The 235,440-nt window shown below is 38.5% G+C and overlaps 2 protein-coding genes across 3 annotated transcripts; one reads left to right on the top strand and one right to left on the bottom strand.

Annotated features, from left to right (window-relative positions):
• Positions 1-8,304: 8,304 nt before the first annotated feature.
• SLC5A8 (solute carrier family 5 member 8) lies at positions 8,305-34,850 on the top strand. Its single transcript, XM_079304873.1, has 15 exons — positions 8,305-8,863; positions 10,927-10,992; positions 14,824-14,875; positions 16,422-16,489; positions 17,338-17,492; positions 18,961-19,101; positions 23,050-23,179; positions 24,671-24,759; positions 26,063-26,175; positions 27,502-27,569; positions 27,869-27,955; positions 28,724-28,917; positions 30,067-30,170; positions 31,858-31,943; positions 33,440-34,850. The coding sequence occupies exons 1-15, from the start codon at positions 8,531-8,533 to the stop codon at positions 33,572-33,574; spliced, it is 1,821 nt and encodes a 606-aa protein (XP_079160999.1). The 5' UTR covers positions 8,305-8,530; the 3' UTR covers positions 33,575-34,850.
• A 4,797-nt stretch (positions 34,851-39,647) lies between these two features.
• ANO4 (anoctamin 4) lies at positions 39,648-234,743 on the bottom strand. Of its 2 annotated transcripts, XM_079305168.1 has the most exons (28): positions 234,536-234,743; positions 230,641-230,877; positions 151,867-152,073; positions 137,063-137,173; positions 131,606-131,742; positions 126,868-127,026; positions 102,635-102,735; positions 99,578-99,622; positions 94,771-94,902; positions 84,629-84,735; positions 82,698-82,753; positions 82,072-82,193; positions 75,724-75,858; positions 74,894-74,990; positions 74,316-74,376; positions 68,170-68,252; positions 62,824-62,964; positions 60,668-60,832; positions 57,025-57,061; positions 54,559-54,670; positions 53,431-53,488; positions 51,051-51,148; positions 49,212-49,354; positions 48,066-48,218; positions 46,685-46,832; positions 44,455-44,574; positions 41,293-41,398; positions 39,648-40,714 (listed from the first exon to the last, which is right to left on the bottom strand). In XM_079305168.1, the coding sequence occupies exons 1-28, from the start codon at positions 234,663-234,665 to the stop codon at positions 40,523-40,525; spliced, it is 3,393 nt and encodes a 1,130-aa protein (XP_079161294.1). In that variant the 5' UTR covers positions 234,666-234,743; the 3' UTR covers positions 39,648-40,522. The 2 variants fall into 2 exon arrangements, with proteins under 2 accessions (XP_079161294.1, XP_079161295.1); XM_079305169.1 differs by lacking the exons at positions 230,641-230,877; positions 234,536-234,743 and adding an exon at positions 206,932-207,259.
• Between the last annotated feature and the right edge of the window lie 697 nt (positions 234,744-235,440).

Raw genomic sequence — 235,440 nt, 5'->3', positions numbered from 1 at the left:
AACTTTGAAGAAAAGGTCTAATAATCTCAGCTCTTCAGTGTACTGTACAGATAAAACATTTAAACATATATACATACTGTCAAGCTGAGACTGCTAGTAAGCAGACTGATTTTAATGTTTTGTTAAGTCAAATATTTGTGGGAACCTTAGAAAAGTGGAAGAATTTATACAACATGAAGAGACAAAGCAGCCCTTCTTGGCCCTTCCACTGTGACATAAGCTCTTGGTACCAGCTGCTAAATTATAGATATTAATGAGAAATTTCTAATATTGGTCTATATAAAGAAGAAAAAAAAACCCAACAAAACATACAAAAAAAATCAAACCACACACCAGCCAATCAACCAACGCAAAAAACACCAACAAATTTTATTGATGCTATAACTGCAGAGATCTCGCTAACACTAAGAAAAAAAATTAGGGCTGCCCCTTCTTACCATAAATTTAAGTAAGCTTTTGGACACTGCTGCTGCTTTTAATACTGATTTGTGGATCTAATTTATGATCAGATCAAATAGGAGCCATTGAAAGAACTGATAAACATACTGAAATAATAGATCCCTGTATAAAAGATATCTAGGTGGAGACTAACACTTCAGTAATAAAGGAAAAAGAAATGAGCTTTAACCTGCAAGTAAGAGAAAAGCCAAAAGTCTCTGGAGCAGATGAAGTCCTGGCTGCTTGAACTGGGCAAGCACTTACCACAGGGGTGCAGTTCACCTCTCTGGCTATAGCTACTGGCTGAACAGAGGGCAATATTTCACCTGGTGTTCATAGCCAGTAGAAGATAACTTGCAGGGTGCCCACCAGCACCTCTTTTGATGTCAGATTAAATGATCCCCTTTAAAATGATGATCAGCTAATGGTACTGTACAGATACAGAGCATCTGCTATACCAAGAGATGGAGTCCCTTAGATCCAGCTGCAGCCAAAATGCTTCTCCTCTTTGACTGCCATTTACTGCTGCACTTCTTGTGCATCAGATCATTCATCAAGTTTGCAAACTGCTAACACTATCAGATGGTATTAACCTGACTGTGCAGAAGCTGTGGAGGCTTTATGATGCTGGTTCAATACACATTTTTTTTGCCTGTTTAAAAAAGCATGTTAAAATTATTGTTTCTTCCCCATTGCCTTAGCCTCAAATTCACATTTTCATCAAACCCCATTCAGTAGTCTTTTTGAACATGTGCTAACACTGGATAGCAATACACTAAAGCAACAGACATTAATTTTAAGAGTCTTAATGTGCCTGGATCACTAAAGTCCCCCTGCCATTTTTATTCATGAAACATGACAGATATTCACTGTCCCCCACCCACCACAGATGACCCACCTCTCCTTAAGCATCCTGCAACAGCCGTAAGACCGCAGTACAAGAGACCAGAAAACCTATGGTGTGTCCCAGCAGGGTATTGGGAGTGACCACAGATGCTGGCAATGTTTCCATTCTCCAGAAAAACCAGGGATTTGCTATTTGAAATGTCCAGATAGCTTCAGAAATAGGTGCAACAAATCTCACATTATAGAGGAAAATAGAAGAAACAAACCAAGTCAAAGTCAATACATGCAGATGGTTGGATCTGAGGGAAAAACCTCTTTCCTAATCTACTTTTGGTGATGGATGCTGCTTTGAGGATGTCTGACAAATAAAGCAATTAAGCACATAGAGCTGGTGTAAATATGCATAACTGCCTTCAAACATTTCCAAGCAATGTATGCATCTGTGTGATCTCAGCATGGGCAGCCTTGACAGAGAGTAGAACTGAAGACAATCAAAAAGGGATTTAAAAGAGAAGCAAGGCAGTTGGTTCCTAGAGACATGAAAAAATTGGAAGACTGAAGTGGATAGGAAAGAGCAGTTTTGGGGGAAATGCCTCATGGGACTGTGGGTACAAAAAGAAGGAGATTCTTGCAGAAGTGTGAGAGGAAGGAGGAAGAGAAAGTTTCTTAATGTGAAGAGACGGGGGCGGAGATGAAAGGATTGAGGGAGCACAGGGGATTTAGCTGTAGCAATTACAAAGAAGGATGGGAGGTGGATAACAAGGGAAATGTCAGAGCTGGTGATAGACACTCTTGATTATGAATAGAAAAATAAATCAAAATAATAAAAAAGCTAGTTAGGTCACTGGGGCAGTGGCAGGAAACATTTTTTAGAGTATTTTGAAGTGGCAGAGTTAGCAGGCTCATTTCCAGAGGCTTCCTCTGTAGAAAATGCAAAGAGACAGGCTCCTCCAGGGAGCATATCAAAGCAGCAGTTTCTTTCTGAAGAGCCTCACTCTCTCCTTCAGTAGGGAGCCAAGCTGCATAACCAAAATATCTACACAGTACACCTAAAGCAAACACATATCAGAATAGCACCAACTAGAACACGTGAACTGAGATAGTTGATAGCAGATAATGGAAAAAAAAAAGAGGGAAACAGCAGAAACAAAGTACAGAAATTCAGAAAAATTTACTCCGAAAAAAATCAATTTTTTGTTCATCATTCTGGTGAACATTTGACAGCCCTTTCTCATACATTAACTGCAAGTAAGCAAACTAGTTGAATTGTAATTGTGTTGATGCAGAATTGAACACCTTAAATAAACAAAAGATCTCAAAGCCATGGGAATAAAGTTCAAACGTGTAACTTATTTATCCATTTGAGTTAAAGAAGTAAAATCTATACCACAATTTTATTCCCATTGTTCTTTTGAGCAAGTATTTATCTGTGCTACATGTTACTGCGTGGACAATCCATAAATAAATTTTGAAATTTGTTCTTTTAGATGAAAGAGAGAATTCTTCAGCGAATTTGTTATAAACTCCTAATCATCTAGATTTAAATGCTCAGTAGTCAAGGCTAGCTTAAGTACTTCCTTCAATCCTGGAGCACTCACTATTGATTTTAAAAGGTGTGTTTGTACTAGTGGGTTACACAATGTGAAGTTGCTTTCTCAAGACCATTAATTACTCACATTTAAATTATTTTTCTTGCTAACTGCATTCATTCAAATTTCAGTGGAATGTGAAAAGAGAAAAAACAAACAACTAAGAAGGTGTCATTCAAAATGTCAACATAAACCATGGTTTTTATGACTCTTTGGCTCTTTTCTTCTTGTTGGTCTCATTCTTTGCAAGTCACTCTTTCTGTTCATGCATCCCAGACATGCTAAGCATGAGAGGACAAGCTCTTCAAGCTAACAAGTTGTTACCCTGAAAGACTTCCTGAAGATTAGGGTCTGAAGAAAAGACCTTTCCCAAATCTACTCCTCTTCAAATATAGGATTTGGATACGATGAGGGTTGGAAATGCTACAGACATGGAATTAGGGAACCATGCTTCTTGAAATATTTAACTTGTATTTATGATGGCTTTTTAAGACATAAGACACTTGCAAATATCATTGCATCCTCATTATTGCCCCCAAACCGAACGCAGTCTGTGCAAGAGGCACTTCTATAAAATTACAACTGGAAAAAAATTCTAAAAGGATGCTTGAAATCATACACTGGTTATATTATTGGAAATAAAGAGGTAACAATTATGGTACATCTCTGTAAGAGAAAATCCATGTGCTCAAAATGTGCTAGGTGACTATTTCTAAGAAACTCATCCAAATTTCACAAGCAATATTGATGATGATGCTACTCTTCTGAATACCCATGCAGGGTAATTCCGTCATATCCAAACACTATTAACAGCAAAAAGGCTGACAAAAAATTAAGTACAAAGAAAGCTAAGAAAATCACTGAACAAGACTGTGGAAGATTTATCTAAGACATCTGCCCTGGTTTTGGCTGGGATAGTTAATTTTCTTTTTAGCAGCTGATACAGTGCTGCATTTTAAATGTAGTATGAGATGAATGTTGATAACACACTGGTGTTTTCATTGTTGCTTACCCTAAGCCAAGACTTTTCAGTTTCCCATGCTCTGCCAGTGAGCAGGTGCACAAGAAACTGGGAGGCAGCATGGCCAGGACAGCTGCTCTGAACTAGCCAAAGGACATAATACCATACCACAGGACATAATTCCCAATATATAAACTGAGAGGAGTTGGCCAGGAGATGCTAATTGCTGCTCGGGTGTGGTCTGGGCATCAGTCAGAGGGTGGTGAGCAATTGTATTATGCATTGTTTGTTTATTTTGGGGTCCTGCCACCTCCTTTAATTAAAATTATTAATAATGTCATTATTATATATATTATTATTAGATTTTATTTTGTTTCACTTATGAAACTGCTCTGATCTCAACCCATGAGTTTTACTTTTCTTTTTTTGCCATTTCTCCTCTTCGCTGCCAAGTGGAGGGCAGGCAGTGATTGAGAGCCTGAATGGTACTTAGCTGCTGGCTGGTATTAAACCACATCAGGGGTATTAAACCAGGAGAAGCAAAGCCAATGATGGTGGTAGGCAGGTAGCTAGCTATATTATGTCCAGCAGTGTGTGGAAAAGCACAGCAAGTAGATGAGATTAGGGTGTATCCAAACACCCAAACTGATGTTCAGAAATATGAAACCATCAGCAAGGAGCTTCCTTTACCCCACCATGCAACAGGCTTCTCAAGGTGACAAGTGATGCTGTATAGGAAGCAATTGCTACAATTAAAATCTTCCAAAAGTGAAAGAAGTGCATTTTTACTTGAAGTACTACATGGTGAGAAAGATCAGACAGTCTAATTAGGAGTAAATGATTGATTTTGATTTCCTAACAATAAGTGTGATGTAAAGGAAATTAAACAGGTAACTATATGAACAGAGGAGTAAATGGAATCTAGATCCTCTTATCACTGTGTCTTAGTGTTGATTAGCTTGTGAACTTAAGAAGATGAGAAGCTTTGCCTGCAATTTTGTGTTTTTAAGTTCTTTCTCTCAAATGGTTTCATCTTTTCCTAACAGAGGTTCAGCTCCTGCAGCAGTCTTCCTTTCTACAGGAACACTGATGGGTTCCTGCATTTTTCCCATTTACTTTAATGTAACTGGCAGCTCCTTAATCTTTCTGAGGCCCCAGTCTCTCTAGATTTGGTGATGGTGTACTGTGGTCTTTGCATGAAGTACAAACACCTTCCACATACATACAGGGCATGGTCCCACATCCCTGATTTCCTAACAAATCATCTACTTTCTCAGATTTTGTTTTGAAATTATTTTGTTTGTTTGTTTTTACCAACAGCCAGACATTTTCTGGCAAGGTTTCCGAACGGATCCCTGTGTAAGCAGCAGAGAACAGTGGCCTGTCCTGGCACTACACAGGAGTAAAATTGGCATGTTCTTCATCTGCAAACTCAGCTCAGCTAGTGTAGGTACAGCTGAAGCCCACACAGTCTGAAATTTCACACTCAAGTGAAAAATTACTGGAAGGTGGAGAGCTCCCAGGCTGCCAAAGCAAAACACAAAGGGTCTTGCATTACTACTGAGCCATGGTCACCAGGCCACCAGTGGTCTCCTTCCTCACTTACAGTTGGTTTTGGCCATGCCCACATTTGTCTACAAGGAGGATAATCCCTCAAAGTCTATTTTCACAACTTAGTTCAGAGAGATGGGCAGCATCTCTCCAAGTTCACAGCTCAATATGTTTGTCTCATCTACAGAAGAAAATCCATCCCATTGATCTCCCAATGCAGTGGCCATCCACATGAAAAATAATGAGAAGGGAATGTCCTTATCTGCAGACTTCCAGTAACACTGCACAGAACTGTCCCATAGTAGAAATGAGCCCAACACAGTCACAAGGAGGGAACCATTTGGAACCCATAGGACAGTCTGGGGTTTGTTTGGTCAGATCCATGATCCTTTTACTTGGAGAGATGTGAATCTTACTCCTCTTGCTATTAAACACTGACTCCCACTGATGTCAGTAGATCTTACATAAACAGAGTCACAACGGCAGTGAGATGAAACACCACATAAGGCCCAGTGGAGATGGGGCAAAGTGTTACAAGAAGACAATGAAATAACACTCTCTGAGTTTGGAAGCCATTTGCGTATCTGTTGTAGCAATGAGAAAAAGCCAATACCTGCAGTTCTGTCTCTGTTACACAGCACAAACCAGTGGAGCTAATTTGGTTTCTTGTGTGAAAAATCCAGAAAAAAATATTTAGTCCTGTTCTCCAGGTTCAGTTGCTGTGATTTAGAACATGGCCATCATGAAGAATTGCTGCTGGTTCCAAAAGTGGAAGCATTCTCATGGGAGGATCCAGCCTTTCATGCCATACTGGTTATGATGACATTTGAAAGACAATTTGCTTAACATGATTGGTAAAAGAACCAAGGAAACCAGAGTGATGTGCATTTCCTCATAGCTGCTTGTGTTTCAGTTAAGAAACATGATTTGTTTTCCAGTACATGTTATCACTTGCTGTGTTTACATTATGTCAAAAATTATAAAGGAACAGAATCAAAATTGTATCAATCCTATGTAATTAATACTTTAAACGCATGTTATTGTTTGAATGGTTTGAGCAATGTAATTCCTGAAGGAGTGCAAACAAGGGACACTGAGCATGAAGCTCCAAACAGCACAAGCTGTGGGTCTGGGCCAGAGCCCATTTATATCCTTCCTGAGAAAAAAGGATCATGCTTTTTGACAACAAATACTTTTCTTTGGACAACACCATTTCATTGCACTGAGTGGGGATGTGCTGGTTTTGACTGAAGCTTTGCTTGGGCGCTTTCTTGTTTTTCATGTTGTCAAAAGTTGATTTAGGGCAGCCACTTCAGATGGTCAATAAATCAATAGCCTAATTGGTAGGTGTAGAGCATAAGTTTCTTGTTCTTCTTCAACAGGACATCTGGAAGCTCTTACTCATTGTATAAGTAATTAGAGAGTAGTTGGGCTAGAGACTGATGCCCTAACCTGCTGAGGTGAGATTAGGACATACCACTTGAACACCATGGCCAGTTTCTGTCTCTTCAGGGACATTCATACTCCCAGATAGGCATCTAGACACCAGACCAACACAGACATGATTTCACAGCTCAGTTGAATAATCCTGCCAGACAGACTTGCACCTGCTCCTCCTCCTTTCAATATGCACTCAGAAATAACTCCAAAAGGCATGCAATTCCAGAGCTCCCAAGGAGAGAGAAATGCTCCATCATCTGTGCTTGGCTGTCATGTGTCTGCTCATTTCTGTCTGTACAGAAAGCTGCTGAAAACCATGTCTCAAAATGCAGGTCAGAGGACCTTGAGCTGAATCCAAAGCACTTGCAGCAAAGACTACTTCCAGCTTATCCAGCTGTGGATAAGAGCCAGAAGAGGCTGGGCAGGAAGGAAAATTATTCTACCTTCCGTGAAAGAAAACAGGGTAATTTTTAATCCTCAAGCTGATTCTGACTTTTACTAGGTAATCACCTCCAGCATAGCACTTTGCCAATGTACAGCTGAAGATGAAAAGCTACTCTGCAAAGCTTCTAAACTCTGCTGTGAGGTGTGCTGTGTGTGGCTGCACTGGTGTCATGCATGTTTTAGTCAGCTTTGGCATCCTTTCATCTTCATTCTTCAGCCGGGGGTGCCAATACATGGCAAAGTGGCCAAATGTGGTACTCGCTGTGTCAGTCCTGTGTGTACAGCTGCCTAAGAAGCAGGTGCATCTCCAGCACTTGACATGCATGACCTTGAAATCCCATAGGTGTTTTTAATGTATTCCTCTCTGGGTAAGGTGAGTGAAGCTCCATTTGTGATATTTATTTCTGTGCACTTTGACTCTTGAACCTGTGACTAGTTGAAGACTGTTAGTAAAACTTCTGTGAGAACAGTGCAGGTAGTAGGGTTTCCCTGTTGCACACGTGCGGTGTTAGCAACTTGCCTCGGTAAATCTGATTCAGTGACTTTCCTTCCAGATTGCACAACTCATGGAAACGTATATATTAAATGATATATGTACGTCCGCCCTTTGGGGTGATGGTGGAATATGTTATCAAGCGAGGGTAGGTTCCCCATCCTCTCGTGTGAAATGTCTTTCCTCCAAAAGCTCTGGCCGCGAGCCAGGTTTGCGGCGCGACCGCGTTCAGGCGGGGCTGTGCCCTAGCGCCATCCCGCAGCCCGGAGGCGCGGGGCGGGCTGCCCTGGCCCGGGATCGCCGCCCCTTCCCGCTCCGCGGGGGCGCCCAGCGCCGCGGGGAGGAGCGGGCCCGGGGCTCTATAAGGCCCGCCCGGCGTCCCGGCTGCGGCACTCGCGCAGCGGCACCCGGCGCAGCCCGCTCCGCTCCCGGGACACCCGGCGGGGACACCGCACCTATCCCGGCGGGGACACCGCACCGCTCCGCTCCCGGGACACCCGGCGGCAGACACCGCACCTGTCCCGGCAGGGGACACCGCACGGCATCACAGTGCTCCGCGCCTGTCCCACCTGCGCACACCGCATCGAACCTTTTTGCTTCTGTCTCGCTGCTGTCACCGTACCTGCCCCAACCCCGGCGGGGGGCACCTTCCCCGTTCCCATCTGCTTCCTCCTGCTTATGCACCCCGTGCCAGCCCTGCGGAGGCAGCAGCAGCCCCTCTGATTTTGGGGGAGATCCTTGGTTCCGAGGGTGAGTTGCTCCGGTAGAATGGCGCAATTCACCGTGTGGGACTATGTGGTCTTTGCGGCCATGCTGCTCATCTCAGCCATCATTGGCATCTACTACGCCTTCGCGGGAGGCACGCAGAAGACATCAAAGGACTTCCTCATGGCTGGCCGCAGCATGAGTGCCCTCCCGGTGGCACTGTCCCTCACCGCCAGCTTCATGTCAGCCGTCACCGTGCTGGGCACTCCTGCTGAGATCTATCGCTATGGTGCCGTCTTCTGCATCTTTGCCATCACCTATGCCCTGGTGGTGCTGTGCAGTGCTGAGATCTTCCTGCCTGTCTTCTACAAGCTGGGCATTACCAGCACCTATGAGGTAAAGTGGAGTGGAAAGAATCTCTCCCCAGCTCCTAAAAACTGGCGAGCTTCTCATGCCTACTTTCAGATGTCTTCCCTCCACCTTCTCTTCCCCCAAATTCCCTGCACTCTGGGCTGTCCTATGTCACCACACTCCTGAGAGCAGTCTGCAACCCTCTCTGTTCACAAGTCTGCCCACACTGTCTCTGCAGACAAGTGATGCTCAACCCTGCTGCCTTAACTCAGGAACTGTGTCATACCAGATTTGTTTCCTCATGCCAGATACTCAGTTCAGTAGGTGGATTAATACTAGTGCAGCTTGGATGGTGACATGTCATTAATCATCTGTAATTAATATATTAAAACCAGAGCACAAAAGCATCTACTACAGGAGCCAGAGTTATCACATCATGCTCCCTCCAGATTGGTTCCTAAGCTTAGATGCTACCACAAAAGTCCCCCTTTGGCAGAGTATATATTAGTGCTGTTCCTAGAGATTTGAAGACATTCCTTGTCACCTGAGGCTGTTTACGCTACTGAATGTCTTCTCCATCAAGACTATACAAGGAGGTCAGCAAGTGCTCTGTGTCTCTGAAAGTTTTCTTACTTCCACCAAAATAAGGCTGAGCTGGTCGTCAGCCAGCGTGCAAGTTAAAGCTGTAGCCATCAGCACAGAGATGGCTGGGGTAGTGGGATAATCACAGGTCAAGTCTGACAGGGGTGGGGAAGCATCTGGTCAGTGCTTTCGTCTGATTCAGAATGTCCATGCAAACCTGTTTATCTTCCTGCATGGAGATAAAGCAGATTTGGAAGCAAACTGCTCATTTTGCAGAGAACTTTGGAAAAGGAGCATCGGTGCAGGTGAAAGTCCTTGACTGGCTACTTTGGTCTTTAGCATTTTATTACACTGAACAGAGGCATTGCAGCACTGGAGGCTGAAAACAAGATTTCTGTTGGTACATATAGATAAGAATTCACCAACAGGAATCTCTGGTGTCTTCCAGTGTATTTTAGTCTACTAATCTTTGGACTGTCATGATGATACTTAAATAGGGGTCTTTTAAGTAAAGGCATATGATCATTACTGGAAACTCACTGATTATCTTGGTGTTGAATCAGTAATGCACCTATAAAAGATATATCTTCTATCTGTGGACAGAGTTCAGATTTTTAACAACTGTTTGTGTCTGTCCAGGGATTCAAAACTGCTTCCTTGTGTGGATGTGCTCACAGATCACATTTTGAATGCCCAGTTCATGAGCGAGCCCTTTGAGGTGCTTCAGTATTTATCTGTGTTGATTGAACAGATTTGTCAGGGAAATAAGATTTCTTTTGTACAACCACACACCAAGAGGGTTTTTAGGGCAGATGGTTGTAAGAAATCTGCTCTACAGCATGACAGACTCATTTAGAGGTTGTGCTATTCCAGGCTTGATAGAAAAGTGAGGGTTCCCTTTTCACAAAAAGCTAAAAGTTGACTTACCAGTAGGAAAGCAGGCTGTCTTGGGCAGTGCAGAAGGTGAGGTTAACATGGGGACAAGCTGCTGACCACTGAAAATCTTTTGTCCTCTCTTGCAGCAGTTCATATGGTCACACACAATGCCAGAGTTTCCAAACTGACTAAGATGTAGGAATAGTCACAATATTTTCTTTTTCTCTCTGATTTCACAAAACTAGTAGGTTCTACTTTTTGGCTGCTAAAAATTTGAAACTTTTATGTTTCCCTCTGCAGAGTCAAGAATTGGACTTGATGATTCTTGTGAATCTTTGTCCCTTTCAAATCAGCATATTTAGAGATTCTGTGAAAATATGTCCTAGTCTTTTCTGTAGACTCCCTTGTATAGTGACTGACTTATGCCTACTTCACTTGTTTGTATGTTATTACCCAATGGTGAGATCTGTAAAGAAATACAAAACCAAGTTGAAAAAGATACCAAGTAAGGGGACTCTAGGAGTTTTTGCCATTCATGAAAATGTAAAAACTGCACTCAGCTCTTTCTGTATTGCTCATCACTTCATTCTAGTCCTATCAATAGTGCCAAATTTCAATATAAGCTTTTGTTTTTTTCTTCTTTTTTGCAGTATTTAGAGCTTCGATTTAATAAATATCTACGCCTCTGTGGAACGATCCTTTTCATAATACAAACGGCAAGTAAACTTCAAAGCTGTTCTGTGGTCCTCAGGGCCACTGAAATTATTTGGTTGAGTGTAACTGGCTGTTTTCTCAGAGCAGCTGAGGAGGTTACCATAGTGGCTGGGTGGCTGGGAGCAAGAGAAACAAAACTCTTTCTGCTCCACAACCTGAGGTCTCTGCCTCTTGGGTCTCTGTGGGCACTGCTGAATGCCCAGAGCAGTCACTTGACATCAGCACCATGCCAAGAGACAGTGACCCTTCACTACAGGATAGAAGTGTGAAGAGCAGTGATTCACTCATCTGCTGGAGAAACCCACAGTGAGTTCAAAATGTAAATGTGTGCCAATTGTCTCCAGCAGCAGTTTTCATCCTCTGGGGTCAGGATTCTCAGAGTCTGACTGATTCTCAAGGGTCAGTGAGAGGTGACAAAACAGACTGTCAGGAGCTGTCATTTCCTTACTGCACCACCACCACTGGAAAGTCCTTAGGTGTCTGCAAACTGAGAAGTAGAAGATTACTGCTCTGGGCAATGTTAAACTAAAGCCATCTCTGAAATTACTGTTGGTGCAGTTTGCTGTATCTCACCCTTTTAAAGAGTCAGAATGGTACCACAATTTTTAAATGTCAGTGAGCATATGTCAAATGCACCAGAACAAAAATGTTTTCTTTTCACAATTTTGAAGTGGACTTTTGGGTTAATTTAAAGTAAGAATGACTATGCAGTCAAAAGCTTTTTAAGTTACATACTTGTTTTTTGTCCATTTTTGTATATTTTCAGGCACACCAGAAATTACAGGGAAATCACACTTGCAATATGGTTCCCAGTGCAGTGCTCATTACTTATTTGAGCACTACTGCTTAGCTGGTTTTTACAGATACACAAGCTCATGGAAAAAGTAGAGTGCTGGCAACTGTGAAACTTGACACTGTTTCACCAGCATATATGATGACATTACAGTTGCATAAACTGGAAGAGCTAAACATAATCTTTGCTTGCAAAGACAAGAAAAATAATTCTGTGCAACTTAATTATGTGCTCAAGGAAATTAATCAAAGATCTATATGTGGCTTTCTCTGCCAAGGACTTACAGTTTAACCGGAATAAATTAAATACTAGTGAGGAAAGAAAACCTCTCAAGATTTTAATGGTGCAATTTTAACTCTTCTGTAAATATTCATACTTAAAAGAAGGTAAGGAAAAGGATATATAATAATACAACCAAAAAAACCCTACTGAAGAAGTGGAAAGATTGTATCAGTCCTATTTAAATTGACACAAAAATGTGATAATAGTTGCAACAAATTTTAATTTCTGATCGTTCAAAGCTTCTGGTGCTTATTCATTGTGTGTGAGAAAGCCACAAGTTCTCATGCTGAATCCCTTGAATTAACAGGGTTGAAGGGGTATGAGTTTGACTGATGGGCTATTAGAAGGAAAAAGAATTAACTTGATGATTGCATCCAAAGCATTTCATCAATAGATAAATATTCAGATGGAAATCAGTAATGAGTGCTGTATGTACTGGAACCAATACTATTTAACACCTTCATTAATGGCATAGATAGTGAGAATGAGGTCACCCTCAGCAGGTTTGTGCATGAACCATGCTCAGTGGTGCAGCTGATTCACTAAAGGGAAAGGACACCACCCAGAGGGACTTTGACAGACTTGAGGAGTGGCATCATAAAGTTCAACAAACCTATGTGCAAGGTCCTGCACATGGATTGGAGTAATCACAAATATCAGTATAGACTGAAGGATGCAGCCTTGGGGGCAGCCTTGCACAGGAGAATATGGAGATACTGGTGGATGAAAAAATTGACATGAGCCAGAAAATCTGGTCACAGCCCAGAAAGCCAGTTTTGTCCTTCACCCAAAGAAGCATGGTCTGCAGGTTAAGGGAGGCCATTCTCCCTGTCTACTCCACTCTTGTGTGACCCCACCTGAAGTACTACATCTAGCTGTGGGGTCCCTAGAACAAGAAAGACATGGATCTCATGGAGAGGGTCCAGAGGATGACAACAAAAATGGTCTCAGGGGTGGAACACCTCTCCTGTGAAGAAAGGATGAAAAAGTTGGGATTAATTGTTAAACTTTGAGAAGGCTGTGGGGAGCTGTGGGAGACCTTATTGCAGCCTTTCAAAGGGGGATTATGAGAAAGGTGGAGAGAGACTTTTTAACCAAGACTGTAGTGACAGGACAAGGGATAATAGTTTTAAACTGAAGGAAGATAGATTTTGAGTGAATATAAAGAAGAATGTATTTGCAACAAGGATTGTGGGATACCGGACCAGGTAGCCTGGAGAAGAAGTGCAATGGCCCATCCCAGGAAGTGTTCAAAGTCAGGCTGGATGGGGCTCAGAGCCCCAGTTTGATCTAGAAGAAGGTATGCCTGTCCATGGCAGGAGCATTGGACTAGATGTTCTTTAAAGGACCCTTCCAGCACAAGCCATTCTATGATTCTGTGTTTCAGCAGCACGTGCTGACAGTATGTCACCACTGTATGGACAGCAAGTCAAACATTAACTGGACTAGACAGGTGTCAGGAGCTGCCTAGGAAGTGATGTTGGTAGTTCTGAGAAGATATTCACCAGGGGTTAGTCAGGACTGGCAGCTTTCTTGAAATTAAAGCTACATATAAACATTTAGAGAGGGCTCAAGGCTCTGAGAGAAACAAGCATGCACACACAGGAGCAGGGAGTTGCCCAAAGGTAGGAATAACTATTTCCCCAATGGCCCCCCCATCCTTTCTGGGATATGCTTGTAGCAGGTGTGCAGCAGTGGGTCAGGGCCATTAGGTTGGGCTGGGAGATGCAGCTTTTCCATATCAATTTCCTCATAGAGCTAGGGAACTGCTCGCTCCCATTACCTCTTGGCTCTGTCCCCAGCGTGGCTGCTGGCCATGTGATAGAGCTCCACCTCGGGGACTGGCTTTGATCTGCTCAAAAGCCATGGCAAGTAATTCAGTGGTTAGCAATTCTGCTCTGGTTTGCCACCTGTGCCTAGGGTGGACACTTGCAGGAAGGGCAGAAGCTGGCTGGATCCTGGATGACATCTGATTCTGCTGTTTTTCCATGCCCAAATCCCATCTCTGTAAATCAGAAAGTCAGAAGAGTCCAGCCATGGGAATCTGATGCACGTCAGCTCACAACCTATTGGTGGTCCAGATACTTTGAATCAAAACCACTGTCCTTCACAGAAGTCATCAGCACGTTGGAAGCTGTATATTCCTAACCCATGTCACAGCTGAACTTGTGGCACTAATAACAGTGCTAAAAAAGCAAACAGGATTTAAAACCATATGCAAAGAAATTGAGGGTGTCAGTGTATGAATCCCATTGTGCCCACAAAGGTAGATGGGATTTGTCTGTGTCTTTACTGTGGTTGAAAATATAATCACATATGGCTTAGTTTTACAGGCTGAAGGTTGCAATTCTTGTAATGCTATCTGTAATGACTAACTAATGTCGTATTTTCTGTTCTTACTCATGTGAATTATAGCTGCATACTGAAAGGCATATTGATCTCAAGACTGAGAAACTTCCTTTTGCTCTTATTTCCTTTACAGTTTCAAAGGAATAGAATAAGTTAATGATAAAAGCCAGGAGAAAATGAAGATAGATTTTACATTTAAGAGTCTCTGGTATTTTTTTAAGGACACTAGGCTGTGAGACTGCAGAGCTTAATAGCCTTAGACATTTGTCTTCTAACAGGAATTATTTGTCAACAGTTATGGATTTAGGAAATGTAGAGTACATGTGCGATTGAAAAGAAATCATCTCAGAAAGTTATCACCTTTCCAGGAGTTTACATTTATTTTGATTTTTTTTTTCCCTTGCTCTAGACTTTATACACCGGTATTGTCATTTATGCTCCAGCTTTAGCACTAAATCAAGGTAAGATGAGTATATTGCATCTGTTCTTCTGCTGGTATAATTTCTTCTACATATAGTATTGGTATGATGTATTTTATTTTTATTGTTTTTTTTTTTTTTTTTTTTTTTTTTTTGGTAATGCAACACCTGAAAATATAGCTCAGGGCTTGACTGTGAAGTTTTTTAATGGGAACTCTGTAATCCTAGTCCTTTAATCCCTGCCTGTAAGAAATTACTGAAGAGGTTTGTGGGAATACTGGCTCTGATTTACTCTACCTCTGATGCAATACCTGTAGATAAGGGCTTACTCAGAAAATTTTAGAAGACTTAAGTAAATTTTGAAGGCAATGCAGGCACTAAAGACATTTAATTCCTCCAGTTAAGTGCTATTCTACAAGACGAGAGCAAGGCAAAAGTTCTGTAAATATGATTTTGGGCTGCCTGGAACTTTTTAATTTGGTCCGTCCTTTTTCCAGGAAAAGCAAATCAACAGCAAAGAGATTGTTAATTTAAGATGTTTATTGTGATATCTACAAAGTTAAATATTTCCATTTTCTTCTTCACAATGACTCTTTGATTTGAAAATGAGGCACATTCATTTCTCAAAGGGCAAAAGCTTTTCTATGGAGCCAAATTAAATTTTTAATCTGAGACTATTAATTTGTTCATTTGGCAAGAGAAGGGAATAACGAAATGTAAATAAAAAAAGAATCATTTTATCTAGAATCAAGTCACAGTTTTTTCTGGCTATTGAATGGGTTTTTTTTGCCCTGTTTATTGAACAAAAAGGAAGAAAAATCCCAACACTCTCTGTACTGATTTCCTCCTGTGTGTAAATCCCACAGGTTTTGTGTCTTTTGATATTTATATTTGCCTTGCAAATACATGCTAAATACAAGCTATGATTCAGCTGGCTCCGAATTAGAATAACTTATGTTTTTCACTAGTTTTACTTCAGTGTTTCTCATTAGCCTGAGCTCTCTTCCAGGGAGCCCCTGATGCCCTGCCTGGCAGCAGGTGAGCATGCCAAGCTGGGGCAGTGACAGCCTGTATGCCAGCCACAGCACCGTGTTGTATAGCAGAAACATATGATACTTAAGAGAAGGAAGAAGAAAAGAAAGGCTTTTACTCTGATGCACTTCTTCCAGACAATGCTTGAACAACCTTTTCTCTGTGGAAAGCCCCAGTGCTGTTTGCTTGCTTAAATCCCTGCCTAAGGGCTTGGTAGCAGCTACACAGGTGTTTCAAGGAAGGATATGTATTTTAAAACCTTCCTGAGTTGGGACATATTGGATGTGTTGTTTGGCAGCATTCACATTAAAGGCAAATAGCTTCCTAGATCCTGAAATAAATCTCCACTTTTTAGCAGTTTCCAAATCTGTAACAACTGTTTCAGTTTTAGCACTGGTTATGGTGAATCCCATGGTTTAGACACACTAATCTTTTCATTACCATTTATGCCTCCTACTTTTGCATTTCATTTATTCCTAGCTTTTTCCAGTAATTGACCTTCAGTGTTTTGTCCCCAGTGCTTCTTTCTCACTGGTGCTGTTTCCCTCTCTTCCAGTCACTGGCTTTGACTTGTGGGGTGCAGTGGTGGCGACTGGCGTGGTCTGCACTTTCTACTGCACACTGGTATGTGGACCCTTCAGTTGAAAAAGCCTTCCTTTCACCACTCACATAAAATATGGAATTTATTAAAAAGTAGCCTAATAATCAGGTTACTCCACGGAATTACATTTTACAGGGTAGCCACAGGACCATATTCAACCTCTCTGAATGCATAGGCAGCCACTATGCAACTGAAATCTTTTTTGTTATGATACACTCAAACTTCTGTTGTTGCTGAAAGAAGAGCAAAAAAGGTAGATTTTCTTTCCCTAGAAATCCTCCCATGATTTTTCTTCTGATCTAGTAGGGTTTTGCTGTGTAATTTGTCAAATACCTCAGTGCAACTGTAAGAGTCTTGTGTATTATTGAATAGAGCAACTGAAAATAGCCTGCCACATGAACAGATTGGTCATTAATTTAGTGTTAATTGCCCTAGTGTCTCAAATTTATGAAATGGAACCTCAGTGACAAATTTATTTCCATATGGTAGATTAAATAATGTTTATTTTTACTCAGGTGAATGGTATACCTTCTGGAGTTAGTGGTACTGTATGTAAGTAAGATGAGCACTGTCTGAAAATTTATCTTTTGATACAAACTTCTGAAACAGGTTATGTGATGAAGGAAATACTGGATCAAACTATGTGTATGGGCCAAAATAAATTCCCATGCACTTCAAAAAAGGGCCAGGATGTCATGAACAGCTTCCAGAATACAACTCCTAAAGACATTAGTACAGAATTAGTTCCACTAAAGATGAAATTCATCTATTACCCACAATACAGATGGCAATGTTTCTGTTAGTTGAATGTGAGTGCCAAGCAGGAGTGCTGATGCCTTGTTGTACCTGATACATGCTGTTCCTCTTGCAGGGTGGTCTGAAGGCAGTGGTGTGGACAGATGTTTTCCAGGTTGGAATCATGGTTGCTGGATTTTCATCTGTGATCATACGAGCTGTGGTGGTTCAGGAGGGAATTGGACGCATTGTAAATGATTCCTACCATGGAGGAAGATTAAACTTCTGGGAGTGAGTTTGTACTTGCAGAAGATGTGCCTCTCTATTCCTACCAACAGAGCTCATGTGACTAACTGTGAAATCAAACTGCTACTGAAGGAGGAGGAAGGCAGAAGTTGTGACCCAGTTTCTGTGTATTTTTAAACAAGCTTACCTAGTTTGAGGGATATTTTTTTAAGTTTCACACCATGCAAAATCCTGGAAAGGAAAAAAACCTTTCTATTTTGCCAAGTAGGTGTTTTAAGGATATATTTGGGATTCCTCTGAAAGAGAATGGTAAATAGGAGAGCACATTTGTTTCTATAATTACAATTTGCAAACAGCTGATTTGGCATTTCAATGACTGGGCCAAAACAAATGAGAAAATAATAGTTTTAGCCTAATCTGAAAAAGGGAAAAGCTTTTCTTTTCCCTGAAACAAAAAATAAAAGCAATTTAAATAGTATTTAAGCCTCCATTACTGTAAGTAATCATAGCCTAAAAATATAACTTTACAAGTTCAAGAATATTCAATCTGACAATGCTGAATCAAAGACTGTTTCAAGTAAAAATGTTATTGTACCCTTGATGAATACAAGATTCTTCTGAGAACCTTCATCCAGTGCTATTAATGAAAGTTTAGTATTTATATATATATTATATATAACACATACTGTGATTTGTCCTATGTCTATCAGTTCACAATATTAATCAGGTTGTCCTGTAAAATTCTTCAAGAGATTATTCAGTAAGTAATTAATCTATGGGTTCTTTTTTTGGTCTTATGAACAGTAATTTATTTCAATCTGTTTGGCTCATTTGCAGTAGTTGCACTGCATTGATTTTTCTCCCAGTCAGAGTTCAGAGATGGAAAAAGAAAAGGAATAAAGGATGTAGCATGTGAAATTACTACAATGTTCACCGAGACAAATATAATTTATTGCTATATTAAAGTTTGATTTTAAAATAATAATTGTTCATGGCCACCTAAAATTTGCTATTTACTTAGAGCTAAACCAGCAAAATGTTTTATAGAGGCTCTGTCCACAAAGGCTGGAATTGTAAACACACCTTTATACTGGTGTTAGACTGATGTCCCTCTAGATAAGCAGGCACATTACACTTTTTACTGCAGCATCATTTCATCACAACCATCACAGGCATGATACAACTTTACATAAGACTGTAGTTTATAGGCAAATAAAGCTCTCCAGCTTCACCTTTGGACAGTTTAAAGTGTTTCATTGGCTCAGGATATCAGCTCTGAGTTTTAAAATTTGCTTTGCTTTTCTAACATGAAGTTAGAGTAACTTAATGTTCAAAATCTGGCCAAATTTAGAAATTTTGTATTAGAACAAGCATGGAGGAATTATTTCTTCTAAGCATTCAGGTCTTTGCATTAAGAAGAGAAGAATTTATAAGAATTCATAAGATTATAAGAATTTCTATTAAGAAGACTTCCATGTTCTGAATTTGTTTTCTCTCTTTCCTCTTGTTGTAGCTTTGATCCCAATCCTTTGCAAAGGCACACCTTCTGGACAATTGTTATAGGTGGGACTTTCACGTGGACAAGTATATATGGGGTTAACCAGTCTCAGGTCCAGAGATACATCGCATGCAAAAGCAGATTCCATGCAAAATTGTAAGTCTGTCTGCAGTAACTGTCTGAATTTAGCAGAATTTAGTGGCTGTTCTTTATAAGAGAGATTTTCTTAAAAGGAATGTGGGGGTATTTTGTCTGTATAAATCACGTTTATAAAGGCTGGCAACTTTTGCCTTCTGTTTTGTGGACCAGGTAGAAGAAATTTGGCACAGTAAGTACTGGCATATTAATTACATGTGAGTGCTGTAACATTGAATTTTGAATGTTTCACAGTGCCAGTATTCTCATATAGAAATAGCTGCATTAAGTTTATGTGCAATCTAAAGACAAAATATAGTACTTACACTGAAGTAATATCAAGACAGTATCTTGAATTGCTGCTCTGGTAAACCTAAATAATTGTGTGGGCATTTTGCAAAAGTAAAGACTAACAAAAATTTTCCTCAGCAATGAATATAGGTATGAGGAAATCCAGAAATGACTTATTCAGTGATAAAATTGCTGAGTAATCATGTATTTTGTGTTCATAATAATCATGACCTTTTTTTTAAGGAATTAAGTGTGGAAACTGGCAGAGGGTTATATTTTCCTTGAATGTAAACATTTCTGAGTAGCCTTTACTCTAGAATAGAGTATATTTACTTGCTCTAGTATCTTTTTCTTTAGTATCATTCCATTAGTTCACAGCTCAGGGTTTAAGAATTACTAGTGATCTCATGAAGTTCATTTATACAAGAAATACAGAAGCACACATCATAACTATAGTCTCTATACATTTTATCATTCTATGGTACAGTGACATACAGAGGAAAGGCTTTATGAAGGCTTTCACTTCATGAAGTTATCAAAATGCCCACAAAATCATGCACCATTTTCAACTGAATATTTTGCTTATATCAGTAAAGAAAATCTGCTTTTCAGCCATTTGTGCTGCAGACAGGAGTGAACTGATGCTCGTTATCTCCAGAGCTGCCTGCCACATCACCAGCATACCAGATTGCTTTGGCATGTGGCTGGGTTCTGGGTTCTCAGCACTGCAGAGGCAGGAGGCACATCCCACATCTCCCTGGAATGACTGTGTGTAGAACAGACACACACATTGTGCCAGATCTGTGTGCCAGCCAGGCTGTTCTTCCCAGCCCCTGCTCCACTTAGGGCTGTACCCCTTCCTTGTGCCCTCCCTACCCTCTTTGAGAGCAGAGACATCTCCAGAGTGTCTCAGAAGCAGAGTGTGACCAAAGGGCATCTGACACCCTGGCAGCCTCAGGGTAGGTTTTCTGAGCTGTTGCAGCAGCTTTGGCCAGGGCTGGAAGCTATCTGGCTCTGTAAGGGCTTGGATGGAATTTAGGCTCTCATATTAATGATTGCAGAGCCTTAATCAGTAGAGCCCTGTCCTGCTGGCATGGGTGGTTGGAATCTGTGGCATCTTGCTTGTGCCTCACTTGTGCAAGATATTTTCTCTGCATGGAGAAATCATTTTGCATAATAGTTGCATCTTGTCACAACTAGAAACACTGCTATTTTGTGGTGACTATCTAATTCATATTCCAATGTAATTAAACACATGTGGCAGGTAATGTTGTTGGTCTGTCCCTCTTATTGTTATTTAATCTGTACACAGAAGTGCAAAATGTCATTAGGTCAAAGTAATAGGGTTTTTTACCTACATGCCATTTACTGTAAGGCTTTTTAGGAGGCAGCACAGTAACATATCAGAGCTCAGAAAATAATTCCTTCACAGATCCCAGCTTGCAGGTTTTGGGAAGGCCTTTAACAGTGGCCCAAGAGCAGGAATTTTCTCAGGCTTTGGGAAAGGATTTCACCCCATTCAAGGAGCATCAGTAGGTAGGAGCACATTCTGTCATCTTCTAACAATGGCTAGGTAAATTGAACATAATTGAATAATGTCTTATCTGAATTATAAGAGGCACTCAGAGCAGGAGAGCTACACTGTCAGAAAAATATGGGCTACTAACACATTTTTCTCTACTTTCTTTCAAGGTCATCAGCTGGCATATTTCAGTGCTAGATTCTTAGAGCCAGACTGAAACAAACAATTAAAAATAAACTTTTTGCAGTCAAAATGCCTACTTTACCCAAACTCCACCCCATGTTACTCACACAGAATTAATGGAAACACCTCCCTTCAAAAGTGCTGCAATTATTATTCTCCTGTGCTTAGTCATAGGGTGTATCATGATGGGATGTAAATTAGAAGGAAAAAACCAGCTCTCTGTCAAACACTGACACAGTTTACAAACAAGAATTGCTTAAAAACAAGACAATTTATTTTGCTTCTATGTGTTTCTCTTCACTTTCTAATCTTCACTGCACACGCTAGGCTAATTCTTCTATTACATCTGTTTAAAAGAGTTGGATTGATTTTACTCATTGGTTAAGTTTTGTGCTAAATCAGTTTCTGGATGTTGTATAGCAACAGAGATTATGGAACAGTTTCATCTAAGTGGATGCAAGACATCCAATCAATATGTAAACATCTATGAATAGAGGACTGCTTCATTTATACTAAATTAGTTTAGAGAGAAATGTAAAGTGCTGTTGGTTCTGTGTTTAGACCACCCCTAATTGCAAATACAAGGCAAAAATGTGGAACTTTCACTACTATGCACAAATCAGCTTTTATTTATATATGTCTTTTCTAAGAGTTTGCATTGTGCTTGCCAATATTGTATGAAACTGATAGTTCAATTAGTTAATCTACATTATGGCTTTCTGAAAATGTTCAATTCAATGTCTAACAAAGCTTGTAAAGTTAGGTTTACTTCCTCATTCTTCCTGCTGGTTCTCTACAGAAGTACAAAGTCAGTTTCCCCTTTCTTGGGAATTTTCCCCCTTTCTTGGGAATTGAAAGCACTAAAAGGCCTCCTGAAGTATTGCAGGCATGGATATGTTTGCACAGAAACCAAATGTCCTCCCAGAAGAGTTCTTACCAATTGGCACAGGTCCAGGGTATGTGATCTGTCAGGAAGTTAAATCACTGTCAGTGATACACAGATAACCAGGAGGCACCTGCTGGAAAGGAACGCTGTTTTTCAAGGCCTTGCTCCCCGTGGGCATGTTTGCTTGAAATGACCACTGTAAGCAAAAAGAACTTTGTGACTCTGGAGATGCCAAGTGGTTTGTGACCCAGGAGACATCAAGAGCTTAGAAATATTTGAGAAAATCAGAGACTTAGATGGAAAGCAAAAGCCCTCACTGAGCAAGGTGAACAAAGTGTTTTTCACTGCCTGTTGTGTGGCATAGGCAGCATTATTGCCTGATGAAAACACATTTCTGGTCTCACCATTATCTGAAGTTGAAGCATCAGGACATGGAGAAGTGATGGAGTTTCTGAATGATACCAGACTCCAGCTGTTTAGTTACTAAAGGGGAAGCCCTGGGCTTGTTGAGAATCCCTGCTCTATGGAAGTGGAAGCCAGAGGCAACTCCAGACCAGGTCCCAGGCTCCAGTTTCTCATTGCTGCTTCCCACAGACCATCTCAGAAAGAATGGGAGATTTGTAGCTTTACAAGCACAACTCCAGCATTGTGTAACCATGATATTACAGCTCCAGAGAAAAAGGAGTGCTGGTGCTGACTATAAGGTACCCCATGCTTGGATCTGGGGCACCCCGCCTTACAAATCTGCTTGGGGTTTGTCAAGGGGTGTGGCATGGGGAAGGAGCATCCTCTGGGCTGCTGCTTGCAATGCACACCTAGCACACATGATGAAATATGGGGATTGCTGTAGCACTCCCATCATCTCCATTGTCAGGGGACAAGTGCTCAGACTGTGACACCAAAACCAGAAGTCATTTGTATGTTTAGAAATGTGATGTCACTCCAGGTGAGGTGCTGGGACTCACATGGTGAGTCCCTTACCAGCAAGCATTCTCTGACCAGGGGGTCACCTCGGTGCTCCTTGCTTGGCAGGGTCTATTGTGAGATGTTCAGTTCTAACATGGTGTTTCCATGTGTGTTGGTGCAGGTCCCTCTACATCAACCTGGTGGGGCTCTGGGCAATCCTGGTCTGTGCCACACTGTGTGGGCTGGCCCTCTACTCCATCTACAAAGACTGTGACCCATGGATGAACAACGAGGTGTCAGCACTCGACCAGGTAGGGCTCCATTTCAGGGAAGGTGAGAGAAGGGTATCCTTCCTCTGCAGCCATAATAACCTGACAAAGGCAGTTCAAGGGTCAGGGGGTTGGAAACAGTGACATGCTGGAAGTCTGTGTCAGGCTGACACCACAGAGTGAGGGAATAACCTGAAGAAAGCAGCAGACCCATCCTTGGCACTGTTCAGTTCCTGCATTCCTCAGCTATCCTGGAGCTGCAAGCCCCTCAGCACTTGGTAAGGTGGGCAGCAGGCAGAGCTGCAATGTGGAGAGTGCTCAGTCCACCCACCTCTGCAAATGTGTGGGTTTTTCACCCAAAAGGGGTTCAGGAGTGCCAGCATTGCATGAAACTGATTTCAAGAGAAGAGAGGAAAAGAGAGCAGCAATGCCCTTGTGAGTGACTGTGGGTCCTCATGAGCTCTTTGTATTATCCAATCTAAATTCCACTGGGCTGACTAAGGCAAAATCCTTTTCAGATTCAAAACATACTTGTGCCCAAAGCACACACCTGGATGAGTGCTATCAGCAGGCAGTTCTTTGTTAGTGATGGTGAATCCTTCCATCCTTTGGAGGAGAGATGGGCAATCAAACTGTGCTGCGGGGAAATCACCTCACCACTGATGATGATCTCTCCCTAAAAAGACCTTGAACAGAAGATTTACCTGAGGAACCAGAGTTCTGGCAGCCTATAGACTGGCCAGAGTCAGGGCCCTAGGAAATAAAATAAGTTTAATTTGTATTTCTAAGCCTAGGATAATCACAAGTTCTGGATAATGGTCCAATGGACAGTAGCTGGAAAGCCAGGAGAAGAGCACATACAATGGAGCACCTGAGGCAGGATCACTTGGTCTTTAAGGGTAGAATAAAATAAGAGCCAAGGAAGAAACTGAAAGGAAATTAAGTTGTTCCTATCAGTGAAATTAATTTGGTAGAAACTAAAAGCAAGATACTAAAAATACCAACTTGTCTGTGGAAAGAAAAAAGGTTCAGAGGAAGAAAATCTTCAAATTCCTGTCTCTTTCCAGCACTCAGATCTTGCAAAAGTCAAAAAAATGGCACGCAGTTTCCAGTAAGGAAATTGATCTTAATACCAAGTGAGATCAGTACCAATATCTGAGGTTATTGGACTGTATATAAACCCCTTTTTGTGGAGTCAACAGCAGAAAAAGCATCTGTGTCACCCAGCCCCCCTAAGAGAGTGATGTACAGTACAGACTACCTGCTGCCCAGCCCTAGCTTCCTCTACAATTGTCACTGGAAACTGAGGTCCTGATGGCACCCCAGCTAGGTGGTCTCAACAGACTGTAGCTCTAGTGGATATTTTAGTATTGATCTTCTCTGTAAAAAAAATCAATGAATAGAGCAAGATAGGACATTAAAAATTAGAACAGCTGGAGAGAATGGCAGTGAGAGGACTGTAAAAAAACCAATACAGTGATAAAATGAAAAATTAGGGCAAGATGGTAATACTTCTTAATCTGAATTTTTCAGCTAATGCCATACCTAGTGCTGGATATCATGCGTGATTTTCCAGGAGTGCCTGGGCTTTTTGTGGCTAGTGCCTACAGTGGGACACTAAGGTAATTTAATAGTCTGGGAACTACTACCTATTTCCCCCCTTTTTTTTTTGTTGGAGCTAAATTTGTGTTTTCACTATATCTTTTGTACTTTTTTCTTTGTCTAGCTAATTTCTATTCTTTAAAAAAATCGCTATGACCTCTTGATGATGCAGCTTGAAAATCCATAGTTTCCAGTATTTGGGCCCTATGACTCAAAGGTGTTTGGAGTTCCCTACAAACAACATGAGGAAACAGCTAGCCACATGTCATGTAAAACACTAACAAATCCTTCTCTGTGCTTTTAAAGCCCCTCTGCTATAGGGAGTTTTGAGTATTATAGATGGGTGGCTACACCAAATAGCTACAGGAAATTGGGGAAATTTCCTATTGCTCATTTGTAATTTTCCTGTTTCAAATCTGCATAACTTCAAAGTCATCCACCTTTACTTACACCTGATCTTTAGAGACTTCTTTTCCAGAGTTCCTGGGCTTCCAGTTGTCTTGATTGAATCCCATGAAACAACAAACTGTAGAATGTAGATTTGTACTGTAGAATGCAGATTGATACCCTTCAATCCCACACTGGGGAGCGTTTTGTTCAGCTTTCCCAAGGAGTATCTTTAAGAAATATTGTCTCTCTCATTGAAGGCTCTGTACAATAGCAAGCAGACAGAAATTAAGAAACTTACTAATGTAACACCAGAGTAATTTTTTGTTAAAATTCTGAATACTTGTAGCTACAAAAATAGAGGGAACAGACAAAGTATTTATTTCACATGCTAGAATATTTGTTTCACATGCCAAGAGCAAGATACACACAGAGAAAGTATCACCTGGTCTGTGCCATAGGAGTGCTGGCTTTTCTGATCCCACAGGGAACCTACAGTGGTTTGGACTAGATGAATAATTCTTAGGTGACCATAATTAGTTTATCTGAATCCTCTTCTGAGAGTGCATTAAAAGCAAACAGTGATATGAGAATTTTACTTTCCCAGGTATATACTGTAGATCATTTGTGAAGGTATCAGTATACCAGTAGTGTTTACAGCCTAGCTATATGTAATAGATATTTCTATTCAGTTTTCCAGGCCCATTTTCATCAGTATGTGCCTTGACTTCACCAAGGATAATTACTTTAAACAATTTTTCGAAGCTGCTAATTGCATTCTCTGGAATAATAAGTTATTTAAACCTATGCAGCACTTATATTAGTCTTCTGACACTGTTCTAGACAGTGGCAGCTTCTCTGTGCCAGTAACCTACATGTTATCTATGATTTCAGTTTCTAAGATATAAAAAATTGTATAAATCTTGCCTTCTGTAGTACGGTGTCCTCCAGCATCAATGCTCTGGCTGCTGTGACTGTTGAAGACCTCATTAAGCCCTACTTCAAATCTCTGTCTGAAAGGAAGCTGTCATGGATTTCCATGGGGATGAGTATGTCTGGAAAACATTATTTTCTGCTTTTGCTTTACAAAATGAAGGTTTAATTCAGATCTTGCTTATGATGGTGTATGTCAGGAGTAAGTAATTCACACCAGTGGGACTATGTTGCTGCAACAAGGGGAAGACAAGATCAGCTGTGTAGGTTTACACAACAGGGGACAAGTGAGTTTAAGAAAAACAGGAAACCATCTTGTTTGGTCTTTACTAGGGAAAGATGCTTTGCATCTGTGTTCAGTATTGATTCGCATTTCTAAAAATCCAAATATCTCTGACTTAAACACCTGCTATTTTTCTTTCATTTGTCAAAAATGATAAGCAAAGGAAGCTGTTTGTAACTATTTTTTAAATTGATATGCAAGCAATAGCATTGTGTCCCAAAAGTATTCCAGAGAGCAGGAAATTTCACATTTTCTCTGCTACACTCTCAGACTGTCACTCTGTTTAGCTCCTCTGCTTAATGTAACTCAAAGAGAATCAGAACTAGACTGAGCAGATGGTTTGAATCTGTGAAGTGCAATTGCCATGTCTGCAACTTGCACTGTCTGTGACCAGCTGCAGGTGTAGCCCAAGAAAGTGTTTGTAATAAGAATGAAAATACCTCAGTTCCAACGTGGTGTCATAGCCCACACTAGGCAGCACAGCAGACTGGTGGGAGGGTATCAAGTATTAAATAATTTCACCTGACAGAAGTGTTCTTAAACATTGCAAACAATGCTTATGCCAGAATTGTTGTTTGTGGCCTCATGAGTTACCTGACACATCACAGGGAATAGTGAGATTAAACTTTGCTAGAGCAGTGAAACTCATCAGGGGTGGAGGTGGAAAAAAACAAGGAAGCCAGTGTTACAGCTCCTGGAAAGAGGCACTGTATCCTGGTGACCTGGGATGTTCCCTGTCACTGTGCCAGCTCTCAGGGTTCTGCCAGCATTTACTCTTTTGCTTCCTAGACTTTAGACTGAGAAGTGAAAATCATTCCTTCAAAATGAGGACAATGACACAGGAGATTAGCTGAGAAATATGAACAAGAAGTGGGTTATTGCCACTATGACTAATCATTATGGCTGACATTTATTATCTAATCTCTAGTAATACCCAGAAAGAGGATTTTGTCAAGTTTCCATGATCTGTTCTTAATGTAAACAGAAACCTGACCTTTTGACCAATTCAAGCTCTCTTAGAAAAACTCCAGAAGTTGGCACATTTATCTGGGAGATGTTAGGGCCATGCTGGGTTAGACAGAAACTTTTCCATTAGTGATTTTCAAACACTGGCAGATTTATACATTGGTCTGCCTACCTTGTTCTCTTTCACACACAGGCTTGTTTTATGGTGGAGTCTGCATTGCTATGGCTGCAGTGGCATCTCTTCTGGGAGCCTTGTTGCAGGTAGGTGTGTCAGACAGCTTTTTCATGCCCATGTTGAATGACCCAGAATAAATTATGTAAGAAAATAATTGCTGAATATCATTATGAGATTAGTTTTTATTCTTTATTGGGTACTGGTGTGAATCCACCCATGGCTCAGCCTGTGTTTTAAGTATCCATGACATCAAATCCTAGCAGCTGAGTACACAACCACTTAAAAAATTCTCATAATTTCTTTCTGAACATCTTCTCCTCATGTCAGTTTGGAGGCTTTGCCTTCCTTGCACAGCACCTGATAGCAGACTTTCTTCCTTCCTCAGGCAGCACTCAGCATTTTTGGCATGGTTGGTGGCCCCCTTTTAGGACTGTTTGCCCTGGGAATCCTCTGCTCCTTTGCAAATGGAATTGTAAGTAGAAATTTAAAGACCTGTTCATCCAAGATTTGTTGATAATTGTGGTCATCTCCTTCCCCCTCTCCCACCAATAAGTTGATGTTGGGCACCGAGGGAGATGTCTTTGGTACTTTCTGTGAGGACATTTCCCCTTGCTCCCTTCCTTCCTTATCCCAAGGAAATGAAAAATGGAGCTGTACAGGAACTTGAATTTCCATCCCATGAAGAGATTTACACATCTAGATGAGGGAAAATAATCTGAATAAAAATGAAACTTTGACAAGGATTTCTTAAAACAACTTTTAGGAGCAGGGACAATGCATCTTGTGATGTAGCTAAACCTGGCCTGTCTTAGCAAAAGGGGGTAAGGCCAAGAAAATGGGGTCTAAGCACTTGCAGACCAAATTGGGGTATTCTTAGAGTGCTTCCATATTATAAAATTATTGTTTCCAGAGGAAAAACCTTTTCCATCAAAAAAAGGACTTTGTTAATATGGTCCATGGATTAGCCTGGTAGGCTTACTAAATAGTAATCCTTCCAGGTTTACTAATCACTGATCTTCACCTCTTTGCAGTTGCTATATATATAAAAATTAAAAAAAAAAAAATTGCTAGTTCTCAGCCAAAACCCCAACTACCTCTGATGTAGGAGAGATATTTTGCTAAAACAGGTCACATGAGAAAATTGATGTTTAGATTATCTTGACTATTTCTTACTCATCTAGTTGTTGTTTCCTTCAGGAGCACTTTTCATGTAATCCAAGTTTCACTCTTTGTTTTTCAGGGAGCATTTGTGGGTCTTGTCAGTGGCTTCGTTATTTCACTTTGGGTTGGAATTGGATCTCAGATTTATCCTCCACTTCCAGAGAGAACCAAGCCACTCTATCTCTCGACTGCAGGCTGTAATATAACTACAGGAAATTTAACATCAACAGAAATTCCACTAACGACAATTTTCAGCACACCAGGTGCAGAAAGGTATATGAGTTCATCAAGTGCAGTAACAAAGCATGTATTTTTTTTTTAAAGAAACACAAACATCTGCAGAGTATTTGGGTTACTATAACTATCCTTCTCTGGTTTATCTAGCACTCTGTTTGACACGCAGCAGTTTTCTCTGATTTTTTTTCCTATCAGACTGAAGTTTGTCTGAGTTATCCCACAAGAGAAGTCAAAGTGAATCTTTCTATTGATCTAAAAAGCTTCAGTTCAATATTTGAGTTCAAGGGCTTGGAATGCCTCACTGTGGACCACAGTTTTGAACAAAGATATCATTTATAGTTATTGGATTAACTTCTACAATCTGTCGCATGAATTACAGTAATTGGCAGTTAAAGGGCAAAATGCCAGTTAGCAGCTCTACTTACAGCAACTTGTCTGTGCAGAATAGTTCTACTCAGTATATTCAGAATGGGCAAATATAAGGGATTTCCTCTGCTCTGCTACAGCCAAATGTCATACTCTGGATGATCACAAGTAAGTTTAACACGAGTGACAACATAGGGAGCAGCAGGAACAGAAAGAAGCTGAAAAAACACATTTCTAGGGTTTCCAAATCCTTAGAACATTGTACAATCAAGAGATACCCTGACACATACCTGGGTGCCAGCATCCAGTTTCATATACCACACCTCTTGTATGAGCCCTCAAGTGTTGCTCCTGGCTGCTGGGAAGCACCTGTTGCAACAGAGTACATAATCAGGGAGAGCAGAGTAAGGTGTAAAGACAGTTGCTCTATTGTTTCTGGCTGTTCAGAACTTCATGGGGTTGATTTCTTTGTTGGGGTTTTTTGTGTCCCTTCCTTTAAATAACGTCACCCTTGCTAAAGAAATTAATCCCTCCATCCGGGTAACTGGATTGTTCAGCTGTGCACTGGGTTCACAGCAGAGACAGGACCTGCTCTGTCTCATGCATGGCCTCACTGCACTGATTAGCCTTGTCTCTTACAAGGGAACTTGTGCAAATTTTGGAACAAATTTTCAGTATGATTGCATGGAGGTTACAGACTCAAGATTACCAGGTCACTTGGTTCAGAAGTATCTCTGTATTTACACACTGTCTGGAAACAAATTTGAAGTTGTTTGGAGCAGAAAATGAGAGATTAATGGTTTTTTTGTTTTATTTCAGGCCTGCCCTGGCAGACAACTGGTATTCCTTGTCTTATCTCTACTTCAGCACACTTGGGACACTTGTCACAGTAGTTGTGGGAATAATTATCAGCCTCCTAACAGGTACTAGTTTCAGAGCTGTGATTGAATGTGTCTGACATCTCTTTCAAACTAAGATGAGCCACAGGAAGTGCCAGTAACCTATTGCAAACACTGTGTAAAGGTTACTATCCTAAATCAAATTTCCTCCCCTCAGCACTTCTGCTTCCTGGTCTTTGCCCACAGCAAAAGTTACTATAAATCTCTAAGGAGAAAGAAGTTTCAGTATATTTTTAAACCTAAGGAACAAAAAAAGAAGAAGAAAAAAGACATCTGTCTTTCCTGTTTTATTAGATGCCTGCAGGGGCTGGATGTTTTAGACTTGTCCCTGAACATGGCAACAGCTTGGAGCAAGGATATGCACCCATGCTTCTAGAGGACAAAAGCAGTTTTTACTTTGAGTGAGTTCAGAGCACTCAAGGGCTGTTGTCTGCATCCACAGAGTGCATGCTTTTCACCACATTCCTCAAGAACATGCCTAAGAGCTGCAGATCTGCATGGCTATTTTAGCTTCTTTCTCAGTTTCCCAGTACTTTTGTGCAAAGGGAAAAAGCAGCTTGCCATGGGTACAAGTGGGGAGTTCAGTACCAGCCCTTGACTTCATGACTTTTGCATGCAGGTCAGATGCAAACTACACTTGTCATTCACCTCATGCATGGCAGAAACAGCAAAAAAGCAGCTGTTCTCACAGCTTTATCCACAATCCCCAGCCAAATTTTTATAACAGCCCTCATCTTTGAGGCTGATTGATTTCAGATTTTTAGACTGATCCACAACACCTCCAGAACTATTAAACTCCAAACTCAGTAGACAAACTCACTTCCATTAACTTCCCTATGCCTTGCAACTAATAAGCACAAGTTACATTTACTTCATTTTCTAAATCTTCTCAGTTTTTAGAAGATTTGCTCCACACTTTCTTTCAAGCACATGCTCTTCCCATTGCTATAGTGGTACTTGAACCCAAATTTTGCTTTCTACCAGGTAGGGATCAGGTTACCTATAGCCTATGAAACGAAGCATGAAAACCAGGCAACTCACTAAATCCAGATGAGAAATTCTCAGTCCAAGAACAGAAGGACAAAAGAATTAACCCAGCCACAATGTCACCTGCTTCTCATGGAACAAGATTCCATTTGAGCCTCAGGTGGCAAGCAGAGCTAATTCCCTGCACCTATCTTTTGTTTCCCTCCCAAGAATAGCTAATCTTTCATGCCTTAAAAATGCCCAGATATTCCATTAAAACCCTCATCCCCCATCCTGGGGGTGCCCTTAAATAATTCACTATAAAAATTGCTGGTGAGTTTGGAGACAGGAACTTGCTGTCAGGGAGCTGAGAACTGGATCTCAGAGTTCAGGGTAGCACTTGGTGCCACAGTTCCTGGACTGGCAGAGTAGTCCCAGACATCACTGTATGTGATTCATTCTTATCTGGTGATTGCCAGATTCACCATTTTTTCCAAAATAGGAAATCTGAGGAGGATCTAGGAAACTGGGAAATAGCTAAGGCATTTCAAGACTTTGAGGGACCATTTTATATATTGAGAAGAGCAGGGTGTACATCATTGTAAAGAAATGATCCCTAAGGTCTGTGATTGCTTGCTGGCTTTTGCTGCATGACTCTGTCCTGCTTGCTTGGTGCCCATAGCTGGGGTCTAACTCATGGTTTGCATGTGTGAAGCTGGCTGAACAAAACTTGTCTGTTTTGTAGGAGGATTAAAGCAGAACACGGATCCTAAATTCCTGCTGACCAAGGAAGATTTCCTATCCAACTTCTCACGGTCTGAAACTGAGCAAGTAAGTGTAATTGTGCATCTCTGATTTAAATCAGTCTGTCCTCCTGAGGACAAAGGCAAATTAATTCCTGGCTTACGTTTTTCCAACCAGGATGAATAGCACCTGGTGTTGCCTGACTGGACTGTCTGCTTTAAGGCAGTAGCAGAGCTCAGGGCAGGTGGGAGTAAGGCAGCTGCTACAGACAAGGAAGCAGCTTTGCCACAGCGTAGCTTCAATCCATAACAGAGAAGCAACTGAGAAAAGGGACAGTGTTCTCCATGTTTTTGCTAAAATACTCTTTATCTGGCTCTGGGAAGCGGCCCCAGGGCGCACCAGGGCGCACCTTGGACTCAGCAAAGCTTCCTTAGTTTGTGACTATATGTTATTTAAGGTCTGAATTTTTTTGTAACTTTGGCTACTGTTTGAAAGAAAACATTTCTAATCAGTATATCTTTTCCCTAGCTCTCATCCTACGAAAAAAAAAAAAAAAAAGGGGAAATATTATTGGGTAATAGCATTCATTAGAAGAGAGAATACAGGGGAATTATTTTTTGAAAATAAACTACAGATCACTTTTCAACCAATATTGTCAGCTGAACATTGAAGCTCAGCTTTGTTTAGTAGTTCAGACAATAATCATACCTTGAAGATGGTCCAGCTTCAAAATGTTTTTCCCTGATACTGACAACTCTTTCTAGAATGGTCCTACTTATTTCAGCTTCTTGATAAGAGCACCTGTGAAAAAAAAGGGATATTTTACCATACTATTGTAATTCAGTTTGCCCATGTGAGTACTGGAGATCAACTATCCAGTTATTATCATTCGTTGTCTTTAATGGGTCAACTTCTTTTTCCAGTATCTGGGAATTTAATCCCTGAAGTCTTTTGAAAAAAAGCAAGACAATCCATCACCCACAGGGAAGCTAATGTCCATAGCAATACTTATTTTATGCCTGGAATCAGAAACAAGTATCTATTGCTTACATGGCTGAGAGCTAAATAACAAGTGGTTGGTATCACAAATAATGCAAAAAGTTGATGAGATTAAAAAACTAGGACTAACTAAGCAACATGAAGAGCTCAATATCTCATTCTATTTAAAAGAAATGTGGCATCAAAGCAATGATGCATGCTAATCTGCTCTTCCTGTCATAAGTGGGACAAGGAAGAAGGGGTGGGAGTCAATAGCTCAAAGACCTGGTGGTGACATATCACTAGACAAGAAAACAGCAATTAGAACTTTGCACACCCAAAACCACTTTAGACAATTTGCAGGACAAGAACATTTTGTGTGACGAGAACATTTTGCACAATTAGTACCTTATGCAATACAAAAATTTCCATGCCCCTAAAAAAATACCATCTACTGCAATGAGCATTTGTGCTCTGCCAGCAGCCAGCGTGTTTTCCTGCAAGGCACCCTGTATGTCAGGCCTGACTGCTGGCCAAAGAGAGGTCAAAGAGAGGAAGACTGTTTCTTCTGTTTCACAGCATGGCTTCTGTCTTTTGTTTTTCAGCCAGAGAAAGTGGAAGTGTTGAACTGGAAACCATTTACTGTGGCAGAGGAAGGAACTGACAACCCTGCCTTCAGCCACATTGAAATGGATGTTGCAAGTGACAAGAACAAAGTCAATGGTCTTCATACTTCATAGCTGACACAAGGCTGTGTCAGCCCGTGAGGACATGTGTAAAGCACTGCTGACATTCCTGTTCTGGGTCAGTTACCAGCTCTGCTGGGGTCATGGGCAGGCATCAGCTGAGCTTTGTGGCACTATCACCTTTGCATGACCTTGACATTAGTCAAGAAAGGAATCAGGTTTTTCTTGCACTTCCTCAATCTCTCACTCTGGTTCTTGGTGACAGAGCCTAAAGCATTGTTTCTATGTGAAATATTTGCCTGATATTCTTGAGCCTCCTGGAAAATATCTGCTTTTAATCTCATTTCACCCTCAGAGTGAATTTTTTATTTGGAAGGAGTACTGTTCACCCAGACATGGCTGTTTTCCCGGCTTGTTTTTCTTCTTTTATATTTTAAGACATTGAAAGTATGAAGAGATTAAGGTGTGGGAACTTATCAGATTGCAAGAAATAGTGTGTCTTTTTTTTTTTTTTTTTTTTTTGTATGGGAGGTATATTTGCTCCTATCTGGTTCCTCTGTAGAACTGATTCTGAGAGCATATTTATTTTACTGTTTTTGTCATTTATGTTTTTTCTAACCCACTTGATTCTTGGCTGCCTGCACCTTCTCCTCTGTGCTCACTGCTGGGAGCTGCAAGAGTGACTTTGGTGGTGTAGAGTCAAGGGTCAGTATTGTCTTTCCCTTCATGCATTATCTCCTTCTTCTCCCCTGTCTTGCCCTTGCACAGCTCGTCCTCATGAAGGAAATAATCTATTTGCACTTTTTATTCAGAGCCATAGACCAGAACCACAGTAGCCTTCTATTGCATACCCAGCTTGCAGGGCTAGGATTGCTCTTGCACTGGGCTGGGCACAATGCAGCAGAGATGTTAATAAAGGAGATTCCCTTTTGGCTGTACTGGACAAAGCTGAAGGCTGCATCTGCAGCTGCCACAGCTGTTCTCTCCAGGGCTGTGAACTGGAACCTTCTTAGCCCTTTGTGTTCTTGCAGTCCTTGTTTTCACTCTGGGTTTTCATGTTCAAGGTTGGTTCAGATCAGACAAGTGCACACTGTGTTTTGGCAGGTGTGCAGAGCCCCCCTGCACAATTCTCCAGCGTGGAGAAGGGATCACAGTGGAAGTGATGTGGTGAAGGCTTCTCCAGGGCTGCAGAGCTCATGGAATGGCATGTCCTCTGGTGGGGCTGCCAAGGTTAACAGCCCATCCATGTGAGACCATGCTCTGTGCTGGTGTTTTGGGAAGGTGAAAAACCCCCATTGCTTTCTTCTCTTGCTTGCTTTTGGACACAGTGGGGAACTCTGACCCACTGTTGTACTTCAGACTTTCACTATGGCTATACAAGAGTGTTTAAGATTCTTCCAAAGCAGCAAAATCAAGTTGGAAAATTAAAGCCATTGCAGGAAATCTGAGCTGTGAAGCTTAGAAGGCAGTCATGCCTGAGAATCAGGTGAAAAACTGGCTGCATGCCTTGAGTGCTTTCTAAAAGTTATACTGCATTTGTGCCAAGTACTGAGCTGCTGTAACTCGGAATATGACACAGTGCTAGCTTAGTGCTTAGTGACTGGGGTCCTGTAGCATCTAAATCAATGTTTTCCTGTGCCCTTGTGGCAGAGGGCACTTGATGATCTACTGCATAAGATGAGCTGTTAGAATCAGAAAACAAAGGTGAAAAATGGGGCTCCAAGCACCAGAGCAGGAGAACAGGCCAGCCAGACACTCTGTGGTTGTCACCAAGGCCGTGACTCCATCGGTGAACCCAGTGCAAAACTGTGTGGTGGAGGCAGGTTTCCCACATGCCTCCTGAAGCATTTTTCTTGTGTTATGCAGTGCAGGGTTTAGGGCCAGCCCCTTTTCTCACTTTCCTCTGCTGCAGCTCTGGGTTCAGATCAATGCCTAAAGCCACTGTGTGGATGGGCTATGATCAAGTGGGATAGATCCCATGAGTTATGTCTTGTGTCCCTATATTAAAGGTCTGAGACAAACAATGGCATCCTGAATAAAGCTTTCTAGGATTCAGGATAGGAGTATCTCTGTTTTGGGACACTCTGAGTTACTCTGAGACTATTATCCTATTGACTGAATCAGCTGGCTATGCTTCTCAAGTCTCAGAAGGTAACTGCAGCTCATTCAACCTTCCCTTCATCACCCAGAAACAGATACTGCATTCTGTGCAATGGAATACTTCTTCAGCCTTAGAATATCATAATTTATACTTACCAGCTACTTTCAGCCCACAGATCTGAAGGAGGGTAAGCACTGCTGTCTCCATGCTGCTGCAGTGCTGAAGTGGGCTGGTGTGCCTCTGTGTACCTGTGCTCTGTGAGTGAGAGTAAGCTGTAAGAGAGAGCAGAAGCCTGCAGCAAGCACTTGATCTGTATGCCTGCCAGTATGGCTACAGCCCTCCCAAACCAAATGTTGAATTCCCATCTGATTGTGCTTCTCCAGAGGGTGGCTGGTCACTGCTGTGTGAAACAGCATCAGCATGTCCTTTCTGCATCACTCTGCTGAAATTACTGTGCTGTCATTGATGCTGCCTTAGACTGTCTTATATCATCTGTAACTTCTGCCTGTTTTGTTCATGAAGACTAATCTTCCTAGTTATCATACTTTAAAAATGTAGGTTTTTTTCTCTGTGCTTTGAATTCACTTTTGTGAATTGTTTAAAACAAAATGTGTTTATATTAACACATAAATCATCATCTTACCTTCCCTTTATTGCTGAAGTCACTATTTAAGCACTGAGCAGTGATTTAACTTGAATTTAGGTATGAAGTGAAAGTTTGTGCCAGGTGATATTTATTGGTCCACAATCATAACATCAAGATGAGTTTTCATTGGGAAGTATATCTTGCTGTAAGTGGTTTAGAGACAAACACCCTTACACTTTGCAGGTGACTTCTGCAACTACCCCATTTCTTGCTATCTAACCTCCCATGACTGCTGCAGAGCTTAGAGTGACTCTTTTGGCTTTATTTTTTTCTATATTCCTCTTAATTGACATCATTAGTTATGACAATTCCTCAGTTTTCAATAATATTTTCTCTGGGAAAATATACTGTCCTTTGATAGCTGAACTCTAAGCATGCACCTTCTTTGTCTGTGTAAAAGCAAGATAATTCTTGGAGTCTCCACCATACTCCTGCACCCTGATCCTTCATCTCTCCCAGCTGAAAGCTCACCTGGTAAAGAAATGTGGGGTCCTTAAAATTGATTAATTTCAGTGTCCAAATTACATGCAGCATCTGGCAGGGTTGTGAGACCAAACAATTAGCAACCTGTTTAAGTAAAACATTAAAAATCCCCAACCCTATAACCATAACAGTAACAATATTTGACTATGTGAATACACAAAGAACCACAGAGAGAAAATAGTGATAGGTTTTGTCTCTTTTTGGTCTGCATTTAAGTTTTACTTCCATCTGTCTGGTCAGTTTGCTTGCTGAACAAATAAGGTAAACAGAAAGAAACTCATCAATGACAAGCAGTAAATATTTTGTATGCATAATTTATTTTTAAAGTTTATTACATCACATTATACAAGCATTAAACATGGCTTTATGTTGATGATTTTTTTAAAGTGTGAAAACTTGACATTCTTCTTCATAGAATTTTTCTATTTACAAATAAACAATCTCTCTATATACTTTATATATATATATAATATATATGGTCAATAATGTAACTCCCCTCAGAAAGATTTAAAATAAAAAAGAACTGATTTGTAAACACAGTTTCTGTCATAGTATTTGGTGGCTTGAATGTAGATGATGTTCTATTCCTAGATTTTTCTTTTGTTAGAGTATCTAGGTTGTTCATTTGCATTTTTTATTTTAAGATCTGTAAAACCAGCTTGGGACAGAATGCAAAAGACCTTACCAAATGGGCTGAAAAACAGTCCCAATGTACATTTTTTTCCCTTGGTTTTAAAAACTGGTGTGGAACTGCTCATGAAGCACATGCTGCTGTCAAGAATGGCCTATGGAGAACAATCCTATGCTGATTGCAAGATGATTTCACAGTAAATTCTCTGATGTGTGCTGTCCTGCTTGCTATGTAAAATGTCTGTGCCATGCATTGAGGCTGCATTTTTTTTTCTCATTCCCTTGAAGGTAGTGCTCTTGTGGAGCTGGAATAAGTAAGGAATAAGTAAACAACATACAGGACTGTCACATGGAGATTTAAACAAAACCCATCATCAGATCAGGAAGAGAATGGCATAAATTAGTTCTCTAAAGACTTAAATTAAAGATTAATTAAAATTCAATTTATTATTATTATTAATATATTATTTGGTTTTTTTTTTTCTAATAAGTAAGAAGGGGGCATCTTTCCTGAGTGTTCTGCTATGTAGCTCTGAAGGACTCCAGGAAAATCCATTCACCAGACCAGCAACAGAGAAACCTCAACGGGTTGACTGGTCAAAATGAAGTGACAGAGATGTATTCAGGGTCTGCCAGGGAGGTCAGAGCCCCTTGCAGCATCACACTCAGCACAAGCCTGGCAAGCAGCCAACCTATGGTCTCATTTAGAGCAGATGGGACACAACTTCTAGCAATGTGCTGTCAGGAAAATTCATCATAATGGAGCTATCCTGAAAACTACTCTCAAAAGCAATTATTATCTATTGTGTTTCTGCTGCACATTATTGGTTTTGGCACATTTTGTTGCAGTGGCTTCTCTGGAGTGGAAGTCAGTTTATATTCTACTGTGTTTCAGTTCAGTTCTTGGAAGTTACTGAGATCTAAATTGACAAAGCTGCATCTTCCTGCAGGGATTTGCAAAGGTCCATTTTGGTCATATGGGTGACACTGATTTTATGCATGGCTCATGTCTCTCTTTACTATTTAGCAGTTTCTAAGCTCTGGTCATCTGTTGGTTTAGACATTAAACAGTGGGTATCCAAAATAATCCAATTATTAATGAGAATTTGGTCTGAATATGATTTTGCACAGTGATCCTGCCCCAAAATTCCCAGGCTGCATCTGTAGGTGTTGGATGGTGAATACTAACCCAACTGGCATGAGTGTATTGGAGATCAACATTGCCTGATCCCCACCCCCTATTTACAGAGACAGAAATGCTCCTATTTCCCCACTGTCCTCTGGGATGTGTCCACAGCTGCTGTAAGCAGAAGCAAAGATGAACAAGTTCACTTCCCCATTAGTCAGAAATGTACCCCACAACCACTAGCTGTGCTGCCCACTCAATTTGTCACTGAGCCAACACAGAACAGACTAATCCTGAAATTCCTTCAGTGCTTATGTTGTCTCATGGGACTTTCAGGCTTGGGCCAGGAGCAGCTGATAAAAGGGAGCTGCTATGTCATTTATCCTCTTCAGGTAGGATGGTGGGTTGCTACTGGAGGAGGTCCCTTGATTTTTTGTGTAGGCAGGCAGTGGCTGCAGAGAGGAGAATGCTCACATCTTTTAGCATCCCTCTCCTTCCTCAAATTATATTGCCTTTTCTTAAAGCTTCCTCCTCTCATGCAAATAGCACAGTTCTCCTTTGCAGTGGGAAAAAGTTAATAGATCTAATTTGGTGATATTTGTCTTGGTGCAAATGGTCTTCTTGTCATGTGGAGCTTGAGGTATCCATCCATAGGATCTTGCATTGTGTAGACTGTCCAGAAGGGCAAATTCTACTCCTTCTATCAAATTACTTCCAGAATAACTTTTAGGAACAACTGATTGAAGAGCTTTCACAATACTCAATATTTTGATTCACATTGCTCCATCCAACACTTGTTATGTCTTCAAAGTTACAAATCCACCCTTTTGGGTTAACATTCTGGATATTTTTAGTTTCTTAATTAAATCAGAAATTTTTAATTTCTCAATAATAACAAAATTGCTAAAGGATATTGACAGTGACCTATTTTGCCCAAGTCTAATTTGCAGCCTGTGTAGAATTGCTCTGCATTAAGGATTTCAAGCTGTTTCATACTGCCGTCTGTAGTTTTGCTTTTTCCCTCCATCCCTTCATAGATAATGGAATGATGAATACAGAAAGTGCTACAAGTGTAGATATTCTGGATGGTTGTGTTTTATTCTGCTGACCTTGTTCATCTGTCTTTTTTTATGTTTGTTTTACTTAGGCAGATAGGTCTTTAAGACACCATCTGACATCTGTTACGTGTGTAAGCACACCCTAATTCCTGACTAGACCTCACAAATACATGGACAGTTCTGGGCAAGATGCTCTAACCTGATTTGATTCCTTCAGATACCAGACAGTCCTATAGCTGAAAAGGCACTGTTCAAAACTTTAACATTTATTACCACCTTTTCACAGTGTCATTTCCAAATAACTGACCCTACAGCTAGATACCTCTGGCCACATTTAGATGCTTGGCTATCTGTCTGCACTTGTGATGCCTACATTTTTCAGCATTGTTAGACCAGCTGCTCGGACTCATGATCATGCATCTTCTTCTAGACAGTACTTCAGTGTTGTTGAGTAATGGAAATGCTCCACCTAGGTGACCTTAACTGTGGCAAATGCAGACTAAGGCGGTTGGGTCCACTGTGGAAGAAAGCAATGCTGCCATGCACGTGCTGCAGGTGGTGGCCACACACACGGACAAACACTGCCAAGGCGCAGTCACTGCTTGTGAAGCAGCAGCTCCATGAGAATGAGCCCTAAGATCACCAGGTTCTGTGAAGTTGTGCAGCTGCTGTGAAGTTCAGGGCCTCAAATTCTGGTCAGGGTCTGGGAGCTTCCTGGCAAGAGTGCAGAGCCTTAGTGTTGGTCTGATGTGCTCATGTTGACATCAGCTCTGGAGAAGACTAAGCCTTGGAAACACCTCTAATTTCAAAAGGCTTAATGACAAAATCCACCCTATTGAGCTAAGTGCACACAACATTACTGACTATCCCTTTTAGTGCACTCTCTGATGTAGAAAACCAGGATTTTTTTATGAACAGGAGTTCTTATCTTCTTTTAAGCAGTTTCTTCCCCATCCTGTCATGGCCACTCATTGTGATACGATTTTCCATTCCTTTTTCTTTCCTTCCGCTCTTTTTGCAGACGTTCCAGTTCAGCTTCATACATCATTTCCTGAATCAGGTACTTTTCTCTCCTCATTCGATCTCTCAGATCTTTTGGAAGATCTGGAATTAAGTAGGAGATCAGATGCTTTATGCAAAAGACAAGGTGCTGTGAACACAAAAAAAAGGAATGAAAATTTAAAAACCTCAGGGAGAAAACAAGTATTAGTAAATACTAATCTATGAACACAGACAAAGATATTGAATTCTTCTCATTGTCATTGTTTTTGTGATGCCAATCATTTTGGAGGAATAAAGGGCAATAAAAAAACCAAACAAGATCAAAAGCTAGATGTATAAATACTGTAATTTTAACTATCATTGTTTCTCAGTTGCTCAGATTTTGCATTTTCTTCTCATATTCCTTCTCCCTTATCCTCACACAACAGTCAGCATATGGCTTCCCAACCTAGGCAAGTTACTAAAAAAATAAAAGCTTCATTTATTTCCCCCTCTTTTGCAAGTCACTGCTGTAGTTTTAACACTGCTGTAGTGTTATATTCCCTTTCCTATGAGAACCTACGTGCCTGTGACTGTTCAGAAAACAAAGCTGAGAATACAAAGCACAATATAAGAAATGAAGACAGAAACACCTCAACATCAGCCATCATAGATCAGCCCAATGCAAAGCTTCAGAGGGAAATTTGTTTTCTCTGGCTTTGTTCTGCCACGTGAGTGGGCACTGACCTCAAACACGATGATGAAAGCCAGGCGTGCTGCGAGGACGTGCCAGAACTGCAGCGTGTAACCGTAGGGCACCGGCGAGTCGGGAGGGTCTCGGTAGTCCCTGTACCTGAAACACAAGCCCAGTGTGGAGCTAGCAGTATCTGCACTGCTGCCTGGCCAAAGGCAAAACCACAACTCACCTTCCCTTGATGAATACATTTTCTGCACCAGAAGTGAGCTCAGTTCAAACTGTGCAGGTTACACCAATATTGCTGGCTTCTAAGGCTGTGCTTTTGAAGCAACTGTCCTGTTCACTTACTACGCTTTTTTCCATGCAAATGGACTTACTTTCAGCTACCAGTAAGATGCACTCCAGGAGTGCTAATGGAATTTGGGTGCAAAGGACACAAATCAGTCTGAAGAAAACCCATGAGGCAAATACACAGGACAGTGGGTGCTTTGACCCTACAGCATCTCCCTTGGCAGCACAACATGTGCCTTTCAGGCAACTCTTCAGAACTTGGAGAAGGGTGGGATGCTCTGCTCTCTTAAGGGACACTTAGTTCCCACTTCAAGGACATTTTAAACCTAAAAAAGTCCCCAATTTTGCCAGCCTGATAGTTCTCTCAAAATCCATATAAAAATGCCCCATGGACTACACCTGGCTCTTGCTCAATTAGTTGTGCATCCCTGGTGTAAAATATGATTCATTCTGATTTCAGCAGAGCCAGCACTGCACCTCTTGGTATAGTGACATGGCGAGGACCATGTGAGAAAGTGATCTAGTGTCTTGTCTCACAGAGTGTTTCTTGGAAGAGTTTAGGTCTCCAAAATTTAACTGTAGATATCTATTGGGAAAGTTGCATCCAGGAATACTCCAAGATTGTATTTACAAACCATGAATCTGTTTAAGTCACACATTCTGGAATCCATTTTTACCGGAAGTTTGTTCATTTTAAAATAGTACTTTGGAAAACTTATTTAAAAGTAGTGTAAAAATTGTTTGCTTCTTAATTTGTTTCCTAGATGAGACAGAAAACCCACTGTAAAAAAATATTGAAAATACCACAGTAAATAATACAGGTTGATCACTAAGATAGTTTTAAGAAACTAATGAAAATTCAGATGAATAAAATATACAAAGAGTTATTTAATCTCTGTGATAATCCATATTTCTCCATGAAACTTTATCTTCTTAGATTGCAGAGAGTGCTATACAAACTTAAATAAACTGTCTTGACATCTTAGTCAGCATCAAATCTCTTGGAAATTGCAGTATTTCTAGAATAAACCACAGATTATCTTTCCTTGTGCAACTAGCATTTTGACTTCATAGTTTAGGGTGTTTTACAATATCCTAAGCATCCCAAAAAAGAGAAATCCTTTCACCAAATCGCAGTAGAGTTGTGGGGGTTTTTTTGTGGGTTTTTTTTGTTTTGTTTTGTTTTGTTTTGTTTTTGTTTGTTTTACTCTTAGGAATCCATTGTTACAAATTAAAAAATGGGGAAACATTTATATACAACCAAAATAGTGCAGCACCATCTCTGTTCCAGTGTTCCAGCCAAACAGAAGTTAACTGGGATTTTTTTTTCAGACAAACTTCCTTCATGGTAAAATACCTACACTGTTACACAGTAGAACATAGTATTTCCTTACCTCCCTATCAATACCTGCCTTGAAGTGCAAATCTTTTAGCAGAATGCAGGTGGGTAAGAAGCTGATAAACTCAGCTAAAGAAAGATGTTAATTTTCTTTCAGGGGTGGATATACATAATAATTCAGTGATTCCCCAAAGAACAGATATATATTTTGGGGATTTATCACACCAATTTTAATAGAGTTTTGTTCAGGGAATATTCAGCAGACAATTTTTTTTTTTATTATGGGATTTCCCTAATCACATTTAAGGGGCAGCAACTTCATGCTAGAGGTTGGGGAAGAAAGGAATTAAAGGAGGGGAAGAGAATGGTCAGAATGACAAATTATTAAATAATGCTATAGCAAACAATATGGAATGGAATATTTTCACTGTGGTTCTGCTCCACAGGTGAATTCAGCACTGGAATACTCTTTCTGCCAAATAAGTTGCAACAGTCTCAAATATGAGTTGTTAAATGAAAGCATTAATGCCACCCCCTCCCCATGTTTATTATACCATACCACTCATAATTCTTCCTATGCATAAACACATCACAATATTGCAAGTATCACTGACTTTTGCTGTATCACGGACCTTTGTGTTATCACAGAGTATCTTCAGTTCTTTGGGCACTTATAAAAGGACATTTTAGCTCTTCACAGTGAAAAATACTGGGACTAAGCATATATGCTAAAGGACTAACAGGTCTCATGCTTGTAACATAACACTGCAATTAAAAAATGGTAGCTGTATTTGTTTGGTATTTTTGGCTGGGACACCATTTAAGACCTTTATGTAGATCCTTGAGGGTTTTGACCATCAAAATTACTCAGGTGCAAATCTGCCATTACAGATTTTCTCAGACTGCAATTTCTCCAATCTGTTGTTGAGGACAAAGACATGCAGATAATTAACTGCTCATCTTCTTTTGATTCAAACCACAAGAATATGATTACTAATAATAATTACTTCAAGTAACAATAATTACATCAGTAATCAACGCCATAAACATAGTAACAATTTAACAATTTGGAAATGCTGGGTTTGAGGTTCCATAAAGGTAGCTCATGACAGAGCCTGTTTATGTCTATCAGACATGTGAAATACCTCAGCATGGCCTGAGCAACCTTGACTTCCCTGTGCATGTCCTGTGATATAATCTCATCACAACTGGATCTCACTGGTGCCTAAGTAATCAGGCACCTATTACTGGTCCTTTCATACTATATTTATCCATGATGATTGTGTCTGAGTCAAGCTACGACACCATGAAAGTCCTGCAACAGGAATATCCTCCAGATACCAACTCCTCCATCCTCCAGCCAATCAACTCCTCCATCCTTCTCCTACCAACTTTTTGGCTTCTCTTTTATCTGAGCAAGGAATCATGCAGGTAACAGCCAAGCAGTACCAGGAAGAGCATGACCCTGAGCAGCACATTTTCAATTTTTAACTTTTAAAAATTAGTTTCAACTCCACATTTATTTTGATACTTGTCCATTTCATTGTCCTGAAGCAGAGAAGTATGTTGACCAGAAACTTACCTGCAATATTTTAATGGTGAACCAGAGAATTCACTTCCATTTGATGTTGGCTCTGAACGGTTTTCAAAGTCAGACACCAGAAATACTGATAAACTGGCATTAACATAGCCAACCATACACCTAGAGGGGACAAAATGCTGTCAGCAGGACACAGCAAGGTTTTTCCATTAACTGTTGTATCCAGGAGAATGTTCTTTGGCTTTCATAAAATCCAAAGTACAATTTTGATGCTTACTGATATTTGAAAGGGATGTTAAGGCAATAGGAAAAAAATGCTGAAGTAGGTCAGATGAACAAAAAAAGTGAAGCAATGGTAGATTTCTATGGGAGAAGGAATGGTGAAGATTGGGACTGGTTACTTTTGAAAAGTTTCCTAAATGGTGACACAATAGGGGCAGAGAAAATAATGAGGAGTGTTAGGAAGATAATCAAAATATTCCCACTGTTACACTCATGGTATTAGCACAAAGGGAGACTAAATCAGATGGAAAGATATTATGTTTAAAACAGCTTTTTAGAAAACCTCCAGTTAATCAGAGGAACTCCTTTCTAGAAGATCCCAGGGAGACTGAGCAGTGTGAGAGCCAGGCAAAATTTAGAGAACACTGAAGAGAAGTTATGTCCCATGTTGAAGGGCTGTGGGTGTCAATAGAAAGCTCAAGTTCGTGTTAGTAAAGCTGAGGAGTTCTGGCCAAAATGTGTTGTGCTGTTCATGCTGCACTGCCCAAACACAGATAAGTGTAGGGACACTATTCAGCTTAGTGCAGAGTATAATGCACAGTAAGGGCTGGGGGATTTTGGTTTTTCTAAATATGGACAGTCTTTGAGAAATTATATTTGAACACCATCTGGCTTGTCCACACACTGATTAGATTTGGAACTTAGTTTAATTCCAGTTTTTTTCTAGTATCACTGTGTGTCATATGGATCTAATACCTACAGATGTCTATTGAAAGAAAAGAGTATTTTTCTCTTTTAAGCTATTCAACAACAGTTGGCTTTCACTCCTTGATTTGAGAAAACTCACTATTCCTGTGGATTTTTGAATATGCTGTTCTTTATGCTTTCCTTAGCAATGAGAGCTGCTTACAGTCCCACAATATCCTGCAGGTTTTTATAATGGCACGAGCAGAGGCACATGCTCAGGAACAACTGGCACCAAACCACTTTACCCCCATGGGATTTTAACTCTTCTTGAAAGCAAACAGAACATCTTCCCTAGCCCCAGCTAAAATGCCCAACACCTTGCAGGACAGCAAGTCATCAGATCTGCTAATTGGGAGCTGCCACACCAGATGCCCCTCTTCCATCAGAATGATTAAATCCATTGACAGTCAAAAGATGTCAAAAAAGCAGCAACAGATGAACTCACTTTCTGCAGCAGGGTGTAAAAAATCAATCTGCCATATGTCCAATAGCAGAATGCAAGCTCTCTGCCACTGTCTAGTGTTTAGCCTGGGTTTCTTTGAACAGCAGGGTTCCTTGCTAATGGCTTTACTAGAACATTTGCAAACTCTGTCTGTGTTTGGCTGGATTCAGTGACCTTCCCGGAGCCCAACAGCTGAGATTTCACAAGTGGCCATGCAGCAACTATCTCATACTTGCTGGTAGTGTGCACATGTTAATATAATCTCAGTGTTTAGCAACACTAAAAGGAAATCCACTTAGGCAGCATGGATTCAGAACACAAATGTCTGCTGGAAGATTTAATCTAAGAACTCTAGTTTTAGAAGAAAAACAAATTACTTTTCTCTGTAAGTATATCTTGGTGTATTATTTGGAAATTGCTTCCTCTTGCTAGACACTATTTTTTTGAGTACTACCTGCTGAAAATTACATCAGGAGGAAATCCCAGTGTACAAGTTTAAAATGCTCAACAATTTCTTTACAGATTAGTATCAGCATTGCTTCAGAAAAAAAGAGAGGATTATATCCATGTAATACCAGCTGGGAAGTACAGCTTGGGCAGCATCCCATCACACACTAAATCTCTGAAATAGCTCTGCCATGTTTGCCTTGAATTAACATCATGAATCACAGCCACTCAGCACCCCATTGTGTGAATATGCAGAGCATCAGTACCTATGGCTGGCATCTGTTACCTAAACATAAACAGCACATTTGGTTTAGTGGAATCAGAACATACACAGACAGCAATACCACACCTATTCAAGTAGTAAATTATTTTTGTGCACATCTGTTTCCTCCCCCCCTCCAAAAAAAGTCTTACTTTTGTCCTGCTTCTCCTTGGCCAGCACAAGGTCCGTATTTGTAAGCATAAACAAGGCGAGGGATGAAATCCGATGTCACTGCTATAACAAATGCATTTGTGATAACAGAAAGAATTCCAATGCCTTCCAGAATCCCGTACCAGATGCCTGTTCAACAAGGACAGTATGTTTGCTCCAGGAAAAATGAGAACCAAAGTGCTTGAAATACTGCATGATCTGAAATAGTTTCCCCCAGTGCACAAGGTGTTTTTATGCAAGAGTCACTGAGTAAAAATAAATTTTCTTATTGAACAGTGAGTCCTCATCACTGTGAATCACACTAAAGAAAAGTTAGACATACCCATTAATTAAATGAGGCATCAAACTGCCCCTGAAAACATTACTGAATGCAATTTATTTTGAGAAAACACACCTGAATCAGCATGAAAAAATATTTTTCCATGCTTCTATCAATAACATTATATAACTGGTTATTTTAGAAATTATGTCTGCAGTGCACTGGCTGTTGTCCAGGCTTGTGCCAAAGCCCCCAGATTCACACTGTTCACATTCAAGCTTTAGTTAGTCACAGACTTTAGGCACATGGTATAATGTTCTATGAGCACAAAGCCTGAGTTTCTGCTATTTCTTATTGTGGGCTATGGATTTTTGCTATGCAGTAGGTTAGCAAGGCTTCATGCTTTCCCCTCTGAAAACACCAGGGATTCCGCATTAGGCAGATGACTTTATTTTAGAGCTCTTCCTGAAGGTGTTCTGCTTTTGCATACTGCAAGGACAGAAGAGATTGGTAGTCAAAATAAGTTCAGAGATCCTTTGCAACAGTGTGTGGCTGGATGACCTCGGAGTTATGTGGACCTTGTGTCTGGCAGTGCAAGTGTGAGTCACTGGGAGCAAGTTGTGTGCTGGGATCCAGACCCACCCTGTCTGACCCACCAGGGACCCGTGGGAGCTGCCCCTGAGTCACAGGGGAGCTTAGTTTAGGCCAGGTAAATATAATACATACAGCTCACCTACAGTATGGTGGCCATGGAACTTGACTTTCAAGTTTCATCTGATCTGTCTGGTTATTATATTCAAGTTGAGCAGCAGCATGTGTTTGCACAGTGTGTCTGCTACAACAAAGCACCTGCAGAGAACACTGATCACTTTACACCTTGGCTGTTAAGTGCCCCAGAAAATAATGAAAAGACATTTTCCAATATAGACTATTAATTGCATAAGTAGACTGGCATCAGATACTTGAAGTTTTTTGAACAGTCGAGGGGTGTATTATTAATTGGGAAGACGACTGAAAATGCCTTAATCTGTTCTCACTTGAAGTGGTCAAAGCTTTGACAAATAACAGATATATATGCAAAAAACACCATACTTAGAACTCACCTATATCTTTGGCTCTTGAAGCTAAAGGTCTTCTCCACTGAGTAACAAATTTGTAAGCATCCAGCCGAATTTCAATAATGTTGTTTAGTAAGGCCAGAAGTGGTGCCAGTGGAAAAGCTGCCACGAAAATCGTTGTGAACCCAAACTGAAGAACTGGGGGAAAAGAAGGGAAATATCACAGTGTAATTGTTAGGATCTAATGCCAAGGTCTAAGATACCAAACAGTGTATGCAAAAAAGCAGTATGTACAAAGTATACAGATATTTCTTATTATGTCATTCTATACAATGGTCTAGTGGCACCTGTACAGCAAGTCCTAGCCAAAAGTGAGAAGAAAGAATGAAAAGAGCAAATGCACATCTGACCCTGAATGGGCAAGAGTATTTAAATTTTGTAATTTGGAGTGAAGTTCAGGGGTGAAAAAACTGCTTTTAGAAAGGGACATTTTTCTCCAGCATCAAGTAGGATCTCTCAATATTTGCAAAGAGTAGGGATGGATACATCTCTTTCAATAATTCAGGTGGGAAGCAGTTTGAAATTTTGTTTAAGTTTCTAGCAGCAGATTTTCAGATTATCAGATTTCTCATTTGAAAATAATTGTGTGAGGGAGAAAAGAAAAAAACCAGTCATGACATGTGAAGTTCAGTCACATAAGCAAAAGTTGATGTTTTTTTTTTTTTTTTTTTTTTAGCAGTTATTCTCCTTTCTCCTCTGGATAAAGCAGTGCCTTTTGGCAGCAAGTTTCTTTGTAAATGTAAGGTAGTAAACCAGGGAGGATTTTAAACATAAACAAGTGTGCAGGTATGTACCATGCACTTCAGAGTAAAAGCACAAGGCAACTTTCTTTAGAAAATAACAGCAAAGTTATTCAGAAATGTATGCAGAAAAATAACTGGGCTCTGGTCTGGAAAAAGAAATCCAGAATGGGAAGTTTTTCATAGATGGGAGGTTAGCAAACCATCAGCAGTGTGCTTAACTATATTGATTTGGCTGTTAGAAACTTACTCCCATTCCTCACCTGACCTGTGAGAATGAAAACCTTTTTGCAGTCTCCTCTAGCTTTACATAGTGATAATTAATTCACATCAACAAAAAAGTAACAACATTAAAATCTAGTGAAAGAGAGAATGAAGGTCAGAGCCATACTCATTTCTAGGTATTCATCAAAGAGTCCATAAGCATTCATAGGCTGCAGATTATAGTCCTTTTCCCACTGTGGGAAGCTTGTTTTTCCCTGTGTGCCATACTCTTGCCGTAGTTTTCTCCTGGTCCACCAGTTTTGAATTAGCCTACATTTTAAATTAAATAAAAGAAACAAAGTAAAAAATATTAATGGCTATTTATCACAAAATTGGAAGAGGTTCACTGGACAGAACATATCTTGTAAAATTAATTTCCCCATGTACAGGAAAATGGAGCATCAATAATACATGTGGCTGATGACACAGCATAATAGATATGAAAACAGATACAGATTTGTTAAAGTGGTAAAAGGATTTTGGCATATTTTCATTATTTATTTACTTTTCCTCTGCACAAAATGGCAAATCCTTTCAGGATCTGTTTATATGGCAGAATGCAATGCTGTGTGGAGATAGATGAGCTCAGTAAATAAGAGTGCTGATGCTGTTTGATGCTTTCCTGTGTGTGTGACCTGGCATCCCTGCAAGGCCCTACAGTGTGCAGGGTAACAGTCTCTGGGCAGCCCTGGAAGGGAAAAGGCAACCCTGAATGGTGTATGCAGCCAAAAATTCAGAGGAGAAAGGGGCAGAAAGAAGAGTCTGAACTACAGACAGCACATGGTGGCTGAGAGATGGATGCCTGACACATGAGCTACCTCCATCTCCAGAAATGTGGGATCTGCACTGACATCAGGGGGAAGATACTGTTCCCAAAGAAATGCATGTGCATGACCAATGCAAAAGGCAGTGAGCCAAAAGTGAAATGAATTCTCACATCTGAAATAAACACCTTTTCAGGGAGTTGCACTGGTTTGGCCAACAAAGGATCCTAGTTAAGAGTTAGAATAGAGAGCAAATAAACCCCAAGCCACAGTGACAGTGATTTTCTCTGAAGTTGTGGTTGGCCACTTGGTCTCAGCAAGATAAAACATGATAGATCACCAAAATAATTCAGTCCTATTCCTGACAGTGCTTCACTTCTTGCCCTCAGAGTGCCTGGTCTGGTCTATGAGTGGTGCAAAGTGACAAATGGTGCAAATAGTAATTGGATTTGGATAAGGATTTGGACTGCTGCTTGTTTTCTTGAATCTTAGAGATTATTTTTTATTTATGTGATTTATCAGAAAGGTTACAGCTTTTCCTGTCTTTCTTAAAGAAGAGTGTAGTTCAACTGCAGTTCAACTCCTCTGGCCAACCACATTGTTTTGGCTGCCATCAAGCTCTTAGTAGAAAGGTGTTTTCCATACAAAAAGGAAATACAACTGCTTGCAGCATTTTAGGTCTAGAAGGTGGACTGGAGGGTCTGGAGAGCAAACACATCTCTCATCAGAATAAGCTGAAGCATTTCAAAGTGTCATAGCTGCGTTTATGATTTTCTTTGTGACTCAAGATTCACTTCACCTGAAGCAGTTTATTCCTATCAAATCACTTGTTCTCAAACAATCTCCTCCTATCTCTATTAATCACCTTCTTTTATTTTTCTTCTGTGCTGTTTGTTAAGTTTCAAACTCTGTATTAATAGAAAGCAGAGAGTTCTAATGAAAACTGACAGAAGAGGTAGGGAATGAAAACAGAAGGGTCAATACTGCTGCTACTGTTCCCTCCTGACACTTTCACTTTTGCAAACTGTGTCCAATGAGGAAAAAAGCCCCAAACATCATCTATATTTCTGGAGTTCTGTATCCTGGGGGGAGGATTTTCTGTTGCAATGATTACTGCATCTTTCTTTTATTATCTGGTGATAAGGAAAGCATAAACTTAATATTCTGTGACCTACAGAAGCATAACTATTATATTTACTTACGGATATCCCAATTCCATGAAATTATTCCATGTCTGCTTTAACACCATTATAATACCCATTTGCATACAGAGATCAATAAGGCATCCACTAGGGTGGCACTACAGGAAAAAAAACAAAACAAAAAAAGAAACAAAATGTTAAACAGGAATTATACTGAGTTTTAAAGCATTTTTTAAAGGCTATAAATGATACTGGATCATTTACTAAAAGGAAATCAAATGCACTCTCCTTATTTTTAAAGAAGTGTAAACTCATGGGAACAGATGACACTGTGTCCTCCTGTCAGCATTTTAAGCTTATCAGCTAATTCTCTGCAGAGGTCAGAGCCAGCTGAAAACAGTGCAGTTTTCACACTAGTGCTTCCAAAGTGCTGTGCAAATGTGGGCAGGGCAGAGGCAAAGGACACCAAGTTTCCCCATTGATTTCAATAATTTCTGGGGGGGCTGACTGTGTATCAAGTCAAAGAATGAAGACAAAATCCCTCCTGGCTGCACATAAACAAACCAGTTTATGCCTAGAGGGCAGATCTAGAACTATGAACTGAATACTGTTAAACATCTGTGACAGTAGAGATCATACAAAGCTATTCTCTCCTTGGAGAACTAAAAATCTCTAACTGCTCAGCAATAATTCTTAGAGTTTCTTGCTGAATACTTGCTTGCTACAGCAGTGGCTCCACACCCTGAAGCTGTGGTGCTGTTTTTGGGAGAGATGTTTTTTACCTAGCATTGAGAAAAACAGAAAGAGACCAAAACCTTTCTACCTTCAAAGAGCACTTTGTGCACTTGGCTTTGCAGATCCAAACAGTGTAGTTCAAGTTGTATTTTAAAATCTTGGGTATTACAGATAAGTCAAACAAATCACTGTCACAGAACTGAAATTATTTCTCTTAAACTTTTAGGGAGAAAAATTAGGTATGACCTAGGATAAAATGAGACGTTAATTTCTTATACATACTGCATTTTCCAGCCCTCAGAACCTGGATCCTTGTTGAGCTTTCTGTTGACCTAATTTAGCATCTCTTTGGATTAACGAGGGGAAAGGGTTTTGTTTGGTTTATTTTTTTTTTTTTTAAATTTTTTAAATTTTTTTTTTTATACTTCTCTGTCATTACTAAATCATCATTCTTCTCTTTTTAGGAATCAGTCCTAAATATTAGTTGATATCATCATTCTAAATGTTAGGTATATTCAATGAGTGAATATATCCTGAAAGAGGCAGGTGAAATGTTGAAGTAGCAGTGATGTTACAACCATAACATCAATAATTTGTGAACTGTGGTCTGAGCATGTCCATGACATCAGACTAGTGCTACTAAATGTCAGACTTGGCTAAATTCAACAGGTGAAGAGAGGAGTATTGGAGGAATATCTGGACATGGTATTCTAAAGCAGGTTAGTTCTAATAAGACCTAGCACAGACACAGTCAATGAAGTCAAGACTTTTTTTTATTAGACTTCCTTGAATGAACAGAATTCTCTACAATATTAAGAAGGTTTTATTAAAATTCAAATACTTTTGTTTGTCTGTGTTTATTTGTTTGTTTTGATAATATTTGAATGGCCTTTATTAACCAAAATATTTATGCATCCAAAAGTGTTTGAAAATTCAAGTTGGCAGGCATTTTCCACTTACCATTTGCCATTTATCTGCAAAGTTGTTTCAAATATTCATCTGTGAAGCAGGAAAGAAACCATGGGATTTCAGTGTGCACATAGCAGCACTGGAAAGTAAATGACTGGTCCAGAAAATGCTGCTGTTCATCTCCTAAAGCTGTCAAATGGGCTTTGAATTCTGAATGTATTTATTAAAAAAATAAATAAAATGGAATAGGTCCTTGAGTAAATTGCAAATCCAAACTCTCATTGCTTTTCATTAGTTTGGTTTTATAGACATCAGACAGTCTGACATTTATGCCAGGAGCTTGTTTGGAAAGTTTGTTTAGTGGTTTTGGTCGAATTTCACATATATTTTATGTAAATTTTTAATTCCTTATTTTCTTATTTTAGCTCTCTGGTCCACAAAGCAAGAAAAACAAAGAAGAAACGATTTTTTTAGAAGTAGATTCGTATTTGTCTTTGATTTGTTCCAAGGATAAAATATTTCCAATATAAATTTTTGAGTAATCTTTAAACCATCTGATATCACTGCTCGAATGTGATGCAAACACTAGAACTGCTAGCATTGAAAAGGGAATATATATATCAATATATAGATGCTTTTGTAGCAGATGGTAGTGCCAATAGTGTGGAGTCAGACAGCAACTGAAAACCCAATAACACACTCAAAAATGCCTGGGCAGATTTATGTGTCTGCCTCTGCCTGCACTCATGGCATCTGTGGACACAGATAAATCAGTGTGCACTTATTGAACACTCACCTCTTCCAGCCTCCACCGGTTTATCAGCCTTAAGTAGGCACCAGGGTGTCCTGTAAATCTTTAACACAGGAATACACATCAACTATGTTGTGCAAGCAGTCTGTTCACACTACTAAAAGAAAGCTCACACTCTTATTTTAATCTGGTGATATTTTAATGTTACTGGTATAACTATAAAAGATGTTACGCTGTAAAAAGTTTTATGGGTACTCCTGGAATAATCCCTGTGAAGGAGTAAAGATATTTTTTCTTTCATTTTTATTTCAAAACCAATAATTTGCTGTTGGATATTCAACATGTGCAGAACAGAGGGAAAATCTCACTGAACCTGCTCATGCTAGTTTGGAAAATGGGTTTCTACTTTCCTTACACCATAAAATGCTCTGTGAGGTCTACCTTCCTGTGCAATCAGTGAAAATTTTAGTTTTCTTTAAAAACCTTAATTTTCAAACTATTCTCTCATATTTTCTTCCCAGATTATTCCCATATGAAAATAATCCATACTAATGCATTCTTTTATTCAAACCTTCTACTAAAAAGGTATTGTTTTGGAGACTGACAGAAAGAGATATACAAACAATATATATTTAAATAATAGATACATAGATACACAAATACGTATATATGAAATATACAATAAAATATAATATATATAATAAATACATGTGTGGGAAACCCCCCCAAATGATAGCTCATAACTCACTCTTAATAGTTGAAATCATGTAACTGGAGCAAGTCCCTTCCAACTATCCTATCCTATCCTATCCTATCCTATCCTATCCTATCCTATCCTATCCTATCCTATCCTATCCTATCCTATCCTATCCTATCCATCCTTTATTTATCTGTACAAATAAGACACATAAAGACAGAGTGAAATGACCTGCATGTATAGTATTGTGAGATGCATCTGTTTCCAATAGTGAAATTGTTAAGTTAATATTGAGACCATGTGGTGATAGGAAATGAAACCTGCATCTGTTTCTGGGCTGTTGAAAGGAATATAAAACTACAATCTGTTCTGCTTTGCTAGTATGGAATTTGCATTTTGACATGTGTGGTAATATGGTCCATTTTGTTTCATTACAAACAATTTTACACATATGAGTGTGCAGACATCAATCCTACCTTCCAAGGAAGAATGCTATATAAAAGGTAGAGCTGTTCAGATTCACAAACTGAAAAAGAAACATTTTCAGAGTGAAGCTGTTCTCCCACTCCGATTCGGTGCGAGGCTGCTCTGTGAAGAAAATTATCAGAGTTTCAGAGGCTTACTCAGATTAACAATTTCCCATGGCACAAAGGCTGCACACACCTGTAAGAATTGGCAATGTATTTGTAAATTAGCCTGCTGTTTTCAAAATACCTGGCAGAAGAAATTGTATCCAGAAGCAGAACTCAGCAAGTGAGCCTTAGAGACTTAGAAATATATTCTGGTGTATACGTGTGGTCCCAAGAGCCTGTAAGAAAGTGGTCAAGCTAATGCATATATGGAACATCCCACCTGTATTTAAGTGGTGTTTACAGGCTCAGGCTTTTCTCTTGTTTCCTTTTCTGTATCCTACCATAATGACATTGCCACTCCACCAAAGATATTTAAGTTCCTTTCTGTTAGAGACGCCACACTGAACTGAAGAAAATCCTCCTGGTAATTCTGTTCCATGGTTTTGCCCACATGTATCAGCAGAGTGCCACTGCATGACTCCCCTTCCTTGTCTCAGAGAGTCACAGAAAACCAAGAAAAAATATTTAGCAGTGGAAGGACTAAGGCAAATAGGAAAGGGGAAGACATATTCTTGCCTTTGGGTATTGTTCCCTTATTCTCCATCTCAAGAATTATCAAGACAGAGGTTAAAAAAACCAATGTCCATGCCAGCACACCAATACCATATTCTGAAACTACTTTCCAGCTGACAGGAGCTTGTTGTTAGGTGACCATAGCTGTGAATAGGCATAATCAGAGAAGTGGAGCTACTAATGGTGATCCTGAGTATCATAATGATACTACTCATATACTGCTTCCAAAGCAGCCTCCAGCAAAGTACTGGAAGTACAGAGAAACCAATAAACTTGATCCTCTTTACTTAGAGCTGCTCTTTCATTACATGTTTGACTATAACAGGGCTGCTGCAGCTGAAGCTTTGCTCACATCAGAGACAATGGTGATGCTCTGGAGAAGCACAGATGTGAGTTCTGAAAAAAGTAGTGTAAAAGCTGAAGAAGAACATCCCCAATGTTCTCAATGTAGTTTTGCTGCCAGTTCTACTTTGAGCTTATTACACTCATAAAGATAACTCAGATCAAATCAGTTCTTTAGGCCACCAGAGTAAGAATCACAAAACCATCTGAACAGGATTGAAAAAACTTGACCCACTGAATTTTTGTACAAATTCGCTTTCTGCCAAAAGCAGGTCTACCCTGATGACAACCTAACAGAAAGTAATTAAGCTTCAAGGTCTCTAGAATATATCTTACTTTCCCCAGGCTGTCAGGACACAGCTGAAATTCACAAGCTTGAAAGTCATATTTCTCAACTGTAGCTAGCAGGTATCTTCTCCATGGATACAGGATAGCAAAAATATTTCAAAGCTATGGCATAAAAATGAGGCCTCTCAATTTACTAAGAAACAAAAGAATTAAATGCTATTGTACACAGACATATTTGGAATACATTACCAATGACTTCTGGGATGCAGAAAAGCCTGAAGAGTGGCTAAAATCAGTTGTTTCCTTTGAGCATCAAAACATCAAAATCTGTCCATCTGGTTGAGAATAATTGCTGAATATCATAAGGTTTCCAGGAGCTCAAAATAACCTCCTCAATATAATACATATTGTATATGTGCAATACTATGGTTTGCTAAATAGGCCTTCAGGCTTCTTGACAGTAAGGAGTCCTTGCCAATTGCCACCAACTACTGCAATCCTCCAAATCTGTCAGGATCTCCACAGATTCAGTCTGAGCCATGGATATGAATGATATAGGAATGGTAGCATATTGCTACCCACTGACTGTGGATGGTCTCCTTAGGAAAAGGTTTCCTTGCTCTAGCACAAAGAGTGAGTGAGCGAGCTGAAAGGATTACTGAAATTTAGAGCATCATACAGTTTAGGTGTAGGTAGAGTTGATGATTCACCAAATCATTTTCCCTCCTTACTGCCCATCTTAAAGGCAAATGTTTGATAGCCAAACAACACCTTAGTTTTGAGCTATGAATTTGTTTTCCAGAACTTTCCTTTTCCATGTTTATAAAACCTGGAGGTTGTGAGTGCTAAATCTGTCTGAAAACTCATGTCTTTTCCTCCAAGGTAAAAATTTTACATTTATTTATAGTAAACTATTTGTTTACATTCTTGGATGGTAAGGGATTGAAACAAGAACAAAGGTGGATGGTTGTTGTCACCACTGGTTGAGTGGCACAGTAGTTTAGTTTATATGTTTTCTTATTAGAAACTTAAGAAAAACAATAATTCCTAAATATTGCAAATTAGTTAGGATTTTTCATATTTGTACAGACATTTTGAATTTTATAATGGTGTATAGACTAACAAATCAGTACAGTATTATTCAATTTTATATTTAACATTACTTACCTAAATTTGTCAGGAAAAGAGCAACCTTTTCATACAGCTGTAACAAAGAAGAAACAGCCTCTTAGTTACATATTGGCTCAAAAGCATAAAACTGCTTTCCAGGGAGAGAACATGTTAAATCAGATTATTTCTGTGATGTTCTGATAATGACAATAAGACTACATAATAATACAGTAATGATATAATCAAACAAGGAAAAGTACAGTTTTATAGCTAATACTCATTCATAATACATGGAGAAGAAATGCTGTCACGGTCCCTATCTCACATAGAGTGAAAAAGGATGAGAGAATTTTCCAAAAATAAAAATAGAAACAACAACACAACTGAGATTTTTTTTTTAGTTACTTATGGAACACTCATCTCACAAGAAAAAAAATTAACTTAGAAGAGCATGCTATGGTATGTTGGATATGTTGGTTGTTTTGTTGGGGCCTTTTGGAGTTTTTTTTGGTACTTTGGTGCTGAAAGGAAAGACATGGGGAGGGACAGGGCTACTTCAGAGAAGATGTTTGGTAATCCCCACCACCAGACATATTTCCTTCTCTGATCCAGTGTCATTTTTCTAAATCCTAAGTGGTACTTTCTGCACTTTCAGGTACCATGCTCTCAAACTCCCCAGGAGTCTCCAGGAGACTCCAAGCTTCATAAAGATTACAAAACTAACTTGGAGGGTTTTTCACAATGCATTTGGAAAGGAGTTTTGAACCTATCAACTACATCACCAACACCATCAGTATCAGAGTAAATGAATATAATGATTTCCATTTGCTTTAAATGAGAGTGGAGCCTGTTCCTACAAATTGCTGAATGTCCTTAACTCTCACAGATGCCCACAGGAATACAAAGCCTCTCATATTTCAGGCTCAAGTATTTACTTACTCCTACAGTGCATATCAGCAGTTTCTTTTTATTTGCAGTTATCTTTAGAATCTCTTGCTTAAATTGAGTTATGTATTGTTTACAGATCTAACTGCCTGCTTAAGAACTGAAGTCATCCTGAAATCTCTCATCCATTTTAACAACCACTTCATGCTTAGAATAGCTTTCACTGCCTTTGGAGTAAATGGTTTTGTTTCAAGTAATGAAAAAGGTAGTTTCTTCTGAGTTGAAAAACATATCTTCTGGGCAAGTGTAAATGTGCTAAATGTCTGGGTCATTTTTATCCTGATCCCAGCAGGGAGTGTGGTTTGTTTTTTTACAAATGTTCACTGCTCTACAGAAGGGTTTAACAAAACTTCAATTCATTGCTATTCCATTTGGAACAGCAAGACTGTATTAGAGATTTTGTTAACAATGTTTGGATCTAGTTATCTGCTACTGTAGTTTATCAATACTACCCTCAAGGGGCTCTGTTTGGGATCATATTGTATTCTCTGTTTGTATTTTCCATGGGCAATATTACTAGAATTAACAGTTTTACATAGCCCAGGCAAAACTAGTGATTGTAATCAGGTCAGGCTGCGAGATTATCTGGGAGACACCAGGCTTGAGGGTCATTTTCTTTTGTTGTGATGGATGTATCAGAATAGGTACCTAGTGCTCAGAACATCTGATCTGGAACTTACTTATGGTCTAGACCTTTCCCCTGATGCTCTGAAAGGCTGTCAACTTGTATCAGAATCATTGCTTCAAGCCTTCTAGCAGTGAATTCTCTACTGCTATGCACATCTTGTCTGGTCTAGTTTTATTTCTGTATTTTTTCTTGCTCTTCTCACACTTCCCTTGCTCTTCTCACACTTATCATGAGTCACAATTCATGCAGGATTCAACTACCTGAATTGCTTCTGGGGATTTTTCTTCTCCCAAAAGAAATCCCACCATTGCCCTTCAGTAAACTATATTAATCCATCATGGGAAGCAAGGGATTAGTTCCTAAAACTTTCCTTTGAAAAACTCCTGCAGTTTTTGTGGATCTTTTTCTTCCATGAGCTATATCCAGATCTAAGGTTGTGGTGTTTATTGAATGGTGATGAGTATGAGGCTTAGGAAATTTAACTTTGCAGTTTTCCACTTATTTGATTATTTTGGGAAATAAAACAAAGTTCCTTAAAAGGCACCTTCAAGCTATGTTCCATTATTTAAAAGAAAAATCTCTGAGCAGTAAAACTGTTTGAGAATGAAAAAAATACATTTGTGCAGCATTTCTTTGTTGCTGCTTCACTGCATGTACAATGACTTACACTGAGAGCTTGAAAATGGATGTTGTACTGGCATAGGTATATATAGAGGTTTTTTGTTTTGGGGTTTTTTTTTTGGTTTTTTTTGTACTTTTTTTTTTGTTGGGTTTTTTTTTTCTTTTATGCTTATGGTGTGCTCTAGGTGGAGTAAAGAAAACCCCCAAAAGCAAAACATAAAAGAAGAGAGTCCCCAGTACAATCTCAGTCAGAAAACCATCTTCCTCCTTTCTGCCCTTTCTCAGCCTATAGGCCCACCTAAGGGAAAACAGGAAAAACAACAGTTCAGGTAGACTGTCTTAGACACTAATCCAGTCTTGCCTATGCCAAAGGAAGAAGCAAAGTCCTTCAGCAAAGACTCTTGGACTTTCCTGCCACATAAAAAAAGGACCCATCAAAAATAATTTTTTTGATTATGGAAATGCTTGGATATTGCATAGGAAAGAAAGAATTCTCCAAGCCAGCCTTGGAAATGAACAGACCTGGAACAACATCTCATCTTTTCCCTAGGAAGTAAATCAGGATATCTCCTGGAGTGAAGCCTAACAAGCTGCTAGCAGAAGATAATTGTTATTGAGCAGGTAGAGATACTCCACCCTGGCTCCAGCACCTGGCTGGTTTGTAGGTTGAACCCTAAAAGTCATTCTTATCATGTCAGTTGACAAAACCTGATAGTGAAAGGCCATACACCTCTTACCAAGAGCAACAAAGAGCAGACACATCACTATCAGAACAATATACAGGAGTATCAGCATCTCAATGGAGGGAGGAAACTCATTCCCCACCTAATCTATACTATGCTGTTACTGGGACTGTTGCCACATAGAAATTCCATTTTTGTCTCCGTCCCACCTCCCAGCAATAACCTGCCACCAGCCAGCCCCACTGCAGTGCACCCAGACCATGCCTCTGCTGCACATTGCAAAAGGCTGTGGGCAGCCCTGGAGCAAATCATGTCTGCTCAGCCTTGAGAAGCTTCCAGCTCAAGGGAGTTCTGCTTATGGACATGGTGTCTGCATATGCATTCCTCACTGGAAAACTACCATGAAAACTGAAACTGGAATTTCTGAAAATAGTGCCAATCCAAACTAAGTCAAGAACTTAGTTTTGTTGCTGTAGTTAAAAAATAACATCAAAATATAATTTAAAAGAAGAATTTTAATGAAACGGACTGGAAACTGCAAACATATAAAAAGGAAAGAAGTGGCAGAGGATAAAGCAGGGATAGGAACATATTTCCCTAAAATATTTTCAGAATATTCAGACATATTTTACATAATACTTTGGGTTTGGAATTGCACTTTATATAAACAGTGAATGCTATCCATAAACAATAATTGCAATGGCTTAGCAAGACACTCCATTCCTGCTGAGAAAGGAAGTGAAAGTATTTGGTTGTCTACTGACTGAGATATCTACTGCTCTGGTGGCTGAGGTATCACTTTGGATATGTTAATTTTACTCACCACATTCAGTAGCATGATGATGCAGAAGTTGATGCACACTGCAGTCCCTGTGGTTGCAACCTGAGAGTTATTCCTGATTAAAGCCCACTTAAAGGCAGCAAAAGTGCTGACAGTCACAACACGGTAAATAACAATGCCAAAAACAGCAGCAATCACCACACAGATCTAAAGGAAGAAAAAAATCAGAGAGAAGAACCTGAAAACTTCCAGTGGAACAGGAGTTACCTTCTCCCTGAAACTCTGAAAATTAAATTAAATGAAAGTCTTTGAAAGTACATTCTTTTTGACTCCAGAAGAAGGTTTCAATATGATGATTTTTCTTCTTGTTAAGTTCTTTTAATTTCTCATAAGGAAAAATATAATTGAAATAATATTAAAATAATTTTTAGTTTTAGGCATTTTCTTGAAAATGTTCTTCCTTATCACTAATGTGGGAAATGGTATTGCCAGCTCTGGGAGTTACACATTTTCATTATCTGCACATGATGTGCAAAGGGTAGCCTCAAACTGATGTTCCAGATTGATGGGATCATATTTGGGATGGATTTTGTGCTTTTATGGACTTCACAAAAATGTCTTCATTTGTAAGCACTGCCTCAAAAACAGCCCTTCCATGCTAGCCTGGCTAGCTGTTTCTTCCTACAGTTCTGGAAAGTTTCTATCTGCCAGGTAAGAAGAAGGTAACCAGTTCAATTGCCCTTGTGATTTCTTCTCAGATTAAACTTTCTGCTAATATGATAGTTAAAATGAGAAAACCAGGCTGCTTAGTCACCTTATGTTCATTGTATTATTTATTACACTGTGAGAATCTATGACAAGAAATTTTGAGAACTGCTCTAACTTGAAGTTTATAAGCCTGTATCTCCTGTTAAAGGTGTAATTTTAAAAAAAATATTCTAAATGGTAAAAAAAGTGGAGTTTTTCTAACTTGCTGGAAGCCCATGCTAGCCAACAATAAAACTAACTTGGGTGAAAGTAATTTTGGTCCTGTTTCAAGGGCTGTTAAGGGGACAACAATTTGTGGTGCAATTTAGAGCAAGGCAACTTCCTATGGCACTTTGAGTAGAATCAGTCTAAGAAGATTAATGACTGAGTTTGCATAGGGTAAAATACTGCCACCCTTCAAGAAAAAAAAAAAAAAAAGCAAACTTAGGGAAAACACACAAAATATGGGAGTTGTAGGAGAGCAGAGACTGCAGTCCTGAGTACTTGTTCTCAAGGGCTGAGTCAGGGTGTCCTTCCACCTGATGTACCAGTGCACAGTTCATCTCAATAATGCTCTTGCCTTTCTTGACCCAGATTGTTTTAGACAATTTTGAAGCCATCATTTTCTTACTGTCCTTTGCCCTGTTGCTGGGTTAGCTCACTGACCTGGCTCTCCACATCTCCTGAGGCTGTACACATCTATCATTTTCTTGTCTCCTGGAAAAGCCCTAGTAAATTCTGTGGCAGTCTGTTGATTCCAGATCAGCTCTGTGTTTTCAAGACCAGCACTACCATGCCTGTTGTCATGTGAGTAGCAGCCACAGCTGCTCCACTGAAATTAGAGGATGGGGATGTTTCTGCAGAAGTGCATGCAGCTCTCTGCTAGATTTTGCTGCTCCTTTTAGTTTTGCATTTTTTAAAGGGGATAAATGAATAATTTTAGTCAAGGAACATTGGTTTCTCCATTTCAACTGCACCAGGAATATGAATTCTCTTTCCTCATCTCCTCAATACAAGAAACTAGGTTGTGTTAACACCATAAAGCACTCTAGGCATATTGTTTAAGTTCTCTGTGAAGTTTACAAAGAACAACTGCTTCTCCTATGGCAACCTTTCCCATTGCTCTGCACTGTCTACACAGGGAAGGCTAATAGTGGCTAATTTAGTCAGCTGAACTTGGTGAATGTGATAGTGTCACTACTGTGGCATGTGTCACTACATGCCAAGTCACAGGTGTAGCCCTGAAGGAAGGGATTAGACTCTCTGTAAGCCTCAGTGAAGAGTGGACCAGTGTAGGACCCAACAGAAATCCAATTGATTTGCTAGGTAGATTTTCAACATGCATAGAGCTTATTTCACTTTCAAGGGGCAATATCCAATATTTACTACTCTACTAGCAGAGATAATATTTTGTTCTTTTTCAACTGGTAAATAAATAAAAGTTCTCAAACCATAAAAAATATTCCAGATGCAGAAACGATGAGTCTGCTGCATTTATCTGCAAATGCTTGATAAGGCTCTGGCTTCCCAGATATGGGGTTCATTCGTTCCTTCTTGGAGTATTTGGCTTCAAACTGTGGACGGATTTCCTCCTAAAGAGCAGACAGATAATGTTCACATACAGCACAGCCAGGAAAAACTCTGTAGGAAACTTCAGATCTTTCATCACATCACTTTTCTGGGGAATTACATCTTTGAATTCAGCAGCTGGCACAGCTACTATAAAAGCTGAGCTGGGAAACCAGGTCTCCTTCATGAGAACTAGAATAAATCACTGTACCCATAAAAGTAAGTACTGAAAGTATTTAGTAAAATCTCCAATTAGCTATTCTTCTAAATAATGCTCTTTGAAAACCATGTAGCTGCAAGACAAATCGTTTTAAGGTTGATACCACAGAATTTTTCAGTCTGACACTATCCTATTGATACTGGAAATTTGCAACTAAGCAAAAAAAAACCCAACGACCAAACCTCATTTTTTGAAACCTAATTGCTGTTTGTTAGGCATTTGGTTATGTCTCCATTTCCAGCAAAATCTAAACATTTGAAGAAGGATTCATCCCTCTAACACTGCTCAATTACTTCTTAACTTGGACAATACTATTAACAGGAACAACTTTCTGTAGCAGAAATGTCAAAGCCTGCTTTTTCATTAAAAACCCTCTTGTGAAATTAAATCTGGGGGTCATACTGGAAGAGATTTGGTTACATCTGTTTACAGCATTGCCAGAAGACAGGGTTCACCCTTGGTGCAGGTGACATCAGTAGCAGTGCTACCCTGCTGCCCTAAAGTTTTTATGTTCACCAAAAGCCCCTTGCCCTGTGCCACCTCATTCCAGAGGTGAGATAGAGCTCCAGGCTGGGAGGATGGACTCTCACAAATGCTGGCAGATATCAGAGCACTGTTTGCAGTACTCTGCTGTATGCTGGAGAGCTGCTCCATGGCCATAAGGGAGCAGACAAAAACCAGCTTACAAATTTCAGTCACTTCCAGCCCTCCAACTGCATGTAACTGAACTCTGACTGACTAGAGCTGGAAATGCCCAGACATTAAATGTCTGCATTGAAATAGGTGAGTCTTAACTGCTAACACAAGTCTTCAGAATGTGAATAAAGGTGAGATACCCTAAAATATCTGAGGGGAAGGTGGGGGTGTGGGGGGGGGGGCGTGGGAAGAAGTTATATCTCATTCTCCTTCTTCCAAGTTTTGAAGATGCTTTCTCAACACAGTGGATTTCCAAATTCACACAGCAACCTGCTAACAAGTTACAGAAACAAGTGAAGAGGCTTGTGTGCACCCTGCAATGCCTCTGTAACTAATTATGTGCTGGAGGAACCAGCCCTACATCAGCTGTACAAAAAGGCTAAGCATGTTTCTGTGGAGGCAGGGTAATACCTTGTTCTTTTTCCATTTTGCTCCAGCTGTTCCTGCCATATCAGAGCTGGGGGCAGTTGAGCAGACCATAAGCTGGCAAAAGGAACAATGTGAGTCATATTCCTGTGTGCCCAGGGGCATGAAAAAGGACAGAGTGTGATAGCAGTGAAGCAGGGTTCCTGAGAATTTCATCCTGTAGATTGTGCAAGGGCTCTGCCAGCTGGCTTGTCAAGAAACCTTTGCTTCTCTGCACCCCTCTCTGAGCCAAAATTTGATTATCTTTTGCAATCTGCAGTGTAGGGAAATTCTTTCATATTGACATGCCCTATAATCTCCAGTTGATGCAAATAATGCAAATGTTATTTTTACAGATATTCTAAAAAAAAAAAAAAAAAAAAGGGAAATCTGGCATGACACTTTGTACCTGTTTAATGATACTCAGCAATGCTCGGGCAAATAAACACTACTGTGTCTGGCTGAGGTTAATGATACAAAGAAGGTGACACTGAAGAAAAAATATGCTACAAATAGCAACAGGAGCCAGATTTCATCCAGGAGTGCCAGGAACTGCACTGCAACTGTAGTTGGTTTTTTGTGGTATGCCCACCCAAGACACAATTGTCTCCATGTCTCCCACTTTGCACCTGATTTACAAGAACAGAAAATCCAGATATGTAAGGTTGAAAGAGCTAGAACACACAGTTCATATCCCCAGACTGAGTGGCCTGAACATTGCAGGGGTTGCTGTAATTCTTTCTTGGATGAGAATCTAGAGTGGTGAGGAATTCACAAGGTTGCATATCTGAATAAATGCAATTCTCCTTTGCATTGTCTTTATTGTTTCATTTATTTGTCTCTTCATTTAGAACAGGAAGGTGGTAACAAAGAGTAGGAAGCCTTATAAATGAAGTTTTTCCAGCATATTGTTGCTAGGAATTAATAAATTTCTCTCTGTAACAAATCCTTATTTTTCAATTTGACAATGAAAATTAAACCAAGCAAAGGCTTGACACATAATGTTAATAAAAATAACAATCTTCATTATCAAAAGCTTGAGATTTAAAATCGTAATTAAAACTCTAATTGATGTATTTGAAATAACTGCAAAAAGCCATCAGCTGATTTTGTCTAGTGATAACTGAATGGAAAGCAGAGAGGAAATTTAATTAGTAGTGATTTTATTAGAAAGCAGCACTCTTAGAAGAAAAATTTTCATCTTATCGAATCAAAATTCTCATTGACTTCTCACTGACATACAACCTACCAATGAAACTCCACAGGATGAATCTTTACCAATCTACATAAAACAGACTGTTCTCCTTCCTTCTCATTTCACATACATGGATAATTCCAACTTTTTCATAAGAGAAACCATATTGATTTCTAGAGTATGAAATATGGATTGATGTGAATTGCCTTAGACCAGGTGTTTGTGCTCTACAAGAGCTAGTCTAAATTTCTCTGAGAAATATCTCCTTTTTTTCCCCAAGAATTTTCTAACCCCTTAATAGGTAAGTTATTGAAATAGTTCCATCCTTGCTAGTCCAAGCATATTTTCCTCTATAGCCCAGATGTAGAAAAAGAATTTGTAGATTGAAAATTTGAATCTTGATCACCAGTACAAGTATAGCATCCACAGAATTCTCCCAGCAAAGCCTGTGGTTTGCAGATGAAGATACTGGCAAAGTGAAGAGGTGGGCTCTGAACAGGGAAATGATCTCCACAATTCTTCATCTGGAGCACCTGCTTCCAAACTGTGTCCTCCTCAGTTCCAATGGGAAAGGGCAGCATGAGATACCCAAGCAGAGGGGGCAGTGACCCATTGGGCTGATCCTGGAGCTGGGACATGCTTGAGCTGTGCCTTAGCTATGGGCACTGGGGCTGTAGCCTTCAGAGAAGGTACCTCTGGGAGGCAATCAGCTCCTGCTCTTTGGATGCACCTGAGTGCTGAACAAAGGGGAACTGATCCCCAAATGCCAATGAGATACTGATGTTCTAATTACTGCACACAAAAAACTTTGAGAAGCAGCCTGCTGAGTTTCTATGACCATCTTTAACCTCTAATTTGACAAAGGTACAATCTGGCACTCTGCTTCTTAAAAAACTTCTACCTCCTGCTGTAGAGACTTATAAGATTCCCTCTAGAACTGTGAGGAGATGCACTGAATACTCTGGAACAATCACCACTACTCCTGACAGAGGTCTTGTTGATACAGCTTATTAGAAAAACTCTGGTGTAAGAGTAAAAAAACAGCTGATAGCAAGAGGGAGCAAGTATCCTCTGAAAATCGCAAATATCCTGCAGACCAGACTGAAATAATCTGCCAGAGGAGTATAAATACATCTAACTACAAAAAAAAAGCCAAGTGTCACTTAAGGACAACCTTACCAGGAAATGCAATATTTGTAAATGAACTGATCATAGAAGACGAGGGTGGATGGCTTTATAAACCAGCATAATCCCAAATCCAGGTAGGTTAAATGGTGAAAGATGAACATATATAACATCTCAAACTATAAACATCTGCAAGACCAGGAATCCTGGCAAAAACATAAAGAGGGTCTCATACTGCACTTACTTTTGTATTTGTCAGTTTAAAGACTCCTTTTCATTCCAGAGACACAGAGGAAGGAAAAATTGTCACTTGCAAGTTGCAGTTTTGGTGCAGCTTTTTCCCAGCTGTCAGCATTGGCAGCAGCAGCTTTTTTAGCACCTAGCCATGAGAAGACATGATCCCTGCAGACCAACCCTGACCTCTGTGTGAACCTCAGGCAGGACTATCTCAATCCCTTGGTGACTTGCCAGCCTTGGCAAGAGTTACCTTCTAATCTCAGAAGTGTTGAATCAGTATTGAAGTATTTCCTGGATATGTGGAGATAATCCAGAGGTATCACCCAGAGCTGACTGCATATGTGTACAGATAACAACGTTCCTTTTGTTATAAAGAAATCAATTTCCAGTTGTGCAAGTTATTTTATGTTGCCTTCTCAGGTTATTTTCTCAGTAATTAAGCATTTAGAAGAAAATCCTACCAGCAATTCCACCATTTCATTGCCTCTTCAAACTACTTTGCCTCATACAGACAAAAATCCCATAACTCAGAAGTCTATTTCTTTCCTGGCAAGATTGATAAAAAAGATAAACTTCCATCAAAGCAGCAGTGTAGAAGTTCAACTTCACTGAGACCACTACAGCAGCCTCTTACCACCACTCCAAGAGCTTCTGTAGAGTAAGGAGAGCAGATTTGTAGACACCTATATGTCCAAATCACACCCATGTAGCAATTTTTCTCCAACACTCACTGAATCTTGCTCTTCTCCTACATAATAAAACCTTCTAGTTCTATTTAGACCTGAGTTCCCAATCCCAAGAGCAGGTTGTTTCTCTCTGGTGACCACCAGAGGAAAAGATTAAAGCTATTTTCTTCAGTTTAGTTTCTTCCATAAGGGGATTTCCTCTACCAACACAGAATGAATTAAGTTCCCCTCTCTCTCTCTCTCAGATAAGCAGCACCTGAATGTTCAGAAGCTGGTACAAGCCTCAAAAGACTTTCTTTCCATCAGTACTCTCAGTGACAAACCAAAAGAATAGATAAAAACTCATTTGCCAAAATTCATGGTATCCATGCTTTTCAAGAATTTCCAGCTTTCAAAAGAAAATTGCATTTCTCCCATAGTGCATTTCTTCCCTGAAATCTCTCAAATTAACTTAGATTTACAAAAGTGTGAAAAAAAGAGAACAGTTTGGCCTGGAGAAAGTTTCTTTACATTCCAGAGGGAACATCTGAGGAGAAAAAAATGCCTATTTGATAGTTTATATAGATTTGAAGAATTAACTAAAAATAAATGCAAAATAAACCCACACATTTTCAACCAAATAATTTTGTATTAAAGATTAAGGAGTACATGTTTTTATACAAACCTCTTCTTCTTCCCAGTCTATCAAATCCCAATCATAAGCAATTACTGCTCGCCTTCTTTTCCAAAACTCCAGAAAAACAGTGGCTACAACAAGTAGGAAAAAAAAAGATGCAAAATTGTTTTTAAGTCAAGAAATGTTAATGACTATCACAGAACTGTTGAATGAAGCTGTTACATTATTTTAATTTCTTTGCATAAATGGGTTCCTTTGAACAGCAAATCATGCTGATGATCAAAACTGCTTTCAAAAAGTGTTGCTTTCTAAGGATTAGCTTGCTTGCTTCAAGTATGATTGAGGCTTTAGAGATTTCATTTAGTGCTAAATGAGAATGTTTAATTTCTAACCAACCAAGGGAGGGCCCTCAAAGAATAAAATTGTTCCTGTGAGTCATCACTGCTACATAAGACAGATTTCTGATGAAGCTGAAGGTTTCTTGGGGCCACTGAACATAAAGGAGTAACTTTTTTTCTTTGAAAACCAGAACCCAGAGGAAGCACAGTACAGTGCATTTGAAAATCTGTAGAGTACTACTGTGGAAATGGGAACTTCTGGTTTACACCTTTTTAGTCTAATCCCTTTATTTTTTTTTAACACTACATGAGTTTGCATATGGTGTGCGGTATTTACATCTGATAATTAAACATTGTATAGCCCTTATTGCTATCAATAACAGCACTTGACTGCTATGGGAAGATGTCTGTGAGTAAAATTAGAGAAAGTTGGGAGGTTATATTCCCATCCTAACAGAAGTTCTAGCAGTATGGGAATTACAGGATAAAATAAAGTTGTTGCTCCCTGCATGGAATGTGATTGGCATGCCTGAAACCTATTCCACCATGACTCCCCACATAACCAACCTGCAAATTAAGCACATGCTAACGGGAATGGAATGGAGGGTGGAGCAGAAAGGAGACACAGAGGTCATGCTGTGATGTAATCCTTGCAGGGGGGGAACCTAATGGTACTTTGCAGCTGATAAACAGCATTGCACCTGTCAGCCAGGGGAGATAAGAGAAGGTGTCTGTTGCTGAGCCAGCAACTGTGGTGAAATCGTTGTCCCTGGATGAACTGAGTTCCTTAAAACCTAACTGCAATATTAACACACACCTCCATCCCGAAGTTGCCTGCCTTCAAGGTATGACCTCCCCTCATATTTCATTGAATATATCTTTAAGAGAGAAATGAGAGAGTTTTGCACCCAACAGTAAGAAAGATGTGTATCATTAGAGCCACTCCACCTAAATGTAAACAAATGGTATAAAAGTAAGCAAAGAATGGAGAAAAATTAGAGAAGACTCCATCATAACTTCTGGGATCAGGGGACAGGCTGAACCTGTCTCCTCCTCCAAAGGAATATTTGTTGGGTAATAATTGTATTCTATGCATGTTGAATGACCATCTAGAGCTAGGTTTGACTGATGATTAGAGTTTGTCTGGATATTGCTCTGAAGACATTTTTGCCATCAGCTATTGTCACTGCTGATCTTTGGACTTAAACCTGTCACAATTTTCCACTACAGTTGTATATTAATATAGTTGTCCCCTAAACTGTTGGTGTGAGCCCTTGAAGGGCAATGGCCATTGCAGCAGTGGGCAACACATTTGAATAGAAGTGTGGGAGGGGGTCTCTTTGCTGCTGTTGGTGTGTACCCCTGAACAGGTCAGTCAAACCATCCTCTGACCCAGTGGGCAGCTCAGTGGAGATTCACCATAACAGGACATTGACAAACTGATCAGACTCACAGGTATTGACTTTGCTGGAGCACTGACAGAGCAGACGAATATAAAGGATTTAAGGGAATCCTTCCTTTGATGTGACAACTGTGCTTCCATTTGTGATGGAAAGAACAATCAAGGAAACAGAAATAACATCATATGCTCATAAACCAAAGATTAATACTCAGCCTGCTTGAAGTTACAGGGATTTTAAACATTTGTTTTTGTGTAAAGGATGTAGAAACTACCTAAAGCTGAGACAAATCAATGGGCAGGCTTATTCCTGCACTGTGAAGTTTAGCTCTTTCCTTTATTGCTGTCTGAGAAGCAGCAGATTGATAACCAGAGAACACAAACCCCTTTATTCATGAGCCTGCAGAGTATCAGTAGTAACACTGTCACAATAGTCTGGCAATATATTTCACATCCAGGCATAAAATTATCTCCTTAATCGTCTGTTTGTGCTATCACAGCATACTGACAAAAATGGGACTTGATACTGAGTACTGGCATCAGTTTGGCAAAAGTTAATTTTTAGACAGTAAGAATTATGTTTTATTATACTAGCCAGTGCAGTGAAAGTGTGCTTAGGAAATGAACACTACAAGAAGACAAGGTAAGGTATCAAAAGCATGTGCAAGGAAGCTGGTATTTGGTTTGAAGGCATTTTCATGTATCATGTTCTTATTTTTCTGAAAGCTGGAATTATGTTACACCAAATAACAACCACTTTGATTTCAGTCTAATAAGAAAGTCATGAGCCTAATGTTTCTATAAATGTTTGTAATAATTGCAGTATGATGGTTGTGATCAGCAAAACTAGTAAGTGTTAATGAGGCTCCACTGCTGCTGAAACACAACATGCTTAATTCCTTGATTTTATTTCCTGCTAGAACTGTTTCTCTCCTATCCGCTAATATTGAGCTATTTTGTTCAGGCTAAACAAGTAGTCTTGCACTCTTTGGAAACCTAAGAGAAAGAAGCCTGATTGATTTCATTCCAAAAAGCTGCTGGTGGCAGAACTCCAGTAGGTGTTTGAGTCCCAGCCCTGAACCTCTCAGATATATCTTTGTTGAACAATACTTCTTTTCTTCCTTGTTTTTTCCACACCTGGAGTGAGGAATTCATGCATATTATGTTTGGCACATTCAGCACCTGTCAGAGTAAGCATGTGAAATTCCTGAAGCTTCTTTAAAAAGTTATTTTCTAATCTTTAAATAACAACTATAGTGTTGTGTAGAGTGTTGTTTTAGCTTTCACTGTGTTACACTTTTCTCCCCCTATTCAGGTCAGTATGCAGTTTTCCCTTTCTAGATATTTTAAAATATGCTATAAATAACCATCTTTGATTGATTCACTATGCTACTAAGGTCTTCTAAAAGTACTGCATTCTTAAAATTGTCTGCTTATTTTCTAATTGTAAGTTTAACCACCCTGTACAAACTTCAGCATTCTTTCCTGACTCTGACACTCAATAGGACACAGTTGTATTTTCCCATTTTGTATTCTCCCATTTATGGAAAGCTCAGTTTTCTCAAAAATTCCTGCTTAGAACTTTGCATTTCTCTTTGCCCTAAGCTCCCAGATCTTTTACATGCTTTTCCTACATTACGTTTTTCCTACTTCAGAACTCAACCTTGCAGCTGGGTCCTCAATATCCACTTGTACAAACAGCTGTCTTAACATAATTTCCTCGGATGCTTTTGTAACAAGTTGTGATCTTATCTCAAAATGCAAATGGCCTCTTGTAGGAAATAGCTTTACCCTGACCTTCTTTCAGAAATCCTCTCTCTATTGTATTTCAGAGCACCATTTAATATATCCATCCTGACTCCTAGAATATATTCTATATACCAGGAGTATTGCTGAAGAACGTCCTTAAATTCTATCTCCTCAGAGAGCAGATCAATGCCAACCTTTTGTGCTAGAGGCAAGATTTGTAGCAAACTAATATCTTTTATTAGACTAACAAATGCCTACAGAAAAATTGTTTTATGTTGGCATTTCTTATTGCTTGAAAAAAGTGTTAAACTCTTCATGCACCAGTATCCCCTGGTACACTTAACAATTCCAGCCTTACTTTGATGGGTCTCACTTATGCCACAATGAAGCATTATAAAAGATGGGTCCCTAAGCTTTAGAGCCCTGCAGTCAGGTTCATTGCTGCTCCAGAAATCAAGCACCCCCTGCTGGCATTTGTCATGGCAATTCCTCTCTGCAGCCTGGCTGCAGCAGTTTGCTCATCACTTGGAGATGCTTTTTATTTATATTTAAAATGGAAGAAAAACACTTAATTCATCAACCAAAGATGTCTTTAGAGCAAAAAGATGAAAGCACCATACAGATCACCTATTAATGGAAAAAGCAATGGCCACACCTGGTTTGAAACTCCCAGGCACATGGCTGAGGCTTCTCTCTCAGGATGGGACCTTACTAATGGATCTAAAGACTGTGAATAAAATACTTTAGATAATCATAAAACAGCATGTAAATTCTGTCTAAAGAGGTAGCACAGCTCTAGCTGCTTTTTTTTTTTTTTTTTTTTTTTTTTCTTTTTGTTCACTTTTTATGAGAGCACTGCCATAATTATTTAATATGTCAGTGTCTGTCAAACTGGATCATCTGAAAGGCTGAACTTTTCACAGCCAATATTTTGTGTGTTTGCCAGTTGTTTCACACTGACAGAAAAACATCTCCACAATCAAACTGCTATCATAGATTCTTCTCTTCCTCAATGATTTACTGCAATGATGGCAATGCCTGCAGCTGTCAATAGGCTACTGCAGACTGAAAACACACTTAACACAGGCAGTAAGCCAACTCCAAAATAAGGCACCAGAAAATCCCTGGAAAGTGTGACTTCCCTTATTTGAACGTTGCTTTAGCCCTATCTGCATGGAAAATATCTCCACAATCTCACTGTTTTCTCTGCAAAGTCTTCTTTAAAGAAGTAGGGTTTGTGTGGAGCCAGAGGATTTATTCCCCAAACCATACCCTACACTCACAGCCCTTGCTGGCTGCCCCTCCTTTCCTCTTGTGAGCACAGCTGTTTTCTGAAACCACTGTTATTGTTAAGGAGAAACAAAAGCACTGGTGCAAAAATCTGCACTGCAAAGAAATGCTCACCACTGGCAAAAATGTTCAGCAAAGTTATCCCATCAATTTTCCTAGCTAGAGATGTCCCTGCCTGTACATCGTCTTGGAAATTCTCAACTTCAGTGAACTCATGGAGAAAGAGTTTGGAAAAGCTGAGCAAGCATCTGAAAGAAATCCTTGAGGCTTGGAAATTTGTGGTGATTCTTAGCTCTATGTAGCTCTAAAACAAAAATGAAATATCAAGCAGAAACATAAAATCTGTGCAATCTGTGGATTTTTCTAGAATGTGATTTGTAATATTTGAATATCATCAGTATTACATGAAAATGGCATAAATGGCCTTGATAGGCTAATTTAATTGGTTAACTATGACAAAACTGGAGTTCTGGAGGAAGGAACTGAGTTAGACAGGCAGGCTAATCTATGTTGTTCTGGTGGCTCTCATGTTGCCTCCTGAATATTTCTTGTGGTTCAGTAAAGAGATGTGCAGTTTAAAATTAAGATTATAAGAATTACTTGGACACCCTTCCAAAGTAGTTGGAGATGTGTGAGCAAGAACAGAACAATGACTAAATCCAGATAGCTGAAGGATTTGCATGCTGTTTTTGAGTCACCTCACTGAGCCATTTTCTACAGTTAAATTTCTCTCAGAATGGCTTGGTAGCAGCTAAGTCTGGGCATATTTAGGGATTGTTTGAAATAAATTTTTGTGCTGCCAGAAATTACTGGTTCCTCCTGCCTTCAATTTTGCCTACATGACATAGTAAGAAAAATAGTTGAGCCAAAAATAGAACATTTCTATGGGCAAAATTTAGCCTCCATGGCAACAGTTAGACCACACTTGGATCAATTTGCTGTTCAATGAAATCCTTTATTTATTTCATCAGAGTTTTGCTTTAACTGCAACCAGCTTGCATGGATTTAAGTTTTACTGCCTTTCTTCAAGGTGGGGAAAAATATGTTACTTTATTTTAATACTGACACTAAACTGAGCTGCTCTAAACTAGGAGAAGTCCAGAGCAGTAATACAGAGAAGGCCTTAGTACCAATGGGTTTAAAAATGGTTAAAAATTCCCACAGAATTGTATACATATAAGCTACACAGACAGTACATAACTGCATTCATGGTTTTGTTTTAATTAAAACTATTTTCAAATAAAAATTTGATTCAACCAATTCCATCTTCCTTTTGTAGAAACAGCAAATGTGTCAAGCCTATATTATTTTACTTAATGTCAGATGAAAAGTGTGCTGGAAAACAAAAAGGCCCATGTTGCATCATATTCTTTAAGATAAAGATGGTGTAATTACTTAATATCAAAATTAAAACTTACCCCACACTGCCATGAAAACAGCAAAAAAGACAGTAGCTCCATTGTCAAAAAGGTGGGTTACCTGAGAGATATATTAATAATGTGATGAATTTGTGATAATAGACCTTTCATTTCTATTTTCACTTACTAAATGCCATCATGAGTTTAGCTGGTCTGAAAACCCTGAGGATCCTCCCCCTGACATGTGAAATCCATTTGTGAATTGACAGGAATATTTTCCAGCCTGGCCAGGGACTGACCCCTGCCACCACCAGATGTGAGCATCATTTCAGAGTCAAAGCATTAATTTTATGGAGCCACATAGAGAGGATGGATGAGAAGACAGAGGCTGATGTCAAGGACACCATAACACACAGCTTGAGGACACCACCTCTGAGACTGCTGAATCTCTGAGTGCAAATTGCATTCAAATGCTTTATAACCCAAACTAAGCACTGGTGAAAGACAATGTTAATGTTGGCTGAACTTGATCTGTCCCATCAAGATTTCTTCTACTCATGCTCACTAAAGACAGATGCAAAAGACAAAATTCATGTTTTTACCAGGAAATGTCTCTATTAGCATAGGCTAAAACATACCTTGGCATAAATGCAGCTGTCTGACAGCCTCATGAAGGGGCAGTATTTATCACATATAGGACACATTATGATATCTGTAGCTTGGCAGACTTCTTTACTGGAAAAACAGAAAAGACAAAAAATAATAGCTTGATTGCTACAACAATCTGCACAACAATCTGTCTAGATTGATAGGCTTTGCTAATATTCAATTATTTATTAAACAAAACTGCTCTGTAACTGAAGCCAAGATGTTCATAACTGCATGTGTATAATTAATATTTCTTGACTAAGACTACAGAGTTTACAGTCCTAACTGCAGAGTGCAGTTCTCCAGGGACAACCTAGTAGTACCCCTCTACCATTTCCAGCTTCTCCTTGAGTCAGAGTGACCTTTGGCAGGAGGAGGGTGAGGATAACTTCAGGCAAAATTATTCTTGTGACCTCAGGGCACAAAAACTTAGAGACACAGCACTCAGCAGAAGGTCCAGGGCTTTCTTCACCTGAGGAACGCCTCTCTGTGGTGGATCTTTGGGAAAGGTCTTACAGAGAGTGAAAATTCCCCACTCTTGTGCTGGCCTTTTCAAGAGTAATGAAGGGGTCTGCTTTTCCCCTACTTTGTTCTGAGTTGCCAGCACCATTAGCTACTGGAACTGGGCAAGAAGCATTTCCTTTTATCCCAATTCAGGAGCATAAAACATGGAAAGTTTGATATTGGGTACTTTAAGCAGTCTTTTCTTGATTGTTCATTCAGCAGTTCAAAATGAAATATTAACAGCTTGTGGAAAGATCTCTTAAATTATTCACAATAACACCCAGTTGCAATTTCTTCATAAAAGTTCCCACTTTACCTGACTTGGCAGTGGTTCAAAGTGGTGACTCCATACAAAAAGACAAACAATCCAATGAAGGCAGCTGGGAAGAGCATCCCTGTGTACCAGCCTAACCAGGCAAAGTACAGCCCAATTTTTTCACCAAAGTACCTCCTGTTTTAAAACAAAACACAGCAAAATTACCTGCTAATTAGAATAATCTACTTAATCTTGCTCATTAGTAGAAAAAAAAATATTTCTACCATATCTGAATACTAGATTAAAGAGGAGAAAAAGCCTTTAACTAAGCTTCTAAATACACACTGAGGGACCTGCCCCAGTAATGAATTTAAAACATTAATTTAAAAATCCAATTACCACAGTTTACTGTTAGATAAGAGGAGACCTCATGAAGGAAACACTGAGTTACTTTTAGAAAGCTAGTTCTTTGTATTTGGGAAATTGATGGTGTGCTTTGATTTTGACTGTTTGACTTTACTGCCCAAATAATTGCATTGAAATAAATTTTATCCCTAAAGCTTGTATAACAGCAAAAATTATTTGAGCTCAAATTAGTTCTAAGAAATCAATTTACCAGAGTTCATTCTCCAGTACAGTTTATTTTCATTTGATTATTTATTTTCTTAGCTCAGTTCCTGTAAAACTAATGTCATTATTCTACTGCAGTGGAAAGTGAAGTGCAAGTAAGGTCCATCATTTTGCAATGGTTTGAGGAAAGTAGGTTGAATTGATCTTAATTTATTAGATACATTGCTCAAAAACTAGCAGCAAAACAGCCAGAATGTTCAATTTTGCTACATATTAATTAGCAATTTTCCTCCTCCCAGACACAACCAAACCTTTATTTATGTGTTAGAGAATACATCAAGCACACAAAAACCTTCTGAGCTCTTTGGCAGAGGAACAGGCTCATGTATTGTCCTGTATCTGATTTGTGCATAGTAGGCTGAGATTTTAGGGGATTATTTGCAAGATTGGTTTTAAAGAAAGAGGCAAGATGATATGCTTGTGTTTCAGAGATTTTGTAGACAACTTAAACTTGCATATCCACTCAATTCTGGAAATTCTTTTTCACCTTAATGATGCAAGTTCTGATCTACCCAGTGAATAAATGCAGTGAGCCAGCACTGCTGGCTGCTCTATGCTACCAGAAAACATCATTGGCCAAATTTCATCAGTGAGAATGGAAATACCTAGGACTGTCTCTAGTGCTGGGTGCACTGGAGGACACTTGGTCTGGACTGCACAAAATCAGCAGTTTTCAATCTGCTATTAAAAATTTCCAGCATGGGAAATATCCTTCTGGCCTGAGCTCATGCTCTGATGGAAGATACTGACCTGCAGTGACTATTTTCATTTGAGTTTACCAGCTCTTTTTAAGAAGCCAAGTACTGTCATTTTGTTGTTATTCTTCTGTCATTCAACAGCCTCACATTCACAGGCTAAAGAGGTGGTAAGCTAACACTAACACGCTCAGTTCTGACAAGGACAACAGGTCTGACTGTAAAAAAACACACTGCAAACTGCTTTTTATGACCTGAATTAAGAGTGTAAATGAAACCTTTTGCCTGATTATTTTCTTGGCACTTAGGATGTCAGTCTGTGCCTGTACCAAAAATGCAAAGTTACATTTGAGCTTAATTCCACTAAATATGGATGACCTATTTTTCTCCATGTACAAAATTCAAAGTAGTGAAGTCCACCTAACCTTCATCAAGCTTTATTTTTTACTTCATTCTCTACACTCAAGGATGAATGCTTCCTTGTCCCAACCCTCTAGCCCGTGAGCATTAATGGCAAAAATAATCTCCTATCCTGTTGAGCTCTTCAACCTAATAGTGCAAACCATAATACTCTTTTTGATCTAGAAATCAAACAGCTTCATCCTAGATGAAGAGCCAAGCAAAGTTCAGTGTGTGCTAAAGACAGTCCATGATGGGGAGCAACACATCTGTGAAAAGTAAGGAAAAGGAATCTGAGCCAGGTTTTAAAAAGAAAACAAGGATTTTGACATTGCTTTGATATGTATTGGTTTAAATATGGAGAAACAGCCTCGATATTCCATTATTGCCCTTTCCAACACAGCTGGTGCTCCACAGACACAGACTGTACTACTGTAAATTGCACCAGGATCAGCTTAATATATCTTCTGTCTTCTGGCCCCAGAGTTTGCACATTTCTCCTTTTAGTCTCTGCTCAGATAGTACTCAATTAAATGCTATGGAAACAAACTATGCTAGAAACAAAGTATTTGGAGGCTTTCCTAGGTGCCATATTCAGAGCAGTTCCACATTTATTCCAATACGTAATTCAGCTAATCTGAACCATCATGACCCTCAGGAGGTTAAAATCATGTAGAGATACCTTTGTTATTCCCTTCGTTTTGCCCCAAATATTTATTCAAAGAACAAATTTGTTTCTTCTCTTCTTCTGTCAGTATGTAAAGAACAGAAAATTCATATAGCTTGCCTCAGTGATGGCAGTTTTCTCTGAGCCAGGCTCAGCAATGTACACATAGAATTCCAGAGGTTTTTTTTCCAGAACCATCATTGTGCATTATATGTATTTAAATTTCACCTGTTAAAAAATTGGTCATTTCAAGTCCTCTTTGAAATTTTCCAGTGTTGATAATATCTTGGTCTTCTGGTTAATTTGCTTATTTATTACTTATTTATTACTATTTATTTGCTTATTAATGACTATCCAATGTTTTGGATTATTAATATGGACAGAAGAAAATTTGTTTCAGTCTTTAATAGTTCTCTCACAGAAAATTTTCTCCACAACTAACCTAAAAAACAGAAACATAAAAAAAAAGAACCATCCATCTCTCCTATCCTTATATATGTTGTACCATCAAAATAATAATAAAAATATAATTTCAGCTTCTCAGTTGTAAGCTGGCCTGTATCACAGCCCTTCAATATCAGCTACCTTAATGGTGAGCTGTATATTCCCTCAATCCATTCCAGTGGTGGAGCTATGACTTGATTGGGTCAAGATTTCAATATCAATATTTATCAATAAGGCACATTTTTGAACAGTATTAAGCTATAAAGTCTAATTTCAGACCTATGAAATGTGATATTGGATTACCCTATGTTTAATGACATTTATTTTGCTTTTAGCATGCCTAGCATGGATCTAGAATACAGACAGATCAGGGCTCAAGCCAAGAACCTATCATCTGTTTTCAGTAACTCTTTTGCAGGTAAGAATGAAATCCTGCACAGAACTTTCTACATCACAGAAACTAGAGCTTCCCAGCAGGTGTTTTGGATATATGAAGCTCTCATGTCAGAAGCAGTGGGGCTTGACAGGAGAATTAAAGGGAGTAGTCAGCTTACAGTCAAGACATGGAATGGAAACACAGAGCAAAATGCTCAGGCATCAGTCTTTGCTTCCAGGTTCATTTAGATAGCTTTACAACCACTGAAAAAACACAGTTTTCTCTCTGCATTTTTGTTCTGTGAATTACATGCACAAGCAGCAGCAGGAGCAATTTGTGCACAATCAAGAGGGAAGCAGCAATGCACAGAAGTGTGAAGGAGGTGATCCAAAGTCCCCAGGAATCACTGCAACTGTTTCTGTTGATTTACGTGGTCCCAGGGCACAGAAATATAATGAGTCATGTTCCTTTCCAATTATAATCAATTCTAAGGGTCATAAATTATTCTTGTAAAGCATCTATGGACACTAAATTCCAAGAGATGCATAATTAAAGTCTTGGTACCACATCTGTTGACTAATGGGAGTGGCTTTGTAAATTATGCCAAGTCTGTGCCATCATACTGCCACATGTTTCAAAGCAGAGTGGAAGCAGAATCATGCAATTTTCCTCAAATTACTTTTTCTCATTTATTTTTAGTGACTAGTATCTCAAAACAGCCAGCTGATGAGATTAAATAAAATCTGGAAGTTGCCAAATTGGCAGAACAGAAGATGGAAACCTCATTTTAACATCTAAGGAAAAAATAAAACAACACAGAAGTATTAATATTTTCACTTACCATTGTGGTAACTTGACTTTAAGGTAGGAACAGCACATTTATTAATGACATAATTGTACTATCTACATGTAATTTTTTTCGTAGTCTTTCTAAAGCAGAATGTCAACTGGCAGCATAAGTTCTGGCCAGATGTCTGTGTAAGAATCAATATCCAGCCACTCCTTTTGTACAAATGACCACACTACACCCTTCAAGCACAATCCCATATAACTCTTGTCATGGAAAAAAAAAAAATTCCTGCTGTAGAACTGGCACTGAAAAAAGCTTCCTTTTAAAGTGTGCCTAGTGAGAAGCTTCCAAGTGAAATGAAGAGCAGGTCATGCTGGTGTCATCAGTTCTTCAAGGAACAGGCTCCAGCTCAACACACATGAGAGTGGCAGTAGACATAGAAGATTCATTCACAGATGCTGGATTACTCACATTTCCCTAGCTCCTCCCAAATCTTCAAATCCTCTGAAAACTCAACAGGAGCTGAGGAAATGTGAGTAATCCAGCATCTGTGAAGTGAGAAGAAAAAGGCATCCCCTTCTCTTTTTCTGTCAGTGAAATCATCACAGCTGTGGACATGTTCCAGACAGCAAATGGCAGGCTGGGCTGGGGTTGCAGCTTTGGACCTGCTGAGTTTGGCTGCTGTCAGTGCTCAGGGAATCTCACAGCTCCCCCTGCCCCTCTCCTCTTTGGTTAAACACTTGCTCTCAACAACAGCAGAAAACTGATAAAAAAAATAAAGCTTCTTAAAAATTCTTAAATTAAAAATGCAGGCTATGCAAGAAGGCTGCTATCAAGGTCTAGAATAATCTAACATTGTTTATTCTGTTACCATTTATTCTCATACTTAAAACAACCTTTCAGATGCCTGATCACCAAATGAAACCAAAAACCAGATATTGCCTCAAGAGCACTATCACAAGACCAGAAGTGATGAAGAACAGTAGCCTTGACCACTATGGGCAAATGATTATAAAACTCTATAGAGCTAAGTTATTTGTACTGTGATAATAATATCTTGTTGTGTACCAGGAAATTGACAGCAAAAAACCCCTTCAGTATAACTATTGGCTCCTCCATAAATCAGCAATTTTTATTGTGTAATTTGACAAAAATTCCATATTTCTATCCAGTGTATTTAAGAAGAAATAAAAAGCTTTTGGGAGATTAAAAGATGAGATTTAATAAATTATTTTGTAAAGCATTAAAAAAATTACATGACTCAGTAAAACTTTTTGTTGTATTTCTTGTGGAAATTTTTATCCATGGAAATAAAACTGTCTTGTTTTATGAAATGGATATGTTTTATATGGCCTTAATCAGTAACAGTGTCTGTCTCCAGGGCTACCCTCTACAAAACTTTTGTCTGGAAATAATTTTGAGAATAAATAAGAGCAAAGTTTTCTATTAGTTACAGGACTTATGAAAAAGGAAATTAATAAGCTGGACCAATTGAATATTGTGGATGACCCTTCCTGATGGCCAATGTATCCCAATGTATGTTCAGTGCTTCTGATACATCTGAAGACTCCATTAACAGGCTCTTGTAGTCCTACTCCTCTCTTCAAGTAGAAAAAGCCCATTCCCTTCCAATAATAGCTCTGCCAACATGATCAGTAAAGGCTCTGTCTCTCTCTGTATGCATAAGAAATATGTAATCTTCTATTAGTGCATGCAAGGCTATTTGAGAAAAAATATTTAAAAGGACTGCAAGAACTTGGAATCACATCTCAGCTTCCTAGTGTTTTTTTGTTTTTTTTTTCTTTGAGACTACTTCCAAGATGAATAAAAATCTGGACAGTGGTGATGTAACTGGTCTGAGTTAAGGGGCAGTGGTACAGAGGAGACTTCCACCACTGGTGCTGCTGAACACAGTAGCACACTCAGCAGCTGTAAGCTTTGCTCTGTGCCCTTTGTAAGCATCATGAAACTTCATCCAGAGCTCATTCTGTGGTTGCCTTTTGGAAAAAGAAGATCTAGTTGGTGAGAGCCTATCTTTCACCAAAGCCATGCTCCAAGGAGCAGAAACTCCTCCTATGGGCAGATGTCTCATCAGTATATCCAGCCTCCACAGATTTCTCTCTTCTTATTTTTCTCTCTCAAATATCCTTTAAACACTTCATTGCAAATTAAAGTGTCAGGAAATGCTGGAAGGAAACTTCTTTGGCTTTCAGGTCCTTCTATAAACTCCTCTATAAATATTTCTTTGGATGTAGTGTCACCATTAACTAAATGGTTCCCCATGACTTCAGAATCAGTTTTTAAAAATCACATTAATTAACTGGGCTTTTCATGCTTTTGTCAGAAGTGAAACAATCTGTTCTCAAAGCACCTACAATGTGACACAGCAAAAGCAGTTAACTCTTACCTTACAAGATCCAGTGGCTGGTATTTATACCACACTCCCCAGGAAGCCCAGCACTCATAGAGCAGGTGTCTGTGGTTTTCTGCTCCGTGGGTTTTTATTGAGTTCTTACTTCTGTAACTTCCCTAAAATACAAATCTGGACATTAATGAATAACAGCAGCAAAAAAGAATATTTAAGGAATCTCTCTTACTAGCAGTATGGATAACACAATTTATTCTAACTCCATATTGGTACTCCAAAAGCTAAATATGGCATTAAAAAATATCAACTGGTGTCACTAAGGTTTGAGATTATTCCTCCTTAGAAATTTATAATAAATTATATTCAAGTTATAGCCTATAAAAGCAAAGAAAATATTTGGAAGATCTGTGATATTTTTCCTTTCTGAAAACATACTGATATATCAACTTAAATATTTTTACATAATAGATCCAGAACAACCATCTTTACTCATCTCTTTTTGACAGAAAACACCCCTAATTTTTCCCCAAGGAAAAAAGCATTGCTAAATGGAAGAATATCAGAGGAAGACATTAATAAGATTGAGGTTAAATAATTACACAATTAAGAATTCATTTTGTGGAAAATGCCTGTTCAAAAAGAAAGAAAAAAAAAGATCATAATACCTCATGAAGAGGAAATGCAGCTTCATAGGAGCCATTACTGAGCAATCGATTCAGACCTAAGAATCAAAAGTATTCAATTATTTACCAATAGGAGCAGAAAAGTACTAAGTAAAAAGCAAAACAAATTTTCATAAACTGGCTAAATGAAGATTGAAGCCAATTCACAGTACACAATACATGTAGAAAAATTAATCTTCCATAGATTTTGATAACTAAGATGAAATACAAAGAAAGACTTGTTCAAATATTAATCAGAATCTGTCATTTATTATGGTAGAGGCTTAAAGATTCATTTGCCAAATCCATCTTCAGTGAAATGAAATTGGAGACCACACACCAGGTTTAAACTTTGACCTTATAAAATATGGTCTAACACAGCTATTTAGATGAAAGGCTGAATGCCTTGGGAGCTAAAAACTTCAGGGAAGGTCTGGAAATTTTTGAATTGCAGACCACTAAAGCAACAGAAACTCTTAATTTCCATATGATAACTTTCTAAAATATGCTCAGCTTGTGTCTTATGAAAGTTGCTGGACAGACAGAAAGGAACAAGACAACCTGCAGCAGTACAAGACCAGAAAATAAACAGGAACATGAACCAAAATAATTCCTACATGTACAAAAGAATAACCATACAACCCACTCACTCAGGCCTTTTTCCTTTTTAATGAGAGCCTTGAGAAATTATGTTTGCTAAGATGGTGCTTTTCACTTGGAAAGTCACCAAAATAGGACTGAACTGTTACCAGGAAATGTAAAACAAAATATCCACACTATGAACTTGAAAGTATTTGAACCCTATTGACCAAGAATCATAGAGTCTTGATTCCTTTCCTAATTCACAGGGGACAGACAGCAGAGAGAACACAGCAATGAGAAGTATTAAGTCAACATGAATAACATTATCAGTGGTAGCATCAGTATCTGCCTGGCAGAATATACTTTCTTCCAGTGGCTCTGTCAGAAAACTGAAACTTGTACAGCTGATTTGCTCTGCCCAGTGATCAATGCAAGGTTGTGTTCATTATAGGTACAGCACAAGCTGACATGTGAAGCAGATTGGGATCTTGAGGTAGGCAGGGACTGCAGGAATTTGATGCAACATCAGCTCTGCTCAGGGCTGTTGCTGCCCTCATCCCAGCAGCTGAGAAAGAAAGAAAAAAGTGAAGTTCTGGGATATTTCTCTTTCTCTTCTGGAAAGGTGAGGTTTAAACAGCAGGGAAATGTAATAGACTACAGAGTTTTATAGAGGTTGTCTCTACATTTGTCTGTGTGTGGTACTCAGGCAGTTTGTGCTCTGTATGACTTGGCAGCAGGTGGCCCCTGTTTCATGTTCTACCCCTCCTCTGTCACTGCCTGCTCTCCTGGACCTGCATGTGTGCCACTCCAAATTTCCACTCCACTTGCTAATTGAAAATGAAGCCACAGATGCAGTTAATACCAGTTGCAGCATTCTTTGCACTGGGGACATCAATGGTGAGCTCCCTTTTGACTTAGAGCAGTAACAGAGATACAGAATCTTCCATTTCCTTTAGGGATGGATAGGTATTCAGGGAGAAGCCCTGCAGCCTGAGATGTAGAACAGCACAAATATTGCCATGCTTCCAAGCACGTTTTTATGAAAGACTAAAGGTATTGCTGCATGAATCTCTCTGCATCTCCACTACTCGTAATCTGTTCATATTTCGTGTTTAAATCAGCCTCTTCCCTTGCAGATAAATCCCATGTGGTGACTGTGCCTGTGAAAGCTGACTGATATCACAGGGAGATGATCCCATCTTCCAGGCAAAGTCCCTACAATAGCAGTGGGTGAGATGTAAACAGTCAAAACTGAGGTGATTAAAAAGGAAGGAAAAGAATCTGTTATAAGGCCAGGCACACTTCTTTCTTTTTTAAAACATGCATTTAAAAGCTCATTGCTCAGTACTTACCAATTTTGTTTTTCCCTTCTTCATATTTCACTCTTTGTAAGATATGATGGACAATTCTACTTCTTGTAGCATTATTGAAGAAAGTATCTTTGTTGTGTATTATGAAGCTACATGAAAATAAAAACCAAGGACTTCTCAGAAATATGCAGCAGCACATTTAAGGCAAACATTTCATTCCATTACTTTATGTAGCAAAAAAATCTGCAGTATGTAAGCAATTACAAGGAGGAATAAAGACACTTGGTTAAGAGATTATTAACCAGGTGAGATGCTGTCAGTAACAGTATTCATTCTCTAACAAAGAATTATGTGCAGAAGTCTGGAGTAAGATATAAAATATTTAAGTATTCATTATGATAAGCATCACTTTCAGATAATTCACTGAAAACTACAAAATTCTTGCACAAAAATTTGCAAAAGTACATCTTTTTAAGTGCAGCAGTAGCATTTCAGATCTGTTCCAGGATTTTTTGTTATGCTTTACTTATACTTTTACTATTAAGAGTCAGTTGGAAACAACTACTTGGTAAACCATTCTTACTGAAAACTATTACTGAATACTATGTTAGAAATTGAAAGTATCAAATATTCCTACATTTGGTCCTGGAAGATAAAATACAGTAGACAATTAGCACTCAGAAGTCACTCAGCAAGTTAAGTATGAATGCAGGTTCTGTGTTTGATAGGTTAGATGGAATTGTGGTGAGTCCAAATAACATTTAAAAAAAAAAGCAACAAACCCTGTGGATAGGAGACAATATTGGTTTCCTCATCTGTGTTTTTGAAGAGCTGCAGAATTGAATAATTTGATAAAAAAAAATGTAAGGTCATAGAGGTGTCATAGAGAAATGAGTCTGTAGGACAGCACACTAGACAAATATGATCTTAAATGAGATCATCTTAATCAAGAGCTTGGCATGGATTCACACCACCTTCTCTTTTGCACAATGTGAGATTCACTGCTCACTTTTCCCCTCAGGTAATTTTACCCAAATGAAAATTTCTTCTTTCAGAATGAATCTTTACCCACAGGAAATAATATATGGCTTTGCACCTCCACAGTAATTTTGAAAAACGAGGAGTCCAGCTTCTGGGCTTTATTATCAAAAGCCTCAGCTGAATTTCCAATACAATACAATGTGTACATAAGCTCCTTATGTTCTGTTTCAAAGGACGACAGTAAAAAAACCTCCTAAAGCAAAAGTATGTAAGACAAGTTGTTCCAAGAGCACCAGAAACAATGAAATCTGTTTTTCTAGAGGTTACTGTCTCATGTCTCCTTTGCCACTCCACCCCAGGTATTCAAAGGCCATTTCTGTGTCTAAAATATACTCACTATTATACTCATTATACACTATTATACTCCCATTTCCCTGCTATTTCCAAAGTCCTATTCATGCCCTACATACCTACCAAAAGTAATTTGGTTTATGCATATTGGCTGACCACCATATACATGCTGATTTGCCAATGGGCTGGTACCAAACAGCAAAACCAATTGGTGTCCACTGGCAACTGCCTTTTCTGTATAGAAACAGTTTTGGGCCACTATTCCATTTCAAGCTGCTATTACTCAAAAGGTCTCTAAGACTGAGCTTATCTTTCAGATACAGAAAGATATGTGGACATAAAGATGTATTTTACTGCTACACCTGTATCAAATTCATTTGAAGGTAATCAGTATGCAAAATAATAGCTATTAAAAGCATTTTGATAAAAAAATACTGTCATCACATAAATCTTAAAGCTGATAGAAATTATATTTTAAAAATCTGAACTCTGAAGCAGGTGTAACAGTATCGTTTTCAGCTGAAGCTGGAACTCTGTATGAGGAAGTTTTGATAGAAGCAGAAACAAATTAAAAGGCAGGAGAAAAACAGAAATGAACAGTTAGAGATTTTTGCTCTTTCTTTAATTTTCTTTTACGGACTGACTATTTATGACTTCACCTCCCAGACAGTACTAAATGTTAAAGAACTGTGAAGAGAACTTCACAGATTTAAAAACAGGACAGTAATTTTCATTCTGACTTAGCTATGATAACTTGTAGGATTCAACTGCAAATTGAATCCTCTTATCTGGGAAGCCTGCAACATGGAACCAGATAATGCCTTAATCTACTTTCCTAGTAATACAAGGTTATTTTGCCCATCTCTTATCACAACTGTCTCATACTGCAAGTAGAGCTAGCCATTTCAACATCTTTTCTGAAGAACTTGCTTAATAGGTTTTTTTTTGTATTTAAGCATTTCTATTTTCATGAGTAATGAATGCAAAAAGGCAAAAATCAAGAATTATGCAGACCCTAAAAACCAAGGAAATAATCACTTGTTTAAAGAAACACTTTAGTCTTTCATGTTCATTTGCAAACTTAACAATTGTGTTGTTGGAGCTTTTGATCTCGTGGGGCAAGAAGAAATAACCAGATGTGTTTGTGAAGCAGATGTAAACACCTGTGTATAATAACTGCCATGAAGAGCTCTGCCTATTCCAGAATAGCTGAAGCAGTCCTAAAACACCTTTGAGAATATGAGCTGCAGAGGCTCTGTCCTGCCCTGACTTGTGCCAGTAAAAGGCATTTGAGGGCAGGAGGGGGAGAGGAGGGGAAGAACTCACCATGATCAGAGTGGGCCAAAAACATGCCCTTGTGTGTTTTCCAGTGTTATTCACAAAGACATGGATGAAGAAGAGATGCTACAGTTCAGCAAAGATGAAAAAGTATTGCCAAAAGTGAGTGCTCTGGATGTCCTGGACCACCCATAACAATATAATTATTTTGGGATAGAATTGCATGTGGTAACATTTAAAAAATAATCTTCACTTATTTCTGAATATAAAAATAATAGGGTTTTTAAAATTTGCTTTACTCAAATACTCAGGGTTTTTTTCTGTGAAATTGTATGGAGAGTAGACTGAGGAAGAGCAGCATCACCATAATCAAAGGGGTGGGATCTCTGGCACAAGAAAAAAAAAGAGGCAGACATGAGTGGAAGGCCTTGAAAGGTTGAGAGTAACTCAGGTAATTGTATCTGTGTCACAACATCCCAGTTAGACATTGACATAAATTAGGACAATGCCAGGAAGGTTTCAATTCATCTCAAAAGTCACAGGAGCTGTTCTTGTCAGGTAAGAATCAGGCAGCTCTTACCCCTTTCAACCATCATCCCTTCTTCCCATGCTTTATAGACATTTCTTCCCCCCAAGCTTTAGTGCTTCAGTTTGTCTTGTTTCTGAATGTGGGTGGTAATCCATGTTCACAAAATAACCATCAAAGCTATTTCATGTTCTACAGCATTCAATGAAGAATTCAGAGGAGAAAGATTTTCTCAGTCTGTGAAGAATCTCACATTTCAAATTTCAGTTCACTGGGGCCAGAGCTGAAGACAATTTCAAACTAGGCTAGGTACACATAAACATTTATCAGACATCCTGAGCTATGAACTGTATAAAGCAGAGGCTTTCTAGCAAGTTTTTTAACCCTTGTTGCTTTTAGGTGGAAGAATTTCTTCAGCTGTTCTGTTTCTACTGCCCTTATTAGATTTTCAACAGGGACAAGGATTTGACTATTTATAAGAGCAATACACCTTGCTTTCAGTCTCAGTAAGGTTTTAGACTTTATGAGACTCTCCACTGAAGGTTTTGATAATTTTGTGACCTCATTTGTAAGACAAAAAAAAAGTAAGGATTAATACATTATAATTTTTATTACCTGTGAAGTTAATGTATAGGTAGATAAAGTGATTTGTTCCAAAACAGCTATAATCATTAACTTGGTCCTGTTAGTCTTATTTATGTAAGCTGTCCTGACTCAAAAGGAAAATCTGGATAAAGATAATGAGAGTGCTTTTGGAAGGGAAGGTTCCAGAGTTGATTCTTAATTAAAGTCCCTTTCAAAAATGTCATTCTGGAAATACTGCTCTTACACTCATGCTATAAGAGACATGAAGTCAGTGAAGGTTAATTGCTTTGAAACTATTTATAGCCTTCTTAACTAAACTGTTAACTGGAAATTCCAAAGTATCTTTCTGTGGATAGCAAAGCATAGCTAAGCTAACTGTTGTCTAAAAAAAGGCCTCAAATTAGTGCAATTTAAACCAAGAAAAAATTACCAATGAATTCCTATTCATATATTCTCTTTGGTAATTTTGCAGGTCGTACAAACCCTTAAAGAATAAATTTAACTCTTGAATCTTTGAATACACATTTGAAAAATAAGTGGGTTTACTTTTCTTGCTATATTTTACTTTATATATTTTGGGAAAGCAAAAGGCAGGAAAAGGCTGTTTTCTGCTTTAGTGGCAAGATAAATAAGCTGAAATCTGAGCACCTGTGGCCTGGTGACAAAGGTACCAAGGGAGGATGGATGCATGCACAGATCCATGTGTATATTTGCACTGTGGGATCCTCAGACACTGAAACATTTGATGTCTGACACTCACCATACCTAAAATTACCTTCTGCTGGAAGCAGTACAAACTAAGAGCTCAGATGTTGTTGTAAGTAGTGATCTCTATGTCAGCAGTGTATTCTTTAGCATAGAGAAAATTCTCAGCCTTCTGTAGCCCCAGGTAAATCACTGAGCCAACAGCCAATCTCTTGTTGGCTAAGGTAATAGCAGGTCTCTATTTAACATTGAGAAAGTAAATCACCAGCTGCAGTAGCAGCCACAATGTGAATCTGCAGTATTCTCCTGAGAATAATATCACATATTTCTCTACTTTATTTGTTTGAAAATGGCTATATTATTAGCACTTGCTAATTTTCATTTTGCTTGACTTTTAGGGCTGCAGTTGACTGTCTTTTTTATGTAAAAGACATTTTGATTAATGGTTAGCAGGGTTTTTTCATATCATATGCCTAAAACAGGGTCACTTTGGGATGAAGAATGCTGTAATGGCTCTCTGTTTCCAATCTGGCAACACAGCCTCAAAACTGCCCAAGTAAAATAGAAAGTCATGAAAGTGCTGAATCTCTCCCCCTCCTTTGTCTGCCCTTCCCCCAGATGAGTCTTACCCCCAGACCACTTCTTAATTTAAATTGGTCTACTCAGAAATGCACCTGAGATAGAAGGAGCCTTCTGCATTTTTCAGGGATGCCCTGCTTCCTTCTGTTTATCAGGCAATTAAAACTTCCAGAATCGGAGGGAATTAAAAAATTCCATTGCAGGGCATGTCCAAGTTTGATAGCACAAAGATTTGTTTGAGAGCAGGGTTTACAAAACTGCAATTCCCCATTTATAAAATGCCATTTAAAGATGTATAGTTATTATTTGAAAATCAGAATGACCATCCTGGTTCAAAACAAGTATCCATGCAGCCCTGTGCTGTGTCTCCAGTTGCAGTAGCTCCCTGACCTATCCATGATTTTGGGGTGAGGAGGCTCAAGGGAATATGGGCACAGATTGTCTTGGTAGAGATGAGGTTTGTCAAAATCACTTTGAACATCAGAAAAAGCTTGAAAAGTAGCTCCACTCTGAGAGACATGTATCTTGAAAAAATACTCATGCACCACAAGGGGACATCATATAAATGAGAAGAATTCCATTAATCTCTGGTATGCTGGGCCATTTTTGCTTAATTAACCAAGTTGCTGTCCTAGTCTTCTTAATTGAGTAAATTTGAAATCTTATTTTCACTAAGTAATAAATATTTATTTTAAGTGGTTATTCAATTATATATTAGATTAATATTTAATCAGAGAGTTTATTGCTTTTGAAAGAAAAAACAAAGGGGAAAATAGCCCCTGATATAGAGTTTGAAATCTCTAAACAGCAATTAACATATTTTTCTAGCTAGTGTACACTTATCTTAGAAATTGCAGCTAATTGCTACTGTTACTATTCCCAAGTGACTAGCAGCTGACTACATGAAGTAACTAACATGTTGCAGAAGAATAACTATGTCTAATGGAAAACATTTTTCACATATTGTGCATTCTTGTAACTGGTGATTTTTAGAATAAATACTTCTGTATAAACATGGCCTTTTCCAAGCAGAATATAGACACTACTCAGTATTCTATGTTGGAAATTATAATTTTTATTCCACACAATTTAAAAAAAATGTGCTTGACAGAACTTCTGTCCTCCAAAACTAGCTTTTCTGCTTTTCTGTTACTTAAGAAATAAGATAAATTTTGTTCTTCTCTTGTACTGACAATTTTGTGATATATCCTATGAAATATGCCATAATTCCTTTAAAAGAGAACCTGAAGCTGTGCTGCAAAAGTTATAGGCACTTCTCACAAATGTCATTCTTGTGTTTTCTTCCTTGTCTATTTTGGAGGAAAGCTGTGCTCCTTAAAACAAACTTAATATTTTTTGGAAAGCTAAATTCTTCCACATTTGGCTTTTTCCACCTGAATGGAAAAGAAAAATGCAAGAAAGAAAAAGACTACTGATATGATCTACTAAAATTGCAAACACTAATTGTACATCAATATTTTTAAAATATTAATTGCTATGTAAATAAGGTCTGATCAGGTTTTTTCTTAATTATTTTCGCCCCAACACCTAATTGTAATAATTGTCAGTTATTTGTCTGTCCATGCTTTTAAAATAAACTGTCACAAATTAAGTCTCTACTCAGATCATGCCATAAAATCTGTATCAGACTGGAGCCCTTTATGTGGAAACTGTGACTAGTTCACAAAAGGCAAACTGCCTGCTCTTTGATGATGCAAAAGACATCTTCCTATGAAGAAAGGAAGAAATAAATTTGTCCAAATTGCAATATTTGGACAAAATCAAATGCAGTGAAGCTCCTATGAATATTTAAAGCATAATATTTTAGAAAATGAAAAGTGCATAAAACAAGAAAAAAATTAAGAATTTTTCAGACTCCAGGTAGGGTATGTGGCAAAATCTATTTTGAGGCCATGAAGATCTTATCTGAAAACCAAGGATATGGAGCTGTATGCTTCCAAGATGGTTGTGAGTGATTTACTTCATGGTCATTAAGCATGCCTTGGATAAACAGTGATTTATAGCAACACAGAAATCCAAAATATTTTCAGCTGCCAAAAGTACATTTCTTGCTCTCCAGAAATACTTGTACAATAGACAGAGAAATCCTCATTAGCATAATTAAAACACTGATGATATATTTTAGGCTCCTGTGGGTATTTCTCAAAGAACAGTTGAATGTACTTCCTACTCACCTCTTCCTCTCACTAGGATTCTAGATTTGCAGGAAAATTTTATGGCTTCTACTATAAACTTAAAACTCAAAATGTGTACATAAGTTCTGTCAAAAAAAAAAAGACACTAGAGGCATTTTTCAGCTACCACCTTAATACAGGGCAAAAGGACTAAAAGCCTTGCTTTTATTTTGCATTCTCTGAGGACTTCAAGAACTGAATGATTTACAAACATTTTCTTTGCTCTAAAAATGGACATATGTTCCATGAAAAGTCTTAAATAAAACTAAGGTCAGCCAGTTGAGCACTGGTGTGGTACTGGGGCCCCTCCTGTCCTATACCTGTTGTCTCTGAATCAGTATTGGCACAGTTATGTGATGGACGAGGAGGCAGAGTTACAGCTAAAGGCCCAAGAGTAGCAAAGAGATTGTCACTGTTCTTCTAGCCCACAGGATGGTGTGTTTGTGGAAGATCCAACTCCACAAGTAATTGCCCATGACAATTTTGTGGCCTCCAGTATAATTACATTGTACTGGTAATGTGGTATAGTGAGAGCTCTCCAGCAAAACCTTAATTGTCCCAAATATCAAAATGTATGGATGTTCTAAGTTACAATGTAAAGATATACCCAAAAGTATGTATTCTATCACCATCTGCTGAAATCTGATGTGGCAGTGATTCTTGTCTCTGTGGAGATATCCTCTGCTAATGGGCCATCTGTTAAAACCAGGTGGAGCAATGTTCTTTATCTTTGCTGACCCACCCTTCCTCCAGGAACATATCTTCTGTTAATGGGCCATTGAGTCCCACTGCATGACTGATAAAATTACATCATCCCACTGGGACATGCTTCAGCCAGGGGGAGGAGCCAAGCATTTCCTACCTAGATAAAAACTGGGATTTGGAACACCAAAGCAGCCTTTTCTACTGGATTCCAGAGGAAAACTGGACCTTTCTACATCATCACTGGACCTTCAGAGGAAAATTGAACCTTCTACAGGACCACTGTTTCAACTGAACCACATCTATCACTTCAGGAGGACTGCAGCCACCATTTAACTGGACTGTTATTACCATCACGCTAACTAGCAGGGTATCAGATTGTATTCTGACTCTGCCAATGGTTTTTCTTTTGTACTATTATATGCATTTTATTTTTCTCTTTTTTTCCTATGAAATTGTATTTCTGACTTGGAGTCTCTCACTTGTTTTGTTTTCAAAGTCATTACAATGGACTTTTCTTACCACTGACAAAATACAAGCTAAATTATCATAACCTACTGTAGATGGCAATTCTCTTCAGCATCTCAACAATTCCAGTGATTATTTTCACATTCCTAAACCAATCTTGTGGGCCTCTGGGTTAAAAAATTGAAATACCTGCATGCAACTTGAAAAATATTGAACAAGTAATTGTATTTCAAAATTCTAGTGAAACAAAACCAGCCAGACACAGGAAACAGGCTGAAGCACGATAGCAATACCACTGCTGTCAGAGCCAGCATCTTTTAGGAGAAGGAAACCAGCTCAGCCAACATTTTATAAGCCCCCACACAAAATAAAGGAAGACTATACACAGAAAGCTAAACAGAAAGTGTCAGGCCTGCCAGGAAGTAAAGTTCCCAAGTTTGCAATGATGTAAAAGAAGTGCCAAACAACAGCAGGAGTATTAATGAAACTAACACTACTTAATAAACTCTCCTGCCAGTTCATCTATGCAAACATGAGAAGATGGAAGAATAATAAAAAAAAAAATCTAGTTCATATATGCCAATTCTCCTTTCAGCCACAAAAAAATCTCTCAAATCAAGCTACCAACCCCTTTCCTAGGTGCAGTAATTTTAAGGGAAGTTAGCAGTTTATATTACTGGTAATAAAAACATTAATGCTGACCTCCCAGTTTATTAATTTTTCAGTATCACTGGTCTATTCTCAAACTAATTTGCACCTACTCTTCCTCTTGCAGGGCACAATAACTGACCCATCTCTGTATCAAACAGACTCCTGTTGAAATTTCCCTGGAGTTTTGCACCTGCTCTTGTTTTTCTGCTGTATTTGGAAAGATGCCATTCGTAGCAGAGGTTTATTTTACTCGCTTTTATTGCAGCTAGTAAATCAAATCCCTGAAAAATTATTAATTCAAAATGTGGTATTTCAGAGCTTTATCAGTCTGGCTTCTCCCTGAATAAAACTACATATTTCACAACTTTGAGGAACATGTAATTCATTCTGTCTTCTCTTAGTGTCCTCAACAGTGCTGCCTAGTCTTTGTGGTTTTGCTCTCAGTCAATGAGTGTTTCCTATATCACTAACACTGTAACTACCTGTAAGACATCCAAAATTTGACACCCCTTTAAATTCCATGCAAGTTCTGAAAGTTATGTGGGACTTTTTCTGTTCTGCATTTTGCAAGTGAATAAAGGCTTCTTGTAGCTAAATGATTCCTCTGACATTTGTGCAACACTGGTGCTCTTGCTGGAAAAGTGTCACTGCTAGGTCTAAACACTGTCTAAACACTGCCATTTTGCAAGTGTTTTGCTTCCATAAAAGTGAAAGAGAAACACAATCAAATCGACATTGTCGATTGTCGACTCTAAAGAGTTTTGTTCTACAGTAATAACTAGGAATGAAATGCAAGTATCAGCATTTCAGCCATCAGTGATGAAAGACTACTTTTGATTATGCTAAAGACATCAGAATGCAGAGAAAAGTTTTAATCACATCTTTAACTGAAAAAGAAAAACTGCAATTCTGATTTGAGAGAAAATTTGACCCCTTTAAGGATGTAATTGAAATTTCAGTGAATTAAAAGGAACTTTCCCATTGATTTCCTTGGCTTTGAGCTGGACCTTTAATTAATAGAAATGTAGACTTGCTATCTCTCCATTTTTGTGAAAAAGGATTAATATGAAGGCCTTAAAACGTGAACAAAGAAATCAATTTTTTCCAAGGTGAATCCAGAAGGAAAAGTTTTCACCTTGCAACTGAGATGATAGAATACTCACTGATGGATCCTTTGCTGGCTGAATGGAGCAGTGTAGCAGTCATTCTCCTCCAGATCTGGCAGTGTTTCCTTGTCCAGTTTCATTGGCTTTCTGGGCAGCCATCCTCGGAACCTGCTTATCTGTTTCTCGATCCTGCAGCACATGGTAAGTATGAGCATTTGTGATAACAGGTTTTTCACTACATTATGAAGAACAGGTTGTCAAGCCAGGACACTTAATATTTATAACTAGGAAAGGTGCAATGTCTTCTGACTTTTTTTGAGGCAGACCAAATTACATATGCTGTACTTGATTACTAATAGCCAGTTTTCTGCAGAGGTGCATTTATTTTGCCTCAACAGAAAAGCAGTGCTGATGGTACATGCTGCCATAAATATTATTAAGCCCAGTGAGTGCTTGGCATGTCTCTAAACAGTTATTTCTCAGATTTTCAGTTAGTTTAAAATTCAGGCTTAACCAACATTAGATTTTGGCCATCTAAGCACTAGAACAGTGGAGTTTGTGACAAATATCTTTGGCAGCTAAACCCCAGCAAGTTACATCCCCTTCCTGCTCTCTCTGTGGATTCTTACCTTGCAATTGATGCTATTAAGAAATAGGCTACTTTGTTCATTTTGTTCAACTGTAGTTTCTTGCAATACTACAACCTCCATGACACCAGAACTCTGGGTATATAGGCTAACAGGTGACTGCTGTGCAGATTCTTCCATTTGGAAGGTGAAAGCAAACAATGATTAAGCTGGAGAAGGGACAGTTGGAACTACAGGCGCGCTCATGCAAAGACACAGCGAAATGAAGGGAAGAATCAGAGCTCATTGGAGAAGACAATCTAAATCAAGTTCAAGTCCATACTGGAATGTTATAATGAAAAAACACCTAAGAAAGCTATGTTTAGCACAGTGAGCCCTACTTCAAGTCCTAACCAGTGATCCCTGCAAAAATCATGGACTACATATTATGGAGTGTGCCTGGACTACAGTCACTGTAACAGTGTTTCCAGAAGTGGAGCTAGAGGACAAGAATTTAATTCCTTTGAATTTAAAGCTCAGTTCTGAAAGAAGCTCAGAGATATGGTTGGGGGGTTTGTTTGTTTGTATTATGGGTTTTGTTGAAGTGGTGTTTTGGGTTTGGTTTGCTTTGTTTTTTGTGGTTTTTTTTGTTTGTTTGTTTGTTTTCTTTGTTGTTTTGTTATGTTTTGTTTTGTTTTGCTTTGTTTTTTTAATAGAGCCAACATAAGAACTCTAAGACCAGCAAACACTGGTACCTCTGCACAGTCAGTTTGAGGGAGGACAGCCCATATCCAGGCAGCTGAATACATGGGCAAATGATGTGAAAATGTTACATATTTTCATTCAAAATTCATATAGTTTTTTCTGGAATATTCAGCCTTCTTCTACCAGGTTTTTTTTTTATCTTTGATAAGGAAGATAATGCTTATATTTAAACAGGGACTCATTTCAAAATTGCAAACAAATCAGCTCTACCTGTTTTGGTCCCATTTGTGTATTTCCAATCTGGAATAGCATGATGGGGTGAGGGGTATCAGATGGTGCATATGTGTGCAAATTTACTATCAGGACTGTTTGGAAAAAACTGGAATATATATGTGAACTCAATATAAGATTTACACTCAATTAATTATAACCTCTCCATGGGCAGTTTTTGCACTGACCCAGCAGTTTGGAGCACAGGAGGAGGTAGTTTACGAATGTCTGTGCTGATTGCAGGTGAGATGTCAGATCCCAAAGCTCTACAGAGCTTGACCAATTGTAACTCTCCAGCTGCAGCATCCAGCCTGGCAGCCTTGAGCTAGTCTGTGTAGCCACTGATAGAAATGCCAAGGGAAAGTAAATTCTCTACGGGTGAAATCCCTGTCTTTTGGCCTCTGGTTTTTCCTCTGTAAATTCAGTAAGCCCTATGTTACCGTATATTCAACAGGCTTAGTGTGTCTGGGTATGGAAAAGGGAGGAGGAATTAGGAAGAGGGTTTTTCTAAATACCCTGTTCCATTCTTGTTAATTAAACTCGTTTGAATTCTCTAAGCTGTTAACACCCCTGCCCATCTGCAATCCTTCCCCATTCATGCTGCAAGTCAATGTGCACATTTGAGATACTGCCGACTGCAGGTTTATCACGCCACACAAGCACAGCACAAAGGGGCTGAGTGCTTTCCCCTCTTAACAGCAATGCATTATTCATGCTGGCTCCTCACTCAGTCTACCCAGAATGTGAGTGGTTTGCCATTCCCAAGACTCAGATCACTTGGCATGCTCAGTCAGCTTGCTGGCAAACGGGTCTGAGACGGTCGCAAAACCTTACTGCAAAGCACAGAACATGCAGTACAGCCTTCTGCAGAGAAAGCAAGCCCCCTTGGTTATCTCCTTGAAAAAGAAAAATGATCAAATTTTAAAACTTCCTCCAGCTCATTTCAACAGCGCCGTCAGTCAGCAGCGCAGGTTTTGTACTCTAGCAAAACGAAGAAGCCAAAAGATTGGTGTCGGTGCTAACAAATACAGACACGTAGTGTTAAAAATATTCTTAAAAATAATTTCTTCAAGGCTAATCCATGTCTCGTTTTCCCCATACTCAGCTGAATAGCGGAAGGGTGTTCGGAAAGCAGTGTGACCTACCCAGGAGCAATGGGGTGATGGAGAGATAAAGAGGTAGCTTCTTCACACAGTGCCACAAAGACAGAATCTCTCCCATTTCAGTCCTGCCCCTGCTCTCCAAGTCTAGTCTTTACTCAGCACTCTCTTTCTAAAGATACATGCTGTGTTTAACTCCCAGAAAGAGTTTCTCAAATAATTTAAAAGAAACTGTTTTCTCGCTATAAAGTGAGGTAGGGATAGAACCGTTTTTCAAAGGAAAGATAGAAAAATTAAAAATAAAAAAAAATTTGAATTTAAACTGATTTTTATGAATGGTTCAGCTTTCATAGAATTTTTTGCATATTGTGGTGCTAGCTATTTTATTAGTTTAGTTTTTAACCATGATGGAGGTGCTATGAGGTGTCTGATACCCCTAGTTTCCTCCAAAGTAGGAAAGTTCTGTAATTTGAAATTTTGAGATCACTAGAATTTTTTAGAGAGAAAATTCAAGTCAGTTCACAAGTTGCAAGAGTCCCACTCTGGGCTTTGTCTTGTGACAAAACTCCTCTCTAAAATCAATTTTGCCCAAATGTCAACATAATATTTGTATTAACTCAAAAAATAGACAAAGGCTTTGGGTACTTGAAATCTACACTGAACTAGGAGTTGAGGAAGTAGATACTTTTATTGAAGCCATATATCTAAGTTTCACATAAGTGAAAATGAAGCTGAATATTTTTTCTTTTTTCCCCCTCTGGGGCTATTTATTTTCAGCTTTTCTTCCTCAAGTAGCAATTTATAAACCTGAACATAAAAATTGAATTTAGCCAGGTGTTCTCATCACTCAGGAACTAAATACCAGAAAAAGATCACACCTCTTCCCATACTAACTTCACAATGCATCCTGACTCATAAGAAAATGAAGGTGAAGGAAAACTTCATATGACATATATAAGTGATGGAACCTTCACCTTCTCCTTCCTATCTATTGCTTTAGTCAGAGCAGCCATGTCTCCTTTAAAGTTAAGACCAATTTCAAAGCTAACAGCAGCTATTGTATGTATTGTAAGGTGGGAATGGAAAGTGGGGGAGCACCAAAAAGTTTTAGATTTGTGTGCATCTCTTACCCTGTGCAAAGAGAGATAAAATTTCTCCATGCCACCAAGTGCTCATTTGGTGCTTGCCCATATGAAAAGGCAAATTCTATGATGTGATATCAATGCTGCCAAGTTACGAGCTCACTGTGACATAATATCCAAAATGCTTTTTAGTATGCTCATACTGCAGAATGATTATCTCAATATGGATATAAATGTGCCAATACGTTGTGCAAAATGGTATGGCTGTTTACTCAGAAATGCACATTTTTCAAATTTTATTTTCCTCTCTTAAAAGGTAGTGGGAACATTTCCAATGACCTCAGTAAAGCAGCAGATCAGGGGCTAGACCCCTTTGAAAACTGCTTCAACAGTACCATGTCATTTAAATGCCACATTCAGTGAGAGAGATAATTGTAGCTATAAAAATAATCTGGTTTTTGCCAAGCCTGTATAATTTTTAGGCATTTCAGAGACATTTTCATTTAATTTTCCAAGATATCAAAAAGAAAATGCAAACTGCTGCAGGGAAAGAGTTTCATTGAATCAAGTCAGACAAACTGGGCATCAAGTAAAACCTTAAAGGTATTTAATAATTGAGTGAAAGCACTTCAAAGATTCTTGGAAAATAGATCTTTTGAGCTTGGTTCATTGGCTTCCTATCTACCAACAAAGTACTATATATCCCATGGAGGAAGCAATAAATAAATAATGCCATCACTATTACAAGTAAGCAAGGTTCATGGAAATGAAAAAACCCTGTTAAGTGTGGTACTCTAACCCCAATAAACTCCCTTATGAGCTACACAGAAAGAAGATGCAGCTTTTGCACTGACATACTTCTATTTCTTTGAAGACTCCATCAGTTGAAAAATATTTTCTTATTCCTAAAAAAGGCAAAACTGATAAAATTAATTGCTTCTTTAACAATGCAGATACCTTAAAAATGCAATTTCTGTTTGTTTGTTTGTTTGTTTTGCAGATGTTCTAGTATGTAACCACTGCCTTCATCATTTCTACAAACACAACTGATAAACTTTTCCATCCAGCTTGACTTTAACCATTATTTTTGTTATTGTGTCCAAATGAGCATAAACTGGACTGGCATGAGAATTGTACTCACCTATTCATGAACTTGTATCGGCGATGCAGGTAATAGATTTTTCTCCTGGAAGAACAGCAAAAATGAAGCCAGTCGAGAAGAAAACCCATCGTCAGTTACAGTATGAACTAGCAAGGAAGGAAAGGAGATTGAAGACAGAAGCCTGTAAGAGGTGGAGGAAGAGACTAAAAGAGAGATTAACAGAACTGTCACAGGAAGCCACACAGACACTGGTGGCATTTGAATTGCCAGGTCATCATTTTCCCATTGTCTCCTCCTTTTCTGCTATTTGTCATGTGTGAAGGATGGGGATCCGAAGATGTTTCTATTTCAGAGTTCATAAACTGTTGTAGGAATTCTATAGAACTGATGCAAATATGGATAAATTATGACGTCTACTAGTGAGTTATTAAAGCTGGATTTGGTGAAACACAAGGGGGACTCACTTAGAAAAGCCAGGAAAGCTGCACCTTATGCTGCAATATGCTCTAACACATGCAGTACCAAGCGGGGTCGGTGATTGCTGTTGGGATAACACCACTTGAAACAGAATAGAGGCTACACAAGCAAATGCACATGTGCTCAGCCCCCCACCGAGTGTGCAGCCTCTCCCTCTGCCCTGCATACAGGCTGGTTTCTGCTGTCAGTGCAATAAGCCGTGTGTGAGAGCAAATGAAGAGCAAGTGAGCAGACAAGGGGTGACGAGCAGACACATGCTGAGCCCACTCCCAGCCTGCCTCCTGGCCAGCCCTGCAGTGCAGAGCAGCCCCTAACCATCCTGTGGAGATCCAGGACAGGGAGTCCACCTCCTGCACCACTCCCCTGCTGGGAGCTCTTGTTCTTCTCACAGATGCCTATCACACCACAGCTGTTGGGATTTGACACATTGCCTTCAGCACAGGGAGAGCATCCTCATGAGAGTTAAGAAAATCTGAGGGTTCTTGAGTTGGATTTGGGACTCATACTCCTTTCTGGAAGATTTGGGTGCCTGACCAAACTCTGATCTCCTCCTCCAGAGGCTGACTTTGTCATCCACTGAAGGTCATTGCTAAATCAAGGTGGTTTCTGTGTATTCTGAGAGGTTCCATTATGCAGTGCAGAACCGTACCACTTCTGGAATATGAAGGCTTACACCACACATGTTCTAAATATTGTAGTAGATATAGTGTAGGAATGCAGTTAATGCCTTGGAAACAAGTCCTTCAAAATAAGACAGCACTAAATGCTTATAAATTACAAAAAAAAAAATTGGTTAGTATTCCAGGTTATTTTTCAGAACTTTTGGACATTTTAGTTATCAGAGTTCATATCATGATGGTAAAATAAAATTTTTAAAACTATTTTATGTTGGCCAGACTTCTTTGGATAGTGTTATTTATCTTGCTCTACTCAATAGGAACAGAGAAATGTCAAAGATAAGTGTTTCTGAAGATGCCATCCACTTCTTGATTTTCAGTATTGAGAGATAACCACCACTTTTTCACTCCTGCATTGAAACAACAAGGATTTCATTCAGTGATGCATGGACCTTGCAAAATTACAAGGATTAATAAGGAGCAATAAGCATTCAGCATCTTTTAAAACCAGGGTTTAGACAAAGGCACCTGGAAACACACCATCTAGACTTGTGGACATTTTGTAAAATTGTTTTGAAATGGTAAACTGTACTGTTGTTTTTAATACAAAATTGAAGAGCCTGGCCAGCAGTCATTAGTAAATTACCCTGATTTCTGTAGTAATTCTCTGTCTATGGGTGTGGAAAGAACGAAGCCATGATCCTGAAGCAGGTCAAGAAAACCTCAGTATTTTCAAAGCTTTCTATATAGTCTGTATGACATCTACTTTGCTGAGTGATCAGGAAAGAACAAGCTGCTCCATGACTGAATTCAGAGTTCCTGGTGTATTTCTGAACCATGAGACCTCATTGTATTGCCAGAGTGGGTCCATCTCAAGGAATGCCACAGAAGTTGAAGAAGACACACTTGTGGCCTAATCCATTGTTTCTGTGTCTAGAACACTTTTTAAAAAGAATATTACTATCCTGCAAAGCTTTGTGATTGTTTTTAGAATTTTCTTTCTAGCAATGAAACCACAAGGTAGAACAGTTGAGGATTTGCTGTGAAAATGAAAACAAGATAAATATAAAATAAGCCTGCAATTTTGTTCTTTATACATATCCATTTTACCTTATGAGTTCTCTACTGCTACAGGGTGTTTCATACCTGAGGCATTTTTCATATTTAGGTAAGAAAAAAACCAGAAGGAATCCTACAAAGGGACCAGCTCACTAGTTGCATATTCTGGGTTTGATTCTTTTCTTGTTCAGGAGTAATTCCACTAAAATCAATGGAGCTTGATATTGCAAACACTGCTAATTGAAAGAAGAATCAAGGCCCCTCAGTTCATGGGTTGTGGTCAGTTCCAGTGGAAGTCTTAATCCTACGTTAAAACTTCTGATAACCAGCAGAGTAAAAGCAATACACCACGCAGAAAATTTCAGAGCCCAACATGCAAAAAATATTTAATCAATGATAAAAATAACCTGAATTTCAGTGTGGAATTAATCTGGTTATCAGATTTAATATAAGTTCTCTATTTTCTCCTGGAAAACAGCTTTTATAGCTTAAATTGTTTTCCTATTAGATTAGATAGTTATTTATACTTATTTATGGGATACTAATTACATACTATACAAGCAATTGACAGGTGCATACCAGATACGTGGAACAGACATGCACTTTCTGTGCTGCCTTACGTACCTGGATCTTCTCGACCTCCCATTGATTTCAATGAAATGTCCATTTAAAAAACAGCAGCGCACAAGTATGCAGGGGGCTCCAGCATTGAAGGGGTTAAAGGGCCTAAGGACAGAACACCCCATGAAAACAGCTGCACTGCTACAGCCCATCTTAATCTCTAACCAGTATTGTACTGAAATTGTAGGCTTTAACAAGAAACAGCAATGCATGTGGTATCTAAGGAACTCCATTTATACTTTCTATAGGTCTTTTGGTGTTGTTCTCACATTAAGTTTACAGTATGGCTTTGGAGGTTGAGACAAAATACAGCTACACCTACCTGAAAGGCATTCTTACATTCATTAGTTCAGCATATTTGCCCAGGACCTCCCAAGGGGCATGCAGTTTCACAAAGATGATGTCACTGTTTGTTAGGGATGACTGTAAAAGAGAAACAAAACAGCCACCAGAGCTTACTTTTTCAAGCAAAAAAGAAAGAAGCTACAGTCATGGTCAGTGTGATGTGTCACCCTTCCCCATTCCTTATTCTTCTTGAAATGTTGTATCAGTATTTTGTCAACTCATTTTCCTTCTGCTGTCCTGAAAGGAATGCTGGGACTCCCTTCTGGCCTGCATGTGTGCATCCTTTACATGGAAAAGAGGACATGGAGGGCAGACAGATGCATCTGTAGGTTAGATGAGGGTATATAACATGGAGAGAACCTTATGCAGGTCTTGCACATCAGCATGGCTGCTACTAACAGAAAGCTGTCTGGCAGAGACCAGAGGATGTGCAGCAAAGAGGAGAAGAGAAGGAATTTAGCTCTGTTGGCACTCAGGAGGAGACACAATGCTCTGCAAGAAAGCTACATCATGTTTGGCTGAAGCTGATGTGAGAACACAGGGAGCCACATGATAATAAAATGTTCAAATTCTAATTAATATTAATTAAATTTTTATGAAGTTACATACAATACAATTTTAGACAACCTAGTAGATGACATTCCAAGAAATAGGTAAAGGTGTACTTAGTATGAGAAAAGGAAAATATGATGACAGAACACCAGGCAAGAAAATTGTTAGTTAGCTTTGAGGATGATTTCCTAGTTTTTTAGATGTTGTCTTATACTCAATATTTCTCACATAAATTCTTGGTTAACATGACTTACTAGGAATTCTTAAATCTGATATTGTTTATCTGGAAACTATTGTGACTATATGGGTGGGAGTCTGACATTTGTATTTTTTACACTCTCCCTCCACTATCATGATTGATGCTGAAATTATTGAATTTGCATGTCCATGTCGTTAGAGTAGCTAATAAACTGTTACTAGTTTGTGACATGATAGGAATGGAAATTCCAGCATTTAAGATACATATATATTATTTTCTTTAGCACATAAAAAAACTCCAAAACAAACAAACAAGCAAAAAAACCAAAAACCAAAACAAAGAAAAAAACAACCACTCAATGCAAAATCCCAACCCAATCACTATAGAGTTAAAATTGTATAAACAAATATAATATTGAACCATAATGGACACAGAGACATATATACTCAAAATATTACTGGGGTGCAAACATGGATTTGACATATAAAGGAACGAATTACTTTCTGGTGCTAAAAACTGTAGAAAAAAAAATCTTTCTTCTTTGCTGATAAATTTCTGAAAAATACTTCAATACAACATGATACAACAGCAACAAAATGCCCCCAAGAGACTTGCTTCAGATACAATGAATTCACTTGCACTCTTTCCCTGACTTTTATGGATTCCAAATCAGGCTTTAATTATGTTTTCTTTATAGGTACATCTCACAAATTAGCTTTTATTTTCCCATAAGAATTTAGCAAGGCGATACCACAAAACCAAAACTAAATTCTGCCACTCTAAAAATCTCCTGCAAACTGCTCTCTCAAAGGTGCATTTAAGTCAGCAGTGGATTGGCAATTTTGTCATAAACAGCTTGGATTAAAAAACAAAACAGAACAAAATTCACCAATACTCAAAAGAACCATCTAAAAAGCCCAACATATAGAAAGAAACTACATTACTGACACACCAATAAGAAATGAGAAATTAAGTAAATATATAAAAACAACTTCTAAACTTAGTGATGGCTGTTAAACAGGAAATTCATAGGTATTTTCCAGCATATTGTAGTTTAAGCTGTACTAGATATGGGAGCCAAACATGACTTGTGAAGATGCTGTTTCACAAGTGAACACCATCTATATTTGGTATCTTATGTGTTACATGCTTTTATGCAGAAAGATGATAACCTTCCAAATAGTTATCACAATGCAGAGGTTTAAAGAATAATTTTTTACTCTGTATCTTGCAGTGTTGGCACATCAAAATGACAATCAACTTTGTCAACAGAAGATCTAACCAACAGAAAATATAATCAAAATACACTTGGCAGGTTCACTTATATTCAGAAAAAAAAAAAAAAGCTAAATTATTAATATAAAAATCTATTTCTCTTGGGTTTGCTCATATGATGTGCTCATAAAGGAAGGCACTAAGCAAGGCTGAGAAAAACAAGGCTGCAAAAAACAAGACTGGAAAGAGAATAACAAATTCAGATGGAGGACACATTGAATGAGATGTCACACTCACCTAATCTAAGGGATAAATAGCTAAACAAAATATCTGGGAAAATGATAGCATGCAGACCATCTTCATTATAAAAATACTTTAGTGAATAGAATCTCCTAAACTCTTTTTGTTAGGTTAGTACTTAGACTCACTATCCTTCATCTTATAAATGTTTTAACTGAGAATAGAAGAACATTCTTCAGTTGTAATTGACTTTCAAGGGTTGGCTCATTAAATGATTTGGAGAAGTAAACTCAATTTCACATTATGGGAACATGCAAACAAAAATCAATGTAACATTACTCCCTTTGGAAACTTAAATAAGACAACTATTGACTGGAGTAATCTGCTATGAAGTGATGTCCAGATGACAAAGAAAGAAAAGAAAAGGAATTAAGGGGGCAGACCAATGAGATAAAACACCTGGCAAACACAGAAATGGAATAAATGTGTGGAATCGACCTGCAGCACCAATGGTTATAGTTATTACCATGCAATAATGTTCAATGTTCAAATAAATTGGTTGTTTTGAACTGATTTATTGAGGAGAAACATCCATTAAAAATGGTATCCTTCTGATCACTAACAAACATTCTCAGCAGTCTTCAGAGCAGCATAAAGCCAGGGTGACAAGAGACTTCCCAGAATCTGACAAATGCAGACTCATCTTGAGTGGAAGGAACCTCCTGGGTTCATCTGGGCTAAGCCTCTGGCCAGAGCAGGACGAGCTAAGATCAGCCTGCTGGGACTTGTCCCATTGAGTACAGAATATCTATACAGGCAGAGATTTCACAGCCTGATACTGGTTGGAGAAAAGAATATTTTCCATGGAATAACTGCTCTCTTCTATAGAGAAATGTTGGCTTAAAACTACCACTTTCTAGACTTATTTTCCTTTTAAAAAACCCTTATTTATTACAAGAACTGTATTTAATTGTTATTCTCATTGAGAAATGGTAGCAAGGTATACTTAGTTTAATTGACCTGGTCTTCAAAATAGGATTGCATGGTAGAATTAATTCTACCAGTTTGGCTTACAGATAGTCAATATAGATTTTGGCTTCAATGACAAACAACATTATTACCATATCATTGCTGCCAGCCCTAGAATACAGGCAGTTCTATATGTGCACATATTATATACTTGCCCCTCTGGCAAGACTACCGTTCTATTTAACCATCAGGTTTATAAAGACATTCCTATTTCCCAATGAAATCCAATCAACTGCAACCATATTTAAAAACAAAACCACACTTTCTTCTCCAGTATCACTATGTAAGGAGTGAAAGAGCCTAAACCATGGGCCATTTATGTAACTGTAAAAGCAGAAACACCTCCTGTGGTGAGTTACAGTCATCAGCCAGGTAGAGGAAAGCTTGTAAAGGTCAGGTTGTGTTCTCCTAAAGCGAGCTAGCTGCTGGTTAATCCTGGCTACTAAACTCCCATGTATTCCTGCAAACATTGTAATGGCAGAATTTAAATATATATGTGTTTGCCATCGTCCTGACTCTGCTCAGTCTGAACTTATCATTGCTAGTCTGAATAGAAGCAGAGTTATGCTGAGATAGAATGTCTCTTGAAAAGCCCATATTTTGCTGTATTTGCAAGCTGCCTTCCAGGATTAAGGCTAAAGATTAGTATCTTTTGTAAAATACCCCTTGAACATTCTCCTCCTTGCTAGTTTTAGTTCATCATCAACAATATTGTCAAGTCATTTTAAGACAAAAGCAGCTGTAGGTACTCACCTTGATATAAATATTTCTTGAGTCTAAAAGTTAAGAAAGTTGAGAAAACCTATTCACAGCACATAACCTTGAAGAAGGTTAAAATTACAGCATCTCCAATTGAATGGTGCCATTGTTCATTTGCCTTGAGACTACTAGGCAGGTTTTCATTCATGTATGCAAAACAATAACTTAGAAAAAAGGTCAGGATTTACCATTAAGGTGTTTTCCCTATCATCATTTAAGAGAAAATTTCTCAAGGCTGAGTCTCTCTTCACCTTTAAAAGCCTTCCTTGTAAAAGTAAAATGAGATAAGTAAGATTTTGAAACAGATTCAACAACCAGAATTAATACCACTTAGTTTAGGAAGATGTTACAAACTTACAAAGTAAGTTAAAAAGCCAGAACAGAAACAGTTCTTTACATTTTGACAAATCTAGATAATTTCTGATAAGAACATAATGCAGGGAAAAAAAGAAAAGGAGACAAAATCAACATACTTCCTCTAGTAACAATTCTCTCTGTAATCTAGCTCTTTATGGTGTCTGAGTGCAGTGTAGTAAATAGTAACTATTACATGTTACACCGTTTTTGAGAATTGCTTAACAGCACAGATTGATTTGCCATGTGGAATGAATTAAGTGGAAAAACAAACCCCAGCAAATTTTAGTTGATTAAACTGTTCTTCCTCTGCAAAACCAAAGTAAATGTGAATTCAAGTGGGCAATTCCACAGAGCTGGAAAAACAGAAAGTATATTCTGCCAATATTTTTCTAGTGCATACATTACCACAGGGCAATTATTTAGATACTGCCAATTTATGTCTGGTTTCAAGGAAAATACTGCATAATCACAAACATTAGCCTCCAGGTTCATGCTTCTGAGGAACCTAATGAGTAACAGTGCCAATATCTTTCATGTACTTTCACATGCCACATGTACTTTCAATCAAAGCACGAGTTTAGGGGAATTTATTGTTTGCATTTTAATTAGGATATTAAAAAGCCTTTGACTTGCAAGAAACTGTAGATTTTTCTGTGAAATCTCATGACAAAACGTGATGATGAAGTAAAGCTTTGTTTTTATTTTGCAAAGTACTTGCAGAGGTTCTGCTCCAGTGGAGTTAGTAATGCAGGCAGGTGGCTGCTTCCTGCCAGCATTCAGGCAATGTGTCATCTAATCCAGCTCAGAGCAGGTGTCATTGTTACAGTGCCTAATTTCTGGCAGCATTTGACAGGATCTCAATTCTGGAACAGAACAAGGGGCAATGCTTGCAATGTCCTTCTATGTAGACAAAAATATGTGGGTGGGAGGACAGCCTCAAGAACAGGGTAGGTTACTTGAGTTGAAGTAAAATGCAAATACTATCTCACTGTTCAAATTTACTGTGCCATGATGAGCTCACAATCTGCAGTAGAGAAATATAAATTCCTTTAGGATAAGAAACAGCATCAGAAGGAAGTGTTTAATTCCAACAAATGTCATCTAAATCCACAGAATGGATCTCCCAACAAGATAACTTAGATGTAGTAAATCAACCATGCAAACTCTGACTTGGACTGCACTTCTGAGAGAAGAGTATTGGAAATATCTGCAGCATGACCATCTTAATGGAAAAGGTTGATATGACTGTGAGGTAATGATAAAACATTTCTTGATAATTCCATCAGCAAATACTGAAGGAATACAGGTTAGACCCATCTGGGTAAGATCTCTGTGATGAAATAGCTAATAATATGGATTTTATCTGGCCAATATCTTTTAATTTCTCTGGACTGGAAAATTAATGTAAACTTGTGAAATCATTATTTGCTGGTTTTAAAATGCAGATAGCTAAATCTCTGGGCAGAATAATTAATTTTTACTTATGGAAACAGTATTTGAATTTGTCGCTTTACATAAAACATCAGTTATGGGATCAAATTTTAGATTAAAAAAGTTAATATTCTATACAGTGATAGCTGACATCATCAAACCTTTTTGGCTGTTCTATGGGCTGAAGAAAGGTCTTTCAAGTACATTATTTTACTTTTGACATCACAGGCCATTACAAATACATCACACAATTAAAGTACACTTTATAAGGTAGCTTCCTTTATGAATTTATCCCAAGAGTAAAACATAAAGCAGGTGTTTTTTCCAATATGGATTTATTTCTCATTAATAAATTTTTTAGGTGGAAAATACTTAAATTTAATGAATTGTTCATTAAATATTCATGTTTGCTTTTAGAGGCTTATTGGAAAAACATTGCTTTGGTAAAGAAAAAGGCAATTTATTTTGTGTCCAACAGTTAATTTCACAAACATGATAATTGATCAAACACACAAAAATGCAGGCAGGCTTATGATAGCTTTTTCTGAAAAAAACCCTAGAAAAAACTGAATAAGCTGCTTATTGCATCATAGAATAATATAAGCCATCCAGTCAATCTCCTGCCCTAGGCAGGGACAATTAGAGTGGTTTGTGGCATCTTGAATACCTCTGTGGCTGCAGACCCTCAACCTTTCTGGGCACCAGAGTATGTCTGAGCAGAAAGGCCACAGCTGAGCTTCCATGTGGGTGCAGAAATGCTGGCAGCAGCCCAGGTTCTGAGCACCTGCCCATGCTCCAGCAGTGTGAAGTTCTTTGGCTGCTCCACTCCCTCTCCAGAGCCTTGTTTCTCAGCTCATACAATCAAGGAAGACAAGAAATACGTATATGACTATCAGACTGGACTACAAAATCTTTTGAGCACCTGCACTTCCCAGGATGCAGTGAACTGCCCTGCAGCTCTCTATACACTGTGGACACTGATGAAGGCTCAGGGAAAAAGCCAAATTGGATTTTTCCCAGGCTGTTGGCTTCCTCAGCTCCAGCTCAGATCTTTCCCAGGGTGGGGACTTTTCTCAGAGATAAGCAAGAGAAGGAGGAATGAATAACACAGATTAACACCTGTTGTTGATCACAGAGCCGTGCCTGTGCTGTGTGATGCTTTGCAGAAAGCATGTTTTCAAAGAGGTGTTGCCTTCTCAGACCAATGTGCCTTTTCTATTCTGTATTGCACGATCTATCCTATATAAGTGAGGTGGCCTTTCAATAAAACACTTCTTCTACTGCCTTGGAAGAAGTCATGTGTATTGCTGTGTTTGCTATTCCTAGTCTGACAGTGACAATACACCTCTGCATTTGATGGTGCAACTTAGAATTCTTTCTAAAGGGAGACATGCTCAAGAAGAGCACAGCTGTGGAAGAGACTATTCTTAAGGTCACTGTCAGTTCAGTTCAGTTCAGTCCACATGACACAAGCCCCACATTCTTCAAGCCAGCTAGATATCCACCACATGAGTAATTGCAGGCAGAGGTGTTAGCCCATGCTGTAGGAGAAGCAGTGGGGTGATACATATGCTTGTTAGCATAGATCTTTATCTCAAGTGCTATCCCATGCTGGCATGACTAGAATAACTGCATCGACTGGCAGCACCTGGGTGGGTTTCTGCACCATTCCTGGCTGTGCAGGACACACATGTGTCTCTGCTCTGCAGGAAAATCATGGTAGTGCACACTGACTGCTCCTCAAACTTTATGCAGCTTTTTATTTTCCAGGGAAGAGAGAGCACCAAAGAAAAACCAAGATCCAGCTAAATGAAGGGGAAAGATGCATGTGAAGAATGTGAATCTTTTTCTCACAACTCTACCAGTTAACCCATAAACACATAAACTCTGCTGGTCTGGGTGACTCAAATGCTTGTTTGACTAATATCTTAGTTTTCTATGCCTTACTCATCTTTTACTGCAAGGATTATTAGAATCAGAAAGAGTTTAAGGAGCCATTTTCTAATAATTCATTCCACATTGTTCAAAATCATTGCTGCAAAACTTTCCTGTCTTCCTCATTTAAAGGCAGAAACATGAGCACGCCATTTTTTGTTTATTCTTCCCCTTTATACAAACTGTTACGCAGTCATTATATTTCTTTAATAAGATAGACAAAGTGAATTTCTGAGCAACTGCATTCTGTCTTACTAAGGTACTCAAGAGATCTGATATACTAAAAGGATGCAAACAAAATTTTACAAGGAAAGCTGTTCTGTAAATATGCCAAAGCATATGGTAGAGCAGCCATTTCTTCAGATACTCCACCATTACTACACAAAAGGGAAGTTCTTTCCAAAGCAAAATGTGATGGTGAGAGTAGGCTTGATTACCACTATTGAGTTCACAATTCAGGTTAAAATAATTAGATAGATTGACCTTCTTTTAAATCCCAAACCATACTCTGGCTGTATAAGACTTCCCACAAAAAATTAAATAAAAGACCCCAAGAGATGAAGGCAAATCCATCTTGGTGTATTGTCTTCAGGAAGCCACAGTTTCATGTTGATCATAAAAAGAAATCTCATGGTTTATCACAGAGTAGAAATTTCTAATAATTGATGGTGTACATGATTTTTCACCTGCCTGCTCAGCTAAGCTCTAAGTAATTTGACCTCTGAATGCAACTAGATCATTTGATGTTAAAAACCCACACACCAGAAACAGAAGAAAAAGCCCACATCTTAAGCAAAGATAGAGTAATTAGAATCTGACTGGAGACAAGACAAAATTGAAATACATAATATCTCTATTATATTTCTATTATATTTTAATAAGAAGGCAAAGCTCTGGGTCCTTTGTGCATCTGTGTACAAATCCCCTCATTTGTTAGACACACAGCAAATGAAACAAGGTCGAGGTATGACAAGGGCAAATTACGAATTTCCTTCGGACTGTTCTAATTTATTGTGATAAAGCAATGCCCATACACGGCACAATGAATTGTCAAGGCAGACACCTAAACATGAACTCTGCTATTGATCAATTATTGCTGCTCCCAGTGTGCCTACATAACATAAGGTGCTGGATGAAAACACCTCCTGTTTGACACCGAAGAGCAGAGCAGCACCAGATGGAGCTCAGTATCTTAATGGTTCAGATAAATGTGATAGAGCACAGAGAGGATTTTCCCTCCTAGTTTGGAGCTCTGACATGCAGATTTAATAAGAGGAGTTGCAGAAAACAAACAAGTCCTCTCTTTCTCAAAAGACAACATCACTATCACATGAAATAACATTAGTTTTGATCTGATTGCATATATTGCAAAGTGATGCTACTAGCCCTGAAATTGCAGAAAAATTCTGAATTTTGAGATCTCTATGGTGCTGTGAAATGAAGGCCAAAAATAACATGCAAAGAATCCCCCTTTTTAAATTCATTTGTACTATGCAGACTGTCATAATGAAGATTCTTTGCTTAATAGACAATACTACACTAGTCTTTCTCTAATCATTATTGTCTTTAAGGAGCCCCCAGCTTACAAAAGACAGCTTGTTTCAGCTTAGCAAAGTACAAATGTCCTTTTTATCTATTGATAAATATTTCTACATTTTTGGGAGGGGTAATATTTTGCCCATTTTTTATAAGGGCTGTGCCTCTCAGAGCTGCAGCAGAGAATTCACAGTCCAAAAGTGAAACAGAAGTTACAAATTTGTACCTCTGGAACTATTCAGTGAAAAATTTTGAAGTAGAATTGAAATTCTCATCTACTGCACCTCTGTAAAGAGTATGCTTACAGCAATAAGCATTCATTATCTTCTATAGGGAAGTGTAAAAATGGTATTTGGAAATAAAATTAAGACCTCACTTCACTTAATATTCCCAGTTTTTCAAGCTCTTTATAAATGGATGCACTATTACAGATATTTGCTTCTATTATAAAGATTTCCTGACAGGAAAATTATAATTCCATTGGATAATTTTTGAAATAAACCAATATGGCTCATACATCAAAAGCTCTACAGCTAATAATCATTTTTGAAAGGAATTTTCTTAAAAACACAACATTTTGGGCCCAATGAATATTATAAAAGATATTTTAAAATTGGAGGGAAATTCCATTAGTACTACATTGCTAGACAGCAGGGAAGATTTTGCAAATTGCAGAACACTACCTCAACAAACTACTTCTTAGGGATATTATGATTGCACACACACTGCAGGCTGTTGTTCCTGTCAAATATTTAAAATATAACATCCAGTGTGTCCAGGAAATGTAGTGTAGAAATGGGCTTTGCATCACTTAATGCAACTTTGCAGAGTCACTGTAATTACTTGTGCTGTACAAGCACGCATACACTGTCATGCATAACCTCTTTTGAATGTCAGAGGAGAGTGGTGAATTGGTTAGGAAAGAAATGGTATTAAAATTGCATGACACATAGCTCTCCTAGTTTTTGGTACTAGGGACTGAATGCTTTGAATTGGATTGTTATCATCACAGTAGCCCAGCTGGTGAATTTCTTTTCTAAAATAATGTTATTGCCCTACTGTCCGCAATTGACCTATTGCTCTTCAAAAACAGAAAGATTATAAAATTACAAAAATTAACTAATTTCTGCAGCTCAAAGCAAGTCCCCCTCCCTCTTTCTTGTGTCTTACACACACATATCCAGAAACACAACTGACAAATACTTCTCCCAGTGGTATATTTGTTCCCTCCTCCAGAATCCCATCTGCATCTTGCTTGCTTATCTCCTAATCAGTCAAAGTCACATTTCTCTTAGGAGGTTCCTCTCACCACCACAGAGGGCAGGTAATCCTGCCCATCATCCTGGCTGTGTGTGATGTACAATGGAAGCAGCTCCAATGTCACATCTCTGCCAATGGCAGCCTCTGGAGCACAACAGATTACAAATCTCTGGTTTTTAAAACTTCAGTTTGAAAAAGTAACAGGAAGTCATCCTAACTTTCAAACTAGAGGAAACTTATATAAAATAGACACGTACTAAATTTCCCAAACTGCCAAGGGAACAAGAATGTGGGGAATTCTTCCTTTGTCCAGATGGTATTTAAGCACAAAATAGGAGAAAATTTAAAACTTTAAAATATTCTTTTTCTGGCAGATTTTAAGTTAGAGAAAAGCTCATCTAACACAGATGCCATCTCCCCTTTAAAACATGAAAGGTTAACAGGAAAATATCAAAACACTAATAAGGAAAGAGCTCTGGGTAACAATTGAGCAATCATCACCACTGTGCATCGTTGGTTGAAAGTGCAATGGCAGTAACATGACAAGAAAATAGAAAGTCTAATGTTGGAAATGTCACCAAATGCCTAAAGTGATTCACTTATCTAACATATGAATATTTTTATTGTATAATGAAGAGCAAAGGAAAATGGGGGAGGGGGAAACTGTGCTCTGTGCTTAGGTAAAAGGCTTCTCATGTTACACTCTAATGTCTGACAAACATATTCTTGTAGATAGAGAGGTGGCTGAAAGGTAAATGCAGAAAAGATGAACATGCAAAATATCACTGTTAGAATCAAGAAGAGAAGCCAGCAACATAAGCTGGACTAGGGTAAGGCACATGAAGATTAAAAAAAAAAAATAAACAAACAAAAAATCAAAATAAGAGCATACAGGACTCAAATTCCCTAGTCCTTTATTTTGTATAGCTGTTCAGCAGGGGCAAAAGCACAGCCTGAGTAAGAAATAGATGAATTAATTAAAGGAAGTTCAGAGCAGGACAATAAGAATGGTAAAGAGTTTTGGGAAACTTGACCTAGGGGAAAAAGATTGTTCAAAATGCAGATGGAATTCAGAACACCAATGAAAATGCTAAGCAGAGACTACAGTAACATTTAAAAAAAAAGTAACAAATAATTATGAATAGGAAAGGAATGAACTGCACTTCATTTTTCTTCTCAAACAGGAAAGAAATAACTGTATTAAATTGTAGCAGAGGAGGTTTAGGTCAGATCTTATCTAACACCATACAATCATTTCTAGGACTTGGCATGTTGGGCTGTAAGGAATATATGAGTAGCTGAGAATGCTTAGCCTGGGATAAAAGGAGAAGCCCTATATTTATGCTCTCATGTGGATATTACTGTAATAAACCCTGTCAAGAAGGCAGAGATGGTTCTTAAATTCTTTGTCCACATCCATACACACATATTTTGCTTTCACCATACTAAAATCAATAAAGAGCTATTTGATAGAAATCACAGAGGACTCAGGCAAAAGTGGTATTAAAAGCATAAGTTTCTTCAAACACATGCAATATCCTTCAGAGTTTCGACAGTATCTGTGTGCTTTACTTACTGTGGAATATTTTATTATTTTACTTTGAATTGTTTTCTGAGATCTTCAGTTTTTATAGGCTTCAAGATCAAAATTTAGATGTTAGAGGCATACACTTAAAACAACTCAATCTACAAGAGGCTAGGAACTCAAGAGTAACACAATGAAAGAGATCAGTGCTTTTTGGATATTTTGACAGTGCTCTTCTCTCTAGAGTTACAGTGTCTGTCAGCTGATTAGAGAGATGCATATGCACTGTTTAGAAAATACAAATCCTAGGTGTTCAAGAAAACCTGACACATATTCATATTCCCATTTTTGCTATAGGAATTTTAGGAACTGACTGTGATAATCTCTGAACACAGGATAAGGATTGTAAGTGCAAGCAATCTGTTCATGTTCATGTACATCCTGATGAGACCTGAACCAAATTGTGGCCCAGCACTACACCCAAGGCTGTTGATCTAATTTTTCCTTTCTGTAGTCACATGAATTAAAATGCTGGTCCAGAGACTCTGATTGCAAATGACTCTCTTAGATTGTTTCTACATTAAGAATCTAGTCATGAGTTTAGGAAATTAGGCTACAAGGAATCTATGAAATTAATTAAGAAGACAGTATATAAAACCTTTGCTAGTGAGGTATGTCCCATATGAACATTCCAGTGATCAGCTGTGATGCCATTTAAGAGAGAAAAGTATTTTGCTGCAACACCAGACTGAATAAGTTTTATGAAAATGGAGGAAATTGGACAAGGTTTCTAAAAACTCGTCAGGAAACGTGAAAATTTTCACTTTGATTTAGTTTAAAAAAATGTCCTTAAAAAATAGTATGTTTTGGTATTTCACTGGATTATATGTTTTCTCCTTTGTAAAGATAACTTTTCTAACAGCTAGCCCAGCATTTTAATATCAGGTATTTAATACTGAATCTGTTTAAATGAAATATTTTCACATATTCAAAATATTTTCTTTCCTCAGCTAAAACTCTTTGCTGACTCTAATCTATACTGTGATTATGAATTCCTTGCCTTTCTCCTTTGCTGCATTATGTTAAGACATTCTCCATAAATATAGAACAATTGTTTCAAGATGTTAAGGGTTTGTGTTGTATTTCCAAAGAGATTTTACAGTCACGTTTTTATAGTAGGAGCTATTCAATGAGAAGGGGGTTTTTCTTACATCTCTGATTTGATTTAATGTAGATATGTCTCCACATTTTGATCCTAGTGTCCTCTTATGCTTTTTCACCACCATTCTAAATATTCCACTTTCCCAAAACTCTGATGCACTCACCTTTCCCAAATAATTTTTGTATTGTGCCTTTTGGCTGGAATAATACATTGGTAGGAGACATGAATTGTGTTTCCTTTCACAAGGCAGACAAATAACCAGCCCAAGATGGAAATATAAATAGGCATGGCAAGCAGCCATCAATTCCCAGTCAAAACAGAAAAGAACAAAAAATGCCAAATAATGGAAAAACTGCAGAAACATTAATCCATTCCATAGCTTGGGGGTTTTAGAATGGAAATTTTCAGTTGTCACACAATTCCATTAGTTGTATACTTTACATTACACCAGTACTGGGGATGATCTTGCAATCCACAGATCTATTAATATAAACCTACAGATAACACCTGGACAGAGGACAAACAGAAAGGCTTAATCTTGAGTAGTTCGTGTGTGACAGGTATTTGACCCAGTTTCTCCTGCTGGACACTGGTAGGCCACTATATTTGTATCAAAACACTGGCACACCTCTAAGCTCACTGATCCTGAGAAGTTCCCTGAAGGCTTTCTCCCAAGGAGCAAACACCACAGGTGTGATTCAGGGCAACTAAGTTTAGATGTCTGCAATGGAGAGGAACAGGCACCTTCAAGGTGTAATTAATTTGCTCTATTTTCCTCAGAACGAGATGAACTGATGCATATTAAGGGCTTATTCCAACCTAGTCAGATTATGTACATTGTCAACAGCTACATTCAATATGTTGGTTTTTGTTTTTTTTAACCTCTTGGGGCTTTGCAGTACAACCACCTTCTTTTCCCTGGACTCCTGTTACCTTCCTCACCATCCACATCAAGTTTGCAGTAGCAGAGATGTGTTAACTTCCTACAACCACACCTTCATGAGTGCCTCCAGTGCACTGCTCAGCTGTCTGGGACATATCACAGCCAGCAGCATTTGATTCAGAGCATTTTATAAGGCCTTGGCTGCCATCCATTTCTCCCATCCCACCCTATTAATTCTTCAGAGAGGACATAGGGAAATGCAGACTTTTAAATAACAAAGCCACCAGTGTCCTCTGTACTTTAAAAGGCCTCTTGAATTTGGTCAGTACTTTTATTACTTGAATTCTTCTCTCCTGTGAATTTCTGAAGCTAATGATAAAATCTATAAATTTGCACAAGAACATCGACCTGGAATGTTCTAAAAATCACAGCTTCTATCCTCTCCACTGCTGTTTCAGGACATTTCTTTAATAAAATCTTGTCTCAGAAAGTCACAGTTTCCAGTAGCAATAGCACTCACAGTACGACTTCAAGAACTCTGGTGATGAAGGGCCATCTATAGAAAATTTATAGAATTCTACAGAAAAAAGCCATGACCATCCTGATCTAGCACTGGTGAGACACGAAGTTGACCTTCAGATGTGCCTTCCCACCAGCACTCTGAAGCTTCTCCACATTCTCCAGAAAATGAGGTCACAGAATACATCACTAACTTACAGGGCATAAAAAGATGCAAAAGTCTAAATATGAAAAGACAAATTTCTTGAGGAGTTGGACATGCATTTTGCATATTGCAAGACAAAGTATAGAGTCATGGTTTCCAGATGTATGTCTCCATTTTGTTCTTCTCCTATCTACATTTTTGCCGTGGAGGCTTTATTGTTTATGAAAAATTTTGAAGTTAAAAAGGTGTAAGAGATGGCTTTTAGGCTAAAAAGTAAGAAAAAGTTATATTTTAAGAAAGGGGAATCAATCTTGTTATAAATGGAAAGGTCTATTAGAGTTTATTAACAAAAACAAGCTGTACCTAAAAAGAGTAGCAAGTAGAGTACCATGAAGACCTCCACAGGGAAGCAAAAAGTTTTTCATATTGTTTTGTCTAAAATGTACTTCTACATATTCTTTCAAGAGGTTTCAGACAACAAAATAAAAGATAATTTGTGCACAGAAGAGAGTTTTGTAAACCAGGAAAGACGTTAATCGGAGGACATGACTAACTGCCTGAAGTTTTAGTTAGTGTGGCTATCTCAGAAGCATTTTCCCTCAGGTCAGGCTTTTTTAAACTTCATTTACAGCACCACTTCATTACCACTCAAGCAGCAAGAAACAAATACGTAAACATGCAGTGAACAATTCTGCATTCCATTTGGGCCCAGAGACCCATAAACGGAAAGGGTTTTTTCAAGAAAGTGGAGTGCTGATGTAATTGACTACTTCTATTTTTTCCTGTTGCCACAACTGAAATGCAGTTAATCCAAGACATAGAGCACCAAATGTGCACTTGCTCCACCTCTGGCTCAACCCTGTAAAACAAAGAAAATCAGACAATGAGAGGGCCTGGAGTCCTTGTGCCCAGAGCAGTGAGAAAGGGACCTGTCCCTTCCAGTTCAGGCTTCTCTCTTGGCACTACTTCCAGGGGGGCAGCCCCACACCACCTCAGGCTTTAATGGAAGATGTAAATGTCCCCAAGACTAACCATTATCATTTGTTTTAGATGCACAATGCTGTCTTCTCAAAACAAGTTCAACACCAAAATCTTTAACATGGGTTTCTATATACTCTATATACTCTGTATTTCGGCTCCAACTTTAGATTTTTTGCTTATTAAGCCATTACTATAAGGGATTATTGCAACAAACCAGTCATGTCACATTTGGGCAATGAAAACTCTCACTGTGCATTAAGTGATTGTAGCCTTGTGCATTATGCTTATTCCTGATGCTGCTGGCAGGTGAAACAACACCTCAAAAATGATTGCAGTTTAAGATCAGTCATTGTAAAGGGAAAGGTGACCTTTGACATATAGGGGACATCTCATATATAACCACCATAATTTTTTCTTAATCTATTGCCTGTCTGGTTTCTTTCCTTCAAAAGATTTTTGACATTCTGATTTGTGGATTTTGATGACAGTAAATTCTTTCCCAATAAATTTTACCTGTTCCTGAAAGAAGCATGTCAGGGGCTTTGAAATTCCTATTCAGTTATCTATGTATTTTCTGTATTACCTCCCTATTCCTTCAAAACACCATATATTCTTTTTAATGGGTCAATTTTTCAGCAACATTTGCTTAGTCTACTGGTTTACAATGTCCTGTTAAAGGCTGGCACTTGTCAACTCAGAAACACTCATTTACAGTCTCCGTCAGATAATCAAGAAATTTATCTTGAAGAACTGGATCTGAAATTTGAATTCAGACCCTATCTATCTAGACTTTCATTTATCTCTCCAAATTTTTCTTCTAAATTGCCATTGTGCTATATAGTATACAGAACATCTGAAATCTAAAAGTTTTCCCTCAGAAGTTCAGTCAGCTGGAAACAGAACTCTCTCCGGGAAAGGACATTGTTCTGCTTGTACCAACACACTTGTCTGTAAAACATTGCTGAAAAGAGGCTCCTTTTGCTATGTGCATTAGATAATAAGACCAGTCTGATTTCCACTTGCTGTGTCTGAATTGAGGTGCAACGAACAGCCCTATGTTTAAAATTAAATAGCTGGAAGCACTTTCATTTATAATGCTTGTGGTAAGGTTTGCATTTCAGTCTGGTTCCCTTTTTGCAGGCATAGTTTATGTCCTATTGATGCTCCTGTCCATGATTTGTGGATGCAACCAGCCACAGTGCTTAAAACATTAAATAACAAACTGCACCTGCTAATAATAATATGTTATGCTGCTCATGAAAATACAGAGCCTACAGGCTGCATAATTTGTACTGTAACTTTCATTAGCTGTAGATATTTACATATTGAATAATTGGATCAGAAAAGTGAGAGACTGCAACAACTTATTAGAGTCCATGAAAGCTATGGAATTTTTGTTACTGGTTACAATAGTGAAGTAACATTGAACTACAACTATGGTGGGTTGACCATGGATGCATGCCAGATACCCACTAAAGGCATTCCATCACTCCCTTTTCCATCAGGACAGGGGAGAACATAGAAGAGGAAGCTCACATATCCAGATAAGGACAAAGGGCAATCACCCAGCTGTTACCATCAAGGGCCAAACAGACTCGACATGCAGAAATTAGTTGAATTTATTATCAGTCAAATTGGAATAGACGGCGTTCCAGTGTGTGTCTCTTGCACAGGGTCAGAAGTCTTACCAACAAATATGCTCCAGCATGGGCTCTTCTCTCCAGGAGGCCACAGGTCCAGTGTGGGCTTCCCACAGGCTCACAGCCTCCTTGGGGCATCCACCTGCTCCAGTGTGGGGCTCTCCAGAGGTTACAGTGAATATCTGCTCTCCTGGTGAGCCCCATGGGCTGCAGGGGAATCAGCTCCAGCATCTAGAGCACCTCCTGCCCTTCCTTCTTCACTGACCTTGGTGTCTGCAGAACTGTTCCTCTCACATATCCTCATTCCTCTCTTTTGGCTGCTGCTCTGCAGCAGGCTTTTTTCCTCTTTTTAAATACTTTATCACAGAAGTACTGTTGATGGGCTCAGTCTTGGCCAACAGTGGGTTTTCCTTGGAGTTCTATGGCACTGCCTCTGATAGATGTGAGGGAAATGCCTAAAAACTCACAGAAGACATGCCTGTAGTCCCATTTACTACCAAAACCTGGCCATGCAAACCCAATACAAGGTCTTATCTTCTCAAGATCAAGAAAGCCTAGTTTTGTCCAAATGCCAGCTTGGCCCAGAAGAAACCTGTTAGCCATAGGTGACATCCTGCACGTTGCTTGTCCTACCATGCACGCACAGCAGGGATAATTGGGATAATCACCCAATTATCCCAGTGCTTCCTAGTATATATCTCATGTAGTCATGCTCATAGCTATCTTACCTTCTGTCAAAAAGCTCAGAGGACAGCTGATACAATTTCAGTGGTGGAAGCTTTCCCTAGCCACCATTTTCTCTAGTGGATGGGTACTTTTGATATGTGCAGAGTAAACTCAATATGACAGGGAAAGGATATGAGCACCAAATAAAAAATAGCAGCCAAAAAAAATTTTCCAGCTGACCTGCAACTTGCTCCTGGCTACCACACAAACTCTCCTGACAAGTTGTAAAAAGTTAGTTGATCGTAGATTCTGGTTTAAACTGTCAGCCTGGTTGATTAAATTAACATCTATAGGAGCAATAAACTACAAGAAAGTGATTGTTCTTTCAATAACTGGATAAACTGAATCATAACTGAAAAATAAACTTGGAATCAACTATAAAGGCACTGAGATTTTATTGTGCACTGCTCAGAGAACAAAATTACATAAGCTACGTTTATAAAACACCTTTTCTAACTCAGACCTGCAAGCGTCACTTGGGGTCTGGAAGTCAGTTTAATTCTTTTCTACCTATGAATCACAATCAGAAAAAACATTTATGTAACAGGAATCTCATGAACAATTGCAGTGATGACGCACAAACCAGAAAAAAGTCTCTTATAACTGTTTTGCCTCTGCAGTACTAACAACAGCAACAACAAAAAGGAGTAGATATAATTTTTTCCAGAAATATAGTATTTGATTAAGTACAGAAGCAATAGCTGTTGATTATAATGTCTCTTTCACATCACAACTTTCTAAACAGCTCGTGCTCAGAAGTTTCAGTCTTTGAAGTTCTCAGCTTTTTCATGCTCTTTATTTCTAAGTTTTGCCTCACTTTGACATGGTCATAAGTCTATTTTCCCTTTACACTCAGGGATGTGCTAAAAGTCACAGAGATACTCTGCGTGCTCTTTCTGTCATCTCTAATTTCTCTCAACATTCATCATCTTGAAGGCAGACTCCAACTTGCTGCTAAATATAAGTATCTTCCTGAATACATGTTTCTAGCTTCTTGTGCCATGCCCCATTAGCACAAAGTTACAGCCACATTTAAAGAAACTACTTTGCACAACTATTACTAGGTCTTCAGGAACTTATCTACATCTGCTTGCAAACTTGAAAAGTTATGAAAAAACATTATTTAGTAATTATATTGCATCAACTACTGAAAAAGATTTCAAAAGAGAACTTCTAGGGTCACGTTAACATAACTTAAGACTCAGAGTATACCCACTAGTAGATTTTTGTTCATACAACACACCTAAAGCTTACACTGTGCTTTTCTTTCTTGTCCTTTTGGGTTTTCCCCGGAGAACACCTATTATATATTTCTACTGCCTGTTGTATGCACCAGCTGTTTTTGCTGCCAGATGTTGCACTGAAATGTCAGCTGCTGCTTGAGGCAGAGAGCAAATGCAATTAGAGGATCCCTGGTGACAGCTTGACACTTATGGTGGCAAAGTTTAAATTTTTAATCAGGCATGTAATGCAAAAACCCACACAACTTGGATTCTTCCAAAAACTGGACCAGCACTACACTGACACCTTTTTATCAGGGAGATGAAAAGAACAGTGTGCTGGCAGAAATTCAGATGGATTGGCTCTTGTAAAATACCTGAAGCTAGTTTCTGAAGCATATTCTACATGCAGTAGCTGTGAGGAGACCTGGTTTCCAGGGCAATAAGGAGTGCTATAGGTTTAAAGTAGTTAATTGCTTTTATAGAGAGACTTTAGTTACCAAAAATACAAAAAAATATATAAAATAAAATAATATAAAAAACACTGAATACTATTTTCACGACTTATGTAGTTAGTTCCCATTTATTACATTTCCATCATTCACTTTCTATTTGTCTATCAATTGCTTTTTCAAATAAAATTCATGAAATCAACTTATAATCTATAAATTAAAAACTTTGAATATAAGCATGAGGTATCAAGTACATTTAGTAGCAGAAATACTCTGGATGACTTAGTTGAGTGTAGTCATAAGAAGCAGAAAAACCAAAAAAAATCATGCCAAGTTCAAACTGAATGACTCTTCCTAAGGCTACATGATCAGATCCCAGGCCAACATCAGATTCATTTTGGATACACTGTTTTTAGTTAAATGCCAGACAGCTTTCTTCGTTTTCTCTAGTACATGTTACAAATTCAAGTGTGGTCTGTGTTTGTTCATCCAGCATGAATTTCCTACATTTATCCTGCATTTGCATTACTTTACAGTGCAGCTTAAAAAGTTTGCAGGTGAATGAGTCATACAAATTAGCTGCTGCATGCTGGCTACCTCTGTGCATGATCTATTATCATAGTGCAGTTAAAAGCATCTTACTGAAAAATATCTATAACACTGTATTTGTGTACCAGAACTGCATAGATACTCTTAACAGCAACTTATTTCTACCTGGTCATTTAGGTAAACAGTAATTTATGCTGAAGGAATAATTTGGGGAAAAGGTACTCCTCCAGATTTTAGCCAAGAGGTTGAATTTATAAATATTTATTCTTGTGAAAAATATAATGGGCTCAAAGTAATACTGACTCTTCACTCTCTCTTGAAAAGGCAGGTTTTCCAGAAATTGCTGGCCCACAGGGATGAACATTTAATTTGTAATGACAAACACTATCTCTATTTCCTCTTCACATTAAAGTGGTCTCAAGTAATTCTCTTCTGCATGTCAGTCATTGATTTAAATCTCAGGTTTATCTTGTATTTAGATAAATTTGCAATGTACCATCAGAATGTGGACAGTAGCACCCTGTTAACCTTTTGCTCACCAGCTCTGGGAGGAATGAATCTCATGTGCTTTTTACAGATGGTATCAGTGCCTACAAACTTACAGTGACTGGTATCTCACCTCCCAGAAGAACATGCTCCACTTGGAGACTGTCCTCTCCATTTCCCCACACATAAGTTTTTTCAAAGAGTATTGAAAAATGACCCAGGGTCATCAGGGATCCCAGAGCCATGATATCATACTCATTTCACTTGTGAGACATTGAAAAAGAGGATATACCAACAAAGGAAATTTTACACCTGGCAGAAAAGAAAATACAATCTCTTTTCCAGGACTGGCCTAAATTTTTTATTGCCTTATTTGTCTGCATGTGACCACATGTGTTGGGTGTGGTCTAGAAGTGACTGACTGTGACAGGGTTAACACACTCATCCTATCCAGAACCAATATACACAGAAAAGTAGGGGGAAGTGTCATAAATTGACTTGTGCTGTACCATTCAATTAGCATTCACTCTTAGAGTTTTAAATTTAAAATCTTGGCTATTTAATTTTATTTTAAATTTTATTTTTCATTTTTTCCCACTCTTTAAAGATGCTTTGTTACTATTTTCTCTCGATTATTTCTTTTTTTTTTTTTTTTTGTTAAAATTGTCATTATTTTAATTAACTGTTCCTTGGTCTGGGATCCCCTCATTCTTTACTGCTCTATATACTGAGCACCAAATCTGTCAGAGCTTCCAAGGCAGAGTGGTGTGGTACAGTTGGACTGTGCGTGTGAATTCATTGGGAAATATCTGCAAAACATTATCACCTTTTCCTAGAGTCAGAAACATGTAACTGCTCAGACCTTTCTTAGCTACATGATTTTGACATTGTGCCTGAAGTTATCTCAATTGTTGTGAATTCATTTCAGATTCACTTTCTCATTTTGTGCTGCTAAGTGAACACTCTTCTCCTTGCATTCACCACTTCCTGGGAATTTCACTGTGCTGCACTTGTCAGAGCCACTGCAGTGCTTTTCTCCCTCCCTGCAGTGAGGCATATGGGTTTGAAATTGCAGTGTGGATAACTCTGCAAGTTTGCAATGGTTTCACATTAAAATCACAGGGAGAAATGCCAAACTATGAACAGCCAGTAGTCAAAGGAGAATGAACCAACAACCACACAAAATTCAAGGGGGCTAAAAAGTTTCTTTCACTCCAACACTTACTACCTATTGCCTCTGGATATGTCCTGTGGCCAAAGCCATAGAGAGTTTTGTCATTTCATCAGGGACCAAACTTTTCTCAGTGGAAGCAGTGCACTGCATGTGAACATCTTGAAAAAACCCTGCAGTTGAAATTTTCCAGAATTAACACTCAAAATGATGTGTAGTCTTGAAAAAAGGAGAAGTAAAAATAATGAGAAATAATCTAGACACTAGGTGATCACTCAGCTTAGTTTAAAGCTAAGTGTTATACAGCACTGTTCTTAATCTCTGGGGATGGGGGAGGGAGTGTACCAAGAATGTACATATTTCCTCCAGGATTATAATTAAATTTAGAAACTAACTTGATCATAAAATGTACATGCTAGGTTTTAATTTTAGGTCAGAGTCATATGTTAAAAAAGATTTACCCTAGATTTTAAAAACATTTGCCCAAGTCATGTAGCACAACCTCATTTTGATCATTCTGAGTTTAGAAAATGTACAATTACTGATGCTGGCAAGAAGTCACACCAAGGGCAAATGAGATTAGTAAGAAATAAAACTGCATGTCACTAGCAAAATAGAAACTGAAATGAATAATCAAATTGGCAGATCATTCATGCAGCCTAGGCAGCAAAGTCCAAATAAATGGTCTTGAAAGCCAAAAAACCCCTCTACAGTAAGTGCTTAAATCATGGATTTTGAAAAGTTTTCAGTGCAGAATGTTGCAATAACTTTCATAGTACTTAAAATATAAAGTAATTTCATAGCTTTCACTGCTGACCTTAGCACAGTAAAAAATCTGCAAAAACCACAAAGTAGGAAAAAATTTGTTTGAAACCATTGGACATATGTTATAATAGGGAGGATTCTAGGATTTTCCACACTGCCCAAATTTCAGAGACTTTATCAGCCTCTCTCCTGGTGGAAGCAGAGCAGAATTCTGGGATGTGAAGGTGAGTAGCTGCAGCAACACTCTCATGCTCTTGGATGTTGGGTTACAGCTCCTATGGCAGTAGCATGCATACAGGAAATTTAATAATGAACAATCTCTGACATTGAAAACATCTATCAATTACTGCAGCACTGAAGATGATTACTTCCAGCTTATTTGAAGGAATAGTTCAGGGTAACTTTTGGTGTAACCAGTGAAATGCTCTTAATACACTTATACACACAAGTACCCGTGTTCAATCAAAAACATTTGAAGAAAAGAAATATTTTCATTCTTCTGTAAAGGTTTCCCATTTTTTCCTCCCCAGTGCTCTCCAAAGAAGTGTGCACTTCAGGCACACAGACAGAATATGTGAACATTTACCAAGAATTCAATGGAAGAAAGGGAGATAATGTGTAACACCTACATATTTGATCAAAGCCTATATCCTGAAAATTCCTCTTGTGTTCCCATCAGTGGCAGCATGACAATGCATATTATCATGAGTGTGAGTCCACCAGGCACAAATAAAAGTAAACATTCAGCAATACCTGATCTGATGGAAGTGAGGTTTAAGCCCTGCTTAAGCACATTATCAAAGTTTAAGGAAGGCAAGAGAGATATGGTCTCTTTAAACTTTACTCCTGCTAACATTTTAGACACTTTGCATTAATTTCTACACTCTTGTCCATAAAAGATCTACTGATTTAGGACATTATGTTGGAAATAACAGAGATATAAAAGATTCATATGTACTGTCCAATTATTTCAATGCTAAGGGTGAAGACAGAGAAACTTTAAGCTGTTTTCAAACTACTAAAATAATTCTCACTGCTTGCCTAAGCTGACAGATAAAGAAAGGCAGGGATCTAGTTAGGTCTCTTGAAAGAGTACCAGGAGCCTCAGCAAACAATGCAGTACCTGGCTAGAAGAAAATATAGGTGCAGAAATATGGTTTGCACTCAGTAGAATTCAGGCCATTCAAACCCAGCACTTGTTTTTTCATATGGCACAGGACACTGGATGAAATTCTGTGGCCTACTTGTGCATAAGGTTGAAAAAGATGACTGTAATGGCCTGTTTTGGCCTTCAATCCCTGTGTCTGATTTTCCTTTAGGCTATACTTTTGCACTGCTCTGGCCTGCATTTAGGCATGCTTAAAAGCATTTTTCTACTGCTACAACAGAGTGAAGGACTTTGAGAGTAAACAAACCATACCCCAGATTTTACATAGCTTCAACATTAAAGTTTTTATAAGGAAGATCTCTTACTTCTTTTTCCATTTGAAGTCCTTCTGCTCTGATATTTCTCTCAAATACTTCCCTCTTCTCTGTCTGAGGATTAGATTTTCTGTACACAAGGATGTAGTCAATCCGACATTTCCCATCTCTAAAATACAATCCATTGGTTTTGTTCTTATCAGGTACCTCCTGGAAAGAGAAAATCAAGCAATTCAGTCATGCTAGTTTGCCTTGATAGTTGTTGTATTGTTGAGTATCACTTTTCAGTAATACTCAACAGGAAAGATAAGGAATCACAACAAGCTGTTCAAGTTTTAGGCTCTTCACATGCAGTGCTTCTGACTTCATCTGAGAGGGGCACAGACCTCCCTACTGAAGGGAATCTTAAAGGGGATGAGAAGGTCTTAGGAAAATGCTTGGGCATATGGGGATGGGACAGGAAACAACAGAAAACACAAGAGAACCTCCCTCCCCCACCACCCTCCACAAGGTTAGGAATATTTTCTTAGTTATAAAATAGAGCAAAGAATAGTGTTACTGAAGTGTAAATTTAGAATTAAGAACTTAATATGGCTGAATGTACATGTGAAAAGAGTAAACATTAATATTATCATTAACATTTACTATAGTGAGAAAGACTAAAACCTGGCACAGAGATTTTTCATTACTTTGTCTCATAGGACACAGACAGAAATATGAAAGTTCTGTACCAAGCTCACCATATCTCATCAAACTAACTACAGAATACTCCTTGCTTAAGCAACAGCTGAGGATGGATTTATTTGGAAAGAGTTCCTGGTGTTAGGTGTAGCAGCACATAAAAACAATAGAAGCAATAAATATCGTCTCTTTTCTTTAAAAACCAAACCAACCAAACGAAAACCAAACAAATGAACAAAACAAAACAAGAAACACAACAAAACAAAACAAAACAGAAAGCCTGTTAAAATGTTTGGCCTGACAGAAAAACACAACAAGGACAAACATGTCATTCTCCTGAAATATAAAAGACAAAGCTCCTGGTCTTTTTCCAGTAAGTCATGAGATGAAATTCTCTACAGATCCTCCTCAAAATTTGACACTTCTACATTATACAACTTTCAGTGAAGTTGAAATTGCATGGCAGTTTTCAATGGCTGGAGTGTTTCATACAGGAAATGTACACCATGAAGAACATGTGGGAACAAAAGCACTCCCTCTGAGCAGTATGAAGGGCAATCACCTTCAGGAACACCAAGATTAGTCCAGATATAAGGTGAAGGGAAGGTTAAGCTAATTTACCTCTGTTTTTCCAAAACTTACTCCATTATTCCTGCCAAAAATAGCCCTGCCCTAAAATATGCAATTAAATCTTTGAAAAAAAGAAAGGATATTTTGCCTTTCACTTCTGGGGGAAGGAGGGAATTTTCAAAATACTTCCTCCACAAGAGAGTTACTTCAGAATTTAAATCACAAACTGAACATTATAATAGAAAAAAAAAAAAAATTTACAGGAAAATCCTCCAAAAACAATTTTTGCATTCAGAGAGTTTGGTGTAAGCTATCTTTCTGATTCTCAGCAGGAATTTTCATAAATGGAAAAACCAGTGAAAGCATCCCAAATGTCCCATCCCCCTTGGTACATTCAGTACACTAAAGGAAGAAAGGAATTTTTCTAACATTCTTTCATTACAGTGCCTAGCTCCTGACACAACTTAGGGCAGACTTGAAACAGTGCAACAGTTCTTAGAGCCCAAAAAGAAGACAAGAAAAAAAAAATTAATCTCTAAGGAAAAAACAGTGGCAAACTATTTATATCTGTACTGCATATCATGCTGATAAATGATATTATCAAGATATGAGAAGTATTTTTCATAGAACATTAAATGTGAAAACAGCTCAGAAGGCACACTTATTTCTTTTTCCCATTAAAAATCTCTTTATGTTGAGAAGACATAAAAAGAGCCCCAACAGCCCAAAGGGTATTTAAGGTTATTTAAATAGAAGAAGGATTTAGCAGAGATTTAGGGTCTGTGGGTCAGCCTGGTGGCCCTATTGTGATTTCTAACCCTCATGGCAAGCCTCCTGCTCAGTAGTCAGAGTGAACATGAATTTTTGGCACAATAGGAAAGGAGCTGTACAGCAAACAAACCATGCAGAGGATCTGCTGTGTACACCATATAGGCTTAAGGGCTCACTTTGGGCCCACTGTAGTCTAGTCCAAAAGACTCACTGGATTTACATCCATAAAGAATACAAGGTTAAAACCCAATGCTGCTCTGGACTGCAAATAAATCATGGGGAGGGGCAACTGATGGTTCCACTTCAAATGTACACTCCTCATGTGAACTCAGACCCATCCTGAGAGTACCATAAGGAATGTGTCCTTCTCTGCATGCAGTAGTGACCACTGGAAAAATTGATTTGCCCCTTCCTATGTTTCCTCTTTCTCTGAAGAAAATTGGTTGGCCCCTGCACTGACTCATCAGTGAACACAGAACCTTATATTACAGAGTATCTATGAGATTTAGCCAAGGTATTTGACTTGTCAGACTTCTTCTACTACAAATATGATTGCCTGGGACAATTACTTCTCTTGGACTTGTGAAACACTACCAACTACAACTACAGTACTGTAATTTTTCACTCAGAAAGGTGGCTTGGACACTCTTACCTGTACTTGAAGGCCCTTTTCATTTTAGGAACACTGTATGTCAAATCCAGACTGATAAACCCTTTTAGTCTCTTAAGGCCTCTGGGAAGAAAACTTTCCTCTGGCCCTCTGTTACAGGCTTTAAGGCAACTTTATAGACTGAGTTTGCACTTGCAAGAGCTCTTGGGTATCTAATATGAGACAGGGAGGGCAGGCTCAGCAGTGTCAGCTGCAGGACTTCTGCATCATCCAAGAATTACAGGCTCCTGCTATTCCAGGCAGAAGTTTGTCCTCCCTTCCTTCAGATATTACATCTCCCTTACCTCCCTTATGACATAAAAATTCACTTTTCCTAAGCTGATGAAGAAAAAACACATAGCACTAGGTCTGTCTGCTGTTTTTTGGTGAAAAAGTGGTGTAGTCACATATGTCAAACCTCCATTCTTTCATCTAAAAAGGATGCTGGAAGAAAGTAGAACAATGAAGACTTCACTCCAACAAGAAGCTTAGCATTTCTGTCTATTTTTATGACTGTATTGTAATACATGTTGTATAATTTGGACTTGTTTTCCAAGGAATACAGTGGTTTTTGTTTTCCCAGGTACTCAGCTGGGAACCATCAGCATTCAGACATGATTCATACACATGCATGCACTAGGGGAGCTTTAGGCCAAGGGCTTACCCACACACATCCCTACAAACCATACATCATCTGAACACTGCATCTTTTCCTTCTAGAGTTTAGCAGGGACCAAGTACTTTGAAAAAATTTTTGGTAGGCTGCAGCATCCCTGAAGTCCCATTAAGATTTTCAATTTTCCTTTTTTTTCCCCTATCTTATACCTATATGTGACTTACATTGCTATTTTCCTCAGTTATGGTTACAAAAATACACCTTAAATCTGTTGATATTCCTCAAAGGTTTTCCCTTTTCCTTAAAAAAAAAACAAAAAGAACACATCTAAGAGGGAAAAGAGGGTTTAAGTATTGTTTTTTCAATATTACTGCATTAACAGCAGCATGTCCTTCTGATAATTTTATGCTAATTTTTCCTCTTTAACTTACAAAAATAATGTGCCTTTCACCTGTTCCTTTCCGCTAAATACCATATGGTACATGGTCCCAAAATGCAACACGAGAATATCATGTCAATTAAGCTATTAAAGTGCAAGCAGGCAAAGAGAGTCCTTTGTATGTTGTATGGGAAGCTAGGGAAGAGTTATGATTAAAGAAGATTAAATTGTAAGCAAGGTCAAACATATTCAGGGTGCCCTGAATTTTGTTGCTTTAATTATCTGTCTAAACATTCGAGGAGCTCAGCTCTCTATGGGCTGAATTTCTAGAACAAAGAAAATCTCTGACTCTCTCCTCAGCAGTGTTGCACAAAAGAACTTGCACCACAAAATCCTCTAGCTCCTGACAAAGATAATCTCTAATTGCCTCTTCTAAACTCTCTCCAAACTAGTAAACAAAAGAGGGTCAGGGCAGGGCCCTCAGCAATGTCCTGTGGTTTTCCACTCTTTTTAATTACTAGCATGGTCCCTGCCAGTTCTGATTTGTTCCAGGCAGCTCTCTGCCAAAAATTCCTCAGGCACAGCTTGCAGGTAACATCAGACCAGTCCAGCAAGTCTAAATGTAGCCCCATTCCTGAGGTGGAGGCAAGGAGAGGAGTCTTTGCACTTTGTCAGCTTTAAGACTGATTTTTTTAAAAGGGACTACGTGCTGAAAGTTCTCTCCCTGATCTGTTCTCTGAATCACCATTATGCAGAATTGTTCTTCTTTGGCAATGTGTCTCTTAACTGACACCTAATGCTTCCCATGGGAGTCATAGATAAATCCCCCCCACACTATTTCCCCTTAAAGGATGAATATAGGGAAAACTTTTCCAGCATTTTCAGAAGCACTGAAGCCTTAGATTTGTATAGGTGTTTCACTGAGGGTGCATGAAATCAAAACTTTTGAATTTGAGATATTTTATATTTCAGCATGGTAATCTTAGAATGGAAAACCAGTTCTCATGGGAAAGATTAGACACAATTTGATGGTAGAAAATGAGATTTTAAATCAAATTACATTTATTACATCTTTAAAATAGGCATGAATAAATATTGTATTAATAATTCTGTGTGTCCTTACCTCTCCCACAACTTCCAGCCTGCTGGCATCATCAGAAGTACTGGTCAAGTTACCATGGTGAAGCAGGGAATCATCATCTTTGGAAGGGCTGTTCACACCTTCTAACTCATCAAAAAAAATGTTGACATCCTTAGCTACTAAGAAACAAAAATAAAAATACATATTCAAATCACCACTGAACCAAACAAAGACAGCAAGTATAACCCATCAATAATTTCACTTTTTTGTTTTGGTAGAAGTATCTACTACATTAATTTCAAAATCTGATGAGCATTGTTGGAATGCTTTCTTCATCAATGAGCCTAAATAAAAATTTAGGATACCACAACACCCCTCTGATGAAAAATAACAATTTGCTGTCACAATAAAACAGATATTAGCTATCCTCTCAGCTTCTTTTGGGGCAAATGGATTAAGTGACTAGCTTCTGGATTAGTATTGTCTCTGAAAGTTTCTCATTATAAGGAGTCAGAATTTTAACCTACTATACAAAGCATGATGTTTGAAGCTGCACAGACCTGTGGGACAGACAGAGGCAGGAGGCCTTAAATAAATACTGTTTCTTGAAAGGCATTGAGTAAACAAACATGGGCAGGTAATTCTCTTTGCCCAGCTTGGCATGTTTTGATGCACATAAATCTGACACTTTCAGATCCAAATACCACACAGCACTCAGTCTTGCATGAAGCAGCCCTTACATCTATAGATTTAAGCTGTGGTAAACCAACCCTGATAAAAAGTATAGATATTAATGTCAGGCAGGTTCACTCTGCACTCCATGCACTACAGGTCTGGTGAAAAACATGGTGAAGAGATGTGTGCCAGGGGAAAAATGCTTTAGCTGAGGAGCATGCTTCAGCTGTGGAGGGACTTCAGGTCCCCAGTCTCATACTTCATGGGCAAAATCCAAAATTATGAAAATAGAGTTTTAACTGTTAGAAGGGACCCCCAAAGGTCCCAGCTACTGAGCCTCTTCCACTGACTACACTGGGAGCAAATATCTAATAATCTTGACAGAAATTTGTCCCAACCCCTTATCCCCATTCACATTTATTGCAAGCTTGACTGACTTTTGGAATAATTCTTCTTTTGTGCAACAAACTCTTGTTGCTTTTGCTTGTCCTCAGCTCCCCTAATTTAGTGACAGGCAATTGTAATTCCTGTTAGTGAGAACCTATACAACAGCCAAAACCCTTTAAGTGCTGGCAGCAGCTTAAGTTCCATTTCAATCTATTGGCTGCAGGTGTAAAAATCCATTCCCTCACTGTGGAGAGACTGGATTGCTGCCAGAAATCAACAGCTACTAACTGTTCCCAGTGATCATGAGCATTTTGTGACCTGCTTTTCACCTTTCCCTTCTTCAGGGGTCACAGCCCAGTTTCAGAATCCTTGAAAAAAACTGCCCATAATACCAACTCCCCAGTCTCTGCAGCTGGCCTATTTTTCATGCTCACAATCAGGAGAGTCATCCATAATATTCATCCTTAAAACAGACATATGTGGCAATTCAAATATGCTACTCTTTCCCTGTCAATCATGGAAAAAAATTCCTCCTTTTTTTTTTTTTGCATGTCTTTTACAGCATCTAAAATCTATTATTACATCTGTAGGTAATAAAAAAGAAAACCCTGTCAAAATAATCAAGAATCCTACATCTTCATTTTCATGCATAAAATAGAGACAAGCTTAATGAAATACACTGTATTTTTAATTACAAGAGTTTTGCTTGAAAAACAGCTAAAAGCTTCATAAACAACAAGTCCTTATGTCCAAATTAATCCACTGTAAATACTAGGCTAATGCAACCTAGGCAGCACAGTTGGTAAGAGAGATTCTGAGTTTCTGGTGTTGTTTAGTTATATGTGATGAGAGCCTGCAGCTCCTCAGTGTCACTGAGGAGCCTCCAACTTGTCCTAGGGGAAACCACAGAGGCTTTAGGAGGCTTAAAAGGCAACAAAGAGACTCCAACTAGTAGCACATAAAGCAGTAATATTACAGATTTATTTTTCTACCTTCATTCATTTCAATCCACAGAAATCATACTAGAGATGATTATAAGAGAGGGGAACTGCCACAACAGCACAGCACAGATAATCTCATGTTCTTCACTGTCCCAACACTTTCAAAAGTCAAGACTAGAAACATTTCACCCCATCAGATTATAATTTGGATGTAGATCACGACCAGATTTTGCACACATTTTTTCAAGGACTTTTTTGTGTTCATATGAGAAGAACTGATCTCAATAATCAACAGAAAGAATAACTGAAACAGAAAACATCTTGAATTACTTGAACTTCACTGAATTAAAACCCATCAGTGTCTTCATGACAGTGACACATGAATCTGTATACAATTAAAACCTCAATATAATCTGAAAACAACTGTGGAAAACATCCCCAAAATAACTGAATAGTGAAGCTTTCTGAAGATTATTCAAGATACATATATCTGTTGCAGACACTGTCAATGAAAGCTGTAAAAATTAAAGTTTTTCCTGTTGCTCTACTCGAGGGAATTTAAGCTATCTTTGTTCTGACTTTATGAGTGCTTTGGTATAAAAGATGAGGCCTCTGAGACACTAGAATTGCTGTTTCTTGAAGTGCTGGTAATGCTTTGGGTTGTAAAATGTATAGTTTTTTAAGTGGATATTTTGAGATACCGAAATTGGTGCATAAGAAAGTGAATGTGTCTGGAGGCTGGAAACACAGAATTACTGGATTATCCTGAGGACAAAAAAAATCTTATTTTAGAGTCATTTTACAATGCATTCCATCTCAGCAGTGAAGTTGTGGAAGCAACTCGCAGCTTAGTGAACTCTCAGGTTAGTGAAATTAGCTACCAGGATTTGTCCACATTTCCTGCAGTGGAAAATTGTTTATATCAGAAACACACAGATAATTGGTGTGTTGGTTGGTCACTACAGAAAATATGGGGCCCTGCCATTTGCTGAGATAATTTTTCTACCCCAAGTCTCATTATTTACTTAAAAATAAATTAATAAAATACTGTTCTACAAAACCAAATAGATGATTTATATAGCTATTCCTATTTGCTTTACATTAGTAATGGTGATGCCACTTCCAAGATAACTCCCCTGCTTCTTGTAGGTAGCTCAGGCCTTCCACTCCAAGGGACTGAGCACCTACATGGCCAAATGTTGCTAAAAATACAATCGGGGTTCCATTTTTCTTTTCCCCTTCAGACTATGATGTGCATATACCCACAAATGTCCTTAACAGAATGATATATAATGGCTTTATCATATATATAAATGTTATTTGAGAGATAGGCTGGTGCTACTGTACAGTCATGTATTTTTAAGCAGTGAAATTCAACAGAATACAGAGCAGCACATGCATTGCTATAGGAGATACTAAGAATTCTCCCTCTGGTTTTATATCAGCTTAAATATGCAAACTATTTTCTCCCCCTCATGTTCTATTTTGCAGGAAAAGATAAAAGTTCCTTGGTAATTCAGAATCACTTGAAGAATAAAAGGGATAAAGGTGGGTATACAAATATTTTCATCCCATATATAGTAGAACTACATATTCTGAAATCTGCATGCTGATAAATTCTGAGCAGGAGTCCAAATACAATCTCAGTGGGTCCAAAAGTCACTTCAGATCAAGATGTTGATACAAGATAGGACTCAAAAACAAGATAATTGGTTTAACTTTCTGAAGGTGGATGCTTAAAACTGAAGTGCCTAAAAATAAGAACTTTCATGGAAAAATGGGACCTGAGTATATTACTGTGTGAGAAGATGGAAACATGCTCAGAGATCATGTTTCTGTTCACTGTCATTTTATTAGCAAAAGTCCCACCAAGCCATCAAGGATACTCTTACTTTGGATAATGCTAGCTGGTGGTCAATATGCCAAAGTTTATCTTTGCAATAAAAATTATTTCGTTTCTAAAAACATCATCAGCCTGTTTTAAATTATCATTCAATGCTAACAACTGTGAATAAAAGTAACACTGACTGTTCAGGGCAACTACCCTAGAAAGAATATTTAGACATGTTTATCCCAATTAGATGATGTTTGCAACAGGCTGCAGGTGACAATAATCCCCCTGGACACACAATAAGCCTCTTGTACAGAATTCCTTTAGTCTTTGATGAAGGAGATGTAGCTAAAGGACTTAGAGGTTAACTACCCAACAGCATCTGTGTCTGCTCTGGATAAAGGAAAAACACTCTCCAAGGCTGTAAAAGCTACATCCTTCTCAAATGTCTTGTAAATAATCCATAAATCAAAACGTTAATTCTTGAAACACTCCAAGATTAAATTATTTTTCCACTTTAGCCATTTTTTCTCTTCACCTCTGAAAGGCTCTACAGTGCCTTTTCAGCCTCTCCTGACTGCTCCAGGCCTATATTTGGACTGTGCTAGTGTGAAGAAGAGAGAAGACAAAATCTCACATTAAGATTTCCTGATGAGAAAAGCTTTTTAAATCAGAAAACATGGAATTCATCCTAAACCTATAGTTTAAGTAATAAGGTGACTCAATTTCAAATTATTACCCCCATCATCATAATAACCTGAGAATTTTGCTTCCACCTCCAAACAAATACCACCACTAAACAGCCTTATTCTACCACTGTGTGTTTCCTTATTCACGTGGCAAAAATCAGGCAGAGTCTGGGTTTTTACACATTATTATTCATCCTTTATCACTCTAAAATGTAATCTGCTGCTTCTCACTCTAGAAAGTTGCTGTACCAAACACCCAGTTTGAAACCTAACTGGAAAATGAGGAAGCCAGGAAGCCATGCCTTGCATTTTGATTCTCAGCCTGCATAAGAATTTCAAACCACCATGAAAAATTCTCACTGAAATTCCAGATTCTATTGGATTCCAGAATTGCATCAGTTTTGGGTAGGGATAGTGTCTTCCCCTGTTACTAACAAGAGTAGCACTACTTGTAGCACAAGTGTTGAGATCATTATGCAGTTGTATTTAAGAAGGATGAACCAATGAATAGTCCACAGACCATTACATATAAAAAGAGATTATTTTGTGCAGCATCTAAGACATGCAGACCTTCACTTGTTGTAACCTCATGACTTCTCCCAGAAAATACCAGCTTCAATAAAGTGAATACAGCCCAACACTTTGGAACAACTGGAACTTCAAATCCAGTCTTCAAAAGGAGTGCAAAGAATTAATTAAACTATCAGGAATCTTACTATTTCTGATTGTGTCTGCATAGAAAATATATACTGCTGGAATCCTTTGGCACACAGCAATTCAAATCTTACTATAACTTCTCTGATAGCAAAAGATTTCTTACTAGCCTTCAATAATTCATTGCACTTCCTGAGAGATTTTAATAATAGATACTTATCATTCATTTCATCACTTTGTGTGTGCCTTCAGTTATAATTTCAATACATCTCAATTGAATCTTCTACCATAAACACAATTTTGCATCCAAGGAAGAACTTACTTTCTTGTATTGCATTAAGAATTTCTGAAAAGTCCACATCTGTCTTCTGGATGTCTGGTTTTATCCATATTTGCGTTTCCAGCTGGTTAACCTGCAAATCCTCTCTTCCTTCTGAAGAAATTGAAGAGATTGATGGGGTTTGTGACAGTGCAATAGAAAATCCAGCCAAGGGGCTTCAGGTGAGGAAACATACACATTGAATGAAGGTATTTCCATTTTTCCTCCTTAGCAGAACCAAATTTTCTTCAAACCAAGGAGCTTCAGATAGAATATGGACTGATTTAAAGCTAAATAGAATGAAACAACCACGTTTTCTGCTATCAGCAATGATGCAGAGTCGCCACTGGCAGCTCCCTCTTCAGGTGACCATATGCTGCCATGCCATGAGCATCACCTCACCACACCATCTACAAAACTAACTCCCAAACGTGAAAACAAACAAGAGATGTTGTTACAAATGACACAGGAACAAATGGACTAAAATAAAACACATGAAATAAGTTGCAAGACAGGAAACAACTATTAGGACAAGAAGAGCACGGACAGCATGTTTCAGATGAAAGCACTGTAAATTCTCATATGCCAACCTGATGGCATGACACAGTCTAGGAAGAAGTCCAGCACTGGACTCCATTTAAAATGGATCCACATTGGTATGTAATAGTTGCTGTTTAAAAGCATTGAAAAATAAAAACCTATTCTGATGGGTCACAGTTTTAAACTTATTTACACACAAAAATAGATACAAGATTTGCCCATTTCAGTGCTCTTTCAGCATGAGCAAAGAAATAAGAGAGTTTTGAAAAAAGACACTTTCCATGCAGAGAAAGGCTGTTGTATATCAAGAGTATATAGAAAATGGGCAAACAGGAACAAGATGCTGGCTACAGGGTATTTGGATACAGACAGAGAAAGAGGGGACTACTGGGAATACCTCTGGTTTTCAAAGAGTAGTAGGAAAACCTTTCACAAAGTCATCTGTTAGACATGATGCTCTTGACTACCTTGCAAGGAGTGCCCAAGGTGGAAGAACAAACCTTCAGGTCATTTAGATTACTGTGCTTCACTAGATGCTATCACTCATGCTTTAGAAAGAAGCATTTTTAGCATTTTTCTTTCATCTACAGTCTGCCTATAGCAAGCTGCTCTTATTTTGAATTCTGGCCTAGCCCACTGTATTTTCCCCTTCTCCTTGCCAAATTAGTATCTCACTACTGTCTTGATGGGAGCAACAAATAATATTACTGAAAAGTATTTTAAAGGCCCTTCTTCACTTTCTAGAAATACAGATCTCAAAATGGGTCCACTTTGACCACTTTCATCCTTTATTATTTTTCAGTGTTAAAATATTATAAATTTAAATTGCCTTGTGCTTGCTTCAGCGTATTCTTTTGTTCCACAGCAAAGATTCACTGTTAACATCAGAGACAGATATCTGCAACATGATCTGTCATAGCAGCAGCAGGAGTCAGCATTTAATGATGTAGAGCAAAGAGAATTTCTTAAGTGAGACAACTGATAATTCATACAATAGCAGCCCAGGGAAATCTGCAGATGGCCTCTGAGATGAGAGGCTAAGATTTGCTCCAGAAGAGATTTCTAAGGCCGAAGAAAAAATACTCCAGCTGCTGAAAAATACATACAAACAATATGATGGAAGTAGAAAAGTAATCAATGGACAGCAGCTTTGCAAATTATGTAATTCACTTTCTTCTTAAATAATCAGATACCACTTTCAACATATATCATTTCATACTTGCATCCTCACATCCAACAGTCTTTGTTCTGCATTTCAACCCTAGTTAGAGCAAATTAATGACAATATGGACAAATATAAAATACCCTTTCTTCCCCCAAGCCCTCCATCCTTGTTACATTGAAGTCACTGTTCCTCAGAAGAGGTGAAGCTAGCAGGATCCCTGCACATTTCCAGCAGATCTGAACTAATTGGGCCAGGGAGAAAGGAGGTGGCAGTCAGCTGAGGAGGTCCCAAAGTGCTGAGATGTGATGCACTATCTAACCATAGACCTGTTAATAAAATGACACTCCTGGAGAATGTACATAGCTGACTTCAAAGCTCCTCTATAAATAACAAAAACCAAAATGCTTAGGAAGTGGTCAGAAAATGACCAGTCTAAACTTGACTGTATTTTTCAGATAATGAAGCAGGACAATTTTCCTGTATCTGAATTTTCTCTCCTGTATTTGATCCTCTTGCAGTATAGAGAGCTTTCAGCAACCCACAGAAATGACAGTGTTCTATGCTTGTCTGATTCACAGTAACCTTAATATCTGGCCTCAGTGCACAAGTATCAGAATAACAGCATCCAGCCTGATTTCAGCCAAAATTGGAGGAATAATCTTCTACCAGACATTTGTGATAAAACATAGCTAATTGCAAACTTGCCTTCACCAATACAAGGGAAAAAATGTACCAACAACACTTTTAAATTAGGGGTAGCAGGAATGCTTTCTTCTCCCATGACCTTAATTATGTCAATAAAGGCTTGAATTAGGGCACTTGGGCTTCTATCCTCCTCCCTCTCCATCAGCATCTACTTTTCAGGAGGGATTACTGCATTTTTGTAGTTGAGAGAAACACCACTTATGTGATGGGTTGTGGACTGGCCAAATTAATGATTTCTGGCTTGTTGTCAGACGGAGGTTTTAAACTAGTTGGTCTTTGGAAAAAGCCACAGTGACCTCAGCCATGCTCCAGAGATTTATTTTCTTTACCTCACCAGAGATCTGCAGTACTACATGCAAAGACAGTATCTGATATCACTGTGGCTATTGATGGATCACTAACCTGCCTTTAGCATTTCCTTCTTGCTTTAGCAGCTGCTGATCTGTACTTTATCAATGGCATGTCCCACTGAGTAAAATCTAAGCAATATTATCTGAGAGGATGGTAAAGACTCTCCATGGAAATATGAGAAATAAACACATACAAAAGTGAAGTAAATATTAGATTTCTTTTTTTTTTTTTCAAAGATCAGTCTGAGATTTTTCTCAGCTTACTGAGACTTTCTAGTTCAACTGAAACAATATTCTAAAATTCCTCATGGCACTCTGATTTATTCATTGATGCATAAGGTTGTGCATAAAATACCATACTTTTTCCTTTATTTGTCTTGAAGGGTCCCAACTAATTAGGTTAGAAAAACAAATGAGATTTTAAAAAGACCTTTAATTTTTAGAGGTTAAATGAGATGCCTTATTCTAAGTCAGAATTTTAACATACTTCTAAAAACAAAAATGACCAAATGTATCAGAGAAGGGTGTGTACCAAAGTAGCTAAAGAGATTTTGCCATCTTCCACGAAGAGAATGAATAAGAAGAATGAGAATAAATATAAGAATAAACATAATTCTAACATGAGGAGGTTTGTTTTGCTACACTAAGTACTGTAAGTTCTACAGAGCAGTTGCTCCTTCAGGTCAGGCAGACCTACTTCTTTAAAGCAAGCAGAAAGCTGCTGTGCATTGTGCCTTTTTCACTCTAGGCAAATCCATGTCAACATGGGATAAAGAATCAACTCTGCAGACACATTTTCTATTGGCTTTTTCTTGTGAGTTCTCAGCAGGTAGTCTGTGGCAAAAGCAGAGTTTCAAGGGGAAATTGCATTAAACATTTCCTATAAATGTTAGTCAGGGTGTGCATGCGTGTGTACAGCACAGCTTTACTGTTCTTAGTTCTGGCACTTCTCATTTCTGTGACAGGAGTGGAAACAAAATGCACAACATAGCTGGCCTTCCCAGGATCTGCCCCATGCACTGGAAATGCAACTGCAGCAGATGAAAACCATTTTAGTTCAATTATTGCTTCAGAAAAAACCACAAGCTGTTCTATGAGTCATAGAATGTATGCAAATACATATTAATATACACATGTCTTCCTAGCAAGATAAAGTTGGCCTAAAAGCAGCAGCTCAGAGATAGATAATTATTTAATTAAGTGGAAGGCTGATGTGTATCATAACAAGTCTTTGAGAGAAAGCTGCCTTTGCTACATTGGTCAGAGAGTGTTTTCTGTCAGAAATCCTGCATCCTGTTACTTTTTGTACCAGTACTGTTGCATTCCTTCTGCCTGGGCATTTTTTCTCTCCCACAGCGTAAGATGAATTCTGTACACATCAATTGTACCTAAGTGATTACATCAGATAGACTTTAATATATCAAAAGTATTTAATTTTTTGTTTCTGCCCTTAAATCTCTCGTGTACAATAGTGCAAAGTTTCACAATGCAAAATGGTAATTGCTAACTATGTTCTCAGTGCAGGATGCAGAAACATGTCTTGTGTCCTGCCTTGAGCTTCCTCTTCTCAGCACACAAGAAAAAGTCTTTGTTTGCAAACTGCAACTTTGATTCACTAGTCCAGCACTTGACTCCTTTCTGGAAATAGACTGTTACCCAGAAAATTTCCTTCCATCCTTGCTCCTTGCCAGCAGCACTAAGCTTCCTCTACCCTACAGCTTCAACACAATTTCAAATATCCACAGAGGAGGTGGGGGGTGTGTGGTGGGTTCCCTTCTCCTTTAATTTCAATGCTTGTTTCCAGTCTTGGGTTCCTTTTGAAGATGGCAGTGGGGTTAAGGGCAGGAAAACTCCTGTGTTTAATTCTCTGTTTCTGAGAACTTGCTGACATATTTTTACATTGAAGGCAGTGTAACATCAGAATAAGACCAGCTGTCTGCCACATCTACAATTGTATGTGTAGTGACATGAAAGTCTCAGTTTTTCACAATACAAGGTACTTACCTTGAACAATATATGTCACAGGGTTTGACCTGTCTAGCTACAAACATCCACAGTTTTGAAAAATTTTTGGTTTATCAACTACCTTTAAACAAAGGTGTATAGTCTATCACTATTTGGTATAACTAAGTGCATCTTCTTCTAGTATTCAGAAAATCATTTATCTTAATGGTTTTCACATTTTTTATGAATAAAATAATGTGTCTGCCTGTTAGCATCCAAGCAGAGTGCAAGAGCACAATAATATGTTTTTAGTTTTGAAAATTATAGATATAAAAATATAGGACTTCTTCATTTTCAATAAGAAAATCCAAGGAATATTTGGAAAAAAAATTCAAACCCCAAATCACTCTGGCTAAAATGAGGCACCTCTGCCAAAGTCATGTGCATGGTCATGTCAAAGGCAAGCAATACTGGAATTATTTTTGAGAGGAAATTTAAAAAAATAGATTCCCTTTGCATTGCAATACATGACATATGCAAGACATGACATATATTTAAATATGTTAGAACAAACTGTTTTCTTACCTCCCAGAAGCAGCAGTAGTGAAGGGAAGATTTCTGAACATGTAATATTACTGATTTATCAAAGACCATGGAATTTTGATGGCATAAGGTGACCACTCTCCCCTCCATTAAACCCTGCCTGCATCTAACACACAGTTTGTGCCATTTATCTGTAGAGATGTGGGGAGCTCTATGTTCAGCACTTACTCTTTCTCTTTCATGCTGTAAATGCCTTTTCCAGAGACAGCCAGAGGAAAAATGGACAGATAGCCCTAGGCTAGAAGCAATACCTTAAAAATGCCCTCAATTCTCATATTTCCAATTCCATCATTGCCCAGAATGAGCTGTGGGCATGAGTGCAGTCAAACCCATCAACACTGTGCTCAGATCATCTAGGGGAAGGCACCTGTTAAGTAGTGAATTTGAACAGGATCACAGCTTCAGAGAGCTGATAATCCACACCTCCCACATGGGCAGAACCCACATGGCAAACTACTGGACTGCTCTGCAAAAGCCCACAGCCTCTTGCTTGATTTCCCTTCTATGCTCAGAGCATGCCTCAGTGTTCTGATTACTGATAGAACCCAAATGTTCACACAGAAGCCCCAAGCATAGAATGTCACACATTCCATGACATTTCCAATCACTTGGCTCTATTTGGCCCGGGTTCAGATTCTTCAGCAATCGAGTTGGATAACAAGCCTTTGGAGTCACCTCCTAAAAGGACTTCAGTGATCATACAAAGAGACAGGGCACCAAAGTGTCCCTCCTATGGGGAACAAAGCTCCCTTCTTCAAGTGTCACAATGAATATTCACAAGATACAGTCTGAAAATGGCACAAAGCCACAGAGTATAGCTAAGCAAAGACATTTCTCCACAGCTGTATATTGCAAATAAGGATCTTGAAAGAAGTCTAAGATCTAAACACATAGCACAATTCAGTTAATTCCTACTACCCTTATTTCTATAACAATAATAGTAAGAATGATTTTAACTTCCTCTCTTTCCTCTTACACTGTGAGCACACATACAAAACCACAACTATCAAGGATCCCTATGACATGTGCTCAAACATTTTCCCTCGTATGAAAAATCTAACTACTTGTGATTGATAAATCCCTTTACCAATATCAGGAGATACTAGGAGGTGATTCATAAATGGGAGGAGAGGAAAACCTTTGCTGAATTAACAGTTTTTTGCAAAACTCTCTCCCAGTTCTCAAGTCAGTAGTTTATTGATGAGACAAACAGAAAATCTGGCTGCACATGGAACAATCTGACAGAAAACTTCAGTGCACTGAAGATTTACTTCATTATAATATGGGACATCAAGACAGCTTTTAGAAGATACCAGGTGTCTCTTTCAGGTTTCTTTTAATGTAACAACCAGTTAAATTCACAGCACTGTACAACTGTTGTACAACACCTATACAATAGCACTGCCTTCACAGTCTAAACATAACCTGGTAATTAATTCTGGCAAAGAGTACCAGCAGTTAAACCATTTGGGGAATTTCATCTGTCCTAAGCCTGCTAAGGAATAATATAGGATTGTGAAAAGAGGTTATCCTGCAGACAGGATAGCAGAACAGAGGTCTATGCAGAGCAGGATCCTGTTTCTGACACCAAATGCTTAGCCAAAGGGAGTAAGAACAGTGCGAGTACATTCAGTCCATACCCAGTCTGTCTCTTCCAGCTTGGAAAGACTTAGAGATTTCTGGAGTGGAAGGTTTAATTTGGATGATAAACATTCACAGCTACCAACATCCCTTTCCCACCAAATCTGATCCTTTTATATTCTCTGTCACTTTTGAGCTAACAGGTCACCACCAAATTGCTCTCTCCACTCTTTACTTACCTTATTTCCAGTTTTCATGAGCTGGAGGGCGTGCTCCTTAGTTACAGCATCATAAACCCTTTCCAGGCTAGGGCCACAAAGCCCAGAAATCCACTGTCATGTCAAGCCTTTCTCACTTTTGTGTCTGACAAGAGCTACCATGCAGACCCCATGAAATATGCTTTCCTGTACAGAAACTAAATACAGATAGATGAATCCCACCCTAGTCTATCACAGTGAGATTTTTGGTTCAAATTTCCAGCCTGGATGTGTGGAGACCTAATTAGGGAAAAGTAATGATAAATATAATCATTCAGTTACAAACAGGAGTGCAAGAATGGGACCAATATTAATATAGGATTTTGTAAAAATATTCTTTCTCAAAATTTTTTGTCTTTGAGAGAATCTTACAAACAGCAGGAATCAAGCCCTTTATGCTCATGCAGATGACCTTTCTTATATAGCCTTGCAACCTACTATAATTACCAAAATCTGCAAAGGAGAAATAGAGTACTTTGACATTAAAATGCATGAAGTAGTATTGGGCTGTTCACATAAGATGCCTACCCAAAAGAGATTATTTTCAGCAACTGGCACTAAGGAGAGTCTTCCTCACAAGCACTAGGAGAGTATGGGAATAGCAAAGGTCATAATTTTCAGTGATTCTGGCAACAAAAATGGTGCAGTTGAAAAAAAGGGTCACCATTTTGATGACCCTTAAAATCTTTCATCAGTGGAATGGGTCCTGAATTCCTTTTCTGTGTTTGGTGCATTCCTAAAGCAAAGTCTAAATGAAGTACCAAACTGTAATGCCATCTCTATTTTTCTATTTTAACAACCCTGAATGTTACCAGTAAAGAAGAATCCCTCTAAAAGTCATATGCTTTGTGTTCCATTGAACCTCCAAAGCATAAAACAGTACAGAACTGCACTCCCAAGGATGGGAGCAGCAAATATTGTACCTCTGTGAAGATCCCAGCACTCAGAGGACACATTTGCTTTCCTGAGACATCCATCCATGGCACAGGAACAGTCAGTGGTCTGTATGACCCAAATTTGCATGGCCCAAAGGAAGACCTCAGAAACAAAGGACACATTAGAAATGGTGACACTTTTTTGCTTTGCTGCTGCCCTTTTACCTGGTCTAAGTTGTGGTGAGTTTTGTGCAACTCTTTAGGGCTTCTGAGCGTTTTTGGCACCACAGTACATTGGTTGGAATTTCTAGTGGGTCCATTTGAACCCTAGAAGTGCTTACCTGCATCATATCTACTCATCCAAGGCATAAGTCCTTCCCTCCTTGTTTGTTTTGTTTTGTTTTAGCTTGGGGTTTTTTGTTGGTTGGTTTGGTTTTGTTTGTTTGTTTGGGCTTGGTTTTTTTTGTTTGTTTGTTTGTTTTTTTAATAATAAAGGAAGATCTGGTTTAATTTTGATATATCAGAATGAACCAGCAGGCTTGGTGTTAGGAAAGAGGTCTTGCTATCTTTTGGCATGATACAAACCTTTTGTAGAAATTAGCAGTACTATGCAGCCCTATTTTAGTCAAATCCCTTTTCTGACTTTAAAAGCATCTCTGCCAAAGTAGAAACTAGTTTGTTCCATCTTTTGACAGTCTTCTTGCAAGAATCTTTCTTTGGAATATATGTAACATATTTAACATTAGAAATAGAGTCTTACATAACACTAAACCCCTTTAAGCAAGAACTATAGAGCTAAGAAAAAGCCCCATTTTTCCAGTCAGGCATTACAGGAACATAATAACTTATTATTCAAAGTCTCTCTCACTGTTCCTTGAATTATAAGTTGCATTTTAGATTAAATGGGTCATTACTTCCTCAGAAACTTCGCAAAATTTTGTATATTTTCTATTTTCTTCAGAATAGAATGGTCAAGGTGTTTCAAGGCAGCTATGTTGCACTGGCCTCAGGACATTACAACCTTGCTCTAGGACCAGTGAGTTTAGTCCTAAGCCTTTTACCGTCTTTTTCCCTTGAAAGGAAACTCTTTGCTGGTAGAACCATCTGGAACATCCACGGACAGTGGCATTTTTCAGCCTTTGTGAGGCAAACACATATTTCAAACTAACAGCAGCAAGGAGAGCTGAAATCTGAGGGTGAACTGTTCTGATTTTAAAGTAACCATGTATAATTGATTGTAGGGCTGAATGGAAGATTTTTTATAACAGCGAACAGGAGAGTGATCAAAGAAGGAAGGAAGAAAAATCTTTGAAAATAATTAAGTTTAAAAACATACAGCTCCCAGAGAAGCAAAATACCCACAAAGTCACCACTTAAAATTATTAATATTATTTTTGAATCTCCTTATTAAGAGTATGCATAGGTCCCTCCCAGATAGATTCAGTATTTGTGTGTGCCACATGAAGCACAAATTTATACAGAGGGATGCAATTTCTGCCTGCATCAAATACATTTAAATTAAGCAAGACAGATAGCATTGGAAACCAGTGCTTTTTGTGCTAGCTAGTTCAGCTCTTAATTTCAAAGTACTGCATAATCACTATGTGGTGTTCTGCCACTCAGTCCAGTGACAAAAGGTCCTCATGGCAATTGAGGCAAACTGTTCTTCTTGTTAAGGGCTTTGCAGAAGCTGCAGAGTACCAAGAGCCAGGAGAATGAGCAGTCTGTGTTCAGCAGGGAGGTGTTTTCAGATCACACTTGAAGCACCAACATGGGAGGAATTTTGCTCCATCCCTCAAACTTGCTTTGCTTTGAACACACAGATAAAGGGAAAAGTTAAATATGCAGGCTGGTTTCTCTGACATTAATGTCCCTTCTGCATAGGAATGATTCTTGTAAACATGTGGGGGGTTTGATATGAAAATTAGCTTAATGAGGGAAATACTAAACTTTTTTGAAATCTGTTTGCATTTTCTGTACTTCATTCCACATGAGAGAAAGTTCTATGTACACCCAGCAGAAGGCATATTGGAAAAGATTGTTCCCCTAATAATGTTAGACAAGTAAGATAACAGCATTACTGTTAGTGTGAATTCAAATTTCCAGATGAATTTACATCAGCCATCCCTATGCCATGCATGCATTTGCTGCCAAGAAATATTTGCATGACAGAGCTTCCTGGCAGAATTATTTGCAGGCTTTTTATTCTTCAAATCTGGGAGAGATGCATGCCACACATCCTGCCAGTCAGCAAAGAAAAGAAAACGTGATTTAACCAGCAAGTCACATCTGACTAACACAGATCTTCTAAAGACCATTTACAATCAAATGTGAATGCTAATAAGCATATGCATATTTTGTGATGAGAAAAGGATCTATTTTGCCCAGTAAATTATCATTGTTGAAGGCTTCAGTTTTAGATTTTTGATAATTCGAAGTTAATTAATTTGTGGCTAAGCTTATGAAACAAGTTTCCTTTTTTCCTTTAATTTTGGTTGCTAGTTTCAAGAACCATGCCTTTTACCTCACCTTACCTTTTCTGTTGGCCAAGCCCCTTAGTTCTTTTTTCTTATTTACAAGCTCAATAAGTTCAGTCATCAATAAAAATGCTACAGATCGATAAACAGTAAAAAGAGAGGACCCAAACATAAAGGAAAACCTGTCCAAGGCAAACATACCTTCTTTTAAACTTTTAATTCATCAAATACTTATTATCACAAAAAGCAAGAGAGTGCAGGAAAAGTCTCTCAGTGAATTCTAATGACCCCAATAGACTTTTACCATAACCAGAAAATAGTCCTTTCAGCACATAAAGTTCTTTCAAGTGTCATGGATATGCCTACACAATTTCAGGTAGCAAGAAACATTCTTTCCAAATGTAGAAGTTCTTCAGCATTGAAAGGGATCTTTTTGAACAGCAAATTATCAAAAGCAGAATTTTCTAGGATATTTTTATGTTTCCCAGAGTGAAGAATCTTTACATGTTAAATAAAATTCAGAAATAAATTATTTCTAAGACAACCCTTCCTTCTGTTTGTGAAGATTGCCTGCAGTACTGATTTGTATAAGTGATACAAATGACAATCTGCATTACTGTACATACACTAATATATCTAAACCTCAAAATACATTAAGGTTTTATCGGAAGCATAGAGAGAGAAAATCTTGCCAGGGAACCTCAGAATTCCTGTTATTATAAAATGGGTAACAAGTGTTAGGAAATGTTGCAAGTAGAGAATAGCTAAGAAGATTCCAGAGCTTCACACAGTGAAAGAATTTACTGCTGCTTAGACACATTAAATAAGACAGTTTTTCCACAGCCAGGAAATTTAGGCACTCCTAGAAAAATGAGATTTGACAAGTTCTCCAGAATCTGAAAATAAAGGAATTTGTCACCAAGGGAATGAAGCAATATAATGTTGTTCTAATCTGGAACAGAGCAACAGTGGAAAGAGCAAACAGAAGCCCAGAAACCCAAGTACAGCTTGCTGCACAGCACAGGTGCAATGCCATCAGCAGGGAGGTGAGGGGGTTTTTTGTCCCCAGATTTTCCTAACCCTGACGTTGAGGGAATGGCCTGGGATGACAGATTAACCCCCTCCAGGTTTGTTTCACACTTTGTTCTGTTGCTCTTGCAGAGAGCCTAAATGATGACACTATTGCTTTCAAAGTGAGGTTTCTGTGTGCAGCAGACACTACCATTCTACATGTTCTTCAGGAGCTTTGTGCCAGTTCTCTGCAGCCCACAGCCTGCCCTAATGGCTTTGAACCCACCTCAGCAGCCTTGTACCCCACCAGCCACAACACACCACAACTGCTCATAGAGATGGAAGATGGTTACTGGAGGTTTCTCAAAACTAAAAACATGTTGTCTCTGACTTTGGAAAGAAATATATATTTGCCATTACATCTAAATTTATCATCTGATTGCTATATTCGTCTTTGTTTTCCCTCTTTCTAAGAGAAAGTTCCCTCATATGGGTGCACCTGCAAAGGTGTCAGGTCTCCATTAACAGCCTTTTTCTTCCACTTGTTCCTCCATTTTACTCATTGCTTTGTTTCAGTGACTTGATACCTTTATATCTGCCTAAAATCCAAGCTCAGAATTTGTAGATCTCTCATGACTGAGCAATACCACTTTGCAAGCTTGCACAAAACAAGTTTTAAAATCGTATTTATTTTTAAATAAGTACAGTACAGACAACCCACTGCTCCCTAGCCACTCTAACACACAGATTAATAATAAAAGTCATGAGCCTCAGGCACCTTACTAGTTACTGTAAAACTGTCAGGGAAATAACTGGAAAGGAATGTTGGAACAATGAACAGTGTCTATTGCTTCTTGTCCTTAGAATATAGCTACCTTTGAACTTCACTCAAAGAAAACTGCTGTCATATAAATAGAATTCATGATAGATTAGAGAAGTTGTCATTCTTGAAAGAAGAAACAATGCACAGGGGGAAAAGATACTGTGGAAAAAACAGAAGTAGTGTGCTATCAAAGAAAAAACACTCTCAACCTTCACTTTATCAAGGAGCTTTACTTTCCATGGTTCTAGTCTCTTTTACTGATAAGAATTAAAATGCTATTTTAAGTCCTAAAAATACCTTCTATTATGCTAGACTGCATTCATGTTTGGAATATTTGTAACTGGGTAAAGAGAATTTTGGGGTGAGTAAAGCATACACTACTCCAACAGTGAGAGCTACTTGATGGTGGTAACAGCAGTCCAATAGAAGCAAAACCTCAAACTGCATGAACTACTTAAAATTAGATGGAACAAAACCCTACAAATTTACCTCATGCAGTAGCAGGACAATAGCTTAGAGAAGAGAGCTGTAAGATCTGGTATCTGAGTAATTAATATACAAAAGAACATTGTCTTTCTAAGATATCAAGCAACTCATGGTATCTTAGATAAGGTACTGCCACTGGATAACTGATGTCTTAAGCTAATTACAAAGCTACAGCTGTTAATTTGTGACTGAGTTTGAGTCAAAGACATGTGATTTTTTGTTTAAATTAGAATTTCCTCTTAGGAGTCCTATTCATTGCTGTTGCTGCTGACCATAACCTTTTCAGGTCTACTTGCATACAGATCAAATAGTTGCAGTTTGACTTGGACACAAACACAGATTTAGTGGTCTCAAATAGAACTGAAAAGGCAGAGGCAAATCATAAAAATGATACTTCATTTCAGATGAAAAAATGGGACTGTAAGTCTTCAAGAGAAGACTCCTGTTATATAAAAAATGTTCTCCATAGGTCACAGATGCTCTTACTGTCCTAAGAGGAGGAAATGACAGATAAAAGTAATCCCATATACTGAAAGATAATCATTATCCAAATGGTCACTGAGTTCCATTTCAGGAAAGCTCTGGGGTCCACTTAAAAAGGCATCTTTTTCTCAATCAGAGGCCAGAATTTGCTGCTTCCACATCGTTTTATATTAAAGCACAGGCCATACTTATCAACAGAAAACTGTAGAATATGTAGCATCTCAAAATAAATGTTATTTTGCACATTCAAGATACTTTTTTTTTAAACCTGTGATTCAGGACTTTTTTATCAATCTCTTAACATGCTGCATACATCATTGCATATCTTTAGCAACAGCAACATTTCAGTAGTAGTAATTTCTTCAATGGAAAAGACAGAAGCTGAAAAAACAGGACAAACAAGTGAACAGAAGAACTAAAATAAACAAAGCATATGGTTATGAGTCACTGCAAATTCTTTAATCTGTGTTGACAAAGATTATGAGTGACTAAATACCATGAGTGCATGAAACTCACGGCAGTAGACTTGTATAGCAACTTACAGTAGAAAATCTAAAATTTAAACTTCTATAAAAAATCAAATCATTTACTAGATCTGCAAATTAAGGGGGGTTCACTAAGAGTTTGCAGGCAGAACCTCTGTCACACAAATAGACTCTGCCTCCTAGCACCCAAGTAGCTACATACATCATATATTATCCTCTTTTCTGGCAGCAACCCTGCAAGATTATTGAGGCCCTCCAATAAATATGCTACAAAATTGACTTCATGGGCAGCTTTAATTTGCTCTGCTCAGGAAAGAAATTTGGAGCTTAATTTTTACTGTGAAGAATGACTGAGCATGGCCAGTACAAATGTACTCTCCTGCCATAAGAAAAGATATTTCTAAAATAGCACTGACAATTATCATAACAAGGAATGAACTCATGATGCCAATTAGAATTTGATGGTTCTCTGGAGATTCTGACTTTCTTTCAAAAAGTTTAATTTTGTTAACTAGTTAACCTATGTTGTAAGAACTCGTGCAGATCCATAAGTTCATTAGTGCTATAGCAAGAAAGAGTTTGATCTATGCCTTTGATTGTGTATTTGGTCAAAACCAATTTTAGTGTCAATTACTGAATTCCATGGGGGATGTCTATAGCCTCTAGAGCAACTAGCTCAAGGCTTAACAAAATTATATATATATAAGGGAAGTGGTATAAAAAGGCAATATCCCAAATCTCTCTGCATTAACATTTTGGATACCACTACACATTGTAGGGGTTTTTATGATTGAACTGAAGTTTTTATTTCCTACTTTCAGCTGTCCCTACCACTGCTCCACCCTACAATCTCTAACTGACAAAGACCTCAAATGTAAACAAAACATCGATTAGTAATTCTGACAATCCCTAGATTGATCTCCACACAAGCATGATCTCATGCTATTAACATCAGCTTTGCCATGTCATGGCACATCACACATGGAATGGGACTGGAAAAGGTACAAAGGCAAGGCTGCTACCTGGCTGATGGGCTTTTGCTTTTCCACCAGTGACTGATGAAATTGTAGATCCAGAAGATGAGGCTTCCATTTTTATTGACCCTCTGGCTTGTGGGATTGAAGGATGCCCATCCACAGGTGGATGCTGTGACACTGGGTAGCTTGCTGCAGTTCTCCTCTGACAGACTTGCACACGCTTTTCAGCCCCATGAAGAGATAAATTTATACCTGACAGGAATAAGAATTAGTACTGTTAGATATGAGAGATCAACATGGAATAACTAAAATATAAATTGTCAGGGTTTAAAATGGACCAGCAACAACCTTCTTAAAGGGGACAAATAAAAAAGAAAAGCAATAAGAGAACTCTAAAAGATTAATTATCGTGGAAAATTTAAAATGTGAACACCTTTTGTGCTATGTTGTAGGCATCAGATTTAGTTACAGTAATAGATATTTTAATTAATACACAATCATGGTTTATCACTTTATTGGTCTGCAGGAAGAAATACCTTCTTTACCTTCCAAATATCCACACAGCTCACAAATTATAATATTAATGATGTAGCTACCACAACTTTTATTAAATGACAGTTTTCTCATTGATAGATTAGAACTTGCCAGAAGTTATTTCTTTTTTTCTGAGCCTTTAGCAATATTAGGAAGTCTCATCATATGGAAAAGATGCTACAAGTGAGCTACTAGTAGCTTTTAAGGGAAAAAAAAGACTCTTTTGAAGAAAACGGTAAGGCTACAGACCACAATAGTAAGACTTAGGCTTGGAAAAAATACCATTTTCTCCTGTTTTGTGAAACCTTACCATCAGTACTGGAAATTTGTCAAAATTCTCAAATTTGTCACATAACCATTGTTTTATACTGAAATTGTGATTAGCAAACAGGCTTTATTTTTCCAAAGAGAAAAGTAAAGCTAAAATTTCCTACATGGCTAATGCAGAGTATTAGAAATAAATGCTATCTTATAGTAAATTGCTGATTCTGACTTCCTCCTGTTCACATTGATACAATTGCTCCAACTCCACTTGAACTTCTTTCAGCATAGTCTGGTTGAAAACCTTCAGACAATCTCTTTTGGGCAAGAAAGCTGAATAATTCTACATTACTGTTTTATGCTTAATTTACTTGTGACTCTCATTGTTTCTGTCAGCAAATTATCTCTGTTTAACAAAAACAAAAAACCAACAAATGAAACACCCTAAGCAGATATAAATAAGCAAACTAAAAAGCAGATGGAAAGCAGACCCTAAAAACTGAAAATGTGGATATTGCAAAGTGCAGTCACTCAAAATCATTAGATATTATTGATTAGATTGCTTAGTTTTGTGAACTTCAATGTCCAAAAATGCATTAATGACTCTGCTCTTCAAGCTTCCTTGGAAGTCAATGTATGTGAACTCCAGGTCATGGAAAAGGTTTATAACCGTGAAATATTAATAAACTTTGATCCATAATATGCTACCAAGGGGAAGAGAGCCACCATTCTGTAGGCAATTTCTGTAACCAGTGGGGCTGCCCAAAGGAGCAAAGGCTGTGCAAACTGCTTTCTTTTCTGCTGGTTTGTGCATTCAGAATTGAAGCTGTGCACTCAATACTGGCCTTTGTGTCTTGACTCCAGAGCTGATCTCTGCAGGAAATGTGAAGGCACGAGGAGTTTCCTGCAGCAGCTGCTCACCTGGTTCCTGCTTTCAGGGCTAATGTAACTGCCAGCTTCTAAACACTGTTGAAATCACATCCTTAGGATACAGAGCAAATCCCAGACACCTTATCTTTGTGAAAGGCAGCATATCAATCCATATGAACAGAATGACAATGAGCTTGCCTGGACACGTTTCTTTGACCATGCTAGCTGTAAGGGGCTTCAAAACTGAGAAGCTATGCCCCAGCTGTAAAATGAGCTCTTTCTTTCTTTTGCAGTCACTAGAAATTGTGATGCTCATCATATTGAACAATTATCCCTAAAGTATTAAAAAATTAACGACAACCATTTTCTTTAAGCATCACCACAGCTTGCCACATGTTTTAAAATAATCATTCCTCTGAGGTTTATGGTAGAGTCAGCCAATGCTCAGCACTAAACTTGAGCCTGCCATCAACACACACTTTCTAGCTGGATCTCAGTAAGCTGTGCTTTCAATTGGTCATGAAAATAGGGATCTATTTTAGAAACTGGTTCCAAACATAAACTGGCTGCTACATTACTCAGAGGTTCAAGTTAAGTTGCTTCTTCACATTCTGAAAACGGTCTATAAACTCTTGTGCAGCTGTGACTGGCTTCCTAAACTATTTCTGCAGCACGTTCTTTTTCAGACATCAAAATAAAGGACACTGTTGCCAGATTGCTATTCCTAAGAACTGCAACATTTGCAGATTGATCACATCCAAAATTAGGTTCCATCAACAACTTGCTGCTGGTTATATGCAAACTTTTGCTTCTTCCACTAAGGAAAGATGGGAAATCATATCTCCAAACTACATGAGGAAGAATGTTCCAACATCACTGAAAATTTTACTTCTACAATTTTCTTTAGTCGTATTTAAAAGTACCCAAAACCAACCATACAACATGTCACAAATGCATATAGTATATTTGGAAGTTCTTCACTCCAATCTCATTGGTACAGGAGTTATTTTTCTCACAAAAAATATCCTCTTATTAGGAGAATTAATTTCCATTATTTTCCTGGGAACCAGGTACAGGACAAAGATGCAAGTGTCCTTATTTAATTACAATTTCAGAGAAAGATCAGGTCTTGCTATTCTATGTGCATTTCTTTTGTTAAACTGCAAGTCTAAAAAAATGTATGACAGTAATACTGTAGCAAGTTGCAGCATTACTTTGTTTTCATGTGGGCGAAAGTTCCTTTAAAAGAGATTTTGATTGTCAAAAATACAACCCCAGATAACATGCAGAAAAGCACAGACAAAGGGAGGGGGAATCAGAAGTAGAAGGGAGATTGGGAACAATGGATGTAGTTTATGGCGGATGAAAACCTGGTGAACTATTGGCACCAAACAGACTCTAGAGTAAACTCTCCCTATTCTTCCTGCAAATAACCCACACTGCTGATGAATCCCAGGGTTTGTGGAACAGAGATGTGAAAAAACAGCAAAGAGGTCTCTGAAAAATAGGTGTTAAAGTTGACATCAATTATTTTTTTGCACCATGACAGTACCTACACAAGACATCCAGAAAAAAAATAAGAGAAGTTCTCCAGCAGCACACTGCAGTCTGGGTCTTCAACTAACTGTATCTGGTGGAGTTTTTCTCCTGTCTTTAGGCTTGGCCATCTAGTTACTCACACCAAAATCCCTTACTACTGCATTCCTGGCTGTATGGCCTTTGTTTGTACCTGTCCCTGCAGCATGGTGACTTTCAAGTGAGCTTGGCATCCATACTCAGTAGTTGGGTACAATCACACTAGCATTCTCTGACAGGTAGCATAGATACTAAAAAAAGCCAGGGGTTTCTCCTGCCTTGCCCTCTGGCTTAATGTAGTTGCACAGAAACACCACTTTGAGCCAGGGCTTCAGTGCAAATGCAAGTGAAAGACTCAAATACTGTCTAGCATCCACAGCTGACTTTTCAGTCAGGCCTGGCTTCTGGACAGGGCTCAGCCATCTGCACCTGGCTGGCTGCAGTAAGAGTGGGAAGTAGTTTGGTGTTTGGAAGCTGGATGAGATTTGAGCCTCTAAGTATTGTATATTTTACTCAGCTCTTTTTATTTCCTATGTGCATAAAAATCTGTTCTCTGTATTTTCAAATCTTCACGTGCCTTTCTCTTCCTTACCTGTATTTCTAACTTTTTTTTTTTATTTTTTCTCATACAAACTTTTTGTCTCCATGAGGAGCCTCTCCTCTTACTGACCTTTTGTTCTGTCCTGACTCTGAGCTTGCAGGTTCATGTAAGACAAACACCTTCACTACCTTCCTGACAATGCATCTCAGCTGTGCAGTTTGCCAGCAGAGAAGAGCAGCTTCTATCCTGCTTCTGGATAACTTCTTTGCTCCAATTTTAATACAGAATTTTTCTAACCACCAATCCTTCCACATTGAGGATATTTTGTCTCTTATAAAGTGATCATATGCTTATGAAATTTAGGGATTTGTAACACTCCAGATAAAACCTGCTTATGAGAACATTAAAAGGGAGTAATGAAGTACTTCCAAGTTATGAAGCAATAAAATCAAACATAAAGAAGAAAAAGGAGGGAGAAAATACTAAAGTTCAAAGCACTGCAGTGGACCTGCATGCAAAGTTTTGTGTGACTGATACTTGTTTTGTTGGCTCATCAGGTCCTACAAAGTTGAACAACAACATCCTGCACTACTCAGAAATCACTCTGCTGATGCATCTGATGGACATCTGCTTTGGTTGTGCACCATGCACCTCTGCTATGTGACTCAGCACAGTGACTTGGCTCTGCTGCTGATGGAGAAGGCACTAGCACCTGAATTTGGGTCAGAAAGGCCAAATTATGCTGGGCAGGGACCAAGACACCTCTGGGACCTGGGAAGGCATCCCCATAGTGACAGTCAGGCTTCTGTCAGCCCCAGTTTTCTTCCATCTTGTGCCACTTTGGGCTACAGGCATTTATTTATAGGTTCCTCTCTGAAGTGTTTTTCTCTGGACAGAGATTATATGAATATGAATAGGCAATAATGATACAGTGAGGAGTTACAAAGTCATACAAACCATCCATTAGCTAACAGTGCTTGATTAGCCTCAAGTGTCCTGAGCTGCTTTGTAGACCTTCCCTGGGATAACAAAGTAGTTCTGGTAGGTGCAGAAAGTCATTTCAGTTTTACATCATTAGTGTCAGTGCTCCTGCTGGGGGCCAATTATTTCATCTATTTATCTTTTCTTTGTGTGTCTTTTATTTTGTTTCAGCCCTGTGTGGAGGGTCTTAGGAACAGACTGAGGCAGGCTCTATTTTCAAGGCCCTTTTCACAGCAGACCAAATACAGGGGAGCACAGAGAAAGAAGGGAGGAGAAAATATCAGCTGCTATGTCACATAGGGCCACAAAAAGTAAAGCAGCTCTGGAAAGTCTGCAGTCATCAAGGCACAGATAAGCAAGATCATTAGGAAGTACTTTGTAAGCATGAGCAGAGAGCAGAAAATGAGGCTTTAAGGAGTAGTTTACAAATGGGAAAATTAGATATTTAGTTCCTTTCAACTTCTACACACAGGAGAGGAGAAAGTGAGCTAATTTGTCCACCTTAATAAGCTAAGTACTCTTTCCTCACCTTGTGCAAATTGCCACATTTCCCATTAAAGTCAATGATGCTCTGCAGACAGCTTCAGCTTTTTCACATTTTAAAGATAGCCTTGATAAATGAGATCCCAGAAAGGGAAACAATGTAAAAGGTTTCTCATGCAAACCCAGTTTGAGACTCAGCAGAGAAACAGCTGTGCTTGATGCCATGATGGACTCTTTTCCTTGCTCTGAATCCTAGGTGAAAATGAAGGAACAAGAGAGAAAAATTCTTCTGCTATCCCCTGTACACATCTGAAAGCAAAGTCTAAAGGCAGTTCCTTTTTTCCTCACCTTATATACTATTTAGGAAACAAATACATCCAGAAAGAGTCCTTAACTTGGTGGAAAATGTTACAACATCATTAGGATTCTCATATTAGATAAAATCATTTCTCAAAAGTTTAAATATCATCTCTTTTACACAGCATCAAAGTCCCTTGCCACTGATAACATGTGATTATGAAATCATATCTATGATCAGATTGTGCTTCAAGTATAGCTTTGGAAATATTGAAATATTTGTGACTACATCAGATACAAAAAATACCTCACATCAGCAAGCCTTCAGGTAAGCAAACAGAAAAGCTACTACTTACAGAATTTCCCAGGAACTGCACTCCCTGGAAAGAAGGAATAATACTGTACATCTTGACAAGATACATGTCAAGATTTTGCATGGTTGCTCCCTGCTTCCTCCTAAATATTGGAGACATTACAGGATTTCTGAAGTCTGTAGATATTCCCTACATGCTATTTTTTAATTTTTTTTATCAAATTTTTTTCCAGTTGGCTTCTGAATTTATGTCGATTTTTCAAACATGTAATTTTCCATGGAAAGAAATCACAGAGCTTAGAGATACAGTTGGTAGAGGAATCCCAATTTTCTTTTGAATTTTTTTTTCTTTTTTTTTTTTTGTCTGAAACGTTATCCATGGAAGTATTGTATTGAAAGACATAATGAATGACCTCTTCCCTTTCCCTCTCTATCCACTCATGATACTACAGAGCTCTATCACACCCCCTGCTCTATTGGTCCTGAGCTTAGGAGACCTAGTTTAAACTGTTGCTTTTTACTAATAACTGTTGTATATTTCCAATCAACTATCTTCTGTTCTTTGCTTTTTTCAAAGGATGAAGACCTGAAATGCACACTAAGAAAGGTTCAAGAAGCAACATCAGAAATGCCCATAATGCTCAGGCTGTGCTTTCACTGAGGATTTACACAGTGGCACAATTAAGTTTCTCTTTTTATTGTTTGTCTTGTAATTTCATTTGCCACAAGATACTTGTAGATAGATTTTGCCTTCCTGTCATACTTGCCAGCTCTTTGGGCAAGTTTTCAGTGATTCAGGACTCTCTCTTCTAACCATTTGCATGAAGTCTCTACATCAAACAAATACTGAGTGAAACAAAGCTGCATAATTTTTCTCATTTCTATGTTGCATCTCTTTTTCCACATCAGCTGCTTTCTAGATCTCATGTTTGTCAGTTCTCTACAAGCATTGCTGTGCAGCCTTTTCTATCAGAGAAATTAATCTTCACAAAGCTGTATTACTGGCCAGTGCATTACCTTTCTCTCCATTACCTGCCTTTAAGGGGAGGAGGTCAGCATCATCCCAAACCTGGTCATGTCAGGATCTGCATTTTAAGTGGGATCAAAAGGATATCTGAACTATAACCAGGACTCCAGGAAGGGGCTTGTGGATGAACTGGGTTTTATTCAGTTTTTCTGCAATGATTTAGAAGTGAACTGTTAAAGGCCCACAGATTCCAGGGGAATATAGATTTACAGAATAATACCTTATTCTTCCCTACAAAAGTAGCTACATTACCTGTGGTAAAACTGCATCCAGAGCCAGTATTAACTTAAGTCTGTCAAAGTCCTAATGAATAAAAAGATCATGCCCACCTTAGGCCTGCTATCACAGGCTTGTTTTTATAGCCCTGAAGGTGGTTTATTGAATTACAACAAGCTAACATTCAACAGTGATTATTTAGCATAACTGAAAAACTCCCATAGTGCTCCCTGAGAGACATGATAACAACTTGAAGTCATGGAAATATCTTGGAGAGAGTCATAATAGTCCTACTTTAATGGTCTACATGGCACTCTTAAAATCCACTTGTCTTCCTTTGGTATGAAATGTTTGGCTAAGTGAATATAAAGCTCTTCAGGATTACTGTTGACCTAACAGTGATTGTTGCAGGCATATTGCAGGGCCCTGGTGCTGAACACAAGGTGATGCCTATGCAAGTTGTATAAACCCAGCTGAATAAATGGAACTCTTTTCCACCCCTAAGGTCCCTAATTTGATTAATTTTTAAGCCTTGTACTTTTATTTCTGTATGACAATTCATTCTTTAGTTCCTCTGTATAAAAAAACCCTCATACTGTAGAGTTAAAATATGTTATATTTACCAAGCTTCAGGAATGAATGCCTAATAATTGTGTGCAAAATATACCTCATTTCAGTTCACCCAGCCACCTGAAACCAGTGTCATTTGTCACCAACCCAGCTGCCTGAACACTTCTGGAGATTGCCTGCATTTTTATTGTTATAATTTTTGCTGTTCTCTTTCTGTTTGTTTAGCATTTATTTTGATTTACTTTATTGTTCCTATTAGACTTCCACTAGTGTTAGAACCACATGCATGCTGAAGAGTAATTTGAAAAAAAAACCAAAATGCATTTCAAAAAGTTCCTTTGCTTGCCCCAGTATGAAAATTGCAGTGAGAAAAAATACCGCGCCTTGAAATCTGATAAACACAATAGAAATCAAAAACTGAGGCTGATAAAACATTTTCAGTAAAGTGCTTTTCTATGAAAAAATTGGCTATTCCTTCTGGAAAAGAAAACCCCAAATAATTACTGTCAAAAATTTTGTTGGGAAAATTATTCTAAACTTATCTGGACTGGAATATATAGCCTCTTTTCTTTTCTTTTTTTTTAACTTGATGCTTTGGAAGATGCAATCTAACAAATAGAATAGAATACAAATTACAATGTAGAATACCAGTTATCTCTGAGCAAGCCAAAGAAACAATTATCATTTCAATTACTGAAACACTATCTGCATTGCCAATAATCAATTAATGTTACTTTAATGTACAAATAGTAAGAAAAATCGTAAACATTAAAACTGGGGGGCAAAACAAATCATAATAATATACAAAAATACAATTAATCCAAGAAATCCAACCAAGATTAAATATCTCAAGTGTCCAGAAGCAAATTCTGACTGAAATATTTTAAGCCTTATGCAAGAATATTAGAATTTCTCTGGATTGGATATTTCAGATTTTGACTCACTGGTTCTATAATCAAGTGGAATAGACTTGCATTAGAATGAATGTAGGATCATGCAAAAACAATAGATTCATACTTCAGTTTCTGTCATAACAAATAACATCACATCAACACTTCTTTCTTTGAGGCAATTTTTCCTTAAAAAAATAATTGAAGATTGAATCTGTCTCCCTAAGTGTCTCTTATTGATTTGGAAATGATAAGAGGCAGTTAATCTTGTCTTATTCATTTTATTATATATGCACAGCATTTACTAGCTGAAAATAGACTTAATACTGAGATGATTTAAAACTTACTTTCACCTGTGGTATGTGCAGCATTTAAAGTCACTTTCTTTCTTAGCAAGTAGCTATTATTCTGATCTTCAAAGACCAGAGCATTCTCATTAAAGCTGTTTGCACTGATTTTGAGCTTTTTATCCATAGAATAAAAGGTAAATGCACACACGACAGTAATACATGATATGGACATTGGGGCAAACCACAGTGCTCTGTGAAACAAAGCACCAAGTCAAGTCCCAGATGCTTTTTACTGGCCAAGGAGTGAAAAGCAGCACTAACAGTATTCTAAGTGGTGGAGGTAGATTTAAAAGTGGAGAATTCTCTTTCCCCCCCCAATTTTAATTTGCTGCCTGAATGTCAACTGCTACATTGCAAATACCACAAGTCTCATTTTATCTGATTTAATCGGATATTCTCCATAAGGCAGAACAGTGCAATCAATCTGAGACATCATCTGTGAAACAGAAAAAAAACCTCAGGAGACTTCACAGATGGGAAAAGAAGATATCTCAGGATATGTCTGAATGTGTCTGCTCTATAGCACAGATAGTAACAATTTTCAGCACAGCAACAAGGTTTAATTTAACTTCCTCTTTTGCATCCCATTCCAGGGGACATGACTCTGTCAGAGTGCTCTGATGGTCTGCCATCAGTGCCCTCTTGCTGTTCCAGTGCCAGGCCCTGGTCATGCTCTCTGGGACAGCCTCAAGCAGCAGATCGAGTGTACTTCCCTTCCTTCACCTATAGCCCTGGATGTGGGGCCTTTTACAGTCTTGCTCTCTAAATCCTCCATGCTCACAGTTAGCTTTATCAACCATCAATTGACTTTTACTTTCAATGATACATTACCATCGAAGTTATACAGCCAATGTCTTCAGGGGCAGGCCTCAAGACAACAAAATTTACTTCTACTTCTCCCTCTGCCAAATAGGAAAAATTATCTTACAGATAATGTTGCAGTAAAGTATAAACTTTACTAGATTGTTTTTAAAGTAAATGTGCATCTGGATATATATGTATCTGAGTGTCGTAAGTTGCAATGTAAAGATATACCCAAAGGTATGTATTCTATCACCATCTGCTGAAATCAGGTGTGGCAGTGATTCTTATCTCTGTGGGAGATATCCTCTGCTAATGGGCCATCTGTTAAAATTAGATAGGGCAATGTTCTTTATTTTTCCTACACCCATCCTTCCTCCAGGAAAGGTATCTTCTGTTAATGGGCCATTGAGTCCCCCTGCATGAGTGATAAAATCACATCATCCCACTGGGACACGCTCCAGCCAGGGGCAGGAGCCAGTCATTTCCTACCTAGATAAAAACTGAGATTTAGAACACCAAAGCAGCCCTTACTCACTGGTTTCCAGAGGACAAGAGCTACCAGATCTTTCTACAGGATCACTGCTTCAACAAGACCGCTTCATCCAGACAGTTACCACCATCCTAACTAGCAGGGTGTCAAGTTGTATTCTGACTTTGTCAGTGGTTTTTCTTTTGTACTATTGCATGTATTTTATTTCTCTCTTTTTTCCTATGAAATTGTATTTCTGACTTAGAGTCTCTCACTGGTTTTGCTTTCAAAACCATTACAATGAGAAAACAGATCACCTGTGTTGGGTCCAGTCCAATGCCTGAGAGGGTTTTTGCCCTCTGAAACAGCTGTCCATTGTGGACAGTGGGGTTTTGCACCTCATGTGTGCAGGATTTGATGCTGGATCCCCACTGGGAGGAGGCTGGGAAGTCTACCACCCCTCCTGGGGCAGGCTCTCATATGGGCTGTAGGGATGTGCTGTGGTAGGTTCCATTGGAGCCTGGATGTCATTGCTGTGCAAGGAAGAAGCTCCAGCCTCCACAGCCCTGCTTGCTGCAGCACCTGTGTCTAGACCAGGCTCTTCCATGGCAGACATTAACAAGGGCCAGTTTTACCAGAAATGCTGAGGAATGTGTACTACTTGTCTTTCTTTTGTGCACCTTTAGTTTTCAGCATACTCCCTCTTGGAAAGTCATGATTTTGGTTGTAATAAAACTTATGATGCCAAGCTTTCTAAATGGCCATAAAGTGAAGGTGATCCCCAGAAGAAATGGCAGATGTAGTGTGCAGCAGATGCCACCTCATCTTTCTGGCAATACTTCAGGCCATTAACAATAACAAAACACCACAAAAAAGAATACATAAGCATACCATGTTCCTCAGAGACATCCAGCTGATTGTTCGCAGTTTATGCTTATCTGGATAGAGCAAAGCACAGGTCTTACTCACTCTTCTTAGCTAGAATTTCTGATGGAAGACTAATAAAAAAGACAACAGTAGCCACATAATGATTGGCTGAATTTGGCAGAGTCCATAGAGATGGAAAAAAGTTCTCTAGTCATAAACACCATTTGAATCTCCTGAGCTCTTTATAGCAGAATTACAAGAAATGGTAGAACACTATAAATTCAATAGCTGCATTGTAGTGTGAAATGTCTCTAACAGATTTGTTTTTATAAAAGACTGTCCATGGTCTAACTCCTTTACTGAATAACGGCCTTGTGCAAGGGTAAAGCCTACTGTTCTTTCATAAATAATTTTCTGATATTAAACATGCAAAATATACAAGATAGACTTTCAGTTATGTTTTATGCACTACATAAAACACTGGATATTAATTTGATTTCCTGCTTTTTAACAGGAGGGACAGAAAATACATGAATTTTTGGAATCCACCTAAAGCAGCTTGATTATAGAAAGAATCCATAATAAAAGAAACCTGTGCCTCAATTTAGCTCCTGTGATTGGTATCTTCTCAGTGAAAGGGCATTAATGAATATTCTTTCATAAAACTTTTTCTTTCTTCACTCATAACCCTGATACTCAACGTCCCATTACTGTCCATTCATTTTAAAAATCACCAAGTGAAAGCAAAAAGGGATGTTTTAAAAATCTCAATGCATATGTAAAAAACATTACAAATATCTCTAAGTTGCACTTGCAAGTATTGCAAGTATACTGGAAATTATAGTTTTAAGAACATTTCAGTCTGACAGTGATGCCAAATTTGTTCTGAATGTCACAGTGGTTTGGAGAATTCAGACCAACAGACAGTTCAGGAAGAGAGACAGTTTCTCTTCACAAGTACCATTTTGTCCACAGCTGAGTATCCTCACTAAAAGATGTGTAGAACAGTCTATATGAACAAATTCTAAACTGAAATGTCATAATTGAAACTGCCTCTATAATTCTGAAGAGATTCTGAGATCTTAATGTGTCATAACTAGGTCTGTCTTTGAGCAGTACACAGTATCTGAACAATTAAATGTGATTGTCTACTCTGCTCCTATGGTGATACAACATCCACAAAAAGAAAATTCAGATACATGGGCAGCAGTCTATTGAGAAACCAAGAGAATAGTCTACTAGTATGACAAATAAACTTAAAGAAACCGATGGGAAACTGGTCAGTGGAAAAAACAAACAAACAAACAAACAAATATAACTTCAAGCCTTCTACATGCAAAATGCATTTTTGTTACAAAAAAACCCCACCCAAGTCCCAACAACATAAAAATAACCTAACAATCCACTTGTCTCATTCCTTCCCAGAGGAGATGCCTGCTTAGACATAACCCCATAAAGCTGTTTTGTAAACTCCCTGAAAGAAAGAGTCAAGAGAATTTCTTCACATTATATCTGATCTACAGAATCAAAATGGCATTAAAAACCACATGTCTCCCTGGTTTAATTTCTTCCTTCTAGTCCTTTATGAACACAATTCTAAATCCTGAAAAGTCTGGGTTTAGAAACAATACTTTTGTTAATTTTTTATGAGTAGTTAACCATCAATCAGCAATATTTTTCTTAATTTACAAAGCAATATGAGCCAGCTAACAAGAGGCTTTTGATGAACCATAGCAGCCATAATTACAATTACATGAAGAGAAATCTTGGAATAAATTTCCATATATGATTTTAATGCTTCAATCAATAATCATACTGTCTGTCTAGAAGTCAAATATGTAGATGAGTTAGAAATGAAGGAGATAAAAGTGTAAGAAAATTAATATTAGATAAGAATATAATCTGTTAGCATTTTCTCTAATTCCAGAAAATTTGTATGATGTTTTACATCTCCTTATGTGGCACCTCTCCTTGTTGAAAACTGGGCATGGTCTTCATTTGATGACTTCTGAGTCATCACCTTCAGTGATCAAGCCATGGCAAGGAACTGATTGTGACACAATCTTTTTCAAAAACTGATGGGTTTTGGGTTTGCTTCTGCCTTTGCAACTCGGAAAACTTATTCCTCTCAAAATGCATTTTTTCATTATGGGACCTTTCAAAAATAAATATAAGCCAGTCAAGATAAAAACAGTTTCATCATTGACAATACTGAGCCTTTCTTTATTTTTCTTTCAAGGCTTCTAGTTAACAATCCATTTTATGGATGAATATATCAGAACCAAACATGAATCCAAATGCAAAGATGATGCATAAACATTTGTAAGTCCTAAAACTTGCTGTCCAAATATGCTTGACCTATTTGGGGCCCCTATTAATTCCGTAACTTTTTTTTTCCTTCTTGGAATTTAATGGTATAAGTCAAAATGTTTTACAAATTATGTTCAATCAAAAGAAAATATCTCAAGGCAGTTACTTCAATCCAGTCTCTGAATATCTGCAATTTAGAATTCAGTGATAATTTTCACTGACTCTAAATTCAAATCTAACTAATACAGAGACCATATATGTTCTTAATTCATGCAAAGTGATAAATTCCTCTCTGCTTTCTTTCTCATTTCTACAAGTGTAAGATATTATAAATGTATGAAAATTCTTTTTTTCCTCTCTTATTGTGCCAGGGCACAGCTCATCTCATCTCATCTCATCTCCTTTATTGTAAAACTGTAATTGTTACTCATGATGCACAAAGTCTACTGTTCATCCTTTCAATAGAAATGAACATGTATTGTCTGTAAATGCAGGACAACATAATTTTCTCAGCAAAAACAATTATGCACAAGGTTTTACTACATGCTGATGGATGGTATGAGAAAGTTTGTGAGCCAGCTGTAATCCCAACTATCAGAAGGGTTGGGGAAGGAGAACATCTGCCAACCTGCATATGGTTAATCTGTCAGCCAGTTTTTCAGAAACCTGGCCACCATAATTCACAACAGCCATTTATTTTCTCAAAGATTCTTGTTAACCTTGCAGTCCCTTGACATGACCCACTATCAGCTTTCTTGCAGACCCCATCCCATGCCTCAATGGTATTTTGCAAATGTATTGCTTGCTGGACTGCTTGTTGACCTAACACCCTGCCCAGCTTCACCTGTCTTTGGAATTGAATATAAAACTCTTCACAGGACCCTGTACACATGAGAAAAAGCAACATTTCAGATGACACTGATCCTATCCTCCATTACAAAAGCACAAAAAGCAATCTTTCACTTACCCACATTTCATATGAAATAAAAATACCAATCCATGATGGCAGAAATATCTCACTAGAGCAGGCATTTCAGATAAGTGTTAATAACACTATTGCTAAGTTTGCTCTAAAAGTTAAACTTTTCTGAATTTATTACATAACATGAGTAATGCAGTAATTGAACGTATTTTTAACTGCACTTATTTTTAATTGAGTTACTCAGGTATTGAACTTAAGGCTGTCACCTTTAACTGACTTGCTACATTAATGTAATACATTTTTAAAAAACTTTTTAAAACTTTCACCTGCTAGAGGTGCTTTATAATCTATTTCTTCCAGATATGCAGTGCATAGAGAAGTACTGGAGTGTTTACAGCATCAGCCAGCCCCAGTTCCAGCATAACCACCTTGCTTTTTTCAAGTAGGGAACAAGACCAGTGAAATACAACTGTGGCCATATAGCCAAATAAATAGACCTGGGTGGTGATGTCCTGGAGGAAGCCCACCATGCCCACTCCAGACTCCAGCCACGTGGCTCAGACAGCCTCCTGTGGGCAGCTCAAGACCTCACAATTTCAGATTGCATCAAAGGAGAAAAGAAAGTCCTCTTCTCACCTGCCCTCCTGCTGCCTACATGCAGTGTGGGAACACTCCCACACACCCTGGTACACTTCTGGATCATTATATTCAACTTGGTAGAACCAACTGGATGGCTTTTTTTTTTTTAGTTTTCCATGGTATTTTTGCAATTTGATAAAAAGTGGTTTTCTCTTGCCAGTCCGTCAGCCTCCTACCTGAAAATCTGAAATCTGCCCAGAGACTGAAGTTCTCTGGATGTAAGCACATTCTCCCAGTCTCACAACTACTTTGGACACAGAATTAATTAATTCTAAAATGCTCTTTGATTATTTCAGAATGACACACCAGAGTTACCATTTCAGGGAAAACATCAAGATTCCATCCTATATACAATATGTTCACCAGCGAAATTCCAGTGGGAAAAGAAATTGCATATTCCTTGGATCTAATACATACCAAAAATAGGATATAAAATAATCCAGCTGAGTACTGAGAGAAATAAGAGATGACTGTTGAAGTTATATTTCACTGGACTCTAATATGTGAAGGATTTTCTTCTTTTAATGCATAAACAACTTGCTTTCTTCCCTCTATTTTGTTACCCCACTTTCCTTTCCAATTTTAAAAATATTTCTCACTAAAATTCTGAATATGCATGAAAAGGCAGTCCAGAAGGAGAAAAAGAAAAATAATCTTTATGTGTGAAAGAAATGTTAGTAAGTGGTTACCTAAATATCTACTTAGATGAAATCTAGTGATAACACAAGTATTGCCACCAGGCTCTATCTAGTTCTCCAAGTCTATTTTAAGCCAGCATTATGATGAGATTAGTTGGCATGCAGCATCTTATTAAAAAAAAAATTAAAATCACCAGGATCATTTAACTTCCTATTGCATATAAAAGTCCCTCTAACTGATTCTTGTAAAACCTTATATTCTATGGGAACATTGCTAGAAGCTGTAAAAACTCACCTTTCTCTTAGCTGAGGATGCTTCTTAAAGGCAACTTCCTATGTTTGGAAACTCACTGTAAAGGTTGCCATGGTGATTGATTTTAAAAGTGAAATTCTTCCTTTTTAAAGTTTTTTCTTTAAAGAAGAAATGTGCTAGGGCTCAGATCTCAGCAAAATGAATGGGAGTGAAAATTCCTCCTTAATCCTGAAGATTAAAGGACATAACCTCTGTGTAACTGCAACTTCAGCAGAAAAGATATCTTCAGAAAAAAATTGGAAACATCTATTTTTATGTAAAAGTGAAATAAAAAAATACATCCACAGGCAAAATAATTGAAGGAAAAAAGCAACATTTTCCAGAGGTCAGACTGCAGCCAGCAGGCTAGGTTATACTAGTGATAGGATGGAGGAAAGGCAAGGAAGGAATGGCTGGGGTAGCTGAAGCTCAGTGGAAAAATCAGCAGAGTCAGCTAGGGATAGTGACATTGTGTGGCAAGAGAAAGAAGTGAAATACATCCCCAAAGAAAAAGCCTAGAAACCAAAGGTCACTATTGAAAAGCTCTTTACCTAAGGCATTGTCCATTTTATATCCATGGCTCAAGATGTAATTTCACATGGGTGTTTCCATCTATTGACTTCTCCTCAGTGATGTGCAGAGCTACATTAAACCTTGCCTGTACACACAGGTGAGTTAGCTGCCAGGGAATAGACAACTGCACAGCTCTGCTCCTGCATTGGGAGGTGGAAAAGCATCATTTCTACTCTAAAAAACATACAATTTTCAACATCACATCATCCAACTTGCCCCTGCATAAACTGTGACTGCAGAAATCACTGGCAAATTAAACTGAGAAATGTTGTGCAAGTTAAATACCCAAACAATTTATGGCTTCTTTGTTCACATAAAGATCACAGTACTGTGAGACAGCTGCATTATTCATTATGTGTTTAATATTTTATCTCTCTGGGCAGAAGTATCTGTACACGCACAATTAAAATGTCTGACATAGACAGGGTTGATTTTAATATAAAGAATCAAACTTGTTTCAGAGACCTGCTTGAGGTTAAACTCTATGGTTTAAACCAAATGAAGGAAGCCCAGGCTGAGAATTATGTGGTGCAGTGCCTGAGTATTACTCATTTTACCTTGAATGAGGTATTATTCCTTTTACCTTACCCAGGAAAGCCTTTTTACTTGATCTTACCACATTAGTTGTGGTAAATGTAAGGTATTCTAATTTATATAGAATTATTTTACACTCAACACACATGGTCATGATGATTATGGCAGAAAAAAACCTTTTTAAAAATGGTAGAAAGTGCAAATACTTACTATTGCTCCTTTGCATTACTATGAAGTTTAGTAAATGCATGTGCTTTGTAATTACCTATTAGAACTTCTAGGGAAAAAAACATCATCTGCATTGCACCAGAGTTACAAGCATGTATAAAATGCAAACAGAGTAGGAAACAGTCACCATCTCATTTGCCAGACCCCAGAGCAGCAATGCTACTCCTAAATTAGTGATTCCCCTGCCTTTCTGCCTCCTCTCACAGGGACAGATCACACCTATTGGTAACTACACGCTCCCTAAAGAAAACCCAGTTTGTTTTTACTGTCCCAGCTGTGTTTTTCAGGACACAGAGTTTAAGCAAAGAAAAATCCAGTCTCTGAGCAAGGGGAAAACTGGAGTTCAATGTGCAAACAGCTAGACTGGTACAAACAGATAACAGATTATTGTTTACTCAATGATCTTTGCAGACAATGTAGTTAGGTTAAACTGCAACTATTCTCAATACTCTCTCTTGAGTAAGGGTCTTTGTCCCCTTTGGAGACAAGCCACACTCCAGAAGTTCATCCTTAGGAGTTTCAATCTCCTTATGTACTCATAGCAGAGAAGTTGCTGAAGGTCTCCACAGATCACAGTGTAGCTCAGAACAAGCTGAGATTGACCACACTTAAATCACTCCAAAATGTCTTTTTGTGAATTTCCTAGGAGCCTGAAGTTTGAAGTATGTTTTTCATCTAGTAAAAGGCTAAATGAACCAAATAAACCAAAAGAAAATGTAGTGGGTTTAGCTGAACCTTCTCTTTCACCACCTTTGCTCAAGCTGATGATGTTTCCTTCATGACATCACCAATATGTTGGTACCAGCTCCTTGCACTAAAACAAAAAATAATCCAAGGAAACCCAGCAGACAGAGGAAGAGAGAGTGGCACTGGGGGCAGGTGAATTGGAGAACCAGCTTAGGAAATCCCAGGGCCAACACAGGCAGACATATAAGCCAACTCAGTATCATACTGTGATTTCCCTTCCCTCCTTAAGATGCATCTGATATCTTTCCAGGAGCTTGCCCATCCAGACATGAAGGTAAAAAGCAAGTGAGGACACAGCGGCTGAATACTGTATCTGAAATATTTGAATATGCAGTAAAAGTTCTGCACAATTTTTTCTCTTTTACAGAATGGGTCTAAAAATAGATGCTGGATTGTTTTACCCACTCTCAAAAAAGACAGAAAGATTCAGCACTAGAAAGAAACACTTACATTATAAACTTGGAAGTTCCATGCTATAGATAACCTTGGAAAAATAAAATAATCATGTAATTAAAGGCAAAACTTCCGTGGATGTTTCCAGCTTACAAGGCAGCACTGCAGAGACACAATCTAAACAGACATAAATACTTCCAGATAGGAAGGTCACTCTAACTCAAAATGAGGTGTCTTAATGGCACAGGATGAGGAGACTTAAACTGGGAAAACCCAGAAATGAGAAAAGAGGAATGAATCTGCCTGTCAAGGGAGAAGAAAGATACATGTCATTATCTTTTGCCAGTGTTTCCTCATCAGCACTGGACAGTGTGACTGGTCAACCTCTTCCTTTCCAATCCAGACCATAGCTGTACCTACCTCATCATTTCCAGTTGAGAGTGTGAATGTAGCAAAGAACAAGGTATTCAGCCGTCTGAGAAAAAGCTGCCAGCAATTCAGCTGTTAAATTTGCAAATTTGCTATTAGACCATTACAACCAATTGGTTTTCTAGCTGAATGGAGGAATCACTGAAATGTGATCTCCTGCAGCACTGCTAAAGTGGCATGATTAGCCTGAAGAATGGTGGCCAAGCACTATTAATATGTCACAGAGACAATCTGTGACTGCTACACAAAAATATGGCCCCTAGGATAGCCATGAAAGAGCAGACTGCCTTTCAGTGCCTGCAGAAGAGACACGAGGTACATCCTCCACTGCATGGCAGAAGTGCAGAGTAAGCCAAGGTCTGGGAGCAGTTTTGGCAGATGACAGCAAGATGGTGCCCTCAAGGTGATGGGTGATTGGAGCTGAAGCAATAAGGCTTCTGCTTTCTCTCTGTGCAGCCCAAGCTTCCTGAAACACTTGATTGTGTTAAGCACAGAGGAAGCACTAAGTCTGGTCTGACAGTAATGCAATCACACCTACTGAGAGAATCAACAGCCTGCTTCCAGGAAGGACACCCTCTGGCTGGAAGGCTTCACAGTCCTAAAATCAAAATTCTGAATATAAATTCCTAGTCAGTAGAAATGATCCCTATCCAGAACCTGTCAAAACAATACAAAACACCCTGTTTACCCTGGGAGAAAATTATCACTTCCTGTGGCATTGAAAAGTCCCATCATATTGAGAAAGGCAATAATGCTCATCAGTATTTTTGATAGAGATTTGTAAGCATTGCTGACTTCAATCTGTTTTAAACAGATAGCCACGGTCTAGAGGTGAAGTGTAAACTAAACCAAGTGTCACAGCTTCAGCAAGGACACTTGCAGGAGAAATAGAGCTGGGAGAAAATCCAGGAACATGATATTAAGTGACATTCAATTCTTTACAAGTATTTGGAGTACACAAATGAGGTGAGTCTGTCTATCCATCAAACATCAGGTATCTGAGGACATGTGAAAGACTCCAGCCAAGTCATGCAGGAAATGCTCAGACCAATGAGACAAAAGGACTCAAAGAACAATCAGTTGCACCTGTGTGTCCTTCACATAGCCTAGCAGACTCTGAGGGTGCTCAAGGCAGCTAGCATATGCCACTGAACTGTAGGGATGGTCCAAGACCTGGCACCAGACATTTGTCTGGCTTAATAAAGGACTAAGCAGACCAGTAATTGATCATATTACTTTATGATTAACACTAGTGAAGAGCCCATCCATGAACTAACCAGTACTGAACCACTATGCCAGAGAGGCCAACCATGGCAGCCTTAATCCAGAGCCACTAGCTCAGCATACATGACAGCAGTCCTGATGAAACAGAAGGCTTTATAGAGACACTGAAGCCTCTTGCTCATTGCTGGCAGAAGAAATATCAAGCAGTATGTATTTTCTACATTGTCACACCATTAATCCTTGAAACAGAAGAAAAAGACTTGAACCTCTGTCCTTAATTTATCATGCCTTGCTGAAGGCCAAAGGTAATCTGGGTAAATGGCAAAAATTAAATGCTCTTACAGGTACTTGAAAATTTTCCCTGCATAGCTATGCAGATTGCAAGGGACAGAATCTACAACCTGTATCTCCTTCCATCTGCTGAGAGATGAGGCCTCCCCCCAAGACTGGATGTTTTCTGAAGGGATTTGAGCACTGTCCCAGCAGAACTATGGAATGGCATCCTGACATGAACAGCATCTCATGAGAGAGGGCAGGGAAAAGCAAAGTAGTATATCAGTTTACCTGCCCTAGGGCATGAGATGCACTGACATCATACAGTGCAAACTGAGGAACAGAGCAGAGGGGATTCATCAGTCTGGGAAAAAAAACAGAAAGGGTCACTTCACTTTCAGTGGCAGGAGGCACTTAACACAGCCTTCTTCGCATCCCAAGACCTGGCCTATGCAAATGCATTTCAATCCTTTGGCTAGAAATACCATGTGTAAACAGAACCTTTTTCTAATACTCAACCTAAACCTCCTCTGACACAATTTCAGGCTATTCCCTTGGGTTCTGTCACTGTCACCACAGAAATCAGTGCCTGCCCCTCCTCTTCCCCTCACAAGAAGCTGTAAGCGCAGTGAGGTGTCCCCTCAGTTTCCTCCAGGCTGAACAGAACAAGTGACCTCAGCCACTCCTCACACACTTTCCTCTCAAGGCCTATCACCATCTTCCTTGCCTTCATTTGGATGTTCTCTAATTTAGCCCCATGGAGGGCCAATAAAAAGCTCCCCAATTCCATGCAACCCAGCAGAGAAACTTCAAGGTGATAGAAGAAATTTTACTATGTCTCAGAAAGATGAACCAGAAGTCATAGATTATTGAGAACTTTTTTAGAGGAATTTGAAGCTTAGAAGTTTGTCTGGGTTGATCTGTGAAGCATTAGCAACCTCTGGCCTCAACAAAATGCCAAACGTTTTATAAAAAACCCCACCCATCCAGCAAAGACAAAAATGAAAATAGAAACTTGCAATAACCTGCATACCACTTGAAGGGAGAAATAGATATTATAGAAAAAGCAGGTTGAGGACTGACCAGTCTACATATGTCTCAGTGGATGCACTGCAGCTGTGTATCCAATCCCTCTGCAAACAGCTAATTCAGGGGCACACTGCTACATGACTCACAAAAATAGTGATTTTCTTTTCCTTGCTGGGAAAGATGAAAACACTACATATACAATAGAAGGAATTTTGAAGTTATTAAAAGTGAGCTTAAATTTTCCCCTGCTGTGTTCCTCTTCTGAAATTAGTAATTCTTAGCTCTTTCTAGTTCTCATTTTTCCTCCCCAGGTTTTTATTAAAAGAAAAATTGTGCTTTCCTGCTTTTATATTTGCTACTGAATTGTCAAAGACAACAGAAAATATGTAACTTCTAAAATTCAGTCATGTATCTACCAATTCTGGAGCCTGCAATATATAATATCAGAGAGAGTAAGAAAAAACATTATCATATTTAACTTGAAAATTATTATTCATCTTACTACACACATTGAAGCAAAGGTAAGAATTGATGTAGAATCCAGTCACCACAGATTCTTTTCACCTGGTTTAGTTGGAATCACAAGAAAAAGAAAACTCATTGCAAGGCAATTTAGGAAACAACACAAGAAGAAACAACAGTGAAGGTGATGATTTTTCTGTCTTACACATCTCCCTATGAAAGTCACCCACCTTCAAAACTGAGAGGGGCAGATCCCCTCCCCACAAACAGAGGGAAAATGCAAAGAAAAAGATAGAAAAATCCCTGGCAATTATCATGTATGCTTCATTAAGACACTTGTTTGGGAGCTTATTAATAATGTTTCATTCCCAAAGAGACATTTTTCCTCAGCAGAGTTACACCATAAGTAATGTGACATTGTAACAGACCATGCAGCAACACTGACATGCTGTAATTTTCTCTGAATGCAGATATTTATGGTTTCATACTAACATACCTCATGCTGATGGTGTAATTATCTTGACCTGCAGTTTTTACAAGGAAAAAAGAAAGTAGCAAATCACTGACAAGTGACCATAATAGCAAGTACCCCTGTTCCCCAGAGATGCCCTGCTCTTGTTGTTAGTGACACATCCTGTTCAGCAGCTCAGTTCCAAATGGCATGTTTAACATGTGAGCTTGGCAGTGTCATCCTGGAGGGCTCACTGCCACCATCCAGAAGAAACTTGCCACCACATGTAGCAAAGACCTTGCAAGGAGCTGCTGACAGGAAGGGGCAGCCCTGATCTGGGCTGATGCCACCAGTGCTGTGACCCTGGGCTGAGACAGCAGAGAGCCAAATCAGTGCCAAACTGGGGAGAGCTGGAGTCTGCTGCTCTGCCCAGGGGATGAAGGGGTAGAGTGCAACCTTATTTCTGAGAAGACATCTCAGCCTGAAATGGAGCTGCTTCTCATCCCCTTGTCTTGCCCACAGGCCACCTTCCAGGGCTTGGGCAGAAGCACAGAAAATAAAACTGGCTGTTCCCTCCTGCAGTCCCCAGTGCCTGTCCAAGGTGCCTCTGCCAGAGCCAGCCCTGCCCTCCTGGCACTCTGTCCCTGGCTTGCTCAATTCTAGCCCACCCTGCATCACCTCTGGGGCTACTTTGGCATCCTGTGCAGCTCTGACACCCTTTTGCCATCCAGTCTCCTCTATCACTCAAAGATTTTCCTTCTTTCAAAAAAAGACTTCCATTTCACTTGCTGTCTGTCTCAGTTCAGATCCCTTAAAATGCACATTCCTCCATTTCCTCTATCTTTGATCTTTTAATTAATCTGGTTGCTTTTCTTCAAGTGCAGTACAATGTCTTTGCAACACTATTTTTTGTACTGTGTATTGCCTTGGTTATTAAATTCTCTAAAGCCTTCTGGAGACAGCTTATTTACAGGACATCATATAATTATAGGAAGGTTTTTAGACTGTGCTGGAAATGAAGCTGTCATTGTGAAAATAGCTCTAAATATACTGTGGATTTAACCCACTTACATCCAGACACAAGCACCTAAATGCCAAAACATGAATGTAAATTTTATAGTAAAAACAATTTACTCCCAAAAAGAACAAAAGCTTCCTCATATAATTGCCCTCACTAAAACTATCTATTCATTACATTTTAACATCAGAATTTGGAAAAGAACATTTCTAGAAGGTGGTAAACTTTGTGTTATTCACAAATATTTCAGTATGCTAAGTATTATTAAGGTATAGTATTTAATGAAAGCAGATGCTTGCTTCTCCTCTAACAGCTGGGAAATAGCACTGCTGGGACTACTATAACACAGGACAAATTTGTTCTGAAGCCTGTGTGGCCCACTCCTCTCTTGATCTGCATGGGAATCCTTAGGTACCAAATCCATACACAACATATTTCTGCCTCAGGCTGCCTGGCTTCCAGAGAAAACTCACCTTTCTTTAAATGAAAAAAATAAAGAAGCATGTTAAACACCCCCTCTCCCTTGCAACCCAGCCAAATAACAAACCACCTCCCCAAAAACCAAACCAACAACAAAAATATCCCCTAGAGAATAAAAATAGTGTATTAGAAACCTCTGTCCTACCCACGGGAAACTAATCAGAAAATTAAATCCAAGTGAATATGCAGAACAAGTATTTTTTCTGCCTCTCTTCACTGTATATACTCTTACACACATTTTAAAAACATATATATATATATATATATTTAACAAGTCATCAGTCATCGTAAGTATTACTACAGTGGCAGTCATACTTGCCATCTCTACAAAATATAGTCATAATGATGTTCTAAACCTAACAACATTAACATTCCTGATTTCCCTAGGGGACACTATGGCAAGAGGGAAGATTTGCCAGGCTACAGCAAAATGTAGAACACTGCACAATTACCTCAGGGTAATCTGTTTCAAAAAAAAAACTCGCAAAAACAATGACAAAGAAGGAAAAACAACATTTTCAAACAAAACTACAGAGCATCCCAGAGCTGAAGGTTACCCATGAGGTTAACCTGCATGGCCCTTGGCAAGGCAGACCATTTCTAGTGACATGGGTTCATTCAACATGCAGCTTTCGAGGAACTGACTGCAACAAAGTAACTTCAAGGCTGAAAAATATGCAGTGTGTAAATAAGCTTCCATAAATTAATAAAAATTATAAAGGTCAAGAGAAGTCAGGGAGGGAAGCAGGTTTAGGAGACATGCAGGATGGATCTCTTGCCAACACTAGGAGCTTTTCTACAAATGTAGGATTTGAAATTACATAAAAAGCCACTTATTTTGTACTAAGGAATCTGACAAAATTCACCATTTTTACATTACATTCTGTCCTGAACACGCATTTTTCTCTACCACCATTGTATTTCCTGCAAACAGAGTAAAAATACTTTGCAACCAAGTTCAAATTTCCTTGTGAAAAATTCTTCTACATGTAGGCTATGAAACATGATGAACTGATGGAGCCTTCTTCTCTCATAAGTTGCCTCACAGAGGAAGATTCATTTCAATTTGAGTGGAGTGATTTTTGACTACATAATTACCACCTGGGATGCTTCTAGAATGATTTTGCTATACAGTTTTTAAAAATGTCAGTGCATTGCTTATCCAATTCTATGCATGTTATACAACTTTTCTTCAGATTCACAATAGCAAGGCAGAGGTAATAGTAGATACTGAGCCTATACAAAAGCTGAAGGAAGATAAAAGATGCCAAGTGAATTAATTCTTCTGTTGCCAACACAGATCTGAATTAAAATACCATCAGAACTTCCTTGCACAAAGTTTTATGTCACTTACCACCTTATACCCTTAGAATCCACCCCTTCTCTTGTTTGAAGCATGTAAGCATTGCTAATAATTTTACTTAAACTTACTCAGTTTTATTTTATTCTGGGTTGTGACCAGTTTTTATTGGATGAAGATCTTTTTGAAATTATCAGTTGAAAGCACATCTAGCTCTCAGTACACCTGTCAGCTTGCCTGGATCCAAAAGGTCAGAGCCTCGTCTGACATAAAGCTGCTCTACAGCACCATAAAAGCTACTGAGACCTTATTTGTTTAACAGGAGCAGGTGATGTCTATAATGACACTAAAATGGTGCTCAAAATCTGGTGCTGTAATAGTGCCCCAACAGCACCAGGTAGGTGATGCTTGTGTTGAGCTGTCTTCCTGGAGTTAAGCAGGTGACAGCTTTTCAAGGAGAGGCAAACCCTGCTTACCAGGGCTAGGGCCAGAGCAACATAGGAAACAGGGAGGAAAGGAGCTTGCAAGATCACCCAGACTCTCCTTTACCTTCTCTACTGAGAAACCAAACTCATGCTGCTACTTTAGCCCACCCTGGAAATCTTCTAGGAGAGATGACACAGGTTTCTGCCTGTTCCCAGGCAGTCTCCTCTAGTAGCTCACTCTCATGATTAGAAACCTTTCCTTCCTTCATGCCTGAAGCTCTTTTACTGCATGTTAAGATCTCCTTGATGTACTTGCTGTGGACAGAGAGACCAGAACTACTCCTTTCCTGTTTGCCATCACCTTTGATGTAACATAACTGAAGGGACAAACACGCTCTGTCTCAGTCTCTGAGACTCTGCCAGACTGAGCATCAGCAGCTCCCTGAATGAGCACACAGCTGCTCTTGCTGCTCTCTCCCAAAATTTCTTCCATCAGCTTTTCTACCTCCTCCTAGAAGGGGACTGCCTCAAACTAGGCAAAACAGTACAGCTGAGATCTTCTGTGTGCCAGCAACAGAAGGAGGATTTCTCCAGGTATCTTCCACACAGCTATCCTCCTCCTACACCCCAGTATGTGCCTGTTTGCAGCAGTACAACATTATTGGCTCACACCCAGTTTTTGTATCACTGTAACTCCCCCACCCCCAGATCTTTTTCCAGGAATCAGCCACTTCTTGTTCCCCATCCTCCACACTGACAGTTGATTTTTTTTTTTTTTTTTTTGTGCCTAAATGCGGTCATTGTAACCGAATAGCATCCAGCTTTTTTCCAGACAATTTTTGCAGTTTGTCATGGCTACTTGGGTCTGACTCCTAGCCTTCAACATTCCTGCAGCATATCTAACAATGTAATGTGCAAATGTACTTAGAATTAAATAGATATAAAATACAGAATGCAACATCATATTACATATGCCATAGATTGTGGTGTTCCATCAGTAATTCTATAGTGCCAAACTCCAGGTCACCTCCATAAAGAGTCCTGTGCTTCACAGCATTTCAGGGCACTGGTTTGACATTGATTCTGTGCCTGTTCTTTTCTGCACCATGTAGTACAATATTGTAAGAGTTTCATGAGCATCAGGCTTCAGTAGTTTGCAAATGAGTGTCATGAAAGATACTGTGAAAACTGCTACTGAATCCAAGAAATATGTCAATTATTATTTTTCCAACATCCAGTAAACATGACATTCTCTCACATGACAAAAACAGATGGCTTTCATGTGATCTCTTCTTGACGTAATCTGGGGATAGTTGCTCATCTCCTTGTTACCTTATAAATATGAATCAACAGCTTACTTGCTCAGTAATTTTTCCTGTTTTTACTTTTCAGAAAAAATGAACAAAATGAACTGGTACCCAAATGAACTTGTTAACAAATTCCAGGCTTCTCTTTTCAGTTGCTCGTAAAGTTGTAATTTATTTTATTTTCTTTTTTTTTTTTTTTTTTTTAATTTTTCTTTTACCAGTATAACAGTCCTGTACTGTATCAATGGGTCAATAATTCTTTAACATATTAAGATCAAATTAGCTCCTCTGCCTGCACAGTTGAACAGGCAAGCTGCCCTGGCAGTATTGTGTTTCCCTCTTATTACCCTAAATAGCTCTTTATAAGACAGTCTCTCCTCTTTCTCTTCTTTCAGCCTTTGAAAGTGTCTTTCTCTTAGTTATTAAAATGTACTCATCTTCTACTCGGACTCCACAGTGGAAACCACTTGGTTTGAGATATCTAAAAAAGCATTTTAGCCTGGCCTAGAAGTGCTTTGCTCAGATGGGTTTTTACTTAATTTATATACAAGTCTTGCCAATAGCCCTTACCTCCAAAATGCCAGAATACTGAGACTCCGGAATTTTACAGAGATTTTTCCTTTAAATATTGAATTGCATATAACTTTACCTTATGAGTGCCAGAATTTGGGATGTGGGGGAGGGAAGAGTTTACAAATGACCTTTATTCTGCTAGAGAACACAGCAACATTTTGCTGCTGAAGTGTATGAAAACAGGCTGAAAGGCCTCTCTTCTGTTGAAACAAAATCTCGATAAACTGTCATCTCAATTATTTTCTGTTTGTTTCATGCAGCTCTAACTGCTGAATTGGACTTAAATTCACAAATAATTTAAATCAACAAAAAATTACATGTGCTATCATTTATTTTTTGGCAAATAAACTCTGAAATGTTTGCTTTGTGCCTCTTTTTCCTCTATCAAAGCACAATTTTGTAACTTTGCCTATGAATCAATTCTGATTTTTTATGGTTTTGTCTTTTATCAAAACATGGAAAATTTTTCATCAAAGCAGCAAACCAACCTGTCGAAAAGCATTTGTTACAAACCACAAATTTGCTACAAAGAAAAGATCCTCAAAACCAATTCAATAGATTTTATATTAAGGTCTTGTTAACATTAGCAAAACAACGTTTCTGTAATGGTATAAAAAAAATTACTGAACACTTTAGCAGATGCTTCAGAGAAGCAAAAATATCTAGCAGAAAAAATCTGAGGGATTTTTTATGTAATCTGCCCTCTTCCTTCACCCTGGCTTTGCTGCTGCCACTCACACATGAGATAACAAAAAGCCCAACTGCTCACAGATGCACAGATGAGTTTTGCCCAGAGAACAGCTGTTCAGTGCCATCTCTGATACTCACTCATCTGCAGCTTTTCAAAGCACCAGGCTTGCACTGTTCTCTTGCTGCTAACAGAAGAGAAAGGAGCTCTAAGAGGCATAGTCTGGGGGGTTTTTGCATAAAAAAATATGGGGCTCAAGTAACTGTATGAGAGAGAGAAAGGTAGGTATGGAAATACCAAGGTTATCAGGAGAGAACCAAAAGCACTAATCCCAGGTTTGACCTGAATTTTCCTGTGTTGGATTAGCTTAGATATTTAGCACTAATCTTTTCCACAGGACATTTTCATTCTGTGATCTGAAAGTGCCTGATTTTGCACAGCTTCTATTCTCATCCTCATTACCTTGTATTAACTTAAAATTATACATATCTACTGCCACAGAGATAATGGTCTTCTCTATCTGTTTTACTTCTCACTAACTTAATTGGATTCTACTTGCCTTCAGAAATGTTATATGTAGCCTTCTATTTATTTACAGCCAAGCTGCCTGAAGGAATAAATTCTTGTTCCTCCCAGGAAAATATATGTGCTCCTTGCAGTACATGGCCCATTTAATGAAAAAAAAAATTTTTATTACTATAATTACAAGTTTTCAGGACTTTGTGAAAACCCTATAAATGTTTTCTTTTCTTTTTGGACACTCACAATGAATAATAATTTCTAAGTATTTCCCAATTATTTCCTTGGAACAGCCTGTAGTAGAACAATTTATTTTATGTCAATTCATAAAAATAATACAGAAAATGTTCTTTCAGGAAATGTAGACTTGGCTGATACTCAGTCCTGTTGTCAAAACTCTTCATGAATGGACTGCAGTATAGCCAGTATATTATGAATCTTACATGCCTTATATTGATCAGGAACAACTCCTTGGAAGTTTGGGGGAGACAAACTGAAGGTGAATGGGAAAAAAAAGAATGAATGAGAGTAGATTATGCATTTGCCAGACATAAAGAAATAACAGAGATACCGTCTAATAGCAATATAATTACCTTTGTGATAGGCTAAGAATATAGCATTTAGTTATTCACATTTCTTTCAACAAAAAGGATAAATATGCCAATTAAGAGGAGATATACTGTAATGGAAAATCAGAGTTTCTGAGGCATTATGCTGATTTTCAACAGTTACCCTTGCACAATGAAATCTGTTTTTTTTTTAAAGCAGAGAAATAAAATATTTGCAAAAGTGCCTAAATTTTCAATACAAGTTTTAGCAATCAGAGAAAAAAATGGAAGGACCAGCTGGTAGAGGGTGTAAAATATCAGCAGTGCCAAGTTTTCCCTGGCTTCTCTCCCCTATAACCTGTGGCCTTTCTCAGCAAGCACTGTTCTCCCTTGCCAAATGGTGCTACTCTCCAAAGCAAGTTTAAATTTTAGAAGGAAGAAAACAAAAAAGGCAATGTCAGGAAGCTCCTAGTGCAGAAAAATGTGGAGGAAGCAGCAAGGTAAGTCCCTACTGCTGTAGTTAGGGGAGCAGAGTTACAACATAGTGATGAAACACCTCTCTTTCCACTGTGTTTCAGCACACTCCATGGATCAGCATTTGTTTGGCTTTTGAGTAGAGGTGAGGCAGAGCTCTGCTGAATTATGATGCCACTGCTTTAACTTCCAAAGAGATAAATATATTAATGCTCTAAATAAACATTTAAATTTATTTCAGTTTCCATTTGATTCAAGTTGCCACTGTTTTTCCTCAGTCCTGCCAGAAATACATGATCTGTTCACAGTATACAGTAGCGACACCTGGCATTCAAATATTCTGTGCTGAAAGGAATATAAGCAGTATCAAAATCTAAAAATTCCTTATGCATTAAGAAAAACCTCTCTCTTCCCATTGTTGCTGCTAAGTTACTCATAATAACATCATTTTAAGTGCCTCCATGATTACTACCTAGATGTCTACCCAGTTGTGTGAACTTCTTCACTGAGTATTAAATTCAATATTAACAATAGCACAAGTGTTCTTAGTGTTTATTTGTAGCTTGCCTGCAATTTTTACTGCAACCCATTCTCTCTTTATCCAAATTTCCCATTAGTTTGGGGTTTCTTCTGAGTCCAACATCCAGATAAAGTAAACTGCTACAAGATCATAGAATTGAGAAGGCATTTTGGAGCAGTACAGGATAACCAAAACACAAGGGAAGGTCAAAACCCAATCTACAGCCCATGGTCCTGCCCATAGGAACAGCAGCTTATGCACTGCCCTTCTCTTGGGGGACACCTGGGAACAGCCCTGTTTCTGCCTTCACTGTGGGACTGTCAGCTACCTGAGTCACAGTCTGCCCTTGGACCCTCAAAGCCATGACCTGGAAGCAATTTGTTGTTAACATGTAAGAGACAAGGCTTTTGGAAGGTTTTCCTAACAGCATTTCCTACAGAGGGCTAAGGAAATTCCATCTGCTGTGCTGTCCCAACTCCTGCTGATTTTGTCTCCAGTTCCTGGAGATCTGTTTTGGGCATCAAGTCAGCTCACTCAAATATGGGTCAGCAAGGACAAAGGACATAATAAATATTTGGTACCAAAAGCAGAAGGCATTTTCCAACTATCCTAAACCTGCAGCATCTTGCAGCAGGAACAACCAATCAGAAAGTGCATTTGTATTTTTGGTTTTTCTGCTTCTTAATTTACAGTAATTAAGTACAGTAAACTCAGCACATCCAAAATGTGTTTCTATAAACAAACAGATACAAAATTGGGAGGAGCAATTGACTACCTGGTGGGCAGGGAGGCCCTGGAAGAAGACCTCAACAAATTAGAGGGCTGGGAATCACCAACTGTATGGAGTCCAGCAAGGGGAAATGCTGAATTTTGCAACTGGGACAGGACAATCCTGGATGTACAGACAGACTGAGGGATGAGATGCTGGAGAGCAGTGCCATGGAAAGGGACCTGGGGGTCCTGGTTGATGGATAATTGAACATGAGCCAGCAGTGCCCTGGCAGCCAGGAGGGCCAGCCCTGTCCTGGGGCATCAGGAACAGAATCACAGCCGGGCAGGGAATTGTCCTGCTCTGCTCTGAGCTGGGGCAGCCTCACCTCCAGTGCTGGGGGCAGTTTTAAACGCTACAGTAAATGAGATATTAGGAGACCATCCAAATGAAGGCAAAGAAGATGGTGATAGGCCTTGAGGGGAAGGTGTGTGAGGAGTGGCTGAGGTCACTTGTTCTGTTCAGCCTGGAGGAAACTGAGGGGACACCTCACTGCACTTACAGCTTCTTGTGAGGGGAAGGGGAGGGGTAAACACTGATTTCTTCCCTATGGTGACCAGTGGCAGGACCCGAGGGAAGGGCCTGAAGTTGTGCCAGGGGAGGTTTAGGTTTGGTATCAGAAAAAGGTTTTTCACATAGGGTGTTTGGGCACTGGAACAGGCTCCACAGGGAAGTGGCCACAGCACCAAGTCTGACAGTTTAAGAAGGGTTTGGACAATCCTGATCTAGGGATGGTCCTTTGCAGAGCCAGGAGCTGGCCTCAATCATCCTCATGAGTCCCTTCCAACTCAGCTTATTCTGTGATTTTGTGAACATGGGTCTGCTACACTAATCCCTGAAACTGACTCCAAAATCACAAAGCAAATGACAAAATACTTCCATCAGAATTCCTTGTCAGTGAGAAGAATTGATGCTGCTCTCCCAATATATGCTGCAAACTAGACAGGTAGGTATTAACCTCACAGTGACCTTGCTATTTGCATTTAACACAGTGGTCCATTTCCCCTAAGATCCCATGACCCTCTAGCCTTGTGGACTTTCCATATACACTCATAAGTCAAATTTTTCTTTCTTAGAAACTGACTCTCAGCTTAAAACCTCCAAGTCTGATAATGCCCTGGGTAACCTGTTCCATCCAGCACATTAACTCCCCACAGGAGAGTTGCCTCCACACATAGAGCAGGACAGACCAGAGCTCACAGCAAAAGAGGCACCATAACAAAAAGCAGACACCCAGAATTCTCATTCACAGTTCCAGGCAGCAAGGGTTCTGTATGTTATCTCCCATCATGTTCATCTTTTGAATAGGCTTGGTCTTGCAAACACATAGAATGTCAGTAATCTTGGCTAACAAAAAAAGCAGAGAAAACAGTCACATGTAGTGGAAACTGCAAGCTCAAGCCCATTATTTAGCAGAGTACACAGCTGGTAACAAAATCAGTCATTTTTACATTCATGAGTAAGGCCCTTAGGCACTAGGCCTGCTGTTATTATTTTTTTTTTTTTTAATTTTCATGGACTCAGTTTATTTTGTTGAATTGCTTAGCTTTTGAGACTAATTAAATAATAAAAATGTTCCATTTGCAAAATTGCATCATGTTGCTCTCACACAGTGCAAAGAACCAGATGGGTATTTGTTTGGCTGCTAAAGTCAGTCATTTTTTGTCTTGCTTTTGCTTAAGAAACTGTAAAAATTTGGGACATAGTTTTTTCAGAATAAATTTGCATGCTTTTTTTCCGACTACAAACTAGGTTTTTGATACCTTCAGTAGAGAGTCAACCTCTCTCTTGCTGGAGTTTGTGAACAATTCTTAGCGCTTGTCTCTCTTGGGAATCAGATAATTTACTTAATTTCCTAAGACCTGAAAGTTTTGTTTTTCTAAAATGACATCTTAATGAAACAAAAGAAAAACATCTCTTCTCTTTTCAAAGATATCTAACAAAGTAAACATTTATCCACTTGTTCTTCAACCTATAGTTTTTACAGTGCTCTGAGAGAAAAAACCTGCAGTGTGATGGTGATCCTTCTTCTGGAAGTACAAATAAAAACACTTTCAAATCAGCATTTGACATGTGGCATTTGTTGATCAGAGATTCATGAAAAAAATATCTTACTCCTGAGAAAAGATGAGGACAACATAATACCTGTGTAATGTGAACATAAGAATATATGAATAGGTGAGATACCTTCTAATAACTTATAGTAATCACATTTTAGAAAAGACATCAAAGAATTACTTCAGCCTCATGAAATGATTTCATAGAAAGACATGCTTCTTTTGTTCCTAGCATTAATCAATCTTACAGAGGTATTTGAATCAGGCCCTACAGGAACTGAATATCTTAGAGTCTTTAATGGGTTTACCCTAACAAAGAAAACAAGAGACAGAAAAGTTCCTGGCCTTACACTGCTAAATGCACACAACCTCAGTCATACCCCTTTGGTCACCCAAGAAGTCTGGAGGCAGTCCAGAAACATCTACTGTCATGACCTGTCCAAGCAACTTTGTTAAGAGTTGAATGTATCATTTTCAACCTACAGACAAAAGTGAAAATAAGCATACTCTGAGAAGAAGAAAAATTCAATGTTGCCATGCTAATATCTCATCTACCACAAGAGCCAGTCACAGACCCACCAACAAAATTAAAACAGTTCTTGACTCTCAGTTGTAGTGTTATTAAAATGCTAATAAACAAGTACACTTGATCTCACGAGAAATATTTAGTTATTTCTCTGGAATTAACTAAATTCATTGGCTCTTCTGTATTCAAATAATCCATGGGTACATGTGTGTTTGTGTGCAAAACTCCACTTGCATTTTTGATCATTGTCTTTCAAAAACTGTCTTGTATTTCACATTTTTCCTCAAATGGAACCAGTATATTTCCTGAGAAGCCAGATGGTTTCCTTAAGAACACACTACAAGTCAGGGATGCAACTGGTGTCAGGAATTTCAGCCACTACTTGAAAGTTGCAGAGAAATTCTCTGTCCATAGATGGTTTAGCTGTGCTCCTTCTGCTTCCTCTGACCTTACAGTTACTTCTGGATTCAGATGTGGCTTGAAGGATCAATATCATTTGCAAAATTGCTACATGATGTTAGTGAGTTTGGTGTACAAAGCTTGTTTTTTGACAGCTCCTTCACTGTGATCACTGCAAATTTAAATGAAGTGGGATTAGACCCACAAACAATAAGAAATGTTGGTTGATGTTCCTGAAAAAGAACCACCATAAATGGCACAAAGCCAAGGCTTAGGCAAGAGTTCAAGTGCAAAGTAAAAGACTGCCAGCACATTTGATAGGTTGGCTGCTTCCTAAGTTTTGCATGTGCATGTAAATCTGTGGATCCTCACTAGACATTTAGATTGGGAAATAGATTAAAATCTGGATTTGTTTGCTTTGGGTACCTCTGATATCTACATTTTAGGATAATTACCTTATCAGTCTGCATGTATACTCAGTAAGAAAAGCAATGTCCAATGTCCCAGTCTTACAGGTACACACAAAGCCGAGTAGAAACTCAATATTTTCTGAGAAGCTCACAGTACCTCACCAACAATACTCTAATTACATTAATAGTGGACATAATCCAGGTTCAACCCATGTTCTCCTTTTGTTATTTTAATGAAATTCTAATTTTACAAGGCATACTCCAGTTAAGAAAGTAAAGAAATCCTCAATTTTCTTTTCTGGGCTCCAGGTCAGAAAACAGAAACATAGAGAGGAGTCCAATTTTGTTCTTTGTCTATTTTCTTTGGGCATTTCCCCTTCATTTGATGATGCATCAGCAATTAGCATTTTGGAAAAAAGGAGAAAAAACAAGGAAAACACATCTTTTGAATTGCTTGATGTTTTCATTATGTTCTGCAGACTAGTAGCTCCTCAGAAGTAGCAAATTAGCCTGCAGCACTGATTTTTCCCAAGACACCTCTATTACTTTGAATTTGCATCCTTATCATGGATATTATGCACGCCCATGCGTCACTGTGCCTGAATTAGACTACAAGTTCCTTGCTACAGAATACCTTATTCTGTTCACAGCACTACATTCAATTTTGGTGTGCAAATAATAAAGTTAGCAGAAGGAACAGAATGGCAAGCAAAATCAACCAAAACATGCCTAATGCAAGACTGACTACTGGTCTAAGAGCTACTAGACAAAAGTTAATAGACAGCACAGCCTAAGGGCTCACAGCTGAAGACTTATAAAAGTACCCCCACGGACTTTGGATGAGCATTCCTTTCCACAAACACACATTTGGGAGCTCTTCTACCAAGGGAGAGCAGCTCTTCCACCAAGGGAGAGCAGCTCTTCCTGAAATAACTTCCTGCATAGAAGTTATTCTGAGTTCCTACTAATTAACTATGGTCTCCCCATTTTCCTGGCTCTCTACTGGTGGGAGAGGAGGAGTCATATTCCACTCGATTTTCAGAGGGAAAGGAATATCTCCTTTGTCTCACTCAGGACTTTGTAGGCTACCATCTTCAGTTCAGTACAAGGTAGCAGGAAGGAAATATCCCAAGGCTAGGACTCCAGGTAAAAAGAATCCTTCAAGCTTATACAAATACAGGACAGTTTATATGAGCTCCATTATTTTTTCTACTTCCTCTGTCTTGATTCCTGCCCTCCTGACTTTAAGAACTGCTGGCTTTAGCCCCTGGATCAATAAGATGGTTTTGGCTCATTTTAGATCCATTACATGGACAACATTCTGAGAAACAAGCACCAACAACACCAAGAGCTCAAAATGATTCTTACATATCATGGATCAACATGTTAGCAATTCAGCAAGTTCTGACAATGAATGCCACCTGGGATAATAGACCTTGTCTTTCAGAGAAATAAAAGATCCATCTCAAAGTGCAAAAAAGGCCTAATTTTCTCAAGTATCACCATAGTAGGATGCTAATCATACAACCTATTATATAACGATAATTTATTCTGAAGAAGCTTCACTCTTCTTTATAGCATTAAGAGCAGTCCATTGCCAACCAAAATGATGTCAATGAAGAAACAGTCTGATTTAGCAGTTTCTGATCCACTTTGTAGCATTCAGAGATTTGCTTTATCTACAGCACTGGCTTGATAATCTCAAATTTTCCATCAGGGCCATGGTTGTGGAAGGTAAAGAGACTACACTGTAGTCTGTAACTATGCAGCTGTGTATGAAATTGGCACTACCCCAAGCAGTGCCTGGGATTATTGAAAATGTGCAGGATTAGAGGAGAGAAATGGAGTTTTCTGTCTACTGAGTAGTTTTATTCTATTTGCACTGGACAGCCCTCTATGCTCTATTTATTTCCCAGTGGTGCTGACTCCTTTTTTTCATTCAGTGTTCTCCTGCATGAATATCTTGCAAGCTCTGCCTTCCCAGCACAGCTGTGGCTGTCCTGTCTACAACAGAACTGAATGCAGGCTCCTCATTCAGCAAAATGAGTTTTTAAATTTATGCTTGTGTAAAATTTTTATGCATGCCGCAATACACATGGAGCAAGCACCAGCTGCATTACATGGAAGTGATTCCTTGCACCTCACCAAACATAGAGGAGTCAGGAATTAAATTAGCTGGGAGGATGCACTCTCATTTCCCAGGAATGTTTCCTGCTCTCTCTTCATCTGCTGCTGTGGTTTGCCTGCTTGGAGCTGAGCAGAGCACAGAGACAGGAGGAGGTGCTATTGTAGCTCTGAGGTGATACAGCAGTTATTTCAATGACAGCAATCCTTTCAAAATGGAGATCAGAGCTTAACCAGCAAATACCTGGTGACCTGGAAAGGCAGGTAATTTAGTGCTTGGCTGAAAGATGAACACTTAATTGAAGCCTTATCAAGTGCTTGCAGAACTTACTCCCAGAGTTTACAAGCAGGCTCAAATGCCATGTGAAGCAAAAGGGATTGCTGTTATCTTACACCATCCAAACCAGTTGACTTGCATTTCTGAAAAGCCAAACAATCCAGTGAAAATAGACGGAGTTTCCTCACACTTTTCTGCTTCCTTCTGCTGTCAGAATTTCCACTGATACCAAACTTCTCACAGACTAAGCACTGCAACATAAGCACCAGAGCATGACTTGAACAATGTTCAAGTTCTTGAGACATGCCAATATCCATGCAGCTCAGCAGTTCTTGGTTTAGACGTGGCTGCAGCAGAATAAAAATCATACATCTATTTCTCTTCTACCACTAGGAAGGTGACCTCTAGCCTTGGGCTTCAATGCACAATCCAGCAGAAAAAAAAAAAAATCAGAAGCCAGTGGACATGTGCTGATAAATGTTACCTACTGTGATAGGGCTACTTTTGTGGACTGGCTTAGAAAACTGGTCTTTGCACTGTGGATGCTTTTAGAGGTACTGCCATAATGTCTCCAACTATCTTTGCCTCTAGGATAACACATCAAAACCTCCAAATCAAAAAAAAATCAAGAGGATAAAAATCCTGTACCATTTTTCCTGGAGCTTTAACAGAGGATAGAAATCTTGTACCATTTTACCTGGGGTCCAGCACAGTTTTTTTTTTTTGGGTTTTAGGGTTTTTTTTTCATCACAACTAAATGGGGGGTGGGAGAAAGACTTAAAACACAACTGAGTAAATGTCTCCTTACTTTACTGCCCATAACTCCCCTTCCTTGATGCCTTGTCAGTGTTTGACACAAGAGGAATCATCTCCCAGGGAAGATGCTTGCTTTGGAAATTTTGCCAGTGTTTCTTAGCTGATCAGCAAGGCTTCAGAAATATGAATACAAAGATTACCAACTTTTATCCAAAACTGAAACATATGTTTATCACATGTGCTATACTCAACTAGAAGTTGAAGATGTGCTGCTTTGTTTGCTCAGCCTTGTAAGTATATAAAGAGAAATCAGCTAGCAGTTAACTGTGCCACGTCCTAAGCGATTTTATTTTTGTGTGTGTGCATGCACTGATAAGAGTCATGAATTTAATTCTTTAATTGACTTTTGGAATTAATAAGAAATGTTTTGCATTATCCCCCAGGGTAGCAGCACTCCCCTGTGGAATAAAGCTCTGTCATTGGTGGTGTCAGCCAGAAATGCCAAATGTCAACTAACAGAAATGCCAGTCTTTGCAGTGGTCTTGACCAAACCAGTCATAAATCTGCAGTGTCAGTTCTTTCACCTCTACATCATCTGAAAAGTACAAATAGGACATAACTTGGCACTGGCTGCCAAGTGGAGATCAGCAGTGATGGAGGGGAACACTGAGCAGGCAGGAAAACAGCCAGTGCTGTGCCCTGCAGAGCGGGCAGGCAGTGGGTTAAAGCAGAAGGCAGAAATCCTTGTTTGCTCTTGGCTGCTGCTGACCAAGCAGAGGCATCTGCTAAGTCAGGCATCAAGATGGTAGCACAAGAAATGGGAATTGTTGCTCCATTTTTGCCCTTCTCCCAAGCAAAGGACAGCATTTGATAAAACCTGGGCTAATACTTTGAATATTTCTCCTTATAAAGACAGGACTTGATTTACAATTTAGCAACAGGCTTCAGCTGTAAAAGACTTGTTTGCACATGACCCTGGTTATATTCTCCAGAATACAACAGTATGATGAAGACAGAGCTTTAAATATCTTCCTCAGCAATAATAGTGTAGTAATGGAGATCTTAGCAGCAACATGGGCATGAACACCACCTGCTTGAGTGACCTTGCCAGAATAACTCAGACAATTAGACTGCAATTCAAAACAAAACCACATTTTCTAGAGGTTCATTAGTTTTAAGACATCATTAAAATTTTATAGCCTTTCCATATGATTCTCTCAAATATGAATTATTTTAGGAATGGATGAGACACTACTCTCCAGCTCTTCTGAAACTTCTGCTATTGTTGCAAAATACACAGTCAATTTACTTTACTGCACTGGATTAGAGATAAACCTGCTGATCTTAAGAAGTGACCTTCAATTTATTTTTATCAGAAGCTCAGGAAGTCTTGGATGTCATTGGTTTGACAGCATGGCAGAGCATTTCTCTCCCTCACTTGAAAACTTAAGTAAATGCCCTAAAAGTGAGGTGAAAAACTCCAGTTTAGCTCAAGGATTGTGCTCGGAACATCACCCAGTGCTGAATCTGCACACTGCACATTGCTGCATCACCAGTGACCTTCTTCTGACTGTCATTCCCACAGCCCACTGCAGGTGCTAAATTCTGACCACGTACAGCTCACAGATAAACATGCCTGTAGGCAGATAATTAAATTAAGCAAACTTGCACTATTTCCCACATTCAGAAACAAGTTCTTTTCAACAGAAATTTACAACTCCAACTTTATACATTTCTCCTCTATTTGCAAACTTTGGCTGATCCATCCTTCAAACCTTCTCCACAAGACAAACTTTGTGTTACACACAAGAAGATAAGGTATGAAGGATTGTCTATGCTCCAGTCATCAGTGTAGCCTCAATAGTGGTGAATGTGCTCTTCCTGTGATTCCACACAAGAAGAACAAGAAAAGCTGCATCTCTCCTGCCTGTGCTGCTCATTCCTATACAGATCTGGAACAGCTGTTGCAGTGTCTGTTACTGAGCCTCATCAGCAAAGTTGTAGTAAGGCCCAAGTGATTTGAGCAAAACTCAAAAAAGCAAAATATTGACAGAATCAAACAGAAGTTCCCATCTTCCAGATATGATATGCTGAGATCAGCCCTCTACCTCATCTTCTATTTCTCTCCAGAAAAAAATTAAAATAAATGAGCCATTAAATAATTTAGGAGAGCCTCAGTGATTCGCTAAAGTTTCAAATACTGATCTCATTGTAATGGGAAATTGATCTAAAGAAATCTACCAACAATGCATTTTGCTGAAAAGATAGCCCAAAGGAGCCCATACTTAAAATTTACAAATCTTCCTGCATCTACTGAAATATTAGGACAGTTTTGTCATCATCCTGCTACTGACACAGTTTCATGCTGTTTAGTGAATAGGCATTGTTCAAGTTGATGGTGAAACCAACAGCAATGTACTGTCTCTGTGTTCACTGTCTCTGAGAAACAGGACTCAAATAAATTATCTCAAACAACACAAGTTAGCCCAAGTGGACAGACATCCACCAAGCCAGTGCTTTTCTCTCCCCCTTTTTTCTGCAGCCTGTGCAGTGTCTCTGCAGCTCCTCTGGATTTGGGTTTCAAGAGCAGGACAAGGGGTCTGGCTGCTTTGCACTGCAGCTCTTCAGAAGCAAACCCACACTGCAGAATCCATTGATTCAAATCTTAGAAATGTCTTGCTACACTTAAGGGTGGATTTCTGAGCAAAAGACAATTTACTGTAGCTATCATTGGATCTCCCTGGCAAGAATCCTTGATAGTTCCATATATCCCATCATAGTGGGTATAGGATTTCCCTCTAAAATCCTATTCATCCATATATGTCCCACATGAAATTGCATTATGCAGTTCAAAAATTCTTCCACCACTACTTATATTCCTTGCCTAAATCTCAATATTTGCTTTCTCTTTCTTTGAAATGTTGCAAACCAGGATAACACATGACAATTTTCTTTTCAAATTATTGTTCAAAATTATTTCTTGAAATCTGAAAAAAAGTCTGAAAAAAGCAGTTTCCATCAGAAGTGCTCTGTAAAAAGGTAGAGAATTACAATTCAATCTAGATTTTCAAGAGCAGTCACTTAAAAATTTGTAAGATCCTTCATCTTGAAGCCAGCACTAATATTTTATGTTTCTTATACCATTTTGTTATGATTGTGAAAACGTCACAGTGTGGAAACAGCAGTATTTAAAAAAAACTCTATAATTGTCTTCCACTTTACTGCTTATTTTAGTTAACTCATGAGGGAGATATAAAAATGTGTAAGCTCTGTCCAGATACTTTAAGATGTTTATGGGAAGAAAATGGTTTTTATTTACTAGCTTTATATTACAACTTTTTAGTGTCAGGTTTGTCCCTATGTATTTATTTTCACCTTCTTTAGGACAATGTTGAAAAATGACTATGGGGCAAAAAAAATTAAAAAGAGCTTAGCTTCCTTGTGATAGCACTTAAATTACATTCAAATTAATTCTGTGCAAATTGAAATGCAACTTTTGTGTAGCTTTCCAGAGGATCTGCATTGAGCCTGCTTAGTTTGAATGATGTTTTTTGCCCATGCTAAGGCAGATTCCCCTGTGGGCTGTTGGCAAATGTTAGGATTGTCCCAGCTAAGCATGGTCAGCATCAATAGGTCTAGAGATGGAAATCTTTCTTCCCAGTTTCATGCTGGGAAAAAAGAATAATTTCTTTTTTTCCATTCCAATTTCCTTACAAAGGCTCCCCAGAGACCCCACTGTTACAAGCTCACAGACACAACCTTGGCAAGAAACACAACCCACTTCAATCCTGAATTGTTCCATGCATTGTTCCATGCTCATCTATGGAAGCTGCAAAATGAATGACTATGGGCTAAATCAGATCATCTCTGAACATAAATTGTCACACCTGAGGTTTCTGCAGTAGAAGCATGTTGACTTAGGTCCACTGAAATTCACTGAAATTGTGTCACTTCTGGTTGGGAAAGTGCCCAAGGCTAGGATTGCCTGAAAACTTTTAAGGTTAGTTTTCTTTAAGAATCTGGCAGCATGTAGGTTCAGAGAAAACAGAATAATTGCTCTCCACCATCAAATATCATAGCATAGGGTGTACACTGCAACACAGAGGACAACATCAATAAAGTTAGCAAAATTGTCAGAGTCTTTATCTCCAATGACCAGAACACACATCCAGCAATTCTCCTAGCTAGAACAAAGGCACTCTTTCTGTCTGCAACTGAATGCCTCACAATAAAAATGAATCATCAAATTAAGCTGTTGATTAATTCAGGGCTATTTCAATCTTGAAATAATACTATTAAAGCAGAAAAGCATTTTTTTTCTTTTCTTAGTTAATCATTCAATAGACTTTAAGCAAGGAATTGTTAATTTCTAGCAATTTAGCCTTCAAACTCAATGTAGAATTTAGAGCCCATAAAATCCTTGGGTCTTCTGTGATTATAACATGAAGATTTAGACCATTTATTTGACTAATTACTTTTTTTTTTTATGTTGACTTGAGTATGGCTCTGAAAGAGAAAAATGTAAATCGAGAACAAGTTAGAGCTTTAAAGCAGTGAACAATGCAACTTTCATTACATTATATCCTATCCTCATTCACACATTCCACCATTTTTCTGTGCAAATGCTATATCTAAAATATACTTCCTGCCCTAGTTCATTATTCTTTACCTTCAATTCCCTTTTAAAACAAACCACATTTTTTTCCTAAAGGAAGAGAAGGGGGAAAAAAACCCTCTCACCTTTTTATTTATCTTTCAACCCTGAGGAATATAAAAATCTATTTAAACACATAATGACACAGCACTGGTTTTTATAGCCTTATACACTGTTCCTAAAACAGAGAACTGCTAAGTGCAGACTGTCCTTGCATGGTCCAGAAGGTGTCCAGGAGGTTCCATGATCTATGGAGTGAGACTAAATCATCACCATAACTGCTAATTAACATCACGAAGTGACCTTTCTGCTGCAGGCAAGAGAAATTAAAAAAAAAAAAACAAAAAAACAGCCCAACTCTGATTGCTTCCCAGGTACCTGACTTCTTGAACACCCACAGAAAGATCCAGATACAAGTTCTCTACATCTGTGCTGCTCACAAACTGCAGACTGTGCTGAGAAAACTCTTGACCCTGCTACTCCTCATCGTTCACACTTCCACTTGTTACTGCCATTCACTTCTGCTGCATTAGCAGAAACATTCCTCTTCAAACACCAGAAATTAGAATTAGTCCCAAAATTGCATAGAAATGAGGAGATATTTCGTGTCTCAGCTCCACAAATAATTTCTGCTCAAGGCAATCATTCAGTTTCCAAACCAGACACAGAGCTGCTCAATCCTTGTCCCCACTGCACCAGCTGCTGTGTTGACCTCAGGATTTTATGGGACTTTCTGTAAAGAGTGGAGATTTCCCTGTCAGGACTTTGACATTACTGAAAACAGACTAAAGAGTGTTAGGAGCTTAGAAATCTGTACAAGGCACAAAAATTATTAGGTTTATAACAGGGTTCAAGATCCTGCAATCTCAGGTGCTAAACATCACATGATTAAAAAAAAAAAAAGAAAGCTCTTGTCTTAAATGCTTACTATCTTTGTATGAAAGAGACAAATTAAGCAAAAGAATGAAACTAGACTGTACTTTTAATGTGCCAAGCAGGAATGGGACATAGCTCATTTGCTCTCATTCATTCCCTGTTACTGTTAATTGTATGGATCATTTCCTAAATCTTTCAAAATAAAGTGCTCTGCTTTATAAAAACTGATACCCATCCATTAAGGAAGATGTGACTACAATCAAAAATATTGCACCAAGCTAGGTGTGAATTTTAAATTTTTTACTTTTAATTTTTTATTCTATAATTAATTTATTCTAAAATCAATCAGACAGGTATCACTGTATGCTGCAAATTTCAGCTACTGGGGTGCTGTTGACTACAGCTTCTGCCTCAGGCAATACTTTTGGAAGAATAAAAGCATGCATTTTTACTTGCAATTGATTTCCCAACAAACTGCAGCATTGGATTCTCTCTCACTTTTCTAAAGATTTTCAATTATATTAATTCCTACTGACACATAGAAGATCTGCAATGTGTCTTGCATGACTCCATTTTCTGAAAGCACTTGTCTCTGTATTATTTTATTGCACTTGCAGTCTGAGCTTGCTCAGCAAAATGGTAACACTAGGCCCAGAGGATTAACACTGCACCAAAGTGCTCAGCATCTGGCAGTTAACAGGGTATAGTATTAGTGGTGTGTCAGGCTTTTCATATGAATTGTAAGGAAAAATTTCTCAAGACTTTCACAAAGCATTAAATTCAACACAGAGGTGACCCCTGGCTTAGTTATTGAAGGTTGCCAGCTTGGCTTGTCCTAAATCAACTAATAAATGCCTGCTTATGCTGAAAGGAAATGGTCTGTGTGGGAAAATGAGCATTTTATGTATATCCTTTAGAGGAAATCAATAAGTTTCTAATTTCCTTCACACAGAATTAGGTGCTTAGTGCCTTAAAACTGCTATGTAGAGTAACTAAACTTACCATCTTGCTCTGCATGCTTCTGTTTATGCAAATGGCTCCCCCCACCTCCTGAGCATTAGTATTTTTAGCATACAATTGTTAGTGTGATTACATGTAAAAACATTTAAATTATGCATTCAAGTTACAATTTTAAGTGATAAACAATGATTGGAAGAGCATCCTTAGCACTGTTTCCCATGTTCTGCAACTCTCTGGTTTTGGCTTCAGACTATATTCAGCCCATGATATTCCCCCTGATACATCTCAATCCCTAAAGTAATTAAAATAAATTATTGTAAAGCATGAAAAATTAGTTCATGATTTTCCTTCAGCTGAAGCCAGAGTAAGGTATATACACTGAACCCCAACAGAGAGACAGGTTCAGGCCCTTTCCTGGGATTATGCATTAAATAGAATCCTTTTCTTGCCCTGGGACAGCAAAATGCAGGTGACAAACCACCACAAAGCCACAGGATGCCCTGCTGTGACATCTTCCTGCCAACAACACTCCAGCAGCATTTAGTAGGCAATTGCCGATTCAAAATCTGCATTCCCATAATCTTGGCTCACTGGCCAGATGCTGGCAAAGCTTCTGGAACAGGACAGTGCCCGTGCTATTTTCAAGGGCACATGAGCAAAGAATTAATTGCTTTACTCACAGCACTTAAAACAGGTCAGAAGATTTTCTGGATTTTTTTTTCTGTCTCAATTGCAATTTTACTACTTGTGTAAAGTCCTGTGCTGAAACTGTGTTAATGAGAAGGAATGAAAACACTTCTACAATTTAACTGGGTTTACTTATGACACTGAAACTGTAAAGATAGAATTTGTGCTCACATAATAGCTAATCAACATCAATTTTTCATTTTAAAAAGCAGTTTTAAAGTATTAACCACATCAGTGAATATGCTATGAAATTACTAACCATGCACATACAAACACAGATGCCTCAAGATTTAAAATGCCATTTCTGGCTTGGGAAATCTGCTCTGGCAGATTGAAAAGCAACTTCGTTGGAAATTCAAAGGGAGAACATTAGGATTAGGATGGACATCATGAAGAAGTTCACAGAATGAGTAACTGGACATTGGAATGGGCTGCCCATGGAGGTAGTGGAGTCACCATTGCTGGTGGGAGGTGTTTAATAAAAGGCTGGATGTGGCACTCAGTCCATGGTCTGGTTGGCAAGGTGGTGAGAGGTCACAAGCTGGACTTGAAGATCTCAAAGGTCTTTTCCAACCTCATTGATTCTGTGAACATCTATCTATCTATCTATCTATCTATCTATCTATCTATCTATCTATCTATCTATCTATCTATCTATCTATCGCTGAGAGATAGTTATTACTGTAAGAAAATGTAAGATTACCTAAAGTTATAGGCTGCCTATTATTTTTTCCTGTCAGCAATAGATGTGGTGTATTTTTCTCCTCTTACAGCTCAATCACAGTAATGGTAGAAGAGTAAAGACCATCTCTCCCAGGATCTCATGGCTAGCAGTCACATCACTTCATGAAGGAGGAAGAATTATCCTAATGTCAGGATAAATAGGTCTGTGGCAGTAGAGGATACTTATTCTATTAAAATGCCATTAACAGGGAGCTTTGTATCAAAAGATGTACTTCCCTCTTCTGGCAGTTCTACCAGCCCTGGAATGTCAGCCATGGCCACCAAACCGGCCCTTTACCATGCTCAAGACAAGGAAGAAGAAAATTGAAGCTCTCAAATAGCTTACATATACAGCCAACATTTTTTCTCAATATCAGAGGGTGAAAATTCTGGATTTCATGAAGTCTTTAAAAATATTTAGGTGTTGACATATAATGCAACTATATCAGAAGGCTGTTGAGTTTGCTGTATCAAGTGCCTAAGATGTGCCAGGATTAAGGCTGAATCTGTGAAATACACTCAGCACTTCTGTGCTTATGCAACATGATTTGGGTTTAAATTTCAGACCACACAGAAATTTTTATCCTCAGAGTGCACTTAGAATGGACACTTCTGTGATAAGCATCAGCCTCCACCTGGCCTCTGCCCAGTCTCTGTGCACAGGAAAAGCTGTGCAGAAACACACATGGAAACTGCATGATAATAGAAGTTGGTCTCAGGATCAATGAATTTGGGTTTTAATTTAAGGTACTCAGCTGCATACCCTCCTCTGCTTTCTAGGCTGCCAAGGAAGTGACTTCAGAGGGGTATGTCACTGTCCAAGCAGCCAGCAGACAACACCAAAGTCATGGTACTCATGGCTACAGTCAGTGACCACTGAAGCCTCATTTTGATTATATAGAATGCTATAATGTGATAAGGACATGGAAAAAAACATGCCCTTGACGTTTCACATCCAGGACCTAAGCTAATGAGCATTTCAAAAACCTCAGCTCTTTATTTATGAAGTAATAAGAACAGTTGACACCAAGAACAGAAATAATATCTTCTTACATCATCATTTCCATGAAGGATAATTATTTGCCATCTAGACATTTGCAGAAGTTGTGGTGATTGCAATAAAAATACAAATATCAGGAAATATTTGTTTTGGTTTTTGTTCAGAGCCTGGTTTGGATCATAGACAGAATGAAATATTTCACTAGGAAAATAAAAAGAAACAAAATAATTCAAGGAAAACAATTGCATGTGACTATATGACTAAAGTCTTCAGGATATAAAATAAATATAGCCAGCTAATATTTCAGCACTGAACAATTTTTAAATGCTCAAAGCTGCCTCCTCCCATGGGATTCAGGAAAATAAAACTAACAGAATAGTATCCAAGAGTGCAAGGAAGTACTCACAAATCCATACTCAAGGTTTAGAACTGATTGACAGGCTTACAGATGTCTCTAAAAACGCAGTTCAGAGGATGTAAGTGCTGACAGTGTGGCCTCAGAACACGTTTTCCCCTGGACTCCATTCAGCAAAGACAACATGTTTGACAGCAGTGAAAGAAAAACACACCAATTGCAAGTTACTTAGCCTGGAGTGCACTGCAATCAGAGCACATCAAAAACTGACCAGGCATCATGGGATGCCTGGAAACAAACAACTGGAATTTTGAGACAGGCAGTGACAAGCTGCAATGTTATCAAAGTTACCTAGCAAATATCCTAAATATTTCTTCACAATTTGTAACAATATTACTTTGTCTTTAAAAAACCCTTTTTTTAAAAAAAAAAAAACCAACTTTTATTTTTAGAAAAATTCTAAGAGGTCCTTTACTTGTTTTAGAAACTAGGAGATTAAAATATTTTCTTTACAGTGTATATTTGAATGTAGCTTATTTAGAATTATCTGTGAGAATTTCACTTCCCCTATATTGTCACTCTGGGAAAACAGGCTGGCCTGGCATGAGCAGGGTACTGGCACAAGTTTCAAGAATCCTGGGTTGAACCAAGACATATATTTCTATGTGATCTTGAGTGAGACACTTAAATCTTCAACAATGAACAAGTTCCTATGCAGTAATTGCTGTGCTATCACATGATAGCTGAAAGCACATAGAAATTCCCAGATGCAGAGTTTCTTTCATCGCAACCTAATCCTGAAGCAATATGTAAAAAAAAAATAATGAACAAAACAAAAAACAAAAAGACAAATCCCAACAAACAAACAAAAACCTAACAAACAAAACCCCCAAAACAAAATAGAAACAAACAAACCACCAAAAAAAGCAAACAAAAAACCACCAGTGGACATATGTCACATCCATATTTCTTCTTTCCACCTTTCCCCTCTTGGAACTGAAAGGAAGTACATGAACCTATCTCCCTTCTCAGCTTAGAAGCAGAGCTGGTACCTTTAGCAACCAATCTCACACAAGGAGAATCAGGACAAGCACAGCCCTATTATCCCTCCTCACTGCAACATGTATTAAATTTCAAATCGGGCAGTGCATCTTAAGGAAAGGAAATGGCTTAATTATATTGAAACCTGAGCCCCCACTTCTGCATTGTAATGTCACCTTTAACACCCACTGCATTGTTTCACAATTAATAGAAAGTTCTGGCTGCTGTTGCAGAGTGCTGACCTCCACAACAAGCACTGCTGAAGTAGCATAACTCAGTGGTCTGTGTTCATATGTTCATTAAGGCTCAAAACTTCAAGAAAAGAACAAACACCAGTACGTGAGTGGGACACCCAGACACAGTCTTGAGGAGCAGGTGAAGAACAGAAGCAGCAGAAAGAGAAATGCTGGAGCAGAGCTTGGAAAAGAGTCAAAGGACAGAAGATCCAGCAAGAAGCAGAAGCACAAAATACAGAATTCTAAAAAATAAAATCTGACATAGAACCTGAAATATAAGAGGCAGAATTAAACCCACAGAGAGTTCACCTGAGTGCTGATGTGACTGAGCTTTACAGGAAGCAACTGGATAATTTAGACCTAAATTTTGTCACAAGAATTGTGGTACATTAACATAATGTATAATCACAAAACAATTGAGTCATGTTTGGTTTTTGTTAAAAAAGGAAAATAAAGTTGTATTTTTCTTACATAACAATATTTACAGAACTGTTTCAGGTGACAGTAGTGCAATGAGAAGTTGCAGTAACAACATCATCATGGGACACTAAGTACTGATGGAAACTTGTATGTTTCATCAGAATTGTACCACAATATATTAATCTGAATACTTCAGAATCTATATATTAGACTATATGTTGATCTATATTAGTCTATTAGAAATCTATATTAGTCTATCAGAAATATAAACTAAGTAAATTTCATGAAGCATGCTGAAGTAGAAGGTTATCCAATCTTTTGCCTAGGCATTTCTGAAATCCAAATCACAAATCCTACATTATAAAGGAAAATAGGGAAATTCTGTCCATGGTTCAACAGCAATTTCAGTGACCAATTAGAAAATAACTTATGTTTAGGCTCATCTGGTAGTTATAATAAAGAGGCAGAGAATAGAACAACTATTAGCAACACTCAGCATAATTCAAAACAAAAATAAGTCTGTGAGTAGAAACTTGATTACCTTACACTTAACTTAAATGAGATCAGGAATTTTCACCAGTCTGGAAGAGTTTATTTAAATGATATAGATTAGAAAATCAAATGCTGCAAATGTTTCTCTGGGAACAAAGAAGAACAAGATATTAGAAGAGGTAATACTTTTCCTTCTCCTGAGGGCAGAGCAGCAATCAACTTAATTATTTTTCTCCCCCTCATCTAAAATAAAGAATTTTTATGGCAATGGCCTCAAAAAAACTAAATATAAACCAAAGCAGCGTTGCCTGAATGAAATTGCAGAGGTTGAAATAAATCAGACCAGTATCACCTGCTTAATTCCTCTTTGCTATGGCTCTTTGATCTTAGATTCCACAGCTAGAAAATATATTCTTTTCCTGCTAGATTAAGGAAAAGAGTATTCATGTTAACAAGGCTGACATTTTGCTTGACTCTTAAGTTCTAGCCCTTTTGTCCTGCCATACCTGTTTGTTGTTGCCTCTTTTTTTCCATTTTTGTATGCATGCTTCACCACATATTGGGACTGCAGACCGAGCTCTCTGAAAACACTCTTTAGAAAGAAGAATATTTGCTTTTCCCTAGGCACTGAATCAGAGCAGTGTTCTGCCTAGATGAAACTCAACATAGGATGGCAACTACTATGGTTATAACTCTGCCCACACCCCCAAATACAAAAGAAAAGCAAAACTAAGGGAAATGTAAAGACAAATCAATATGTAAGAAGGAAAAAAAGTACATACCATGGGAAAACAGTGGAGTGACACAGAGCACAAACAAAAAAATAATTGAATAGATAGATGAGTAGGGGATAGATGAACAACATGTAGAGAGGTTGTATGTCTGCCAGGATCCATGGAGAAATACCAATGGACTTCAGAAAACTCTGGATTTTAATTGGCATTTTACAGGGAGTGGTTTCCCAAGGAGTATCAAGCCCATTTAGAAAAAGTCTCTGGTGGTCTAATACATCATGTATAAAGTAGTATGCTTAATTTTAATGAAAACCAGTTTCTTCAAATATAATAATCTGAAATGGGAATATACCTCCTGCTGATCCAAAGCAGCTAATCACCAAGCCAGCTAATCACCAGGTTTTCCATACAGTGAACTTTCAGAGGGAGAGCCTGTCTGTCTCTTCTCAGGTGATTTTGTTAATTAACTTCCTCATTCAAAATTGAAGGAAGGCAGAAAAGTTTTTCTGTATTAGAAGGCTGTAAGCACTACATGAAATAAGCAATTAGAGTCAATATTGAAGGGGTGTGCAACAAGACCAAATGGACGGACGTAGAAAAGCTGTTTTGATGTGGGCTTTCTTTTAAAAATCTCCCAGCACTAGTGGCATAAGTCCTATAGACAAATGACATGGAAGCCTACTCTTCCTAGCTTCATATTAAACAGCAAGCATTTTCTAAAGAAGATTAGGGCATCTCTTTTAGACATATTTCCAAACACCCTCTGGAAGTGCAAACTTTCAGTATTCTACCTCTGTAGAGAGCATGAGAATCTCACCTCCTATGATCATCATCAATACTTATATAATCCTAGAATCTTTGAACTCACTTATGTCCAGAAAATGCATTCAGAAGACTTATCTTATAAAAAATATTTATCTATGGTAGTATGGACTTTTGAGGGATGAAGTTGTCCAAAATTGTTGGATAGCAAGCCTCCCTTTGGACAATCAGATTGCAAATGCTGAATCTGAACATAAATCCAGAGATTTCAAAAGTTCACTATTTGGTGGGAACTGTCTTCTCTCAGAGCTGAATTTGGAGGTCTATTTGGAGGTGACTGCTGTAACTCTTCCTGAGGTCATAAAGGGAAAATTTTTTGGAGGATTGGTCTTGCAGCATTATTTGCATCTACGTACAGCTCTCAGAAATATGGGGCTTTTCTGAAAATAATCTCTCAGATTTATGCTTTCCTAGAGTAAAATCCATGCATGTGCAGAGAGCTGTACACCATCAGCTCCCTTATTTGGGGATCTAATTGCAGCTTTAGTGATATTCCTCCTGCTCATTGTTATTCACAAAGATTAAAACACTTGCATTGCCTGTTCCAGTGCCAAGATCCCTTCTATTGAATACTGAAGAGTTAACCCATAACTCTGAACAAAACTGTTATTTCTCCTTACATTACACAAGGAGAAGTTCTTGATTCTAGAACAATATCACATTACCAGAATGTAAACACTTAATGTTGTTCAAGTCAAACAGGCCTAGTGCTTCTCCATTGTTACCACATTGAGTCTGGAATAACTTAATTGTGACTTCTGCTGTGCAGGAGAATGTTCTGTAGCACACAGAATACCTCTCAGTTTATTGTCCAGTGTTCCCTATGCAGAAGTTACATAAGAACAAACCTGCACCACATGAAGTGAAACACCATGGTTTTCATGAAGAATCAGACAGACCTACACAGAGCACTTGCACAAAAGCAGAAAATGCAATCCCCTCCTGAGATGTGACAGGCACAGGATGCAAGCATTTATTCAGAAGGCAGGATATGCACAAGAGGCACAGGGCACTCCTAGCAATGCCTGAAAGCTAATCCTTCCCCACAGCCACAGAGAAGGCACGTAACACACACACCCTGCCTAGCACTTCCCAAGCTCTAAACTTCTGACAGCTTATGCAGCACACTGTTCACACACAGGATTTCCAGATATCCATGAGCTATAGAAGTAGAAACTGCACTGTGGAGAGCTCACCTGTCAAAGTTGCAAAACATAGAGAGACAGGTTTGTAATATCTGCAACATTAGAGTTACAAAGCCCTTGAAATCATCCTGGACAAAACCTGCAGACTAAATGGGGTAATATGTCCAGGAACACCTTAAAAGTTAGCTCTATGAATAAGGGAGAAAGCCTAGAAGGTGTAATTGGCTTTTGATTATTCATGTGGGCTTATTAGCATGTCAGGAACAGCCAGGTAAAAGCACAACTGGTACAGCATGAAAAAATCCCCAGCCAGAGTGCTGCCTCATACTGATGACTTCAGCTCTGCAACATGAATATCTCAGTATTAGTTTCCAGTCTGGGGCAGAGAGGGAAGTTGGAGCATGGCTAATTCACTGCCTGAATCCTTCAGCCAGTGATAATCAATAGCTTTATGCATAGGTTTTGTCAGAAAGGATATGAGCAGATGGAAAACATAAAATTACTGAAGTAGCATGGATAAATGAGCTTTCTGTAAAAACATACCCATTTATATTCCCAACATAAATGTATTTGAATATTTGTGAAGAAAAAAGCTTCTAAAAACTTGTTTCTGTAGACAAGTGGAGTGAAGAATGCATATTGATCATACACAAGAAAAAAAAATGCAATGACTTCATCAGACCATTGGCTGATTTTGGCTGGCTAGGGAACAGAGCTTTTTTTTTTTCTTTCCCTGCAGTTGTTTTCTATGCAGTCTTCAGCCACCCTGCAAAGGAATTAACATGACACCATGCTGTGAAACAAGGAAGTACTAAGCATGCATTCCCTATTAGAGCATTCACAGAATTCCCAAGAAATGAACAGCACATCTACCTACTTGAATTTAATGTATTTTGGGGAATTTCTTCCTTCTCTATACCTCTCAAGACTTTTATAGAGGATTACATCTTTATTTTTCAAGTCTTAAGCCTGCAACAAGATGTGCAGGCAAGTTTTTTTGATGCATAGGCTTCTCTGTTGCAGTACACAGATGTTAGGTTCCAAATGCAAACATCCCATTGCAAGCTCATGTAAATGTAAACTGGACAAAATACTTCAGCATCATTTTCCTTTCTTCTTTTTGCCTCAAGGTTTTTAAAAAACACCTTATGCACTTTGGCTTTTAAACTTTTATTGGTAAAGACATATATGATTATGCATTTATGTTCAAAATTAGCTTTTACAAGATAATTTTACTAAACATTAGTAATTTTTGAGTCACAACCACATTTCTCATTAATTGTTAGGTAGATTATTCTAGGATATAGGAATATCTGAATTTACAATAATATTTAAAAAAATAATAGCATGCAGTTCAGTAATTAAGTGTGAGATCTTCAGGATATTTTAAGTGATGCATGTATTTTGCAAAACCTCTTGGTTTTTAAGTTTACAATAATTTTATATGGAAAAAAATGGCAAAAATCTCCAAGTTCAAATGCATGCACCCAATTACTTTTTTTCATTTAGTCAAGGAAAGCCTAAGCCTAATTCCTCCAAGGTAATATCACAACCTGCAGGTTGTGCAGGGTCTCAGGACTGCTTCTGTGTGTGTGTTACCAGAACCCTGGCATCTTCCACAGCAAAAAGTTTCTTTGCTGCTGTCATTGCATCAGCACTCTCTGAAACTGGAAGAGAACAAACTCAGGCACCTTCACTGCTGATGTAAGAGCTAAGCAGCACATGGACCAGCCATAGTGCCAAAGCCTGTCTGTAGTAGACAGTGGGGAAGGCTGCTCTAGATGTGAATGTTTTTAGGTATTTCCTTGAGCTGCACAATTTCCAAAATTGGCCTGTTCCCTACCAGAGTAGGAGGTTTGCAGGTGCCCTCAGTGCATCAGTGAGAAGGGAAGCCAGGCTCAGGGTCAGCTGCACCAGTGGGTTCTACAGAACATCTACAGATGCCAGAACACAAGATCTGATGGGAGAAGTGACTCAGACCACTGAGACCTACATGCTGGCCATTCCTGCTGGCTCTGGGGCAGTGCAGCAGGGACCTCGCTGCACCATGGAGTCCTTTACCTGCAGATCTGGGCAACCTGCTCCTCCCTCCAGAGCCTCTTGTCTAACCTGGGCTTCCCCCTCCCCCACCACACACAGACATACCTGTCAACACATTACACCCAAGTACAGAAAAAACATTAAAAGTATTGAAAATAACAATGCTTCTCTAAAGTTTCTACTCACTAGGGAGGGAAAAGAAAAAAAACAGTCTAATCAGCTCATGTGAAACAAAACTCTCTGAATTACAGGATAAATCAGGAATGAAATTGTTTTATTAAGGCACAATGCAAGCTACATTAAACAAAGGAAAAAAAAATTCCCAGACACCAGCATATCTCTTGTTAAATCCAGAAAAGGCAGTGCAGAAATAAAGACAGAATAAAAGCTTTATTCCTATCCTACCTGAGTAAAACAAAGGTATAAACACATCTCCTCTTTGCTCTGCTTGAAGTCAGACCACCCTGTGACAAGTTTGAGCCAGTGTTATATCTACGCCTCCAGTGGACCTTTGAAGATGTAGCAGAGTCCCTATTATTCCTGCAGTCTGTAAGGGCTATGCATAGTCAATCCACATAATGAATCCCAGCATGAAACACATTTAAGTTAAAAGAAATACTTTTGTAGTTCTCTCATACCAAAAGCAAACGAAAACATGAATCTACTAGAAACTCTATACTTTACTTTAAATCTCATGCAAAAAACTAGAAAAGAAAACAAACAAATCAAAACTAAGGGCACAGTTTACTGTGGTCTAAATAACAACCTTTCTCATTTATAAAATCAGAGCTGTTAAAAGAGCTTAGAGCACAAATTAAGCCAGAACAGATTTTCAGTCATTTAAGAGCACTTTTTTTCCTACTGCAGAGATGTAAAAGCACTTCAAAAAGCTAAGAATTTGCAACTGTAAGGACTAGATGGGGATGAGGGTTATTAGGTTGCCTATTCTGTAACTTCTTGTCCCAGCTGGTCTGCACTTGTAAGATGCAAAAGGTCCAACTTAAAAACACCTGATGACATAGGCTTATATTGAAAATGCTGAAAGATCCCATCTGACAGAAAATACCAGCTCAAACCACATGGATGCTCTCACTTGAACACTCAGGGGCTTCAGAGTTTTCTAGGCGGCTGTTCAAGCAGGGGATATCTGTGCCCTCAGTGCAAGGGTACAGACCTAGAGGAATGAATCAGACACCTTTCCCCAATCCCTATCCCAGCTCCCCAGCACCGTACCCCGCTGCTGGCACGGGCAATCGGGAGCAATGCTCGAGCCTCCCGTTTCAAGGACAAAGAGGCAGGACCCAGCCTGCAGTCAATACTTCACAGCTTTGGGTCAGAGCAGGGAACGCACAAAATAAAGAGAAAACTTGGTTTTTACTTAGCCAGTATCTGCTATGAAGATGCTGAAAATTACGAGGAGATATTAAGTGAAGGTCACGAGGCTTTTCTAAGACTATAGGGGAAGAAAAACAGATGGGGAAGGGGGAGGGAGAGGGAGAGAGGGAGAGAACACGAGCACTGCAGCAAAGAAGCTACGCTCAGCCAATATATGCTGGCACTTACCATAAAAATAGAAAGATCCAAAGAGAATCAGATTAAGGATCCTTTTTATCTCTCTTCAATAGAAAGATTTCCACATGAAGCTCTGAACACAGCTGTCCAGGGTAAAAGCAAGGTAATATGATGATACACAGAAATCACTAACACACAAAGGGTAAGTCCTTACAGCCTCCGAAAACCTGCAAGCAGTTTGTGCCGAAAAACCAAAGGTAAGAAGTCTGAAGACGACTCCTACAGAACACTGCAGCTGAACCAGACTGCTGGATTTCCAGTCACTCACAGCGCACTGTTTTCATCTTCATCTTCTCACCATTACTTACATCCTAGAGGTGGGCTTGGGGGTGGGGATAGGAGCTTCTCCTCCAAGTGGAGAGGATCACAGAAGCGGCATCAGCATTTGTAATCAGTCGCTGGGAGCGCCCAATCGGAGGACAGCTTGTCCAAGGCAGGGCTGCCAGCTCGGGATCTCCTGCGAGGGGCTCCTGCGAGCATTTCTGCGGCGGGGGCGAGCGCTGCTGCGGGCGCCGTGCCCGCTGCTCCGGGCGGCAGCGCTCACAGACACGGGCAGCGCTCACAGACACGGGCAGCGCTCACAGACACGGGCAGCGCTCACAGACACGGGCTCTGCTCTCACAACCTCTCTGCCCCATCTCTGCAGCCCTACAGGCAAGAAAAGTTTGGAGGTTTGAGTATCAGTGCCTTTTACCTTGGGATTTTATTATCCGGTACCTTCCCTATGTAAGACATACATAATTCATCGCTGCTTCGTCTTCCGAGGTATCTTTTTGAAGGAAAAAGAAGTCTGTAAAAGATTTTACAGCGTGGTCCCGTTGTTGTGAATGGCCTTGCTAGAGCCAGTGCTGGTTTTGATGTGACATCACAGACCCCAGACAGCACCAAATCCACAGAAAACACACGACCAAGGCTCTTCTTCCAGCATCCGTCAGGATGACTACTAGATTAAACACTCTGCTTTTACCATACTATTCGACATCAAAAAATAAAAAAAGACAGAGCTCTACTTAATTTTCAATAAGGATATCCAGGATCTGGAGAGAAATATTCATATGGTATTTTAACCATTGTACCAAGTCACGCAGTAAAGTGATGCAGTCTGATTTAAAGCTGCCAACCACTGTAATTTTCAAGGCATGTTCCTGATTCTAAGATACAAATGGCTGCATTTGTATGGGGGAGAAATTATTCAGCTCCTATTCACAATGCAGGAAACCTAAATACAGCATGGAAATTTGTGTTTACTTAACGCTCACACTCCACCAGCAGAAAAAAAATTAGATGCTTACCTTTTCAAAACATTTTTAGAACAGCCAGTCCTGAATTTTTGCTGTACCACAAAGTAATCATGAATATCATACATCTGATATTTGCATTTCAGAAGATGAAAAGGCCATGAAGTGTAAGGGGGGAGCATGGGGAAAACAGACATCAAAGCACTCCCAGCAGTGGCACCCATATTACTTGATCAGTATCAAGTTCTTGTAGATCACACCAGCTAACAGCATCAGCCTACCAGGGAAAGAGGAGGCCTAACAACAACAGCAGCAACTTTTTAAAAGAATAGTAAATCACAGCTGCTACATCTTGAAGCACAAACTAAAAATCTAAAGGCCAACTTAATACAACTAATCTTTTCCAAAATGTTTGAAAGTGTAAATATAGTGCAAGAGCATACAAATTCCAGTAGCAGCAACAGCAGAACACTAGGATGTCATCCCATATTAGTCAGAAGATATTGCATTTCTGTTTGTGCTTTGTTTCTCTTTTGTTTTGGTTTGGGTTTAGCTTTTTTTAATAAAAGGGTTTTTTTTCCCTTGAGATGACAGGACATTGGGAGGCCAATTACTTTCTTACATTTTATTTAGGTCTTAATTAGCTGATTTCCTCCTGTCAACAGAACATGCATGATATTTATCCCACCCTTTTCATAAACATAATTAGTAAAAAAAAAAAAAAACTTGAGAACTGCTCATGAGGGAGTAGGCACAGGTGAAGGCAGATTAAAAGAATAAATGGCAAAGGAGTGCAATTACCATTCACAACCAATGCACATAAGATATATACAGATAATAACAATAACACATATACAGATAACCAAAATTAAAAATATAGCCAATATAGAAGTGAACACAAAAAAAGAAAGAAGCTATAGAAGAAAATGCATTTAAACTCAGCAGTAAGTGCAGGTAAACTCTGCAGTGCTAGCAGGAAGATTACTACTTGACACCTGTGAGTGTTCCCAAGCCCAGCTCCTGTGTCTGGTATTGAGGAAGATGATGACAGCAAAATCTTTATCTTTCTGCTAACTTTCTCTTGCTCAAAGTGACAAAGGAAAATCAGCCCTTGGTACTGCTCAACTTGAACATCCTTCAAACCTTTGATTTTTCTATTTTTATTATGCATTAAATTGAAGTGCTTTCAGTTATCAGATTTTTAACTTCTGTATTGATCTATTGGGAATTGGCAAAAATCCCTGCTTAGCTGTCATATTGGTAAATGTAGAGGTTTTCTGATCTTTTCCTCTTTCACATGGCTCTTGTACAATTTTTCAGGACTTTTATTAGCTCAATTTGTAATTTAAACAATTATTAGAGTCCTAGAGAAGAACTTATCTTTCTACTTATTCTAAAATAATTGGCAGGTCATAATTAGAAAGTATTTGGTAAGTATTGCAATGAGGTATTCCAGGTTATGATATCAGTATTCCTCTTAAATACAGAACAGAAATATTTACTGAATATTTCTGCTTTTAATATTGTCACAGAAAATTCTGCTTTTCTACATCAGAACTCTAACAGACCAACATGTTTTGAGTAAGGAATCAATTTCCTAATACACTGTTACTTCTGATCATAAGAGAAATGTTACTTAATTTCCACTGAATTAAACATGCATTAATATTCATGGCTGTCAATACAGCAAATAATTTTTTATCATTTTTATCTTACAGTTACAAAATTAATATCATTTTATTGTTAAGACTCCATTCTTCAAAATGTCATTTCCTTGGAAAACATAAAATGCTCTTAAATTACTTCCAGATAAATAAAAAAATTCATTATGGAAATGTATAATTATAAAAAAGTTACTTCATTTTTCAAATCTCTTAGCCATGAAACAGGAGTTATCAATGTTAATACAAGTAGAAATTTTATCAACTTCTTTTTCAAGAAAAGTGGGTGGTCCACAAGCTTTTGCTCATATTGCTGCTGCATCATTTGAAATTGCATAAGGGAGGTTCTGAATAACACATGCATATGGAAAGGAAGCTAAAAAGTATGATGGACTTCAAGAAAAAGATGTTAGCTAAGCAAAATCAAAATGACCATTAATAAAAAAAATCCATACATCCATTTCTGAAGTACTAAAAATATCGAGATAGAGGAAAAGAGAATAAATAGTTATCCAGAGAGACTTCCATTTCTGCAGAGTAAGTTTAAATCTAATGCAAGTGGGAAGCAGTACAGAACTGACAAGGCTGCATGGGGAGAAATGGCTGCTGCTCACAGAGACATCTTTCATTGTGGTCAGAGAGCATCTAAGATCTTTGCTGTAACAATTAAAAAAAAAAAAAAAAGGAAAAAAAATAAGAAAACAAACAACAAACAAGCTTTTAAATAACAAAGCCAAACCCCCGGCACAAAAGCTGTTCATAAGAAACCCCTCAAAAAACACCCCCAAACCGATGTCTGTTAGCTATGTTTTGGCTGAAAAATCAGTGATGTCCCTTTCTGTATTCCAGAGACTTTATCTAAAAGGAATTTATCTAATAGTGGCAAGATGCTATTTAGGGATTGTTTCTTTTATGTAACACATCCAGGAAAATTCTCCCTAAGAGAAATAGCTTCATTGTGGTTACTCATGTATCCACATGTGGCTTATGCATCCACATTTGTCAAACAAAAAAAACAAAAAAGTAAAAAAACACCTCAAAATTCTACAATTCAGGCACATTCTACCACGAGAATGTTCTCCCCACCTTCTCCTCCCTGAAGGGACAGTAAAATCAATGCCTTACAGAGGTACCTGAGGGACACAACTCATGCCAAGAACACCATTGCCAGTTCCAATATCTACAGTATCATTTGTCTTCAACTCAGGACCTCACAATAAGACTTTCCATAAATCAAGTAAAAAAATTATAGACACATACTATTTCTTAAAGCATAAAAACCAGGTTTTATTAAAGCATCTTCAAGGGAACTCTAGTAAACCTATTGCTGTCTGAAGCCCAAACTTGTAGGTATAAGCTGTAAACATGTATAGACCAAAAACATGGAAGTTTTGATTTAAAGTTGTTCTTCATAAAAGGGAAAAATATTAAATATTTGATGATTAAATATTTTAAAACTTTAAAAAAAATTAGTTATGCTACTGCTACATAACTCCATATTAACTATATTAACTATATTTTGTACCAAACAAAAGTTTTATATATATATATATATATATGTATAGTTCACATATGGATCATGCAGATCCCTTTCAGACTGTAGACTAGAGAGGAGCTGGTAGGACTTTTCTAAGCTGCAAGGAGACAGGCAGGTTACATCAGGTCACACAGGAAGGAGAGGCTGCCATACTGAGGTCCTGACAGGAACAAGGGCAAAGATGACATCTGGAAAGCAGGGGCCACCTTCCAGGAACAGACAGACCCCAGACACTTACGAGGTCATTCCAGCCCACTCTTAAAGCAGGTGACTTAGAGATGTGTCATACCTTTAGTGAAATTACAGGTGACCATATGCTAATCCTTCAACTTCACGGAAGTAAAACATGACTAGAAGTTAGTGTTGTAGGAGAGAGGAAGGACCCAGCTCAGGTAAATGATCAGAGGAGCCCCAGTAGAGCATCCCCTTGCTAATTTGATACACCTGTATCCAGGTGTACTGCTGATTGTGACACTGCTTCACAGCTGCATCCATGTGGATGCTGGTGAGAGTCAGGGAAGACAGCAGTTTGAGTTTTCTCAAGCTACTCAAAGGAAAACAGAAGGGAAAGAATTAATAACAAAGTCTGGCACCTGGTGCTGTGGACAGGAGGTGTGCATGAGGAATGTGATATTTTGATAAAAGCATGTTTACAAGAGATGCTGCCTTCCTTGGACCAATGAGCTTAATTCTATCCTTGGTTCTGAGAATGAGTCTATAAAAATGTGTCTACTTCTGCAATAAATCACTTCTGCTTTCTGAATAAAGCCTGTGTTACTGTATTCTTTTGCCACTCTTAGCCTTGCAGCAACACATCCAGACCTACCTCTAGTACAATTTGTAAAATAGATGGTGAGAGGATTTGCAGACAAAACATTAAGAATGTGGCACAGGGATATGGGAGAAAGAGTTTAGATGCCATGAATAGGGCACTGAGATTTGAAGGGCCTTTAGGGTCAGGCACCACAACATGACACATGCACATGTGACAAACGTTTGAGAGCTCACAATAGTAGAATGCTGCTGAACACTCTCTAAACACTTGACATGTTCACTGCTGACCTTTAAGAGGCTTAAATAAAGAGTAATTTAAAATAAAACATAATAATTAAAAATGCATCATCTCTGTGAAGAGAAAAATAGTTCTATTAACTTCTGATTTGAGGTTTATCATTCCTTTATTAAAGCGTGGGAATGAATATCTTTTTATGCAATAAAAATCTAAACTGACCTAAGCTGTTCTTGTTTATGATATGGACAAGATGATTTCAAAATGCCTTCTAACCTAAACTCTACAACTCTAAAACACCCCACCAAACTTTAAGAACAACCAACCAAGGAAATCTCTCAAACAGAAACAAACAGCAGCAAAGCTGTTAGTGATACCCACTAAATAACAATATCCACTGATGGACACACAGACACATATGCACATCATAATCAAAGAGTCTGAATTCCTTTAACAGGTATTTCAGGCAGAGTCAAGAAAAGAAGATATTTTTGTACTGGTTTCTTTCTCCAAGCAAGGACCTACATAAAAGTACTTCTCATACTGAGAAATTTCAAAAGTTGGCTGATCAGACTCTGAAAAGTGGCTCCATTTGATAATAATGACCTTTAAAATACCACCACACCTACCAAGGCTGGGGTGAGTTCCTCATATCTTTGTCCTTTATTGAAGTTTAAAGGAGTTTTTTTTCTATATAAATATTTTAAGTGCATCTTAGAAATAGTAATGGGATTATTAAGTGTTCTTTCAGAAAGAGAAGTTTTTTTAAAATTCACTTACTGCCTAATTATCTGCTTCAGTATTTCAGCTCATCCAGAAGCATAGACCATTTTCAGGCATTCAACCATTAAAATGTTGGGTATGAAAAAGAAATAAAATGACTATGAAATTATTTATTTGAGCTTTTCAGGTTTTCATGGACTTTTAATGTAAGAAAAAGAAATTCTAGAAATGTCACTGTTAAAAATCCTCTCGGATCTCTATAATACCAAAACCAAGAGGAAATGAAAATAGAAATCCTAAAGTAGTGTATATAATTGAAACTATACTTGTAAATGCATGTCTACAGGACACATCCATAAATATTGCCAGCCACTGGCAACAGTAATTCAAAACAACCTTTTACCAACAGCTTGCAAAATGCCTCATAAAAGGAGCTCAAAAGAATGGGATTCCCACCAAGAAATAAATCTAATCTTGTGGCACTTAGGACCTAATGCAATGGACAAAACACAATGAAATCAGTATCTGTTTGTGACAAACTCAGTATTTTGTGTGTGTTTACTGATTACTATCTATGCCTACACTATGATGATATATAAAACCTGTGCACTAAAATGCACAATATTCTTAGACCACTGTTGATTCTCCAGTGTAGCAAGAGCCTAAAAATGTCAGCACAGCAGGTTCTTCAGGTTGACAGGTAAACTGAAGAGTTATAATGAGGAAAAGAAGATAAAGGTTTTCTGCAACGTTTTTACAGACTCTTCTGGCTTGGTTAAGTGAAGAATCTTTATGGGATTGTGTAAGATATTTTGACTGAAGCAGACAGAAATGCTTTATTTAGTTCCTGCCTAATGAAACCCTTGTACTGATTTCCTCCCTTCCCCTTTAATTTAGATGCATTTCCTTTTTTTTTTTTTTTTTTAATGTGAAAAAAAAATCGAAAAAATTGAATTTCAAAACTGTTTTTCAAATTTCCAAAGTATATTTTTGTAAGAGTGACTTTGTAAAAGCCTGTTTGTAGTTTAACACTGTGCTCAGCCATCCAACTTCAACACCCATTCTGGAAGCTCAGTGGGAAATTAGTAACCTCAGGACACCTAGAAGCCAAAGGTACAGAACAACAGTTCCTGCATGCCACCACAGATCTGCTCCTTACACACACAGAACTAGTCTAGCAAGTTTTGGGAGATCTGTCACATGTCTAAATTTTAATCTAAGGGGGAAAAAGTACCCAAAATACCAAAAGTTTGGGAAATATCAGCATTTCCCAAGTGGAACACCCCAGTCTGAAAGCATGAGAAGCAAAAAGGCACTGACATTGCAAGTTCTTGAATAAGACCATTCACTAGATTTCATCTGTATTCACTGGTTTAGTTCCCATTTCCCCTCTGCATACACACACACATTCAAATCCCTTCTAGTGGAGAGCTTATAATTTACTATTTTCTTAGTATTTTCATTGTAATTACTGTTATATTTAATTTTAAAATATTTCACCCACTCTGGAGTGTCTTCTCCTTTGTAGTGAAGAAAAGGAAGAAGCACTTTCTGGCAAAATGGAAGACACCTACACATTGATATGCCAGCCCTGGAAAACAGAAAAAGCACCAAGTCCTACACAGTTCAACAGAAAGATTAATGAAGAAAATCCACATGTAACCCAACAAAGTTCTTCCTGTAAAGACCTACAAAGAATTGATATTGATATTGATATTTGGAGCTGAGATCCCCATAAATTATATGCAAGGAAAGAAGATTCAAGGGACTTGAATATCACTGGTGGGAAAAGCTGTTGTGCTGCTTAGAGATTTGACATCTGCTGCTATGACATGAAACTGAGACTGGATGGAAAGATTGCTGACCCAGGTGCTGATTACTCTGCTGGTAAAGCACCGTGCAAGCAGCAGTGTCCAGCTGGCACAAATGATACATCACAACACTCCATCTGCAGCTCCCCATGCACTCTGTGGGGAGAATGTCCTGGGCATGGTACAGGAGGTGATTAGGCAAGAGAGGCTGGAAACACAAACCAAACAAACACTACTTGCTTATTGTGATACACCCTCAGCCTCCCCAACACTACCAAACAATGATGAATGACCAGTGCACACGAAGAAGAATTAACCTCCATTTATTATTATATTTTTTCAACTTCAGTATTACTATTATCTGAAGCAAAACATTATTTGAAGACATTCCTGAAAATGGGAGTAGGTTTTGTGTGTGGCCATGCTCTGCTTCTCTTTTCCTGCCTTAGCCTGAGAAAGGCTCTTTAAAACCAAAAAATTTCCCATATTGAGTTTTTGACACGCTCCATGCTTCCTAAAGCCACAGATTCAGAGCAGCAATTTTCAAATGTTGCTTTGTTTCATCCTCATTTTTATATGTAAGAGCTGGGGTTTGAGTGCTATTGTGACCCTGAAAGAAGTAATGGCTTGATTATTCAGATTAATCACCATTTCCACACTAAACAAAGACCATCAGGAAGAAAGTGATTTAAGAAAATATGATCACCACAAATAGCTGTAGAGCAAGAAGTAATGACAAGCCAGAAAAGAGATCATTTTTCACCTACACACATGGAACACCAAATGAGACTGATAATCAGCTGAAATAATCCATGACATGCAGAAAATCAAGCAAACAAATGATTAGTATCAACTTTTTCTATGAAGCTCTTTTTTCTTGCCTTTCACCTTCCTTCCTCACATTTCTGTCACTTTGTTGCCTGGGGCTCAGAAAGGAAGATTTTGGTGAATTTCCATAATGCAATAGAACCATTAGTCTCAAAGCCATAGACTCAGAAAAAAAAGATGTTAAGTTTACAGGGAGTAAAACTCAAAGTTAGAAAAACAACTTACATTAACTATTTCAAATATCCCCAGGACAATGTGGTGGTCAGGCAGTCCTGACTGCTGCCACTATAGAGTGGACTGCAAGAAAGTGAGATGGGTTTTGCTGCCCTGTATCTTCCAATTGGTTTTCCTTCAAAGAGCTAGATCAGGTGATAAACTCCTGACTAGATGAAACACCTCAGTGATCTTGTCCCAGCAGGGATTTGACCAAAGCAGTAACAGAACAGCCATCCATCATTAACTGGGTGGGTGAGGAAGGTGACTGGGAGAGCACTCCTATGAGCAGACCCCAATGTCCCTGTTGTGTTCCTTGGCTGAGCTGAGCTGTCTGCCCCTTGCAAGTGACTCCTCAGTGCAAAAATCAAATCCTCTCAGCTGACCAGCATGGAAGCAAAGCAATTTCAGCTTCTACACCACCCTTTTCAAACACGAGGCACACAAGAAAGGATTGAACTGGTTTTCACAACCTCTGCTTGAGGACACACTAATCTCTGCCAGACAAGAAGATTTCTCCCTGTAACTTGGCCTCACATGATACCAGTCCTTAAACTGTCCTTGCAGCTTGGCAGAAGATGTCCTTTTTACCTCCCAAGTGGCTGCCTATACATACTGACTGTAATTGGAGGAGTAATGTACATTTAGTTTGCCAGCTTCATTGGGATTCATCTTTAATAACGAGATTGAAAAGGTGAAAGCAGTACAATTTTATTCTGTCAGAGCCAACAGCTTGTTTCTGATGACAAATTTGCAGAGAAGAACAAAAGAACCAAAACCTACTTTATGAGATGACAGAACCTTCCCTGAGCTATCACTTGAAACTCCTGAAGCACCTTTTTTGCTGTAGGGGAAAAGAAATGGGTAATCTGCATTCCCCCAGAGCTGAGCCCTGTGGGCATTCCAGGCCTGCTGCATCAAACCTCTTACCTCCTGCCCAAGCAGAGCCTCCCAGCTCCCATATCCACATTTGCTGGCCGCTTCCTGACCTTCTGTTGTTGTTCTTATCTGCTTTTTAACAGGCAGCAAAGCCACTCCAGGCTTCTTGTTCCTTAACAAGTGCAGCTCCCATTCCCCAAATTTCATCCCCAGAGTGTAGAATATGAAAGTGCAGGAGTGAGGTCCCCCTTGGCCCTCCAGGCCCTCTGATCAGAGTGCCATCATGCTCTCTAATACATTTCTCCAAGCTTAGGGGACTTCTGAGGTATTTTAAGTCCTCCCAGGACCATCTCACTTTTTGATAAATAACAAACCATCTGGAATATTTGTTGCATGCTTACCTTACAAAACTTTCCATTTTCAGTCTGCTTTCAGCCCTGCACTGGAATCAACCACATTGCAAAAAAAAAAAAAAAAAACCACAGGAGACAGGTCTGGCCTGTAAAAGAAGCCTTCCAGGTGTCCCTTAGACTCCCAATTCAAAGACGTTTCTACTTGTAGAAAATTACACTGATTAACTATTTACTTTTTCGAGAAGTGCTCTGCATGAAGATATATTAATACAGAAAATTAGCCCAGCTTATTGAATTATATATTTGTCACCATCTTGGAAAATTCTAGCTTTATTAAGCAGGAGCTTTTTTACTTTGTATAAGCAAGGAACAGATTGAATTAAATATATGAATTTGGGTCTTATTTACAACAAAACAAATGGTTTTGAAAAGCAAACTATTGCATACAGAGCTGGAGGGGCTTTTTCATTTTTTAAAGACAGCCATGCACAGGATCTGCAGAGTCAAATATTTATTTGTCATATAAATGTTGAAACAATAATAATCTTATTTGTAAATGAAATACTAAAATATCAAAATTGAAACTAATCATGTATGCAAACAATTTCTAGACACTGACATGAAGTGTCATGCACTGTTAAGTTGCTTCAAAATGAAATCTAAACCAATATAAAACAATATTAAGAATAAAATACTTCTACTAAGCCCTTCAAGTCTATGTCAAGTCTCCTCAGTTGCCAAAGAAAATTTTAAACCGTATGTCTGAAAGAAACAATGTGGCTTTTTTCTCTGAGCCAAACTCTCCTCTGTATATGCTATATTTTGAAGAATTAGGAAACATTATATAACATCTATAGTCTTCCACTGAAACAGGTTCCATCAATAAATGCAAAAATGTGTCTGATTACTCTTGAGACAGAGGGCAGAGGGTCAAGTCACTCTACAGAACCCCAACAGACCCTGATAGCTTCAAAAGAGTAGCATGGCAAAGTCTTGGAGTACTTTCCACAACTAAAGAACAAAGATGAGACTTTGAAATTCCACAAGATACAGTGAATGTAGATGCACTTCTGATCAGCAATATTATCACCTGACCAGGAAACAGCACACTAAAACACCATTATATTAAAATAAATGTAGTATACATATATATAATGTATTACTTTTGTTAAAACTATAGTATAAATAGTTAAGACTTAAATCCAGAACACTTTGGTAAAGGAATAATAGTCGATTATAAAAGTTCCTTATTTTAAAAAATATCATACATTTTTGTGCATGAAAATTTAGATTTAATTTTTTTCACCGTTGGTTTTACTATTACTTTGGTATTCAGCAGTTAAGCTGCTCAAAATAAGAATGAACAGTGGGTTCATGATGCAAGAATATTATCACTTGCTTGTGAGTCTGAGGACAATATAACAACTGTATCTGAAAATATGCACTGAAACTACCTCAGACCTGGATCAGTTCTCCTATGTACATAAACCCATTGAATGAGAATTTCCCACTCACTCCTGTAAAGATAACCTTACATGGTGTCATTCTGAAGTGTCTCATAAGCTGTTTTGCTGAAGCTTACATCAGCCAATCCCCAGATTTTTGTGTAAAACCGTTTTTATTCAGTAATTACATGTTCTTCTGGTTCAGCTTTCAAATACTGACTGCCTGATTCATATACCTGAGCTCAGAAAAACCTCAACTGAAAAATTTCGATAATATTTTTAATAAAAGCTTTTAATACAGCACAGAATTCAGGTTTGCTATGTTGTACAAGATAGTGTTTCTGGACTGAGAGCCCACAGTGTGCATGAATAACTTCACTGAGATCATGAGACTGTGCTGGATCTCTGGATGTTTACAAATGTAGAGGCAGTATTCCTGCAAATGTCCCATTTTAAGCACTGCTTTATTGACAGAATTTTCTAAATACTCTTTGAAGCAATTGGCCTTTAAGCTTGATGCATTTCCAAAGAGTTGTTAAGTCTTAAATTCCTTTGCCATCACTTCCATTTGCTTGTTCTAGCCTTACATAAAAACCTTGTTTCAGCAAAATGGATTCCTATTTTGCTGAAATAAGTATTTTTCTGGACTTTAAAACCAAATATCTTATTTTGCAGCTTCTTCCTTTCTATCTTCTGAAATATTAATTGTGGAGCAGAAGAGAATGTGAAAGAATTAAAATAAAAACGTAGATTTTTGTATTAATCAGAACTCAGTATAAAGTATTACCAGATATACAACCTCTTCATCAAAAGCCTGGTTTCCACGGTGACCAGCACATCATCTGCTGGTTTGTTTTAGTTTTTAAAAAAATTTGCCTTTTAATGTCACCCATACCCAGAATTAGGATAGAAAATAAGCTTAGAGAAATGTGATTTTTTTTCCCTACAGTATCTAAACCAAATTGAGGACTTAGATGCCCACACAATGCCCAGCATAATGCATAATTCTTTTTATCTAAAGCTTGCTCATCCAACACAATTACTACTAGCTACTCTGACAAAAATGTTCATCAAGGATTTTTTTAAGCCATATGGATGGATGACAGTGACAAGCAGATGAAACACTGCTCAAGCTCAACATGCTCTGCCTTTAAACTGTGTGGGAACATAACCTAAAATTTGGTGTGCTGGATCAGGCTAGAAGCCTTCTACTCTACTGGCTGAAGCATTGTGTTCCCAGTAACAGCCAGAGGTTATAATTTCTGCCATCTTTATCATTAAAAGTGATCACTTCTTCCCTCACACTATAAACTGAATACTGCAGCCCCTTAGCCATGAGAGAAATCCCATTCTAACCAGACATGAAACCAAGCTGAGATCATGATTTTCTATATATACACCAAAATAGCTGATTTTTACTTTCACTATTGCCACTTGGCTTATGCAGTCAGTTCATCAGCTTGCTACTCATGGTATTCAACACAAACACTTAACAGCCTAGAGTCTCATCTCCCTGCCTGGGAGGAAAAGCACATCACTGGCCCAGTCAGATACCCTTCTTGTCCCTAATCACAATGTGTTTACATAGTAATCAACATTTATATAGTATAGACAGAGTCTATTTCTCACTGCAAATTTAATCCTCTATTCTGCTGCCCAGCATACTCAACATTTAATTCAGCCCCACAACCTATTTTTAACAATGACTCATTTAATTTCATCCTTACCCTCTTGCAGTCTCAGTTCAAGACTATTATATAACTCAAACCAGTAACATATACAGCTACAATTTTTTATTCTTACAGCTTCATTACTCATAATTTTTGCTAGAGATGCCTTTTCTTTTAATGCAAAATTGGATGTTTACTAATACAGGTTCTCAACAATCGGCTGTACTGATAACAAGAAATAATACTTAATTTAACCTGCTGAATTGAAGATCACCTAGAGACATCCGATTTCTGCTTTGACTTTATAAACACTACCCTTGTGACCATGCAGAATACTTGGATAATGGCTCCACCTTTCTGTTTCTTTCTCCCTTGCTTACTATACACAGAATAGCATAGTGTATTATCTGCCTAAGGAAAAAAAAATAGTAAAAGCCAGCTTTCAGCAAGCCTGAGGTACAGCATGTTCTTATCTTTATGCATGGACTTGCATGAGCACACAGAATTAATCTCCAATAATTTATTTTCACTCTTCAATATTTTCATCTTAAAAGTTGAATGACTTTATTTTTGGCAAGGGAGAAAGAGGCACCCAGGGGAAGCACTTGGAAGAATAAGAAAGAAGTATGTAGGTATTTCTGCATGAGGTCTGTTTGCAGATTCTAGTCCTGATGTGGAAAAGATGACTGGGCTTTGAGAACATTTGAAAAGCAGCAATTACTTCTGTAACCCCAGAGTGATGTCTGACATGCACATTATTTGTTTTTTTCCTATGCAGGCAACAGATAGTCAAGTACCCATTTCAGGAGATTAATGCAGCTTTATTTCCAGGATAGAAGGGGAAAATGAGATAAGAAACAATGGACAGAAAGAACCACAGACACAGAAGAGAGAGAGACTAGTCATGTATTTGAATAACAATTTTGTTTGTCATAGGTTCAATTACCTTATGCTGCAGTGAAAGTGAGTCTTTTCATTGATTCCAACAGCATCTAAACAAAGTCCTGGCTTGCAAGATAAAACTCAGGATTAAAGGGACTCCAGCAGCCTGGTAATCAGGATTCAACTAGAAGCATGTCAGTAGAATTAGGAATTCTGTCCAAGGGTGTTTTTCCCTTCACAACGAAAGTTACTTGGTCTTCTCAACCAGAAGACACGGCTTAGACATAAATGACATGGCAGAACTGAAAGCAATCAGACACAAGCACCAAGGAGGAAATAATCTACTGGACACCAGATCAGCAGGTGCCAGATAAGCCCTCTGCACACCCATTATAGGGAATGGGATCCCAGCTAGGAGGTAGCTGTGGACCAGCCCTGGCCTTCAGCAGCAGCCTGCCAGCTCCATGGGCATCCTCCATCCTGACCAAATGAGAGCTACAGGCAACACAGTGGCTCACTGTGCTCAGTTTGCACCTTTCTGTTTCCTAAAGTCACAAGTGAAGCAAAGCAGCTTTGCCAGGCATGGGAAACCACAGGCAGTGTGAGAAGAAAAGCTACATATCCATGGAGCTTCCTCCAGCCATCACCTCCCCAGAGCTGAGCAGAAGCAGGCTGCACACAAGCAGAGATGCATAGCTGGAAGCTCATTTTCCCTGGAAACACAAAAATGACATATGCAAAATAGGTAGAAAATGAGGAAGAAATTCACAGTACGTACAGAGAACAAATAGCTGGGCAGGAAAGAGAAGGAAAATGGGAAAAGACTGTCAAAGGTATACAATTAGAGGAATAACTGAAGAGGAAGAAATGTAAAAATGTATGTTAAAAATTAATAAAAAGAAGTGAATGCAGTAGTTGAAAGGATAATCAGGATTGCATTTTTCAAACTGGTAACTCCAGGTTTTTTTCTTGAACTTGATTACTCTTCTTTCAATGAGGGGAGCGATGGGATAGAAAGCTTGGTTACCTTGAACCAAGATTTAAAGAGAGGAGAAAAATAAAGAAGGGATTTACTGGAGCTATTGTGTATAGTTCATTCCATTTCAGTTACACAGCTCCTGCTCTCTGACTCAGTCTAGTACTGCAGTGCTACACATGAACACTTCCCACCTGACATCTGAAACTCTTGACACATCCTTTCTCTTTTAAAGGATCAAGGTTTCATTATCCACGGAAAAATTAAACAACTCATTAAAAAATCATTAGAAAAAATAAACAAAACACAGATATTTGGTTTTTGTTGGTTTGGTTTTGGGTTTTTTTGGCTCATGCTCTTTAACGTGATTATCAAAAGTGGATTATAAAGTTGGAGGTGTTTTGCATTTTCCTGCTCAAGGACATATAAGACAAAGAACACTTCAAGGTTTAACTGTGTTATATTGTCTAATGAGAAACAAAATAAAAAGCATTCTATTGTTAGACCCTTAATTTCTCTGAAAGTAAAGTTGGAAAAATCCTATTTTGATTCTGTAAAGTTAACAAGCAGATACTAAATAATAATTTTATGCTTATCTTGTAACAGTATTTTGTTTATAAAATATGCAAGATAAGTACCCTGCTCACAGGGAAAGGCATGTCATTGACAGGAGAATGAAACAGATTGCTGTTTCACACAGCATCAGTAAACTCTTCTTTGATTTAAAGAACTAATTAAACATTTCCTTCTTGCACTAAGCCTTGAAGATCCTTTAGCAGCAGAAGGCTGCAATTGGAAGAGTGGTAAGGACACATCCTTAGGTAAAAAACAGTTCTAAAACTACTGATTCAAACTCCATCCTAGCTCTTTTCTTCATTAATTGACTAGCTTACAAAACCAAAATATTGCTCAGAGAAAAAGAATCTCCACGAAATCTGATATTCAAAATAATTATTATTGTCCCATCTGTTCTCAATGGACAATGCAGCAATATATTAACAAAAAAAAAAAAAAAAAAAAAAAAAAAAAAGCTATCAAAAATAATTAAATCTTATAAATCTAAGTCTGAATTAGCTAAATGGTGATGTGAGGAGGAGATTGTGTATCACATTCCCTCCTGAGTTTAAGCCACACAAAGAACCAGCAGTGAGCAAACAGGGATAACATCAGATTCCTGTTCAAACTTGTGCAAGGATGTGCCAACCTCAGATCAGCAAAAAGGGCAAATATCCACATTGTAGATAAATAGGAAGGCCAGGCCTTGCAGTTAGGTTCAAAACCAGCAAAAATAGAACACAGGAGATTAAATGCACTTCCAGCTCTAAAGATGCTCTCTGAAGATAAGTTTGAAGCACTCTGGTACAGCAGTACAGGAGGCACGTGCTAGCATTGCCAGTCTTCAATGCCTTGAACCAACAGCATGATCAGTGCTGGCTGAGATTTCCAAATACATTTTTACAGGAAATACCAGCTCATTGTATTGAGGCAGATTTTAGTTTCTCATTCATAAGTGGTAAGAATAATTAGAGAAGCAGATATATTGATCTCCATGGCACAACTCTCAAGTTCATTAAGCATCCACTTCATTGCTTTGCTTGATCAGAATCAGGAAGTTCAGCAGCTTCTAGACTTCACCTTACAATAAGGTCAGAAATGTACAGAAATTTCAGTATACAGTTTTTATTGCCTTCCTTTTAAACATGAGTGTTCTGGAATGCTCTGTGCACTTAATGTCAGCCAGAATTTGGAGAAAATTATCTTACACTTCTTTGAATCATAAAAGCAATTCTACTGGTAGCCAGAATCTTGAAACTGATTAAGTATATGCCTTTAGATATTTGGAACTATAGATTAAATGGCACTCTCTGTCCCAAGAGTCAGCAAGGACATTCTTTGTAAGAACCTAATTTATCATACTTATTGAATGCAGTATGAATGCAGCCACTTCAGGTTTAAACTTCAAGACATTTAGTCTCATTTTATTAAGAGGAAAAATGCATATACTGCATTTCAGGAACAAAAGATGACATAGCACTGCAAGAAAGACATTCCATAACAAAATGCACTCCCCTCATTTTTGAGAAAAGCAGTGAACCATTGCCTTTCATAACAGTGGAAGATTCTGCTGGTGGCTGAATGAAAGAATTGAGGAGGGTAAGCCTCCCCTCTTTATGGCCACAATGGTTAGTGAACAGACATGATGCTTTTGCTGGCAGACAGGACAGAAGGGCAGGGAAGGCAGGCTGTTCTCAGGGGAGTGAGATAGGTGTATGTAGCTGTCAGCTGGACTTCATTGTTTCTCAGGTTCAGCTGACTACAGTTTTTCAAGGAACAGTGTTTTTCCTCTTCATAAAACCCACCAGGAGCTCTCTATTCTGCAGCCTTAAACTGCAGAAACCTGTCTTTCACTTCTTTCAGGATGCTGTACAGACAATATCAAAATATCAAACCAATCTCCCAAAACTGTCCCTTCCTTGATGCAAGCACAAACAGAAAACAGGCAGAGAAGCACAAGCAGCCAGCAAGACTGTGGGCACAGCAGATTTTGTCCTTGGCATTTAAAAAGCATGGAAGTTCAAGTGAGGATTCTAATTAGAAACAAAGATGTGTTTTCTTTCTACTTCTCAATTTCATCATTTCACCAAGCACTCTGCGACTGAAAAGCAAGCAAAAATGGGTTACAACCTCAGAAATAACCATCACCTTTCTCATTCCCTTCATTCTTTCTTTCCCTCCAACATACTAAGAATGCACTAGGAATTTTTACCAAAAGTCAATGCTTAACCACAAACTGTAGCCTGAAGTGATCCACGGGCTTTATTGCATGTTTGCAGGTTAATACACAAACACCAAACTCCATGGAAATTTTGTTTGGTTACACCCAGGACTCTGCATATTCTGCTCTATCCCTCACAATGCCTTCAACCACAGTAAGGAGTGTCAGCACCATCTTGTGGCTTTCACTTTTATACAGAATCCCCAGGAGTTGGTCAGTTTATGACCCCTCCATATTAAGACTTGCAACTGGAACACAAACTGTAAGAGTTAAAATGAGGAGTTTCATCTCTAGGGTCACAGCTGCTGGTCAGGATAAATGAATGGATCTGATGCCTGTTCTTCAGGCTCAGCTATTTCTCCAAACTTTACAGACTTTAGATTATTAAGTAAACAGAAACCTACTGTCTTTAAATTTCTTACTTTAAATGGCTTTTGTTTTGCTAGTATAAACACAGTAAAATTTTTTACTCTCTTCTCTTGTCATCCAGTAGTTCTTCCTCTGCTTAAGCTCCAGTAAATCTCTACTCTCTTTGAAAATAAGCAGTCAGTTTAGCTAAAAATCTATCTCTCCCTCTGTAGCAAATACTTCACCTGAAACATTTCAGGCCTCAATTTGCTTTTTTTTCAGCCCACCTTCAATTAGTAGCTGAATTTATCTTCCTTTCCTATTCCTAGCTAAGGACTTGCAGCTTATTTGAGAAAAAGAAAAAATACTGCTATGCACAGTAGCAAAACCTGCACCACTGTATTCCATCACTTTTCCCTTATTCTGTTCCCCAAAACCATCCATTTCTTCCTACCTGACATTCTGAATATCCTTTGCAGTGATGATGTCTCCCACCTTACATTCATCAGCACATCTCATCAATGCATTTCTCCTTTTCAGGCAGAAATCATCCGTTAAAATATTAACCTTGTTTCCAAGCCAGTACTGGGAAAACTCCACTATCCATCTTCCTCCTGTTTAGCACTCCCCCTCCCAAGACTGTTGTCATGTCCCCCTCAATCATCTCCTTATTCACATTACAATTCTTCTAAGTATCATTTTTCTTCAAGGGAACAAATAAATTCTTAGGCAGGCCAATATTATTTCTTTTACAGAATCCAGTTAACATTGGGTCTACTTTCTTTGCACCTAACTTATCAAATAGATATTACTGGAATCCTATACCACACTAGAAACTAGACAATGTCACAAATTATTTCTTTATATAGATTTTTACTGTCATAGCACAATTTAAAACTTAAAAGCTGAGCAAGACAAGACAGCTGCAGAATCAAATAGCTGTAAGAGTGCACTTACCTACAAATCAAGAAATACATATAAAAATAATTTTATTCTTGTCTATGTCGAATACAGCATTCACAGCAGGTGCAATGTCTTGCAGTGTAGTAACAAAAGGCAAAGGTTTCATGCCATGACTGCACATGCAAAATAAAATGAAGAGGTCACTAGAATTTATGTAAATAAAAGAGGGGACACGAGCTGCAGCCAGACTTCCAATACATTTGAGGAATAAACCTGGAACACTCTTCCAGGTTTACTTATGGATGCAAAAGTTGTGTACTACAATCATAATATTATTTTTTCCAAAGTGTGTGTTTCTGTCTAACTGTAAGACAGAGCATATACATCCCTGAAGAGGGTCCAGCTGAATCCTCTGCATTTTCCTGTCTCTGCTGTGAAGTACCAGATCTCCTGAAATAGCTCTGCTCTGGACATTCACACACCAGGGACCAGGCACAGACCAAGGAAAATAATACAGCTGGCTCCTTTACCTTTCAATTGCTTTGCTGGGATTTAGCAGCCTAAATGAATTTTTGGGCATTATTTCATTGCAGTAAGGATGGAGTAAGGTCCCCTAACAGTGAAGAAGGGCAAATAAAGTAGCTCAGGTAATTACAGCCCAGTCAGCCAAACATCAATATTTGAAAAGAGATAGTGACAAATTAGTAAGTAAGCAATGAATCAAGCTATCTTTAACCACCTTGAAGAAATAAGATGATAGCAAAGAGCTGACATATTTGTCAGGAACAATTCATGGCAAATCAATATAATTGCTTTCAAAAGAGCTGATCCAGCATAAAAGGGGACAGGTCCCTGTAATGAACAAACTAGAGAAATATAGTATAGGTAAAGGTGCAGTAATTTCAGGTCAGAAGTAGTTGAATGAAATTATTCTGATTATTATTGGAAAAATGGCATCGATTTCAAAAGGGCACAGATTTCTTGCTATATCCACTATTTTAATGAATTATGGTATTTTGTATTTCTTTAAAATTTACAGCTGACACAAATTTGACAGGTATTGTTGAGCTCCTGACTCATTTTTATCCAGTGCAAATCTATTAATCTCAATCCAGGTGTTGCTGTCTAGCAAATCTTCTGGATATTCTGGAATATAGTGTTCAATGTAATTAAGCATTGAATAATGATCACAAGAAGAGACAAAGCACTGAATAATGATCATAAGGAGTGACAAAGTTAATCAACAGGAACTCTTCATGACTCAGATAAAAACCAATATGGAGTTAGGAAATATTTACCCCAATGACCTTCCTCTCTGATACTCCCTCACAAAGTTTCCAAGTTATAAAATGAGCAAAGAATAATTCATGTTTTGTCTCATCCTAAACAAAAGGTTTTATTGATCAGAGCAATCCTCTCAAAAACCCATTATTTCAAATCACAACTAATACTAGAAGTTTTAAGAATTCCCTTCCACAGTCCATTAAATTGATTGATTCTGATGTCTATTATATTCCTATATCCAAGGACAAAATTTGAGACTACTCTCTAAATTATCTAGTATTGCAAAATGCTGCAAAGCAACAAAAGCACTAAATTGAGACTAATGTTTCAAGTAGGGTGAAAAGCACCCACTAAAACCAGATGCAGATTTATCTTTTTCATACTGTATATTAGAATACACTAAGGGTTTTTGCATCAATATCTTACTTTCTGCATCACTATCTTTTGAACATAGAAATCCAGCTCAGACATTGCTATACACAGTTTATTACAAGGTTTATTACTGCTTGAGTGGAAGCAAACAGAATTTTTTCCAGTAGTTAAAAAAAATTATTTTCAACTAAAATGTGTGTGTTGCATGCATTATATACTGGCAGTTTAGCATCATTTGCTTTTTGAAGAATTTGCTACTAAAATGTTATTGAGAGTTTGTGAATGCACAGATGAGAAGCAGCACAGTAAGCCTGTGGCATGGTATTCTTCTGCATTTCAAGTTCCTGCAAATGATCTGATCCAGTAGTCTTGGACATAAATGAGCTTGTACATAACTTTAAGATTTACCCTACCTCATATATCTATCCCTGAGTTACCCTCTGTCTTTTCAAGAACTCCCCTGTTTCAGCTGATGCTGTACTCTTACCTGAGCTTCCACAGATGTGCTGTATGCTGCCAAAAAGCTCCTTAATCATGGCAAGACAGTCCCTGAAAACTGATGTACTTTTAAAAACTTGATGAATCTTTGCATTAGAAGTGTTATAATGAAGCCCAGGGATAGGGTTTAACACTGGAGCTGCAGAAGTGACATCCAGCCTTAAGGAGTAGCTGCTGACACAACATCCTGAGCAAAAATGATAAAAAGCCCTGGTCACATGCAGCACCCTGCCTCTACTCTGGTGCAGGATTAAATTTAAAAATTATATTTTTTTAAAACCCATATATTATAAATAGTTTCACTGGATACAGAAATTAGGATATGAACTTTCAGGATGACAAATGTACCTTCTTGGGCTAGAGGTTGTGCTTTGAACCAGGACCACCCTGCTCTGCTGAAAACGGACATTAATTCAGTGCTCACCTGACACTACACTGCCAAGCTGCTTTTCAGTATGACATTTTCATAAACATCTCAGTGTGAGCTCTTCAAAGACCTTGTAGCTTCTTAAATTAGTGTGAAAATTAGGGCATTTGTATTTGGCTTGCTAATATAATATCCTAATGGCATCATTGGCTATATGTATCCATATTTTAGAACTGGGAAATTGTTCTGCAACACTAACAGCTCCTTATCAAGATTTACTACTATTTTATTATATACTATTTTCTTTTAGTTTAAATTAGCATTTCTTCCCTTCACTACAACATCACCTCTAGGTGATAAGTGCCTCCTCACTTGCCACCACACTGCCCCAAAACCACTTCAAATTAAAACCAGAGTTGTCACTCATCATGTGGGAAAGGCATTAAGTGTCTCACAGTATTTGTATCAGTAAAGCAGATGGTAATGTAAAGCAAGATGCAAATTAAGCCTACACAATACAGTCACAGAGTTCCTACAATCAACACTGCATTGAAGGAGGAGGTGCATATTTACACAGCTCTTAACTTGAACCAGGAAAAAAGAAAAATGAAAGTCACAACATTTAACCTTCCTGAAGCTGTTCAGCATTTGCCCTAATGCTCCTGCTTAGCAAGTGTCACCATCAAAGCAGGTATTAGCATTGGTACTTGGAGTGCTGGAGCCTGGGATTTTCAGCTGCCATGAGCTCCCAGTCAGGTTCAGAGGATGAGACATTAGATCAGAAAGTTCTGGGAAGGGACAAATGGGTTTTGATTTTTTTTCAGCACCACCACAGAGTTTCAGGCCTATTATTTTTTGGCAACATGCAGTAACATCTTTATCAGTTACACCAAATTACATTAATTTACTGTGATACTTAAAATTGAAAGAGCAATAATACAAACCATGATTTCACTATCATTTTTACTACAGATTATATTCAGTCACTGTTTCCAGCAATTATAAAACGTTATGAACTTTATGAAGTTCGGCACTAGGTATTTATGCCAGCTCCAGGTATTTAGACTTTTCCAGCATTATGCCTTTCAATGCTGGATCTGCTAATACCTCCCTCTCCATATATACCATTCCTTTACCTGGCACCTAGGCAGAACCTTCTAATTCCTTCCACTTAGCAACATGACACAGGCAGCAGGAATTAAAGTCTTTTTACAGGGGTTCAGTTAGGAAGCATATAGATGAGACACTCATTGACAGCCAGAAAATTTCACTGAGCTCGTGATTCACTTCCTATGACCATTGTGATTAAGAACTCTCAGAGACAAATGCAGTCAGACTGTGGGTCAAGTGATTTGTCCTAAAACCACAAGTCTCCATCAGCTGTGATGTTTCCATCAAACCCTGAGAGCTCCAAACTTCAGTAGGAAAGAGCATCACCAGTGATCAGCATGCCGCCTCTGACAGATGCCAGCCTTTCAACAGGGAGGGAGCACAAGTGCATTCCCATGGATGTAATTGGATGCTCTTTGCACACCCTATTTTGTGATTAGCCAGGTGCTGGTAGCATTTTGAACACCACAGACATATGAGGGTATCCTCCTGTAATGGCACAGAAGAGACTGTCCTCAAATTCCCCCATATGCTAACAGGGATGCACCCTCATCAAACAGCTGGCCTACCAGTTTTAAAGAAAACATGCACTAATGGTATTATTGCTGGGAACTTCTGATACTTTTAAACCTTGAGGGAAATTGTTAGATTAAGGATTACTTTGCATAACCATAAACCCTTTTGTGATGTTTCTGTGGTCTAACCCTTATTTAGGAGCAATCAAATCACTCTGGCAACAGAAACAACTGTTTATAATCACCATGAAAATTTCTGATCAAAATAAGCTTGGACATGCAAAAAACAGATAATCACTTACCTGTGGAGTCTTGACTCAAAGTTTCTTGACTACTGCTGTTATAAGAAGGCACTGGAGTGATTGAAAGTGATGCTGGACAGGACAATGGACATGAGAAGTCATTTTGTGTGGCAAAACATTGACACACAGGGACACAGTCATCTTCAGGCACAGTGGGACCGAGGGGAGGGTTGCCATACACACAGAGATTTTTCCAGCGAAGCAGTCCTATTGCAAGGGGGCCAACAGCTTCAGAACCTGACAACAAACACCTGGAGTTAAAACCTGTGTGTCCTTGTATTGTAGGGCCTCTAATTTTGGACAAGGAAGACATAGCAAGGCAATACTAATTCCTGTTTTGATAATTAAGTTTGTCTGTTCCCTGGAAAAGAATGCCATATTTTACTCTGGTTCACTATCAGTAATGCTGTTAAATGCTGGTGTAATGCTGGAAGAATACTTTCAGAATGTGTTCTCCTTGTACTGAACAAGACACATTTAACATGAAATCAGCCTTCTAATTTCAATGTGAATTCACAGACTGTGGTAGTCTTGCTTACACCAGGATTTTTGCAAGAACTCACTCATACAAGTAAAGTAGAAAGCCAGTGTTGAATTTTTAATTTTTTTTTTTAATCAACAACTTGCTGTGATTTTTTTGACCCCTGTGAGCTTCAGACCTCAGTAGAAATCAGGAAGTGGGAAACAGCTATTCTGCTGTCACAATGCACTTCTCTTGCTGTCATCAGCAATTCTCTTATCCACCAAGGTTTAGGATTTCTTCTGTCTATTTCAGATTTTCATTTTGCCCTTTCTGAAGATTCATACCCAATCTTACTAAAAGCTCAGCTGCATTGTGACACAAAACACAGGCCTTATTATGAACATATACCACAAGATTGTGAAGGAGAGATACCCTGAAGAGATCATTCTGCTGCACATGATATTCCTCTGCTGCTTCACCACCATCCAACCCCAAAATAGAGAAAAAGAAAAAAAAAATACCTACAACTGCAAAATAAGGGGATTTCTATATGTCTCTCCTACAAGCAGTTTCTTACTTCTTAACTTTCATGTTTGCAATACTTGCAAGACAGATCTGAATACAAAATGTCCCATCCACAAAACTGGACTCTCAAATGCTGACAAATCAAACCTGCAATGGTCACTCAGGCTGTCAGGGCAACACTCACAAGTCTGATGCAGCCTTGGCTGCTGCATCAAGCCAGGACTGAAATACAACACAAACCCAGACCTCAGATATGATCATGCAATGAATTCCTGAATCCTCCTGCAGAAAACCAAATATGTAATAGTAGAGGAGGCCTGAATGGAACTGGTGACTCAGAACTGGCTCCTAAGTTCTGCAAGAGCAATGCGAGAGTATCTAATGTAAGAGTAATTTCAGTTGCTCTAACCACATTTCTACCATTTAGTGTAACTAAGCATCAAACTAAGCACCCGAAAAGCAGCAGCTGTCTAATGGTAGATCCCTTAAAAGGGAACAGAGATTTCTTTAAAAAAAAAACAGAGATTTTTTCATCGGTTGTATCATGAGAGGAGCCTCTAGGAGTGAGGAAATAATCCCTTTTAAATAAGTGTGTGTGCCCCCAGAGCTATTTAAGTTTCTCACTAGACAGGCAGACCCATACATCAAGGACTTTCAAGTGAGTCCACTCCAGAGAAAGAGCTCAGTGTCACTGCAGAAAGTTCAGTGAATGGTAGTAAAATAATATTCAATACTAGTCAGTATTGCAGTAGACATCACATTTAAGAAAACCGTCCATTCTCCCTGCTTTTGTATTTTTTTAAATACAAAATTTTGGCTCATTTTTTTAAATGTAAATTGATGGATTTTCTAGAGAGTTAGCTGCAAATATATTGTTCTATTTCTATTGCAAACATTCAGCACATTTGAGACCATCAATTTTACTGAACATGGATCTTTGCCTGGCTAACTTAAAAGGACACAGGTTTTATTCAGCTTTCCTAGTTGTTATTTGGGTTTATTTTAATACAAATACCCATGGACTAAAGACTCTGATCATCCCATAGTGCTTGACGGCTTTATCATGAAGTCTCAGGAAAATGGGAGAGTTAAAATATATTTGTGTATACAGGATATGAAACTTATGGCTGTTTTTGACTGTCAATATATTAATGAAAAAACCCATAGAGATTTATATTCAGATTTTTTAAATACCCTTGCAGTCACTCCTTTGCCCAATATAATTTCCTGTAAACACTGATTTTCACTTTTACCAATAGTCATTCTATAAACTCATTTGCAAGAACATAGAATTAATCATTAAAGGAAAAAAAAAACAACTGCAAAACCCAACACAGATATATCACATGAAAGAGACTTTTGTTGTCTTATTTATCTATTCACCACTTGAAGACCATTTGGGGTCTTGCAAGACCAAGGCTATACTAAAACCACCAACTTAATTTTCATTTTTGTCTGTAAAAGAGCATATGCTGCAGCTGTAAATATATTATGAACAGAATCTGATGCTGAAAAACTAAGCTAGACTATAAAAAGTTCATAAATAGAACTCAGCACTCTTGAGTGAAGACAAGCTATCCAAGTTTTTGACTTTGTTTAATCTTATTAGTCACATCAGCTAGGAACAGCTTTCACTATAATCAGTTCTAGTAGCCACATTAAAATAAATGCCTTATTAAAGCAACACATATAGAAATGTGCATAGATCAATGATACATAGAGGTGTACCTAGATATGAAAATATATATAAACACATGCATACTCATGAAAGCATGTAAGTGTATGTAGGAGAAGTGAATGCAGTAGTTTTAAATTCTTGAATGAAAAGTCACATCTGTTTCATTTGCAGAAAACTTTATTTTCAGTTGGGGTTTTTTTGGAAGGGGGGAAAAAGCTCCCTGAAAATTTTTCACTAAAAAAAAAAAAGAAAAGACACTTGAGAAAGTTGTGAGAGTTCAAAGACATGTCTTTCAAGGTAAGTACAACACCAGGTATCATTGCAAAGTGCAAGGAATGCTGGCTAACCCTGCAGCAGCACAGATAGATGTGATTAACCACAGGATCCATGCACAGGCTGTTTCTGCTTGCTTTTTAAAACTACAGCAAAACAGCAACTGAACCAGAAGGATCCAAAAAAGAGACTTTTGCAGTGGTTGCATACCTTTCAAGTTGTACCAAAAATTTCAGTGTTATAACAGCAAAGGAAAGCAGTATATAGCTCTCAACAGAGCCTCACAACATCAAGGCAGGGAAAGGGTTGCCTGGCTTTTTAGCAGCCTGATAGAATCGAGGTTGGAAACAAGAGGACAACTATGAATTCACAGTGTTCCAGCCACAAGCTTAATGCCATTCCCAGGTGTTTAGATATGCTTTGGAGAAAAAACAAACACATGCACCCTCTATTAGCAGTATAGAAATTAAATTAAATTGTTTACCTTGGAATAATTTTTCCAAGTGAAGAGAACTGAAAGGGGCTTGATAGTCACTCAGAGCACTGCAGAGGCAATGCCCTGAAAAGTAAACCTTAAAGCTTGAACATGGATACAAGCCTATCTGCCCTAGTCCCACAGGTTTTCCTGTCAGGTATTCACTTTTTATGCAGTTGTTCCACTGTTAGACAGGTTTCCCTTTCTCTCTGCAGTTTTCTCTGAAGTGGTGGATTTGCATCTCAGAGTTTTCGCTCTGCTGGATTGCCCCCAGCCTTGTTCTCTCACAGACAACACCACACTAAAAAATTCTCCCTAAAAACATAAACTTTTGTATATCCTCCTGAAGCAGTAATACTCAAAAACAATCCCCTAATGCTCCTCTTACACCAGAAATGCAGTAGTGCTATACAGAAGGCACATAACCCCTGCTTCTGCCTTATAAAAAGCCAAAACCAAGAGAAATGTAAAAATAACATACCTTGCACAGTCCATGCATTTGCCCTGCCTGGGCTCCAGGCTGAGTGTGCTGCACAGTGACAGCAGTTTCTCTGCTGTGCCCTGTGCACCCCCAGAGCTCCCCTGTTTCCTGGTGTCCTGGGATCCTCCATCCTGCTATGATGCTTCTTTCTGCTGCTGCCCAGCCAGTGCCTCTCTCTCACCTGTGCTGCTGCTGCCTCCTGAAGCCTGTAGGGAACATGCTGGCCACATGTTGGAAGTGCAGTCTTGCCATTCAAAGGCTTGGGGTTTTTTTCTTTTCTTTTCCCCTCCCTCCTCTTCTCTCCTCTCGTCTCTTCTCCCACTTCTCCAGCTAATCCTGATCTTCACAATCAGACACACCTTTCCCTCCTGCAGCTGAAGTGCATCAGGAGCTGCAGTCCTTTCACATGGCTGGCTGCTCCACAGGGAAACAATCTCCCTCGGGGGGGTGGGAACAGAAAAAGGCACAAACATATTTGCAAAAGCACACATTTATTTATTCACTTCACTCCTTCTCTCTGCTAAACCCTCCCTGAGCTGAGCTGGCAAAACCAGACACAGCCCTTGCATAGAGAAATGAGGCTGCTGCAGGGTGGGCCAAATACATCTGCACAAAAGATTAAACATTAAAAGGAAGTGTTTATATGGGGAGAAATATAAACACTATAACAAAACAAATCCAAGTCCAAGAGACCTCAGTATCAAACTTTACTGCTACATCTCCACCTGAGATCCTGTCCCATCTCACCTGCTCCTGTTCAGAGCAGGAGGCAGAAAACCCAACAGTTTATCTGTGCCTGGGTTTTACTGCAGGTCAGGACCCACCCAGCTCCTCTCCTTCACTGATGCCATGGGAAGCAGACTGTGGCCCCCTGAGTCTGAATGACACACCTGACACTTCCCTCC

Source organism: Erithacus rubecula, assembly GCF_903797595.1.
Source record: "Erithacus rubecula genome assembly, chromosome: 4".
Taxonomy (NCBI): domain Eukaryota; kingdom Metazoa; phylum Chordata; class Aves; order Passeriformes; family Muscicapidae; genus Erithacus; species Erithacus rubecula.
Note: the sequence above shows the minus strand (reverse complement) of the source record. Positions and strands in the feature narration are given on the sequence as shown.

Excerpts from the sequence above, each read along its gene's own strand:
- SLC5A8 (XM_079304873.1), top strand. The coding sequence starts at position 8,531 with ATGGCGCAATTCACCGTGTGGGACTATGTGGTCTTTGCGGCCATGCTG. Across the intron at positions 14,876-16,421 it reads AGCTTTAGCACTAAATCAAG|TCACTGGCTTTGACTTGTGG; the intron begins GTAAGATGAGTA and ends CCTCTCTTCCAG. Across the intron at positions 23,180-24,670 it reads AGGTGTCAGCACTCGACCAG|CTAATGCCATACCTAGTGCT; the intron begins GTAGGGCTCCAT and ends TGAATTTTTCAG.
- ANO4 (XM_079305168.1), bottom strand. The coding sequence starts at position 234,665 with ATGGAGGATCCCAGGACACCAGGAAACAGGGGAGCTCTGGGGGTGCAC. Across the intron at positions 94,903-99,577 it reads CGATACAAGTTCATGAATAG|GATCGAGAAACAGATAAGCA; the intron begins GTGAGTACAATT and ends CATGTGCTGCAG. Across the intron at positions 49,355-51,050 it reads TTCATGGAATTGGGATATCC|GCTAATTCAAAACTGGTGGA; the intron begins GTAAGTAAATAT and ends TTTAAAATGTAG.